Source organism: Leptinotarsa decemlineata, unplaced genomic scaffold (assembly GCF_025532065.1).
Source record: "Leptinotarsa decemlineata unplaced genomic scaffold, Ldec_3_MD MMD2_tig00026361_RagTag_RagTag, whole genome shotgun sequence".
In the NCBI taxonomy this organism is placed as follows: domain Eukaryota; kingdom Metazoa; phylum Arthropoda; class Insecta; order Coleoptera; family Chrysomelidae; genus Leptinotarsa; species Leptinotarsa decemlineata.
Genome location: NW_027412704.1, coordinates 3,104,136 through 3,325,797, shown reverse-complemented (window position 1 = coordinate 3,325,797; position 221,662 = coordinate 3,104,136). Strand labels below are relative to the sequence as shown.

Here is a 221,662-nt window from a genome sequence, read left to right as displayed (position 1 = left end):
GAACCTTCCAAAGAATTTCTTGCTTCCGTTAGAGGTTGAGTCTTGTTTGAAAATCATCAGTGTTATTATTAGATTGACTGGTACCACAGCTATACTTATTTCCTTATAACAGTCAGTTAGTTCGGCGCATGTTTGACAATACAGTCGATCATCACCTGTTAAAAATTCCATTTTCAAATGATTTAACAATAAGCTTTGCACGGACTGGTTATTAGTCATATTAGGAAAAGCTAGATGAAGTTCCAGAAATTCACATTAGTTTTCGTTACTTCTTGAACATTTACCACAAAGTAAGCAAGTGAGGATTTTTCCAGCAAAAGATTTACAAACACAAGTACGGAATCATTCAGTTCAGAGCGGTCAGGAGTATTGATTTTGCTACTGTTTTGCTCACGAAGAGTATTCAACAAGAACTCCAAGAATTCGGAACAATCCTCTTGTTGCCCTAACGAGTATCTAGTAGACTTCAACGACTCCAGGAAATCGATTGGAGGAAAAAATGATACCTTCTTACGAAACTGCAGCTGCATGAACAGGTGTTTGAGTTTGATGAATAAGTAGGAAACATTAATACGATTTTACACGTTTGTCGTTGTTTTACTCATTATACTTTGTATGTGAAACCTTAGACTTTCATTTTCTCTTGGACTGAGAAAAATACCATACTTATAGAGTAGAATGAATCTAATAAAACAAACATTAGACTCTGCTTAGCCAATTTATCGAGTAGAGAATAGTAAGTATTTTAGCTAAGATTAAAATACAGTTAGAGAATATTCGACAATCATTCTGGAATATTATGATAAGAGATCCTATAAGTTGGTATACCAAATTATCAGATTTCATAAAGACCAGCCTTCGTGCGATCGACACGAGAAAATCCGCATCTAGTGACAGCAGCTGCCAAATTGAATTTGACAAAACAGTCACGGCATTAGCGAGAGGGGTCCATAGGGTGACAACTAGCTAAATGATATTTTTTTCCAAGTGTTGATAGACAGTTAAAAGTCAACATTATTTCACTGGTGACAGCTTAGTGTCATTTCACGAGGATTCCACTGGAAATCTAATTACACTGAGTCGTTGAAGTTATTACACTGATGACAAATGAATTAGAATAAGTTTAGTTGTTACACTGGTGAGCACTGTCAAAGTCGACGTTATTACATCATTATCGCTGGTGTTTTTCAAAGTTTATAATCGATAATTGCGAACGAAAACCATGCAAACTATCGGCAAAAAAATCACTTGGTGATCCTTTTCTTTTCATTAAAATGAAGCAAATTTATCATTTCAGACGTAACCTAATGCTTATTTTTAACATCAACAATCGGCTTGTTATCAAAAACAAATGTAGAAGAATGAAACAACGTTTTAAGATTTGTTTTAATATTTCTACTTCATTATAACAATGGTATAGTTGTTTGAGAACATATTCTGGACAGTGGTTTAGTCCAGCTATCAAAGAAAACGATATGTTTTCGCTATTTCAAAGCAAAAGCCTCGCTTCATTCAGATCCTCACAAAATAAGATATCCATTGGAATTCAAACTTCATGTCATCCTCTCTTGTACATTCTATAAGTGAAATGTGACAGCTTTATGTTATACTGGTATCCCTTACTGATACCCTATTTCCAGAAAGGTTTTGGAATTCCTGTTTGTGAAGAGATACGGTGAATTTGGTTTGGGACATTCGAAAGTCTCTAAAATATACTTCAGTTTCTTGGTACTCTTTCTCCCCACCGGTTCCACCAGATTATTCCACAGAAGATTGGCAGCTAAAAAAATTATATATATTTGCGTCATTTCTAAACAACAGTTTGTGATCAGACGAATATTATGCAAATACGACTATGGAAAAAGTGGATATGCAGATTTTAAAAATTATACGTTGCATTGAATAAGATTTGATCAATAACTTGATTTTTTTTATGTTTGATTATACAGCGTCACCATTAAAGTGCGCACCATTTGGGAAATTTTTTTTTCGAAAAAGTTCAATGAAGTCTAACTTCGGCACTTGTTTGTGCTTTGAATTTAGCTCAAAATGATGCGGCCAACTGCGACCCACTGACGTTCAGTGTTTGTCAAATTCAACTTTTTTTTAAAAAAAATTGAAAAAGTGCATTTCTAGATCGAATTCAACAAAAAGTTACTTGAAAAAGTTGTGTCTACGGCAATTTTATATCCATATGCCAAATTTTATGCAACTAGGATAAAGGTAACGTTTTGCTTATTTTTGACAGATATCCCCTTTATTTTAAAAAACAAGTTCGGTTAATTGTCATCAATTCATGTATACATAACAAACTCATCATGGAGTTTCACTTTTCTGATACATTTTCACTTATACGGACATTTTTAGAGAGAAATTAAAATTTTGTATGAAAATTTTAACATGACAGGTGCAAAGTTTCAATCACTTGGCTATTTTCTTAAACAAACCTTTGATTTCAGAAAAGCAGAGGCAACTTGAAAAAGATGCAAATAATTTCGATAGAACTATTATTATTATAAATTTTAAACAACAATAATATTATAGAAAATACAAATGGGTACAAAAAATTACTTATTGATCTAAATTAGGTTGTCAAACACTTATAGCCTACATTTCATTATGTCGTCCTCCACGTTCAATACAAATTATGGTCCTTCTACTGACATCTGTTACTGCATTTTTAATAAATTGGGGATTTATATTTGCACAGCACTCGCGAATGGTATTTTCCAGATGTTGTATGTCAGTAAATGGTCTACTCCGGTACATTTTTTGTTCCAGGTAACCTCACAAGAAAAAGTGTAAAGGCGTCAATGTGTTAATAAATTTTGGCTTGTAAGGCAAAAATTTATTCTTCAATGAAATTTTTCTAACACTTTCTCTCTTGTAATCGGTATATTTTATAATTTATATAATATAAATCTGGGTAATTTATACCTACATTGCCCATCCCATCATGAATAACTTAGTACCTACATTGTCTATATCTGGAATATCGATGAACATAACAAAACAAAACTATTGATATAATGTAGGTTTTGGGAACTGGGTAATAGGTTCAGGAGGAGACTATTGTTCAGATCAAGATGTAATAGAATTGGGATTTTTCTTTGGCTTGTTTATTTCCATAGATTCCAACAGATTCATTATTTTCCCTTTTTCGCTTGTGTGGAGGATTTTTAAATTATCCTTATCTGTTTTATGTTTCGAATTTTGAAGATGATCGTATATTAATATTTTTGTATCCGAAATAGCATGTTCATGGTACGTTCTATCAAAATTTCTCCCAGTTTGACCTCTATATATGGCGGGGCATTCACCACATTCTAGTCGGTATACACAAGATATCTTCCCTGTCTCTAATTTAAGTTTGACATTAAATAATCTGTTTCCTAAATTCCTGTTGGATGTGTAGGATGTTTGTAGATTCAATTTTCAAACATAATTTTTACAAGAGTGTGTTTTTATAGTTTATCCTCAGTGAACATGAATAAACAAGTCATCATTCAAAGAAGTATCCTATATTTAATATGAATTTCCACAAAATAAGTCATCAATCGAACAGGGATGTTCTGGAAAAGGTGACCAGAACAAATTTATAGGCGAGCAGAGAATTACTTCTTGAAGGAAATATTTTGAATCGAATTTGAGTCATCTTGTGTTTACTTAACGCTAATGAGTACAACTTTGGTCTCATTAAGGTCACAGCCGAAATCAAGAGCATCAAATTCATGCAAAAATAGAAACATGTTTCTCACCCAATGCGTGACCTTTTTGAGAGAAATGAAAACAGTCGTGAGTGATGAAAGAGATGTCTATGACTTCGTCAAATCGATGTACTGGGTCATCAGGGGCGTTGAACAACTTCATGAATGGTTGCAGAACAACAGTAAAATCTTCCCTTCTGTCATATCGGCCACTTGCTATCTGAAACGGAAAAACGGGTCTCGATTAGAGTGACCTTCTGTCAATCAGTACGATCGTAAACAAACGTATGTTCATACGTATGTTTATGTCTATGTTGTCAATCTTGTTTCAAATTGGAAGAAAAACAAAACGTCGAAGACTTTGATGTTAACAGTATCTATCCAGGGGCGGCTTTACCTGTAGTGCAGGGGGTTAGCCGTAACTGGACGCCTGCAGATGTGAAACATCGAAATAATTTGTACAAGTAATATGCATAAAAGAACAGATTACGGGTACGCCACTGAACGTTGTCTATAATTGAGATTTTTATGTCTGTGCGATACATATTCAATCCTCTGGCTATTTTCTATGCTGATATTTGGTGGATTTGGGCCATGGAAATACCGTAGGTATTTCGTTCGAAGTTACCTTTATTCAAGGTCAACTATTTTGCTGACCGCAGAAGTAGAGTTTCACCTCTGGTAATTTATTCAACCTGATCACACAACCTGATCACACAAGTAATCCTTTCGGCAATTCACTGGATTTATAAAGCACCAGTAAGAGGTTATGTTCCATCAGAGGGAGGTGTATCTACATGAATCGTGTTCGTATCAGGGCCTGATTATTCCATTTGTATGGACTATCTCCACCGCCAACTTCAGTCACAACCGTTTTGTTGTTGGATTCTTATACAGTGGGACCCGTCATCTCTGTCAGTGGAAACACCCTCAACTAAGAGGTTTGTAAATGCACTATATTTCTTCTACCGCGTATATTTTTTATAATATGTTCATTCTTCAGGGATTCTGTCTGTTTTTTTTCCTATACTAATATAACATTTGATTAAAATTGATGTTGAATATTTCATTACCATCTGATATTTCCCCTGTGCTGAAATTGAATCTTTTTCCCAGATATTTTTATGGAAGACATATTCAAAATTATTTATAGTTTTACCTCAGTTATCAAGGCGGTTTCCTTTTTTTCTGGCCAAAATTAGGTTGCGCAATAAAGAACAACCTTTTTTTTCAATTGAACCTACGATCACAGACCCTAGCAAAGTTGAGGAAACAAATAATCAGCAAAGGAATAACTGCAAATATCTTTGAATTGTTTTGTCCATTTCTGAGGACGGAGGCAGATTTTGGCCCCCGAAACGTTAAGATAAGTATTGTATTATTTCTTAGAAATTTTCTTGATAGGCAAAATTGTTCAATACGACAAGTTATTGATAAATAGAACATTTTATCTCAGTGAAAAATACTTTGATTTTACACAGTAACTTACCCAGTTAAAATATTTGAAAATCCTTTTTTATTGCGAATTTACAATATAAAACGAACCTACATACAAAATTTCAGCATCCAAAAATATAGAGGTATGGAAAAACAGGTCATTTTCATATGTAAACGCGTCCCTTTCATCCCGAGAGAAAAGGGGACAGTTGGAATATTAAAAAATCCTTTCGTATTGCTAAAACTAACTGCATACAAAATTTAAGCTTACGAAAATATAGAGGCAGGGAGAAACACTGATGAAAAGGTCATTTTCGTATATAAACTTCCCCTTTTCACCTCCACAGGGGGCGCCCCAATGGAAATATTTGGAAATCCTTTCTTAGCGCGCATCTAAGACCAACAAAGCACCAATATTTAAAGTTTTAGCTTTCTACGATGTATCAGTAGATATCAAGAATTCTTTCCAAAAATTGATGATTGTTCATTCAATAAACATTTATTTCGGTCGAATATAAAAATTGAAAATATAAACATTTATTTCAAATCGTCACAACCCAATTCTTCAATCAGAGACTTCGGTAGTAGCTATATTCGATTTTGTCTCTGACAGTATTACTGTGCCAACTATAATTATAAAATATACAAATATACTCACTAGTGACTTGATAGTATTGCTTTCTTTGCAGAAAGCTGCTCACCTTCTTAATTATCACTGTCAGACATATTTTATTTTCAATTATTTTTCAAAATTAATTGTTGAGTAAAACACAGGTTATGTATACTGTATTGAACATAACTGTATACACTATATAAGTGTCCGAGCGCAGTATGCCGAGAGAGATAGCATAACGCCGAACCAATAGAAAGATAATCTATCATATAGCGTGGCGACGTGTCGCCACGACATGCGTCACCACGCTAGCAATCGGTTTTACGTGCGGCTATATATGTTTAACATTAAAAAATCGTTCAGTTCTAAATATACTCGTTGATAATAAAAAATCAGTACCAACCAATTCCTCTTCGGCCGTTTGATATGCTTTGGTCAAACTGGTTATAACGTCCATTTCATTTCCCCCACGATGAAAGCATTCGCAGAAGAGTCTATGCAGAAATCTGCACATTATTGTTCTTTTTATCCTCAAACTGACAGATACATCTGAAATCAGAAAAAACATTGTTAGCCTCATATAAAAGGAATGATAATTTTTTTAAATAGAAACATGAGGGTATGTCTCATCTCATCAGGATTGATACTCAGTCAGATGTATTCGCTCCTTTCTATATAAGGAGATTTCCGTCGGTATCTGGCAAGTGTAGTGTTGAGTTTTCAAACAGTTATATCGCGGGAAAAAAGAAATGAATAACCTGAGACTTTCATATGATGACCAGTGATATTTTGAATTCGTATCATCTCTTTCTATAAAAGAATCTTAATTCAATCAGATCTCTGCTATCTTCAGCCTTTTCCGCCCTGATAGAACCAAAGGAGTTTCAGTATCCAAAGAAATTCTTCAGTTATCCAGAACTCACAGAAACTCAGAAGAAACTATCAACCTCTATTCAGTTCCAAATTTGTTTCGTGGAATGTCACAAATTTATATACCTACAAGCGTCCTTCTAGAAGAGTCAGTACAAACTCATAGATGAAATGCAGTTCTTTAGATTGGGTAAGAAGCTATCTCACAGAAAGGGCTCAACGGGTTATGATGGATAATGATCAATTATGCTCATCTCTTCAGGAAACTTCTTCTGGTGTACCGCAAGGTAGCATTCTAGGTCCATTAATGTTCTCTCTCTTCATTTTTGACTTTCCTGCCACGTTATTCCAGTGCGACGTACATTTATATGCTGATGATTTTCAATTATATCTGTCAAGTTAATCTAATAATATTTACCATGCTATCACCAGGATGAACTTAGATTTAGAAAATACACTTCTATTTTCCAAAAAGCATGGCCTTCGAATAAATCCAAATGAAACAGTAGCCCTATGTTTGGGATCTGACCTACAAAGAAATGAAGTTGAAACAAATTTTCATCTTTTCCTTGACAATGAACCGATTGACTGGGGGAATTCAGCAAAAAATGTATGTGTATATATCGATAACACTCTCTCGTTCAACGAGCACGTTAAACACATTCACAAAACTTGCTTTTTCAAACTGAAATCCTTATACAAGTTCAAGTTCCAGCTTTCTCAAGAAACAAAACTGAAATTAGTTCAATTATTGCTTTATCCCCATATTGAGTATTGCTGCTCAGTGTATTACAACTTCTTGCTAGACTATAATAAACACAAACTTCAACGCATACAAAATGCTTGTATGAGATTTGTGTGCTGCATAAACTACCGTGATCATGTAACTCCATATTTATTTAAATTAGATCAGCTGAATATTTAGAATTCGTTATCTCATATCTGTATTCTTATATAAACTATTGGAAAGCAAAACTCCTAATTACTTGTTCAGATTAATTAGTAAGCGATCTGATAATCATTCTATCAATTTAAGAAAAGATACATTTACCATTCCATATCATGTTACCACCAAATTTGAGGGATGTTTTTCTTACTTTGGACCGAAGTATCTAAAAAAACTTTGAAAATTCATTTCTTAGATGTTCAAAAATGATTGTAATATTTTATATCATCTCCATAATAGTTTTTTTTTTAATAATTTTTGTGTCTATAGTAACTGTTACTTATAGTCTTACTGAATGCTTTTTTTTTCCTAATTATGGGACGGGGAAGGGTTAGCCCTCTGGCTAACCCTTTTTCCTTTGTGTATAAAACTTGTTTTTGCACAATGAACGTTATTATTATCATTATTATTACTTCAAAATCATACAAATCTTTCAATTCATTCAGATATCCTCACTCTACTATCAACGTGTATAACCCAAAGCATTTTGAATTCAACAGCTTCATTGACTTCAACGAAGAGGGCCTCATAGTTGGTAATTCTCTGAGCCCCCTACTAGCTGCCGGATTGGCTGTTCTTGTTCATCTTTCACTGCCTGAACCACTGTGCATGGTGTTTTTGGCGAGTCCATTGGCTAGGGATGTGGGGGTTGAGCAAACTGACCATCGGATGCCTGCTTCCACGTAGCCCCGCTGCATACGGGAATGACACAATCACTTATGGGTCTGTTATTCCCTAACTGAATGGCATCTTTCTCGTCATGGGACTTTTATGGACAGAGAAAACTTAAAAATTCTTTCTGACGCTAAGTCTACAGAGGAGATGGATGTCGAGTTCACGACTCCAACTGACCTCCCTGTAAATTTAGTTCAGGAGCGAGAGCTTCTCAACTCCCCAACTCCTGGTTCAATAACTGAACCTGAAAAAAAGGTTTGGTGGTACAGCCAGAAAACGACTGAGTCTTCTCCTCGAGAGCGGGATACCTTATAAAACCGCCTTGCACCAAATTCTTAAGCGGCGTAGCTGACGTGCTAAAACCCTCATATGGGAAGGTGGTCACGGGTATCAAGGTGGAATCTTGCATCTTGACTATCCGACTACTTCGACTACTCCACTGCAACCCTTGCGGGTTGCAGTGGAGGGTCGAATAGACCCACTCACTTTGGGCCTAACCTAACCAAACCTAACCCCTCTGAAATGTTCATGCACTCCGAACAAACTACTCATCAACACCCATCAGCAAGGGAAGTTGTCTTAAGCACACCAACCTGAAGAATTTATTCGCAGACTGATCAATAATCAGGTTTTCACTAGACTGAAGAAAATCGTTTGACTGCTCATCTGGAGTGAATCTTACATTCGCCAGCTGACCTGAAAGATCACCCACCAAATGATGTAATTCGCTTCGTTGGGAAGCTGGATTTATTCGGTGGAAATTGAATAGATATGAGTCATAACACATCCTCATGGATTGCAGTGAAGAAACAAATAGACCCCCCTACTTTGGACCCACTCTACCCAGCCCTATAATTCTACACGTATTCGGGTCACAAATACATTCTATGTGATTTTAGTCTCAATCAGTTATGCACTTTTTGATCACTGATAATAAAAATCTTTGTACTTCACCTAAAACAGGTATCAAATTGATCAACGTCCTTGGTAAATTTTTCTCCAGATAATCCAGAGCTCTAGCCAGCTTCCTCACATGGTTGAAACTGGATGCTGCCTCTTGATCGAAACACTGCCCAGAACATATATCGTTAGCACCAAAAAATATCGTTATCATTTTCCAGTCTCTCTTCACGTCGATCTCTGGATTGGTCTTCATCTTCTTCACGAGGATTTTCGCTTGTCGAAGAGCGTCAGCATCTGCAGCAACTGGAAAGGCAACGTTGAGTTTCGAATGTGATGACAGGAATTCCCCCGTTCCCGTTGAGTATCCCGTGAGGTTTGGGTTGAATTCCTTCAGGATGTTGGGTAAAGTGAGGAATTCTCTCCAAGTTCCTTGCCCCCCTGAAAAATTACAGAAATTCAGTATGGGGGCTCCTACATACTACTTAATGAATTCAATAATAGAAGTAGATGGGCCAAAAGTTATGATTAGAAAAGAGTGGCTAGTTTTTTAGTTTCAACCCTTATTCTAGACTTCACCAATCAATCAGCTGCTGATCTTTTGAAAATATCTTCATTCTATAACTATTGAGGAAAGCATCAATTATGTTACATCTTATTGTCAAATAAGTTACCAAAATCTCATTATCCCGATCGCAGATGACCAAGTTCATGACTTCACAGTTGATTCATCCAAAGAAGGTCGATGAAAAACTGATTTTCCTCCAAAAACGTCGAATCCATTCCTCAAAATGACATTTCTTTTTGCGATATATGTTACTAACAAAAACTGAAGTAGAACCATGGACTCGGGAAGTGGAAAAGAGTATAACCAGAAATTTGTAATGTGACAAAAAAATCAAGTGATAATTTTCAAGACTGAGCAGTTAACAACGAAACGAGAGTTATTGAAAACATAAATTGCTCTTTATCATTTGTTAGCTTCTTGGAATGGTTGTTAGAACGTTAGACTTTTGTGCTAAAGAGGTTCTTGGTTCAATCCCGAGCTCACGTCATTTTTTCCACTCAATTTTCAAACCATTCAAAATTTTAAATATATAAGAACTAAGCGTGAAGAGCCAGAAAGTGGGTATTGGTTTGATCTGCTGCTGAATGTACCAAGCCCAGGGCTGAAGATTTCAGTGTGAAGGCTGATGCTCCCCAAGTTGTGCCTCGTAGTTTCTGGAGGATGTTTTTAGGATCCAATCCGATCTACTTTCCCTCGAAAGAAACCGACTCCGCTCCAGGCATCCCCTCTCAGAACTGGAAAATCTCTCATGATGCCAATTTTGACATAACTGCCCGCTTGTGAGAAGAATTGGGGGGTCAATGCTCCATTAGCCTACCACAACATGCCTTGCATATCCAGCAAGCCACATGGATTCTACTCACCCCGCAAAACATGGTCAACCCTAAATAGAATCAGAGCCAAATGTGGGAGATGCTCTGACTCACTTTTTAAATGGGGTCAAAACCTTTCCCCCAGGTGCGACTGTGGAGATGATATGCAAACAATCAGCCACATCGTTGAAGACTGCCGACTGAGGGTCTACCCCGGTAACCCTTCTGACTTCCGGACAGCGACTAAGGGTGCAGTTGAATATATACGTGACTCAGATGTTTATTTGTAAACTCAATTTCCATGTTTTTTTATGCTTTTATACAATTATGTTTGTTACGTCAACTTTTGTGATGTGAATAAGCCATACGCTGAATAAAATAAATCACCAGGAGATGAATTTTAGTAATCTATGATGAAATCTGGAGACGCGAGGATACGGGTGTGGAAAAAGTATAATGTCATGTCCTATAAACTATAATTCTATAAACTGCTCATGAACTTGAAATACTTTCGGCCATGCACAAGGAAAAACTTCTTTTGGGCGCTTCATATTCATTTACTGTTAGCAATAGTTGAATCAAACTCTACATGTATATTTGGTGAATAAATTGTATTGCATTGTATTGTATTGTATTGTATTGTATTGTATTGTATTGTATTGTATTGTATTGTATTGTATTGTATTGTATTGTATTGTATTGTATTGTATTGTATTGTATTGTATTGTATTGTATTGTATTGTATTGTATTGTATTGTATTGTATTGTATTGTATTGTATTGTATTGTATTGCATTGTATTTTATTGTATTGTATTGTATTGTATTGTATCGTACTGTATTGTCCGGGTAATGCGTATCTAAGTAAGTACTTTTTTAGACAAAGTGGAAAAAGGTGCTCTAGTGAGTACTCGTATGTGGGAAAAATGTTTATAATACTGATCAGGAACGTATATGAACTGACAAGAAGAAATCAAGATTCATCATTGTTGGAACTGGAAAACTAAAAGGGTTTTTGTTAGAAAGATCGCAGACTATATATGAATTATGAGAACGGATTCATTGAAGCTGAATCATTAGCTGTTACGAGTCTTACCTGTAACAGATTAAAAAAGTATCTTGCGACATTCATGAGGAAACTCGCAAAAATCTCTGTTTAATTATCCAGTATCCTACAAAAAGTCCAATCCTTTTTAAATAACCCAAGGCAAGTAAAAAAATAACTGCTCTGAGTCCTCTCTCAACTATGCTTCGTAAAGCAAATCTGTTTAAAAATCTGTTTAAACTCTGTTTTTCCGTTAACCACCTGTCGCACCCCTACGAACGACAACCCTCAGAAGTCGAAACTTGTGCGAGCTAAGGATTAACGAGGTCTTACCTTTTAACGTGTGATTCCTAACACGGGTTGGACGGTAGCAAGTGAAGATCGATCGTTCAGACTAGGGCTTGAACCACCGACCAACACGGCAGTCAATTCGAGTGAGTGAACAAAGCACCCACGCCGAACCGCTTGGCTACCGACTGACCGAAATTAATCAATTGAAAAATTTTGATTTCAGTAATTTCTTCTCAGGTTCCAGATATGATGTTATTAATTATTTATTAGAAGTATAACTGTAATAGTAGAGAATAAGTTTAAAATAAATCTTTCAGTTTATATGTATAGGAGTAATCTCACACAATCAATTTGTAATACGAATTTTCATGTAATCAGGCTGTTAATTCTGTATGGAAAATAAAATAAAAAGAACATTTATTAAAATAACAATAAAAATAAAAATAACAATAAAAATTAATTGGCGCTCCGAGGCGACTTCATTGATTCCAGTGGCGCATTTGCTTTTTCAGCTGCAGGAAAACCCGGAAAAACCTGCAGCACCGCATCATCTGAAGATCGTGATTCACCAATGTCCTCTCTCTTATAAAACAAAATGTAGGGTGTCTCCAGAGACTCCAATAAATTCAATACATCGCCAGAACAGTTCGTGACACGACTATCGTCAAACTTAAACCAGTCCGTTTCGTCTTTGACCAAGGCGTAATAATGATCAAATTCAACGCCAGAACCACAGTGAACAATGACTGCATGAATATTATAACAGTGGTCTACTAGATTGAATGATAAAATGAAATAAAATATCAGTGAGTTGTTTTCTGGCAGGTATGTACCAAGTCCTTATATTCAGGAGATCTAGGATATCAGAAATATTTATTTCCTGCTCGATTTTTGCAGCTTTGAATTTCTTCAACAAAATACAATAGGGTTGTCAGTGGGTAACGTTTTTCATATTCACTCACCCGCACACCAAGATACTCCCCGATACTCTATCATTGTTCCAAGGGCAAACTCCTCCATGGCTCCATTCCCAGCCACCAGAGAATCTCCAAGAGCTCCAATAACGTCAATATCTCCTGGTCTCAGTCTATGAACACTTGTAGGTCTCTCCAGAGAACGGCCTATACCAGGTTTGGTCACATTGGCACATGGAAATGGCAAGGACTTTGGGAAATTTATTTGTGTCCTCACACTGCTGTCAGCTCGTTCGGGGTATTTGATAACGAAATTTCCCATTCTACTCTGCACATGAAATGAAAAAAATGTTAATGTTCATCAATTGTTGAAAGTATCATTATATATTTTGATTCACTTTTTCTCCATCTGAGAATATTCCGAAGCTTCTGACTTCTACAAATCTTTTGAAGAGTCATAAATATTCCTCTTTCAGTCAATTTTACAAAAGTGATACGCAGAATTGAAGGAAGAACTATAGAAAAAATTCTTCAGAAACTCCCTTTGTTATATTGCCTTATCAAAATAGGTTGGTAATGTATACTTTTGGTATTTTAATATTCAACTGAAAATTCAAGGAATGGATAAGCTATTTTGTAATCTATCAAACGAACAGTCTATGCATCATGAAATACATCAGAGATCCATCTTGGGTCCATCCCTTTATGTAATCTATATAAACGATATATTCTATTACCTTTCACCTAGTGCAGTAATCTGCTTTGACGACAACACCACAATGTTACAAAAAAATTCTGATATCTCAAATTCACTTGTAAATGCCAATGAAACTGAAGACGAAGCAGAATACTGGTCAAATTATTATAGTGCAATTCCATTATAGTAGGCACTGAATTCTCAGCAATATTATTGCATTAAAACGAAAACTTTGTTATCAAGGTTGTGATTCACTATATTTTATCATTTTTCCTCATCTATTCAGTATAATTTCCGTACGCCAGTTCAAGAGACTATTATAGTATAAATATAATTATACAGTGTATCCGCAAAGTATGAAATAAATTCGATATTTCCAAAACCTGAAACACTCCCATTTTCAATTTCAATATCCTACATTTTACAATGAAATTTCATTATGCAGGGTGATCCATATTAATGTAATGACTTCATCGGATTTTTTTTAAATGCAGCACCCTGTATTTGGTGTCAGTTTCAGATAATCCGTAACGAGCTGATTCCAAAAAGGTATGATACTTGGGGTCTAACGGACAGAATTTGAAAGATATGCGCTTAGAAAATAAATTTTCTTGATATCTAATAAAAGTAGAAATCAATTAATTATTTTATATTTTTTTCTCATGAGTAATTTAACAATGGAAAAGTAATCCAGAAATAAATACATGACTTTATTTCAAATGTTCGTCCTTGCTGTATTTGACAGTCACCTAAACGTTGAATATATTCTTGTTGAACTTTGTTTATGGTTTCTTTTAGAAATATTTTTATTTCTGTTCTAATTCTCTCCTTCAATTCTTGAATATTTGCTGGTTTAGTCTTATAGACAATATTCTTCAGATGGCGCCACATAAATTAATCCAACGGATTCAAGTCTGGCGACCTCGCTGGCCATTCAATATGTCCACGTCTACCAATCCGTCGGTTCGTAAACATTTGGTCGAGATACCTTCAAACATCTGCAGCATAATGTGTTTCAGGTTTTTGTAAAACGACCTTTGGTTTTGGAAATATCGAATTTATTTCATACTTTGCGAACACACTGTAGATGATTCGCATCGATGGGAATCACATATTGACTATCTCTGTAAAAAACTCTCGACGCCTTTGTTTTTACTTCGCCAGTTGAAAAAAGCATTGAGCCATATAACACTTCTCACTACGAATCATTTCCTTTTTCACTGTCACCTTCCACATGGGATACACCTTTGGGGTTGATACTACTTACGGAATTATAGCTGGAGCTCCATTCAACGCACATTGTCAACTACTTCTTGGATAATTGGGAATATCTGCCTTGTACGTTGATTTTCTAGTCACTGTTAGAAATATCCATCTATCGATTCTTCATTGGTTAAATCTGTCATTCAAATATAATGCTGCTTTTTTTTGCACACTTATTTGTACCAACTGTCTATGACTTTTCACAAATGTATATTAAAACGTGAACAAATCAAAATCTATCTATCTATCTATCACAAAGTCGCTTTATTCTCAAGAAAACCTCAACAGTCTTATGGATTACGCGCTCATCCCAAACCTTAACAAACATCATTATGTTGTATTTAGCCGAAATAATCTTTCGAACTGAAATTAAACTTTGGAACGCTAAAATATACACGTTTTTAGCAATGTGATGTTTCACAAGCACCTATGAATCATATCATAAAAACAGAAATACCATGATTAATTTCATTAGTTCGGAATTCTATTGTCTAATAATATATAAAGCGATTTGAAATCCCTAAAAAACCAATACAAAACTAAAAACTGAAAAGAATAACTAAAAGTAACAATTATATTGAAAAACAAACCCTGTGGATATGATAAAATTGGAATCGAAAACATCCACAACAAATTTTCTCAAAAAACAAAATTCGATCCCAATTTGAAAACATTGCCTCATTTTCCTTCTCATCACCTCACTCTGTATGAATCAATTAAACTCCTAGTATTTCATTACATTTTGAAGACCTACATATCAATACCATTACGAAATTTTAATGATCGAGGTTATGGTCAAGGATTGTGTAAACAGCAATTTTGACTTGATGCTATTAATGCAATAAAATTACTTCCAATCAACTGTGGTTTGGACATTATCAAAAGGCATTTGCATCTTTAATTGCTTTATTGATGTTGCATCGTAAATCATAGCCTCCCTAATTTTGAAGTGAAAATTGCATAATTATATTGAGAAATTCATTCGATATATAAAAAGAAAAAATAGAATTCACTAGTTCGTGAGAATGTTGACAAATAATCAACAAACATTTGAAAATATGCCTTGAATGAAATGAATAAAAACACTTTTTTCTAAATACCACTGGAAAATCGAACAAAACAAGGAGCTTAACTTCTTAGATTTGAATATTTCAAGAGTTGATAATGGTTTTCAATTCAATATCTACCGGAAAAACACGTTCACAGACTGTACAATTCCCTTTGACTCTTTCAGTCCGCTCTCACATAAGTTATCCGCGTTTAGGTCAATGATACACAGAGCTTTCGCCATCCCTTTACCGGAAAAGAATTTCCAAGATGAAAGAAAAATAATTTATTTCTGACCGGGATATTATAAGCTTATATCGTCATAGTTACGCTATCAATAAAGAGGGTCAAAACTCCCTTGGGACATTATAGATTTTATAATTCCCTCTACCTTTCACAAGTAAAAATAAATAGAAATGAAAACTGAACCATATTTTATTTATTCACGTTATTACAAATAATAAATGTACAATTTTGAAATGTTCCCTGAAAATTACTTCCGCCACTGGAAACAATTTCTTCTTTTGTATGGCTGGAGCTTCTGTTCACTACAGTCGAGGTACCTGCCTCTTCTGATGACAAAGTAGACAACATACGCGCCGTTTTATTTCTCAATTCGATGCTATCCTCCAAATACCCCTCCGCCACCGTGGAACTTTTCCAACCTCCGTGTCTTTTTAAGTTAGTCATAGTTGCTCCTGCATTGGCTAGAGCAGTAGCAGAAGTGCGACGAAGGCAATGTCCCGTATAGGAAGATGAGTTTGGCAATCCTAAATACATTGCGATTTTGCTGGGGATTTTCCCAAACATGTTTTTTCCAATTGGCTGAGATGTACATTTATTTTGTCGGAAGCTCAAAAAAAATCGTTCAATACCTTTAGGACGCAAAGACATATAAAGTCTTAATAAAGGCAAAGCGGAGAACTCTTTTTCATCCACAACTGTAAATTTCTTCGATACACCAGTTTTACTTTCCGGTACGTTCACTACCATAACGGAATCCCGGTCCTCTATATCCGATATCTTCATATTCAAAAGTTCCTGACTTCTGCATCCTCCAAAATAACCCAAAATAAGAAAAAAATTACCTTATGCAATAAATGAATATCATTAGGAGCGTTCTTTAGGAATCTGATAACATCTTTAGGAGATAAAACAGCAGACTTTTTCGGCTTATAACTCTTACTCTTCCGTTTCAAAAAAGCCTGTAGTTCATTGAACTTGGTGATATCTCGTTTCTCATGTATAGTCACCATCGATTTTAGCATTGACCATTTAGTCCATAAAGAATTCGGACTATACGTTTTTAACTGAAACGAATAAACACAATTACTACCAAATCTACCGAAAAACATAGAAAATTCCCTACCAGTTCTTGAAAATATGCCAGAAATACAGTTTCAGTGACATCTTTTGGCATAACATTTTTCCGTGTCAGCCAGTCCAGATATATCTTGTATTCTTTTTGGTATACGGCTTCACTTTTCGATGGAATTATTGATTCTCTTGCTTGTTCAGCTTTTTTCAAAATATCCTCCATTATATTTGGGGTAGAAAACACGTTTTCACCGCAAACACAGCTTGATAATAAAGTTCTGTTTATAAACAAGTAACATAGCAACAACCTAGCAACAAGAAAACTCTACTATAATCAACGGTACCTGATTCAAATATACCGGGAAGGTAATGAATTGGTACATTTTTCCGTTTCAAAAATGAACAAAATTTTATTGAAATCGGTCAGAAATAAAATAATCTATGTACCACGGGAATTAATGAGCCTTAATAACCTCAGGCAATTGCTGTCCCTCGGGCCAGAGGCCCTCGGGACGCAAACTTTGCCATCGGTAATTAAGGCTCTCCTAATTCCCTTGATACATAAATAACTATAAGCGAATTGCAGTGAACGATCAGATACCAATTTCCCTAGTAGAAAAGATAATATCAGGTAAATCTCAAAAAACACTTATGAGTGAATTATACCCAAACTTTCGAGAACACAATATAGTCAAGTACAGTAGCATGAATTATTCAAGTAAACTTTCAGATAATATTCAAAATTATTTCTCTAAATACAAAATTTCCACAGCTTTCACAAGTAATAATAATTTAGGAAGAACCCTATTTAATGCAGAACCCAAACGGGATAGAATGAAAAAGTCAGGTATATATAGAATAGAGTGTGGCGAAAGCTCTGCAGTATATACAGGCCAAACCGGTAGAAATTTTGAAATAAGACTGCGTGAACACGTCTGTTTCGACAAAAAATCTGCAATGTACGAACATCTTCAAGAATCAAACCACAAGATAAATAAAAATAACCTCAAAATCCTACATATATGTAATAAAGGAAGAGAAATTATTCTGTTGGAGGCCATCGAAATTAACAAATCAATTAAAAACCAGAAACATATACCCCTAAATGAGCAACTTGGATTATGTAGGTCTCCTCTTTTGAATTCATGAGTTAAACAACCCCTAGAATTTTCAGGATGGTATTTTAAGTTGGCATCCTGTCTCTCAAATACCTGACCTTACAGCATATCTGAAATTTCTATAGAATCGATGTTTCAAATTCAGATTTCAGTTTCATACTTGATAATGGAATCAAACCCGAAACCGGCCGTAAAATAAAAATGTTTCCAGTGGTATTTAGACAAAAGTGTTTTTATTCATTTCATTTGAGTGATCATGAATTACCATTGAGTAAACAAGTCATCAATCACCCATATTGAAAATATGTCTTATATTTTGGAACACATACTCATGTGTTGATTTTATTTCAGAATCAAACGGTATTGATGTCAATTCTACCTTCTCATTCTCAGAAGAGAGAATAATTAATTTACTGTGATAAACATATTAGTGTCTCAAAACAAATTCTATCGTTCTTGATGATTTTCAGCCTTCAAATAAAAGCAAAGCTGAATAATTGAAGACCTGATACTTACTAGGATAAGGGGTTGGAAAAAAAACCTTTTTGGCTTTCTAATTCTTCTTTATTGTATAGAAAATGTGAGAAACTTACAGAGAAAGGAATAAAGAAAATAACTTCACAAAAATTTGTCATTCACAGTAGTCCATTTCAGATACAAATAAAAAAAATAACTACTTTCACTATCGCTGATATAAAATCTTACTTTCATGCAACAAATGAATGTTTCGTCTTTTGAAATTATGATAAAGAGATTCTGGCGAGAGGTTGAAGACAAGTGTTTCTGCACGAAACTTTTCGAGATCCACCCCGTGTAGATAATTTGGGTACCAGATGAATGCGAAAAAACAATTTCCATGTAATTCAATGTTCAAATGTCCGAAAAAGTATTCAGTCGAGCCAAAAAGAAAATTCACCTGATTCTAAGAGACAAAGATAAAAATTACAAGCGTTAACTTAGTTGGGTCAACCTTGTATAAAGATTTCAAATTTTTTGACGGAATAATGGTGTGAACATCGCCTATAAGCTAGAAAAAACTCAAGTATGCAAAGGCAAGAGTTTCGTTGTTGAATATGGTGGAGTTTATATATTATCGTTTGGATCGTGTCTAATAGTCTACATAGGTCAAACTTACATTACATTCGAAACACGCATGAAAGAACATGCAATAAGTTTCCAAAATGAAAAAGTGAACTCAATTCAGGCAAATACCTTTCTTCCGTAGGAGTTCAATCATGAATTTGATTCTCTTTATTTTTAGGATGAAAGATTGAAACTTAACCTTCTGTAAAGTAAAAAAAAATAAATGAATTCCAGAATTATCAACAGTCTATGAATGATCATTGATCAGAATGCCTCGCCTCTGTTGAGTTCGTTTCCACCAGGTTCCCTTCTAGATCTATATTATGTAGTACTATTAATTTATTATTCAATTTTTCACGTGGACTCAATGAATCCATTATTATCCGTTCTGTCAACTAGTTTTCTCATCCAAAATCCACCATCGCATTTGTTCTGCATGAAAATGATATTGTATGTATAGCTAAACTCGTGTCGCGAATTTATTGAATATGTTGTAGGGAAAATATTACAACCAACTGAAGAGAAAGTTTCAATATAGATTCCCATCAAGTTTCAGCCAGTTCTATGCAACGATTGAGTGGCCACTACGTTCACCTGACTTGGCTCTATATATTTTTGTGTACACGGCATCCTTCCTCAGTGTCAACGCAAATACTACGATGAATTATTAATAAAATCTATTCAATTATTGCTTTTTTTCAAACGTTTTGGCAATCGAAACTGACGACATTTCTCACAATATTAATTCAATATATTTCATATCACGTTCCTCTGTTACGTATTCGTCAAAGAAAGTCTATAAATGCAAAACAAGAACATGCCTTTTTGCATGCACAATAAGTTACCAAACATCGGACTCGATTTCGAATGGTTTCGCCTTCATATATTCAAATTGAGGTTTTCCCAGAGACGATATTTGGCCAGGTGACAACTACATGTGTAATATTTGTATTGTTTTCATTGCTGGTTTCTGTGCGACATGAATTTTTTGTTAATTCAATAAAAGGTGTGGTTTTAGCTGCAGGAAAATTATTTTTGAATTTGAATGAAGAATTTAGAATCCCTGGTGAAGTATAATGGGCACTTTCACAAGTGATTTTTTGTCAAAACCCGAAAATAATCAAATATTTTCGGAACCATCAATGAAATCTATAAAAATTTCATGCTGAAATGACGACAGAGATCAGAGTTGAACTATATTTCGTAAGTATTTTCAATTGGAGAAATGACAAGAAGTGTTGAAATATTTTGTATACAGTGAGCTTCTTCATTCAGTGTTACTTTATCTCTTCAAAAGAAATGATTAACTTGACTGCAAACGGTTCATTTACAGTTTCAGAGATGTCTTTCATTCAAGAATTGAAATTGAAAAAAAAATCAAATCGCATCATAATACTCTCACTATTCAACAATGTTTTCACAAACTAATTCAATCACTTACCATACTTGTTTCCTTTATGAGTTGGTTGAAAGTCCTGAACATATTTCTTTGGCAAAATCCGGTTTTTGTAATTATCACAGTGTAAATTAATAATAATTTTCTAATTGACGAAGTCGAACCCATCATTTGGATTTGATTCTTCCTAACTAATATTCTCTAAGACAAAGATGTAGAAACGGTAACAGCTCCCATATCAATAATTGAGGTTTCCTGAAAAAAAATTATATATTGACCTTTTTTGAAGTGTTCAGTACTGTAAACTCTCAATTAGAATATAAAATTTAAAATTGAAATCAATATAATACGATAGGTAATGCTCCACCCGCCACAAATTCGAAAAAAACTGCTGAAAATATGAAAACTGGTATGTAACACCAGATTTTTCGATACTCCATATAAACTCAAGAAGTTATAATGTGTACATCAACATCGTCCAACGTCTACATATACTTCCGTTCTGCAAAATTCAATTAAGTACCATATTATTCGAGTCCTACAAATGTTGGAATAGTTAACATTTTAATTTATTATCAAGAACATATTGTTGCAAATTATCTGATACGATAGGTTGCTTTTTATATTTCGGGATCAGAGAACAAAAACAAATATTAATCATCGAAAATCACTTTATCGTTTTTCAAAATATTCCCCATGAAGATCTATACACTTTTGCATGCGTTTGAACCAATTGTCGAAGCACTTTTGCTACTTTGATTGAGGTATCTCCAAAATATGCATCTGAATGCAGCAACTGCTTCCTCAGGTGTCGATAAACTTCGACCTCTCAGTTTGTTTTTTACGTGCGGGAATAAAAAGAAACCATTCACTGCCAAGTCAGGACTATAGGGCGGATGACTTATCAAATCGATGTTTTGGTTGCTCAAAAATGCAGTTGTTTGAGCCGATGTGTGAGAGCTCGCAAACAAATGGTTGTGTACTACTTAGAATTGACTGTTCTGCGTTGTTCTAGTGGTACGATTGCGACATGTCCAGTTTTTCCGAAAAAACAGGCGACCATTTGCATGGAAGAGCTTCGTACGTAACTTTTGTTGGATTTGACTCATCTTGAAACAGCAATACAGTCGACTGCTGTTTACTTTCAGGCTCATACGTGTAAATCCACGATTTATCACCTGTCACGATGCCAATGACGTGCTTCAAAGCACCGCTATCGTATTTTTTGAGCATTTCCTTTGACCAATCGACACGAACCTTTTTTGAGCGATTGACAAATTGTGTGAGATCCAACGCGAACAATTTTTTGACAGTCAAATGTTTATATATTGAATGTATGCTGGTCCTACTAATGCCTAAGGTTGTCCCAATCTCACGATAGGTCACATGACGATCTTACAATATCAGTTCGGGTACAGCATCAATAGTTTTCGGAACAGCAACAGATTTTGGACGACCTTCACAAAATTCGTCTTAGAGTGAACTAAGACCACGATTGAATTCACCATACCATCGATAAACACTGGTCTTTGATGGAGCTTCGTTGCCAAAAATTGAATTAAGTTCATCTATGCACTGTTGCTGAGTTAATCCACGTCGAAAGTTGTAAAAAATAATCGCACAAAAATGTTTACAATTTAATTCCATTTTTGGGCCGAGATGGAATCTTTTAAGTTATTGTAAACACGAATAGTGTGCGTATGTCTGAACTTTCTAAGTACGTATAAGCTCAAAAATGTCAACTTTTAAGATAGAGCTGTCAGTTGCCAGATTACAACACTACGGTTGCCAAATCGCGAAATATAAAAGGCAACCTAACAATGGGTACTCTTATTCGAATTTACAATCACAACTGAGCTCTATACTTATCATAATTATATATTATTTCCTTTGTCCACTCATGGATTTCTCTCAAACCGACCTCTTCGAACTGATCCGCGAACAAATCCGATCTCTGAACTAGTCTGCGAACTATTTTGATCCGCTCTATTTTCAAGTAAAGCGTAATACATACCATATTCGAACGCTCTTGTATGTTCTTCGAATTTCTCTACATCATTTGAAGGGATTTCATAGATATTTGTTCGCCTCAGCCACCTTTTGTGAGACTTTTGTGCCAGTGGTGTATGCTAACACTACGGCGTAATAATAATAATAATAATAACTAGGTAGTTCTTGATGTTTCATCAGTTTTATGGAGATCTACTGAGCACTGACTTTTATCGCGTATTCGTATTCTAACTATTATCAACTTGTTTCTCTAGTAATCGTAATCGAATAATAAACCTGAAGGAATGTACTTCAAAATATTACCTAAATTGTAATAATCGGCATTATCTGGAAGTGTTTAGGAATTATGTACTATTTCTGGTCTTTCTTAGCAGAGACCCTTATTATCGTTGTTGCGTTCACATTGAATATTGTGATGATATAATTTTATCAAGTATCTGTAAATTCCTTCATGAATATTCAATTTTTTCTGTTACACATCCAATTCAAATATTTAATCTCCATTAAAAATGATTCTGGAGCTTCGCTAGCCGAATATTTCTCACAATGTGGTGATTACTATTCAAAATCATCTGCTTTCCTAAAAGCATCAAATACTCAATTCCTCATTTGAATAATTTGCTAATTAATTACTTTAAGGGCTGGGTAGGCAATTAGCGTGTATTCTCACCGACAAAACGAAAGTGATGACAGCATGGGCGCAGTTCAATAAATTTTTCAATAAGAAGACATGGTATTGAATGTGTTATCAACTCAATTAAAAATTCTCCATGATGCATTCCCGAAGTTTTACAGTCTGAAACCCATTCTCTTGATAAAAACTGAACCATTCGATTCAAAGACTCACTGTCTATTGTTTCATTAAATTACCTTGAACAAACTTTTCAGGGTGCCAATGGTTTACAACCATAAATATTTGAATGAATGATATTTCACTCTGAAGAGTTGTGCAACTAATGAATTAACAAATCTGTCGAAAAACAATTCCATAATCAGGGTCATCGACAGTCAATAAAATCTTGTGGAGAGAGCTTTTAATAAATTCTCTTTACTTCTATTTGATCACTTTCGTTATAAGTTAATATACGATTGTAAATTTCACTCTAAAATTCACTCTAAAATCAACAAATGAATATAGATATCTACTTCAAAGTGAAACCATGACATTTTTCAATAAAGCCTACGCAGTGCCTACAGAAAGCAACTACTTCCATAACTGTGACAAGTCAAATATAGAATTATTGAAAAATTATATCTGAACGAAAAAACAAATTCAGTTGGTCAGTTGGTGGGAATCAAGCGTTGAAAGGTAAGACCTCATTAGTCCTTAGCTCGCACAAGTTTCTCAACTTCTGAGAGTTGTCGTTCGTATGGGGGCGACGGAAAAACAGAGTTTAAGCAGATTTTGAACAATAAAAAATTATACTGCAATCCTAGTCATAGCAACTGTAATAATCCCCTTCACCAGGAGGAGAAAATTGGATGGTCCAACTCCACTTTCCTTCAATGGTAACGTGGTTCCATTTGAATCGAAGGTGAAATATCTTTGCAATGTCCTTGATAAAAAAATCACCTGGAACGTTCACTTGGAAAAAGTTTTACACAAAGTCAGACTGTCCCTATGGGCATGTCGAAGGATTTGTAGTGAGACTTGAGGTTTAGGTCCTAAACAAATCCATTGGATTTATGTGTTGATTGTCAGACCAATCATCACTTATGGTGCAATTGCCTGGTGTCCGAAGGCTTCACAGAAAACGGTCCAGGCGAAGCTCTCTGGCTTACAGAGACAGGCTTATGCTTCCAACTGTCAACTACGAACTACCTTAGGAAGTACTGTTCCTGAGTAGAGAGACCTGGATCCTGGAGCAGATAGTTATTGATTCACAGATGGATCAAAAACACCTTCCGGTTCTGGTGCAGGTGTTTTCAGTCGCAGACCCAGGACAGAGATATCAACCTGCCTAGAAACCTATGCGACTGTTTTTCAAGCGGAAATTTACGCTATTGAATTATGTAAGGAGATATTGAAAGAATCCAACCTCATACACAGTCAATTGGCGTTGGAAGCTCTTGGCTCCTATCGAGCAACGTGTAAATTGGTATCATATTGCCAGAAATGAGTCTCCACGATAGGAAGACTCAACAGATTGTCTCTGGTCTGGATTCCTGGCCATACTGGCCTGGAAGGCAATGAGGTTGCTGACTCCCTTACAAAGGAGGGGGCTGCAAACAGCTTCATCGGACCAGAACCTGTCATTGGTATCGCTTTAGGCTTTGCCAAACAAAGATAGAACACCTGGATGGCAAGAAGATATATAGACTTCTGGCAGAATCTTCCAGGATTGGCTAACTCCAAGGCGTTTATTCACCCTTCGAAACTTGATACCAAACAGTTATTGGACTACAGTAGGGATAAAGTACGATGTCTAACAGCCCTTCTTACAGGTCACTGTCATTTGATTCATCATGTGCAGATACTCGGACAGTCGGAAGACAGTGTGTGTCGCCTCTGTTTGTAAAATGATGAAACAGCAGAGCACATACATTGTGCCTGCCCCGCTGGGGAATGAATCAGGTTTTTAGAGTTCGGCAGAGTCGTACTCCCACCATCTGACCTGAAAGGCTACTCCCCATACAAACTAATCGGCTTCATTCAGAAGCTGGGTTTATTTGGTCAAGTATATTTTTCACAGTGGTCGTAGATACGCCACAATCCGTGGGTATCGTTTTCGTTGTTTGTTGCGGATCATTAACAACAGCTGCCAGAACGTCGATTTGCTGTTTTTCTGAAATAGATTCTTTTTCTCTCGTTACGCAACGAGTCATTTGAAATTTACTGACCAATTCCCTGAAGTAGGTACGAGATATTGGATTATTTGGGAAGCGCTCATTAAATATTATTTCTGCTTCATAATAATTAAGCCTAGCTTCAGCGTAAATTGAAATTGCTTCGGTTTTTTCTTGTAAAGGACGGGGAGAAGCATTTGAAAATAATGAAGGGATGCTGCAACCTGTGAAAACTGTCAGAAATATCAATATGATTAACGTCAATATTAGAGTTACATTGAAATCAAATGCTATTTGGAGCAAGCATACAGCAAAATAACTAAGGTATAAAAAACTGGAATAAAAACCACAATTCAAAATACCAATAACATGCGCGTCTGTTTCAACACAGAAAATTGGCTTTTCGACCAGAATCAGTAACGGAGTTAAAATTTTGCTGAAATTAATATTTGAAATAATTACTAATTTTTTTAATATTTGAAGCAAATTTCAGACGCTTGTCAGTTTGAAACGGCTAAACCACTTTTCACAAACCCAGCGGTGTGGGATAGAGAATCGGAAGGCCTTCAAAACCAGAAGGCAGGTGACCCCTTTTACATTAAAAAATTTGATGGTGCCCTTATGACACTGGGCCACGTGACCACAATCATTTTTATGCCAAAACTTAGTAAAACTACTACCTTTTCACATGAATTTGACCCAAAGAATTTCGCAGTTCTTCGTTATAAAACCATAATACCTCTTGGAAACCGTCACTTCACATGCTCAGATGTAGAAGAAGAAGTTGAAGAAAACAATTAAGGCTGCACTAATAACTTTGAAGGATTCCATGGTGCCACTGAGACATCGATAATACCTACATCAAAGGTTGATTAATGGTGTATGTAACTTCGAAAGTTATGTAATTGAATTTGTTGCAGGTAGTTGCGATGAATTGAATACCTGTCACATCAGTTACGGTAACAGTTATAATGAATGTCCATGTATTTCCATTCAATTCTATGTACGTGTTGCAAACTATGAGCATAGCATTTATTGAAGTCATCGCATTAAATTGTACGCTACAATAAACGCTCATCAGAGATGAACAGATAATATACCAGGATATTCGATAAAAAAGCTGTGAGATGGAGAAAATAATCAAAAGCACTTCCATCTTTTGTTCCATATTCCAAATTTGTTTTACAATTTCAGGACTTGAATATGTTTCAAAATGAATGTAATATTCCTAAGCTTTGAAAACATTTTTCAAGCTTCCAAATAATTTGAAAATAGATGAATCTGGATCTACGTGAAGTAAAAAGTTGAGCCCGGAAAATTACTCCTGTAGGAAAAGTTGAATAAGTCAGTAGCTTGTCCTATTTACAAATTGCACCTGTCAGAGATGGAATTAATGGAAAAAAATGTACAGTGTGTGTCACATCAAGCTTGCGTGAAAAGTTTGAGATGAAAGAGTGGAGAGAGCTTTTTAAAATCGAGATATATTGCTTCACATATTGTAGTTGTATTTCAGAAATCATGGCAAAAATAACACCGGAAAGTTGATCTTTCGGAAAATCTCCATTTTTATCAAATCTCATTTGAAGAGTTTGTATTTTTTCGAAGACGTTTCGAAATTGTAGTTTTTCCATAATCGAATAATAGTTTGGCAGCAATCTCCTTGTAACACTGGGTGAATAGTAACAATAAAAATGTTTTATTTAAAAAAAAACACAAAATGTTTCATTATGAATATGATTTCTCCTCTAAAAGCCTTTCAAAAAAATATGAGGAGTACAGATAAGTACCTGGCGGTTGAGAAATTATAATAAAAAAAGTTTCAAGAAATAGATTATTATCGCATTGAGTTTCTTTAGCAAATTCAAGACAATTTTATTGATTTGCGGTTGATCAGCCTTATTTGGAGACCCAAATTTGATAATGCAAACATTTGGTGTTTGGATATCATCAAAAATTTTCAAAGGAAAACGATCTACAAAAAAGTTCAGATCGTCAAGTAAGTTAATTCATGATTGATAGTATGGAAAAATTCCGATAATATGTTTCCTATAAAATCACAATCTGGCCTTACTGGAATAACATACGATTTCCTTGAAAAAATTGATGACGAAGATATATTTTCGAACATTGAATGTAAAAACAATCATTCATACTTGAAATTGCATTGGAAATTCATTTTCTCGAGTCAACATTATCATGACAGGATGGACCATTCTCTAGTAATCAACTGACACTTTCGGTAATTTGATTGACTTAGCTCATCCAAGTTTTACAAACCGTTTAAACTTTATTTCAAACGTTTGGGTTGTAAGTGGTCAATTTTCAGAAGACAATTATCTATGAGTTGGTACACATTGCTAACAAATGTTGGTCAACAACTGATGAGCGTAAAATGTTTCCGAATCTGAACACTGTTTGTCAATAACTCCTAGAAATAATTATCGATTATATTAGATTTATGATATTGCAGGTGCAAATTACAAATCATCCGAAAGAGATTCCGTTCAAATTCACCACACTAGAAATATGAAATGGAATCTGATCATAACCTGGCAAAGAATAATTTCAATACATCAAATAACACGAAGGACTTGGAATAATGAAGTGGAATATTCACAATTGCTTAGTGGAAATGGATTTGCCATCATTTTTTCACTAACCTAAATTGGATCAGTAGTCCTAAGAACGTGATGGCTAAAGATGAACCAATACAAAAATGATATGACTATGTATGCAACATTGGGTACAAAACCAGAAGCCATTAAAGTAGACACAAAATCGAATGATAGGTTATCGTTGAACCTTTCGTTTCTGCATCAGCAAAATTGTCTTCACGATTTTCCACTGGAAATTGGGAGCTATCCTCTTACAAACAAAACGCACTTTGGAGCGTCTTCAATAACTTCTAGATACTTTTGGGCTATAGATTACTGATATATTTCTCCAATTGAACCAAGTACATTGCAGTACAATTGATATGCTCGGTATAACTGATTATATGATGACTGTCTGTAGCCTGGAACTTGAAAAGCAACAGGTATGTAACAATTTATTTTATTTCAGAAAGTTCAGAAACTTCAACATGGACAACTTTGCGTTAGACGCAAATTGTAAACCATGGGGAGATATAGTGTATCTATACGATATCAACGAGAAAGTCAACTTCATCAATAACCACATCTTGTCGCTTTTCAATATTCATGCTCCACTTTGTTTAATTAACAAAAATGAAAAAACTCGAAGATTTGTTCCTTACATCACTCATAATATCAAGCTCATGATTGAAACGAAAAACAAAGCTCATCGAAGGTATTTGCGAACTAGATCTGATACAGATAGAGCATATTATATTACGCTTCGAAATTATGTCAACGAAGCTGTGAAACGTGAGAAATCTGCCTATATGCAATTTGTGCTTGACAAATCGCAGGCATTGGGTTTAGATAATATTAGTCTGAAAATGATAACAATTGTGTTGCCTTTCTGCATAGAGGAAGTAAAACACATTTTCAATGAATCTTTGAGAACAGGTATATTTCCTGAATTGTGGAAAATTGCCAATGTCATTCCGATACCTGAAATATCCACACCTAAAAGTTTTAATGATATTCGTCCCATATGCATCTTACCTACATTTTCCAAACTTTTTGAAAAAATACTTTCTCTACAGATCAGGCAATACCTGGATTTCAATAGTATCTTACCAGAAGTACAGGCTAGCTTTCGTTCGAAACATGGTACACATACGGCTCTATTGAGAGTCATAAATGATATATGTACTTATGGTGATAAATCTATACCGTCGATCCTAGTTCTCCTGGATCAAAGCAAAGCCTTCGATCTTGTCAATTTACAGCTTCTTCTGCCGAAATTAAAATTCATAGGGTTTCAAGAAAGAGCTTTGGAATTAATGAATAGCTATATCCGAGGTCGATCACAAAGAGTAACGCTTGATAATAGCCTGCTATGCTCAACCCTTAAAGAGACTATTTCTGGAGTACCCCAAGGTAGTATTCTCGGGCCCTTATTATTTGTAATTTTCATTTTTGATTTTCCATCATGTTTAAACTTTTGTCAAGTTCACCTATATGCCGACGATTTTCAATTATATTCACTTTGCGATTTGACTGATATAGAAAACCATGTGAGCATTATTAACGAAGATCTTCAAAACACTTAAGTTTATTCTGAAAAACATGGCTTGCGTATAAACCCAAACAAAACTGTTGCAATCTGCTTACGCCCTCAGAGACAGACTTATCAGATCAAACAACATAGTCTCAGAATGAATCAAACGGACATTGAATGGGTTGACTCAACGAAAAATCTCGGATTGATTATCGATCAAAACTTGAACTTCAATGACCATGTCCAAAATATATTTAAAATAGCGTTCTTCAAACTGAAATTACTTCAAAAATTTAAATATCAACTATCAACCGAAATGAAACTTAAACTAGTCAAATCCCTCATCTATCCACATATAGAATACTGCGCTCCAGTGGATTATAATTTTCAACCGGAATATAATCGACAAAAGTTGCAATGCATTCCAAATTCTTGTATGCGTTTTGTTTGCTGTGTACCTTAGCACATTACTCCTTTTCTGATAAGATTGAGAGAATTAAACATAAAGTGTAGAATGGAATATCTGATCACAATATTTCTTTTTAAACTCATCAAAAACAAAATACCCCTGTATTTATTAGAGCTTATAGTACGTCGTTCTAATATCCGTAGCATCAATACCAGGTTCAATAATTTCAACATTCCAAACCATGTCACATGTAAATACGAAGGATGCATTTCCTATCTGGCACCGTTATTTTTGAATAGGATAATTCCTCTCCTGAATTCATCTTTATATGAAGTGAAACATCATTTGAAATCAACTTTGTTGACCAACATGGAGTAATGTATTGTAGTGTAGTGTTTTCCTTTACTTTTCTGCAAACTGAGATGTATTTATCATATTCTTTCTTTTAATTTTGCCGCTTAAGAAAATTGAATTATATTAGGTAATTAACTTATTGCTCATAAATGTTATTTGTATTACTTAGCAGGAGGGATGGAAGATAGCCATTGGCTAACCCTTACCTTTTGTGTGTAATTTATGCACAATAAAGCTATTATTATTATTATTATTATTATTATTATTATTATTATTAAGTACTTCAAACCTTCAGAAACGCCATAATAACATCTGAATATCAAGAAATCAAAGTTATCTTTCGATTACTTTCATTTTTTTATAGACCTACACTCAGTTCCTCCAATTTTTGTTGGAAAAGTTTATGACTTTCCGTTGAATTCATAATATCTCCGTTAATATCTCTGATGAGATGGAAAAAGTCTTACACAAAGCTAGACTATCCCTATGGACATGTCGAAGGATTTGCAGTGAATCTCAGGGTTTAGGTCCCAAACAAATCTATAGGATTTATGTGATGATTGTCAGACCAATGATCACTTATGGAGCAATTACCTGGTGACGTTTTTAGAGTTTGGCAGAGCCGTACTCTTGCCATCTGACCTGAAAGACCACTCACCATACAAACCAATCGACTTCTTCAAGAAACTGGGTTTATTTGGTCGAGTGTGAATAGAGGTGAGCCACAATAAACCCCTGGCGGGTTGCGGTGGAAAATCGAATAGACCCACTGACTTTTGACCTTACACATCCTAACAGTTAACACAAACTCGTCGCGTCAAGTAAGTTGGATGACTCGGGTGTTGGCTCTACTGTCTCATGTCAAGGCACGATAGACTTCAACAAGGAAATCCTATTTTTGGGAAACAAAGTTTTTGGCTTTCTACTACTCCATCTTGATACAAAAAAAGATGTGGGAACCCAAAAATTTATCACTCCTAAAAATATAACCCCGTCAATTGAAATCCTATTGTTGTGATTTAGTACCTTATTCGTATATTTGAACATTCTGTCTCCAGTAATTATTGTACTTTGAAACAAATACTCTTTTCGGAATTTCTCGGTTAAAAGTTCTCAGATAAATGTCCATGTTTTTGAACTCAAACTTTGTTATTTTTGATTGTTATGATGATAATACGTTTATTTGTCACTTCGAAACAAAATTACAGCATATCTTTCACTAATAATGACAACAGAAACTACAAATGAGACGGAAAATAATATGCACCTGGGGGAGCTATATTATTTTCAGCCTTATCAAGCTGGTTTCATTAAAAAATGAAGGTCTTTTGTTATCACCTTCGATCATTCCATTTCAACTTTTCATTTCATTTAATTTCAACACTCTTCATGATAATAATTGTATGATTTGCATGATAAATTTCATTAAACACGCGTTTCTCCACACGGTAGCATCATCAGTTACTGTTTTTTAATTTTTCAATGATTTCAGTAGAACTCACCCCTTAAATAAACCATCCACCCACTGGAAAAGCTTCAAACACAGCGCGTAGAGTAACACATTTCTTTGAGCGTGTACTATCTAAAAAAACAACCATTGATGACTGGTGAAGACGGTATCTAACGCTGCAATTAAAAAAATCATGCAACAGACCGCTCGTCGTATCAATTGCCGGTAGGAGGGGCATTCTCACATTACTCGTATACCTTCAGAGGCATCGGGGCACCTCAAAATATTGGTATGAAGAATATTAGGCAACAAGATTTATGGAACTTTCACCTGAAGGGCACAGACTATGGTATTGCGTATCGGTAACGCATACCTACGCATTGTGCATTATAATTTCGTTTAAAACATATACCGGATTATGATATATTGGGTCTTTCATTAGTTGCTTCGTATCTTCAAATTATAGTTAAACAAAGTTTGAAAGACCTATTGATGCCATTATGTGTGGAATATAACATCTCTCAAATGTCCGCTATGGCTTCTTTGTGTGGATCGCATCCAAAACGTCCAATTTTCCATGCTCTGGCGCATAAATAGGGCTGAATTTGACCGATGGCATGGGTTATGTGGGCTTTGAAGACCACTGTGGTTTGTTACTTATAGCACACCCTTGGGACTTGAGAAATCCTCACAAGAAAAAGTCTAACGGGGTCAAATCCCATGATCTCGGTGGCCAATTCTCATCACTTCCACGTAAGATGACCATTCCTTCAAATTAATATAGTAACTTTGTCACCTGAAAGTATGGAGTAGTATGTGTCAAATCCGGTAGTTCCGATTTTTTGTAGACTTGTTTGTGATGTTTGCCTATTGAATAATCCAAGTTTTTGAAAACCGGTAGTTATGATTTTTTGCAGACTTATTCGTGATGTTGGCCTAACGAATATTTCCGCTCACTTCTTCAGAAGCTTTTCATCTCCATCCATGTCTTTAGTGGTTGTGACTCGACATCATGTTTCTTTGGCTTAGGAAAGATGCAAATGATGCCCATAGTCAAAAAAAATCCGGACGTTGAAAAGCAAGCTGCGATTTTTTTCGACACCAACTCTACACCTGACGAGATAGCACCAGCTGGAGAGCAAGTCATAATTGTTTTATACGCTTCAATCTAGCCAGGTTACCTCCTACACGAGAACCGAAGAAAATATTGCGGCTGTATCCGCCAGTGTTCGTGATGACCGTGAAATGTCGATTCGCCGCCGTTCGCAGCAATTGGGCCTCTGTTACTCCACTACGTGGAAAATTTTGCGAAAGAATTCGGGTGTAAAACCTTATAAGATACAGCTGGTGCAAGAATTGAAGCCACACGACCTCCCACAATGTCTAACATTTGGTGAATGGGAGCTGGCAAAGTTGGAGAAAGATCCACATTTTTATCGAAAAATTGCGTTCAGCGACGAGGCTCATTCCTGGTTGCGTTAACAAGCAAAATTGCCGGACCAGCCACAAGCATTGCAAGAGCTACCGATGCATCCCGAAAAAGTCACTGTTTGGTGTAGATTATGGGTCGGTGGCATCATCGGGCCGTACTTTTTCAAAGACGACAATGGCCGGACCACTTTTTGTTGCCCAAAATGAAAGAATTGGACATGCCTGACGTGTGGTTTCAACAAGATGGTGCCACATGCTACACGGCAAGCGAAACAATGGCCCAATTAAGAGCTGCCCTCGATGAACAGTTTATCTCACTTTGGGGCCCGTCAATTGGCCGCCTAGATCGTGTGATTTAACGCCTTTGGATTATTTATTGTGGCTCATGTCTACAGGGATAAACCAGCAACGACTGACGCTCTGGAAGGCAATATTGAAGAATTTATACGTGAAATACCGGTCGAAATGTAAGTGAGAGTGTGCCAAAATTGGAGCACGGAGCCACGGACAATATTTGCATGAAATCATCTTCAAACATTAAATTATATCGATTGTTTTATCGATTCCAATAAAGATTTCATAAATGTTTTCAAATATTTGTGTTGTTTTGTAAATCCTATACCTCTTGAAAAATCACCCGTTATTTTTATGTCAAATGCTACTTTCTCAACTCTCCGGTAATTACCTACTTCCTGAACGGTTAAAACTTCTACAATAGAAATAAAAACGAGTTGAGAAGCAGTAAAGTCAGTCAGGAGTTCAGAACCTAGGACAGTAAAGGGCAGGTCTCACAACTCGAACAATTATTGAAAAAATTGAAGAGCATTCTCAAGATTCATCCAATCTGTTAAATTCTGTGATATGTATGTTACTTTCTATTCAGCTGTTATCAAGTTAATTGTAATCCTACCCTAGATTGACTGAAATAGATAGCCTGAAATAGATAGCCTTCAGGCTATCTCTTCATTCCATTTTTCAATGTAATTTAACCTTATCCCGTTTCCATTTATTGTTATAAAATGTATTTCCACAGATGATAAATGTACACAAACATTAAATGATCATTTTTATGTGAGGGTATGAACTTCAAGTCAATGATACAGTTTTGAAGAATACCCACGAGTCGATAATACATCAAAATTCAACACAGTTTCCTTTCTGCTACGAGTAGAGATTCATGCTCACGATTGTAAATAATGAGGGTCATTCGGAAGATTTTTAGTTCCGTTATAAACTTGTGTAATCCATGACGCAATTTTTTCAACGTTTAACTTTTTCACAAGTTTGATCACTTTCGGTGCCTGATCAAATAAACCAATATATTAGGTAAACAAGGTGTATCTGCCAATCCAAGCATCTTATTGAATGGGAGTAAATTCCTGAGGAAAAACTTTTTTTATTTTTTGGGTATGTGTACCACTCATAGTCCAGAAATCCACTAAAACTCTTAAAATGTAGCTGAAATTTTTTTTTGAGACAAATGGATCAAGATACTGAAAATAATCGAATCAAAATATTCAGTTTGTTCTTTCTTCTAGTAATGAGCCTTTTTTATCTCGAAAATAACGTTCTATTTTCTGAATAACGTATTTCTCAACATCATTTTCACTAGGCCATGTAGGATAAAAGTTTTTCATAATCACATCTGTTCAAAATCTGTTTTTCCGTTAATCAGCTATCGCCCCCATACGAACGACAACTCTCAGAAGTTGAGAAACTTGTGCGAGCTAAAGACTAACGAGGTCTTACCTTTTATCGTGTGATTCCTAACATGTATTAGAATTTTGGTTCTATGGATAAAAAAGAGTAAAATAGGTATGAAATGAATATAAACAATACGCATGCAGTTCCAGATTATTTCCGAACACGTATCAATATTTTTCCATCCAACAAAGAAAATAAATTAATGAAAAAATACATTTAATTTCGTTTTTCTTCTTTCATATTATAAAACCATCCAACCTTCGTCAAAAGTCGACATGAATAAATTATTTAAATAAATAAATCACATATGTTTCTCTGGTTGATCTAAGTAAATCATCTCCTCAGTATAATTAGTATCTTACATCATGTTCTCATCACTCCAGTCCTTTGAAAACCAACTTGATGAAAACAGTCAAGTTGTTCAAAAGACACTTCATTATGAGATTTTCACTCAACACGTAACGCAATACATGTTTCGCTATACAATAGCTTCTTCGGGCGTTTATGTACTAAGTGTAGACACGCCCAAAGAAGCTACTGTATACAATGAGCTATGAGCTATGTATACCTGGAATATAGACACGCTTGTAGAAGCTATTGTATACATCGAACTATAAGCTATATACACGTGAAGTATAGACACGCCCGAAAGAGCTATTGCATACATGGGTCTATGAGCTACATGAACGTAGAGTATAGCTACGCCCAGAAAAGCTATTGTATACATGGAGCTATGAGCTATATATGCATGGAGTAAAGGTACGTCCAAAGAAGCTATTCTATACATAGAGCTATGTCTTTGTATACATGGAGACACGGAGTATAGAAACGCCTGAAGGAGCTATCGTATACGTATAGCTATGAGTTTTATACACATGGAGTATATATACGTCCGAAGAAACTATCATATACATGGAGCTATGAGCTATGTATACATGGAGCTATGAGCTATGTATACATGGAACTATGAGCTAAGTATGAATGGAGTATAGGCACGCCTATATACTCTCTATACATAGAGTATAAAGACGTCCGAAGGAGCTATTGTATACAGAGAGCTATGAAGAATATACACGGGGAGTATAGACACGCCTGAAGGAGCTATTGTATACATGGAACTATGAGCTATATATACATTGAGTATACGTCCGAAAATACTATCATGTACATGGAGCTATGAGCTCTGTATACAGAGTCTAGACACACCCAAAGAAGCTATTGTATATATAGAGCTATGAGTTATGTATACATGGAGCTATTTAATATCAAAAGCTATTTAATATCAAAACACGTGATTGGTTTTTGTAAAACTATCTCAGACACGCCCGAAGAAGCTATCGTATAGCGAAACAAGTGTTGCGTTTGGTGAAAATCTCACAATAAAGCTTTTTTTTTCGTACGTTATGGATTTTCATCAAGCCGATTCCAACACATACAATCAAAATAGGGTATCTATTCCATTCCGAAGTGATAATGTTTATGGATCTGTTTTAGTAATCTTGATGCTATTTCTTCTGGTGAAGATGTAGGGATGTTCTTCAGTTGGACAGTTAAATTTCGATAAGAATTCCGTTCCATCTGTGCTCTTGTTACCAAAAGGTTCCAATAGAGAATTCCATAGATCGTTTGCCACTGGAAAGAAATAATCAATAGTAATGGATATTACTGGGGTTGTGCTATCAGATTTTTTGGCAGAAGGTGAGACAGTAAATGAAGAATATCATCTGAGTGTTATGCGGCGTTTGAGGGAGCAGTTTTTTCATGAAGGATCAGATAGGTGGGAAGAAAACTCATCATTCACCACGATAAAGCACCATCTCTTAAAGCTATCATTGTGAACGAATTTCTAGGGAAAAATTCAAGGAACCTTATCGAACAGCTACCTCATTCACCTGATATGACTCCAGCCTATTTTTTTTTCAAAATTCAAATTATCAGTTCGAGGCACCAGTTTTCATTCATGGATCCAAAAAAAAGCATTTGAAAAATGTGTTGACGATTGTGTTGTTTGTTGGCATAAGTCTTTTATATTGGAAGGAGCGTACTTTGAAGCAGATTTTGCATAATACAAATGATATGATGAAATTAAATTTCAAAACATTCATCTCTGTTTCTGGTGAATACCGGGAATTGATTAATGCGTTTTAATAACCGATTCCTGGTACTTTTTTAAACATAGTAATACATGTACCTTTGGCGTGTCCTTTTTCTGAGAAATGAAAACAGTCCGGGGCAAAATATCCATAGTCTGTTGTTCCGCGGTCCGTTTTTGGAACAGTGTAGTTGCTGAAAAACAACGGAGTGATGACAGTAAAGTCATCCAGATCGAATTCTGACATATCGGAAACTTCGATGTCGATTTGCTGCCATTTCTTCATGATGTCGAAGAACATCTTTTGCTTCTTCTTGAAAGCAACTCCTTTTATGCAAGGACTAAAAAATGAATGCGACACTTCACAAATCGGGGACAGATCCTTCCATCTGGTTATTTCTTCCAGGTCTGGAAATTTCAAAACAATCGGCATGAATCTCTTTTCTTGAACATATTTGTATTTAAGAGTGAATTGAATATCAAAATACCATTGCTGGGAAAATCAGGAAGAATTAAAAATGTCAGATTATATATTCGAAATTCACATTTTTGAAAGTCAGATTGCAAACTTGAAAGTTTGAAGAAGCTACGTTTATATTCAAGCCCGTTTAACCGATTCTGTTTTGATTAATTTGGTTATTGCACTTCCTCTAATTGAGATGAACATTTTCAAGAGGATTTTCATTGACTAACGCATAGACCTGTTAGACAGCATAGGTCATTCCTGTTATAATCATTCAATCAGAGGCATTTTGGACCATAATAAGTTCTGGTCCAGTGAAACTATCTGAATGGCCCTTCCTCACATAGAATTCAGCGCCAATAATCCAGACTAAAAACAATTTCTTTAGTATTTTTATCGATGAAAGTTTTTTTGGTGCTGTCAAATGCCAATCTAGATGAGTTATATCACTCAGATTCCTGCTCCCAATGGCACAAACTGTATACATCAGCCATCTTCCTTTGGAGAATATCACAGGCTACCCTTCCAAACATGTTGAAGTTGACAAGATCATCTAAATAAAATGTCCCTTTTTCTTGCCGCAATCTTCACAGATGAATTAGTTATGATGAATCAGTATATGACTCAGTTATGGTGCCTTTTCTATCAATAATTCATTTATGGAAATAGTGTTTGTCTTCTCCTTCCCCTATAATCTCAGGAAAGAGTTTTGACTCATATCAAGCAATAGCGTTTGCTGTTGCAAATTGGTCTGGATGATTGAGTTAATATATCAAAAGTACCGTCACAATTAACATATCCAGCAAAATTTTCTACTCGTGTTTATACAACACAATTTGATATCGTGGTTCTGAAATACTAGAGAGGAGTTCGAACTACCCAACTTTCTCTCTGGGCATATAATATAGTACAGTACGATGCAAATGTATGGAATAAATTCGATATTTACAAAATGAGCGTCTTTCGGAAGAAATCCAAAAACAGGTCAACTTTAAGTTTTGACGGCCCATCTCATGATATTCATATGAAAGACGTTTCGTCACCGGTGTTGGCGTGATGACGTAATCGACAATTTTTTTAAATGCAAACAGGGGTCATGTGGCACCTCATTCAAAAGGTCTACTGATCATCTATTCAACGATATAACCATGCCAATATTCATTTATACAAGATGAACCAAAACATGTTATTTATTGAAGTGCAATAAAATTATAATAAATGTTCAAATTGATGACCTTCAGCTATGATGCAATGTGAAAGCCGGGCACTGAATTCATTTCTAACGTTTCCGAGAACTTCGGGGGTTATTTATGCAATCTCCGCTCTGATGCGTTCCTTCAACTCTTCTAAATCATTTGGTCGATTTTGGTAAACTTTACTCTTCAAGTATCCCCATAAAAAAAGTCTAACGGGGTCAAATCCGGAGACCTTGGTGGCCATTCGATCGGCCCTCTTCTTCCTATCCACTTTCCTCGGAAAACAGTATCCAGGTAGGTTCGTACATCAACGGCGTAGTGTGGGGGCACCCCATCCTGCTGGAATCACAAATCATTTCTATTTGGAAATAGCTGATTCAGTTGTGGCATCAGATAATCTTGAAGAAAGTGTAGATACCAAGCACCAGTTACGCTTTCCTCAAAAAAGTATGGTCCTATTATCTGGTTGTTCAAAATTCCGGCCCAAACATTCACTTTTTGTGGATATTGTGTGCTATGCTCCTCCATCCAATGTGGATTTTCTCTTGCCCAGTATCGATAAGTCTGACGGTTTACGTGACCGTTGAGCATAAAAGTAGCTTCATCTGAAAATATGATATTTTCTATGAAACTCCGATCTCTGTGCGAGCGCTCCATCATGATTTCGCAAAATTCGACTCTTCTGTCAAAGTCATCTTCTAACAGTTCTTGGACCAGCTGAACTTTATACGGATGCCACTTTTCTTTTTTCAACACTCTAACAACAGTCGATTGGTGTAAATTATTATCCAGTGCGACTTGCCTCGTGATGGTATGGGGATTTTCTTGGAACGCAAGTACCACATCAAGTTTTTGGACTTCTGAAATTGATTTTCTACCACTTTTAGGGAGATCTTTAACATGGCCCGTTTCTCGAAACTTTTTCTCAATTTTACTTATTGTTGATTGAGAAACGAGTTCTCGGTTGGGGTATTTCGTGTAGGACTTTTATCACCATTTCTTTTTTCTAATCAACAAAAACAATAGAAGACAGTACGATACTTTATTCTCAGTGGCGGTGCATAGCATTATTTGGTTCAACGAATTACTATTATTTGTAATTCCAGTCTTCTGAATACATAATTTCGGTTGACCCTGTATTAATAAATATTGAAACCATTATACCGTTGAATAGACGACTAGTAGACCTTTTGAATGGGGTGCCACACGACCCCTGTTTGCATTTAAAAAAATTGTCGATTGCGTCATTACGCCAACACTGGTGACGAAACGTCTTTCATATGAATATCATGAGATGGGCCGTCAAAAATTAAAGTTGACTTGTTTTTGGATTTCTTCCGAAAGACGCTCCTTTTGTGAATATCGAATTTATTCCATACATTTGCATCGTACTGTATACAAATTTGCTGAAGTAAAAATCAATTTCCAATCAATTCCCCAAAACTCGTGGTACATAGGAACAATTATGGAATCATTACTGATTATAATATTGAGGCAAATCGAAAAATCCATACATCGAAAATATCTTACTAGGAGGTGGAAGAACAATCACTATTGTTCTTGGTAAGTTGTCTCGGAAGGTCCTCAACACTTTTATGAGGTCTTGTCTGTGCTTCTCAAGTACGTCATACGGGTTCTTGTAATAGCACATTTCAGTAGAGAAGTCATTAGCCCCAATCATGTGAGTTATCAGCTGGAAAATGAAAACAGGGTTAGCTTGAAAATACCAAGAGACAAAACTATTCGGTTTGACAGAGAAATTTTCGAAATATTTTTGGGGAGCCAGTGTTCAAGCTGAAAGACAGTCGTCAGTGCAGGATTCTTCACTGAAGTTATTCCTGCATATACTGTTGGCTATACAACCGCTGCAATAGATTTTAAATTATTGGAACACACTTGCAGGCCGGTTTCGGGCTGTTTAGCGACAGTTGTACCGTTAACAGCATATGCAGGAATAACTTCAGTGAAGAATCCTGCACTGACACCTGTCGGATATAATCCAACGCCCTTCGTGATATCAGCCAGGGAAGTAGTTGTTTTCTAATAGGTGTCAGTCCATTAACTTGAAGTGTAAGTAATTTGAGACTAGCTTGAACGAATTGTTCTCCTAGATAACTTATTATTAATTTTTTATTGGAGCCCCACGTTGGGCGCCAATTCCTTGCGATATACTCCTGCTAATTCCTTATTTTAGTGAGAAAGTAGTGGTAGTAATCAATAGAGACTCATTAAGCTGGCTTCCGAACATGAACATAGTAAAAGATATGTGTTACTCTCACCTTCCAATGATTATTAATATCAACTCTTGGATCTTCCTTCATTCTCTGAACCAGAACATTAGCCATGAAAGGCATGTCACTGGATATCGCTCCAATTTCGGCCACGTTGAATTGAGAATCCGGCTCGACAGTTATGGATGCTCCACGAGCGTATCCAAATAAATTTGGGTTGAACTCCTTTAATATGTTTGGCAGGGTGAGATAGGATCTCCAATCGCCTTGGCCCCCTGTGAATGTAAAAATAATGGTTAACATCAAGTTCTTCGACGAAACGGTTGTGGATACGATTTTTTTTTCAGTGATTCATGCATCATTTATTTATAATGACAACCCTGTACAATTTCTATATTGAGTCTATAAAAATTTAGGTCAAAAACTGGTGATCTGGTTCACGAAAAGTTTATTTCTTCGTTGCACATGTTTGGTAATGAATAGAAAATTGAAACGTTCCCTATGCAAGAAACAACAATTTTTTTTAATTTTCATATACAAATTAAAATAAATAATTTTTATATACATACTAATTTTGAAAAGTGATTATTGTACCCCCTGTACAAATCAATTCTATCATCTATTGACAAAGAGCTGAAACTGAATTATGATTGCATGTTATTTTTACGATACATTTCTGGTAGATGGCAGACTCACTTTTTTCAAACAAGTATGATACTGATATCATAACATTCAAATAATATAATATAAACCTTCACCTTCACCTTCACCATAATGAACAAAAAAGTTTCTTCTACTTTTTACGAATAGAAATGAAAGAGATTCCATATAAAATATTTTATAAACTGATTATAATATCCCCTGTACAAATTGATTTCATAAAACGTTCGGCACTCATACCGTCATCTACCGACGAAAAGCTGAAACGGGAGTATGATGGCCATTGGAAAGTTGACTAATCTTCAGTAGATGGCAGACTGACTCTTGTCAAATAAGTATTTCTGAACATTCAAATTTTATAGTATGAACCTCTACAGTAATGAACAACAAAAGTTTTCCTTTTCTGTTACACGATCAGATATAAAAATAGAGTATGAAACGTGATTTCGAAACGTGATTACAGTATCACCTGTAAAATTCATTTCATAAAATTCTTTGCACTCAATGTCATCTATTGAAGAAAAGCTGAAACTGAAGTATCATAATCGTCAGGAGTTTTAGCATACCTCCACCCCCTCCACTTATATTTTTCAAACAAGTATGATAGTGATTTCAGAACATTCAAAATACGTGTAGTATGAACCTTCAAAAAAGATTATATCCAAATTTTAGGATAGGACACCGATAGGAGAACCGACAAAAGACGGAATATGAAACAAAAATTTAGATTTCGAAAACTTTGCCGAAGTCGCCGTACGCCTATATCTTCGAATCAAAAGTTGTGATCCTCACCAATGAAAGGTGTTTTACTGACACTTTTCAAAAAAATACTTTCAAAGAGTCCAAGAACTTCTATGGTCCTTCTAGAAGAGTATGCAAAACAGTTATTCATATGTTTTCGGTAATTTCAGTAGTACAGGAAACAACAGCAAATATTGGAAAATTTGAATTGCATCTAGATGGTGTAACATAAGTACGTTCAAATATTCAAGTGACGTATTCCTAAGCAATTTTAACAAAAAAAGTCTGTATGAACTTGTGTCCGAAAATGCTTCGTTTCGGAGATACGGGGTGTTGAAATTGAATTTTTTTGTTCGCTTTTTGAAAATAACTCTTGCAAAAAATAAGTTATTCGCACGAAATTCGGTACCCGGGGTTTTTTTGACGTGGGAAATCATAATTTCGTATTAATTTTCATGTAACATCTAGAGGGCGCTGCGTACGCTGTCATTATTTATTTCAAATTGCCCTAACTTTTTTGACAATTAACATTTGGTACTTTTCATGAAAAAACATAATTCACACACCTTTTCCAAGTAAAAAAGGTACACTTCCTCAACAACGCTGGAGGTGATCGTTTTCGAGATATTTACAATTTTCTATATCGATGCATATTACTTTATAGCAGACGCATCTATCAGAAAAGATATCCCCAACGTGTGACTCCTTGTAAAGCGACATTTGCGAATCTTTTCCGGCGACTTTCCTAATCTGGAAGCTCTGAAAGAAGTTCTGCAGTAGGACGGCCACAGACTACAAGAACTGTAGAATTGAAGGAGGCGGTTCTTGAAGAAATTAGTGAACATCCAGAGACAAGTACAAGAAAAATTTGTCAAACTTCAAATGTGACTCACATGACAGTTTACAGAATTTTAAAGGAACAGCAATTATATCCTTATCATATTCAGCGTGTCCAGACACTTACGCTACGTGATTTCCAACCACGTATGGAATTTGTTCGATGGCTTTAAAGAAAAGTCGAACAACATCCGCAAATTTTATCGAAAATCCTCGTCACGGATGAGGCTAATTTTTCAAGAAAGGGTATCATGAACGTCCATAACAACCACATTTGGGCGGAAGATAACCCACATGTGATAACGCAAACTCATTTCCAAGACAGATGTATGTCTTGGAAATGTATGTATGGGTTGGCATAATTGGGGATTATTTAATTGGGCTCTATTTCCACCCCTTACGTTTGAATGGAGATGCTCACCTACATTTTTTGGAACACGAGCTTTCCCAACTTATGGAAGATGTTCCCATTGGTCTCCGAAATCACTCTTGGTTTATGCTCGATGGAGCTCCTGCTCATTTTAGTGTGATAGCAAGAAATTTTTTAGATGTAGCATATCCCCAATGATGGATAGGAAGAGGGGACACCTAAGTTCACTAATTTATGCTAGCCCTATTGAAAACAAGGAAATGTTGAGGGATCGCATCATAGCTTGCTGCGAAACGATAAGAAACACTCCGGGCATTTTTCAACGGATACGGAATTCTTTGATGTGGAGATCAGAAGCTTGTATTACTGTTGGGGGTCGTCACTTTGAACAGTTGTTTTAATAGTTGTTTCGTTCAATTTTTATATGTTTATTTTCCTAATAAATAATATAGTACTTCTCCGAATTGTTTTTTTCACAAACTCCAAAATGTAGCACTTTCTAATTGAATAATTGAACCTGACAATTTTTTTAAATTTGGATTGAAAAAGCAGTTCGATTATACTCAGTTTAAGAGAAGTCTGTACGGGTATACTGCGTATAAAGTTTGATGAAAATAACTAAAATTGCAAAAAACTCATGACAAAAACCTACCATGTTTTGAAAAATTTCAACAATCTGTATTTCGAAAACGAATCATTCGTCGTTAAACATTGTTGTTTATTTTTGACGAGATCCACCACAAACTTAGTTTTTGTAATGTTCTCAGCAACTTCACTTAGCGCCCTAGGAGACTTTTTTTCTTAAAATTTTCTGAGGAATACGTCCTACAGTATGGGGCCAATTTTGTTCCCTCCAAAAATTTCTATGGAAATTATCAGTTTTTTTCCATAACTATAATTATTTTGGGTAGGATATTGCAAAACATATTTTTTACCTGAAAGAACATATTTTTCTCAAAGAACAAAACACAAGCACTATCGAAAAATTCTTAAGGCTCTCTAAGAGCGGTGCTTGTGCAGAAGTAGTGATTCACGTTGGATTTGAATCGCTCAAGATTAAATCCATTTGGAAAAATATTCTCAGGAAGTCTGTTCCACAAAAACGCAGTTCCCCAAATGAAAGAGGTCTTGAACAGTGAAGTTCGAGGTGTACTAAGTTGAACCTCAAGACGGTGAGCAGCCACAGTCCGTCACGTATTTCTGATCTGTACCGCTCTTGGTGGAATAAAATGTGCCAAGTCACTTGAACACTTCCCATGAAAGTACCTATCAAACGATAATCATTCGTGGTTAATTGCCGAAATTCGATTTGGACTCGCATCAGGTATTGATGATCTGTTTCCCCAGGCCACTGGAGTGCATATAAATCACCTTCAGATCAATAAAAAATATTCAATTATCCCTTCAACCACTCAATTTCTCACGGAATTTGCTTCAATCTTGTAGACCTGCAGTCTTAATAATCATGACTACTGAATGTGTTTCGACAATTACCTATTGAGAAAGATTTTCCCCTATCATCATTCAATTCCAAAAGAATAGAAGTTGCAGATATCCCGCTACCCGCAGTTAAGCTGTCTCCAATAGCTCCAATGACGTCAATATCAGCAGGTCTTACTTCATGGGCAGTTTTTGGTACTTTTGCACTTCTACTCGCAACGGTCAAGTTACAGGGAAAGTCTCCCATATATTTTTTGGCAGCTTTCTGAAACAATGCAAAGTTAATTAGCTCGCCAGACAACAACTCATGGCCAAAATAGTGTCATTCCTCTGCTGAGAGCATAAAAAAGATAGTTATTTTACATAAGGCACAATTCAAAAAAAATTCCCAGCAATACAAAATTGAAACTATCGCAAGACAAAATGAATTTAACCGATATGACACGCGTCGCATCCTCAGAAAGTTCTGCTTCTTTCTAGTTTCTATTGAACTTCTAAATCGACAAATGAAAAATCCTCAACTCCCTGTATACAGGGTGATTCAGAAGTAATTTGACAAACTTCAGGAGGTGATTCCTCACAATATTCTAATATGAATTGTCCAAATAAATAAATGTCCGGAAACGCTTCGTTTCCAAGATACAGGATGTTGAAGTTTTATTTTTATTTTCGATTTTTTCAAATAACTTTTGAAATACTGAACTTAATTAAACGAAACTTGGTAATAGGAGGTTTTTGAGGTGTCGAATTCGAACCTGATGTTCTTATTGCTCTTACTCGTAGAAAGCGCCACCTACACTTCTTTTTTGGGCGTACTTCTAGCACATTTTTCAGTAAAAAAATCGATTCCTCTATCATATTTACGTAAATAAGCTACCCTTGTTACTAGCCGCTGTAAGCAACCGTTTTCTAAATATTTGGACTTGAAAACTTCAAGTCGATTATTTGATAATCGATGCATGTTGAAGTTATTACGAATATTTTGCTTTTTTCACAAGAATGCTTTGGAAATAAATTTGACGTTTGTGATTTGTTTTTGGTAATTACATATTTTGTGATAGTTAGACGTTTTGTTGAAGTTTCAGTAAGTAGAAGTAGAAAACACTTATTTTGAAAAAATGGATTATTTAAACAATAATGCTCATTTAGCCGATATGCATTTCGTTTATGACCCTGCGGATAGCAATGCTCGCGAAGCAAGGCGTATTTACCAGGAGCGATTCCTTAATCGAGTACTGCCTTCAACTCCAACATTTGCTAGTCTCCACCGTCGTTTGGCAGAAACATATAGCTTTAAGAGGGCAGCTGATATTATTGGAAGACCACGAGCAGTCCGAACCCCAGAATTGGAAGAAGCTGTTTTGAACGCTCTCGAGGAGAATCCAGAAACAAGCACAAGAGTAATTGCTGAAGCTGTCAATTCTACTCAGCCCACAGTTTGGAGAATTATCCACGATCAACAGTTTTATCCATACCATATTCACAGGGTACAAGCTCTTTTGCCACGAGACTTTCCCCAACGCATTACTATGTGTCAATGGTTTTTGAGAAAATTGGCTGGAAATCCTCAATATTTAAGATATGTACTCTTCACGGACGAGGCAAACTTCTCCCGAAATGCCATCACAAACTTTCATAACAACCATGTTTGGGCTCTCGAAAATCCGCACGCAGTTAGTGAAAGGCATTATCAGTATCAATTTTCTGTAAATGTATGAGCGGCAATTATTGATAATTACTTGATAGGTCCTTTCTTTCTTCCGCTCCGACTGAATGGCGCAACTTACAGACACTTTTTAGAAAATGAATTGCCGGGACTACTTCAGAATGTACCATTAGAAATTCGTATCCGCATGTGGTTTATGCATGATGGGGCTCCGCCCCATTTTAGCGTTGTAGCCAGGGAATTCCTTAACACAGTCTATCCAAATCGATGGATCGGTAGGGGTGTAGAAGAACCTAACCAGGCGTGGGCACCAAGGTCCCCAGATCTAAACCAGATAGATTTTTATTTTTGAGGACATTTGAAGTCACTAGTTTATAAGACTCCAGTAGTGAACGAGGAAGATCTAAGAAACCGAATAGTAGACGCCTGTGAAACAATAAGAAACACACCAATAATTTTTGAGCGGGTACGAGATTCAATGACTAGACGACTGACTGCTTGTATCTTCGCTGAAGGTGGACACTTCCAACAATTTATTTCAATACAATTTAGTTTCGTTTATTTCAGTTTATTCTACATATTCAAAATTTCCTGAAATAAAATGTTGACATTTCTTGCAAATTTTATTAAAACAAATACTGATTATGCACCCTTGATACAAAAATAAATATTTCGCTTGAGGATGTCATAAAGGAACGTACCCAACAGTAATGACCTCTTCAAACGAGTGAAACGTCAAATTCATTTCCAAAGCATTCTTGTGAAAAAAGCAAAATATTCGTAATAACTTCAACATGCATCGATTATCAAATAATCGACTTGAAGTTTTCAAGTCCAAATATTTAGAAAACGGTTGCTTACAGCGACTAGTAACAAGGGTATCTTATTTACGTAAATATGATAGAGAAATCGATTTCTTGAAACATGTGCTAGAAGTACGCCCAAAAAAGTTATGAATCTTTAAAAAAGAAAGAGACGTGTAGGTGGCGCCCCCTACGAGTAAGAGCAATAAGAACATCAGGTTCGAATTCGACACCTCAAAAACCTCCTATTACCAAGTTCCGTTTAATTAAGTTCAGTATTTCAAAAGTTATTTGAAAAAAACGAAAATAAAAATAAAACTTCAACATCCTGTATCTTGGAAACGAAGCGTTTCCGAACATTTATTTATTTGGACAATTCATATTAGAATATTGCGATGAATCACCTCCTGAAGTTTGTAAAAGTACTTTTGAATCACCCTGTAGAATCTTTCATTTCGGTAGCCAGTTCATATCACCACCACGTAAGATGACCATGCCACATCGTGCGTAATATATGATGTGGCATGAGCTGTGTGGCAGGTAGCGCCTTCCCGCTGAAACCATATATCGTCAGTGTCCAGGTCAACCAATTCAGACTGAAAAAAGTTGGTTATCATCGACCAATAGTGGTAGCCATTGAGTGTGATGGCCACACCAAATAGTCACTTTCTCTAGATCCATTGGACGCTCTTGGACCTCATAGCCGGCCCGAGAGCATCGCCTCGGGGACGACCTTACGCAGTTTGTCTGATTTTTGTACATGTATTGTTTATCATCGTTTCTATAATTATCATGAATTGAATAAAAACATCATTTTTTAAAGAGTTTTCGGTTTCTGGAAAGCATAAGTGGCGCAGTCGGTAGGATCCGGGGTCAATGACAACGTAATTCCTCCGAAGATGGAAAGCATTCTTCTCTTCGTGAAACCCTGTTTTCCATTGTCGGAGGGAAGACTACGTTGTCACTGACCCCAGATTCTGCTGACTCTCTACATTTCCTAGGAAAGCCTCTTATCAGCATAGCCGGCCAGAGAGCATCGCCTCGGAGACGACCTTATGCAGTTAGTCTAATTTTATACATGTATTGTTAATCATCGTTTCTATAATTTTTATGCATTGAATAAAAGCAATCGTTTTTTAGAAGGCTTTTCGGTTTCTGGAAAACATAAGTCGCGACAAAACAAATTCAAGCGGTCTCACAAACTTTTGCTTCATCCTGGTTATCATTTCACTTTAAAGTTGAGAAATAAAAAATAATACACTTCTTTTACTCTGTCAGGAGTAAGAACAAATATTTTCATTGTAACTAAACTGTATCAACTACTCACATTCAAAGACTCAAGCTGCTGCCTGTTTACTCGCGATTCTATAATTCTTTTTATCCCAGGTTCGAGACCCCCCTTGAAAAGTCTCAATACTGGTGTCAATACGTCGAACACTGTTCTTTCTTCTTGTTGAGACTCGCATGCTTGGAACACGAGGAAGGTTAATAAAGTTAGACAAAAAAGTTTCGGCATCCCTTCAGTATGCAAGTCACGTCCTTCAGTTTCGAAACATCGATCTGAAACGGAGGTAGCAGTATCATTTTTTGTTTTGTGTTCATAGACAGAATGGGAAATTGTTCCGTGATTTTTTTGAATCTTCTCTTTGTGTCATGAATGAAAATATAATAATCTCATATTCACCGTGATCATACGAATATTTACAGGTTTTCTTTTTGGCCTCTCTACACAAATCAACGTAGCAGAGTTGGATTGAAATGATTCTGATTCTGAGAAGCACTCTGTTGACGTGGTGAAGTCTTATTGTGAAATAAATATTGAAAATGTTACCTTCCTGAATATAATTGAAATTTATTAATACAGTTTATCATATGATGTTCACTATAAAGGGTGTTACAAAAACCACGACACGTGTTTCGCTATACAATAGCTTACTCAAGCTATCGTTAAATATTTCAAGCTTGAGGAACGTAATGTATAGCGAAACACGTGTCGCTTTTTTATAAAATCCTTCATTAGTCTCAGGGAACAAGCATTTTTTCGACTTACCTGATACTTGTCGTTATTTTATGACCAAAATTACACAAAACCTTTGTAAATTTTAGCCTATGTTATTCTGATGTATGAGCTGTATTTATGCAAAATCCGTTCAGTCGTATAGGCGTGAAAGAGGCACATGCATCCATCCATCCTCACAAACTATCACATTTATATAAGAATAGATATAGACAGATAAATAGACTGCATTTCGCCAGCGTGTATAGTGAAAGTAAACAATATTGTGCACACTTAAAGTTAGCGGCACTTTCAAAGGCCGAAAAAACCAACACATAGAAATGAATCAGGTGCGAACTAGTCCTCGTGGACAGAATTGGCGGTTCGTATTGGATGATTTTTACTAACTGGGTTCCATGATTGGCTGAAGAGTCATAAAATTTAATTTGAAGTCATGTTGCGGTGACGAATAGAAATCGTAGATTGCGGGGATGGTTATCGCCGTCGTGCCATCAATGTTCAGTTCAGGAACTGATCGCGATTTGAGTGTGGAAATTCGATATTAGTGCAGTTATTCTTACTTAAAATTTTTGTTTTCTGTTCAAAATGGCGTCCTTCGACAAGTACTAATAATAATAACGAAGTTATTACAATGCGAAAAAGAGATACCAGTGAATAAGATTCGGATGCATTTGAATATTGACACATAGAGAGTATGTTTCAATATATATAGTGCGGTTCATATGTATGGAATAAATTCATTTTTAGCGTTATTATGTACTATGTGAAAAAAACCTGGAACAGGTCGATTTTTATTCTTAAATTGACAATTTACAGTGTGAAAATATTATCCCCCTCCAGCACCCCTTCTGAATTATAAGCACCTCTTCGAAAATTTTAAATAGCAAAGGGGTCGTGTGGCACCTTGTTGGAAAGGGATTTTAGTCCTCTGTTCAGCAATAAAAAGTTTTTTAGGTTTGTGTCGCGGATTTTTTTCAGACCTACTATGTAATTCCACTACTACATGTAGTATTACTACTACATGGTACCTAAGTATATACGAGGTTTGTAAAAGAAATAAGGTGACCATTCTTTTTTTTTTCTACACCCGTACTCTAACAATACACTTATATGACCATAATCCGTTTTATAATGATATCCATTATGATACAGATTTTTCATAACGATACAGATTATCAACCAATAGAAACCCATAATTTTTCAATCAAGAATCCTGTTCCTTTTTTTGTCCTAGATTCTAACCTAAGTAACTAATTGCTTTATTTGTCAAAATCAGTTTTCATATTACCTACCTATATTATCAAAATGTCTGAAAACAGCGATATAGAAGGAATACCATCGACTCCAATATTTTCAAAAGATCAGATTAATTACAGTTGTTATATTCAATATAAATATAATTAAAATCTTTATAGTTTTCATATATCCATGATAATACCATTAAGTTTGTGTTTTTTTTTTCAAATATGAGTTAATTACTGTAAATGTGTTCAATACAAATATAATATTTATAGTTTTTCATTATTTATCGGGTTTAGAAAAAATAGCGTAACTCTCATGTAATGGTTATTAATACACTCGCATATACCATACAAAACTCGCTTTCGGCTCGTTTCGTATCCCTGTTAATGCTCGTGTCTTAATAACCATCATTACATGATCGTTGCATAATATACTATTAAATATTCAATTCTTCATCAAAATCCATTTTGTCCCCCTCAGAAATGGTACATTTGTCTCAGAGTATTTTCCATACGTTGAAGCAGATCTGATATGCACACTTTTATGTATGTCTTTGAACTCTTCCGGCGATTCAGTTTTATCTCGTCAATCGTCTCGAAACGCCATCCTTCCATGAGTCTCTTCAATCTTGAGAACAATAAAAAGTCGCAGGGGGCCAAATCTGGTGAATATGGTGGCTGAGGCACGAACACATTGTTATTTTTGGCTAAAACATTACGTCTTCTTCGAATAGCTTTCCGCAAGCAGCGCATAACTTCAAGATAATACACCTTAGTGACCGTACGGCCATGTGACAAGAACTCCTGATGCACTACGATAAGCTAAACGAAGGAAACAGTGAGCAAAACACTTTCAAGTGTTTTTCAGCACTCAATTCAATTTTTCAAACAAATTTTTATGCGTCAATTCTTTTTCGATAGCAGAAAACCTCCGAACACACGAATCACTTCTAACTTTTATGCCTCTATCTGAGATTTAGTCTTCTGTCGATCCCATCAGTGGCATCTTCATAGAGGGGTTGCTATCACCTTTATTTGTTTTCATTTCGCTTTTCCTTCAGAATTTTTTTATAAATATCAATATTTGAAGCTAGCCAAGAGTTGTGGTGAACTGTGAAATGAATGTGGAATGTACCTAGAAATAATTTTTCACATCCGGCTAGCAGTTCCAGAGTTAACTGTGACCAAAACTGTTTTTGTTCAATTCATTAACAAGCAGAGTCAATTTAATGTGTCAAAATTCAATATCAGTTCAGTTTCAATAATAACGTCTACTACAACAATAAACCTGATTTCAAAGGATACGTTAATTGTTGTGAAACAAGAGATCGCTGCAAACAGCAAATACATTTTGATTTTCACGTATCACACCAGGACTTTGGAAATAAATAGCCACTGCACTCTACTCGTATATGACACACACAAACAAAATATTCATCTTCGAAATACTTCCAATCATATCCTAGCTCACGAAAATTTCAAAACCAATTCAAAAAAATGTATTATTAATTTGTTACACACGAATTTTATTATGATAGTTGCGGAAATATCAGAACAAATGTATGGTTCTGCATAATAAATCAAAAGTTTAGGTGACAATTCAGCCTTCTGAAGTTTTATCAGCAGCAGACGTCTAATAATACTGAATTATAAATCCGTTTCACACGTAATCGAAAGAATTGGTCAATGTCAAAGATGCGGCATTATCTAGTATTCACCTTCATCCGTGAAATGTAAGAAACTATTAATAAGTAAAGGAATGCAACATTGAGTATCAATTATATTCCTATTATGACACATCGGAAATTTTTTAACATTCCACTGTACATTAAAATAGGATTTCAACTTTTTTATCATTGAGGAACCCAAAATATTATGAGGAATGTTCCTCAATTTGGGTTATTAGAGCAAATTCAAGTTTGAACAAAATAAAGTTGATTTTAATTCATGAGTTTTTCAAATTCACTTCACTTGGGTTTTAGTTTTTAAAGGGATTTGCTTCTAATTCACATATTGGCAACAGCGCCTATATCTAGTTGAAATAATTCATACGTACCTAGATATTCTACTTTAAAAAAGGAAAATTATCTTTATAAAACAACAATTGAGGCAAAATATAAATTATAGTTCAATACCACCTCCACAAGCCACATAAACAACAGTTGTTTTGTTATTTATTTTTATAGAGGAAGATAGGTTAAGTGCACAAAATGTCATATATCACAGAATGTCTCGGAACTCGGAACATAAGTGAACAGAACAGCATGCCTCTGAAATATGTCATCTTTGTTTGTCTCATACAGGTAACAGATTCATTGACCTTTATTAGCTATAACCGATGTTGCCAAATGGTGAAATAGAAACGAATCCTTTTAAATATTGAATGCATTATTTCATTCCACTTTTTTAAGTATTTAAATGATTTTTTAAAGAAAAAGGTTGAAATGATGAGTTTAAAATGCGTTATTTCAGAGCTCTTTCATGAAAACCACTTGATTTTCGTCAGGAGGAACATTCCCCATTGCCTTCATTGTTGTACTAGTGAACAAACGTGAAGATGGGGCATCCGGTCAAAAAGTGTACAGGAAACCAACGCAGGGTTAGTTCCTAGTAAAGAAATAAATCATTAAGTCCCAGGTAGGTAACTCCAGGTTGACCCTTCAAGGGTAAAGCTTTCCTGTCCTTCGTTACAAATGTTACAGATATACACAATGTGGAATCCATATTCAGACCAAAGAAAATCATCAGAGAGATAGAGAGAGTCTGAGATCGCTAAGGATTTCAGAGAGTTTTTAGCAACACCAGGGTTATACCGGATCTAGCAGCTGTGGATGGGTCTACATTGAAACCATGCGCAGAATCGGGTGAATATCTTACTCTTTCTGAAAATACATTTATCAAATCCCTTCCAAACTATCTGGTTAGATTCGACAAAATAGCAATCCTAGAATATACTACCCAGTTGGATATATACCGCTTTCATTCCCAATCTGATAGAGTTTCCACTGGAAAGGGCTCCTCAGTTTCTGGTGCCTCAAACTACACGAAAGCTAGCAATGAACTCTGGAACTATAATTCTGCAGGATTCCTCCATAAAAAATCGGAATATTATCATTACTCTAGGACATGCTGTAGATGCGTTAAAACATTCTACATGACAGCTGATTTCTACCTCGATGCTCAAAGATGTTGCTGGGATGGAATGTACTGAAAGTTGCCTCCACGTTTGGGGAGTAGCAACTGAGTCTTATGACGGTTACTATTTCACAACACCTAGGTGAGATCCTCCTCCATATGAAACTAATGGTGTTTACGCTCTGCGACTATAGTTGACTCAAATCAACAATGTGTGCAATCTAATCATTGAATTGTTGATTAAAATACTCGTTTTTCGGGAATAACGGCCGAAGATATGATTCGGGGTCCTACCAAGAGCTTGTGGGCATACCAACAAAATAGCTCTAGCAGAGCTAGGTGTCCCAAATGGCACCGATCACGTTTCACGAGACCCAAGTGCTGGATAAAACTATCCAAGACTATACAAACAGAGAAGCGATTCGAACTCAGAAACATAGAGACAATTTCGAGCGGATGGAAAAGGGAATCAACATAAATTAAGTATACGTACCTGCACTGAATTTTTAAAGAACAAGCCCAACTTACACCACCACTAGGAATAAAGCCACTCCTGTCCAAAAGAGTGGATCTTCTTTAGGTCGCGTTCAAAATTGGCTAACAGATTCCTGTATATCTTCTTTTTGATGTGATGACAATTGAATCAGTTGATATTAGGTTTGTCCTATTTGAATTATTCTCTATTCCATACTATAATTCCGGAATAGTAGGCACTGAATTCTCAGAAATTACTGACGTTTTTGCCAGCGTGTCGGGGCCATCTATATCGGGAGGGGTCATCTACAGCATAATCCATAGCTTCCTTAACTAACTGATTATTATGAGTTTCTGCGCAATCAAAAACTCGCTGATTCCTTGACTGATTGGACTGCCGAATAGAAGATAGCTGCAAATATCTGCGGATGGCTTCATTCCGCACGAACCAAGAAGCATTCACAATCATCCTTATTAACTTATTTTGCAATCTCTCCAGAATGGAGACATCAGACGGAGCCGCTTGTCCCCAGACGCCTGAAGCATACATGATGACAGGCTTGAACATCGTGTTGAAGATGGTAATTTTATTCTTGAGACTCCTTTTGGATTTTCTGTTGATCAGAGGATACAAACTGGCTATCCGGCCCTCGATCCTTGTTTTATCTGATATAATGTGTGGGTTCCAAGTGAGGCTACGGTCTATTAAAATGGCTGAGGTACTTTACCCGCGCTTGCCAGTTGATCTACCTTCCAGAGACCCTCACTTTCCTAGCCGGAGAAGATATAGTTCTTCCCAAGGTTATCGCCTGAAGACTTGTGACGGTGTGCCGTAGGAGACAGTTCTTGGACCGCTGTTTGTCAACGTATATTCAGAAAGTTTGCTGATGATGTAATCCAAAGGTGAAATAATAAACTTTGCAGATGATACTGCAATACTGTATCAAGCTGGAATGGATTCAAAAACTTGTTTCAATTCAATTTCACGCTTCAGTGTGACAGAACTATATACCTACCTGTTACATCATATATAAACGATCTTTCGAATGTAGGTCACTCAATAATCCCCAGTTGGGATATTGAAAAAAAATGTATTTCTTATCTACAACATTGAACGAACCTACATACAAAATTTCAGTCTCCAAAAATATACCGGTACGGAAAAACAGTGAAATATTCAAAAATCTTGTCTTATTGCATATCTACAACATAAAACGAATCTACATAGAAAATTTCAGCCTCCTAAAATATAGCGATACGAAGAAGCAGTGATGAAAAGGTAATTTTAGTATGTAAACGCGCCCCTCTCACACCCACGGGGGGATCATCATTTAGAATATTCTAAAACCCTTTTTTAGTTCGCATCTAAGACTATCTAAGACCATCTAAGACCAAAGAAGCATCTATATTCCAAATTTTAACTTCCTGGGACTTACCAATACGGAGAAATAAAGATGAATGGGTTTTTAGTAAGTCACTTTTGCATTTAAAAGTATAGATCTTGTGTCTTAAATATTCTATGGAGAATGAACATTATTATTATTATCATTGCTTAAAAACGTTTATCACTAGGTGTGTAACTTCACTAACAAGAATTACTAGGTTCAATAAAATTATGACTATCTGAAAAATTAATGAATACTAATCAAGGAATAAATCTGTCCAGGTATGTTGAAAGTGAAATAGAAAAATATATCGTTATAGGTACATCTGAAGTAAATTCATTTTTCAAAGAGTGGAAAATTAAAAACCGATAATAGTTCAGGATGAATTCACTCCACAATGAAAAAATCTTACAAATTGCACTAGCTACACATGTTTCAAACTACACATCAAAGTTTTAATGAGAGTTGAATTATACTCACCTAAGTCAAGTGCGACCACTTCCACTCAACAGTTCATCACACAATATAATTATCTATCATACTTTTATGAAGTATGAAGGAACATTTGAAGCAGACTGATTTTGGTGTGAAGGTTTTTGCAATACGCGCATGCGATTTTCAGTATAAGGAATTTTTTGATCATCGCTATCCGCGTTACTGAAATAAACTATTCAATCTATCAATTTTCCCAGAAACATTTTTTTTATAATTGAAGTATACTAGCATAAGGGAAAGTTTTCAAAGTATTTTGTAGAATTCAATCCAGAATTTGGAAACAAATAATCATAACGATTCATTGCCCAACAGATGGGCAATAAGAGTTTCGACGTATGATAAAAAGATTTATTATCTGGACGAACTTTCGTTCAAGGAGGTGTATACACAGCATTGAAAAGGTAATTCCATAAGGAATTCAGACATGTGAGTGTTCGCTACTTAACTTTTCATTTTGGCGCTCTATTGCAGGAAAAACAACTGTTTCGTTTTTCAATTCACATTTTATTCGAAAGGTAACGTGAACAATTCACGAAAAAGAACAAAAATTGAAAAAATTACATGCCTTGAAAATTGAAAAATTGTGCATTTCAACTAAGATTATTCCAAACCACATTGATTCATAGTAGATGCTCGAAGTGTTCTCCATTCACTGCCATACATGAGTATAAGTTCGTCTCAAAACGTTTTCTGACGTTTTGGAGCATGTCTAGGGTTATTTGACAACATTCGGTAATAATACGTTGACGTAACTCTGCTAACGAACCTAGCTGAGTGGCGTATATTTTACTTTTCAAATGGCCCCACAAAAAGTAATCTAAGGGGGATAAATCTGGAGATCGGGGAGGATTCAATGCTTCCTCTCCTTCCAATCCACTGTCTGTGAAATCTTTCATCCTGGTACTGACGAACGGCTGCAGCAAAATGTGGAGGAGCTCCGTCCTGTTGGAATATTAGGTGATCCTCAAGGTATCGGTTATCGTTTTCTATTATGTCCGTTAATGTTGGATCAACGGTATCTTCGAGTAATTCCAAATACATATCCCCAGTCAAGTTACCTGGTAGAAAAAATGGACCAATAATGCGATCGCCAAATATTCCAGCCCAAACATTCAATTTTTGTGGGTATTGCGTATGTACTTGGTGAAACATTCTTGGATTGCAATCTGAACAGTACCGACAATTATGTCGATTAACAATCCCGTTGAGATAAAAACTGCATTCATCCGAAAAACAAATAATGAAAACGAAATTTGGATCTTGTATAGCACGTTCACTCATGATTTCACAAAATTTCATTCGACGATCAAAGTCATCTTCGTTAAGTTCCTGAACCAGTTTAATTTTGTATGGATGGAATTTGTGAATTTTCAAAATTCGCCCGACGTTACGTCGACTTACTTCACATAATTCGGCAAGCTTTCGTGTACCAAGAGTTGGATCCGCAGAAATCTGTCCTAAAACTGCTACCTCTACTGCTTCGTTTCTTACTGGGTTTTCTATTTGACGTGTTTCATTCGCCAAAGATCCCGTTTGTCAAAATTTTGAAATTAGTTACAAAACCTATTTACGATGTACGTTTTTGTTTGGGTGTTGCTCATTGAAAATTCTACTAGCTGTGTTGGCACATTCATTATTTTTTAAATAATATTCAATTATATCTACCCTATCCTGAATAGAAAAAAAACATGTTTTATTTCACTCGTTAATGTACCTGATGTACTACTGTCAAGAAACTGACACAAATAAGCACTGAAACAAAAGGTTATTTTATTATACCAATACATAGGCGTAGTAAGTCAATTGTTATTACAAAGGTATGATAGGTACAAAAAACTTCAGAAATGCTCAAAAACGTCAGACGGCGTTTCGAGAATAACTTATACTCATTTATGGCAGTTCATGACGAACACTTTGAGCATCTACTGTGAATTAAAGTAGTTTGCGAAGTTTGGATTATGTAATTTTTTCAATTATTGTTCTTTCTTCGTGAATTGACCACAATTTTGAATCAAATCGAACCATAATTGCAAATCTTGGCCGCCATTGTGAAGCCGCCATCTTGTTTTTTCCCTACAAAAACTCCATAATGCATTGTCACCGAATTTATGTCAAATTAGCTTGCGAATGAAGTATCATAATTTGGAATATGGAACCTTTTTTTTCCTCAAGAAGATGCCAAAATCGAAAGTTAGGTAGCTAAAATTGACATGGCTGAATTCCATATGGAATTACCTTTTCAACGATATGTCACAGTTGAGGTTATGATAGGAAGATGTCCCCCTTGTATTAAAAATCGGGGTGTTTTTGCTTTTTTTTCAGAACACATGTGTTTTGAAGATATTCGATCTGTTTCGTTTTCGGTGCCCCACCCTGTATATCGTTCAAGTCAAGCATTTTCAGAAAGCTAGTCTACCAGATTGAAGTAGCTTTCTTGAAAAGGAGGAACGACAAGGAAGGGTGTTATTAGTCTCTATTTCTATTTGATCAAAAATTACAATTTGCTATTGAAACTGGGAATAGTAACACCCTTCCTTTTGTTGTTACATGACTAATCCGTAGAACTGATTGGTACATCAAACCTACTAATTCAAAAAGGTATATCAATTACTATTTTTTTCGTGAAGAATCGACGAAAGTAAACCATTTTGATTTTTGAGTGAGAGACCCCGTCACGCGGGTTAAACAGCGTCTGGTGTTTTCAATTACTCAACGTTTCGGCTACGATTTTGAATTTCATTTTCAAGGAGGTATGACTACACTGGAGTCTCAATCTACCTACTCCTCAGGTGTGAGGGTTTTGTGACTTGACACCTGGGTCTCAATCTGCCTACTTCCAAGCGGAAAATAACACACCTAATTTCTGTATTCAATATATTTTAAAACAGACTGAAAACTTATGTCATCAACATACTTGGCGAAAAATTTCACAACTAGCAGATGTCCGTGTACAATTCAGATCATATCAAATTGTTTATATGAAAAAAATATGAGCCCTCAATACGGGAAAACAAAACCAGTCAGCGTCATTCAAACGACAGAAACATACTCTGGAGTTGTTTTTGAAGCAGTCTTTACAAAAGTCTCTATTTAGGTATTGCTTTAACATCGGGAAAAATATTTTTTCGTGAACCTCATTTGCACACGTAGGTAGCTGTGGTGGCTCGTCTGTTGTTATAGATAGCTTCCCCTCCTATATTCCATCCGTACTTCTGGTTCAGATGTATAGCCAACTTTCTGTACGCATTTCTCAATTCATTTTTCACCTAAAAAATGCGTGTCGTTAATTATCGCTGAGATTTCAAGTAAGAACACAATAAATTCATAGAATGACCAACTCACATGAATGAGGATGTTGAAGAAAAATCATAAATTACGACAATTCTCATATTTTCTAAGGCATTTAAAAACGACGCAATTTGACACGAAAATATAATTTCCCTCTTCAACGTTTTTAAAATGACAGTTATCCCCCCCAAGAATTTTCAAATGGAATTGGAGGTTTTATACGAAACCGCAGTAGGGCCCCATAATGTTATAACTTGTTTCTTGGAAATTTCAAGATTGAAATGGATTTACTGGAGAGTGGCTCATTGTTCGAAACAAAGATAAGTACTTTCATCCATTTGATAAAACATAAAGATGCATTTTTAAATCGACATGAAATTTAGTCTATTCGAAAGAGAATCTACTGGCATAATAATTCAAATATGACTTCTGACATATGACCAACACGACTTGCTCGGACGTAGTCTAATCCGGAGGTCCAATTTTCGACTTTTTGCCAACATTTGTTGCCGTATATCAGCAATAACGCAGTTATTGTCCTCCAAATGGTCAATCTTGTCGGTGTAGACCAGCGACTTCACAATTCCCCACAGAAAATAGTCTAGCGGCGTTAAATCGCACGATCTTGGAGGCCAATTCACGGTTCCGAACCGTGAAACTAGACGGTTACCAAACGTTTCCTCCAATAAATCGATTGTGGCACGTGCTGTGTGATATGTTGTGCCGTCTTGTTGGAATCACTGCTTTTACACATCATGTGTAACGCCTAGCGTTAATGAAAATACAAAAAATTGAATAAAATGAAATAATCAAGATGAAAGAAGAAAATGACAACCGATTAGCACCAAGTCTCACCTCTTTGTTGGCATAACAAAACAAAATGGCGACGAGTATCCCCTGCAATGATTCCATTGAATATCTGGCATAATCGTAAAGATCCTCCGCAGCACAAGAATCGTCATAGACAAGTTTTTTGGCCGTGATAAGAATGTGGAGGCCAAACAAAGGAATGAGAAACAATGTCGCTCTGAAGGCTGCCCTGAAACGAAAAAAAAAAACATTTAATGAATGGACAATAGTCAACAGACAAAAAACAGAACTTTAGGTAGTTATTATCCAACTTTGGAGTGAAGTTATGAAATTCAATTATGCTATAGTACAAGGACATAATAATAGACACTAAAGTCTCAGGAATATTATAGCATCAGAACGAAAATATTTTTATCTAGGCTGTCGTTTATTATCAGTTTTCCTTATCTATTTGGTATAATTGACTGCGCCATATTTACGACTTGGTTGTATGTTTATTCTGGACATTTTGAATTTTTATATTTCAGGCGTGTGAGTTGGAAGAAATCCTAAGTAAATTCATTGTACAGGGTGATAATCAAAGTAAGTACCTAGGTGATAATTTTTAGTTAGTACACTCTGTTTATTACACTCAGGTTCATTTTTGTTCAATATATGGGAGGAAATGTATCCCAGACTAATTCACATCGCATCGAACAGATTACCTAATCTTGTCTGACTTATACACATCATACGAGGGAAAATGAAATTATGTCTATTTCCCAACCAGAACTAACCTTCCTTGCTTCCTCCGCTCACCCTGATACTACACGGGGTGGGTGAAATCAAGTCGATGCATGAGAACTTCAAAATCGGTAAAATGATTATGTGAAAAATCGAAGCTTTTGTCAGTTTTCATGAGTTCATTTTGAACTGAAATATCTCAGTATGAATACACATTCAATTCAAAATTGACGCCGTTTGAATCAGTGCACTTTTACCAACATAATACAAGTCGATTGATTCATTCAGCATGAAAATTGTGGGCTAGGGATTCGATGAAGTCGACGAAGGCCATTTTTGCCTGGTCCTAATTGGTGAAGATTCTACCGGTGAGAAAGATATGGAAGTGCTTGAAAAGATAGTGTCGAATATGGAAAATAGTCATGAAATAATTCAAATTCATTTAGGCAAATACATGAATTGAGAGACGTTTCAACTTCAATATTCTAACACAAAAACACTCAGTATCCACAATTCCATCTTTTATATTCCAAGTTCATAGACATCAAAATTGATACGATAACAGGATATGGAAATATAAAACAATCTCCAAATACGCAAAGTTGCACGGATGCGTATTGAGCATTTTACCACAGTACTGTGACCAGAGCCGAGTTGCAACCTCAGCATCTTTATGAATATTGAGAGAGGACAAGATCATCAACAGAAAGTATTGAGAAATTCATTCAGTATTCATTGATCAGAAACAGTTCCAGAGCATTTTAAGAATGCAACACATCTCCTGCTGGGTAGCAGTATAATGTGAGTTTTTTGGTGGTTCTTAACTATTTTATCAACTATCCCTGTGCGTTTTTTCTTGCTTTTATCATAATAAATATTTTATTCAGTTTTAGGGTTGGGTGGAACAGCGATAATTCCTCTCATAATTAGCAAAGCGAGTACAGAGTTGTGACAATAGTAGTCGATTAACGAGAAAACAATAGAACTCTGATGTGATGGTTTGGCCCGGTTGCAAAAAGTTATAGTGAATCACACCAGTCGCTGACCACCATACACTAACCAGGGTCTATTTTTGGTGGATTTTTGCCTCTGGGAAGTGCCTGGTCGGCTTATCGGTGTCCAACCACTGTCCTGAACGTCTCCTATTATCGTAGAGGATCCACTTTTCATCACACGTAACGATCCGATCAAAAAAGGATCTTTTGGTGGCGCAATAGCAAAGAAGAACATACCTTTCCAATACGTTTTGAACCATGAAACCGCATGGGATCTGAGGCCCAGTTCTTCCGCCGTCCCACGCATCGTTTGTGGTGGCTCAGTCTACACCAGGGTCTTCAAATCCTCGTCCGAGATTACTGTAGGTCGAACACTTCAAGCTAGCTAGGCTGTTTTGGTACCGTGTTGGTTCAAAGTGGATTCGTAGTCAAAACAAAACTTTTTAAACAATCTTATATTTCATGGCCACCCTAACTTGTAATCTATGGCGGGTTGGCTGTCCTTGCTCATCTTTCACTGCCTGAGCCACTGTGCATGCTGTTTTTGGCGAGTATGTTAGCTTGGGATGTGGGGGTTGAGAAAACTGGTCATCGAATGCCTGCTTCCACGTAGCCCCGTTGGATACGAGAATGACAGAATCGCTTGTGATTCTGTTATTCCCTAACTGAATGGCATCCCAACGATGGCTTGATCCTAAGGTGTGTGTATCCGTGTCGAGAGGATGAGTGACACTGAGCCTGAGAGAGCTGTCTCTACGGAACCTTCGAGGTACCAGGCGCCCTCTCGTCGTAGCATCGCCTTTTCATGGGGCTCTGTCGTGATTGACCTTCTTTCCCTAGGTACTAGTGATTGGATATCGAAAGCAAATGCCGATATTCGATATCGATATTAATATCGTTAACCAATATCGATATTACCGATATATCAAAAGAATAATATCGATATTTATTATTTTCAATATTGAGAATAATTCAAACAAAGTTATAATAACTATAAGGTAATTTTAGATAATTTACAAAGGAGTCCTGAAAATAAGTAAACTTCGCTTTTCATGCAATTTTGAAACCAAAACACAAATACCTATTCAACTGGAAAAGAAAAATCATTAAAGGAATTGATGAAAGCTTAATTTTCATCAACACTGCTGAAATTCTAAACCAAATTCCAAGTGTTTTCATCTACGCTGCATTGCGTAAAAATATTTGACTTTTTGACCACTCAGTCGGTTCCTTCTTGCTGTCAATGTTTGTCCTGCCTTCGAAAATAGTGTTTCTGTGGATGTGTAGTGTGGATGTCTTTAATAGTTGTGTTAGTCTCAACAAGAGTGGCGAAGCAATTTTTGTTATGTTGGTTGCATAATATTTGACTTCGATATCGAAATTTCGATATTAGGAAAATTGAGATATTGGTGTCGATAATATCATTCTTCAGTATCGATACTCAAATATCGATATTGGCACTCCCAAATATCGATATTTAAAAATATCGATGTATATCGCTAATCACTGCTAGCTACTCCTGGGACTTTTACGGACAGAGTGAACCTAAAAATTCTTTCTGACGCTGAGTCTACAGAGGAGATGGATATCGAGCTTATGACTCCAACTGACCTTCCTGTAAATTTAGATCAGGAGCGAGAGCTTCCCAACTCTCCAACTCCTGATCCAATAACTGAACCTAAAAAAAGGTTTGGTGGAAATCGGCTGAGCGTACTCTAACCATCTGACCTGAAAGAACACTCACCATACAAACTAATCGGCTTCGTTGAGAAGTTGGATTTATTTGGTCGAGTGTGAATAGATGTGAGCCACAATAAACCCTTGCGGGTTACGTTGGAGGGTCGAATAGACCCACTCACTTCAGACTTAACCTAACCCAACCCAACTTGTGATCTTATGTTTAATGATAATATATCTATTGAACTTTTCAGATGTTTAGTTATATCAAGTTATAACTGAACATTGAATTTTTCATGAATTCATAAGAAAAATTCATAAGAAGAGTATTTGGGGGCCCTTTTTAACGTAATAAAACAGAAAATGCAAAGAGAAGGGAGTAAATTACGTGTAATGAACATAGTTCAAAGATATATTAAAACTAATTATTACAGTTCATTGTATGATTTTCACAATGAAGGGTTTTACAAAAACCGCAACACGTGTTTCGCTATACAATAGCTTTCTCAAGCGCTTGAGGAAGCTATTGTATAGCGAAACACGTGTCGCCTCAAGCACTTGAGGGAGCTATTGTATAGCGAAACACGTGGCGCGGTTTTTGTGAAACCCTTTATAGTGAAAATCAAGATTTTCATCAACTGTCGGCCAGTTCTATTCAATTAACAAAGACATATTAATGTTATTTCATCCGCTTCGTAATATAAAGCCTCCGAATGTGAGTGAAGGAGATATAGAGGATCCACTTAATGAAGATAGCTTTGAGTATCTAATTATGATATTTTATATTCCCTACCTTCATTGCATAGCATCATTGTATTATATTCATTACCTCTCATTATTTATTCTTGCCCTCAAAAAATTTGGAACCAACTCAAATTCTCTTCATTACTGAGCAGTGTATTTGAACCTGAACTACTACTAAAATGTAGCTATATTTATCCAGCTAATAACATGCAAATGCTAATAGTCTTGAAGGTGATGTTCTTTGGTTTGTTCATGTTGCAATATAAATTATCAATAAATCAATTCATGAACATCCATTATCGTTTCGGCCTGTTATGTGTAATTAGCATGTTGTTTGCAACCAATTTCAAAGTCCATATTTTTTTTTCATTGAAACTTCTATTTTTATCTAGTCAATCAAAAATAATTCAGTTCTGACAATGGCGCTCAAACAAAATGCACTAGATAAGTCATTATTCTCTGAAAATTATTTTCCTCCAGGAAATTGAAGAAAATGTTATTGGGTACAGCCTTGGCTAATATTCCGCCTATTCACCTTCATACTAAATGTTGTTTATTTCTTCTTTTGGTTTGTTTCAATTGTACTTTATGTGGTTAATAAAGACGATTTATCATTATTATTTTTTTACCATTGTATGCGCTGGTCAGACCCTAACCCCTGAAGCCAAGATACATTCAACAGGGCGCGCCAGCATTATCAACCAACCACCACTCCCCACACCGTGGGGTGAGTGATAATTGGGTCCGAGAATCATGTGCCCTGAGTAAGCGCAGTGAGCCAAGAATGACAGTCTTCTGCATCTGTCCCGCTGAGATCTCTGCCTTAGTGCGGCAAGCCGGTATAATTTCAAGATTCAACAGTAGAGAGGACATCATTCCACCAAGGACTCCAATAATCAGAACAATCTTCTTCACAGAGTGGTCTGGATTTGGTCTGCGGAGTTCGAAGAGAAAAATCTCAATATTTTATCCGTTTTTCCTCCTCTCTTCGGATGATATTCCTCAAATTCAACCTCAAATTCAACACTCACTATGAATATATTGTCAACAAAGCCTATAAGATTCTTGGTTTTGTTATTAGAATTACAAAAAACTTTAGAGATGTTGGGTGTATTGTAAAGTTATTTAATGCTCTAGTTAGACCTCATCTTGAGTATGCTTCTGTTATTTGGTCACCACAGGGAGAGACCAACGCAGATTTGATTGAAAAAGTTCAAAAAAGATTTCATAGATATCTTTATGTCAAAATTTATGGCTGCTATCCCATTATGGTGTCTTACAGAAGCATGCTCAAGGAATTTAACATTGTTACTTCACAGAGCAGACGTGCATTACAGGATGTTCTTTTTGTATACTATATAATTAATAATGTAAAGTACAAGAGATCATCTCTGGTCAACTATGTAAAATTGTTGGTGCCTAAGGTAAACCTGCGTAGACAGGACAAGAGAATATTCTTTATCGGCCTTTCCGATAACTCACCAATCACCCGTATGCTAAATCATTGCAACATTTTAACTGAAAATAGCACCGTGGATCTTTTAACTAAAACAAATGCCAAAGAGATAAGGGCCTACTTTTTCTCACAGCCGGATTAATTTCTAGGTATTGGGTAACTTAATTTATAGGTACTTGTATACATTTTAAAAATTGCGATAATTTATTTGATTTCTTTTTTGTTTCCTTTTATATTTACTGTTCTGTTTTATTTTAGTTAGTAGTTCTTAAGCTTATTTTGTTATTGTAGTTTTATCTCTCTTACTTTTAATTACAATTCAATATTGTGTTTGTAGGAGTAAAAAGTAAATAAATAAATAAATAAATAGATATTCATCTCGCCAGGAGCTGAAAACTCCTCGACTAACATCGTCTTGCTCTGATGGTCGAGAAGGACTATATCAGGCTTATTAGCTTGTTTGAGCCTGAGGGTGGGGAACGAACAGTTCCAATAAGTTCAGCACTTCTCGTTTCCCACAACGGATTCAATATCCCCCGGAGCGTAGGGCAACACCGGTGTCTCATCAATACCGTAAGAGTGCCGTAGATGGTAATATAGTACTCTAATGGCCGCGTTATGTCGATGGATATAGGCCGAGACCTGCTGATAGCAGGAACCTTCATACCCATCCTGGTAAGCCATGATGAACCCCTCAGTTTCCGACTTCAGCCAACTCGACCTGAAGAAAGCGAAAGTCAGGCGCTTTGATGATTCAAGGTCTTCAATGTTATCGAAGAAGACCCCATGTACTGGCTTATCCTTGTGTTTCCGCAGAAGTGAGGTAATCTCTGCGGCTTTTATATGAGCGGGTTCCAACTCGGGGACAGAGTTGTGTTTACCTCGTTCAGTGTCGAAAACTGAACCGAGTTCATCAGCTGCTCGGGCAGCTGCCCTGAGGAGAAATGCTCCAATTCCTGCTCTCTCATGGTCGCGGACCATGAAGAGAAGGGGATCCATACTCCTGACGACTTTACAGGCTCCATCCGGGACCATTTTGTCATGTAGATATTCCAAATTCCATTCCAATCGTGGAATGGACGACTTGGGATGCAAACTCCTATGAATGTGCATCATTTTTCAGGTATCTACGTCAAATCTATACAGCTCCTCCCGAGTCTACTCCATTACTCCAAACGAGTAGAGTAAGAATGGAATGGCAAGCATATTCGTTGCAGCAACTTTGTTCTTTCCCGACAGTTCCGATGACCAGATCTGTCGGAATTTGTGCTGATACTTGCAGCGGAGAAAGTTCTTCACTGTTACCTCTTGTAAGTGGCGCTGTTCAACCCGACGTAAGTTTAACAGTCTCCGGCATCCAGCACGAGTTTCTTTTGAAATTAATCATTGCACATTTACCTATCCTGAATTTCTCACCAATAGCAAGCGTATACTCTTCCACCACCCCCGAAGACTGATGGAGATACTTCTCTCCAGAGGCATGAAGTTTAAGATCATCCATATAAAACAAATGGGTGACCTTATGCCTCCGGTTTCTGGGGGTGCTACAGTTATACCCTCAAGTATTTCTGAGTTCGAGGATAACGGCATAACAGAAGGCGACTGAGGGAATCACCGTGAAATCTTGAAATATACCCCTTCTGAAAGTGACCCACCTTGGTTGGACTCCAGCCTGACCAGATGTTATGGCAAAGTGGGTCCAAAAGACTAGTATTTTCATTATTATAATTTCCGTTTCGTAAACACCTGATCACACAGTTCACCATTGATAACATCCACTTTGTAGATTACTGTAAATCTACTTATTGTCCAAGAGCCTATCAGTAACTCGTCAATTAATTCACTCACATTGTTTGTCTCGTTGTTCCCCCATGTTTCATTTTCAAGAGCATAACTCTGATTATGTCCATCAGAAATATGGTGTTAATTACCAAAATAACTATTCGGTATCCATCCACAATCCACTGGAGATTATGAATATCCACCATCCAACAATTTTTCGCTTCTAATGCAGCCATCGCGATAGCCCAAGGTATGCTTGATGAAAAAGTCAACACTGAAACAAGTCTTCAAGTCAACCTATCTACCATGATAGTTGTCAAAATGCTCACCTATTAATGCTATATAAACATGCTTCATCTTGATTTCTTTGGCGAAAGCTCTTACAATAACCTTGTGGAGATAGAAGCCGTCTAAGATCATGCAGGCATATATTGAGTTTATTGAAGAGGTCTCCAGAAATGCCAATATCCTACATCCTATTCCATTATTGTCCATTATATGATGGGTGTATGCAGAGGTCTTCAAGGCATCTATAAGGACTATTTCTGAAATTATAGTTATAAAGTATCTGTAGATATAATGGTACTCCAAATGGCATCTATATCAGATAATGGTCTATATCAACTAGTTAGATATTTATGAGTGGTCTATATTTTTGAGAATGGCAGATGTTTTTTGAGGGGTAGAACGGTTAAAAAGTATCATCATATCAGATGAAGTAAAAGGAAATATTGGATTAGAAGTGGTTTGATAGAATCTATAGTACGAACCTATATAAGTCAACCTAATGAATTGAATATGAGCCGGCGTTTACATTAAAGTGGTTTTATTGAAAAATTATGGTAATAATTTCAATAATATCACCGTTTTTACTTTTATGACTTGAATAATTGGAGAATAGTGGCTCCCGAAACTTCGAACAACTAAAAACACCAGACGCAGTTTAAACCGTTTAAACAAAGGCAACAGTCTTGTTGCCTTTGTCTGCCTATAGTATAGTGGTGTCAGTATTCCCCTTGAGCTTATCTGCTTGTAGTATGGTGGTGTCAGTATTCCCCTTGAGTTTGTCTGCCTGTAGTATAGTGATGTCAGTATTCCCTTTGAGTTTGTCTGCCTATAGTATAGTCATGTCGGTATTCCCCTTGAGCTTGTCTGCCTGTAATATGGTGTCAGTATTCCCCTTGACTTTTATCTGCCTGTAATATAGTAATGTCAGTTTTCCCCTTGAGCTTATCTTCCTGTAGTATAGTGGTGTCATTATTCCCCTTGAGTTTGTCTGCCTGTAGTATAGTGATGTCAGTATTCCCCTAGAGTTTGTCTGCCTGTAGTATAGTCATGTCAGTATTCCCATTGAGTTTGTCTGCTTGTAATCTAGTAATGTCAGTATTTCTCTTGAGCTTGTCTTCCTGTATTATAGTGGTATCATTGTTCCCCTTGAGTTTGTCTGCCTGTAATATGGTGATGTCAGTATTCCCTTTGAGTTTGTCTGCTTGTAATATAGTAATGTCAGTATTCCTCTTGAGATTGTCTTCCTGTAGTATAGTAGTGTCATTATTCCCCTTGAGTTTGTCTGCCTTTAAGTATAGTGATGTCAGAATCACCCTTGAGTTTGCCTGCCTGTAGTATAGTCATGTCGGTATTCCTCTTGAGTTTGTCTGCCTGTAATATGGTGGTGTCAGTATTCACCTTGAGTTTGTCTGCTTGTAATATAGTAATGTCAGTATTCCTCTTGAGATTGTCTTCCTGTAGTATAGTAGTGTCATTATTCCCCTTAAGTTTGTCTGCCTGTAGTATAGTGATGTCAATATTCTCATTGACTTGTGACATCACAATATTTTAGGAGAAAGTATTTATTCAATAATGTAGGAGTTTTTTCTTTCTGAAATATTCCATAGGGAAAGGAAATTGGATGAATAAAGTATAGTTAGGAACAGTTTTTATATACTTGAAACGTTATGACGATTTCAAGTATGATATTTCGCATTGTTCGTTACTGTTTCATATTAAACACAATCTAGTTGTAGATTTTTGATAGATAGTTGATAAATTGTTTACACATACCTTTCGACATAATCGTCATCGCATTCCTCACGCATATTGCTATCAGTAAGTTTCGATGAAGAACCACTCTTGTGGTTTTTCGAAGTTTCTCAAACACAAGAAATATGACGATAGCAGGAATACAAAACACAACGCAAGTTCCCAAGAACTTTATGTGGAAATTATATCTTCTTCTATAAATTGGAGCTATGGCACACGTTTGATAATTTGTTTGAGATATCCAGTCTGCATGATCTCCATTCTGGATACACTCCTTTTCGCTTTCTACTGCAAAGAAAAGTAATAAGAAAACAATGATTTGAAATTCGATTTTTTACAAAATAACTAACTTATACCTACCAGGACTATCTGAAACGATAGGACGAGTTGGAAAAAGATATGATGTTACTTCTTACAGAATGAAATCTATACAAAACCCAACAGAACAGAAAAAAGAACGAAAAGTTGCATTTCTATTATTTATAGATCTTGTTCTTGTGGAGGTTATACGAGAGTGATCTAAAAAGTTCCTGACCTGACAAAGATATAAGACATTTTATTAGTATTTTTTTTCAACATAGTTTCCTTTCAACTTTCAACTGTAACCTCTCCAAATAGTACTCGTTTTTCTCCTCTGCAAAATAATTGTTCACAAAGGTAATTCGACGAAAATATATGTCCTTTGGGCGCAATTTTTAGATGAGAGAACAAAAAGAAGTCGCTTGGGGCTAGGTCTGGTGAATAAGGCGGATAGTCAAGCAGTTCAAACCGCAATTCGCGGTTTGAACTGGTCAGCAAAGCAATATATTGGTTTCTTGCTTTTTCCCAATAAGTCTTTTGAATTTACACAGTGAACAGGTCCCAAAGACCTATACTTATACTAAATATAAAACATCACTAACTGAGAAGATTTTTACTAAAAGAGTTCTTCATAATCCGCGACACGTACTTCGCTATACAAAAGTTTTCTCAAGCAAGAATGTTCAGGAAGCTTAAGAAAGCTATTGTTGGGTATCACCTGGTTCTGTACAACACGAGCATCAAAATATACTCACATCGGCAAACTGCATCTGGCGACTGATAGGCTTGGCCACTACATGGAAGTTTTGCCATTGTTCCTACAGGAGTTGGTGGAAAGCAGGACCAAGCATCCCAAACGGCAGGGCAGTGTGTACTATCTGAAGAAGAATGCGAATAGCTTCAAAATACTAAAATTATAACAGGACTATATGGATTTCACGCACATTTCAGACACCAGAACAAACATATCATTTCTCGACGTGACGCTATCTAAAAGGCATGCTGAGTGACACTAGACTCCTTTGATCTATGAAACGGAATATGTGCTATAGCGAATATTTTTGATCAAATATCCAAACGCACGCCAGAAACTCATATATATTTTGTTTGTGATACATAAACAGGGTGGAACTGGTGAAGTATTATAAATCGGCCTATACCAGCTGTGGCAAATCATAACGAAATCACAAAACTTTGTTTATTGATACGTTTTGCATTAATGATGGGCATTTATTACTTTTTACTATCAGGATGGCTATTATAATAAAAAATTGATGAGTTAATGGACAAATTATACTACATACTCACTCAGCATGATATTGTCATTATTCATATGATGTTTGCAACAATCAACTGCTTCTCGACAACAAGTTAAAAAGTTTTTGAAGAGGATTTCTGATTTGAAGGATCTTTGAATGTAGTGCATCGCTGTGGAATTCGTGTAGTCATAGAATACAGATGTCTTTTCATCAATCTGAAACAACAATTTATTAACTCTCATAGTTCTGGTGTTGATAATGAGATAATGATAATAATAATAATTTTTACATCCAATTCACCATTCTCGTAAATGAATATTGTGAACCCATGAAATATAAAAATCTCGTGCATGGGGGGGGTTATTCAAATTCGAAGTTGAGGAGTGATATGATCACCTTTGAATATATACACAAACTCAGACATACACATCAGAATTCGGTAATAATCGTTAATGAAATCAATAGAGGTTTGTTCAAAAAATAAGATGAATTTTAATTTTTCTCAAAATTCTCGAAGCAATTATTATATGATATGTACTTGAGCTCATTCAGCAATTCGGTTTTCATCATCTCAATCGCCGCAAAACGCAATCCTTTCATGGTTCTCTTCAATTTTGGGAACATGGAGAAGTTACAGGAGGCCAAATCTTGTGAAAACGGTGGCTAAGGCATGATTATGGCGTTATTGCCAAAGTCATGAATAGTTTTTCCAAAATATTGGACGTTTCCTTCGTATCGCTTATCGCAAACGGCGCATAACTCCAAGATAATAATCCTTTCAGTGTAACAGTAGAACTGCATCCTAACGTTTCGCCAGCCAGCACGAGTAGCTAGCTCCTTCAGCGATTTATTTATCTAGATAATTCACCGATGACAGGGTGGTTTCTAGTTCTCAGGTTGTATTTATGTTGACTCAGGTAGTCCGCCTCTCTTGTTGATGCATTGGCCGAAGTAACATTGCATTGCGATGTTGCCACTTCAGCATCTTTCAGTATGGGATTCCAAATCCGGTTAAGCGTTACCCCCTCCTCTTTTCTGTTGTAGTTTTCCGTATGTTTATGGATTTCTATGGCTTCCCATACAAGCCGACTGTGGTATCCATGATCGGGGGCGAGTAGTTTTACATCTTCAAACAGTATCGTGTGATCTTCTTCATCGGCTACTGCCGATTTCTCTATTTGACCTCCGATGTTCATTCAGCCTTGTACTCATGGATCTTTTGGTGGTACTAATATACAGTTTTCCGTAGGTGCATGGTATACGATATACCCCCGCAGCTGATAGGGGATCTCTTTTGTCTTTCGCAGATCTCAGGCTTTGTTGTATTTTCCTGATGGGTTTGAACACTGTTTTTAATTTATGCTTTCCTAAGATTTTTCCAATTCTGTCGTCAACCCTAGGGATGTACGATAGAAATGCACATGCAACCGCTTGAGTTTCTTTCCTATTTCGACTTGTGAAAGTCTTAAGTTTCATGGTCTCGTTTATTTCAACTACACTGTATCCATTCGATCTTAAAGCCACTTGAAGATGATCCAATTCTTCTTGTTGGTGTTCCGGTTTACATATTCTATGGGCACGTTCTATCGGGGTGTTCGACAGTGCATGCAGATATCTGTCCGTATGTGTCAGTTTTCGGTACACCATCCATTATTCCTGTTCAGTATCCATGGTGAACTTGATGCTAGGGTGTTGAGCATTTATTTGGTCCAGAAATAGGTCAGTTTGTCCCTCCCATGTCTCCAGATGACGAAAGTGTCATCCATGTATCGTAGCCAAATGGTTTGAAATCGAAAACGTCGATTGCCTACTTCTCTAATTGCTTCATGAAGAAGTTGGCTATCACCGAGCTGAGTGGACTTCCCATCGCTATACCGTCTAATTGCTCACAGAAATCTTCTTTCCATTGAAAGTAATTCCCCGTTAGCCAGACCTTGAAGAGCTCGGAAACTAGGAAACAGGTTGGCTATCTCTCTTGATAAATCTTCAAGCGGAACGTTGGTGATCGAGAACACAACGTCCAATTTGACCTGAATAAAACCTGGCTCCAACGTTACAATCTTAATCGTTCCCACAAAGTCTGTCGAATCCTTGATGTACCAGGTTGTTTTTGTCAACATGAGGCTAGAGAAGCGATGCTAGGTGTGTAGTAATACGTAGGCGAACCTTTGGCGAGATGGTTTCGGTTCATAGAATGGTCTTCTGGGTGGTTTCCGGCAATGATGATGATTTTATGAGACGGTTCGTATTCCGCAACCTTGATTGTGTTGGGTCTCTTTTTAGCTTGCGATAGCTGGACGGTTTGAGAAGTTCTTCAATGTTTCCGATATATTCATCTGTTTTCAAGAGCACAGTGATATTTCCCTGGTCAGCAGGTAAATCTTCTCATCTGAGTTCAGAATTTTCATAGCCACAATTTCTCTTTTTGCTATATTGCATTTTGGTGTTCGGGCCTTGCATAGAATATTTATATCGGTACCACCAAACCTCTGAAGAAGCCAGCCACTCGTGCTAGCGAAACGTTAGGGTGCAGTTCCAAACTACGATCGTACGACCATGTGGCAAGAACTGATGCACTATGCCATGGTAATCAAAGAGCGAAACCTTAGCATTTCATTAAACTTGGCGTGCTTTCTTTGGTCTTGGCTCTCCAGGGCTCTTCCATTGGGACGATTAAATTTGGTTTCAATGTTATAACCATATACCCATGATTCGTCACCAGTTATGACCGTCTCCAGCAAATCTGGATAGTCGTTGACGTCATTTAACAATTCCCTAGCAATGCTCATGCGACGGATTTTTTGGTCCAAAAATTTTTGGTAAAAAATTTACGAAAAAATTGCATGGCATAAGGCAACCGACATGCCGACATACCTATTAATGTAATTCAGCCTCTTCAAGTAAAATTTTCAACATTGGGAATATACCTTTATAGCTTCCCACCTTTTTATAGAAAAACGTATCACCCCTAAAATGAATGATTTCTCAATTATACACTTCTATACAAAGTTCTTCGAATCATTCACCCCTGAAATATCTACCTTTTCAATTCATTATCATTATTATTATACTCACTATAGCAACTGGGACTGTTTTTGGTTCATTTCTGCACAACACCGCATACGACTCATATTTGTATCTTTTGAGTAATCTGGCGTCGTTGGTATAGTTGTAGCAGTAAAACCCTGCAAAATAGTTCCAAAGGTGGTATTCGTATAAGGATTCACGAAGACGACATTGTCTGGGAGCAACCTACAACAAACATAGAGAAAATGATTGGTCAAAGTTGGACTAAAGAAGTGGAGAGCCGGTCCTTCCTGAACCAGCTTGTTCACATGAAACGCACATTTCAGGTGGTCCGCATGGAAGGAAATTCGAAGGCGTTAAATCAGGTGATCTTGCAGGTCAATACAAATGTTTACCAAGTTGCTTGGTGATTATTGAGACTATGTCTTTGCATGAGAATAGTAGCTCATTTTTTCTAAACTCTAGTGTAAGTTATGACATCTCTGCACTGGAGGTTACGAGATAACTTTCCCAGAGTTTTGTTTCCATAAATGCATTAGGAAAAGGTCGTGTTCTTACTGTTTCTATATATTCTTGGCTTCCTGGTTCAGTATAACCATTCTAATATATTGTGTTTTGTCCTTTGCAGTACCTGTCAAGTACCTGCGGAATTTTTACCTTGCCCAAGACAGCAATTTTCTTCATGTTCTTCTTTTATTTGTTTTGCTATCACAGTAGCTTTTGCAAATACAGTTTGTGAAGATCAAACCGTGAGGTGTAGCTTTTATACTTTCTTAAACGGAAAATGAGGGTGGGTAACAAAGGTGAGTGTATTTGTTAGAATAAAAGGCAACGAAAAATTATAAATAATGATTCACCAGAAAAACTGAGACACTGAAAGTTGTTATCCTCCTAGTCACTCAGATTTTGGATTAATCAAATCAAAAAACACCCTATTTGAATTTCTGCAAGCCATGGCATATGCAAACATCTCAACAGTGTGACAAAAAGATTCGATCCAACATCAATAAAGATAAAAGGAGCTGCAGCTTCCATTGCGACGTAACTTGCTGAAACCAAAACCTCAAAAACAGAAAATTTGGCATCCAATTCTCAATAGTAATATTTGGCTGAACTTCGAATGACGTCTGCCCTCACAAAGATGCCACACAGAAGAACCAGTATCCGAATGTCAAAGGTAAATGAGGCTCTCTGAGGTAAGAGTACGGCAGAGCCGTACTCTTACTATTACTCTAAATACTTTTTCTATTGAACAAATTATACTCACATCTGCAGGGCACTTGTCTTCCGGGTCTGCCTGGAACAAAACAAAAAGTATTTGATTGTTGTGCAGATTATGTAATGGGTCACGGAATTTGTATTTTTTGATGGGTTCTAGGTTTCACTAAAAGATATTTCAAAGTCACTCTAGTGGCACCTCTCTGGTGTTCTATATGAAGTATTTTTCCCCTTAAGCTATTCGACTTTTTCGAACGAGAGAAAAATCAACTTCACCATTCGTCTTCCACTCGAAAATGTTTATGATTTCTTCAAAATAATACCCGAATAATATACATAATGAAAATATGAAATGAACTGTCGTAATGTGGCTACTAGATACACCACCAAATCCAAACCAAGAAAATTCACAGAAGATGTTCAAAATTATATCCACTAATCCTTGGAAAATGATCCACTCAAGCATTTGATTCGTCTCCGACATTTCATAACACAACAAGTGGTATGTTCTAATTTTTTGCGTAATTTGTTCTTTCGCGACGTGAATATCACTAAATATGTTATTAGGACTTCAGATTGATCAACCCCTATAGAAATAAGTCTAATGAGCTGAGATCTGGTGGTCTAGCGGGCACAAACTCGCACAAAGTTGCATCGAAATGTAACGGTGCCCCATCTAGTCGGAATCAGATTCTGCGATCTGGATTATTGATTATTCGAATACAGGGCATTTGTCAGGAGCTTCAAAAAGATGTATACAAGACCCCCCATTCCATTTAATTTTTTTTCCCAGAAGGCGCCCAGTCGCCATCTTGAAAGTTTCATCTGTCAATGTCACTTAAAAATAAAGTATTCATGCATTAATGTGATAAAAGGGGGGGGGACATTGAAAGAATGCACTGTATAATACACACATATACATATAACGATAAGCAAAGATATCAGTTTTAACAAGTATGTATCTTTTGTTGGTGATCCGTTCGCGATACATGCATACATGTTGTATGCGGCTTCCTTGAATTTTCTCCTAAACCAATGTTCCGCTCTGTGCAAGATCTCAGCTTGGGACCACTCGATGTTGTGTTGATGGGTCCAAACATGGTCTGCTATTCCTGATTTGCTGGTTTTCCCTCGCTGTGTGTGTTGCACACACAGCGAGCGTAGAAATACGCAACATATGGAAACCCATCAGCAAGCGAAAAATGGCCAACTTCCGCCAAAACGGTCATCTCCCAAGGAACCAGTGAAGCGGAAAATGAAAAGCGGGGATAAGTGAAAGTACTCGAACGACCTATAAATAGTCATCTCTCGGAGGAATCAGTCCAGTCATCACCCGAAGACGATGGTAGATACTAACAAGCGAAACGTCGTGAACTAACGTGACTTGGAATCTCTCCACTTTTTATTTTTATTTTCTTTTTTCATTTCTTTATTTTTATTTATTCAATTGTTCTATTTTTACTTGTATTTTATTACATTATTATTTCATTTCAGGTTTATTTTGGTTAATATAATTGTTATTTTCAGCTATTCATTTTCAATTCTTCTTTTTTAGTTGTTTCAGGTATTTCAAATCATTTTATATATCAGAAAATGGAAGTCCGAACTAGTGAAATTCATCATGAAACATTGTCAATCACCTTCAAACAAATCTGTAAAGTATTATAAACCCGCCTATACCTGTAATTCATAATAAAATCACAAAATTTTGTTTTAGCACTCTACATTCACAGTGCGCATTTATAACTTTTAACTAACGGAAATCAGAGTTATATTGAAAAATACTCACAGTTTCTGCAGAAGCCAAGCACAGGGTAATCGTTGTTAACAAAACACAATAAATCCTTAAACTGCACATACTTGCACTCCGCTAATTGTTTACTGGGAAATAAAAAGTGTGATCTAGTTTTATCTCGAACAACAATTGAAAATTCAAGATCATTAAACAAATAATCTTATCAGTTTAAATATTGTTTCCACGAAATCCGGATAGTGTACCTACGTCAACTCATCCAAAAATGATTATTTTAAGTTCTTGTTAAAGGGTGTCTGAAACTCCCAAATTTGGTGGTATCAGGTGTTTTGTAGCCGTGATTGTAAAAAAAATATAAAGTGGTGATCATAAGATTGACGGAACTAAAAAATTGATTTTTGTAGAGGTTTTATAAGTGAATAAAAGTATTTTTTCTGTGACGGAAAAAATTTTAAAATTTTATTTCAGGTAAGAAAATGTCACTTTTCATGAAATGACTATATATATATATATATATATATATATACATATATATATATATATATATATATATATATATATATATATGTATATATATATATATATATATATATATATATATATATATATATATATATATATATATGTATATATATATATATATATATATATATATATATATAATAAGTATACTTTATTGTCTGAAGATACAATAATCTTATCGACAAAGTGTAGACATTCATAAAACTTGATATATCATGATATTTCAGGTAACAAAATGTCACTTTTCATGAAATGACTATATATATATATATATATATATATATATATATATATATATATATATATATATATATATATATATATATATATATATATATATGTATATATATATATATATATATATATATATATATATATATATGTAATAAGTATACTTTATTGTCTGAAGATACAATAATCTTATCGACAAAGTGTAGACATTCATAAAACTTGATATATCATGGTTCACATGATATTGTCAATAAAATATAGGACTATCAATTAATTTAATTTTCAATTGGTTATAACTGAGTATTAAAATAAATAAATTAAATAACACATATAACATATAACATACTGAGCTGATGTTAGACGTCAGTGAACACTGTCTAAAAAAATTCCGTAATACTATATAAAGCCAGATCCAGAAGAGAAGTTTTCAATTTTTTTCTGAACACAGCATATGTTTCAGAATGTTTTATTTCTGTTGGCAGATGATTGAATATTTTGGCAGCGTTATATATGCATGAATTTTTTATTAAATTTGTTTTTGGGATTGGAAGTTTTATGTCATTTCTCTGGCGGGTGATTCCATCAGCGAACTTGTAAAGTGTTTTGTTTTTATATACTAGACAGGCAGGCAATGAGGGCAGAGTTAACAACTTACGAGTTTTGAATAGTTCTTTACAAAATACCCTGGGAGCCACCTTACAAAGATAGCGAATTGCACGTTTTTGAAGAACAAAGATTGAGTTAAAATGTACTTGATTACAGACTCCCCAGAAAGCGATATATATATATATATATATATATATATATATATATATATATATATATATATATATATATATATATATATATATAGATTTACACATAAGTAAAGGTAAAGATTGAATTTTTCAATATTAAATCGTCGTTTTTCCCGTCACAGATAAAAACAGTGTATTATAAACGGGAAAAAATTAGATTTTAGCTCTCAGTTTTTTCTCTCACAACCTCGAGCTAAAATCTGATAGTTTTTTCCCTTGTATAATAAATAACTATTTGTGTAAAGTTCATTGTTGAAAAAATTACAATTTTGACATTAAACTTCACCCATTTAAACTCTATTTCTCCAGAAAATCCTTTTCTTGCTTTCCAACAATTGAGCTTTATTATACTTAGGTAATTTTGAATATTTATCTTCATGAATGTAAAGATACATAGGTAGTACCATTTTTAGATAAAATGATAGTTTCGAAAAATATAGCACAAAACTGTTATTTCTAACTGAAGGAGGAATTCTTTACAGAAGATGAGGGACTGCCAATGGGATCGCCACTTTCACCAGTTTTAGCCAACATATATATGTAATAGTTTGAAACTCTGGCAATTGAAGAAGCCCACAAGAAACCATGAGATACGTTGACGACACCTTCATAATATGGAACAACCATAATAATACTGAACTAGACGCCTTCCTGAAACACATCAACAGCATAAGATCTTCCATCACTTTCACAATGGAGAAAGAAATCCACAACGAATTGCCATTCTTAGACGTATTGGTGAAGAGGACCGACACTAAGTGGGAAACATCTGTCCCACTCCCATATCTGAACCAGGAATTCAACATCTATGAATCGGCTCAAAGAAGAATCATCAAGACTCTATTAGACCGTGCTTTCGAGCTCTGTAATACAAAGGAAGGTCTCGAGAAGGAACTAGACATCATCAAAAACGATCTTCAACGGAATGCCTACTCCAAAGCAATGATGGAACATACTTTGGCTGGAAGATAGCAGAAGCCTCGCAAGGAAGAGAAGCCGTCACAACCAGTGCTTGCACTTCCCTACATCAGAGGATTATCGGAAAGGATAAGAAGAATTGGGTCCAAGTACAACGTCAGAACCTGCTTCAGAGCCGGAAAGACTATCTGTAGCAGCCTAACGAAAACCAGGCCACCAAACGCGGACTGCGATTCCAAGAATTGCATTTACCGGATACCCTGTGAGTGCGGAAAATCCTATATCGATGAAACTAACAGGCCATTGAATGTTCGCATTGCTGAGCACAAGAAACGCACATAGCGAGGGGAAACCAGCAAATCACGAATAGCAGAGCATATTTGAACCCATCAACATAACATTGAGTGGTCCCAAGCTGAGATCGTATACACAGAGGAACATTGGTTCAAGAGGAAATTCAAAGAAGCCGCATATATGTTATACAACAATGTATTCAGTCAAGCTAGCTTAGAGATATGCAACATATGACCCATAAATAGTCAACTCTCGGAGAAATTAGTCCAGTCATTGCCCGGCGAAGACGATTGTAGATACTAACAATCGAAACATCGTGAACAAACTTGACATGAATTCTCTTAATTTTTATTTTTATTTTCTGTTCAGTTGTTCTATTTTTACTTGTATTTCATTTCACCGTTATTTTATTTCGGGTTGTTTTGCTCAATATAATTGTTATTTTCAGCTATTCTTTTTCAATTCTTCTTTTTTGTTCTTTCAGGGATTTGAAATCATTTTATATAATATCAGACAATGAAAATCCGAACTAATGAAATTCAATATGATATTGCAACAGACAAAACTGTTGAAGAAACCTAATACATATAAAATGTATTCAAATAGATTTAGGTTAATCCGTTCGCATATGTTTCTACTGAAAAAACATATATTTTACTTTCCACTACCAAATTCAGGATTATGCATCACTCACGGGAGCTGTTTTTCATTTCTCCTGAAGAAACCGATAATAATCAAAGTTGAACACACAAGATTTGAAAGAACTAAAACTATAATTTAATTTCTTCCAATTCTCCAACAGTTTTCATTATTTAACGCGGGTGACATGCAAATATTATGACCGAAAAGAAATTATAACACACCGCCAAGAACACAGTTCATACATTGAAATCTGTTTTACTTTCGTTACACCAAAAAACTCGAAATTCTCTATGAAAACAGATTGTTTCTCGACTAAGCACCAATCACAACTAAACAGGAAAATGAAATTGAAAGTTTGAGAAAAATATCTGATTTCTTTCGCGGCAATCATCATTGAATGTCAATAGATTACTGAATTCACTAAATAAAACGAATTTTCGATGAAGGTGCAAACATCGTGTTATTTTCAGCGGAGATATCAAAATAAATTGAATGTGCGGTGAAACTAATATTGGAATAATTTTGTTTTCATGGCGCGCAAAGTAAATAATTAATTCATTGGGAGACCGTATGCCCAGGTGAATGATTAGAATTTTGGTGAGTCAGTTTATGGTTATCTATTTTTGGAGTTGAATTTTTTGTACGAAAGATAGTGAGCAAAGAGTAGGTACACAGGGTGTGTGTTCTAGGAAAAATCTATCAGAAATTGAAATACATTGTGGCAAATTTGAATTGAAAATACCCTTGTAGGGGAGACCGGGATTGGAAGTCACATTTTTGTCTTGTACATATTTAGTGTCCTTTTTCATAAATGATCTATGATTTTTTTTATCAGTAGATAGTGTTTTTGTACTTTTTTGCAATATAGAGGAAATATAACAATTCTTAGGGAGAAGAGAAAGCGTGACTTTCAACTCCGGACCAAGGATGGTTGTCACAGTATCTGGGGCAGATAGTCACATAGTTAATTGAGGGGTATAAAAAATATTCAGATGAATAGATCCATTGAGAGTGGGATAATATAAGTGATTAATTATGTCCAAGAAGAGAAAAAAGTGTCCCGCTTGTAATTAAAAAAAATTGCTCCAACTAAAAAACTTCCTTCTGGTAACTAAAATACCAAAAATTCAAGTTCATCAGGCCGCCATGCTTGTAAACTAAAAATACCCATCCCAGCAAAATTATATTTGGTAAGTCTAAAATCCAATGGATATTCTAAATTACATTTATGATAAATGTAACCTGGTAGCCTGATATAATAATAATATATAATAATAATATGTTTATTTGTCAATTGTTCACATGCTAATTTACATCGATTATATTATATATAATATACAAATAAACACAAATAAACACCAACACAGAACATCGCGAAAGCAGAGCTTGTATGCGATGAGACTGCCAACATTTTCGATTAAAAAATATACGTATTTTATGAAATAAACTATAGCAACAAACAAAAAAGAAATACAGAAGAAATAATCTAGACAGTAAATAAAACTTTTGTATGTAGTAGTTAATAAAAATAATAATAAACAAAAAGAACTACAAACCATTGCAAACAACAGGATTTGCCAATACAAAAAAAAACAACATACCATGTTACTAGGACGTCAGCCTCTTAGTAACAAATTAATTTGATGTCGTTCGTCCAAAACGAATTTTTTAATTAATTTTTTAAATTTTTTAAAATGTTCTGCCTGTCGAATGGACTCCGAAAGTATATTATAGGCTCGACTAGCTGGATGCAAATGACTTCGATGACCAATTGTTTTGAGTGTCAGTTCTGTTTTGATCAATTTTTTTACTTTATTTCTAGTGTTATGTTCGTGGTCTATATAATCGTGACGTTTATGTTTATATTGAAAATACACTAACTGTATGTAGTACAACTGACTAATATCAAATATTTTAGCCTCTTGATAAAGAAGGTTTGTAGGATACAACATGTCTCTTTTAAATATTATTTTTAGGAATCTTTTTTGTAGAGTCTCAAGTTTGGGCAAATGACAGTTTGCGGCTCCACCCCATCCCAATATTCCGTAATTTAGCCTAGATTCAACCAGAGAGTAATATACAATCTTTATCACAGGTAAGTCTAAGTATCGGTTCAGAAATTTTATTTTATATAGCATAGGCCTTAATGTTTTAATTACATTTTGTATATGTATATTCCATTTCATAGTATCGTCAATTGTTATACCTAAATATTTTATATATCTAACTCTATTTATTTCTATTATTTTATTGTTGACATGTAACTGTACAACATTAAAATCTGGTAAACGATTTTCATAACAACTAAATGGAACAAAGCACGTTTTTGAGTAATTAACAGTTGATAAATTATAATCAAACCAGTCTATAATGTGAATAAAATCTTGAATAATTTTTTGTTGTAGGTCAGCCCATGACTCACTCTGATAAAAAACAGCCGTGTCATCTGCAAAACTAATTATGGAACCTTCAGTATTCAAGGTAAGTGAATGATTAATATAAATGGTGAACAGAGTCGGCCCTAGAACCGTACCTTGCGGCACACCATATGTTATGTTATGTTATGGCAAATGTAACCTTGTGAATGTAACTCTGTTTTCGAATGTCCTTGGGATTCGAACAGAAATAAATACTTGAAGCCATAAGTACTTATTTTTCTAATTCTTTCTTCTATTTGTTGGTGAAGATTTGCCTATACCTTTGATGACCACTTTTTGTTGATGGTATTGATAACACCGTGTTATCTCGTGAGTTGGGCTACCCATCGGGCGTGTCCCCAGGTGGTGGATAGAAGAACGGTCAGGGGATTGGTGGCCCTGTCCGGGAAGCCAATATGGCCTTACGGACGGCGTCGCCGGACACCTGGTCACTGGCAGAAATAAGTAGGGTAAGGGGAACTAAAACCCCCCAAAAGCCTTTGCAAAACATGTCACCGTGGACCAGCCTACCCAAGCTAAGGCTAACGATCCCTTTGAGAAACTGAGCGAAACCTCATTGTAATCAGCCTACCTCTGGTAATGCGGGGCTCTGTCAGAGGTGACCAAATCTTTCCTTGCTACTCGTGGGAACACACATGAATGAAACAACAGAAACAACAAAAACAAAAAGCAATCCCGAGGCTGAACAGAAGTGTTCACCTCAATCTAAGGCGGTGGCTGGGGATGAACAGAAAGGTCCACCCCAATCTACAGCTTGGAATGAGGCTGGACGTAACAGATCACCTTCAATAGCAAGGGCACATCCTGTAGCGGGCGCCAAGAGCTCCGCCTTGAATGAAGGCAAGGAAAAAGCTCCCTCATTTGTGCACCTCCACGGAGGGAACCCCAAGAAGGTTGAAGAAACCGCTCAACGACAGTAATATCGCTGCATCTTCCAAAACCTTCGCGGAGGCCACCGTGAGACACCTCAAGATTGCCAAAGGTTGTCAATATTAAGGAGATGTCTCCTAGTGATCTGTTCACCTTCCTGGAAAGGACAGGATGGACGATGAGCTAGGAGGACAACTCCTCGGAAGGATGTACAATGGGTCACATGTGGCCTAAGTGCTGTGAATCTACACTCACCCTCCCTACTCTACAGATATCAGAACACCGTTTTGCTTGTATCTTCGACAGTGAATTTTCACAAAACCGTTTCAGAGTGCATTAATAATTAATCTCAAAATGACTTCTCTTGCAGCAAGCAGTATCACTGCGTCTAATACTAGTCGATCAGATTTGCCCATATGATGCTATGACATTTCTATGATTTTCTCTAAAACAAACAAAATTGTATGTAGCAGAAGCTCAAAAAGCCAACAAAAAATACAGCACATATACAGGATGTCCCTGGGCTTCCTCTTTTTCTCTCGGGAATGTATAGATGGGGTCAAAATATCACCAGTACTTCATATAACTTTTTTTCCTAAAATCCTTCGTTACCAAGTAACGGGCCCTCGAAGTTACAAAATGAAAAATGTTTTTCTTTGATAACTTTTCAAGTGAATATTCAAAATCATCCAAATTTTGGTAATTGACTAAACAAATGAATTCCGTCGATGAGCTTTCATGCAGGAGTCAGTTGTTTTGCTACAAAGTCAGGAACGGACTACCCTCGATGGTCCACACCCCAAAACTTTGAAATGACAGATATTTTTCAATATTTTTCAACAAAATAAGGTTAATTGGACAATTTTATGAATAAAAGTACTCGTGTGGAAAGTCGATCGGAGCAAGGAGTCTTGATAAAAATGTAGTTCTACTCGACGACATCAAACCCGCTCGTCCACCATTATTTGAAATGAATAATTATCAAAGCAGAAATAATAATGATAACGTTAATTCAACAACATTTATAACAGGAATAATACAAAGTATGCTAAAATGAAGTCGTAAACAAAAAGTACAGTACCTATATGGAAGTTTAAGTCACAATTGTGATAGCAGATATTTTTTCAAAAGAAATATCAAGTTCTGTAGATTCGTGGTGTTTTTAAACTAACAAGCTATTCTACTATGAAATATCGAATTCATTCCATATTTTGTATGTACATAATACGTGTGGAATAATCACGTTTCGTGTTGATCAGTTATCTGAATCTCATGAAACTCAACATTCGAATGTTTCAAATTCTTCTTCACAGCTAAACTGTTGAGGAGTTTCACTGATAATTATAATTTTATGGGAGAAATTCTTTAACACGAATCTAAATTTAGCTGAAAAAACGCACATCGGAAAAAATATTTACTATACTAATAAAAAGCAAACGAATGAACTACAAAAACGGCTGCACATGATCAGGTGAAAAATATCCAGAGAATAATATTTCTTTCACAGATGTTGACAAAAAAACCTTTTAGAAAGTTTTGATAAAAAATGAGAAACTGGAATGCGATTTTGTTTTGTTGAGTGGTGCGTTGTCATATGACTATCATTGTATTGTCAATATTCTATAGGATATTTTGAATTTTTTTGATATGGCCGAACAGTTTACATTCAATGAATATGCAGATATGCATGTATTTTATGGACGAGCATTTTGTAATGCTGCAGAAGCTCGTCGTCTGTATTCCGAGCATTTTCCCAATCGAACGGTACCGTCAAGAGAAACATTCGAGCGTGTCGATCGCAGCTTGAGGGAGACAGGTATGTAATAATTGATAATAAATTTGAGCACGTTGTTTCATTTCGATATTATTGTAGGTACAGTTTTGCCAAAACGAGGTGGTGAGGGCGCTCCTAGGACTGTACGTACCGTTGTATTGGAGGAAAATATTTTGGAAGCCGTCGCTGATGATCCTTCAATGAGCATCAGAAATCTATCAGAACAGTTCCATACATCCAAGTCCACTATTCATAGAATAATTAGGGAACAACTGCTCCACCCATTTCACATCCAGAAGGTACATGCCATGACACCTCAAGATTTTCCAGCACGACTGGAATATGCCAATTGGTTCATGGATAGGCAAAGAGAGGATATGACTTTTATTAATCGAGTTTTATTCACTGATGAAGCAGGTTTCAGTAGAGATGGAGTTATCAACTCTCATAATCTCCATATATGGGCCGAAGAAAATCCCCATGGGATATTGCAAACCAAACACCAACGGAAATTCAACGTGAATGTTTGGGCTGGTATCATAGGAAACCATCTTATAGGACCATTCGTTCTACAGGACCGATTGAATGGAGAACGTTATTTGGAGTTCATTCAGAACGATTTGAATGGACTTTTGGAACATGTTCCATTGCAAACCCGAAGAGATATGTGGTTTATGCATGATGGCGCTCCTCCTCATTTTAGTTTGATTGTGCGTGACCATCTGAACCATATTTTCCACAATATGTAGATGGATTGGTAGAGGTGGGCCATATTCATGGCCATCGCGGTCTCCGGATTTAAATACATTCGATTTCTTTCTGTGGGGGCATCTAAAAAGCCTTGTTTACGCTACACCTATTCACACAAGAGATGCATTGTTGAATAGAATAACATTACATTGTGAAGCCATACGAAACGACCCTGGAATGCTATTTCAAGTACAGAGAGGGTGTCTTCGCAGACTAAGAAAATGTATAGAGAGAGAAGGTGGTCATATCGAGCAGTTTCTGTAGCGGATTTTTCATTTCTGTTTGCTCTTGAGGCTCTTGAGTTTCGTTAGTTAAACGTGTTTGCATTATAAAAATTCGTTATGAACATTTTACCTATCATTTCCATTTTCCTTAAAAACTAATATTTTCGAATAATGGTAGACATCTCAGGATAAATGTTGTTGAATTAACGTTATCATTATTATTTCTGCTTTGATAATTATTCATTTCAAATAATGGTGGACGAGCGGGTTTGATGTCGTCGAGTGAAACTACATTTTTATCAAGACTCGTTGCTTCGATCGACTTTCCACACGAGTACTTTTATTCATAAAATTGTCCAAGTAACCTTAATTTGTTGAAAAATATTGAAAAATATCTGTCATTTCGAAGTTTTGGGGTGTGGACCATCGGGGGTAGTCCGTTCCTGACTTTGTAGCAAAACAACTGACTCCTGCATGAAAGCTCATCGAAGGAATTCATTTGTTTAGTCAATTAGCAAAATTTGGATGATTTTGAATATTCACTTGAAAAGTTATCAAAGAAAAACATTTTTCATTTTGTAACTTCGAGGGCCCGTTACTTGGTAACGAAGGATTTTAGGAAAAAAATTATATGAAGTACTGGTGATATTTTGACCCCATCTATACATTCCCGAGAGGAAAAGAGGAAGTCCAGGGACACCCTGTATATGGTGCTGCTTGTCACATGTGACTACCAGCACCCGTCAAGTTGAGGCAACCAGCTTCAAAATACATTTCAAAACATAACCCCCTGAAATGACTCTGAATCAATATTCATTCATGAAAACGGATATTGATATCTTGAACCACAGATGTCACATCAAAAATACATGCAATGATAAGAATCTACGGAAAATTCTAGTACACTTATGAGACTCGACATATTTGCAAAAAAAAAAATTACTATTGCCGTCCCAAAAAAAACAAATGTACGTATCTTCCTCACATAGAACTGAAGTGTCGTTAGGGTGGAGATACTGCTCTTACGATCCTTTGATGTTGTTCGATAAACTCTTTAGTTCGTTCAATTTTCCAATATGGCCACTGTGACAACCAAGCCGTGAGACAACCATACTCGGTTTCCCCTAAAATTTGTCTTCTGTGCCTCTTCCATGTGATTTATATGGTTTTCAAACTGTATCGCTTAGTTTTCCTATTCTATCCCACCCGATTGTCTTCTTTCTCTGAATTTTTACGGTTTTCCAATATACCCAATACCTCAACCTCACTAATTACTGCAGTTGTTCTTTTCCACGCTTTATTCTGTGTATGGCTATTTTTTCCCCAATCATCATAATTCCACAAGTGAATTATTTTCTCTCCTCACAGCAATCCTCCCATACTGCAGAGGAATCTAACAACAATTGCTACTGAACCACGTAACCAAAAAAACATCATTGAGAGTCATTCACGACTGAGTTACTGACCCCCTCAACATGACATTTTCTTCCTTTGGGTTTTTCAATATTCATTATGTAAGTCTAATCCTTGATGTGAGAAGGAGAATGAGCATTAAGAAACTACGAACTCTTGAAAACCTGATGATAACTTCGGTGTGTAAAAAGAAAAGTTTGACTGGTGTGAAGAACTGACGGTGAACGAGTTGTAGAAGAGTAACCAGTCCTGTGGTAATCAGATGCGACCCTACTTCTGAAGGCATACTAACACACAGATTTCGCTGCTAGTATTAACTCCATCTGATTTTTAGCCAACCCTAACCTTCAGAAGACACCTGTACAAATTTCACAGCTGTCGGACTGTTAATTTGTGGGATAAGACATTTTGATTGGAGCAACTTTTGTTAGTTTGAACAGATGGATGGAAAGCATTGCTTTTTGGCGAAAAAAAAAACTGTTGAAGCCAAAACTTGGATTAAAAAACATTATTCGGACTTTACACCAGGAAACTCAACCGTTGAGAAGTATTTTGCTAAGTTTACCAGGAGTGAAAAGGGAAAAACAATCAACATTGACTGTAACATAGAGTTATTAGAGTGTTTGAAATGCAAAATCGTGATAAACGGCCCCAATTGAAGAAAAAGACAGTGTGGTTCACGACAATGCATCTTGGCATAAATCAATGAAAACGATGGGAAAATTACATGAATTGGTCTTCGATTTGCTTCCGCAACCATCATATTCTCCAGATCTGGTCCCCAGCTACTTTTCGCTGTTCTCAGACCTCAAGAGAATGCTCGCTTGAAAGAAATTTAGAGCCTATCAACAGGTAATCAAAATCAACAGGTATGTTGAATAATAAAATCGAATTTTATCGAAAAAAATTTGTTTTTTTCTTTGTTAGCCCAACTGTGTAGAGAGGGGACTACGAAATATTTTTCCTCAATATCCCAGTGCCTTACTAGACTAGACTAATATTTTATTTTCAGATACTATTTTAGTAGTTAGCCAACAACAGAGAAATATTGTTATTACGGAAGATACTAATTGGGAAAATGATTAGGATATACAGTTTCAACACCAAAGCATCCTCTACCATGTCAATACTGACAAAGATGTACACTAAATCTTGGCAAGTATTGTATAAACTCGGACAGATCTCGTTGTTGGAACTGTTGAACAAAGTCGATAAAAATGTGCTTTTCTTTTATTCCTAACTTACTCTTCCGCTGTGAGAAGTGTTCTCGATTGGAACTGAGAAAAATATTCAGATTGCGGTTCTGAATGAAGACTTCTAAGTTTCATGAAGTCGATGTATTGTACTTGTTTTTCAACGGTGAACTTTCAACAAAAGATCCATATTACTTATCGTACTGATAAAATGGCGAGAGAAGTCTCCAAAACTAATTGAGGACTTTGTCTTATAAAGGCATCTGGGCTTTTAGAAGAGAGGAAAACAGAAATCTTCTGAAGAAGCTTGGTGTTGACTTTTTGATCAGTTCAATTTCGAAACCTTGTTGAAGTAAATAAAAACAATGGAGAAAATATGGTTGTTACCTCAACCCTTGGTTAGTTGATAGTTAGTTTTAATTCGTAAATGCCGGACTTTTTATGATTCTGCGTAATATATTTCCGTTTGAAAGATACTAGAAACTGTAACGAATACCCTTGAAATAGTGTTCTTTCGAAAAGATGAAACAAATTTATGAAGCATAAAAAATTTATGAAGTATAAACACATGTTAAAAAAATATATTATATGGCTGTAATTAAAGTTTTATTGCGTTCAGTTTCTAGCAGTGATCCTTTATATAAATAGAAGTAATGATTAAGGTTTGATCAAACTAGAAACACGGATATTTCTTTCAGTTCCAGATGAATTGATATTCAAAACAAGAACTGATTCTGTGGAAACTATAATACAATAAAAATAATGAAGAAATCTTCAGGAATCACTCGGATAATGATCAGAAAATATTTTGTAGTGTTCGTGAGTTGAATCATAATACCCGTATTTTTTATATATTCAATAAATAGTGAGTTTTTTGACCTTTTCTCAAAATATTCACCAATTACTGACACTATTACAAATGTAGAAAGGGAAAAATTTTAGTTGGCCCCAATAAGTTACAGTGTGAAATAAATATATTCTTCTCATTACTATTTACTATTAGTAGTAAAAAACATTCATCAAAATATTACGGAATTTGGCGTTTGTGAATCGCCCGTTATGTCAGAAATATCTATTAGAAGATATGATTATTCGACGATTCATAAATTGTTAATCAACATCCTATCGTAGCAATAAAATACAATAAATAAACATTAGGTACGGTTGATTGCTGCGTAAATATAATTATCAAAAATAACCTTATCTTTATCTACTGAATCATTCGAACTATTTATCTAGCCAATAATGTTGGTGTCTCGTGGTTCAAACAGGAAATATATAAGTGAGGTTTGCCTTAAAGTTTCTTTAAAAACGTTGACAGATGTAGTGTTTCTTTATGCTCATCTGAAAAGTTCACCATTTTTGCCGTTTCACTGTTTCATAGAAAATGCATGTTTTCGTCAGGATGGACCACGAAGGAAGCGACATCTGAGTTTTATAGTTCCGAATGTGAAACTAGAGGAAAGCATTGATTTTTACTATGGGGAATTTCACTTTCAAATATTAATTTTTCATTCATTTGTTCGGTTTTCCTCTACACAAATGTAAAAATCAATTCTTCATTATAACAGAAGTGGATTTGAAAAATATTTTGTCTATTATAGTGTAATTCATTAGGCCAGAACTCAGTCACTAACTTTTGTCTCTGAATATTGAAAACAGTCTACTCGATAAAGAAAAGATTTCCTCCAATGAGTCAAATTTACTTAAAACTACATTTATCTACCTGTACTCAAATTATACACAATAGGTCTGAAAATAAACTTTCATATTTGTTGATATTCGTTTCGTCAAGTGGAAGAATAGCCTTATTCTGCACGTCAAAGACCATTCATCATCGCTATCATTCATTATTATATTTATTAGGTTAATATATCCTTACATCTCCATGATGAGGTAGTAGTAGTCTTCCTGTATTCAATGATTTCTGAAAATTTTACTAAAGACTATACCTTCTTTTTCTTCTCATGGAAACGTTCGATAGTTTCCATAAAAAGTAAAAATATTATCAATATATACTTATTTGAATGTATATAAAAGGTGATATTTATTATCATTATTATAAAGTTAAGATATTTCAAATTATTTGCGTAATTTTTGGCTTTGCAAAATTATGTGGAATTCAGAGAAGCATGACTATATCTTTAATCGTAACTTTGGCCCTTCACTTCAAAAAAAGTATGTTTATTCATCGAAAGTAATCAGATCTCTGCAAAGATTTTCCAAATCAACTTTTTGTCGCCTATATTTGTATTTGCGAATTTTATACACGAGTGTCTCGCTTGGAGTATTTGAGTAGAAATCATGACCCGTATATACCTATAGTGTCACGGTACTGGAATAATATCCATAGCTGAGTGAAATGTATTTCGAAATGAAAAGTCAACTGTCACTTTCAAATCAAAATTGTCAAGTGTCAAACACTTGGATACTTTTTTGGTTATGTGGATACATTTTGTAATAAAATAGTGGAAAATATCTAAATTCATTAGATAATCAAGGAACAGATTTTGGTAACATCAATTACTTATTCAATTCCATGTCTGTCTAGTAGAAACATAACTCAGTTTTCTTGTAGTTACACAAATTTTTCGAAAATGTTCCAACTGAGCCGCATAATTCCAAGCACTTCAAAATGCTGCAATGTGTTACCTTCGTTATTACGTTTCAATAATTTCGCCCTATCGCCACCCTTCACGGAGTTGAAGAATTCCCAGGATGCTGAAGATATTTCTTTGAAGCCCAGGGGAAAATTGAACAGTGTAATTGGCAGTCCAAGTAATCATAGCGCCATGGTTGCAGAGGTGTTTGCGTCTTTAAATTCGGAGGAAAATACCTTGAGAACACCCTACACAGATGCCAGACTGGAAAAAGCAAAAAATATTGATGAACTGTTATCTGTATCGCAGGGTAACGGGGTCTCTACGAGACATGCTCTAAAGGTGATTGTGATGTGAAATAATTAATTTCTGAATATGTTGGCTTGTCAGAATGGAAATAAAAGTTCTCGACAAGTATCTGAAGAACAGGAAACAGAAAGTTCCTATCGGCAGAAATTGCTGTATCTTTTGGACTTTCAGGAGTCCCTCAAGGGACAGTTTTAGATACTTTGCTTCTTACTGTTCATTCTTCGAATATTTCATGTTATTTGAATCTTATAAAAGTTATTTTTATTATGTCCTTGATTCGTGATAGCCAACTAAAATCCTATGTAAGTTGTATTTTACACATTTTGTTATTTAGTTCTTTTCCCTCTACATATATTAAGCCCATGCAGAAGTTTTCTGTGTTAAATATAAAAACAATGAATTGAATTTCGCAATTTCCATTATCTAACCGTATTTACTTTGTGAAATGTTATTGGAAATTTATTTTAGGTCGTATCCATACTGGCCGACTGGACAAATGCTGGTAAAGTTGAATTAGCTGACTTCGAAAGGGATTCACGGTTTATAAGATTATGTAAACTGTTAACAAAATCAGGGGGAAGTCACAAACCCTCCAAGATTATTATGTCTCGAAGTGACGACTTGACTACAGTTCTAAGTGTCACTGCTGACGATGAAGCTGCTAAAATGGTGGAAAATATAACGTTATCACAGATGGTCAAGGTGAGGAAATCAGTAGCTAAGTCAAATTTATTTTGTGGTTGCTTAATTTTTCCTAGTAATATTAATGTATTGCGATAAAGTACAAGTAATGTCATGAGAAAATGATTGAGAACATAATTACATTTCATTACCAAAAACACATGTAGAATATACATAAAATGCCAACCTAAGAAATGAAGTATGTATGTCTCAATTCACAGTCTTTCTTCTATAATTCATGTAGACACTTGGGAAGTATCCAACTGAAAATTTCAACCAATTTCACCAAGATTTTTTCTATTATTGTCTTCTAGGTGATGCAAACCCTGTCGTTGAGAAAGCGAAGATCCATTTTATTACTCAGAGCCTTGGCTTACAATATTACAGGAAGTACGGACCAGCTGAATTTGAAGCAATGCAGCGACTTGTTATATAGTATGGCTACTTTGAATTTTCCAGATGAAAATTTGTTATCGAGAGTGGGAGGTGACATTTGTATAGCGCTTGAGAAGAATATAAAGAAAGGTTCAGTTGTAGGATCGATTTTAACCAGTCTGGGGCTTATGAAGTACAAGAATCCCGGTGGGTAGGAACACTGTGTTTCATATTTTTCAGCATTCAAAAAATTGAAATTGAATTTGTGGAATTGTAGGATTACTGGATAGCCTCAGTGAATGGATGGTTAAAAATGACAGTTCTTGCAGACCTCAAGATATCTTCAGTTTATTGATGACTCTGGCTGTGCTTAACTATTTTCCCACGAATTCTGAGAGGTTATTTGAGGTATTAATTTATGATTTTTCAGTTCAATATAGCATTTCTCTAGTTAACAGATTAAGAATTAGCCTTCAAACTTCGCAGACTTGACCCCATTGGACTTTTGTCACAGCAAAGTTGGGGATGTGGTTCTTTCAAATGCTAATGCAATTTTTTGGGGGGGGTTTTAGGTACTGTTACCACAACTGACTCCTTCAGAAGCTACATCACCTGTCGTGTGGCTAGAAATAGTTTGGTCTCTGGTTTTACTGAATAAGGCCTCTAATGAACAAGTATCCAGTGTGCTGAGTGAGGAGTTTCTCAAGAAATTATCAGGTATCATTGAGATTTTTATATCATTAGTAAGAATGTTAGTAAAATGTATCTTATATTTTCTGGCAGGTATATTACATTTTTTTTTTCATTTTGTAAATTCATATATTTCTTTATCACTTTGGCGTGGAAAAAAATATTACTCTGAAAGATATTACAAAATCTGGTTAGTGTAAATATGTCTCTCAAAGGACAATGATTCTGTCAGCCTTGCTTGTCTTCATAGTGAAAAAAACTAGATTTCTTTTATTTTCAGAGGACTCATCCAGCACTTCAATCAAACTGAAGTTACTGAACATTGACAGTGCCGCGCAGTATTTACAGAAGGACTACAAAGGGCCCAGGATATCGGAAAATTCTCCGATAAGGATAACACAAATTTCGCATACCAAAGAGAAGTACCAAATGGTGAATTCTGTTTTGGACACTTTGAAGAATTTAATACAGTCGGAAAAACTCATAAGGACGAAAGTTAATACTGGGCTAGGATTTTTCATTGGTAAGCAAAAGTAATTGAACTACCTGTAGAATCATGGGATTTCAAAGAACTTTTTTTATAGTTTGATGATTGTTCTGGCTCAACAATAAAGGAGCAGAGGTGACTGTATCAGGGTTGATAGTTTCAGATAATTGTAATAGTATATCTCTTTATATTTCTTGTTATGTTTTTTATTGAAATTGTATGACACCCTAATGGCTTACAATCAAACACTAAACCAAGTGATTAACAACTTGTTTGCTGGAACATACGGCAATGTAGAAATCATTAGAAAGTATGCTGTGAGAAGAAACCCCCCTGCAAGAGTACGACACCGCCACCTAAGAGAAACACTGTTAGAAATTATTTTAGTTTTTATATATTCATATAAGATTTTTTTTTGTATGTAATATTGTAAAATAAGCTATGTAATTTTGAAGCAATTTTGTTACATGGGCGTAAGGACTTCGTTCTATAGCCAGTTGAGCAAAATTGTGGTTTTGTTCAATAAACTACAATTGTTATCATTATTATTATTTATAACATTTTTTTGTTTTAGACGCTGAATGCCTGTTAGATAAGAAATGTAGTCCAGTGCCGTTAGAACAAGTGAAACTCAATAAGGAAGCAAGGAGGTAAGAATCGAATAGTTGATCAGTTTTTGAAATTATATATTTATAAACAGTACGTTCTATACCTTCTGTTATCCGCTGTTATTCTGATATCTGAGGATAGTACTTTCCTGCTTCAACAAATAATAGGCAAATATAAAGACAACATTATAGAAACCGGGTAGTGTGAAATGCACGAAATAAAATGGGAGGACTGTGACCAAAGAATGTTGGTCAGACTAAATCAACTATCATAACTCGTTTTGAAGAACACGCATTACACATCGAGTTTTTCACATTAGAAAACTCAAGTGTAGCTTAACACAACTTGAAGAATGGCTATAGAATAAAGCCAATCGTGGACAAGCAACCCCTATACTTCTAGATACTTACAAAAGTCAGGAAAAGTCCAAAAGGGCAAAGTAGCTCTTTGAAAATTCATGAACCAATAATTATCATCATGATTCATCTTTCTCGTGCTCTTGTTTATCAAAAACTCGCGTGAGTCGCTAAAATCGTTTTTGACATTCAACTTTCAGTTGACTGCCACTGACAAAGAATATTATGAAACAACAGGGGCATGAATACTAGTGTAGAAAATCAAAAGGGGCAACTTACAGCATATCAAATTACCTATGAGGACGGTGATACAAAGAATGTTGGTCGAACTAAATCAGCTATCATAACTCGTTGTAAAGAACACACATTGCATATCGAGTTTTTCACACCAGAAGACTCTAGTGTAGCTCAAGACAACTTGTAGAATGGCTATAGGATAAAGAAAGATTGCTTGAAATCGTGGACGAGCAACCCTGTTACTTCTAGATGCTTGCAAAAGTTAGGAAAAGTCCAAATGAATTTTGAAGGGCAAAGAAGATCTTTGAAATTCCATGAACCATTAATTATCATCATGTTCCATTCCCCTCGTCTTCTTGTTTCTGAAAAACTTGTGTAAGTCACCAAAATAGTTTTTCACATTCAAGTTTTAGTTGACTGCCACTGACAAAGAATATTATGAAACAACAGGAGCATAAACACGAGTGTGGAAATTCAAAAGCATCAACGTACAGCATATCAAATTAACTGTGAGAACTATGACAAAAACAATGTTGGTCAGAGTAAATTGGCTATCAATACCGGTTTCAAAGACCACACGAGGCATTTTGGATTTTATACACGCCGTGGAGAGTGGTCGTAGAATAAAACAATTTTTTTTTGAAATTGTAGACGCCGATACAAATCCCTATACTTCTGAATATTGTTATAAACAGTAGTTTTTTTTTTTAATTCATGAATCATCAGTTATTAGCCTATAATGAATTATAAGGATAATTTTTGCTGCCTGTTTCTCAAGAACTTGCGTGAGTCAGCAAAATCGTTTCCCACAATCACCAACAAGAACATGAACACTTACAAGTGTGAAATATAAAAACAAACAACTTGTACTGATATCAATAAATAGCATCCACCATAAAATGGTATTTCGGTACAATTTTATCTGACTTTAATGAAAATTAAGAATTCAATAGCTGATTTTGTATCTTGATCTTTATGTATTTTCCAAATTGCAGGGTTGCAATTTTGACGTATGACTATCATGACATGACTCGTGGCAGAGTGGAACCTACTGGAATCAACGTTTTCGCCACTAACATTCTACGTAGCCAAGGATTCAGGATAGTGACTGTTCCCTATGTAGAATACAGGCCCAGTGATAAACTAGTGCAGAGAGTCCAGTATTTAGAATCGAAATTGAAAGAAATTGTGAAATAATGACTCGTTTGTTATTTGTAGGAATTCTGTTTATTATTATAATTTCGTTTGTATTCTGCCTGTAATTATTTATGAGAAGAATTTCGTTGATTATATTGAATCTATTGTTTAACAGTTGTTTTGAATCGGTTTGATGACTTGTAGCCAATTGAGTGATTTTTATTGGAATGTAACTGTTCCCTTGACCAAACAAAATTATTGCATAATCCGCAAATAAATTGAAAAAAAAAATTTGAACATTCCTCAGAGTATTTATCTCCCTGAACAACTTTCTTGGCGGTACAGTAATTTTATTACAAATAGCCAATGCCTACATAGGTTTGGTCCGGTTTTTATGATTTTACTTTAAACTGTGATCTCCCAGTGAACTAATTCAATGTAATCAAAATAAGTGCCATTTGAATCAGTGCACTTTTGCTAATGTAACACAACTTGTTTAATTCAATCAGCATAAGAATTGTGTGCTCAGGATTCGAAGAAGTCGACGAGAGCCGTTTTTCTCTGGTCCTGATTGACGAAGGTTCTACCGGTGATGAATCCATCAAAGTGCTTGAAAAGACGGTAGTCGGGTGGCGAGAGATCTAGGTAGTATAGTGGGTGAGCCTTAAAAAAAAAGAAAGAAAAAATAAATTGGACAATCGAAGGATAACATAATTATTATAAGAGTAACAGAGACTACAAAAATAATCACAACTCATCTCCACGAGAAAACTCGCTTATTCTGAGAGTATCTGGTAGAGATGAAACAGATATCCAGTAACTATCCAGTGGCCTAAATACTATCCGGCCGAGCACCGGATAACTAGCGCCCATCCGGCTGAATACCGGATTCAAACATTTTTTTTAGGAAGTTGATTGCTTTATTTAGTTAGTATTGCTTAAGAGATTCATTCAGTAATCACACAAATTAGTACTCATAATGCACTGAGGGCAAATTATAAAACGAATATCAACTATCCAGTGGCCTAAATACTATCCGGCCGAGTACCGGATAACTAGCGCCCGTCCGGCTGAATACCGAATTCAAACATTTTTTTAGGAAGTTGATTGCTTTATTTAGTTAGTATTGCTTAAGATATTCAGTCAGTAATCACACAAATTAGTACTCATAATGCACTCAGGGCAAATTATGAAACGGATTTCCGGTAACTATCCAGTGGCCTAAATACTATCCGGCCGAGTACCGGATTACTAGCGCCCATCCGGCTGATTACCGGATTCAAACATTATTTTAGGAAGTTGATTGCTTTATTTAGTTAGTATTGCTTAAAACATTCAATCAGTAATCACACAATAATGCTACAACTTAGAAAATGAATCAGTATTCAGGGCAAATTATGGTAAATAAATACTAAGCTCTCTTTATCAAGAGGTAGCAAGCAATTTCGATTGTCTTTGTAAATGAGTCCAGCTTCAGAAAAAAGTATTTAGCTGTACACACTGCTGAGGGGTGCTGAAAGATAGATGCACTGCGAGCAATACAATAAGTCAATGAATGAGACAATTGTTTATCAACGAAAATATCCAACCACTTTCAAACTAACGAAAATATCCGAATTGGACCACCCTATCCTTCGCACACCGCCTACACATGCGATGCACCAAATGGCAATGTTTTCCGAATATCCGGCTGAACTGCTATCCGTTTCATTTTTAGCTCTCATGTTGTGGATAATCAGCTAACCGCTGATCTAGACTATAGACACGCTCCAGCGAAGTTATGAGATTTTTTTTTATACACCACAGTGATATCTAGCAACCTCAGATGACGTTCGAAGTATACTTGTGAGTTCTGAGAACTTCACTGCTTCTGGCGGAGATGAGCTGAACAGTTGTTGATGGAAAAACTACCAAGTACCTACGGCTATGTGATCCGAGTTATAAACAAATGCTATAAATGGAATAAATAATTGGGTAAGAGTTGGAGTTCTGGGCTAAATTTGTTCTTTAATTATTAGAGTATAAATAGGCCTTAGTTTTTTCATCGTATCTCAATTAGTTTATGAATTATATAAGATGGTAAGAATGATGGAGTAAAGGAGAACAGAATTTTTGAATTCGATATGAAATATAAATATGTTATTCTCGAGAAATAATAATGGTTGTTTTTATTACATTGTGTATAAAAATGAAAAAATATAGAAAAAATTCAATCGTTTATATGACAAATTGTTCATCAAATGAACAAGGGAAATTTCAATAAACACTTTTTTTTCGTTTATCAAAGAGCAAAATAAATTATCATTTGAAAAAAATGGTTCCTTAATATCTTCTGCAGGTGATAGGAAAAAATTGTTGATTAACAAATCCGGCTTTAAGCAATAAACAACTTTTTTTTAAAGAGCAATTTTTTAAAATCATAATTTGCTTTAAAAGCTATGTTGCAAAAATTGTTTTTAATTATCTGATAAAAAACGCGTTTGTTTATATCAATATTTTAAACAACAGCACATACAAATTTAAAAAAAATCATTTTCGTGTAGCTTCTCATTATAAAAACACGGATCGATAGTAATATTGAATAAAAAATTATTTTGAATGATTAATGAAGCTTTTTAATTTTTAATCAAAGTAATAAATTGTCTATAACAAATTGAAAGATAATATTTTTATTATTTTTCCAACGGAAATCTATTCTGAGACCTTTCAAAAATTGCTCTAAAAAATTTCAGATTTCTTATTTAACAATCATCGCACTTACGATGTTCCCGCTTGAGTAGACAAAAATTGTTAATTAAAAATGCATGACTGGAAAATCACGATAGGTGCCTGAATTTTATAAATTTTTAATTTTGGTATTTGATAAGTTGGAATGATATTTTTTCATTAAAAGTTCAAAGTCTTGCACGAGCCAGAGTACCCGTTTTTGAACGTATTTTCAACCCTCTTGGAAAATTATAAACATTGGTCAAAAAGTTCCGGGATATAGGACTTTTCTTGGTAAATTTTCTCCTCTTTCTTAATCTTTTTTCATATTCGAAAAAAATCAAATAATTTTTGAAATATATACAAAAAACCAAATTCTATTTTTTTTTTCAGTTAATTGTTTATAACTTTTGCAATTTTTGTAGGGGTAACGTGAATTTCTTCAAAAATCATCTACACGCTATTCCGAATCAAATGACACCTCGTCGGTGGCGGCGCAAGACCTAAATTCAATGGGTGGGGGCAAGGTACATTTCGCGAGGCCCTGCTCTGATGGTGCAGGAAGAAGGGTTAGTAAAATAAAAAAACACTTTGAACTAAACATTATTCATTAGGAAACACTAAAATGTTTACGTATGTACTCTTTGAAAAAACCCTCAAAAGTAATAAAAAAACATCATGTCAATCTTAATTAAACACGTGTTTTCTTCTTAAAACTATGTAACACTATTGTTTATTCTCACATCAAATACTTTCAGAAATTATAATGGAACATGAAGCGAGGCAGCGTCTCCAAGCGATACTTCAATTGGCTTTCTATTGAGGGGAAGTCCCGAGCAGGTCTCTGATCAGGGATTCCCCGCGATAGCAGCTCAACGTCAAGTAATGTTGCCAGACTAAATAAAAACGAATGATCAGAAACGACAAAGATGATAATTTTTCAACTGAATAATTTCATAATATAATATTGTTTATAGGAAAAATATATATTCACGAATTTTTCGTTTATATGCTTTCGTGCGCCGAAGAGTGGAATGTCTTTGGGTTGAGGATGTTCTAATGTAGTATGTAGTATTCATAAAAAATAATTAATGGCGTGTACTTTTGAATTTTTCATACTTTTTTAAGTATTTTCGGCTTTGAGGCGCGAAGCCGTAGGTGGAGAAAAAAGTTTGACATAGAAGACACTACTTGTTGACCAGAGTAAGAGTCATATATACTTATAAATGCGAAAGGTATTTAACACACATTCACCGCTGTTCCTCGGTACTGGTAAGTCCTAGGAAGCTAAAATTTGGCATTTGCTCTTGATTTCAATTTCCAATTCTGAATTCCATAATAAAAATCTCCAATTATATGAGAATTACCTACCTAGTGAAAAAATAAGTACCTCTTCCCAAAAAACAAGGTTGAAATCCAACTATCACAAAATTCCATTTGTTTAAAATGTATCTGATAAACTTGGAGTCCACTCAGTACCGAACAAATCAGAGTCGCCTTTTCAAATGAAAATACAGTTGGAAAGCATTTTTTCTCGAAACAAAAAACAAAAACACAAGACATACAATCCAATATAGTGTACAAATTGAACTGTGTGAGTTTCACAAACGTTATGTTGGTCAAACCGGACGGTATCTTGAAACACGAGTTTCAAGTCTAGTGTTAAGTCTAGTCTATCTTGAAACACGAGTCTAGTGTTAACACTAGAAGAGATGTCTATGGCCTTAATACTGCATATTTCAATTTGAAAAGTGAAATACCTGAATAATTTACCGTTTTTTCATTCTTTTTCTTTCTGCCCTTGATTAAAAAACAGACACCACCTTATCAGAATCACAAATAAAGCAATTCGTTTGTTTCATGTCGTTTTTTTTAATGTATCTAATATGTCTATAGTTTTTAAAATAGTAATATCAACACGAAGAAACTACTTTTTGGTAAGATAATTCAATCAAGAACTCATTATTTCTTGTGAAATTGAAACGATAATAATCGCATAAGTTTTGTGGGAGGTATGTTTATGAAAATTCATTGTTACAGAGCCCTGAAGAAGAATTTAATTATATTTGAAACGTTGGCAAGAGAACATTTTTTTCTAAGAAAAAATTGATACTGTTACCAACCAACTTTTCTTCAGATAGATAAATTATTGGATCACTAAACTAGTTGACTGTTTATATTTAGTATCAGCCGGGGCGACTAGCTAGTATAATATAAAAGAGTGACTGGTTTATCCACGTGTATTCCTGGAAGAAATTATCATTATTGAATATTTATCGGAAATTGTCAGTCAAATTCTACTGTTTCAGAACGCTAGAAAAATAAAAGTTCCGCAAATCTATTTATTGCTCCGCGATATATCAGTCGTCTGTTTAGATTTCTGAATGAATTAATTATCATTGATTAGAACACATTTTTCTATGAAACAGTTATTACAATTTTTATATATAAACACATGTTAATGATTTACTAATGAGCTTGCTCGAAAAGAGATTGTATTATTTCCATCTCCACTGATCGACACCACTCGTTGTTTTCCACCGCAATGATTTTATTTTGAATACATTCGTCGTTTAAACGGTTGGATAATCTGATTTTGAATCGTTAATATTTATAATGTCACAATAACTTCAACTTTTTCAAGATGATGTGGTTTCGTTACCTCCCAGTGATTTTTGTGCTAGTTGATTCTGGTTCCACGGAAAAGAAAAAGCCCCATATTATTGTCATCATTGCTGATGATATGGTAAGCCGATTTGAAATAGTGGAGGAGAATATTAGCATTATAAAGAGTGTTTAATAAACCTTGCCCATTGGAAGCAGCAGAGAAAATATTGTAGTGGGAGTTTAAATAAAAAATCAATTGCAAATTGTCCACAGTTCTGCAAAAGTACAAAAATAAACGTCATCGAAAATCTCCAATAGGAAATTTCCACGTTTTTTTGTGTACTATTTCCACAACATGTTATACTTAATGGCATGGTAATGATTTGGTACTTTATAATTGTTTTCAGTTCTTTTTGTAAACAATAATGTAACATATGTTCGTAATTAATATAGTTCACAAAAGCCATTTTGAAAAATTTGAGTTCACTTTGACTGAAGATTATGATTGAAATATCCTTTAATTCGTAATTTTATCCAGAGTAATTCACGATCTGAGCAAAGAAACAATTTGAAAGTTATAATCAATTCAGTTAAACAAAAACAAGATTCTTTTTTGCGAATATATTAAAAACTATTGCTGATTATCCAGATAGATAGTGTGAACAAGGACAGAAATGAAGTCAAAATTGTTAAGGCTTTTGCGGCCGAGGTTCTCATTGTGACTATTTTTATTCGGGTTGAAGACAGTCGATTTTTGGAATTTTTTCCCGACGTTTCGCTGACGCAACTAATAGAAACTTGAAACTTACTTACTTACCTTTTTAATTGCTTGGACATATATACTGCAGTGTCCTTGATAACATATCAGCGAAAATTAAATTGAAAGGAGTGTACTTTCAATTTTCAGCAGAAAATATCTGTTGAGAAAGTAAAGTTTAAGTTTCTGCTTCTCCATCTGTATACAAAAAAATGTGTGAATCTATAGCAGAAGCTTACTTTGAATGATTATAATTCATTTATTCTTACATGAAGGGAGTGATAAAATACTGGTAAAAACAGTTTTAAAATTAAATTCAGAAAAAATAAAAACAAAAACTTCTTTGTGTTAATTTCTTTCTCTATCTATAATTTGCACGCCACCGCAGTTGAAATCACGTTTTACAATTAAATGTTATAATGCTGAAGCGGTTTCATTGGATTTGTTTTCGTTTTTTTGTTTGCAATCATTTTTATGTTGTTGAATGCGGTTTTTCAAGTATTATTTTGTAACTTTTCAACAGATCAAGTAATTCACTTTACAAACCAGTTTTTAACATCGTTAAACAGTTTTCTCAACTTGTTTAATAGGATATAATGTTAGTTTTGTATTTTGAATAAGTATTTTGAACAAAACTCAATTCTTCTGGACAAACCTTGGATAAGACATAACATGAAACCAGCCTGCCTTATTACTAATGTATCAACAAAAGCTACACTTGCCTTATTTTCTATTTCTAAAGTGATTTGTAAATTATATTATCAGTATGACAACAAAATGGGAGTTTGAAAACGAATTGGTATAAAAAACCGATCTACTCTGGCAAGTTTTGAATTACAACATAAAATATGCACCATAAATAAACCTTCTACTATTTCACGTGATTCCTCAAACTCGCATAACTTCTTTATTTCTGAACCAGTCGAAATCAAACACTAAATGTTATAAGGGAGCTCGCCAAATAAATTAGTGAAAACTACACCCACACCAGTTGAGGCGTTTTTAATAATAAAGCCCGCAAACGCACTGGCAAGTAGACATACAACATATTTTTAGACTCATTAGGGTTCAGGCAATTATTGTTCCGGAATTGTCAAGAACCTGCGTTATTGAACTAATATCATTAGTGTTTGGGTTTCTTCAATTAGTACTATCCAAAATGATTCTAGAACTATCGAACTAGTTTTGGCGACTAATTAACAACCCACAAATGATGTCTAACAGGCCTTCTTACAGGTCACTGTCATTTGAATCATCACATGTGTCGCCTCTGTTTGGAATATGATGAAACAGCAGAATACATACTTTGTGCTTACCCCGCTGGGGACCGAATCAGGTTTATAGAGTTTGGCAGAGCTCGCAGCCCCCGAAAAAAATTGGACTGACGATTATAAAATCGTAAAAAAACAGCTGCATAAATTTTTGAGGCATAAAATAGGTTGATACTTGAAAATGTATTGTAACGACTCTGAAGCCCATACGCCAGCCAATTCATCAAATAAATACATGTATCACCGCGAAAGAATGCAGCCTGAAACAGCCTTGAAAAGTCTAGGCGAGTACCGAACAGACTACAGAATTCTACGATGGACTTTTACCGATATAAAAGGTCGGCTTCTCGTCCAGAAAGGGCAGTTGAATTTAGAAAGTGAATCGAGCGGTTAAACAAGGAATTCAAATAGTGGAAATAAATTGTTAGTTGCTAAGTGTTAAATATAAATTAGTTTGTGATAGTGAAATATTGTTAGACATAAATTTGTTTAAGACAGTTAATTCTTTAATTTGTTACAATTTGGTGTCAGGTGTGGGGTATGGGTCAGGGACGGCTTCAGTTTCGTTACAGTATATGTGGTTCATATAATACTCGTCTATATTATTTCCATTTTATAAAACACCGATAAAAATAAATACTACAACAAAAATTTATTGGCGCTCCGGGGCGACTTCATTGATTCCAGTGGCGCATTTGCTTTTTCAGCTGCAGGAAAACGCGGAAAAACATGCAGCACCACATTATCTGAAGATCTTGATCTACCATTGTACTCTCTCTCATAAAACAAAATGTGAGGTGTCTCCAGAGGCTTAAATAGATTCAATACATCGCCAGAACACTTCGTGACACGACTATCGTCAAACTTAAATCAGTCCGTTTCGTCTTTGACCAAGGCGTAATAATGACCAAATTCAACGCCAAAACCACAGTGAACAATGACTGCATGAATATTATAATAGTGGTCTGCTAGATTGAAATGTCCATCTATTTCGAACCTTCCAAAGAGTTTCTTGCTTAGAACACGATGTGAAAATACTTGTTGCAACTTTTTATGGAATATTAATAAACCTCCTTTATATATTACATATACATTCTCGCGAGAAAAATATCTTGTCAAAATTGAAATGGAACTCAGTGTCCTAAAGTTGAGAACCGGGAAAATGTACCACTGTTATTGTTGGATCATCTATATTGAGTGACCATGTTTCAGGGTTTCAACGATGTCGGCTTCCATGGCAGCAACCAAATACCAACTCCCAACATAGATGCTTTAGCCTACAATGGTGTCATTCTCAACAGTCATTATACACAAGAGTTATGCACTCCATCTAGATCAGCCTTTTTGACCGGAAAGTACCCCATACATTTAGGTGAGTCCATTCGTACTATCTTGGTGAGTTTGAGTGTAGGAAGAAGGGTGTTTTGAGCAAACTGTTTCATTGTTTTACACAATATTCACTTCCCCTGTGTTCAACTTAATTCTCGAAACCACCCCCAAAAACAAGGTTTTGGAAGGTTTCAATGGCTTTTTGAGGTGAAAAATATCGTGGTCCACCCATTTTCTCGGCCTAGGTAAATAAAAGAGTTAGGCGATGAAGGAGAATACAGCAATCAGCCATCATCACCATGTTCTTCTGTTTCAAATAATCAGTTGTTTGATTTGGTGGATGCAAGCTGGCATTATAATGATGAAGAAAGACGTCGAAGACTTTTGACTTTCATTTTAACCGACGATCGGGACTTCATTGGACCACACAAAGAAATTTCCGGCCTTGATGGTAGAGCTTGTACTCTTTGTCTTCCCGTCGTGGTGCTGATCAGGATTTCAAAGTTGCGACATTCGCAGATCCGCGTTTGCAAAGTGCGGGATCCAGTGGATTGGTAAGTGCAGTGGGATCCCGCGGTAATGCGGGATCCCGTTTTGCCGAATTGCAATCTCTAGTCGAGAATAGGTGTAAACTACAATAAACTTTCGCGGATTAAAGTGTAGAATCGAATAGAGTCACTTACTGTGTGACGACCGTCACATAAGCTCGCATTCGCTTTTCTGCGATGAGTCCAAACATGCTCTGCTATCTCCAATTTGCTCCTCGCTGTGCTCAGCAATGCGAACTGTCAATGACCTCTTCGTTTCACCGATATAGGATTTTCCACACTCGCAGAGTATCCGTTTAATGAAATTCTTGGAATCGCAGTCCGCGTTTGGTTGCCTAGTTTTCGTGAGGCTGCTACAGATGGTGTTTCCGGATCTGAAGCAGGTTCTGATGTTGTACTTGGGTCCACTTCTTCTTATCCTTTCCGACAATCCTCTGATGTAGGGAAGTGCAAGTACTGGTTGTGACGGCTTCTCTTCCTTGCGAGGCTTTTGTTGTCTTTCAGCCAAAGTCTCTTCCACCATCACTTTGGAGTAACCATTCCATTGGAGATCATTTTTGATGATGCCTAGTTCCTTTTCGAGAGCTTCCTTCCTATTACAGACCGAAAGCGCCGTCTCCTAGAGTGATGATTCCTCTTTCAGTCGATTGTTGGTGGTTGGATTCGTGGTTCAAATACGTTGCACTTTTGTAAACCGTACATTGATACTCTTAGAATATATTTTGAGACAATTATTACCCTTATTTTGGGGTGGAGGGAGTCACGAATACAAAAATCAACGTGACTCCTTTCTTGTGAATTGTTGACGCAACTCCTGTTAACTGTTTCATTTCGTGTTCGTTTAGCTACCCTGTATAAGAAGATTTAAGAAATTTCTGTCAGGGAAATTAACTTTTAGGTCTGATGTTATAACGGATTTCTAGTTAACTCATCTTTCTTCACATTTCTTATATATTTCTCAGTCTTCCTTTGCAGGAATTTCTTGGTCGGAGTTGATGACATTGCCCTGACCTCCAGAACTTGTCACAATTGATCACGTTAATCTCTGTCAGATAATTTTGGGATGTTCGTCCAATCTTAAACAATCAATTTGGTATGGTCGCCGTGACTATTCGAAATCGTCTCACCTTAAAGGTTACTAATTTTTCAGCGCTCGCTCTTTCACCTCGAATCCTGTTGATTGGAATTGCGTCATGTTCACGGACCGTGTATTCGGTCGAATTACTTTTCAATGTCTTTAACATTGACCGCAATCTTGCTGCAGAGACCAGTTCCTGATCTGCCGCTATGGAATTTTGTGACCGAGTTTTGTAATCGAATATAGGACTGAAATGCAAAGCATGTTCTTTGTGGTCGGTTTCCTCGTAATTATATATGCGATTAATCGATCTATTTCATTTTTCTGCACTTAAAAGAAAATGAAGGTTGTGGTAGAAATATCTATGGCTTCCTCAGGACTGGCTCGTGAGATTTAAGAGTTACAATTTCGTAAGCTAAAACAATATTCAACATTAAAAATAATTTTAGATTTATCCAAAATCTATACAGGGTGTCCCTGGGCTTCCTCTTTTCCTCTCGGGAATGTATAGATGGAGTCAAAATATAATCAGTACTTCAGATAACTTTTGTTCCCAAAATCCTTCGTTACCAAGTTAGGGGCCCTCGAAGTTACAAAATGAAGATTGTTTTTCTTCGATCATTTTACAAGTTGATGTTCAAAATCAACTAAATTTTGGTGATTGACTAAACAAATGAATTGCTTTGATGAGCCTTCATGCAGGAATCAGTTGTGCTACAAAGTCAGGAACGGACTACCTCCGATCTTCCACACCCCAAAACTTTGAAATGACAGATATTTTCTAATATTTTTCAACAAAATCAGGTTATCCAGACAATTTTCTGAATAAAAGTACTCGTGTGAGGAATTTGTAATCAGTTTGTTCATACATTTCTTCTAGTAGACGGTTTTCATTCAGATCTGATAAAATTAACGTAAAATAGTCAGCGTATGCTGTTTACATTTCATTTCTCTATATCATTAACGTAGACTATAAAGAGGATAGGGCCTAAAATTGACCCCGGCAGCACTCCCATTTCGAGTTCGAGTTATTAGTTACTCGTCATAATATTTCTGTTTTATGCTCACATAGGTTATGTTGGGTTAGGTCCAAAGTGAGCGGGTCTATTCGACGCTCCACCGCAACCTGCAAGGGTTTATTGTGACTCACACCTATTCACACTCGACCAAGTAGACCCAGCTTCTTAACGAAGCCGATTAGTTTGTATGGTGAGTGGTCTTTCATGTCAGATGGTAAGAGTACGGCTCTGCCGAACTCTAAAAACCTGATTTGGTCCCCAGCGGGGCAGGTACAAAGTATGTGCTCTGCTGTTTTATCATTTTCCAAACAGAGGCGACACAAACTGTCTTCCGACAGTCCAAGTCTCTGCATATGATAATTCAAAAGACAGTGACCTCTAAGAAGGCCTGTTAGACATCGTAGTTCATCCCTACTGTAGTCCAACACCTGTTTGGTATCAAGCTTCGAAGCTTGATTCACCCTTCGAAGGGTGAATAAACGCCATGGAGTGAGCCAATCCTGAAAGATTCTGCCAGATGTCAATAAATCTTCTTGCCATCCAGGTTTATGCTCACAAACTGAGTTCTATTATGTAAACAGCTTAAAACTATTGAAGTTCAATAACTCTAACTCCATATGTCTCCAATTTCAGTAATAATTTGTCAATCGAAAGCTCTACTGAGGTCCCAAAAACCCCAACAGGGCTCCCGCCTACCTTAATCAGGTTTACAAGTTTTTCGTAAAAATCAAGATTGGTTGTCATCCACACAACTTACAAAATCTATAGGAATATACTTTACATCCTTGCGAAATAAGCAATTTAATTTTCAGTTATTCAGTATTCATCTATGTTGGTATTATGATGATTACTGGTTAGCTTACCTATTCAAAAATTCTCAGGTATGCAGCATTTGGTTATCTTGGAACCAGAACCTTGGGGACTTCCCCTCAATGAGACTCTTCTGCCGCAGCATTTGAAAAGAAATGGTTATTCCACGCATGCTATTGGAAAGTGGCATTTGGGTTTCTTCGAAAAGGAATACACTCCCACTTACAGAGGTTTTGATACACACTATGGTTACTGGCAGGGGCTGCAGGACTACTATTCTCACATGACTCATGCAACGGTAAGAATATCAAAAAATGGAGCAACGTTATTGCTAACTCAACAAAAATTATTAATTTCTTGAATAGATCTCGTCGTTTTGATATTTTAATATACAGGGCGTTATTAACGAAAACTTGAACCCCCCTGTTTAACGTATTGATGGCTCACGTTGTGGTCTGATTGATTCGTATTATAAATTCTTGCAGCAGCTTTAGCACATTCATTATTTCGATTATAGGTTGCAACAATTTCTATTCTTTTTTCAGTAGAATAAACCATGTTGGAACACAGTGAACAAGAATGAGTGAATAATAATTCGTGAATAATAATTCGTGAAGAAGTGACAGTGGCCAACTGTCTACTTTTTGTTCTGCGACAACTAGATTCAACAAAAACTACAAGTGCAGGAAAAACTAACAGTGTGGTCCATTTCAAAACGTTTAGTACTAATTGAATGAATACTACAAATCTAGAAGACCTGCGACAAATAATTGTTTGGGAGTGCCGATTTCTGACTCCGACACATCTTCAATAATGCGAGGAACTCTTTCGAAAGTAGACTGTATCAGGGCCGTCGGCATGGGGGGAGGGGAGAACTTCCCCCCCTGCTTTTTCGACTTCTGAAAAAGTTAGTGTTGTTTCCTTTCATTTGTATTGAATATTCCTATACATGGTCGATATGGTGGAAGACCAAGAACCTTGGTCCAAACTAGAATAATTCCCATTATTATTTTTATAATTATCAAAATTTATTTTTGTTTGTGCATACCCTAACGGGCATAAGCATTCAGCCAATCTTTGGATAGCTATGTAAGAAAATTAATATATTATAGTAGTAACTAATCCCTCGGTTTTCATTTTTTCGAAAGTTGGGAAATTTTGCTGATGTGCTTGGGAAAATTTGGAATCCCCTTCCCCCCTGTTATTTTTTCCGCTACGGCCCTGGACTGTATTATTGTATAGAACTAAATGGAGGTCATTTTGAACACTTTATCTGTTGATTGTGTTGCTATTGATATTATTTTTGCTGATTTCCCCAATAAAATGAGCGACAACGTATTTTCTGTTTTTTCCCAAATAAAATATTCAACATTCCATTTCTCAATAAAGAATGAACCAATTTTGAAAAAAATTACTGTAGTAATAGAGGGACAAAATACGTTTCAAATGATGTATCACTCGACCCCCCATGTCATTGAAAAAAATAGGGGGTTAGTTGCTGACCGCAGGAGAATGAAGTTTCGGGTGTGACTTCCATATCAGAATTAGTCTCCCTAGAAATAAAAATTGACGTGTTCTCTGAAATTTTCGATTATACCTGCGTTTCTAGCTTACAGGGGAGGTCAAGTTTTCGTTGGAAAACCCTGTATTTTTACATGTTATTTCTATCAACTAGTATTGCCCTGTTTGTTCTGATAGATAGCCTGTTGATAGTTCGTCTGTGGATCAATAAATATGATTTTATTCTGAGCTGTCGTATTTCGTAGTACACCTCCGAATATGGATACGACATGAGAAGGGGCATGGATGTAGACTATAGCGCCAAAGGAAAATACAGCACCACTTTATTCACCGAAGAAGCTGTCAGGTTGATCCGTGAGCACGACACTAAGAACCCAATGTTCATGTATATGGCCCATCTTGCACCGCACACAGGAAATGATAATGATCCTCTTCAAGCTCCTGACGAAGAAATTGCCAAGTTTGCACACATCGAAGATCCCGAGAGACGTGTTTATGCAGGTAATTTTCATTTTTCCGCAATTCGGGATTCCTCCAACCAATCTAGATCACTGAATCGAAGAGAATATACTAAAAAAACTAATGTTTCGAAACATATTCGGAGCATCGAGCTTTCTCGGCTAATACCACGACGGATATTGAATTGCAGTAATGTTTTACCGTCTTTCAGTTCAGTATTAGGACTTTTTCCATCTAATAACAGTCAGAATTGCTGCTCTTGTCATACTGAAGTTAGATGGGAAGCGTAAATCATTTTCTTCTTTCAGTTTTTTTTTATCAAATGAAAAGCGCAGTTATTCAGCAAGGAATGGAACTACGTTTATCTAGCTTAATACTGATGAGTATGTACAAATGATAATCGTAGGTTTTCATAACCATATTCGTAGAGCATCGAAACGAAGAGTAAATCAAATATTTCAAGTATCTTTTCATATATTTTTGGAAAGGGGCTTCCAAGAGGGACTTCCGATCTTTGACAATTAAGAACGGCCGTTGTTGAAGCTACATCTGTCAAATTTGTTGTCATTTGTCACGACTGATACTGCTTGTTGTTGGATAAATGAAGATCTCAAAGCTTTCACAGGGGCAGCCTCAAACCACTGTCTGATTATTATTAATAGTAAATCTAATGTATTGTTTCCGGCTCCAAAATCAATCGCAGTACTGTACTTAATGATTTTGATGTTAGTATAAATGATACTTTAATATTCAGTGATGGGGCCCATTTCTAGATGAATGTGCACGTGAACAAATGAAATTGTCGAATTTGGGTCGACACCAATCCATATGAGATCCAAGAGAGTCCAATTCATCCCGGATTTCGGGTTGTGGCGGCGTCATCGGCCCATATCTCTTTGAGAACGACGTTGGTCAGGCCATCAGTCAACGGCGAGCACTATAGGCTAATAATTGCCAACTTCTTTTGGCCTGAATTGGATGATCTGGATACCAACGATATGTGGCTTCAACAGGACAGCGCTACGTGCCACATAGCTCGTGCCACATTGGATGTACTCTCTATACTTTCAACTGAACCACGAGACAGCCTGTATAAAAATTAGGGAAACCATTACTATTACTTTGGTACGATACCTGAGACTTTAGTACCCGTGTATTCTTCTTTTTCAAGCAATGGTATCTATGCTGGATAAGAGTGTAGGCAGCGTTATTGCAGCTCTGCGAGAAAAGCATATGCTAGAAAACTCCATAATCCTCTTTTTCTCCGACAATGGTGCCCAGCCCGAAGGAACTCACGCAAATCATGGATCCAATTATCCGTTTAGAGGGGTAAGTCAAACAAGAGGCTATATTATTTTACTTTTCTATTATTATAGTGTTAAAAATATCACAAGAACAACTAGATTAAAGTAACTTGGCAAATAGTTATTGAATATGGAGGAAAATCTTGCAAAGTACATGAACAAAATGGTTAAGCCTCTTCAGTCCTGAGTTAATCTCCCATGACTTGGATTTTACGGCTACGTAAAGCGTATTTATGTTGACTCAGGTAGGCTGGTGTGATAATACCTGAACCTGGATTGAGTAAACTGTCAAAAACATTCGTCGACCCTTTTCTACCTGTAGGGTTATTTGCTATTCTTAAATTTCTTACAATGGGATTTCTTATTCAGAGGAGATTTACAACTTCTTCTTTTCTGTTGAAATTATCCGTGTGTCTGTGAATCTCTATTGCCTCTCGTACCAGTCGGCTATGGTATCCCTGGTTGGGGGCAACGAGTTTCGTATTTTCAAACAGGATTCTGTAGTTTCCTTCACTGATTGCGTGTTCCACCACAGCCGACTTGTGGGTTAGTCTAGGCTACACTTTGTCGGTTAGTCTAGCCTAGCACATGCAATTAACCCTCCTAAAACTCTAGATCAATACTCTTGTTCAATTGCTTCGGTTTTCTCCTAAAAAGATAAATGTTTCCCAACCAGCTATAATAATGTCAGGACAGACAATTCCGCTTTCTGTTCCAATAAGTTTGTTGAGGAATAAAATGGACACCAATGTCGCTGGAATTGCAAATTCTGCTTCTCTGTAGCTTGGAACACTGTTCCGAACCAGAAAACTGTACACACCTCAGCAACTTCTGAGGCTCTATAGAACTCAGATAAGACCTTCTTTGGAGCAACCTTGATAGTCTGAAGCATCGAAGGAAGGTTGGTGATTTGTCTCTCGTTTATACATACTTTCACAGGAGGTTTTCAAATGACTTGACACATTTGATTCCACCAAGAGCGGCACATATCAGAAATACACGACAATCTGTGACTGCTAATGATCTTGAGATTCAGCTCAGTACACCTCGAACTCCTACTGTTTGAGAACTCTTTCATTTGGAGAACTGTGCGTATGTGGAATAAATTTACTGAGAACGTTTTTCCAAATGGATTTAATCTCCAGCGATTCAAATCCAATGTGAATCGGTACTTTTGCACAGGCACCGCTCTTAGAGCACCTCAAAGATTTTCCTGTAGTGCTTGTGTTTTGTCCTTGAGAAAAAATTGCAGAAAATCTCGGTTATAACCTTGGATCTAGTGAGGATCCCACAAAATATCTTGAATGTAAGAGAATCAATGACACTTTCATTTTATGTGACACTGACCTGACCAGCGGCGGCTCGTCAGAGGAGGCAAGGGAGGCTTAGCCTCCCCATAAAATTTGAAGCTATTCATCGCAATAAATTAAAAGATATTGACAAATAATTATGATTTTATTAATATTATATTAATAAATTTTACATTATTAAAACTCTGGGAAGGCCTCAACCAAATTTGATTTCAAATAAATCGTCAGATAATCGACAAAGTCGTGGATTTAATATTAGTTGGTACGATAAATACGATTGGTTAACCGGCTCCATCAAACGAGAAAAACTTTTTTGTTGACCCTGTGTTTTATTTTCCGTACAAACCGAATACCAAACGTGGTCTAAAATAGGATACTCCGATTAAAAAAATTTACCTCGTGTGGGGTAAATATGATTCACAATTTGGCACTTTCTTAAACGGTAGCGTTTTTTCGGGCACCTCAAAAACCATCCAAAATGAGCGTATTATAGACAGTGTGGCATACATTATTAAGGAAAATATAAGCAAGGAGATTGAAAGTGTTTTATTTTTGCATGGGAAATTGATGAAAATACCGATATTACCTGTACATCACAACTTTCAATCGTTTTTAGATATGTCAAAGATGGTAATGTGGTAGAACAGCTTTAGTATTAAGCAAAGCGTGCAACAACATAAAAATTTTCGCGCCTCCGGCGGGACTTTCTGTGTTTATATAGTCTATATGACTTAAGCCTCCCCTGTTCTCCAATGCACGAGCCGTCACTGGACCTGACAGAACTAAAACAAGTTCCTTCCGATACTTGTTCGTTCCTGCTTCTGACCGAACGAACAAGAATTAGACTGTTAAAGACTAGCTCTTCTTTGTATAAAACTGTTCCCTCTGTCTATGTTTAGAGAATTAGGTTTGCATCATGATCGAAGTGTGATTTCAAATACTTTTTCAAACGTGGATCGCCAAAACATCTCTAGCATAGATCACTTGACCTCCTTTTCTTATTCAACCTATTCTCAATGTGACTGAAGTATTCATTCAAATTTTTCGAATTTCAGGCTAAATATTCTTCGTGGGAAGGAGCTCAAAGAAACCTAGCCGCAATATGGAGTCCACTCATCAAAAAGAACCAAAGAATATCCAACCAACTCATGCATCTTACAGATTGGTTGCCAACTTTCTTTTCAGCTGCAGGTAAATGGCATTTAAATACTGGTAAAACACAATAAAAATATTGATAGTTTTGAAAACATTGATTCCAATAACTGTGAATTTTATTTTCAATTCGTCTTTTTTGGGTCCGTGTATTTTCAAATATTGAACAACAGGGTTTTTTCTGTATTCGATTTCAAACTTCTTCATTTTCTATTCAAATATCGGGATTAAATAAATAAATATGAACCCAAATTCGACAATTTCTCATATAAGCTTTTAGTTCATTCTAAATGTGAAAGGTTATCCAAATAATTGATGGATTCACTTATTTTTATCATTGGCAGTATATTAAGCAATATCTCTCGGAATATTATTTCTGAAGTTCCACAAAAATTCATCCATTCCAGTTGGAAACTGAATAAAAATGTATTTTGGAAATTGGAAACAAGTAAAGTACAGTTTTGACTATTGTATAGGTAACTTTTCGACAGTAACTGGAAAAATTCGTTAGCAGTGAATGACAAACGATCATTTATATTATCAGATACAACTATTACAAAAAACATTACAGACAAAATTGAAAACTGTTTTGGATAATAAATAACAATGCGTTGAGGTTCAAGGAACTTTAAGTGAATTCAAAACAATAAAATTCGGGGTGCCTCGAGGTACGGTATTCGGCCCCTGCCTTTTCAATGTATACCTATGTAATGTGTTCCTTGCAGATATCAAAGGCCAGATAGTTAACATTGCTGATGACTCCGATGTAACATCTACGGGTTTTTATATATCTGGGTCACCAATGAAATAATATTTAACTGTCTAGCAATTTTGTAACCCTCTCGCTATTGCCGTATTTGTGTGCCGATCGCACGAAGGCCGGTCTTTTTGAAATCTGGTCATTTGGTGTACCTACTTATATTCTCTCTCATTATATGTTTCCAGAACGATGCCGATGCTCTAACTGAATTTTAATCTTAGTTAAAATACTTTTCATTTACTATTCTCTTCTCGATTGATTGATTTACTTTTACTTCAGGGAGAGTTGTGTATAACTTTAAATTTGGGCCTTTTTTTGTAATTGTAATATGAGCTCTAGCTAAACAACCCGCACTAGGAACCCAACAATATATAACCTCTTTGCAAATAGGAAGTGAACTCAGACAAAATAATATGTGAACTCTCTCTAAACATCAACTGGTTAGTAAAAAACATAACAAACACTCACATAACGCCTCTTTGGGTGGTTCATGGTCAACCATCGGTTACGTTGACCCGGTGTGTCTTCAACACCAACACTTTTATATTCAACTTCCCGTTACCCAATACCGGCTTACGATTTCACTACAGATTTTCCTTAAATTTCGCACCACGCACTTTGAAACAAAATAACTCTCCTATTTAGGCCACGTTCCTCAGCCTCGAAGGCTGAGGGATGAGACCCCCGAACTCGTCTCGACGGGCTCCAGTAACCGACTTCCCTGTGTCTCTCGCAAAAACTTCCACGCCCTCGTGTCAGTAAAGCTAGCCACAAAAAACTCATCTCAGCGTTTTTAACTTCCCCAAGCGTATAATGATCGGCAGGATTTAATAGATACATTTGTTTAGTCTAGCCCAACTTGTACATGACCACAACGACGCTCAAAGGTCAGACAGTCATAAAGTAGTTCAAACACTTTTTCACCGAAGAAACGGGTGATCGACCTCGATCTCTATGAATAAAATAATATTTTACGTTACTATCACAATGGTAGTTAATACACCCCGATATTTTACAACACTGAAAGTTGAGCAGAACTATTTGATAAAGTTGACGTAGACTTCACTAAAATAAAAACATAGTTTGATCATAGGTCATTATGGTGAATTTCGAAGACTTACTATGAAAGATGCAAGCGTGGTTCAAAGACAGATTTCATATGACCATCCATATTATATTTGAATTCCTCTCCCTTGATGACTGATATAATGATTTGTGTCGATTTCATTAAATCTGTTATCTTATCACAAACATCTTGTTTCGTTTCACAGGTCTCAACAAGAGTGAACTATCAAACATAGACGGTTTAGACATGTGGAAAACCATCTCCGAAGGGGCGGAAAGCCCCAGGACGGAACTGATTTACAACATAGACGACGTTGGCCCACATTATGGCGCAATAAGACGCGGAGGATGGAAATATATCTACGGATCCACCACCAATGGGAAAAAGGACAGGTGGTTTGCCGATCCAGGAAACAACAGTGTCTACCATTACGACAAGAAACTGATTTTGAACTCCAAAGCAGGAACCGCATTCGCTGGTGTCATAACATACCAACAAATCAAAGAGAAGGGCATGAAACAGATCGACAGGAATTTCAGTAACGAGCTACTAGATGAAAATACCATTTTCAAGCTGAGAAACGAAGCAACAGTAAAATGCAATGCAGTCAATGTTGAAGATCAACTGGAGGAAACCAAGTGCGACCTGCTCAAATCGCCATGTTTATTCAACATCAAAGATGATCCCTGTGAAAGAGTCAATTTAGCTTCCAGACGTCCTAATATAGTTGCCAATCTAGAACAAGCGATAGTGCAATATAGAAAGACAGCGCTACCGCCTAGGAATCTACCCAGAGATTCGAACGCTGATCCAGATAGATGGGGAGGTGTCTGGACAAACTGGCATGACTGTGAAAATGTTTTCAAGACGAAACTACCCCTGGAGACACTCTCGCCATTAGCTATAACAATGATATCTCTCGCTGGTATTGCTGTTTTGGCTATTGTGATTGGTTTATTATTCCTCAGCTACTGTAGAATTAAGAGAAAGAGAACACCTGCCCCTACCTTCAACGGTCATTTTGATGAAACGCCGTTGAATGAGACAAATGCCTGTTAGAGTTAAATCTAGTTGACTGTAGTTTTGTTATTGGTGCCATTTTTGTTGGAAAATGGCATTCAATAGTGTTGTGGGTATTAATGTTTGGATATTTTTCAATTTTAGGAAAAATCATCCTTAACTTTGGTAGTTTTGAGAAAGTAGTTATTGGAACGCCTTTGTAATATAATGAGAATGTATCCTTTCTATCTACTCATAAAATGATCAAGAGAATACAAAAGCTACCTACGTACAAATGTAAATTATAATTATTATTACAAAAAAGTAGACCAAAGTGACTGGTTGAATGATAAAATTCATTTACCAATCACCGACAATTGTTCACAGTAAAATTTTAATAATAATTTAGGCTACTTGTACCGAAAATCAAAAAATCCATTTGTAGTAGAAAAATTAAAAACGTGAACATTGTTTATATTTTGTAAATTTTATGAAAACACGACTCTCAATAAAAAAATTGTTTTTTATTCAAAAATGTATTCAATATTTGTATTCCAAACATTCGTAATGGGATCGAATCAGATACCATTTACGGGATTTCTACACAATATAATCAATGGAAGAAGTAAAATTTCACTTACAACGGTGTTACTGAAGAGCCTTATCGGCTCTTCAGTAACAAATACGGATGTGTGTGTGCCGTAACGCGCCATAAGTATAATAATAATGTGTTTATTTACAAGCAATAGAAAGAGTTTCCAATACATCATATACAATTTCAGATAGAATACAAAAAAAAGGAAAATCAGTTGAATGGAACGTCCTAGATATGGGCAATAAACATCGAGTATATATCCATAAATTTCATATGATTGGATTAAATTATAGTCAATGCCAACTAAAATGACTCAGCGCAGAAACGTAAAATCGTTCTGTGTTAAAAGACTCCGCCCACTGTCATATTTCGCATTGTCAGTAGCGCAACAGCCAGTTATAAGTTGAGTTGTGAGTGAGCGAGTGAGTTATAACTCTAAAATGAGTGAGAAAAAACGTGATATATTAAATGTGTATTATTACACATTTAATATATCAGGTTGAACTGGATGGACACTTTGTTAATTGTGAAAATGTCGAGATAACTGCACTATTGACATCAGTTTGTGTGACCAATAGCTATCTTCTGGGGCAGGTACAATTTAGTTTGGAATGCGCATCAAAATCTCATCTTAGTTGATAGTGTGTCGGGACGCGATTGGCCGATTCCCATCGGCGACAGAACAGTAGTGGGGGTTAGGTTAGGTAGGGGTTATGACGCGTCAAAACATTCCATACAGAGTTGCCAACCGTAGCAGAATTCCGCTACTGTAGCGGCATTTACTCGACGGTAGCGGCGCAGCGGATTTGAACATAAAGTAGCGGAATTTTCTACAAATAATCAATATTGAAAAAAATATGGAAGAAGAGGCAGTGGACAACACTCGACGCTGACACTTGAATAATTGAATGCACAGTCAATACGTTATAGAGAAGAATATTTTTGGATATTTTCATTCATTTCATAAAACTTATAACCTCCAATATTTTGAAACTAATAGTTTCGACTGTCTAGAGTCATCTGATTGTAGCCTGAGCGCAAGAGCTACCGCAGTTGTAATTGACGGAAACGGGGCATTTGAAAAAAAATACAGAAAGTCTCGAAAACAAACTTTTTCTCAACATAGGTTGTCTGATTCCAATTTGAAAGGATGGATTAGACCTGTCGCGAATGATCGTTCAAGAGCTCAGTGTGACTATACGTACGTGAACAAATTGATATTTATTTTTACTTTTCGAAATAATTATTTCCAACTAAGAAATATTTGGTCGAGAAGACAGCTTTCAAAAATTAACTGCTGTGAAATTAGAAAATTGGGTACCATCTACTGAGTTGCGCGGTTGAAAATTAGCATGATCTTGATTCCTGACGTCAGTGACAGTTCAGTTTTGTGGTATCTAAAGGGTACACAAACTACAAACTGTAAGTTCTGTGGTATTTAATTTTGGATAGGACGCATGAGTTAACTGATTGCGTCAGATATATAAGTGTAGTGGAATATGAATAAGTGTAGCGGAATTTTGGTTCACGTGTAGCGACTTTATAGTTCATCCAGTTGGCGACACTGATTCCATACTACATACTAGTATGTTTCTAAATCTCGCGCAGAATGGCGCGTGAATTCTAACTATTGAATGGCCACCACAGTATTGACTCAAAATAACGACACAACAGAATAGCCTTCACACTCGTCGTCACGTCAGAGAGCTCCACAACATAATAATGTAATCTCATCTTAAGTTTCGGACACCAAAAAAAAAAAAAAAAAGTTTCTGCTATGGCCTAACAGATACATCGACACTTGCAGAACAGGGCTTCTCAGATTACTGCCATTGATTTCGAATGCACACAAGTTCTTGACCAGACCAGATGGTACTGTACCGCAGTAGCAGACGAAACGTCAGGTATAAAAACCTGCAGACCACGGTTAATAAACCCGGAAACATCGTACAATTTGTTAGACACTGGCCGTGATAACCTACACACCATAATCCATTGTTTATCTGTTGAAATCTGTTTTTTCCTCAACCAGTTGTCGCCTCTCTATGAACGACAACTCTCAGAAGTCGACACGTGCGGGCCGAGGATTAACGAGGTCTTCTAACGTGCGGTTCCTAGCACTTCTGAATCTACCCCACTAAGTCTTTTCATTTACACTTCTGTTCTTCAGAATATTCATGATTATTTTTCATTTTTTCACTAAACTCCACCTCATTCAGCCCGGGAGCTGTACTCGACCTTCACTTAGCATTAATAAGATACTAATATTTATGTAACAATATAATTTAGCTCCAATCATAATAATACACAAAATATTTAAAAAATCATCTTCCATTCAGTTACAGATAACATGCATTATTCGATTGATGATGTTATATTCATATAGATATTTGCCATATAATATATATCACGTAGACATAACTAAAATAATATTTTTTTTTACAAAATTATTTCTTGATATATAAAATTCGAAAAAGAGGGAATGTACAACAAATAATAAAAAAATTAAACGAATTCAGATAGGTATCAAAAGGACGTATCACGAAGATTAAAGCAATTCTTTGAGATTGGACACTGCCTTCTTCAAGAGATCCTGCTGGGTCCTAGAGTGCTTGATTTCCAGTTCAACCAGTTCTATCAAACTGAAAAACATCGTTTTATCAACATCGGCTTCGTGAATCAACGAATTATTGAATTTACATACGAAAAAAAAAACTTGACAAACTTATCATTGGTCCTAGGCAAAAGACTCTTCAACGGCTAATAGAAAGATCAAGGAATAAACCAAAAAAGTATTCAACAGCTTTCAATAATACTGCAAACCATTCTCCTCACCATATTTTAGTGAAGAGATTGGATTGTTCAAAAGAATTATTCACCTGATGCTAAAGTGGATTTTTTTTAAACAGAAGGAATATTTATAACAAAATAGAACCGTCCTCTGACATGACATAGAAGTTTGAAAATAAGTAGTGTCCGACCGAAACTGGTTTTTACGACCGAAACTGGTTTTTACGACCGAAACCGAAAACGAATTTTGGCAGCGGTCTCAGTTTCGGCCGAAACCGAAACTTCCTTACAAGGATTGTTTTGATGGAAAAATAAAAAAAACGTTATAACAATCAGTCAGTCTTAATTTTTTATTTTTAAATCACAACATTATGCAGTCTTCGACATGATTGATAAGCAACATAACAAACCCTTATTTAAGAAAAAATATTAATTGCACCTTGAAAATACTTAAAATAGGTGAGGTGTTTATTTGAGTATGTGTAGATCCTTCTTTTGAATGTTTTTGATTTTTTGATGGTTTTTCAAAAATATTGAACATAAAATTACTTATTTAAGTCGTTACCTAATATCACAATAGCTACTTAATATTTATGTAATAAACAAAGTAAATCACAAAGTAAGTCACGACATGATTAGGTACGCGGACGCGGCAAAATATCTTCGTTTCTTGTATGAAATTCAACGCGCCGAACATGACCGATCACAGCGCGGGAACTCCCGAATGCAATTTCGGTTTCGGTCGTCAGCAGGTTTGCCGCCGAAACTAAACCGAACCCGTCTTTTGCCGAAACTCGACCGAAACCGAACTTTCGGTCGGACACTAAAAATAAGACAAATTTTGAGAAGTAAATCTGTAGGATATCGTTGATTTTTTCAATCCGAAACGTCAAGGAGAGTAACTAGGAAATTCTAAAAATTGAAGTTGAAAAATAAAATTAAAGTAAAAAAAGACTATTCTGAACTTAGCTCACATTGAGAAAGAACATATAAAAAATGATCGAATATTCACCTCTTCTTAAATGCATGTAACCTCCTGGTCTTGAAATCTAGTAGCTCCTCTTTAGCTTGAGCAGAAATAGATTCGAACTGCTCGCAAGCGGCAGACTGTGCATGTTCAGCCTAAAAGAAAAATCATAAACGAGCAACCAAACCAGTGAACAAACATACGTCTGATGAAAACTATTTTTCCACACACCAGAACTATGTAATACTTTGTGGTATTTTTAGTCAACTTAGTTGATACCCTCAAGAGGGGATTATACGTTTTGTCCTTTTTAATGTAATGTGTTTTTGTAGCTCCATATCTCATGTTGTTAAGAACTTTCAGACTATACCCTACTCCTCTACGGAAGTTTTAAAATGCTCACACTATATTTATAAGTAACTTCGAAGGCATGGAGTGCCTAGACATGCGAGATAGTGTTAGTTAGTACCTATTTAGTTCTAGAATACAACTCAATAATAGACAGTAACGCCACCTCTTAGCAACAAGCGGAAATACCCTACTATTTTTGTTGAGAACAATATAATCTTCCTTATCGATATAAAAGGAGTGCGTCGGCGGCGACGTCAGTCTGTTGAGTCGAGTAATCGAAGCGATACGGTCGGATTTTAGTTGTACTGCAAGGTAATGATTGTGAAGTCTAAATTTAATATACGGCCATCTGCAAAATTGAGTTTGACGCCCCTATACTACTAATCGATAGAGAATTTGATACTCTATACGTTGATACTATTCATTTTTTTCCAAATTTCAATTGCTGACTTCAAAATTATATGGAAAGTTACTGCCTGCCAAATTTAGGCAAATTTACCCAAGAAAAATATTTGAAATTTGAGGAGGAGCAATTTTTCATGAAATATCAAGGCTGGGTTATTTTGGTCAAAATTTATGACATGACTGAGTTGGTCTTTTCCTCAAGCTAATGAAGTAAAAGAACTTCACAGTTCCAGAATAACAAAAATTATTAGATGCAATATAAGCAAGATGTTTCACTGCTACTTTTAACAAAGACCAACATAGTTGTTTCTCATCTACTGAAACTGATTTTTCTTTCATGCTAAGAACAGCTCTATAAAAAGACCAATTAAAAATTAAATGTCTAAAGATCTATTCAAGGCAATATACATCTATCTATCTACCTATTCTACTCAAACTATCTGCCACTAAACATACCTCTTGAACCTCTGGAGCCTGTTAGCCAAAAACATAAGACACAAAATCAATATCAATGTTATCTTAGTCGATCATTTGTCTCACATGAATTTTGTTTGTAATATGAATGTTGAAAACGTGGTTATTCCCTGAAAGCTCAAAACTTCTTTCATGATCGGCGATTCTAGTTTTAACATTTTTTGAAGTTCTTCAGGAGTTATAAAGAACAATTCAAAAAGGAACAAAGATAATAAATCAGGGGGTCTACAAACCAACATGTTGATCAAGCCCAAAAATTTATAATATAGGAAGAACTTCAAGAAATTTCCAAAACGAGAATCGCCGAACATAAAAGAAGTTTTGAGCTAAAGGAAACTAATTTCACCTATGCTTGCCGCCACGATTTCAACACGGACTAACTACGAAAATTCAACTTGCTAGAATTCGGTCCAATGGGGAATGTTCCTCAATTTGGGTTATTACAGCAAATGCAAGTTTGAACAAAATTAAGTTGAGTTTAATTCATGAGTTTTTCAAATTCACTCCAAAAAGTATTCAAATTGATGTTTCAAATGTTGGGTGTTAATTTTCAAAGGGATTTGTTTCTAATTCACATATTGGCAACAGCGCCTATATCGAGTTGAAATAATTTATAGGTACTTAGATATTCCTTAAAAAAGGCAAATTATCTTTATAAATCAACAATTAAGGCAAAATATAAATTATAGTTCAATACCATCTCCACGAGCCACATAAACAATAGTTGTTTTGTTATTTATTTATTTAGAGGAAGATAGGTTAGGTGCACAAAATGTCATATGTCACAGAATGTCTCGGAACTCAGAACATAAGTACACAGAACACCACGCCTCTGAAATATGTCATCTTTGTTTGTCTCATACAGGTGACAGATTCACTATCCTTTATTAGCTATAACCGATGTTGCCAAATGGTGAAATAGAAACGAATCCCTTTAAATGTTGAATGCATTATTTCATTCCTCTTTTTTGAATATTTAAATAATTTTTTAAAGAAAAATATTGAAATGATAAGTTTAAAATGCGTTGTTTTAGAGTTCTTTCATGAAAACTACTTGATTTTCGTCAGGAGGAACATTCCCCATTATTCCAATATTTTTTGAAAGGCCAACAGAAACATATTAACTGTTTTTTTAGAAATGATATGGTAATAATTTGTGCTTTCTAAATCTAGCTGTTTTGCCAGAATAAACCATTTATCTAACCAGAAAGTAATACATATTTTATTATACCTAATTGATTATTCAAAACTTTTCTGTTTTCTCATTACCTACCTACTGTTATATAAAAGATATTGTAGAATAGTTTGATGTATCAGTAACTGATGAAGCTACTGTGTAGCGAAACGCTATTCATTTGCACCTGACTTACCATATGTACTTTCTGTATCCTCCATGACAAATGAATACTACTGTCATTATTATTAAAAAATATTGATGAAAGTACTCAAGACTTGTAATAAATAAATATAAGAGAAAATTGCCGCAATTCTGTAGATTGCAATCAATAGTATAAACACTTCAAAACTTACAGCATGAATGTCCTTATTTTTATGCCTGGCCTTCTCAAGGGTTCTATTGGCATTTTCATAGTTTGCTAAACATTTCAAACGTCTGACGAGAAGCGCCTTGGCTGCCTGGCTGTCTCTCATGTAGTACCGAAGGGTGTCTGCTAGCTTCAAATCTTGGTCGCTTGCAACTCTACTTTCTATTTTCTGAATCAACAAATACAAACATTCGCAATGTTTGAAATTTCACTTAGAAAAAACTACTCACCCTAATTTTTTCAAGAGTATCTGACACTTTTGCTAAATATTTGTCCAAATGACCATTATCGCTATTTGCTAATTGCAATAAACCGCTGGATATTTTGATATAGCTATCGGCAAGCTCTGAAATAGAATTGCAGAAAAAAAATTTTTTCGTAACAATAAAGTACCTACACTTTTTCCACATAGAACTTTAAAAATATGTAGAGCATTCTACATGAATCATAAATCTTCTGTTTGATTCATTCAGTTGAGATGAAAGAAAAGAAATCTGACAGACAATTCAAAATAACACCATTTAACTATAATTTCCAAACCAGCCAAATTATTTCCTTGTTAACAAAACAAATTAAAACAAACTTTTAAAAGCAATCACACAATAGAATGAATTTAGAAAATTAATTAAAAGAAAAAGATCTAATTCAAAAATTATTTCAAAAAGCTTATAACCAATAACATCAAATTTTGCTGTAATTAGTTTTCCTAGAATTCGTCTCGTTCAATTATTTTTTTCACTTCAACTACCATTCAATGTAATTTGTTCTCTGTTCAAGTTATCCCTACTTCCCTACTAATATCATAAATGAGAATGTAAGTTTGTTTGTTACGGTTTCACTGCGAAAACTACTCAACCGATCATCATGAAATTTTGTACACATGTTCTTGGAGGTATAAGAAGTAACACAGGATACTAAAAAAAAGTTATTTTTTATGTAATATAAAAAAAAATTGTCAAAAAAATCTCAAAATCTAGTTACTTTGTTGGTTAGGTTAGAATAGTTTAGGTTAGGTTAGGTAGGTTAGGTAGTTAGGTTAGGTAGTTTGTTCCTTACGGTTTCACACGAAAACTACTCAACGGATCATCATGAAATTTTGTACACATGTTCTTGGGGGTATTAGAAGTGACGCAGGATACTAAAATAAAGTTATTTTTATGTAATATAAAAAAAAATTGCCAAAAAAATCTCAAAATCTAGCTACTTTGTTGGTTAGGTTAGAATAGTTTAGGTTAGGTTAGGTTAGGTAGGTTAGGTAGTTAGGTTAGGTAGTTTGTTCCTTATGGTTTCACACGAAAACTACTCAACGGATCATCATGAAATTTTGTACACATGTTCTTGGGGGTATTAGAAGTAACATAGGATACTTTTTATTTAAAAAAAATATTATTAAGTGTTTGTCAAAAAATCTCAAAATCTAGCTACTTTGTTGGTTAGGTTAGGTTAGTTTTGGTTAGGTTACGATAGGTTAGGTTAGGGGCACAAGTTTCATATAAGAGGGAAGACCAGTTTGAAGAGGACAAAAGTCAATAAATATTTTTCGACAGAAATAAAAATTCACCCTATTTTTTTAACAAACCTCGTATATTATCAACAACAGTGGTTTTACTTCAGAACCTTGTAGTATATCTACTGTATAATTTTGAAATTCAAACTCAATTTATCTTATTCAATGTCATCTATCCCCGGACGAGATGACAAAAAAAAAATTTTTCCTGATTGATTCGACTGTTACTTGAAGAAAATCCATAGTAATTTCATAAACTACACACACAAAAGTTCGTGGAGATCAAATCATAATGTGCAGTTTTATTAATATTGAAGAGATATTTTTTGACAATGGATTTCGAAAAATCTCTTTGAAAGCCAAACTGTTTTTTGTAAATGGTTCATGAATATCAGAAACTTAAATAACTGAATTTGAAGCCTTGTCAAACTGAATTTACTATCAATTTTTCGTAATTGTATTCAAAATTACAATGGATGGTCCAGGTAAACAATTTTTGAGGATTTTTGTTACCTGATTTGTAAATGGGTTTCATTTATTCAATTTTCAATGTTTCTGAATGAATACTTGCCTACATAACAACAAAGCAAACTTTTTCGGCCCCCCGAGATTAATTGTTGGGAAAGAACGGTTTAGGCTTTCCACTTTTCCAGCTTCATACAAAAAAGTGTAGGAATCTTTCAAAGAAAGGAAGAGAAATGATTGAATTCAAAATAAACTTTTTATAAAATTGTATGATTGCAATTGTTTTTCTTCCTTTCTCTGGAAGATTACCAGTTTTTTGTAAACCTTCCTTTCCCAACATTTTTTATATAACTCAATTGCAACACAAGAAACTGAATATTAACTTACAATCAAAAATTATTATTTTACCTTTATGTTTTTCAGTCATCCTATCGGTGCGATAAGTAGCTTCCTTGAGCTGACTATGATACTCTGTCAAAGAGTTCATTTGTTGCTCAAAAAAGTCATTAACATCTCTAACAGTTGCGTTCAAGTAATACTGATCAGTGGTGGTTCCGACAGATTTGAACAATCCTCCCAGCTGTTGCAGTTTTCCTTTTGGACGGGCACACAGATCTTGATCATATTCTAGGAAAACATGTAGGTGCGAATCTTCACGAAAAATTGAGTGACTCGCGAGTCTGGTGAGGAAAACTTCGTGCATGGCAACAGTTTTCTTAAATGTCGCTAAATATTCACTGAAATATATACGAAAACCGTACTAGTACTATTATTCTCTGTATGATCTTTTTGAGAATCAAACTGCAAAAAACTACTCACGCCTCCAATTCTTGCTTCATTTTAGTGAACTCTTCTTTAGTCATAGTTCCCTCGCCTTCTCCCAGTCGCTGCAGTTTTTCCCGAGAGGCATCAAAATTTGGTCGGGGTGGTGGAGGAGGTATCTATTATGTTTATTTATGATATATATGCCCAGTGAAAACAACCAACTTTTCATACTCACAATATACCCAGCGTACTTAGCCTCCTCCTCATAACGATCGTGAAGCCAAATGAATTCTTCGTGCTGACGAACTACCAAAAACTCTGGTTTTTGGAAATTCTTCATTGTTGTCCGGGTATGAACTGTAAACTTGACTTTATCTTTTTCGCTCAAAGCATCAGATATATCCACCATAAGTGAATTATCTGTTAGAGGGATAGTATTCCCTTCTTCTGCACATCTGTCAGTCTGAAATTAAAGGTAATTGCATGATTTTCTTATCAAGTTTACGCCCCTTGTATTGATAATACAATACAAAAATACATTATTTTGGGCAAAGTTACAAAACAGGTGATCATACCATTGTGATCGAACTACTGAAAGTTAATTATTCATAAACTGATAAGAAAACTAGAAAAAATAAACTATGAAAAACAGTACACAGCTACAATTCACTTCACTTCACTCAAAGTTCTTGGCCTTTGCTTCCCTATAGGCGCATTTAGCCAGCTCGATTCGGATGGTTACAGCTTGGTCTGATTGTGAATCATGCTGTAATCCAAGACTTCTGTTTTCTTGATTAGATTTGATGTTTACTGGTCCGTTATCTCTTCTCGTGCTAGATAAGGATAAGTGACAGATAGAATACAAACAAAGGTTAAAACGAAAATAGGAAAAGGGATGGATGAAGATCATAATTTGATTTTGTTCTGATCTATAAATTTTATTAAAGCTTTAAGTATTGGAATATTCAGTTGTCTCAATACGGTTGTAATACTAAACGGAGTAGCAATTCCTTTGAGGATGAGTTCTTTATATAAATCCTTGTTATCAGTCTTATTGATCGGGCACTCGAAGAATATATGATTAAGTGTGTCTCGCATTCCACATTCACAATTAGGGTTATCTACAATTTTTAATCTATATAAATGTTCTTTATTAGTACAATGACCCGTTTTCATTCTAATAATCGAGGTTATGTGCCTTCTATCCATGTATGGATATTTAAGATACCATGTATCCTTTGGATACTCTTCGTGAATCAGATGATACATTTTACCTTTTTGTTGGATATCTTGTTTCCATGATCTGTAAAATTCCTCCTTTATGTTACTCTGGAAAAATGGCATTAGACTATATTTATCTGGTTTAATATTCAGTGGAATATTTAGTGTTGTGCCAAGTTTAGCCAAAGAATCAGCTTTTTCATTGCCATCAATTTTCGAGTGTCCGGGAACCCATGCAAGTTTGAAAACAACATTATTTATAGAGGACAGATAAATCATTTGCTTAATTGTCATACTAATATAGTCACTCTTGGCAGAGATGTGATGTGATTTGATTCTATTTATTGCACTTAGGGAATCCGTTATTATTATATTTTTACTGATATTTTTTTCTAGGCACATCGTAATTCCTTTATGAATAGCAATGAGTTCGGCGTCACATATAGTTAGATGCTCGTGTACTCTGGCGGTGAAAGATATGTCTCTTTGAGGGATTGCAACTCCTATTCCTACCCTGTTTTGCATTTTTGATGCATCCGTGAACACAAGATTATATTCTGCATAGTTTTCAGAGAAATTATTGAATTTGATTCTGCATAACGGATCGTTTTTTTGTATGTTAGGGTGAATCTGTTGGATATTGTGAATATATATATCATATTCAAAGCTGAAGGCTGGGATGATTTCATTGAAGTATATTTGATTTCGGACTGGATATATGTATTCCAATGCGCTAACCAAGTATGGAATTTCTCTATTCTTCCAGTATCCTTGTTTATTTTTACATATGTCACTTAATGATTCTAATAAATCTATAATAGGCGCGGTGTGATCAACTCTAATTAATACAAATTTTGTTGCCAACCATTTACGTCTAAACTCTAAACTTGTTTCGCCAGTTTCTGCCAGCAATGCATTAGTCGGGGTGGATTTCATGGTACCTGTAACTGCTCGCAAACCCTGGTAAAATACTGTATTAAGTTTGCACAGGTTTTTCTTGGTACTGGGTTGGAAGAGGATGGATCCAAAATCAAGATGAGTTTTGACTAGACCGTTAAAAGCCATTAGAAGGCATTTGGGATCGGCGCCCCACCACACCCTACTGAAGCATCGTATTACATTTATTCCTTGATTAGCACGTTTAATAATGTTATTAATATGGGTATCCCATTTGAGGTTGTGTGTGATTGTTACCCCTAAATATTTAACTTCTTTTTTAACTGATAAGTTGTATGAATCAATGCTGATTGTGAGATTGTGTTTTACTTTTTTATTGTTAAAGAACCATATAGCGTCGCATTTTTGAATGGCCATCTGTAACTGATGTTTGTCCATCCATTTTTTTATTTTATGTAGTGTACAGTTAATTTCGTTTTCCATTACTTTTATATTATTTCCTTTGACCAATAAAATTAAGTCGTCCGCGTATGCAATGAGTTTACTACTGGAAGGAACAACATCATACAAGGATCTCAGATAAATGTTAAATAATACCGGACTTAAGGGAGATCCCTGGGGTAATCCCCTTGTTGCCAATCCAGGACCGTGTAAATTATCTTCATTATCTAAGACATATGTCAGTCGATTATTAAATATTCTAAAAATTAGATTGGCCAAGTCGTCTTGTATTCCGTAATGTATGAGATAACTATGCAATTTAGATAAGTTAATATTATCATAAGCACCTTTTATGTCTAGCAAAACTGCTACCGCCATCTGATTTTGCCCAAAAGCAGTCTGTACGTATGTTACCACGTATGCTACTGCGTCCATTATTCCTTGTCCCCTTCTGAATCCTGTCTGGAGGGGAGATAGGATCTGATTATGTTCAATATACCATTCTATTCTATTTTTAATCATCTTTTCTAAAAGTTTTAATCCGCAAGCTTGGAGAGCTATAGGTCTGAAATTGTTAAAGTTATCCGCTTTCCTATTTTCTTTCAAAATTCCCAATATGATGTATTCCTTCCAGTCTTGAGGTAACCTATGTCCTTTTAAGATTTGGTTGTATACTTCTAAAAGTTTGAATTTCATAATTTCTGGGAGATTAAGAAACATGATATACGGAATATTATCCCGACCAGGAGCCGATTTCTTTCTTAACCTGAGACTGATATGTAATTCGTTAATCTGGAATGGTTTAGAATAGTTGGTCTCGTTGGAAAGTTCGAAATCTGGATTGATGTCGCAAACCGTGATTTTTTCTAGGATGAATTTTGCCATGTTACTATCAGGTAATTTATTTGAGAAGGCAGTATTTATTTTTTGGTTCGAAAATTTTTTAATGACCCCCCATACATAGGAAATGTTCATCTCTCTATTCAATGAAGCACAAAATTTTTGAAATCCTAACTTTTTTTTCTTTTTAAAAATCTTTTGGTTCTAGCTATGATCTGCTTAACTGAGATGTAATTTTCTAATGAAGGAGTATTTTTGAATATTCGTAGAATTTTTTTCCTATCCTCTACTTGTCTGTCACAGTCACTATCCCACCACGGGCATACAGGATTTGAGCTCTTATATGTTTTTTTTGGAATACTTGAATCTGCAGCATTTTTCATAATGTCAATAATATCTTCATATGTATAATTATGGTTATTATCTATACTGTCCGACACATAATTATAATATTTTCTCCAATTGGCTTTGCGGTAAATTCTATTGTTTTTATTGTTCATGATTACATTTGTGTTTTCATATTCTCTGTATGTACACATAGTGGGATAGTGATCACTGTTACCACAGTCTAGTAGTACTTTCCAATTACACTTATTAGCAATATCGGCCGATACTATGGTTAAGTCTAGTGGGCTAGGAGAATGGGAGGGGTTAGTGACTCTGGTGGAAGACCCATCATTCAATATAATTAAGTTGTTTTCCTCTAAAACTGACATCAGTACATTACCGTTATAGTTACTATTATTGCTTCCCCACATGGAATGGTGAGCATTCATGTCTCCCATCCATATTATTTTCCTGTCTACATTACCTATCATTCTGTTCAAAGTATTTTCTGAAGGAATATTATTCGGACTGCAGTACAAATTTAGTATATGAATGTTTCCTATTTGTATTACTAAAAACTGGAAGTTGTCATTATTAGTTCCCTCACCAGAATTGATAACTTTATATTTATAACCCGATCTGATAAGAATTGCAACCCCCCCATATCCATCATCTCTGTCTGCTCTAATTATATTGAAGGATTTAATAGTGAATGAATATCCACGTTTCAGCCAGGTTTCATTTAATAATATAATGTCCGGATTGTAATCATTAATAATTTTGATTAAGTTATGTTTATTAGCGTTCACACTTCTAACATTCCACTGAATGATCTTCAGATTTTCCAGAGTAACTATTGGAGCCAGACTGATAGATTTACCGCTCATGATTTGGGACATCCCGATCCCTATATGCTTTTAATTGATTTATTAGTTTAACTACTGTGTCTTGAATGTTAGGAGAAATTTCTGTGAATAAAGTCATGAATTGTTTTATAATGTCATTGTCTGAGGAAGGGCTTATTCCGACATTTGATGAACTGGCACCCGTTGGCCTGCAAAGTCTTTCCTCATTTTCCTTATCACTACTTTTATTGGTATTTGTTTCCAAGCTATTGTTGATAAGTTGATTATTGAGATAATTCATCATTACCCCATTTGTGGGTTGATGTATCATTCCATTAGGATTTATTAAAGTTTCATTTAAGGCTTCTCTGTCATAACCACTGGATTGATTATTGTGTCTTTTTTCCTTACTATTTGTTACTATTTGTGTGTATTTTCGTTTGTGTGTATTTGTATTATCGTGATAAACCTGTTGTCTTTGTCTTATATGAATATTCTCATGAGAGGTAGATGGTGATGTCCTTAAGGGAGGAAAATTTTGAGTGGTTTGTATTAATCTGTCTGAATTATTATCTTTAGGTATAAGTTGGGCTGCTTCAAAAAATGATATATTATCAAAAGTCATCTTTTCTTTTATTCGTTTTTGTCTGTCGTATTCTTTACATTCTCTACTGTTAGACTTGTGTTTACCTTTACAGTGAAAACACTTAATTTGAGTGCAATGATCGTAAATTTCATCATTTTCATGAGTTTCTGAACAATTAAAGCATTTACGTTTACCTCTACACTGTTTTTTAGTATGACCAAATAAGAGGCAGGAATAGCATTGGGTGACCGGAGCTACATATGGGGTTACTGGAAAAGTCATATAACATAGATCAATTTTGGCAGGTAGGATTACCCCCTCAAATGTAACTAGAATAGTAGCAGTTGGTTTATAATGCACTTCTCCATCCTCCACTACTCTCCTATTCATTCTTTTAACCTGTAGTACTTTGAATTGACTTTTAATCAGATGTTTGATTTCATCTTCCGTAAAGTGATTGTGTATTCCCCTTACAATACCTTTACAAGTTATTTTATTAAATGGTATATATACTTTGTACCCTTTCTTTGTAAGATCATTATTGTTGATAAAATTATTTGCCTCAATTCTCCTATTGAATTCCACTCCAATTCTATTTCTACCTCTATTGGTAATTTTGCTAATATGCGATAATTTTAAATCAAAAACCTCTTTTGCTATCTTTAACTGATTAAGTCTTCCAATATAATTTCCTGACTCTTCAGTTGCTTCAATTATAACTGTGAAAGGTCCCAAGGAACCTTCTTTATAAAAAAGTGTATCTTTTTCATGTTCTTGAGTTTTTGTTAAATTTGTATTTAAAGTTTTTTCAGTCAAAGAATGCAAATTTCTATTTTCCTGAATATTAAACATATTAACGTTATCAGCAAGGGACTGAGAGTTGAAAATACTTTCTACCTCAAAGTCTTCGCTATCTCCGTCGTTATTCAAATTGAATATGTTTGACTCTTCCATCATTTTTTTTTTGACACGAGGGGGAGATTCCTCTCCCCCCGACTCCGAACTCATGTTATAAAAAAGGTTAAATCAAATTATGTATGGGTTGATTTATAAGAATGTATGAATATGAGATGAGTAAAAGAAAAGATACTAGCACACCTGTTTGATCTTCTCTGATTGCAGATTCAACCTCTCTTCCAATTTGTGACGCTGACACTTTTTCGACCAGTTCACTCAATGAAAGCCAGATCACGAATCCCACAGCTACAATTAAACGAATTTTCAACATTGACAGTACACAGATCTCAACAAACAATTCAACTTCTTCTTTCATTTCTTTTGGAACGTCACTGTCACTTCGACATAACTGTCAATCACATAATAGGCACGAGCGTTGAAATTTTTTTGAAACCTATTAATGTTGAATGATATTAATTCAAATTCCAATAAAAATATTTGCAAAAAGAGATGATACAATAGGTCAGAGACAAAAATACAACCGCTCCAGTTGCAAGTAACACATATCAACTTAGGTCATATTTTAAAATTGGTTGATGAATTATTAACTTTTTATTTTGTTACCATTAATTGATGACAGAATCTGCGATAACGGTCGATAAATTTATGAACTCACTCCTCTAAGCGAAATAAATGGAAATCAATTAACTCATTTCATATAAGAAAATTATTATTTCGAAATAAAATCTCTAAACATTCATTTTTCCCAAAAATACCTACTTCCCCAAATAGTACCACGCTTCATATGGAATTATATCTGACAGCCGTTAATGCAATATACTTCACTGAGATTAATCTTGCAGATGTTTCTCGTTCATCCAGCAGCAAGATTATGCTGAAATCATTCCTACAGACCGGTTTCGAGGTAATATTTCTCATTGGTACAGGAAAGATCAGCCCCAAAAAGTAGTGTGCTTGGAACTCGATTGATTTCAACGCTGTTCCACTGCATATATGAAATCTCCATCTAAGAGTAAGATTGTTGATTAGTAACAGCTCTATCTCGCCAACAAAGCATCAAGCGGTAAAAAACATCCCATGTATCAATTCTTCAACAGAAATCAAAGTAAGTTCGAATTGTGTATCGAGGAGAGATTATAAGGAATATCAGAAACGATTCATTGTCAAAATAATGAATTCGAAATGACACGTTAACGGCATTATAGTCATATTTGCCACCCAAGGCATCTATCTCTTTTTAGAATGTGAGGTCAATGGTCTCTTTCTAATGACCAATCCAACTTGTCATTAATACGAAAACTCCAAGATTCAGTAAGAGAAAGTGTGGTTAAGTATATTTGTATGAAATTTGAAAACTTTATTTAAATGAAGTTTCTATCCAATGCACTCAATAATATCATATGTAATATCAAAAGTGCTAGGGTGTGCTCAACTTTTCATCCAAAACCTCCATGGAATGTGCTATTTTTTGGAACAGACGAATTTTCCCTATATAGTTTGAAAGCTCTAAGCTCGGAAAGGTGAGGCATTTATCATTGAGGATTGATAATGAATTCCACCTTAATTTCATAGTGTTTTCTTTCAAGTGTGCGAGGTGTATTAGTAAATAAATTGGAAATTGCTAGCCTCTCTCAAGGAAGTCACAATACCGTGTGGAATTATGCAGAAAAAGAGAATATGTTGGTTCACAATTGGCCAGTTTCTATAGAGAATGGATCTTTCCACTTGGGGGTCGTGGTATCTTTCGGAAAGTTAATTCCCGAATCAATTATTAATAAGTTCCCTTTGTGAGTATGTATCCTCCGATTTCATTGGTTTACTAAAACTGTTAACATATTCATTCATTATTCTTCAGTGGCATATTGAACGTCCATGCAAGTTTGCTTCCCAGATGGAGAGGCGCGGCCCCGATAATCTACACTTTAGCAAAAGGAGATTCAGAAACCGGAATTACAATAATGCGGATAAAGCCCAATAAGTTTGATGTCGGGGAAATTGTAGCACAAGAAAGGGTGCCAGTACCAAAAAATGTGTTCATGCCAGAATTACGACAGAGGCTAGGACAATTGGGTGCGGAATGTTTAGTGAAAACTTTGAGAAACCTTCCAGAATCACTGGAAAACGCCAGGCCACAATCAAATGAGAAAGTCACTTTAGGTGAGATGATTTTTGGAAAAAAGTATTTACCACTAGGTTAACAATATTTTGAATAGTTATTGTTCCATAAGACTTGAGTTGTGACGATTTAAATTTTTACAGCACCAAAAATCACACCTGATTTCGCCACAATTGACTGGATGAATATGCAATCTAGTGATGTTTACAATTTATATAGAGCTTTACACGGCTTTCTCTCACCAACTACCAGCTGGAAAGGCATACCGGTCAAACTGCATGATATAGAAGAGTGTAATGAATCTATAACTCATGCCAATGAAGAACCCATTGGAGTTGGTTATGTGAAATATGATAAAAGAACTAAAGCATTGAGGATAATCTGTTCAAATAGAACCTGTATCAGTGTTGGTAAAATAAGTGTTTTTGGTAAGAAAGTAATGAGTGCATCTGATTTCAATAATGGATATTTGAAAAAAGTTTTTCCATCGGATAGATACTTCAGATGAATCGTTAAATACAAAATATACACACAAGGACTGCCAGCAAACCCTGCAGACATTTTCTTCAACAGAAGCTTCAACAAAGGACTTTTTCAGTTGATCTCTTTTTGTTGTTCAGGTTGCATTTTTTACTAACGTCATCTTCACGTCCATAAGAAAACGAAAGATTCATTAGCTGTGCTTATACTTCAAAGAGGAATATTAAATTTTCAAAATATATAACAAAGTTTTGATTGATTTCAAATGAAAGATCTCCATAAATATTTGTACCTGTTGAATTTAGGTAATGGAAAATAAATAATAAACTTTCCTGTGTGTTTATATATTTATCTTCATCAAATGCAGATCAAGCTATATTATATGGTATCTTGCTTTTTTCAAAATGAATAAATACTTGTACCATGTTTTCATCCACTGGAAGGACGGACCTGCCTTAGTGTGTAGTACATGTACTATCAATTTATGCTTTCAAAAATACTAAGGACAATTATTGGGTTTATGAAAAGTATTCTTCACTTTTGGTTTTTGAGAGGTTTTTGGTCTATTTAAGTGGAATCTATTCTTACTGCAAAGTTTTGGGAACATGTTCATCAAATAATATAAATAGAGGCTATCCTTCAACTGTACAAGGGAAAGTATGATTTAAATTTGGAGCCAATGTTTTTCTGGGACTGAGTTCGCTGAATATGACTATCTTGAAGAAAATCTTTGGTTGATATATTTATATTTTCCCTGTAGTTGTTTTGGGTACTTTTCCAATGAGTTAATTTCCCTGTTTAATTGATCTTGTGATTAATTAAAGTAGCCATAGAATCTTTGAACAAATAATGGGAAAAATTGATTGAACATTCTAACTTAGTGATGAAAAATCAGAATTTATTTGACTTCGTGTGGAAATACTTATGTTAATAAATGAAAAATGAGAAATAAACATTCCTAGGATGTTTTGTTACTCATTTTTCATGATGGTCTCCTACTCGGTAGTAATGTAATCCATCCGTCCATCAATTTACTGTAAGTAAATGATTACAGCAAAATAACAAGGATTTTTTCATGGGAAAAGAGACAAAATTTGATCATGAACTCTTTTTTGAAAGACCTGCTTTTGAAGTTTTACTCACGTGTCTACACTCTGGATCACTGAATAGTGCTTGATATCTGTCTGGTGTTGAGTTTCTCCTGGGCCTTCTCAATCTAGACATCTCACAAATTTACCACAATAATGGGTCACTTATTCAATTTATTTTCTTTCATGTATTTACTCATGTAGAGGTACTGTTTCTGTTCAAAATTCGAATTTTTTTCCATTTCTGTTTTTGTGCACCCATAAAAAAGTTCAAAATTTGAATGTTTTGAACTCTGACATCAAAATTTGAAGCCGCCAATCACTGCCCTTTAAATTTCCTGTGTTGCCAAAGTACAACTCTTCACACTCAACAATCTAACGTTCGGTAAATGTCAGAGGGTTTCAGGTTTGTTCTGGGGGTCGGGAAACTTTCACCGATAAGGGCGCTAGTGTGTTCAACAAATGGTGTCATTAAACGGTAATTAGATATTCGAACATAACACGTTTTGTCTTCAAACCATTCTTTTGTGAAAATTCTATGTACGGTATATTTCACAACTATCAAATAAAATACTTAATTATTAATTAACAGAGAAGTGAAAGATTCTTACTATACATTGCGTGGTAACCTTCCAAAGGCAATACTAGGATGACTGGGGTATCTCTGAAAGATTATTCTTTATCCACTGTAGAAGCGACAAAACGCCATCGAATCAATCGACTCCGAGTAAGGAGTCACAAAAATATTCAAGAAATAGAAAAGACCAAGTACAGATAAGGTGATAATATTTTCAACAACAAATTCGTGATTGTGTGTATGGGCAAATTTCAGATATTTGAATTTGCAAATTAATCAGAAATCAATAAAACACAAATACCACTATTCTAAAGAATAGATCAACCCATTGTGGTTCGTTCTCCATCGACTTTTAAAAGTTAGACAATGGGTTTTTCAAAGCTGGTACATCAGTTGGATTGTCTAGAAGAAAACCTGACTAGATTGGTCAACTCGAGTTGGATTTTTCTCACTTGATCTTGCGATGGTGGGACGATAATTGTCAATGTCAAACTATACACTTGTAGATTTAAGGTTATGATAAGTTTCCACTGTTGCCAGTTGTTATTGTTTGTTTTTCCAGTATTTATTTGAAAAAATGTCGGAACCTAATTTTAATTGTACAATGTGAATTTCAAAGAAATTGAATTGCTCATTACTTATGGCGCTACCTTGTATAATTACGTATGATGTTTGAGAGCGATTCAAGAAATAGCAGTGGCTGGTATTTTGTACCAGGAAATTCCCGTCTTTGAAGTGCTGCAATTAAAATTTATATTTAGTCTATTAACTTCGAATTATTACTGTAAGGTAACACAGCAACAAGCATGAATATAACATACCAACTGTATAAAATGAAATCACTTTTACCACAGCAGAACAAACTACTGTTTCCCAACAAACGTTTCACTGGCCAAGTAAGCAACATCATGAGATTACTAGAGATGATAGAACTAGCTGAAGAAGTAACTTTGTAAATTCAGCGATGTCTACAGTGTGTATTTAATAGTCATGTGATCATAGAATTTTTTGGAAAAATATACATATGATTAAGAAACAACTACTAAATAAATATAAACGATATGAATATTGTTTTTGTTATGAAACATCAAATTCTCTCTTGACACTGTTGAAATCTGTTACATCATGATGTTTCTTCATATGATCCTTCAAGTAATACTTTCTGATGAACCCCTTGCCACAGTAGGCACACTTATGGGGTCTTTCTTCAGTGTGTATCATCATGTGGTAGTTCAAATGTAATGGCCTCAAGAACTCTTTGTCACAGACATTACAAACGTGAGGTTTGATTCCTCCGTGGACTGCTTCGTGTCTCTGTAGATCCACCTTTTTTATGAATGCCTTTTCACATTTCCCGCAAGCGAAAGGCCTTTCACCTAAAATGCAGTAAATGCTATATCAGATAAAATTCGTAATGACCAGGACTATGTTCAGGTGGAAACATTATTACCTGTATGTCGTTTTCGATGATTATCCAAGTGACACTGGATTGCGAAAGATTTATCGCACATGTCACAGTGATAGTTTTTCTCTTTGGTGTGAGTTCTGGTATGGTAAGTTAATCCAGTTGGATGTGTGAACGATTTTCCACATATTGTACATAGATACGGTTTCACCCCACTATGAATTCGGAAGTGAAGATTGAGATTATTTGAAGAGGGAAATTTTTTATGGCAGACACGGCATTCATATTTTTTTTCCCCAGTGTGTACGCGATTATGCCTGTTCAAACAACCCTTGGAATTGAAGCCTTTCCCGCATACAGGGCACAAGAAGTGGCCTTTATGTAAATGACGTTTTTCATGTACCGATAGAATATATTTTGATTTGAACATTTTATTGCAAGTACTGCAGAAATAGGAGTTTATTTGTTCGGTCGTTTCCACAGTGTCTGATTCTTTTTTCGCTTTTTTGTGGGTTATTTTCAAGTGACGATTCAGCCCACATTTTGCAACAAATTTCTCAGTACATAAATCACACGAAAAACGCCCTAATGTATAGCACTTTTTGTGTACCCTCAAACTGTTACGCGTTTTGAAAGATTTTCCACACTCCTCACAGGGGAAAAAGCTGTTGGTGTTTCCGTCTGCTTTATCAGTTGAAGTACTCCTTTTGTCAGGTGTTGATGCTTTATCACATTCATGAGATTCCTTCTTTATATCATTTCCACCGTAATCAATATCGGATGAATCTCTGTCTGTGCAGTCTTTAACTTGGGGTTCACTTTTGACTTTCAAATACTGCTCAAGTAAGCCATTGGAATTATCACATTGAATTTTGAATTTGTAAAAATTGGTAACTTTGTCCAGACAATTTACACATATTAGATCTGGAAATCGCTCGTTTAGCTGAAAAAAAACATTTCCGTTATGATTTAGGAGGGTTTACCAAGAAACATGAAAAATAAAGATTTACCTCTATGAAAGTGAAAATATTCAACAATTTCATCACTGACATAGAATTACTTCCAACAGTTATGTCAGTTTCATTTATTTTACTTAACGTTACACTTTCAGTAACACAAGTTCTACATATATTGTTCATATTGGAAATAATTTTATAATTATTTGTTTTGATCATTCCAATTTTTGAATACAATTTTAAATGACTGCTTCTTCTCCTCTGATTGGCCTCGGCTGGAAGTGCGTATCGAGCAGTTCATTGCAGTAAGGGAGCGATGCAAAACTCAGGGAAACTAAAAGTATTCAATTGTGTATGTATGGTCTCACTGAATTTGAACCTTTGGTTTTTTTAGTCACTATGACGAGTAGACTGCCACATTTGTGTTAAAGAATATTCACATTGAATAAATAAAATAACAAATATTTGACTTTTTGAGATCGCATGATGTTTCTTTCCTATGGCAACAATTTAAGTTTTCCTTGTGTCTGACATTCGAATTATAAGATTCTTATTCTAATCTTATTCTAATTTCATAATGGGTACTGAGAAAGTATATCTCGAATTATAAGTCAAAACATTAACCTTTCCCAAAGTCTACACAGTCAAATCTACCTGCCAGAAAACAATTACTTCTCTGGCTGATACTACGACGGACAGCTACTTGTTCAAGTTTCCAAAGACTACAGATGCTTTTCATTACACTGGAATGAATAAAATAAATTCATTACGTTTAATGTAGTTCGTGTCAATTGGTACCTGTCAAATATATTCTTTGGTGATTGACTTTAGCTCAGCCATGAATAATATATACTATGCATTATAGATATCGCTGAGTAATGCAGCTGCCACAATGACAGAACTACCGCTCACTATCATTGACATTTGACCTTTCAAGTCAACTATGTCGTGAATAACAGAATGAACATTCCCTCAAAATGTCCGAAAGTACTCCTTATACACAAACACCCATTCTCAGATCCGCAAGGACCAGCATAACGCCTGGACTGAGTTTGAGATCGGCTGGAAAGACAAGATCCATTATTTTACCGACCAATGAAGATGATTTGGTGGAGCATTATATAGTTATCCCTCCAGACGGAGGCTGGGGTTGGGTAATTGTCTTCATAGCGTTCATCTGTAACTTCCTTATCGATGGAACGACGTATACCTTCGGAATATTTCTCAACGACATCAGCGAGAGTTTTGAAGTACACCCGACAAAAGTTGCTTTGGTCAATTCTCTCATGAGTGGATTCTACTATGTTATAGGTACGTGCTTCAGTCTATTACTATTATGATTTTGGGTTACATAAATGAATAATTTCACTCTGATATGAATTCGATTTAAAAATAAAACATGCAAGGGCTTGACGAACGAATGTTTCCCCCTCTTGCAGTCATAACAACTTGCAAATGACGAGGTATGCTTTAGTTAAGATTTTGGATTATATTCTGAGGTAGATTTTCCCATTCTTGTACCCGTATGTTACCAGAATGCTCCCTAGAATTTTTGGGAACTGGCTCATGTCTCTGTAAACTGTGCGCAGGCCAAACAGATCGCATGAGTTGAACCTCGTCAAAATACTGAGCAACAATCCGAGCGGTGTGGGGCAGTGCCTTATGGCACTGCTACAGTGCTACAGTGGGCAGTGCTACAACTGAATCGCCACCAAATGGAAGTCACTTGATATGCTTCCTCATGCTATAACTGATCCGCCACCAAATAGAAGTCGCTCGGCAATACACGATTGAGCATATCTATCGCCTGGTTGTTTCCATACTCGTGTATATCTGAATCCGTGAGGTAGAATCGCGATTCATCGGAAAACAATACATGTTTTCAATCCGTCACTGTCCAGCCAAGTGTTCTCGTGGAAGATTCCATCTTGCAGTCCAGTGTTCACGGGAAAGTGGTGGTCCAGTAGGAGTAGTTCGAGAAGATAATCCAGCAGCTCGGAGTCGTCTCCTAACTGTTCACTCACTTATGTTTACATTTCTGACTTCTTACAGATGACATCGAAGGGAAACTGCTGCAACTGTTTGGTTTTTCACAGCACTAGATACGAGAAAGCAGCTAATTCTAGCTGTTGTACCTGACTCACTCTAAATCAGTTCTTCGAGTTAGCAGACCAGTTTCGTTGCACACTCGAGAGTTTTCCAAAGCCGCCAAAATTCTTGTCACAAAAAAGGCAATTGACAAATAAAACCATGGAAAAAATATACTGATAGCGGTCTTTAGGAAATCAGCACTTCTATGGTACATCCAAAATAATTCAAACAAAAACATAAATTTCCGAGATAACTTCAACTCATGAGGTGACACTAACTTCATGCCCGGCGATGTATTTGGAACTTACTACTTTGGTCATCGGAAGTGCATATCAATTTATATAACAGAATATAAATCTTAATAATGAAAGATATTCATAAATTCGATATCTGGGATTCACATGGTTTTTGGTGGGTGTCGCTTATCAACTTGTCACGTTTCTAGAACTCCTATCAACTTATTCACTACTGACCTGTCTCTAATTTAGTAAGAGCTCCATACATAATGAATATTTCTTGAAATTTCAAATTATCAAAATTCTTATATCTTGTTGTTCACCTATTGATTTATAATTTGTCTTATTTCACTAAGTGCCTACTCTTTCCAATCCGCGGCTTGAAATGAGTTGATGATAACATTATTAAGTTGTTTCAAATGTTTTGTACACCAATTGATTCCGTCAGCATGAAAATTGTATGCTCAGGATCCATTAAAGTCGACGGAGGCCGTTTTTGCCTAGTTCTGATTGGCGAAAGTTCTACCGGTGATAAAGTTATCGAAGAAAAGATGGCAGGCTGTTGGCGCGAGAGGTCTGGATGGAGCACCCAATTTTCAAGTTTATTGACCTGTTCATTCTAAACTATCAAAATCTACATGGGAGCTGACGCCTAGTTCTTCCGCTATCACATGCACCGTTTGTGATGGGTCAGTCTCCACCAGAGTTCTCAAATCCTCGTCTTAGATTAATGTGGACCGACACAAGCGGCAGCGCTTTGGTTCAATTTGAAATTGCAGAGAATAAAGAAACGAGCTGAAAAGAGGCAAAATAGTAAAATTTGTAAAAAAATTAACAGCATCAATGTTATAGAGTTTGTTTTTGGGAAACCGTTGTACTGCTTTTTATGAACTAATTACCGTATCTTTCCAGGACCACTTGCTTGTGCCCTGTCGAACAGATTTGGTTTCCGATTCGTCGGCATCATAGGAGGCATAATGGCGGCCGCTTCCTTCATAATTTCCAGTTTGTTGACCGACTTCATATATTTCCTGATAATCATTGGAGTATTGGCTGGAATAGGCTTCAACATGGTTTACACACCCTGTATGCTTATCGTCGGATTCTATTTTGAGAAATGGAGAGCACTTGCCACCGCTATATCGGTAACGGGAACGTCTATTGGAATCATGGCTTTCCCTCAAATCTTCAATGAACTGTTGAGAGACTACCACTGGAGATTCAAGTTTCAAATTCTGACTGGAACGTGCATTCTTCTCGCTCTGTTGGTCATCACCTTCAAACCTATAAAACCTACTAGAGTTTTAGAAGAAAAGAGAGTATCCACGAGTCCTGCCGACAATACAATTGCTGAAGAAGATTCCATTGGGTCGTATTACTTCGACCAGGAAAATGAACCTTTCAGTATAAGGAAGATATTCCAGCAACTGCAGAATAAATTCTTTCCGACTGTCTTGAACTATTCTTCAGAAACGGGCGTTTCGAGAAATATGAAAGAAGACGATCGCTCTACGTTTCTTGGCAAGTAAATTATCAGCAAGTGTTGAGTTGATATTTTTTCAACAATCCACTTATAATATCTTTTGATTTAATTTGAAATAACCTCATGAAAATACACCGGAGTCAGGTCATTAGAACCAGTCGGTCATTCCATCACTTCTTGCTAACCAACTTATTTTAGGAAACAAACTCTAAAGAAGCTTGAATTTTAGCTGGAAGCTGAAACATATGACCAGGCTCCATCTTGCTAATACCAGATATCTTCGTCTAAAAAACAGGCGTTTCAAATTTAAAACGTCTTAAGATTGAGATCACAGTTCACCGTAGTATCGAATATATATGGTCAATGATTTTTTATCAATAATTTGACGGGAGGATAGAGGATTCCAGACATTGCGATTCTTTTCCTGAACGAATTCCACAAGAATTTCCACTTTATGACTCTTTTGATTTTGCTTCGGCCAGTTAAACTTTTTAAAGAGAATCAGCTTCTGTTTCCCAGAACACGCAATACTGAAACTTTTTCTTCATATTTTTTTCGGTAATCTTTTTTATTCAATTTATATTCACGGTAATTTGTATTGATTCAAACTTCAAGATAATCCACACCCCAGCTTTCTACTTGGAAATTTTGAGTGGTCGAGGTTCATAGAGCATCCTCGTATAGCTTCGTTTTTCAAAAACAAAGTTCATATGATATGAATCGAAATACACTGATTTCGTAGACCAGAAGAGTCTGGTGTTGCTCAACACGTTTTGGAGAGTGATCATAAAATTCATGCTATTGAGAGTTTGAATACATCAATGTGTGGCGTTGGAACTGAGATAACGGTTAAAAGCCAAACAGCCAATTGTTTTCTTTTAAATGAACGTCTCTGGCGAAATCAGTGGAAAATCACACTCCTTCTAATTTATAATTTAGTATAGTTCATCTTCTGATGACGCCAACTTGGTGAAACGTGCTTTGAGAAGAATATTACAATTCTGGTGAGTGGGATGAACAGTGTTTGGGAACAAACTGAATTATTTATAATATTTGGCAATTTTGAAAAGAATTTCAAAACTGTGTTTTAGTGAGCATAGGCGGTGATACCAGTGAAGAAAGTTTCACTACAAGTGTGTTTCGGAGCCAGAGAGAAAGTATTGCCCCGTCAGTACGTGTACCGGAGATGAATGAAGTCGAAGAGGAAACGAGAGAATGTTGTAGTTGCTGTAGAAAATGTTGGCAACATATCTTCCATGATAAACATGTCAACAGGCCTTTGTACAGGGACGACATATTCTACGGGGCATCCTTATACAATTTACCGGAATATTCGAGAATCAAATCCAAAATCACTCTGGTATCTAACTATTCAATCCCAATGGTGAGTATCCTTAACCAAGTATGCTTAACCGATGCTGTTTAAATCCCTCTCCCTATTGTTCGAACCCCCATTTTCTAAGGTCTCATTGTTAGATGAAATTCATGGCAATGAATATTGCCATGAATTTCCCCACATTCGGTACGTTCACGCACGAATCATTATTTGTTATTGCAGTTAGAAGTACAAAATTTGTTTTCAGAATCGGTGACGACATACATGACATACACTCTGAGGCTGAATTCTTCTCGGTTGAGATGATTTTCGATTGAACACTTTGTCTTGAATATCAAAATTATTCAACTGCTTCAAAACATTTTTCTTTTCCTCATAAAATCGAATATCTTCACTTAACTGTTGGACACTTTCTCAAATTCCTCTATTTTACGTCTGTATATTCTGAATGCCATTATATTACTAAATTTTCTTTACCAACGACGTACATAACGTCGTTTTCATCTCAATTTCTTATTGAATGTAACTGACTGATGGTGTACAATTATCCAAACACGAAAACAGCTACGGCAATGACGACGAAACCGTAACGAATAAACGCACGCAAAACGGTCGAAACACATGCAAAACAACGTATTTTAAAACGACACCTTTTGGTGCCATCTGCTGCTTCTCTTGATGATGCTAATTTGGTTAACAACGATACGACTTAGTGTTCTTCTGACATGTTGGAACGCTCGTTAAAACGTTAGACCTTCTTAGTTATCATCTCATCACCATACAATATTTATCGAGTCGTATTCCTAACCCTTCATGCTTGATTTTGAAACCGGCAACGCTACATCGCCCCATTAATAACGATTCATTTTACAACCGACAACATCGAACCTGACATGCTTGCGCTGGCGACGTATCACATCGATACCATCTCCATCTCTCTTTGCATCAATTACGTCATACGTGTCTCTCTCACTCTTACACACACACACCTTTTTATAAAATATCAATTCGTCCCTAAATCTATTTTCCTATCTTCTACATGAAAATGACGTGGCAATTTCCCTAAAATTCTATGGAAATCAAGAAATGAGGTTGAGTATAGAAAATGAGTCAATTTCGATCTCGACAAAACAATCGCCATAAATATCAAGAATTCGTGATTACTTTCAAGACCTCATGTTGGTGTTGAGGCTAAGGACAATGTCTACCATGCCGACAACATGGGTTCAATTCTCATACCGATAAATTTATTTAGATGAATGAATTGAATCTCTTCGATAGTACTTCCACCCTTCTTTGCATCGATTACGTCATACGTTCCTCTCTTCCACTCACTAAAGTCTCTCCGAAACACCAACGACGCGCGACCTTGAGAACTGGTGTTGTTCATGTACTAGAATATTACGTGCTTGCTGGTTAAATTTTTATAATACTGTCAACAGTATATGTCTAAGGCACACCTAACGCTGAGCTTCTGTTCGACGACAGAGGAGGGGCCTGCCTTCTGCTGAAGTACGCGTGAGAGAAAGGGAAGCCAGACAATCTGGCACCGTTACGCGTTAGATAACGAAGAAGTTTACCCTCCCATAAGAAGTTATCACTTCAGAAATGTTTATTGTCCATATATTATATCCTTTGCTTAGACTGTGGCTTATAAATTAGAGAGATGGTATTGAATGGGGATCGTATTTCTCGAGAAATTGTTTTAGTTTGTCGGTGTCTCCCTGAATTCAAAGAAAAAGCTTTGTGCCGCATTTGTCAGAACAGACTTGACGAAATGAATAGGCTCCGACGGTTTATATCCTATGACAAATACAAACTAATGAAATCATTTTTCAGAGTTACGCGATGTCCGTATCGAGAGTTGTAACGCAGAGAGACATCGAAGAGAGCAAGAAGTGCGTCTGCTGTCCAGAAGCTGTCGTCAGAGTTCTGGTCACCATGCTAGATGTGAGGTTATTCAAATCAATAGCATTCGCCATACTCACCTTAAGCGGATTCCTCACTATGGTGGGGTTGTACGTCCCTTTTGTCTTTATCGTTCAAAGAGGGTTGGAATTGAAATTAACTCCGGAGTGGTGCACTATGTTGCTCACTATAATGGGAATAGCTAACGCGGTTGGGAGAGTTACTTGTGGCGCCATCTCATTTTTTCCGGCAATAAATGCTCTGACGGTCAGCTGTGTAACTTTAATAATTGGAGGCCTGATAACAATGTGCTCCGCTCTCATGAACAATTTGGCTGGCCAGCTCATTTTTACCATCATATTCGGACTTTGTGTAGGTGAGTATGTATGTATGTAGTAGAGAGGGTGAGTGTAATCCCACAACATGTGACCCATTGTACATCCTCCCGAGAAGTTGTCCTGCTAGGTCATCGTCCCTCCTGTCCTTTCCAGGAAGGTGGACAGGTCACTAAGAAACATCTCCTGTATATCAGCAGGTGTAGGCCAAGACTCGCCAAACACATACTCTCTTTGGCAACCTTGAGGTATCCCACGGCGGCCTCCGCGAAGGTTATGGAAGGTGCAGCGACATTACTGTCATTGCGCGGCTTCTTCAACCTTCCTGGGGTTCCCCTAGTGAAGGTGTTCAAGTGAGAGCGCTTTTCTGCAGGGGCAGCCGGTTCCTCGCCTTTATTCAAGGCGGAGATTTTGCTGCCCGCCGCAGGAAGTGCACTTGCTGTTGGGGTTGAGTGGGGGAGGAGAAGGGTGCACTTTTAGTTGCTGCCACTCCTGCCTCTTTCGATCTCTTTCTTCTTTTGGCCTCGGCGCCGCAAATGCGCCGCCTTTGTATTATATCACGAGTTGGTCTGCTATGTCCAGCCTCATTCCGAGCGATGAATTGGGGTGGACATTTCTGTTCATCCCCTGCCACCGCCATAGATTGAGGTGAGCACTTCTGTCCAGCTTAGGGATTGGTTTTCGTTGTATCTGTTTTGTTTGTTTCATATATGTGTGTTCCCACGAGTAGCAAGGGAAGAGATGGTCACCTCTGGCAGAGCCTTGCAGTACTAGAGGAAGGCTGATTACAATGAAGTTTCACTCAGTTCCCCAAGGGGATCGTCCGTAACCGCATATCACCCTGCGACCATTCAGCTGTCGGCACGGTTCCTTACACCTTAGCTCGGGTAGGCTGGTCCACGGTGGCATGTTTCGCAAAGGCTTTTGGGGAGTTTCAGTTCCCCTCATCCTAATTATTTCTGCCACTTACCAGGAGTCCGGCGATCCCGTCCGTAAGGCCACATATTGGCTTCCCAGACAGGGACCCCATTCCCCTGGCCGTGCCCCTATCCGTCACCTGGGGACGCGCCCGATAGGTAGCCAAACCCACGGGGTGTAGGTTGACGAACAATGTTGCAAAACTGAGTTCCGTTACTTTGAATTTGTAGTTCGAGGAGTGAAGCCCATTTGCTTCGCCTTCTCTTATTGGACGATAATCGTATTGTTCAGCCATTCAATATAAAGAGTGTTATCATTCAAATAAAAGCTATGTTTGATTCGCTAACGTTAACTGTTTTGTTTTATTTTCATTTTCACTTGCTATATATGCACCCAAAAGTTGCAAACCGTAGCTGTGTGTTTCTGACTCGTTAGTCTTATTAGTTCGGTGTTAGGTTCGCAACACTCAAGTGATTTTGATACAAATGAAAATGAAAAGTTCATGGACGGAGCACTCAAAGATGCAAACCACAAACAAGTTTCCCTGGCCAACTGACTTCATCAGTCCTGGTTGAACCGCGTCTGGTGTTTTCGGTTGTTCGACGTTTCGGCTTCGACTTTGAAGCCATTCTCAAGGGGGTACGACTAGAGCATGGACTCAGTCTGCGTACTTCTCAGGTAGTGACTTGCTTTAAGGGTTTTGTGACTTGACGCTAGGGTCTCAATTTGCTTACTTCACAGGTCCTGTCATTGGTCTGCGCAAGAGTCTCAATCTGCGTACTCCTAAGCGTCGACTGTGTGAACACAGGTTCTGGTCTGGTATTTATGTCCTTGGACATAGCGTGGCGGATTATCATGGAGTGGAGAGTTGTTTCGGTGGTAATTGTTTTGGTGTTCCCGAAGGCTGGATCTGATTTACGGACAGCAAGCTCATGTTCATAGACTCTGTTGGAGACCCTTCTGTTGGATGGGCCGATGTAAGTTCTAGGGCAGGTAGAAAATGGTTTGTCGTATATTCCCTGTACCTTATTGGGTATCGTGTCCTTAGGTGTTCGTAGAAAGGTGAAAATTTGAATGTTGGCTGTGAATACTGTTCTTATATCGTGCCACTTCAGAATTCGGCTCACTTTGTCTATAACTTCATGAATATAAGGAAGAAAAGCTTTTGGGTGGCCTGCCTGTTCACCGAGCTGTTTGGGATGTGGGGTACGGGGTTACTGAAAAAGAATGGTTGTTTGGATTTGGTATAGTCCTTTTGGCGAAAAGCGAATTTGAGTTCGTCTAGGTCCTTGGATTTATTGTGGCTGTCAATGAGTCTGATAGACTTGTGTATGAGAGGATTCAAAATGGAATTTAATTGGGCAGTATGATGACGGGACGAACAACCAAAAACACCAGACGCGGTTCAACTCTACCTTTAGATTATCAGATTTCTGACCGCGGAAACTTTTTATGGCATATAAATCATTTGGTTCTTGGGGCGGTCGACGTAAACTTCCACCATATAATCAATCTGTGCCATTACTCAAATTTTATTTTACTATTTTTTTTTCATTGTTCAAAAATGAGTTGTAAGAGAAATATTGCTTTTATTTACTCGCTGTACGGAAAATTTACTGTGCCATATGAGATGTAGACAGACACCTCTATCATACCTGATCCTACTTTCTGTTTCTAATAACGTTTTGTTCAAGCTAGCTTCACGACATTGCGTACTGTGGTGATAACAAACATGCTTGGATTGGAAAATCTAACTAATGCCTTCGGGATCACAATAATGTTCTATGGAGTAGCCAGTTTCGTGGGAATACCTCTGGCTGGGTTCATGGAGAATATTTCGGGAAGCTACAGCTACTCTTTCCTCTTCGCTGGGTGCGCTATCTTGATCAGTGGAATCATCCTCATTCCTGTAGGACATATATCGAATAAGGAGAAGGACAAAAAGAAACCAAGAGTGCAGTTTCGAGTGTGAAATGTTCAGTCCAATGAAGCTATGTGGAATAAAAGCGATGATTCATATGCAACATATTTTATTTCACTTTCGATAATATAACCTGACATAACAACACAACAACAACATAACATAGCATAACAAAACAAAACATAACATAACATTACATTACATAAAAATACAACATGGTATAATAGGACGCAACCAAGACCAAATCAAGTATAGACCAGACAAAACACGACAAGATACGACAAAACACAACAAAAACGATATGACTCGACATGATATGACGAAAATTATAATAAGACAAGACAAGACGTGAAACGATAAAATACGACACGTCGTGTCATAACACGACATATATTACATGCTATAACATGCTATAACATGACCAAGACAAAGAACAAGGCCAGACAAGACACGATATGACATGAAATGACAAACCATGCCTGGAAACGACATGCCAAGACATGAGACGACATGACACTATGCAACATGATACGACACGACATGACACGAGAAAACGCAAACTCGACTAAGAATATGTGCATTCAAAAAAATGTTTGCTATTTCTTGTTTCAATTGAGGACATCTTCGCAGTGCCCCAATAATGGTAGATATTTTTTCAATGAATAATGCAGTATGTGAATCCTATTTCGATTTATCGTCAATATAAATGTCATTGATTGGCATTTATATTGATGATAGGCGAAATCCATAATAAAGTTTTATTGATGAAACCAACAACTTTTTCAAAGTATCAGAAAAGTTATTGGTCTGTAATTTTCCGAATTTTCAACATAATCACTTCTTAATATAGTCTCACTGATGTCTGTTTCAAATCATTGGAAAATATCTTGCTCATCCGTTTTAAATTTGAATCTTAAATTTTGGAATGGCATCAAAAGATTATTATGGAAGAATCTAAATATGAATTGAGTAATACATAGAAATGCATGTACAAAAATTATAAATGATACATATTTGTATATTAAAACCTGCACAAATAGAAAAAAAATTGTTGACATACAAGAATAGCTTATTTATCGTGCAAAATAGTTGATGTGATTGTACAAAGACAATAGAATATTGAAAAACTGATAGATTGATTTTTTAACTATGAATACGTCATTCTAAATTTTCCACATCTTTCAGTGAAATTATTGAAAGCCAATTTTTCGAAGCTCTCTTGAGGTTTTTTGTGGGTAGATATTTGATTTCTTGTGAGAGTTTGACGTACAGTGTTAGGCAGAGGTAAGTGAAGAATCTTTGGTGTTTTGTTGTATGAACCTTTGATATTTCAAAAGATTATTAGATTGTTTTAATGTCATGTGTTTCTGTAGCACCACGTCTCAACGCGAAACGGCCTTCGTCGACATGATCGAGCACACACTTTGCTGATGGAATTAATGCATAGATTCAATTGGTGTTTATTTCGTTTGAATTGAATGACTATCTACTAAGTTATTACAGTACAAAGCAGACTGATGAAAATGGCAAAACTTCTGAAACAACCGAATATCGTATCAAGCTCCAAGTAGGTAGAATTTAGTTACTGTGAATACGCCTGAGGAAGCTGTTGTGAAGCGAAACCCGCGTTGCGGTTTCGTAAACTGTTCAGTGGAACATACAGTGTTTCTTGAAAAAGTTGTGAGCGTTCGGTAACACCGAACAAATATCAGAATCGGTCGGTAAAGCACAATCACTGCGCGCGCTGTTTATCGATCCCTTTCCACCAGCGCAATCATCGATTGTGAGCTTGAGGAAGTCGGTGGTTAGTATTAGTGAGGAGCAGAAGAAAATCTTGACCTTATGGAGAGCCAGGAATACCACTATCCCGATTCTGGACAACCCCAAAGGATACAGCCTGGGGTTCGACCTATGGTGGATCCCGATGCCGAAGGAATTGTCGATCCTTCCATGTAAGACGACTCATTTTCTTTATATTTACACAGGGCGTTAGAATGGTAAAGAGATATTTCAGTTGAAGTTTGCTTTTGGTAGCTTCTATCCGATTTGATTGCTTCTAACTGGTAGATAGTTGTTCATTTCATCAAGCTCATTGTTCGACGAATCATTCCATTTAAAAACTGATTTACTTTTGGGTTGATAATTTTTGGAATATTTCTGTACGGTATTTAACAAATATTGATGTTGTTTTCATCGGTTAGACCTGAATTATATAAATGTTACATGTCAGTTTTAATAAATTTCAAAAACTATACCTCACGATTTGATATTCACAAACTTTATTTGAAACATATATCACATGTTTCGCTAGCACAGTAGCCTTTTCAAGTGGTTTATGAATTTATGTACTTTTTTGTAACGGCCGAATCAATAAGAAAATTTTAATAAATGTTTTCCTTCATTGAAATTGAGTTCAGGAGAATTAGAAGAATTGTACGGTGATACTGGACAAAAACAACTGGGTGTCTGCTGGATTTTAATGAAAAATCTAACGCCCTTGAAAAAATGTTTTGTTGTTGTTATTATGGTGCATCGTGATAATATATAGGTCATATATGATAAATAAAAATATATTAAAGAAGAAAGTGATATATTAAAGAAGAAAGTGAAGTCATGAAATCATGAAACAACAAAGTGATATATTAAAGAAGAAAGTGAAGTCATGAAATCATGAAACAACAAAAATTAATCGGCGCTCCGTGGCGACGTCATTGATTCCAGTGGCGCATTTGCTTTTTCAGCTGCAGGAAAACCCGGAGAAACCTGCAGCACCACAAATTCAAATTCAAATTTCATTGAGTCATTCTTCTGTAAACATTAACATTTTTTATAAAATGAATGTTTACATTTACTTATCCATAAATTATCTTTATTTCTGGTGTTATAATCATGCTTGTCACTATGTTTGATGAGGTTTTTCCTGTTTATAAAAGTATATGTGGGTAGTTTCATGAGGTATATACACGTTACTGTCAAAATATGATTTTTTTAAGGTGTCTCTGCAGGAAGTCTGGTAGGAAAGATTGTAAATGCGCCGTACGATTCTTTTTTGAAGAATGGAAATTCGTTGGATATCTTGAGCTTGTCCCCATACTATTATGCCATACAAAATAGCTGCATAGGCAAATGCATAATACACATTAAGGACGGATTTGCGATCTAGAACATTTTTCAAGGAGCCTATTATATAGAAAGTTTTATTAAGTTCACCATAAACATTGTCTACTTGTCTATCCCAAGAGAGATGTTGATCAAGGACTCTACCCAGAAATTTTGTGTCACGTGATATGTTGCTCCCAAACGACATAACTGGATTTGAAGGTGTTCTATATTTGTTGTGATACTCTACGCAAGCAGTCTTTTTATGATTGATATTTAGTCTATTCTTGAAGCACCAGCTTTTGAATTCCTCAAAAATAATTTGTATTTTTTGTTTTAGTTTATTTTCGGATATATCTGAAACAGGTATACATGTGTTGTCGGCATACATCAGAACTTTCCCCCATGATATGTGATCATGAAGATCATTTATAAAAATCAAAAAATCAGAGGACCAAGAACCCTTCCTTGTGGAGTTCCTATGTCAATGTCAAATTCATCTGAAATGACCTCGTCAATTTTCACTACGAATTTCCTTCGTTCTAGGAAGGATGTAAACCAATTGTTGATATTACCTCTTGTCCTATCGAGTATCTAGTGGACTTCAAAGACTTAGGAAATCGGTTGGTGGGAAAGATGATACGTTCTTAAGAAACTGCAACTGCATGAACAATTGTTTGAGTTTGGTGTATAAGTAGAAAACATTCTCGTTCTCTTTCATCGTTAAAATTCCGTTTTTGAACTTCTTCGTCATGAACAACACCTGTAAGATGCTACTCATATAGCGAGCATTTCCTAAATTATCTAAAACCAATTTTCTTTCCAAGATTTCCAGGACAACTGTCTACTGATTCGTAAGGAAGAACATACTATACAGATCTCAAATACGTTATAATAAAAGAAATGTCAAAAGTTCAGATTGATCCCATTTGTGCATTGTTTATCATTCGAAGTCAAATGTCACAAATTTTTGTTTCTTGAGTATATCTATTGAATGGTGAGAGCTATTGGAAAAGTGGTTCTCTACAAAAATGGTACCAGTATTTTTTCTTAGGAAGCACTGTTCTCAAGCTATCCCGATTTCATTTGGTGAAGAAGTCGTATTTCCAAGTATATGCATCAAAATGGCGGAAGCATGAAAATTATATCATTCATCATCATTCGTTTCTTTCTCTTCGTTATCTTTTTCATATCTCTCTTCTTTCCCTTCTTGCTCGATTAGCGCGGATTGTTTAAAGAAAAGAGACATGTCAGTTACATCCTCATCTATTTCGCAAGAATTTTCATCTGTTGCATTTGATTCAGCATTCACACAAGAGTGGCTTTGACAATGGGTCTACAGTAGTGGGTCGGAGAGACCCACACCCTAAATCGGTACGACCTATCAGCCTGACATCCTTCCTGCTGAAAGGACTTGAGATGATACTGGACGGACATATGAATAGGGTAGCATTATATGCATTCCCCCTGAAAAACCACCAGTATAATTATCAAACCGGCAAATTGAATTCAACAGTTTGTTTGGAGCAGGTAGAAGTGATGTATAGATTGGCACCACACTTTTACCTGGTAAAAGACAGGAAACAATTGTTGATAAGCAAAGGTAAATGTTGAAGGGAGACAAGATAAATGAAGTATTTTATTGTTTTTTGTATTTCGATGAAATTCCGTTCTTGATGATGGCATTTGAATTCGTATATCCAGTTATTTTTCAACATAATGGTACGTCCCTACATTTTTAGGCCTTCATGGCATGTGGATTGGATGGCGCGGTCCGTTGGAATGGCCTGTTCGTTCACCGGACATGACCCCTCTCAATTTTTTCCTTTCAGGGCTATATCAAATCAAAAGTGTGTGTTAGGTAACACTTCAAGACATAATTACCGAAACTAGTATTACCCCAGAAACATTTCAAAATATCAGAAATGATATCGAAAATAGACCTCATTTCTGTCAGTGGGTTCAAGGAGAACTTTTTGGATATTTGTTCCCATATAAGATGGATAATAACGAAGTTTCAACGTCATCTATAACGTATTTTTTCATGACAAGTAATCCGATGAAAACCGGTCGAAAAATGTTCAACTATCTCAATTTTCCTAAGGTACCCCCAACCAAAAGAGGCTACGCACAAGATCAGAGGAAGATCCGACCTCATCGAAACTCTTTTCGGTCCAGTGGACCAAGAACTGCTCGTGGTGAAGAGCTTCTACTTCTTCTTCTACTCTGCCTTTGGATCCTTGTTTCCCCTCATGGGAGTCTACTTCAAGCAAATGGGAATGAATGCTAGCCAGAGCGGATTCTTGATCGGATCCAGACCATTCGTGGAGTTCCTGTCCGCTCCTTTTTGGGGCAGTTTGGCCGATAGGTGGCAGAAAGGAAAGATTCTATTGCTGGCATCTTTAGCAGCCTGGATCATTTTCACTGTTCCTCTGGGATCGATACAGCCTCCCCCCACTTCGTGTATGGACGTGGTGAATAAGTCGACTGCTATCCTGGTTTCGCCGGAGGTTAACATGGGAGTGATTAATAAAAGATCGGTTTCAAGTACCAAAGATGCGGAAGGAACTGAAGTTGGCAGGTAATTTTTCATAGTATACTTGGTGACTATTCATGTACAGACATTTTTTTTAACTTTTAGTCCTCCAAGGAAACCTAAACTTATACCACCTACCAATGCTGGCCAATCCCCAATCGCCGTCAGTTACGCTTCCAATTACGACCAGCATGAACACGAGAGCTGGGTGCAACCGATCATATCTTCCATCGTCTACCGTACCCAAGACATCCAACGAGCCTTCTTCCTCCTACTTCTCCTAGTCATCATCGGAGAATTCTTCAGCGCACCAGCTGTCACCCTGGCAGATTCCGCGGTGTTAACTCTCCTGGGCGAAGACGCAGACACCTACGGCCACCAACGGATGTTCGGGTCTTTCGGTTGGGGCTTGGCCATGTTCTTTGTGGGGATAGCTCTGGATCATTCCACGGCCTTTCCAAATCATCCTTGCGGACCAGCTGCGAAGGAAAAGAATTACACCATCTGCTTCGCCACGTTCTCGGTTCTGATGGGGGCTGCCTTGATCAGCGCTACGCAGATCACCTTCAAGTATGATGAGCAAGGCTCGGCAGCTGTGGATGATGAGAAGGTCCAGCAGCCGATCTCGGAAGAGGATCGTATGCAGGCCCAGCTGGCTGAGCAGCTCAATTTGCCCTCTTTGGCAGATACCAGTGCGGCAGATGTGCAGGGAGTTCCTAAGGAACAGAAGGTAAGATGATTCAATTTGTGGTATTCTGTGTAAGCAATGCCTATACTGTAAGAGCAGGAATGCTTATACTGATAATTAAAAACAAGTCCACATCGGAGAATCCAAGAAGCATTGAAGATAATTTTACTCTTACTTCGATATCGGTAATACTTATGTTGGTAATAACTCCATAGGGACAAAGAGAGAGTTGCAATCGAATACTTCCGGGAACCAAATACATTGCACTGTTCGTGAAAGCTCTTTATTGAACTCGGAGGACTTCTCTTTAGCTCTCTAACAAATTGAAAGCAATTACCTATCACCACATGTTTATATCGTTGAAGAAAAATCTCGTAGAGCGGTATACTCAAGTTTCTTGAAATAAAACTTCTAGGAACATGATAAATACTTCAAGTGGCTTCATAGATTAAAAATTTTTTATAGAATGTACCCATTTAATACAAGAGCCTGATATAGAGGTGTCGCTAACTACCTAGCAGCACTGTCTTAATAGTATACAGATATATCGCTGGTTAGAAAGGCATTCTAGAAAACCCTGACTTTTTGACGTTAGATAATAATCAGTTTTCTGTAGATACATTCCTTCATATTATAGGACAGACCTTCGTAAACCACCATCAGTAGCAGCAACTCTCACTATTTCATCTGCCTACTTAGGCGTTACCTCGATTAATTCAAGTGATGTCATAGTTAATCGAGTTTCTATCATCGAGATTTTTTCCTTCGTGTGGCTATTCAAAAGGTTTCGGCCCAGAGAACGCTGTATTGTCTTTTTTTCCGAAAGAAATTCTAGCTTTTTTACTCTCTTCAATTTCTTTGCGACCTGACGCTCACTTTAGAACGCTTCAATTTCTTCCTGCTAGTTGCCACAAAGAAATTTTTCAATCTCAAGTCAGTTGAGACTAGAGGTTCTTGGCTTTGGGCCACAGGTGACCAAACAACTAATACCATCTTTCTGAGTTTTCAACGTATGGCTACAGAAAAAGCAACAAATTTCGGAGCACTGTTTCGATTTTTTCATCCAATAACAGTAATTTGTTGATCACAAAGAGGTATAGACTGATGATAGTCTAAATTTACATTGGAAGTGATTGATGGTTCCGTAAAAAAGGTTTTTTGAAGAGGCTTTAGTCTTTATAGAAATGTAGCTTTCCATTACTCGGATAATCACTATAGAAAAAATGAAAATATAAAAAAAATTGATAATTACTCTCGAAATATGTTGCTAGGTATTTTTCAGAACTCCTCAAGAACTCATCATACCCTGACTTATATACCTTCATCTCTAGATGACTTAAATCCTGATAGATCATTGCTATACCCTCCGTGGTTTTAAAGTAAATAATCTGACCAACAAATATTCGTGTTGAACGGAGCAGAAAAGAAAGTTATGAAAATATCATTCAGATATGTCTTGCATGTTCATCAAAATGTTCTCTAACAGTTTCCTTCATTTCCAGACTAAAATATTCGCCCAAACAACGAGAGAAATTCCTGAGTGGGTGACAGTGATCAAGCAGTACAAAAACTTGAAATGCGCCTCTTTCCTCTTCGTAGCCTGGTTCATGGGATTCGGGATCGGCCTGATCTTCACTTTTCTCTTCTGGCACTTGCAAGACTACGGAGGAACTCCCACTCTCTTCGGGGTTGCTTCAGTTATCAATCACATATCGGAAATTTTTGCTTACTTTTTCAGCTTCCGACTCATCAGGCAAATGGGCCACGTTAAAGTACTTTGCTTGGGTCTGATCGGGAACACTTTGAGGTTCCTTTACATATCATGGCTGACGAATCCATGGTGGGTTTTACCATTCGAATTCATGCAGGTGAGTAATTTGCTCCCTTTATTATTATTATTTGTGTGGTATAATTCAGTTTTCGACTTTTTCTACCAGAAATTACTGTGTAATAGAAAAAAACTCAACAGTTTTCATGGGATGAACCCAGGCAAACCGTACATTGTCAAATATGGAAAATAGTCAGTGGGAATGGAAAAAATATCAACGTGGTTCAAACAAAACTGGCTGGTATCTCAATCGCCACAAAAGAAGTAACCAGGAAAGGAATTTCTGACGAAAATATAACAATCTGCACCGATAGCAGACAAGCCCTATAAGCCTTGAACAGACAACGTGTTACCACAGGGCTAGTACTAGACTGCCACCAAGATCTAGCCAAAGCCTCGGTAGATAATAACATTATCCTGAGGTGGATTGAAGGGTTCGACCGGAGTAAAGGTAATCGCATTGCCGACTCTTTAGCCAAGGAAGCAACTGGACTAAGAATTTAAGGACCTAGTGCACTTACGGCCTGATGACTTCGACAATTGCGGAACTAGACAAACGTTACACCATGCTCAATCCCTAAAGAGATAGGATGAAATCAAAGGATGCAATCTTGTCAGGATCACCCTGGGAGACCCTGGGAAGCTGGCGCCGAAGAAATATTTGGCGATGACCAGGAGAAATCTACGCTTAACAGTATTATTTCTGACTGGCCACTGTCAACTAAGGAAACACCTCCATAATATGGAGCTAGTGAACACACCTCTATACAGGATGTGTGAACAGGAAGATGAAACTGTCAGGCATGTCCTATGCGAGTGTCCGGAGTTATTGTCAATAAGGGGGTGTGTATTCGGCGAGTCTTGGTCTACACCTGCCGATATAAAGAAGATGTCTCCTCGGGAGGATATACAATGGGTCACATGTGGCCTAAGGGGCTTATACTCACGTTCTCTACTCTACAGATAAAGTTGTAAAATAGTCATGAAATAATACGCACGGATGCGTATTAAGCATTTTACTTTAGTACGGTGACTCGAGCAAAGTTGCAACCTCAGCATATGAATCTTTATAAATATTGAGGAAGACAAAGTACTCAGTATTCAATTTTCATTGATCACTTTTTAGAGTTTTTGGTGATTCTTTTATTTATTTCTTTGACTATTTAATGTTAGTTCATTCCTGAGCGTATTTTTCTCGTTTTTTTTTCATAATAAATATTTCATTAAGTTATCAAACGTGTTCTTTCATTATTTGGATGAACGAGAATTGGGTGAAACTGCGATAAATCCTCTCGTGATAAGCAAAGCGACTACTGAGTTACGACAATATCACTATTTAGAGCGTCCATTAAATAATGCGTGAATTGAAATGAACGATATTATTGAAAATGCCCGAGTCTGTTCCACTATTTTTCAATATGAGGATTCAATATTCAAGGTTTCCAATTGGGCAAACTCAATTCAATTCACAAAGTAGGAATTTGCTTTGCCACTGAAGCTTTTAGTAGGCCCTTGATCAAATTATAGTGCAAATCGCGTCGTATTCCACCGCCCGGGATGAATTCTAATCTGTAAAATTTGGTCTCTGCCTCATCTTATCAACATCTTCTTTGACAGAGTATATTTTAGCCATCCTCGAAAATCTGCTACTCCAAAAGTTAATCACAAGACAACATATACTTCTGTAAAGACTATGGTTTTACAAGACTAACAAGTCGCATTTTCAACAGCCCATTTTTCTCATAACATTAGGATTGAAACTCAATGCCCTTCTGTACATATGCTTGACACTTTTTTGGCTGGAAAGAAACCAAAATCTCACCTTCATGCAGAACCATGTTTTTTGTATACATGTTTATTTGGTATGATTCAATATTAACTCATCAACAACCTCATACAATGTACTTTCTATCTTTTACTGTTTATGACATACTAGTAGCATTGTATAATGTAAGAGGAAATATCTGGTCCGGAAATTGATAGTTGTGGTACTCCACATATTTCAGGGAATCACCCACGCAGCCGTCTGGGCCGCTTGTTGCTCTTATATAGCCCACAATACCCCAATAGAGCTGCGATCATCGGCCCAAGGCGTCCTTCAAGGAATCCATCACGGGCTTGGCAGAGGATGCGGAGCTGTGATCGGAGGAATTTTCGTCAGTTCGTTTGGATCCACTGCCACGTTCCGTGGTTACGGCCTGGTCTGCCTTCTGGTCCTCGCCGGGTTCGTCTTCATCAACTTCTACAGAGTCGATCAGGGATTCGTGTCTGATCTACCTGCTACTGAGGACCCTCGACAAGTCGCGGAAGAAACTTCGCATCTTGCTCCACACGGGGTTCCTAGCAACCCAATTCCGAGGGCTCTTTCTAGCACTAAGTTACACGAGTTGGCTCAACAAGATGGGTATGGTGCTACCTATCAAATGGGACAGGGTGGAACCCTGGACATTCCTGGATCCAATCCTTTCAAACAAACGAATGGAAATCAACAGCAGCAGCAGCAGCAAGCGGGCTATACTGGATTTCAGGTAAGAAGTAAGTACAATCTTCTGTTTTATTAATTATGTAAGTGTAATATGAATAATCATACAAAAATCATCAACATATATTTTGTCTTCAATTGTGGAACCCTTTGCAACTGTTTTCAACCTAGCCTCGAATGTGATTGAGGATCAAGCAATACTCCATCTGAAAAGTCAATTATTTCAAATGTCGGGAAATGAAGTAAACATTTAATGAAAAATAAAATGATCCGTGCTTTAAGTTTTGTCATCGAATTATCCTACTTTCTCCTGAAGTAGCTATTTTCGCTTGGAAATTTTTACTTCGAAGGTATTATTGAGAACCCCAAGGTTCTGTTCTTGGTCCATTATCATTCACTGCATGTAATAATGACCTGTGATGATTGTTTGTATGTTTATATGTGTTGTAATAACTATAAAAAAATGGTCTGAAGAATGGAATTAGATTTCTTAACCGAGAAATCCTCGGGAAATCCCACCACTATTACCAGTGTAATAAATGCTCCTTTTTGATAAGATAATCAAAGAAGTTCAAATTATGAAAAATATAGTTAGTACTCTATAGTTGATGACACTTGGTAACTGTCTATTCAAAAATGTATATAACGAATATAGGGAAGCATATAGATGACTTCTGAACAGAACAAAAAGTGAACACTTCAATAATTTAATACAAAATAGTGATAATAAATCAAAAACCACCTGGAATGTAATAAATTCTCTAAACAAGAAACATTCAAAAAATGAAAATGTTTTGCCTTGTAGTACCATTAATTATGTTGATCTAGCGCTTGTTGTGTTTTTCTGGACCTGAGTAAGGCTTTTGACTGTGTGGACCATTCTGTTTTATTACAAGAGTTGTGTCATCATGGTATTAGGGGTAAAGCTTTGGATCTCATGATATCGTACCTCAGCAACAGAAAACAAAAACATCAACATCAAACAAACATCAAACAGAAGTGTTTTACTCTGACATAGCTGATATTCATAAAGGTGTCCCACAAGGAAGTGTGCTAGGTCCTTTGTTGTTTATCATTTATATAAACGATTTTTCGGAAATTAAAAAAAGATACCAGTGTCAAACTTGTCCAATCTTGTTATACCTTTTGACTGCCATATGAATTTGGAAAGTGATGTATTGAATGTTGTTTCTACATCCTCAACATATTTCATTCAAAATGAACTTCTTTTGAATACAGCCAAAACTAATTGTATAGTTTTCAGAACAGTTAATACTTCCATCATTATTCCAGAGTATGTGGACATGGGCCCTGAAAAATTGAATTTTTCATCATGTACAACAATGTTAGTGGTCTATCTAGATGACAAATTAAACTTTGACGTACAATTGAGCGTCTTGCAAAAAAACTGGCTAGCAAATGTAATCAGAATTTTGAGAAGTCACTTGATTACTGCTGCACTAAAAACAGCATACAGTACCGTATATCCTTTCCTCAAATATGGAGTTATGTTCTGGGTGGAAGCACTAACTTGGAACGCATTTTCATTATGCAAAAACGTATGATAAGGAATATGCTCAACATGAACTTAACAGGTCGCGAAATTTTCAAAAGTAATAAATTACTATGTTTGTGTTATTTTCGTTTATGACAACAAGGAACAATTCGAACCTCGTTCTTCCTAAACATAGACTAAGAAATACAGAAAGAGGTCCACTCTATATGGCCATCGAACTATATAATCATTTAACATTGACAATCAGAGAAGAAGGCAGACGGCATACTTTCAAAATTCTAGTTTCCGATTTGTTGTGTAACATGGAACCTTATTCGATGCAAGAATTTTTATGGCAACTTTATGACGATTGAAGAAAACAGAAGAAGGATAGATATTAGTATTAGCCATCAAAATTTTTATAATTCTAACAAATACAGACATGATATATGCGAGAGTATATTTTCATTTTCATTATTTTTTGATATCAATATATTTTAGACTGGTGCGTTTATATCTGTGACACTTATCTTATTTTTTTTTCCTCTTTCTTTTTCCATAATGAGTTATACTAAAATGTACTCCCACGAATGTAAAAACCTATGATAATCTTTTGTTATCTTTTGTTGTATTTTAGTTATATATTTATACCTTACTGACTTAAGTTTTCATATGTTAATTTTGAAAACTTCAATAAAATCTATCTATCTATCTATTTATTCTTCTTAAATCAATTTTATCAGCTGCTGTCACCTGATGCAGATTTCTCCACATCTGGTGACAGCATCAAATTTTGGATGTTAGGCAAATCCGAAAGAAGCTTGAACTCGGCTTCCTGCACAAAAAGGAGGTTTTTTTTAAAACATGATCATTTGGTATACATACTTACTACTACTCTGCCATCAGATGGGTCCTGTACGATGCCGAATATGCTCTAACCAACCTTAGTTAGAATACTTTCCACTAACTCTTTTCTTCTCTATAGATTGGCTAAGAAATCTTCAATTTTTGTTGTTTTCTTAACTTCATCTTACTCTACGAGGATGGTCTTTTTCTCAGTCCTAGAGAAAATGAAAGTTCGAGGTTTCGAATATAAAGTATAATGAGTAGAACAACAAGTCCAAGATCAAACAAAAAAAAACAACGTGTAAAATCATATAAAATTTTTTCAAACTTTATAAAAAAAATAGAACAAAGAAAATGCCACCAATTTGACTGTGCTATTTGCTATTAATTTAACCCCATAAACAACTACAAATGCTTCAACTCAGTACAAAAAAACTTTCAGTTTTACTTTTACTTTAGGGAGAGTGGTGTATAATCTTAAATTTGCGTTATTTTCAATTGTAATCTGAACTTTAGCTAAACAATCCAAACAGGAAGTGAACTCATACAAAATAATATGTGAACTCTCTCTGTCTCAATATCAACTGGTTAGTATATAAAAAACCTAACACTTACATATCGCCTCCTTGGTGGTTCATGGTCAACCATAAGTTTCGTTAACACCAACACTTTTATTTTCTACTTCCCTATACTCCCGGCTTACAATTTCGTTACTGGTTTTTCCTAAATTTCACACCCCGCGCTCAGAAACGAAATAACTTTCCTATTCAGGCCACTATCCTTAGTCTCGAATGCTGAGGGATGACAACCCAGAACCCGCTCCCGAACCTTCTCTGTCTTCTCTGGGATATTGATGGTCCCATATCCACATTATGAGCGCTTTTCAGCTACGTGACAAATATATCTGACTGTGTATCTTTTCAAAATACGCCGATGAATTTTATTTATATAACACTCCCGGTCTTGTCATAATTTTACATTGTATGAGAGACAGATCCGGCGTTTGAAAAATTCTGAACTAAAGAAATCTGTCTCTTTCCGACGTTAGAATGTATATAACCATACATAGCTTTCGCTAGGCAGTGTGCACATAATAAGTTTCTTCTGTTTCATTTGTAACGTGTGTTGAATTCAAGACTTTAGCATCTCTAAATTTTGTTATCTGCTGTAAATGTAACGTGATGAAATAAACTACTCTACCTACGTACATTATTTCATAAAGAATTCAACTTTCAGATGGGAACTACTAGACCCCAACAACCTGGGTGTGGATTTCCAGAACCAAGCACCACATTGTTAACGCAGCAACCAAAAGCTCCTGATAGCAGTTATGATTGGTAATGATCACAAACAAGAACTTAGTTCTGGTACTCATTATCTTAAGAAATGAGCTCGATAGCTGTGTATATTGTTGTTAACTATATGAGTCTTTACCTGTACTATTGTTTTGATACCGATGTTAATGGTTCAGAATGGTAATGGCATTATTTGAACCCTTTGGATCAAGTAATAGCTCGAGCAGATCAGCCTTCCTGAATCATTGACAGTTGGTGCTTAGGATGAAACAAATTTCATTTTTAGGTATGTCTGAACTAGCCCAAGGCATAGGCGGAACATTTTGTTGATCATTCTTAGTCTATAGGAGTTATTAAAAAAATCTTTGAGCTATATAAATAAAAGGATGCTGTATCTTCATGAAACGACCAGTCACAAGAAGATGTTGGTATATCGATCTTAAATTGGAAATAATATATAATAATTGCCAATATGCACCTGAGATATTGTTCACAAATTGTACCTCTGAATGAACCAAAGTAGTATAAGAGACTGAAAAAAGTCCAAACTGAACTATCAGAATCCGAGGAGTCAAAAGGGTCCAGATTCATTGATTTCAACTATCACTCTGAAATTAATTGATTATTTCACCATCATTTTTTTTCATCCACAGGAGTGAGCAGGGTATGAAGAAATGACCTCTTCTTAAGCTACATCAAAGGTTTTGATTCTATTCAGAATTAAACAAGGTTTCTGTGCGTCTAATACCATCTCGCTTTCCGAGATGTTTTTGTGGTCGTTGATGAGTGGCATCAAAGTTGTTTCCATTGCATTCGTTGTATCTGACAGAGAGCGATTGACAGAGATGAAGATAATGGGAATGGACATGGAAATGCACTTTTAATAAAGATATGTTTAAGAAAATAATACAATCTCAAGACGGTAGATTTTAATAGTGAAAAAATCTACTACTTTGAGAAATATATCAGTGCTCACAACCGAAAAATCAATGAATATTTTCACTATGTAAGAAGACATATAGTTTTCATAGCAATCAACTACAAGAGAGTCATTGGAAAAAACGTGGAAAAATTGTTGTTAGGCAGTAACAGAGTAGGAAGGCAAAGAAGAAGGATACCAGACGTTGTGAGAATGAGATTTCTATTAGTTTCTGGATGAATGAACATTGGGGTGGACCAAAAAGAGTTCGAAGCAAAATGGGTTGCGTATGGAACAGAAGAAAGGAAATAAAAAAACTGTCTCATTACTGACGGTGATAGAAGTTGAAAGGATAAAATGAGACATGTTCGAAATACATACTCACCCTGTATTTACAATACTGAATAGTGATGGAGAAGTAATTTGATTGTGTTTTGGTTTATCTATTCTTCATGTTATCCAACGGTGTTCTCCTTACAATGTCCTACTCTAGTCGAGAGGTTTGGATGGAACTTCATGTGTATGAGTTGAATAATGATATTAGTAAGTAAGTTGTTTGCTCCAGTGGAGTGTTTGAGTTCACTGGATACTTTTGATTTAGGATATCACCATGTTAGTAGACCTAGTCGATAGAGCATATATAGATATTCCATTCCACATAAAAGATTGATATAGTTTTGAAGCCATATATTTGATCTCTCTCCAATGGAAGTGTGTGACTCATTTCATCTTTATACAAAGTCCCATGAAATTTCCAGAATGAATTACTCTGATACAAGAAACTTTCTGTTGGTTACGTGGGTCATTTTCAGATTCTTGTTATCAAAAATGATATCACTAGAACCATATAGAGGTCCCAAGACTGGACGTTATGGTATCCTGTTTCTATTTTTTGTTGTTTTCTTTTCAAAGATACGTACAAAAACCCATGGAGAAGTCAAGACAAATTCTTCTTCTTCGAAATATCAAAAAGACTACTCCCTCAATAACTATTTGTTTTAAAGGAAGCGGATGATGTTCATATACAGATATGAATGTAGTTTCACTTGTTTGTATATGTTATAATGTTGCCTACAACAGAGAATATAAGCTTCCATGAAAACCGTATCTATTTAAGTAGCAAATTTTGCAGTCAAATCGATCATAACTGGTGGAATCGCATTTATTATGTATTTGATTTCCTTTGTGCCGTTCCATCACTAAGAATTTTCAATGCATCTTTCGGTCACATGTCCAAACCTCCATCCACCATAATTTTATTCTTTTGTATATGATCTAGATGCATCTTTATAAAAATGAATAACCAAATAGTGAAAATATTTTGAATTTTCCAGTTCGAATATTTGAAAGTATGATCATTTCTCAGCACCACTCAGCTTAAAATTGACCTCCAGTTGAAAGGTTCATTATTTGTTTGCATCATTGTATGACGTGAAAATGATAACTTTTCAGAAAACACGGCTTTACAGTGCTAGCCTTAGGTGATACATATCTCGACGAAAATATATTATTGAAATATAAAACAGTTAGATATATTAAATATATATGTGAAACCTTATACCATATCTGTAAAATATGAAATTAAAAGCACTGTAAAAATGAGTCACCATGATAAAGTTTGTTTTATTTCTTACCCCGAAAGTAGCTGTTGTGGAAAATGCGATATATTTAGTAGGTTCTGAAGTTTGTGAAGGTCTGCATCAATTTTTTCTGCCAGTCGCTATAAAAAAAATAAGAAATGCAACTGAGTACCATCAGCATAATGGTGGTTACAGAATTAGTTTATTACTTGATGAAAGTCTGAAATCTACAGCGAAAATATTAAAGGTCCAAGAATCGAGCCTTGAGGAACTCCATGAGTTGGAGGTGAAATATTTGGGTAACGACCATCCGAACACATGTTTTGGGTTGGATGACTGAAGTAGCTTTTCAAAATATAATGATCTAGAGTATCAAATGCTTCGTTGTAATCCAAGATTTCCATGGATATTATGTGGAATTAGCTCAAAAACCTTGGACAATACAGGCCTAATGAACCAGAAGAGAGACATGATTCACTGTTTAATTTTGTTTTGTTTTCATGAATCTATATTGAATTGTGATATCTCACTGAATACTCATTCAATTTAATAGAAATAAGCGCCATTTGGCAACGTAAAACAAATCGATTGATTCCATCGGCATAAAAATTGGGCGCCAATTGGGATTCGATGAAGTCGACGACAGTCATTTTTGCCAGGTATTGATTGGCGAAGATTCTACTGGTGAGAAAGTTATGAGAGCGCTTGAAATTCAACCTAATGAATGGTGTTTAAAATATGAGTAATGTGATCGATGAGATAATCTTCAACATATCTCAGCATAAGGAGAGAGATATTAGAATTTACTTTTCATACTATTCAGATATTGTCTGACTTGAAATTCTTGAAATTCAACCTAATGAATGGTGTTTAAAATATGAGTAATGTGATCGATGAGATAATCTTCGACATATCTCAGCATAAGGAGAGAGATATTAGAATTTACTTTTCATACTATTCAGATATTGTCTGACTTACACTCAAGACAAATATAGCCGATGCTTATTTAGTTCTGTTATTTGCAAGCAAATCTCAACTGTTGATCTGTTCCAGATGGGTGACAGATATTTAAAAAATTATAAATTATATCGTTCAAATGTCTCAAGGCCTTAGAAATATCAAGCGCAACAGCTCTTGACTTTCCATGTTTCTCGACTGCGTTATTCCAAATATGGGTCGCCTGTTGATATTTGTTTCCAAAAGTCATACTGATGATCGCTCAAGATGTTTAAAATCTGTTTTTCCGTTAATCAGCTGTCTCCCCCATACGAACGACAACTCTCAGAAGTTGAGAAACTTGTGCGAGCTAAGGACTAACGAGGTCTTACCTTTCAACGTGTGATTCCTAACACGGTTGCAGAATCATCCCAGCTTCAACCAGATAAAATCTCTCGAGGAAAATATCTGCTCGAGGTAGGAATCGAACCCACGGTCTTCCGAACGTGAGTCGGACACACTACCACCGCGGCCAATTCCACAACAAAGCTTTCCAAATATTCAAAATGATTTAAGATATCAGTGGTAGCAAAGCGACTGGTCTAAAGTTATTTAAAATTTTTTTTTTTGCCCTTTTTGGAATAGGCCGAAGGCGAGCAATATTTCAACAAGAAAGGTTGAAAAGTCTGCAAAATGCTGGTGCGAGTTCATTGACGCAAAAGTACCATGACAGGCACTTCATCAGGACCAGACGCCTTGTAGATAGTAAGCTATTTAAAAAATCGCTGAATTCATTCAATACTTTTCCACATTTGACAACATTACTAGTCATAATCTATACTTTCAGTCCAAAATCAATAAACGATGAAATTATAAGGTATCACATTCTCTGAATGCTTCAAGTTTGACTTTATCATTACAACTAGACACGTGTACACCTCAATAAATAATCAAACAATAACCACTTGTAAGATATGTAAGATATTTGAAAAATTTGATAAGTTTGAAGCAAAATATAGAATGTAGTTGTTGTGTAATAAGTTGGATTTATTATATTTTTAGTTGAATTTTAAATACCAAAACACATGTGTTTTCGTATGAAAAGGGAACCTTATCATCTTTCAGAAATAACCTTAAGGCCAACAGAACCAAGCCATTTAAAGAAAAAAAGTCGTTAAAATTAACTGCTTGATACTAAGAAATTCGATATTTTGTAACATTCAACCCCATAATTCATTTCATTATCTTTCGTTAAGGGTCGAAAATATGTCATCCAGTCTGTATACCCCATTTAGAATAAAAGTCAGAAAACACTCAAACGTATAATAAATATCGCAATTTATCTTATGAGCTCTAAATTTAACGACAAGATAAAATGAAGCCACCCAAGTGGCTAATCTACATATGTTTTATTCGAGACAGCAAAGAAAATATCCAAAAATGACCCTTGCAGTGACATCTATATATCAGTAGTAGACTCACGACATTAGAAATGTCGGGAACTAGACGTGAATTCTTGAGGACTTATTCGCCGGACCATGAGGTGGCGAAAAGAGTACCAGTCTTAGAAACAATTTCAAACTTTCTGATTGGTTAGAATTTTCTGGGATAACATTACTTACATCCCCTAACATAGTAAAGGTGGTGAGGTTTTTTTGGAAAGATTTAAGTCAGTGGTGCGCGGAGATTTGGTGAATCCAGTTGAATTTCCTACGGTAGCTGGAAATTCTAGAGGAAATTTTGAGTGAATTGAAATATTGAGATATTTCAAGTCACTGTTTAGAGAAGTGACACTAATTGGGTTTTGGTAGTATTCGCGGGTTTATTCAATTTAGTGATTTAGAGATTTTTCCGAGTTTCTGTTAAGAGTTTTTGGGGAAATAGTGGCTTTAGTTGGAGTTTTCAGGGGAGTCCGTCTACGATAATTGTGGTGAGCGTATTTTAAACAATTCTGATATATAGTGTAGATGTTATTGCATGCTTATGTGGACTATATTTTCGACTTGGCACCTAGAGTATTAATGAACATTTACCATAATAATATAGCTACGAATCGGGTTCCCTTTTCATAGTAATTTCCTACGTTATACAGAGAGGAGCGATTAAGTGGGTCTCTTGATAACTTCTCAGAGTTGTATTTTAATTGGTATAAGTGAAGTTACCTCAATTTTCAAAGGAATACTCCTGTCAGTTTGTTCATGGTTATAATTATTTATTTCTTTTTCTTTTATATAGTGTAAATAACGTTCAGTATTAATTTTTGTTCATTTAATTTTATTCTATTGTTAATCCGATTATTCTGCCAACTTTACTCATCAATAAAGTTGGTTTGTGAAAACTTTGCTAATATTATTTCATTTACTCAAACCCCTAATAGACCACGCATTTAAGCCGTGGCCGAATCCAGCCTCTGAGGATATAATTGGTGGCATAACCAAGCCATTTCTCCACGAAGATTAGAAGGTAGGAAAAAGTCAACTGTTGACCAAGTTGCCTACTAATTCTCAATCCGTGTGATCAGGACGGATTTCAAACTTTTTCTGATCTGGTGGCAGCAACTCTCACGCTACCAAACTAAATTAAGAAAATAAATACCTTTGGCTGAACGATCCCATATACAGGGGGGGTGAATTTTTCTGGTGCGAGTAAATACTGAGATGATTATTATATATTCATAGTAGTACTTATATAGGGATCGCCAATCCAGACCAGACGGTCATTTATTACAGTGGTGGCCTAGCGGTGGGATATTATTTTATTTGAAGGGGATTATTTTATTTGAGGGAGTGAAAGAAAAAGATCGGTAGGATTAACTTTATCAGAAAGATATATTATTTTATTTGAATGGTAGATTTTATTTGAGAGGGTGAAAGAAGGAGGTCCAGAAAGAAAAAATAATAATATTTTGCGTTAATTTTTTTTGGTTGATATGATACAGTAGAAGTCAGTTAGGTTTATCAACATAGAAAAGGGAACCCTACAAATAACCCGACTTGTGCCTATACATATATATTTTACTCGAAGTTTGGCAAGGAGTCCAAAAAATATATAGTTTCTAGTTCGATACTCATTCCGATTATCGAAATGAATAATAAAGAAGGTGTATCAGGGGTTACACCCACGCCAACACCTGTTAGAGTGGCAACCCACTATTCGCTAGGTATGATCGCGGCAACTTTAGATGATTTTTCAGGAAAAGAGGTTGTAAGGTATTTTGAGAAATTACAGTTGCGTGCAAGACTGGATAATTGGTCGGAGGACGAAACCCTTCAGTTATTTAAATTCAAGCTTGTTGGTGACGCCTATAATTATTTTAAATCGGATGCGCAGTTGGACACGTTAAATTTTACTGATCTTAAGAATAAATTCATAAAAAAATTTACCCCATTCCAATTACCAGGCGAAAATCAGTGGAATTTAAGTAAATGTTTTCAACGACATGACGAAGATGTGTCGTCATTTTGTACTAGGTTAAGAATTTTAGGGTCTGCCTTACTAAAGGAAGATTTAGCAGGAGCTGACGCTGGCGAGGAAGCTGGGATAAAAAGGAAGAATCGAGAACTTATCCTGAATCAATTCAAGGTGGGGCTGCGAAAGGACCTTATGAAAGAAACTGGCGTTTTATTGTTGAGTGAGAAAAATTTGGATTTGGAGAAGGCTGAGGAGTTAGTTAAGTTACAGGAAACAACCCTTATGATGGTCCAAGGAAGATGTGCGAACTTGAAAATTTCGGCAGTAGATAAGCAGGGCGAGTGCCAGGCTTGTGGTGGAAAGTCTGAACATTGGTCTAGGGAATTGAGGGTCGATACCACGGATAACAATAGAGATGAATATAGAGGCTCCAGAGATTATAGGAACAAAAATAATCCACTTCTAGGAAAGAATTGTTATTCATGCGGAAAACCAGGTCATTTCTCCAGAGACTGTCGCAGAGTTCAACCCGAATACAGTAATGGATGTTATGTGTGCCAACAAGCAGATCATTGGGCAAGGGATTGTCCAAGAAACAATCAGAGTAGGGGTCGATCAGATTTTCGTAGGTCTCATAGGGGAGCTAGGGTTGCAGAATTTCAACCACGTACATGGAAGCCGGTCAGAAACGTAGTTGGATACAATAGAGATGGAAAACCAAATGCGGAAGCTGAGAACAGCAGAGAGGCAAAGCAGAATACTGGAGCCATACCTAGACAAGCATCACAGTCGACTTCTTTTTCAGGGCCACGACAGGAAGATGGGGACAATGTCAATTTAAACTTCTGAGGCTGAATTCCCCCTGCCAGGATGGAGGCCATCGACAAACAAGAAGGCAGAATCAAATATATAATACAGGGAAATTGGGAAATTCGGGTGTACAAAATCATAATAAAAGGGAAAGTAAACGGGTTATGGTAATACCGGAGGTAAATTCAGGAGATATACCGGATATACCCCATATTATAAGAGTGAGTGTGAATGGAGTATTGAGTTATTGTTTAGTAGATACAGGAGCAGCGGTAACGCTTATTCAAAAAAAGCGAGTGCTGGAGAATGAAGTAGATGTGAGAGGAGCGGATAAATATCAGTTGACCAGTGTCACAGGACATCCTTTGCGGACGTGGGGTACTACGAGTATGACAATAGGACCTGAGGATGGAGATGTTAACACAAGATGTACCGCAATCGTTTGTGAGGATGAAACATTGGGAACGGTTCAAGCCTTATTGGGAAGGGATTTCCTATATGCCAATCGAGCACGTATCTCCTACGAGCAAGTACCATCAGTCGCCATGTGGGGAAAGGTCATCCCATTTCTGCACAAAAAGGACATGGACGGAAATATTGGATGTCCATTACCATCAAGGATAGGACAAATCACCAGGAGAAGAAACGACAAAAATCTAATAGGCAGTGCACAAAACAAAAGTAATGGAAGAAGCATAGACGCAACGCACAGGGAAACCGCATCTTTTCAGCACCGGGGATCAGAGAATAACTGGGCTGGTTGGCTTCAAAAAGTGAAAATCTTCTTCGATAGTTACAGAAGACAAGTCCAGCGGACAGATCGATGGGAGACAAATAGACATCAACAAATATCAGAAAATTTTGAAAGAAGAGGAAATAACAAGCAAGGCGATGCAGAGGAGACTGAAGCGATAACCGAGGTACCTTTGGCGGTACAAGTTATCACAACAGAAGAGGCAGCAGCCGAGACAAGGAAGAATACGACGGACACAGAAGATGACGAAAATAAAACTGAAGGCATCATCAGAATCAATGATGCTGGCAGAATTTTTCCTCAGGAATTAGAAAATGAAATCGTCAGAGTACCAGAGTTATCCAAACTTAGAGAAAGTGTCGGTACTTCCAAGACAGATTCAGGAGCGCGTCCATCGCACGCGAAACAGAGTAAGTCTGATATCAGTCCAGACGAAAATCAGACATCAGATGAGCCAGTATCAGAATCGGACCTGGTAGCAATGGAGGATCTGGTAATTTCCCCAAGGACAGAGGCGTATATACGAGGAAGCCTGAAAGTACCTGTAGAAGGTGATATCCTAGTTTGTGAGCCCTTCGAAATAGGAAATCCTCAAGCACACGTAGCCCGTACTGTTGTAAGGAATGAAAAAGAAATCCCAGTGAAAATCATAAACTTATCGTGGAAAGAGGTTATTCTGAAGAGAGGACAGAAACTTAGTAGAGCTATTGTGGGAGAGGAATCACCTCAAATTAACACCTCTAATAGCAATGTTTGTAAATTGGATTTTTCAAACGATGATTGGATGAGAAATGGATTTGACCTACATCATTTGGATGAAATGAACAAAGAAGAGCTATTTAAGTTAATTCGAAAATACAAGCATCTGTTTCGGGATGAAGATGAAGAGTTGACTAGTACGACAAAGGTAAAGCATAGCTTGACTTTGGTACCAGGCGCACAGCCCATTTGTAAAGCTCCATACCGCATACCTTATCGTCAACGAGAAGTACTCGAAGGGGAAATAAAAAGATTATTGGACTTGAAAGTTATAAGACCATCATGTAGTCCGTGGTCTGCACCCGTAGTACTGGTAACAAAACGCCTGCCTAATGGAGAAGAGAAAGTGAGAATGTGCATCGACTACCGAGGACTCAATAACGTAACCAAGAAGGAATATTATCCCCTTCCTAACATATCGGATTTGATTCAAGGACACAAAGCAGGTACAAACATGCTCTTCTCGGTTATTGATGTAGCCGAAGCCTATCATCAGATAGACATGGACGAGCAGGCGATACCGTTGACAGGATTCAGTACGTTTCAAGGTCACTACGAGTATATGAAAATGCCATTCGGTCTTGTGAATGCGCCTTCGACCTTCCAGAGGTTTATGAACATGACACTCACAGGGTTGACTCCAGAGACATGTATGGTCTATTTGGATGATATCATCATTTTCAATACTGAGGGTGGAAAAGACCACATTGAAAAAATTGAAAGGGTTTTCGAAAGATTGAGCGAGGCTAATGTGAAGCTGAAACCAAAGAAATGTAATTTCATGTCAGAGAAAGTGAAATATTTGGGCCATGTCCTTTCCCAGGAGGGTATATTACCCGACCCGGAGACCATAGAGACAATTGCCAACTTTCCACTACCAAAGAATATCAGGGGAGTGAGGTCCTTTTTGGGAATAGTAAATTGGTATCGCCGATTCATACCCAATATTACGGAGATATCTGCACCATTGGTCAATTTGACGAAAAAGAACGTCAAATTTGAAATTACAGAAGAAGTGCTAGAAGCCATAAGGAAACTGAAGAATGTGTTGAAGTCAGATTCGATTTTGATTTTTCCTGACTTCGAGCAACCGTTTATTTTGGCGACCGATGCGTCAGGACTAGGTGTGGGAGCAGTGTTGAGCCAACTACGAGATGGGTATGAAAGACCCATTGCCTATGCGAGCCGTAAGTTGAAGAAGGCAGAATTGAACTACACTACGACAGAAAAGGAGTTACTTGGAGTTATGTATGGAATACAAACTTTCCGTTGTTATGTATACGGGAAGAAATTCTCGGTAATCACCGACCACCGACCGTTGAAATGGTTGCTGACTCTGAAAGACCCGAGTTCGAGGTTGACTAGATGGGCACTTACCTTGGCGGAGTACGATTTTGAAATTATCCATCGACCCGGAAAACTTCACGGAAATGCCGATGCTCTTAGTCGAATGTATAATGAAGAGGAAAACTTCATAGACGTGAAGTACGTGGAATTCGAAGAGTATAGGAAGAAACACAAGATACCACGGTTCCAGAACCTGACGTATCGGAAAGAAGATTTGTTCACTTCACCAGAAAATTGGGCGTTAGCTCACTGCGTGTCGAAGGATCTAGCTATGGGAGCGGGGCTCGCCAAGATTTTCAAGGAGAGATATGGAGGCGTGGAGTCCCTGAAAGGACAAGGAAAAGGTGTAGGGGAAGTAGCGACGTTAGCGCTTCCGGAAAGGAACATTTATTACCTGGTCACGGAGAGTGCCTACTATGAGAAACCCACCTACCACACATTATGGGAGTGTCTTAAAGAACTCCGAGAATGTTGCGAAAGAAACCAGGATAAATTTCTGGCCATACCTAAGCTGGGATGTGGTTTGGACGGACTGGGATGGGAAAAAGTCGTGGAAATGATTGAATTCATTTGGTACGGATCTGACATGGAAATCAGAGTGTACGACGACAGGGGCACTATAGACAAACCTATCTGGATTGTAGAAGAAAATATAGTTATAGAACCAGTTTGGGATCGAGAAACTGTGGAGAGGGCACAAAGTCGTGATAAATTTTGCCAATCCGTGATAGCCCAACTGAAAGATGCAGAGGAAGGAAAACAAGAATTCTATACAGATAAAGACGGAATACTGTATAGAATTGAAGAAGATGGAGAAGAAAAGCTAGTAGTCCCCAAGGAAATGATGAAGAAGGTACTTGAAGATTTTCATAATATGCCTATGGCCGGACATCAGGGGCAACAAAAAACGTTGTGGAGTATCAAGAGGAGATTTTATTGGCCTAATATGCGGGCGGTAATATCAAATTACGTGGCAGCTTGCGAATCTTGTAATAAGCGAAAAACTTCACCACATCATAGAAAGGCACCTCTTCAAAAGTTCACGACGGCTTATGAACCCTGGGAACTGACGTCTATGGACATAGTGGGACCCTTAGTGACATCTTGGGATGGAAATCGCTACCTATTAACGTTCCAAGATTATTTTACGAAGTACGTGGAAGCTATTCCCCTTCCAGACCAAAAGACGGACACAATCGCACGAGCCTTCGTGGAACACATCGTGTACCGACATGGAGCGCCTAGGATGCTCTTAACTGACAAAGGAGCAAACTTTACGTCTGGCCTATTTAAGGCTGTATGTCAAATGTTGGATATCAAGAAGATCCAAACTTCGAGCTACGCACCAACATCGAATGGTCAAATTGAACGGATGCACCGAGTGTTGAAAGATATGCTATCACATTATATAGCAGATAATCAACGCGACTGGGACACATGGATTCCGGTGGTACTGATGGCTTACCGCGGGAACGTTCATATTTCTACCGGATACACCCCGTTCTTCCTTCTGCATGGACGTGAGCAAGTGTTGCCTGTGGAAGACTTCATTCGACCGCAGCGAATCAGATACGACTGTGCAGAAAACTACGCTTCGGAGCTAGCTGCCAGACTGAAAGAAGTGTACTCGCGAGTATTGAAAACATCGGAAAAGGCCAAAGAAGAAAGAGCAAAGCATTACAACAAAAAAACGAGGGAGAGGACGTATGAGCTCGGAGATCAAGTGTATCTCTTGCGAATGCACGTTAAGCCCGGTATATCAAAGAAACTCGTGAAGCCCTGGATAGGGCCATACAAGGTTGTAGAGATAATAGGTCCAGTGACCTATCGAGTGAAGAAGGTTGGTGGAACAGACGAACAGGTAGTACACGTGAATCGGCTGAAGTCATACTCAACCTATACTGTCGAAGGGGATGATTCCGAGGAAAATAATAATAGCGACTATGAAGAGGAGAGGATGAATAGCTCTGGGAGGACGTCTAAGAATGGACGTAAAGAAGAGGAAAACGAGAAAAAAATCACAATTCTCCCCCAGTGGATAGAATTCGAAGGTCACTCGGAAGAAGCAGTGACTGAGGAGGAAGATGTTGATGTAGAGGAAGGTATAGAGGAACCCCAACCCTTAAGGAGATCCGCTCGGATTCGGAGAGAACCAGATCGACTGAACCTGTAAGAGAATGTAACTGAGTGAATGAGAACTGGATGATGGAGAGTGAAATTAATGAGTGAGATGAATGTATGATACGAGTAGATGAACGATTAGGGGTGGGCAGGAAAGAAACTATAATGATGAGAATGCATTTGAGCAAATCAGAGGAGTGCCGTTACTTGAAGAGCCCGGGGTAAACTCTCTTCAAGCTAAGTTATTGATGTGTTCGTCGAACTAGTGTCTATCTTGGACCCGGATTGACATTAGATGACGTATCAAGTGAATTTTGTTTTCACTTCCTTTTAGTTTATTGTATAGTTTATTGTAGTCTCAACTTTTCTTAATGAATGTAATGATTTTTATTTTACCATATTATAAACGATCGATGGTTTAATCTAAATTGGAGCGTCTATACACCCTTCGTCAATCCCTGGCAATGAGATGGAAAAAGGCAGCACGATTTTCGATTTTCCTAATGATTGCTATCTTGCTGGTCAGGCATTATTTTGTATCGGTAATCAGGATGATCGCGTACGGTTGCAGGGATGAGAGAGTGAACATTTCGACTGTATCTCTCAGAGACGTTAGTGTCCAGAACGAGAATCCGCGTACTTGAGCGACTTCAGATTGATGCATCACCGTGAGATGCATAGTCAGACTTATTTGGTGGAAAAAGGACTGTCGAGTTATGTAGACAGTTACGGAACGTTGAAACTATACCTGTTGGGATCCTGTTAGTTATTGAACAAATAACCTTGAATTGTTCAATCAGCGCCACATTAATAATATTGGGATCAGTGGATAGTACCTGCACCTGCGAAGGAACAACCTACCATGAAAATGGACGAACCTGGAAGAATATGGCTTTCTTAGTCGACGTGAGGATCCGAGCGAGAGACTAATTGGCGGTTATTATACATTTCGAGTTGCGAAGTACCTACTCTATAGGCGATACCCTGACCTGGTGTGTAATTCAACTGGAGCGTTCCAGAGAAGCCCAACCAGATAAACCGACGACGTCATTGCCAATCATCGCAGAACCCCAGCAGACTGCCCATCATACCACTGGCGGTTACCCTGTTTTGCCCCAGACACACTGGACTGTGAACAAAGACATTAACGAAGCAGCTTGAGTGACTGACCAAAAGACTTTTCAATCAGTGCGGTACAAAGTTGTAGGACGAACTTAGGATCTGTGTAGATTGAATTCAATCTGAGTTCAATCTATTCGAATCGTATCTAGAATAATGTGCCGTTGACCAATAAAGAGTAGCATATCATATGGAAGTTATTGAGATGGAAATTCACCAAGGCGTAAAAGACTACAGTGAATCGTGAGTGAATATGGCCTCTGTTGTGATGTGATAACGCGAACTGTAGTATACAAGGAGATACGTTCACTCCTATTTCAATGACTTTTTTTTGTAAAATTTGGAATATTTCGTTAGGGAACCCCTAATCATAGCATGCGAGACAACCCCACTGAAAGTCGCGTAACTTGAGGTGATACCTATTCTGTTTTCATATTTGAATTCGACATGAGGTGGCGTTGTTGCATTTGTCAGTAAGCATGAAGCGAGAAAAGTTATGGCAATTAAGCCAAAACTTTTTCAAAAGGGGGAGTATTGTAATAAGTTGGATTTATTATATTTTTAGTTGAATTTTAAATACCAAAACACATGTGTTTTCGTATGAAAAGGGAACCTTATCATCTTTCAGAAATAACCTTAAGGCCAACAGAACCAAGCCATTTAAAGAAAAAAAGTCGTTAAAATTAACTGCTTGATACTAAGAAATTCGATATTTTGTAACATTCAACCCCATAATTCATTTCATTATCTTTCGTTAAGGGTCGAAAATATGTCATCCAGTCTGTATACCCCATTTAGAATAAAAGTCAGAAAACACTCAAACGTATAATAAATATCGCAATTTATCTTATGAGCTCTAAATTTAACGACAAGATAAAATGAAGCCACCCAAGTGGCTAATCTACATATGTTTTATTCGAGACAGCAAAGAAAATATCCAAAAATGACCCTTGCAGTGACATCTATATATCAGTAGTAGACTCACGACATTAGAAATGTCGGGAACTAGACGTGAATTCTTGAGGACTTATTCGCCGGACCATGAGGTGGCGAAAAGAGTACCAGTCTTAGAAACAATTTCAAACTTTCTGATTGGTTAGAATTTTCTGGGATAACATTACTTACATCCCCTAACATAGTAAAGGTGGTGAGGTTTTTTTGGAAAGATTTAAGTCAGTGGTGCGCGGAGATTTGGTGAATCCAGTTGAATTTCCTACGGTAGCTGGAAATTCTAGAGGAAATTTTGAGTGAATTGAAATATTGAGATATTTCAAGTCACTGTTTAGAGAAGTGACACTAATTGGGTTTTGGTAGTATTCGCGGGTTTATTCAATTTAGTGATTTAGAGATTTTTCCGAGTTTCTGTTAAGAGTTTTTGGGGAAATAGTGGCTTTAGTTGGAGTTTTCAGGGGAGTCCGTCTACGATAATTGTGGTGAGCGTATTTTAAACAATTCTGATATATAGTGTAGATGTTATTGCATGCTTATGTGGACTATATTTTCGACTTGGCACCTAGAGTATTAATGAACATTTACCATAATAATATAGCTACGAATCGGGTTCCCTTTTCATAGTAATTTCCTACGTTATACAGAGAGGAGCGATTAAGTGGGTCTCTTGATAACTTCTCAGAGTTGTATTTTAATTGGTATAAGTGAAGTTACCTCAATTTTCAAAGGAATACTCCTGTCAGTTTGTTCATGGTTATAATTATTTATTTCTTTTTCTTTTATATAGTGTAAATAACGTTCAGTATTAATTTTTGTTCATTTAATTTTATTCTATTGTTAATCCGATTATTCTGCCAACTTTACTCATCAATAAAGTTGGTTTGTGAAAACTTTGCTAATATTATTTCATTTCCTCAAACCCCTAATAGACCACGCATTTAAGCCGTGGCCGAATCCAGCCTCTGAGGATATAATTGGTGGCATAACCAAGCCATTTCTCCACGAAGATTAGAAGGTAGGAAAAAGTCAACTGTTGACCAAGTTGCCTACTAATTCTCAATCCGTGTGATCAGGACGGATTTCAAACTTTTTCTGATCTGGTGGCAGCAACTCTCACGCTACCAAACTAAATTAAGAAAATAAATACCTTTGGCTGAACGATCCCATATACAGGGGGGGTGAATTTTTCTGGTGCGAGTAAATACTGAGATGATTATTATATATTCATAGTAGTACTTATATAGGGATCGCCAATCCAGACCAGACGGTCATTTATTACAGTTGCTATGCAGAATGAATATTTCGAATCTGAAGTTGAAACAAAAATTGTCATATCAAATTTGATAGAGATAAGTATAAATTTGAAAAACTATATATTTCTCGACAACGTAGATGAAAATGAAGAAAGGTTGGTTGAAGTCATTATTTGGATCGGTATATCGCTTCTTAATGAAACTTTGAATCCAACATGACACATTTACTCTCCTTTTTCCTTTCCTTCTCTTTTCTTTCCTTCCCTCGCTTCCCCTTTCCTATCCTTCTCTTTCCTTCCCATCCCGTCCTCTCTCATCCTCCCTCCCCTCTCCGGCCCTGCCCTTTCCTTCACTTCTCTACCCATGCATTTCCTTCCTTTCCTCTTCTTTCCTTTTCCTTCATTATTACTCCTCTCTTATTTTGTTTTCCCTCACCTTTTCTCTCCTCTCCATCCATTTCAGTATGTAACAGTAAAATTTCATAATGTGGAAAATATTCACGATTTTCCAATAAGCCAGATAATTATTCATGTTTCAAGATAACGAAGCTAATATATATTCCTCCAAATCTCTTTGCCGAAACTCAATTCACCCTAATTGGAATTCTTATCTGAACGTCAGCAAAATTTTTCCAAGTTGCGCTCGTTATATCATTACCTTGAAATTTTTTCTGCTGAAAAGGTCTGCATCAATTTTTTCTGCTGAAGTTTGCCAGTCGCTATAAAAAAAAATAAGAAATGCAACTGAGTACCATCAGCATAATGGTGGTTACAGAATTAGTTTATTACTTGATGAAAGTCTGAAATCTACAGCGAAAATATTGAAGGTCCAAGAATCGAGCCTTGAGGAACTCCATGAGTTGGAGGTGGAGGTTACCTAACCTTGGTTCATTTAAATTTTTCAGTTCCAAATTTTTGTGTGAGAAGTTGTGTGCAGCAGAAGTTGAATGGAAATATGGTAGATAAGATACTTGAATATCGCTATTTTTGTGATGCGGTTTGAATTTATAATTGCATTTCTACTGGCATATCAAAATTTTATTTCATTATCAGGCACTTCACATTGAACGGTACATAATTTTTGGTAATTTCAGATAACTTGACAATACTCCACCAACTGAAAGGAGTTATAGAAGAAAGGGATGGCGATAAATATATCAAAGTAGGATCTTACGCTACCTCGGCCTTGGTGGATTTCATCACAATCGAATACGAAAATCTTTACAACGGGACGAATCCTGAAATGGCCGAAAGGGCAGGGAGTTATATCAATGCGACTGCTCCGTACATCATGGCGAACATGAGTCATTTTGTTGAAAACTTCCTTGCTGGAGTATTCAAGTCTTACACAAATCCCATTCTCGAAAGTACTCCGGTCAGCATACTCTTTCCAATTGACTAAAATTGTTCAACTCTGAATTATTATATATGAATTATATATGGGAACAATGGAAAAGTGTATTATTTCGTAGACTTTATATTATCAGAAGTAATAGAGAAAAGTGACCAAATATGGAACACCATTTTGTTTTTTAAGCATAATTTGCACTAATGTTATAAATAAAAAAGTTTTTGTAGTATTGATGAAAAGAGAATTGAAACTTTCTATGTTTTTACCACTTTTATTTGTAACTAACGTTACTGCAGATTCTTCCTATAAGGACATTTCAAATGTATAAGTTTGAAATGGCCTCATAGGACGAAACTGCAGTAAAGTTAGTTACAAATGAAAGTTGTAAAAAACATAGAAAGTTTCAATTCTCTTTTCTTCAATATGATTTTCTACCACGTAGTAACGGCTACATCTATCAATTTATTTTGTACTATTTATTAACAACTAGTACTATGTTGCTGTATCGCTGCTGTTCCAATGTTTTGACAGACTCAGAATCAACAAACGTAGGCGTGCGCAGCGTTATAGAACAGTGCTTTCAAAAAATTGTTCTACAGCGAACTTATCAACCAACCAACCAACAAACATCCATTTTTATATTCAGAATCAGAATCAACGAACTTGGGCGTGCGCAGCGTTATAGAACAGTGCTTTCAAAAAATTGTTCTACAACGCCATCTAGTGGCGACAGAAAAATTGATAGCCTAAAAACCTTCTATATGAAAAATTACTTATACATGTCAAGTTTCATCACGATCGGTTGAGCGATGTAGAAGTTTATCACTTATCAACCAACCAACCAACCAACAAACATCCATTTTTATATTCAGAATCAAAATCAACCGACTTGGGCGTGGCAACGTTATAGAATAGTGCTTTCAAAAAATTGTTCTACAGCGCCATCTAGTGGCGACAGAAAAATTGATAACCTAAAACCTTCTCTATGAAAAATTACTCATACTTGTCAAGTTTTATCACGATCGGTTGAGCGATGTAGAAGTTTATCACTTATCAACCAACCAACCAACCAACCAACCAACAAACATCCATTTTTATATATTTACCATTAAGTAAAGTTTGTAACAATTTTAAGTTATATTGATAAATTCAAGGTAACAAAAAATGTTATATACGGAATAGGTATCCCAAATATGGAATACTACAATCACTATCGAAAATTAACCTCAAATTATAAGATATTTTCTGAAAACTTTGGTATATACCATATCTATATAGGTATCTATATATCTATATATCTATATAGATATAGGACGAAACTGCAGTAACGTTAGTTACAAATAAATATGGTAAGAGACATTGAAAGTTTCAATTCAATTCAATGAACAGAACTGTTCACCCCAGTCTACCACTTGGAATGTGGCTGGACATAGCAGATCACCTCGTGATATAATACAAAAGCCAAGTCGTAAGCGCATTTGCGGTGCCGAGGCCAAAAGGAGAAAGATATCAAAAGAGACAGGAGTGGCAGCAACTATAAGCGCACCCTCCTCCTCCCGCACTCCACCTCCAACAGCGAGAGCACTTCCTGCGGCGGGCGCCAAGAGCTCCGCCTTGAATGAAGGCAAGGAACCGGCTGCCCCTGCAGGAAAGATCCCTCACTTTTGCACCTCCACGGCTTCCACTTTGGAACCATCTCCAACGAAGTGACTGCACTAAGGTCTCAATCTGCCTACTTTGCAGGTCTCGTCTCCGCAAAGTCGACGTATGGTTCAACTTGTCTATTTATTTATCGATATTACTACCAACTACTAATCGAATGTGTTATCTGCAAACATTGCTGTTGGAGCTTGAAGAATATTTTTGGTAAATCGTTGAATCGTAAGTCAGAAATAGCGAAGGGTCTAGAATTGAACCTTGAAGGTTGTTCCTCTTATCGTAGTGGGAAAGTTTGAACGGCAAAATTTCAAAGATACTCTGTTTTTTATGCAGAATATCCAAAGAGACAGAAATTTTGGTTTGGTTCATAATTTGTTGGTCCCTTGAAGACCTGAATTTTTTTCAGTCCGCCACTAGTGAAACTATCAAAGACAAGATCGACTAATTCTGCATGTCATCGCCTCGATTATTTGTCATTCATCACCTTATACAGGGTGTTTCAAATTCGATCCTCACCATTGGGATCTCGGAAACTATGAGAGATACGAAGATGGTTAAACTGGGGCAGAGTTGCGCATTTACCTGACTAACAATATGCCGTTGAGATAGTTCTGAAATTCGAAGTATATCCGGAGATATCCGGAAAAACAGAAATTTCGGAAAATGGTTTTTATTTTTTCTGGCTTTATTTTACGGACGTTTCGAAAATAAATCGCACTTGCTCATTGCCATTTTTTCCCTGCTACATAATGGTGTTTTTTAGATTTGCTTTCCGACGTTTCATCTTCCGGCCACCATCATCAACTTTATTTTTTCTCATGGGCGCTATACTTCGTATTCTTTGACTTTAATGTTTCTGAATTTGACTTTCAATCTGTTATACTCCATGACATTTTGTTAATGTCCATGTCATTGAATTTTTGGCGAAAAATGGATTTCACGCATGAAGAAGAAAGAGATATAATACAAATTTATTACAAATACGATAAATACAGTGTTAGGACATCGGAAATGTATTTAAACTTGTATCCCGAAAGACGACAACCACATCGAACTATGTTCAAGTTATTGGATCAAAATCTCACCGAGTTTGTTTCGTCTGAAAACCCAATTAAAAAATACGGAGACAGAATCAACAATGAAAATTTGATAAATGAGGTGTGTATGAGGTAAATTATATATTGTGTCCTTTTCAATGAAAATAGAACTCAGGACAAATAACAATAATTAGCTAAAATGTAAAGACAAAAGTAAATCACAGCAAATGCTCAAAATGCAGGCCTTTTTCATGATAACACAACTGTGCCCTTCTTCGAATATTATTCACTGCACGAATAATTTCCCTCCTTCTCAATCTTCCGAACCCTCTAACAATAATGTGATTATTCCCTCTGACCATAAACTCTATTTTTCAGTGTACCCCATAAGAATCAATCAATCAATCAATCAATTAAATATACTTTATTGTCTGAAGAACTACATCTTGTAGACAAAGTCATAAATAATATGTAAGATACAAAAATCTACATAAAAAAACATTCACAATTTAAACAAAATACAATAAACATAAGCTAAAAATGTGAAATACACTGAGACATTCAGCTGGAAATAACTGGACATAGAAATAAAAGTTAAGATTCAAGAGAATCGTCAAGATACTCCTGAACTGAATAATAGGCCCTATCAACAAGTAGCATTTCAACTGCTTTTTTGAATTTGTTAAGCACTATAATTTCTTTAATTCGGGCTGGTAAGTGGTTAAACAGTTTGATCCCGTTGAATATAATTGAATCCCTAACAAGGGAGCTCGCAGGAATAGGCAGATCTATGTTACTATTGTGGCTAAGAGTATTATATGAGGAAGGGGGAGATGCACAAGAATAATTTTTTTATCAAGCAAATTGATTCCAAGATAAACAGGGCAGCTACGGTTAAAATACCGTGAGCTATGAAAAGAGGCTTGCATGGATCCCTGGGAGCTGCTTTGCACATATATCGGACAGCCCTTTTTTGGAGCACAAAAATCATTTGAAATAAATCTCTAGAACAGACTCCCCAGAAGGCAATTCCATACTTAATATGGGGATCTATTAGAGCGAAATAAGCTGTTCTTGAATGGGAGTAGCCTAGTTCTCTAGAAATCACTCTTAGTGCATAGCAACCTGAGGCAAGCTTCTTGCTTAAGTTTATTGTGTGATTTTTAAATTTCAGTTTATCATCAATGTTCAACCCTAGAAATTTATAACTATGTACCCTGTCTAAGATTTTGTCACCAAGGCAGATCTCAGGTAAGTTGTAGTGGAAAGTAAGTATGCTAGTTTTATTGATATTGAATGATTACTTATTGCAGTCGCACCATTCTTTGATTTTGTTGATGTCAGCTGAGATGGCATCTTGAAGGGTAGGAATGTCCTTGTTGTGCCATAATAAAGTGGTGTCATCAGCAAAGAGAGTAACTGTGGCTGTTATATCTATAAAAGCTAAGTCATTTATGTAGATAAGAAACGAAATTGGGCCAAGGATCGATCCTTGTGGTACACCACATTTGATAGTTTGAGCGGAGGAACACTCGGTTGTTTTAACTACCTGTTTGCGACCTGATAAGTACGAATGAAACCAGTGGAGAGTGTTGCTTCTGAAGCCATACTGTTGCAACTTATCAAGAAGGATATCATGGTTGACACACAGAAAATAGCAGCGACTGCTTCTTTAGCGTTATATTCGGAGTATATCGTTTCTAACAGAGAGAACATAGCATCATTAGTACCCTTATTTACTTGGAATCCAAATTGACGAGAAGTAAGGATGTTATTATCATTGCAAAAACATAAAATTCTGCTTTTCACTAGTTTTTCTATGAGTTTAGCAAGGGTAGGAATAAGTGCTATAGGCCGGAAGTTGGAAGGGTCATCATTGGGTCCACCCTTATACAAAGTGATTATCAGAGATGTCTTCAGAAACGATGGGAACTCGCCAGATTCAAAATACTGATTTATGAGTTGTGATAAAACCACTAAGGTTGAATAAGGTAGATTTTCAAAAATTTTAACAGATGTATCCATAACACTTAAGTCTGGGGACCTTGCCGGCCACCTCACCGGCCTATTATTCCCTATCCATTTATCACCAAACCTTTCAGTCAGGTAATTATATACTCATCTGGTAGTGTGCGGTGGAGCACCATCATGTTGAAACCAGATGTTCTTATAGTAGATCTACCAAAGGTAGACTATTTGGATGATCTACCAAAGGTAGATCATCCAAATAGTCTTCAAAAATCGACATTGAAAACTGGTGATAGGTTTCTCCATTCAGAATTCCGTCAAATAAATGAGGACCGAAAATTCTATCTTTGTAAATTCCTGCCCACACGTTAATACTAAATCCCATTTGAAGTCGAATTTCTCGGAACTGCCTGGGGTTTTTTATCCTCCGAAGGTGTTCGTTATTTCGGTTAAATTTTCCACAATTCGTAATGTGAGTGCTTTCATCTGACCAAATTACATTTTCCAGGAGAACAGGAAAATCAGGTCTTCTCATTAGCCAATTAAAAAATTCTAATCGCGTTTCGGGATCGCCTGGTGCCATTTTTGAGATATGTGGATTTTATAACATTTTAAACCGCTTTTTTGAGATGTCTCCAAGCACTTGTATGACAAATATTCATTTCGGATGAAATTTGACGTGTAGATTTCCCCGGGTTCATGTTCTTATGAAACTTACCTCATACATACCTCATTTATCGAATTTTCTTCAGTTTCCTGGTCCATTCTGTCTCCGTATTTTTTCCTCGGCTTTTCAAATGAACCAAACTCGGTGAGATTTTGATCCAATATCTTGAACATAGTTCGATGTGGTTGTCGTCTTTCGGGATACGAGTTTAAATACATTTTCGATGTCCTAATATCTCCATATCTCCAGTGATGATATGATACATCATTGAAAAGGTAAAATCCGGTTCTATTCAAAACAGAAAAAATCCAATGTAGCGCCAAAAAAAATAAGTTAATGATGGTGGCCGAAAGACGAAAACACCATTATGTAGCAGAGAAAAAGTGGCAATGTGGAAGTGCAATTTATTTTCGAATTCTTCGAAAAATAAAGCCAGAAAAAAATTAAAATCATTTTCCGAAATTTCTGTTTTTTCCGGATATCTCTGTATATACTAGGAATTTCAGAACTTTCTCGACGGCATATTGTTAGTCAGGTAATGAAGCGCAAATTCGTATCTCTCATAGTTTCCAAGATCCCAATGGTGAGGATAGAATTTGAAACCCCCTGTATATGAGTTATAAGAAAAAATAAATGAAAAATTCGTTCAATCAGTCTTACAGAATCAAAAATTCTTCAATTTGTATCCTTGAACCTTTTGTTTCTAAGGAAATATTTTGTGCTTTATTCGATTTTGCTTTTATTTATTCGAGTACTTGAGTGATAAAATTATTTTTGGCAATTGTGCCCGATTATCTCTGAACCCACTTCAGTCATGATGCACTTGTTAGATTTCAATATTTCAACGGATATATAAAGCATGATTCTCAATGCCTGAGCCATCAGAACCCAGCCAAGATGAAGCTTCTGGTATCAGCAATCGTTCTCTTGTCCGCTCAAGCTTTTGGAGGTTATGTATTCCGTAAGTGCTAATTGAATAGAAATTATTTTATATTTTATACTTTTCCTTGTGAATTTTCTATTGGAACTGTTTAAAGAACTGAATCCGTTTTTGTTTTGTACTCTTTTTTGAACTAAGACTGTATCGTGGAGAAATACATACGTATAGCGCGTGACTCACGGTCGATGGTAGGTTAGACGTTTCTGGAAAACGCAAAGCATGATTTTTCCGAAAATTTCACCTCTCACATTTCCTTACCTGTTCTATCGATCTAAAATATTTTCAGTATTGCGGCGTTGCCACTTCCATCAAAAAGTCCTAGCAACTTTTTTTTTAATGGAACACCCCGTATATTAATACATTTTTGGAATCGCTCTAGTATTTTAATACTTTTTTGTTAATAATGTCCTATAACTATCTCTACCTGTTTTCAAGATAAAAAATAAATTGTGCTAAATATGGTCCAAAACATAGCCTTAAATGAAATTAAATACATCAGTACTCTCAATTCATGAAAAGTTGATATTTTGATGATGGTTTGGATAAACTCGAAATATTCAAATAACACCAAGAAATCGACTCCATATCATACAGGGTGTGCTAAAATTACTATTATTTGCATTGTGCATAAAAGTAGTCAAAAGTTCATTTTTTCAAATGAAACCCCCTGTATATTACTCAGTAAATTGAAAGATGGTGAAAAATACTTCAAGATGATATATCATGTCCCTATACCTAAATCGTCAACTTTTCTCAATAAAGTCGCTTCTTCTAGAAACATAATTTTTTTTTTATAATTTGGATTCAGGTAGCAGTGGAATTATCAAGCTTATAGCAGTTCGGTTACTTTTATAAGTAATTTACAAAGAGTTATCGACGGTGTTTCGAATCATCTTCCAAAATGAATGCAAATATCGATTATTCAAACGATTATTCCAATGAACGAGAGGAAATTTGTAAGGTTACAAAATAATTTCCTTAACTATGGCTCAAAGTTTCCAGGGAACAACTGTACTAGGTAAAAAGTAGGATTTTGTGGGCTAAAACATGTGAAAGTACAGACAATAACAGAATAGGATGATTCAAAATAACAAAATTGTAAACAAAATATCACATTTTCACAATAAATGCTGAAAATGTTGTCAATTACATTCTAAACACTTCAAAATGTTATTTGTACGCGACTTGTGGTTGCTTTTTCAATTTCCTGGGGATCCAGATCTTCAATACTCCGCACTATTCGCCGTCGCAATTCTTCTTTGGTAGGCACTGGAGTACTGTATACCCTTTCTTTCAAAACACCCCATAAAAAAAGTCAAGTGGCGTGAGATCGGGTGATCTCGGTGGCCAATCCCACGGCCCTAAACGCCTAAACCAACGATCGTCGAAGAGTTCGTCAAGTTTCCTGGAAACTTCCTGGGTGGAATGAGCTGGCGCTCCGTCCAGTTGAAACCACGAATTCCTATATTCCTCTGAAGGCAAATTTTCAAGAAAATCGGTTACAGTCGTCCTTGATATTTGGAGATATCGCTCTGCATTCAGTGTGTCTTCATAAATAACAAAGCTAATTTCATTGTTCTTCAGAATACAGAAAACATTCAGGTCAAATTTTTCTTGAAAACCCATTTCTTTTGTAACATGAGGATTATGATCAGCCCAAAAATGTTTATTCCTTCTATTGAAAATACCATCCCTCGTAAATTTTGATTCGTCGCTCCAAATTATTTTTGACAAAAATTCCCGATCTTCCTATGTATGAATGAAAAGGGATTCACAAAAATGCATTCTACGTTCGAAGTCTTCTGCTTTTAGAGCTTGAACTTTGGTAAATTTATACGGATGCATTCCGTGATTTTTCAAAATTCGTTGTACTGAAGCATGTGATACACCTAAATCTTTTTCTGCACTGCGCTTCTGGATATGCATAAAAATATGCCAAAACATTAACAGTATTGTTCTCATTTGAAGTAGCAGATTTTGGTAATGTTGAAGGCGCTTTTAACATGGAGCCATAGTTAAGGAAATTATTTTGTAATCTTGCAAACTTCCTCTCGTTCATTGGTGTTAATTCAGGATACATTTGGTTGGATTTTCTACAAGTTCTGGCAATGATTTGATCGCACTGTCAGTGTATAATAAATATACTACGTTTGAATAATCAATATTTGCATTCATTTTTGGCGATTTTTTGAAACACCGTCAATAACCATTTATTAATTACTTATAAAAGTCACCAAACTGTCATAAGCTTGATATTTCCACGGCTACCTAGAAATCAAATTCTTTAAAAATTATTTTTTGTTCAACTGTTATTGAAAATCTCTTTGATAGAAACACTTAAATCAGAACACTTACCAAAAAATCATTTAGAAAAGTTCACACATGCAGTTCGTGCCATTGGTAATATTAAATCCCTGTGAAGTTACTGACGATGACGAAGTAGTATTCAGTCCAACTGTAGAAAGTCCTTCATGACTAACCAATAATTCTCCGTAAAATAACGTGAGTTGGCGTATGTAGTTGTAACATATGCCTTGTAATCCAAAGATCGTGTGTTCAAATCCCATGGACCCTATAATTTTTTTTATCATCAGCAGTAACGTTATACAAAAAAATTTGTATGATACATTTGTTAAAAATGATTTTATTTTGCTCGTGAGTTCGCTCCACTTGCTGACGCTCGTTTTGCAATAATCCCCACTCACAAAATAAATGCCACTTTCAACACTTGTAGGTAAAACGTGAATAACTATTTTTCCACAAAAACGGCTTTATTAAGAAAACTTGACGATTTAGATATAGGGACATGTATATCATCTTGAAGCATTTTTCATCATCTTTCAATTTATTGAGTAATATACAGGGGGTTTCATTTGAAAAAATGAACTTTCGACTACTTTTATGCACAATGGAAATAATAGTAATTTAAGCACGCCCTGTATGACATGGAGTCGATTTCTTGGTGTTATTTGAATATTTCGAGTTTGTCCAAACTATCATCAAAATATCAACTTTTCATGAATTGATACTTAATTTCAATTAAGGTTATGTTTTGGACCATATTTAGCACTATTTTTTATCTCGAAAACAGATAGAGATAGGTATAGGACATTATTAACAAAAAAGTAATAAAATAACAGAGCGATTCCAAAAATGTATTAATATTCAGGGCAATTTTAGATCGATAGAACAGGTAAGGAAATGTGAGAGGTGAAATTTTCAGAAAAATCATGCGTTGCGTTTTCCAGAAACGTCTAACCTACCATCGACAGTGAGTCACGCTGTATAAGAAAATAAATCTCGAAGTATCTCTTCCTCGAAACCGGTATGTCTGTGATCTACTAGAATAATTTCGACATGGTCCATTTGTGAGACTAACCTCTATGATATATCTTGCATAAATGTCATTCGGATATAATTCAATATCCAGCGTGGTAGTAGCCGGGAAGTAGTTGGGGGAGATTACTATTTCGAAATTTTTACTCGAAACGAGATGAAAACACTAATTATTGGGAAAATAGTTGTACCCATTGTTGTTTCTAAAATACGTCTGTAATAAGTTCCATCTTTCGAAAAATAACTTGAGTTTAGTTATTCCATGAAATTTATTTTGGTAGATTCGACAATTCTGTTCTATTTCATTTCATTTCTTTCTTATTACTTTTATAACTAGTTCTAAAAGAATGTTCTACGAGGGTATCAATCTGCCTACTCCCAGGCTTAGACGTGGCAGATTGAGACCCCGATGTCAAGTCACAAAACCCTTACAGCGTGTCCCTACCTGAGGAGTAGGCAGATTGAAACCTCGGGGTAGTCATAACTTCTTGAAAATGGCTTCAAAGTCGTAGCCTAAACTTCGAACAACAAACACCAAACGCGATTCAACCTGGGCTTCAGACGTTTCGGCTTCGACTTTGAAGCCATTTCCAAGAAGATATCACTACACTAAAGTCTCAATTTGTTTAGTTTCAGGTAGTGACATGCTGTAAAGGTTTTGTGACTTGATATTAAGTTACTCGTAGTAGTACCTATTCGAATGAACTTTTATTTTACTGGAAAGTTCTACATGGTTTACGATTTTCCAGACTGTAAATCAAGAAAATAATTCTTGGGTGATGACAATTATGCTGGCTCCTATACAACTGATATAACAAAAGAGTTTCTTCTATAAGCATTCTGACTAGAAGAAAATAATCTAAATGATTCAAAGTAATCATATAATCTTTGATAGAAACAGTATTCAATAATCTTAGAAAACTGACTAAGTAGCGATATAGGCCTGTAAGATGCACAGTCAGATCTCGAGCCCTTATTTTTATATATTGGCAAAACCTTTGACATTTTCAGTATATCAGGAAACCTCCCCTCTATGAAAGTGGAGTTAACTATATGAGTCAAAGGCTCAGAAATTACATTGGCAACGTTTTTTATAACAAGACCAGGAATTTCATCAATACCGGACGATTTTTTCTTACAAACTTTTTTGATAACTTGTTCAATTTCCATCTTAGTTGCTGGATATAAAAAAATACTTTGATGTGAAGATGACATATAATTAATATTTTTAGTATTAGGTTTCGATATGCTACTGCTAACAGTTGAAAAATACTCACTAAAAAGGTTGCATATAGCAAAATCATCAGAAAGAAGGACCCCATCTTCAGCACTTTCTAGACGAGGTTTTGCATTGCCAGAATAACCAGTCTGGGATTCCTTGATGATTTTCCAGGATTCTTTCACTTTATTATCAGCAGAAGAGATTCTATCATCATTGCTAGTATTCTTAGCATGTTTCAATTTATCCTGATATATTATTTTAAGTTCCTGATATTCCCTCTGATATAAACCATTTTTATATACTTTGTTCAGCTCAGATAACTCGGTTAACCTTCTACTGATTTCTCTCAACTCAGTAGTTATCCACCTGGAGTGGATCAAACTTAGAATTTGCTTCAACTGAGTCATACACTGAAGACCAATCAGTCTCCAGCAGTAAACTAGAAAACTTCTCAATATTGTAGTCATTAAAACATCTCTTGTGAGTTTCTTGGTTATGGTCAACCTGATCATAGCAGAAAGTTGCCAGCTGGAAAGTGTGATCAGATATATAGGAATGATTAATGGAGTAACTAATAGGATTAGAAGTAGACAAAATATTATCAATACAAGTTGCTGAATCACCTCATATACGAGTAGGTTCACTTATAATAGCACTGATGTTATGTTGCTCAACTATATTTATGAAGTCAGTTCTCTCATTAGTAGACCTTAACATACCTATGTTAAAGTCACCACAAGCTATTAATTCTAAGTTTTTATACTTACTATACAACATCACAAGTAATCGATCAAATGAATCAAAAAAAGTTAAAGTATTACCAAGAGGTGATCTATATACCGATAAAATTATTATAGTTTTATTCTTACCGTTTAACGCTAATGCACATACCTCAATATCTTGCTCTATACTAATTTCTATAGGAATGTTATTTACTTGCAAGGATTTTTTAGCAAAAATGCATACCCCTCCCCTGATACGTTTCTCCCTACAGAAAAAAGAGATTAAATTATAGTCAGTTATTTGAAAAGATGAACACTCTTGTGATTTAAGCCAGCTCTCACTAATACATAGAATATCTGAAGAATGTTTGTCTAAAATTATCTCCAAATCAAGTGACTTATTGTACTATTAAACTATATAATAAGCTCAGTAATGACATTAAGTCCTCAAACATCAATGTCTTTAAAAGGAAGCTTAAGGTTTTTCTATTGCAAAAAGCATACTACTCTGTGGGTGAGTTTCTCCTTGAGTCATAATCATAATTTGATTGTAGCTTAGTGATTTTATTTTTATTTAAGTTATGCTTTGTATTTGTTTTTCTATAATAGTTTGACCTGTTGTATCAGCCAGTATTTTATGATGATGTTTGCCTAATGTGATTGTAAATGAAAACTGATTCAATAAATGTTTGATTGATTGATATAATAACTAACCTCCTTCGAAACATTTTCTATTTATTGTTTTCTGAATTGTGTAGTAATATTATGTAGTAGATATTTTATCTTTTTGGATCAGCGTTTAGGTATACCAATAACCAACGATTTGCAGTAACAAATAAACCTTGAAATTCAATAAACTGGTTTTGCTGACAAAATAATTCCTATTAAAGAATCATCAATATCTCTACGGAGTCATATATGATTAGTTAATTCAAAAATATCTGATATATAAGTGTAATATTTTTAATTTTCTATTGAAATTTTGTAATATTTATTGCAGCTGATGATTTTCAAATTTGTGGAAAAGACGATGCAAACCTGGATGAATGCATTCTCAATGCTATTAGAGACGCTTGGCCCAAGTTAGCAGAAGGTGAGTTTTTGGATTCATAAAAATTTACTCATATACAGTGCATTTCTTGAATGCCCCCCCTTTTATTTTTTGAACGGGTCAACTTAAAAAATTGGAATTTGGGATAATGAGATTAATGCATGAATACTTTATTTTGAAGTGAAAAAAGGGTCTTATCTTTTTGAAGCTCCTGATAAATGCTGCACAACCCTAGAATATGAAGTCAATATCTTCACCTACTACAAAATGGCGGAACATTTAATAATTTTCTGAAGTCAATGGCAGATAAAAAGGGATATATCTAGAAATATCGATATTAATGTGTTTGTCTTCAGGAAATTATTAAATGTTCCGCCATTTTGTAGTAGGTGAAGATATTAACTTCGTATTCTAGGGTTGTGAAGTATTCGTCAGGAGCTTCAAAATGATGTGTCACAAGACCCACTTCCATTTAATTTTTTTCCCAGATAGCGCCCAGTCGCCATCTTGAAAGTTTCATCTGTCAATTTCACTTCAAAATAAAGTATGCTTCGATTTCATTATCCCAAATTCCAACTTTTTGAGTTGACCCGTTCAAAAAATAAAAGCGGGGGGACATTAAAGAAATGTACTGTTACATGTCATTATCTTATTTCATTTTTACAATCTTTTGGAAAATTGCAAATCTGCAACTTCACATTTTCAGGTATTTCATCCCCAATCGATATCAAAACGGAACCTGTGTTTTCCCCCTACTGTGAATACCACCCCAAAAACGATGTTTTCAATTTTGATGAATACTTCTGGAATTTATCGCACACAGGATTCGACAATTCCCAAATACTGGATGCTCAGTAAGTCAAATATATTCACAAAAACCTACTCAAGAGTTACAGTATCAGACTAACTCCACACAATAACTCCAAATATTTTCCCGTGAGAAAATGGAAACTCTTTTTTATATTCAAGCTTTCGAGACTTCATTAGACTTTTAGCAACCCGATCGGTGTACAGATGAAAACATTAAAATAAGTGTGATTGGTATTTACGAAAAGTGAGGTTATATTATAATAAGGCGCTAAAACATTTGAAATATAAAACACATTATTGATATGACTCGTTGGAAGTAGATGGACTGCTGTCAATTCTTATGTCTTATATCTTAAAATATGATGATATAATGGATTCATGATCGCAGAATATGTAAATTGGAATTATTGTAGCAGGGGAGCCCACGATGCAAAATGGGGATTTACTCGAGCGTCAGATTAAGATATATATGGTTCCTATTTATGTTTTAGACGTGCTGTCTCATAATCTGACGATTATCTAAAGGGATTCGCTTAATCTGACAAAAACAATATTTTTTTCAATTTTATTTTTCAATTCATTGAACTTAATTAATTGAAAAGCTCAGGAAATGGCATGCAAATAAATAAGTGTATGTTTTTCGAATAGAATACTTGTATTTATAAAAAAATATTTTTTTTAAAGTGCTCAAAAAAAATTTTTTTTTAATCAATTGATTAATTAATGAAGAACAAAGAAATGAAACTTTCCATGTTTTTTACCACTTTTATTTGTGACTAACGTTACTGCAGTTTCGTCTTATAAGTACATTTTCAAACGAATATATTGTATAAGTTCAAAAATGTCCTTATAGGACGAAACTGCAGTAACGCTAGTTAGAAATAAAAGTGGTAAGTAAAAAACATAGAAAGTTTCATTTCTCTTTTCTTCATTATGATTTCCTACCACGTAGTAACGGCTACATCCATCAATTATTTCAATTATTTCATCATCTTCATCTTCATCACGAACGAGTCTCTGTGATCAGCTGTGACAGCGTCATGACAACGGAATTCAGAGTGGGGACGGAGTGAGAGAGTAATGGATAGAGAAAAAGTGAATAGAGAATAGAGGAATAGAAACTCGGAGAGGCATTAAATTTTATCGATGAATTTTTGTTATTTCGACTTGCGGAAATCGTCAGATTATATATTTTTCGTTATCCTTGAATCATTTCCTTCAAAATAAAAAAAATAGCTACGCTCGAGAATGTCGAAATGCCGTTATTTTTTCACAACTTTGCTGCCCTCCCCTTTCATTACGTTACTGTCAAATTGTCAGATTACTGGAATATACACTTTTTAGCAGGTAATTAACTCACCCTACCTTGATCTGACGAGCTCAAGAATTTCTGATGATCAATTTTTTTTTTACTAATCTGATCCTTTATCACTCACAGACGGCCTTATATATGGGGCTCATATTTGGTGGAGGTACTTAACCAGGTTTCTCATTTATGTCAATGACTTGGTCCATGTTAACATAAGTGGTAAATTCACATGTTTCGCTGACGACACCACTATCCTCTGGCATAGCAATACATCCTCCAATTTACTTGATCAAATCATCGTCGACATAAGAACGGTTAAAGAGTGGTGTGATTCCAATCTCTTATCATTGAACAACGATAAAACAAAGGTGATCACGTTTAGATGTAACATAGGGGAAGTACACTTGGAAAATGTAAAAATTGAAAATTTGGAGAAAAACAAATTTTTAGGGCTCTTCATTGATGAAAATCTAAAATTTGATTTCCATGTCGACTACTTATGTAAAAGACTAGCAGCAGGATGTCATGCAGTGAGAGTTGTTGCAAGAGAGTTGGACACTACTATCACAAGATCAGTTTATTTTGCACGAATTGAATCCTATTTACGTTATGGAATTTGTTTCTGGGGAAATTGTGCAAAATTTCGCTTCAATATGGTATTCTCTCTACAAAAAAGAGCCATCAGATATTTATGCAAGGCTAGCTACAGGGATTCATGCCGCCCATTATTTGTGAAGCAAAAAATTCTGACCTTAGTATGTCTTTTTATTTTGGAAACAGTGTGTCTTATCCACAAAAAATATAAAAATCAATTTGGGAACACCGCAACTTATAGTACACGTCAGTCTTACTCCGTTTCCCTTCCCACACCTTCTCTAGCCCTTACACAAAATTCTATTATTTTCAATAGCAAGAAGTTATTTAACCACCTTCCCATTAATTTAAGGCGAATATATAATGGAAAGAAATTCAGAAAGAAAGTGAAAGAATACCTTGTTGGGAGGCCCTATTATAGTGTGGACGAATTCTACCAAGGCTCTATCGAATAATTGACATGTAGCTTTGTGTAAACAAGTTATTGAAACCAACACAAAATGGCTATCAATGTTCATTATGTAGAATTATATATTTACGTTTACTTAATATTCATAAATTCATGTACTTATATTTGTAGCTGTTCAGCTGGACTTAATATTGTTCTGTCCATATACTCTGTTCCGGTGTTTAAGCATTATTTTACAGTTTATATTTGTTAATTGTCCCTTATACATGTTTTACTTTACTAGACTTTGCCAATGTTTTGTTTGTTATATCTTGGGTAATAAAGCATATTTTGATTTGATTTGATTTGAGGTACAAGGTATCCCCCTGTATATTAATCTGCCGCGCTTTAGTAAATCCCGAAATCCCCGCTTGGGCTTCCCTATTAGTGAAGTATGTTACAGAAAAAATACCTGTACCAACTGAATTTTGAAGAGTGTGAAAAATGGCCTGCAACAATGTCAGTAGTTCTTTGGCGGGAAATTTGAAATATCTGAATGAGAAAAGGTGTTTTGAAGTTAGGTGCTAGGGGATGAAGTTATAGGTGTTTTGAAGCCAAAGAAACTGCATAATGTGATTAATATAAATAAATATTGGCCTCATCAGCGCGGTGCAGCCAAGTGCAAAGATGTGCAACACTTGTTTGCCGAAAATAGGAAGCAACACATACGTACGGAGTCAACAACAGGAGCCAACCGCACATTTGTGGTTCCAGTCAGAAGACCCAGAATTTCCAGGCTACATCTGACATGACCACGTAGACAGCTATAGCTAACTGCGTGACATCCGGGTCCAGGATATAAATAAAGATATAGATGTTATTGAGCGTGTATGATATAAATCAAGAATGAAAATTCATGGACACAACACTTCAAAATAGTGGGCAAACCGCGGACACGTGTTTCTGGTTATTGGTCTCATCAGCGCGGTGCAGCCAAGTGCAAAGATGGGCAACACTTGTTTGCCGAAAATAGGAAGCAACACATACGTACGGAGTCAACAACAGGAGCCAACCGCACATTTGTGGTTCCAGTCAGAAGACCCAGAATTCCCAGGCTACATCTGACATGACCACGTAGGCAGCTATAGCTACCTGCGTGACATCCGGGTCCAGGATATAAATAAAGATATAGATGTTATTGAGTGTGTATGATATAAATCAAAAATGAAAATTCATGGAATTCTGGGTCTTCTGACTGGAACCACAAATGTGCGGTCGGCTCCTGTTGTTGACTTCGTACGTATGTGTTGCCCATTTTTGCACTTGGCTGCACCGCGCTGATGAGGCCAATAGCCAGAAACACGTGTCCGCGGTTTGCCCACTATTTTGGAGTGTTCATAAACCATATGAAGTTAGAGCTGATAGTTGTGTGATAGAAACTGTAGTCTATATATGTCATTAGCAACAGTAACAACGTTTTCTGTTTAACCTACTCAGTAATGTTGATGGTATTCAAAATGTAGCTGTTTCATAAAAACTACATCACATTCACTTCTCACTTTAACAACACATCGAATATTCACTTGTGTTTGATTGAAAATCAGGCTAATTGAAAAAATTTTTTCAGTGTCGATGTAGCTACTTTATCCCTGAATTTCACAACATTCTCTCCACATGTGGTTCAAAAATCTGTATACGCTGCTAGTGGAGTAGTATTGTACAATAAAACCAGAGATCCAGATATAATTTGGGGTTCCGGACCGGTCGTCAAAGAATTATGTGAGTATGAGATAATTTACAATCCAAAATTTGTCTCTCCACACGATAAAAAAAATTTTGATCTGCAGTGTTTCGGAACTATGAATAAAATCAGACTTTTCCTATATTCGTCATCATTTCTTTTTACGATAGAACAGAAACATCGCAAACAAACTAATAATGATGATTCATTGACTATTCGTTAATAATAATAATAAAAAATTCCACAATATGAAAGAACACTTTGGTTTTGACATGCAAATAGCCTTTGGTTCTGATCGTGCATTTCAATTCCCATCTGGTTTTCTACCAACGCCAAACATTTGAAAATTTAAAATGTTACGGTTTGCATGCTACAATAATAAATAAAAAGAGAAGAAAAGATAAAAATAGATACAAAAATAGAGATATATAGACAAAGGACTAGAAAGTTTTGAGTATCAGGAATCTTGTCAGACCTAGTTACTCCAATCGTATACTGTTTATACATACTTTCATGGAGATAATTATGGAAAAAAATGTTCCAATATCATATTTTCGTAGGCAGGGAAACTTAATATTACTTTTGATGTATTTGATGATGAAATTAATCTTGATTTTTTTTTATCCGAGCTGAATTGAATCTCAGAATTTCCTTTCTTCGAGCTCTAGTTTTCAACTTCTTCCTCAAGATTAATGAAACTGAGAGTCATCTGTCATCTGTATAAAAATAATATTCACAAGACTTCAGCTCCTCTAAAATGCTGTCTATGGTTTCAACTTCTTTCCAGGTAGAAGATGACATATCATGGACCTGAACTTTTGTGATTTATTATATACATATGGATGTTTTGTATATTTTTTGAGAAGAACAGATTAACCCGATAAAAAAAAAACGAAAAAATACCGGAAAACGAATGAACTAGTTTTCGGTTTAACTCGATTTCAGTTTGTTCCCGATATTTCACAAACTCTACTCTATTTACCAGTTTCAAATCAATATCTCATCTATTTGAAAAGATATAGCGTCGATTATGCCATGCTCAGAAAGAGACAGATGTCAACATTTTTTGATATTCATCAGATCATATTTCTCGAAAGTTCTGCACAATGAAAAAAAGTTTCAGTTTGACAGAGTATATAAACTTCCAGACTCAAACTATTTCAATTGTACGAAAAACGTGGGAAACTTCAAAAGAATGGAAAAAGAGAATAATCACAATAATAAACTCATTATAAAGATATATAGAGCATACGTAGAAGTTTCTTTCAGATAAAAACCTTTTTGAAACAAACACTTACAGATTCTGTGAAACATGTTCAATCAGTAGAGAGTTGTCCTGAAATTCTCGAGAAGAAAATTGGATTAGAAATTTAGGAAACACTTGCTACATGAATAGCATTTTACAAGTGTTGTTTCATGACGAAGAATTTCAAGAACGAAGTCTTAATGGTAAACAAGAACGAGAATGTTTCCTACTTATTCACCAAACTCAAACACCTGTTCACGGAGCTGCAGTTTCGTAAGAATGTATCATCTTTGCCTCCAACCGATTTCCTGGAGGCTTTGAAGTCTACTTGATACTCGTTAGGATAACAAGAGGATTGTTCCGAATTCTTGTTGTTCTTGTTGAATACTCTTCGTGAGCAAAACAATAGCACTGGATTGAATGATTGCGTAAAGTCTATCTAGTCTTGTGTTTGTAGATGTTTCGCTGGAAAAATCCTCACTTGTTTACTTTGTAGTATATGTTCAAGAAGTAACAAGTTTCGAGACAAAACTCATGTCTTATCTCCTCATCTTTCAGTTTGTTTCTGTATCATGTTCTTCACGTCTTTATGAAGAGTTTTTATTGTAGTTATTTCCTTTTCCCGATTATATCTGAGTACTCATGCAGCTGCACATTTCTATTATCACCTTCAGAAAATTCATTCGCAATTGACTAATGTTCTTCTATTTTTCAGACAACACTACGATTCTGCACCAGATAAGATCAGTTCAATATGAACAAGATGGAAAATCTTACCTCCGAGTGGATTCATACAACGTTTCGGTTTCATTAGATTTCATCACTTTCGATTATCAAAATCTTTACAATGGAACGCGTCCTGACCTGGCAAAGAGGACTGGAGAATATATTAATGCCAATGCTCCTTACATTACAGCAAATCAACAACCATATGTTGAAACTTTCCTTGCAGGAATGTTCAAAGAATACGCAAAAGCAATAATCGGTAGTGTTTCCATCGATGAACTGATTCACTGATCCAGTTTATTCAATTCGCTCTGTTTCATTGATGTTTTAAAAAATCATGTAACTCTAACAGGTATAAAATAAATAACAAATGCAGCGAAATTATTCGTTTTTCTTTACCCAGTGATCCTAAAACCAATAATAAGATCAGGGTTTTATCCTATAAAACTCAGCAATGCAATGAACAACTACGAACTGCCTTATAAAGTACTATTCCCGAGTAGAGAGAGCTGGATCCTCCGGGAGAAGGAAATATATCCAGAGCAGATAGATGTTGGTTCACAGATGGATCAAAAACATCTTTCGATTCTGGTGCAGGTGTTGTCATATAAATATTACTTCATTCTCAATACCCTCGCTCTCAAGTTCCTAGTCTCCCATTCTTCAACCAATTTCTATTGGACAAATTCGAACATACCTAAGCGTTTTTCTTCTTCGTTATCGTTTGTATTTCGATTTCTATTAATTATTGTTCACTCAAAAACCCTATTGCAATTATTAAACACCTTAGAATTTGAAAAATCAACTGCTGAGTATTCTCTATCAGTAGATATAATACAAATCTCCTGGTTTATCAAATGAATATTCAAATTTCACGGCAATCTGAACAAATTTTATCAAACCTTTCGACAATATCATGTGACATTCAAGTGTTTTTTCAAACTGATTGTTGAACTTAAATTCAATGTAATGTATCTTCAACAGATAAGGAAGAATTTAAATAATTATTGAAACAAACAACTGATACAGAATTATTACACTACGATTTACTGGTGTGATATAAATCTACTGCAATTAAATATAGACAAATGTCAAAAATTTACTTTTTTCCGAAACAAAAATCCCATCAACCGGCCATATAAAATCAATCAATTAGAACTTAAAACAAAAAACACAATCAGAGATATATGAATCACTGTCGACGCAAAAATGTCATTCAAACCCCATATTGCAAATATTACTTCTGAAGCACTAAAAATGCAGCTTCGTGTTTAGGTACAATTCCTCAATCAAAAACCCTGAGTGAATTATCAATGTTTCCTATGAACAGACAGTGCAAGAACTGGAGTTGTGCAGTTTGGTGGAAGACTCGCGGCAAAACCGTCAAGCTTCGACAGAAAAGGAAGTGGAAACTCTAAATGAGGCTGAGTTTGGTCCTCTGGCTGAGCCCTCAAAAGAACTAATATCTAATTCAGTTTTGAGCAGTTTTGCTTCGAATTCCTTATCCTACCAGTCCAATGAAGTGGTGAATCATCCTATCCGTGTTTACCCAGAAGAAGATAGTAGTGGCAAACGTAGTTGCAACAATAGATCGGTGATACATTCTTCAATCAAAACTCTTGGGTTCAATGGTTCGAAAAATCTTGGAAACACCTATTTCATGAACAGTATAATCCAATATTTATCAAACACGGGATGGTTGCTGGAATACCTAAAAAAGGATGCATACATGGAAAATATTGACACTAGTATTTCTAGTATGAAAGGTGCTTTAATCAAATCGTTCGCAGAAGTCATCAAGGAATTATGGTCAGAAGATTCATCTGATAGAGTAATTAACACAGTCTACTTCAAAAATCAGATTCAAAGATTTGCCCCTCGATACATGGGTTCTGCCCATCAAGACGCCCACGAATTCCTTCGATATCTTTTAGAAGGTTTACATGAGGACCTCAACAAAATTACTGAGAAACCTGAACCGATCTTAACTGAGATTGACGAAAAATTGAACGATAACGGAAAAACACAAGAGTCCTGGCAGAGATATTCGTTGGTCAATTAAAATCCACTATGAAGTGCAGACACTGTGGACACTCATCAGTAACCTTTGATCCTTTCTGGGATTTGTCCCTTTCCATACCACAAAGATCTGGCCAAGTGAGTTTGTCACATTGCTTGGATTCTTTGAGGAAACTCTGGATGGAGATGAAAAACTGATGTGTTCGAGGTGCAAGCAAAGGAGAAAATGTACAAAGTCCTTATCAATCTATAAGTTTCCCCGTATTTTAGTAATTCATTTGAAAAGATTCTCTCCGACGGAAAGGTTTAGAGGCAAATTGAATGTTTCCATTGACCCCTCTTCAGATGGATTAGATATGAGCAGTTATGAAGCAGACAATGTGGCTCCTTGTCGTTATAATCTATATGCACTTTCAAATCACAGTGGGACTACTTACAACGGACATTACACAGCATATTGCAGACCCCCATATAGTGGCACGTGGCATGAATACAATGATTCACACGTGTTCCCAATTTCGCCAAAATCACTTGTGAGCAATGAGACATCTGTCCTCTGTTTTGAACAGGAGGGAAGGAAGCAGAACCTTTGATGTAATTTTTTTTTCTTCTTTCCTTTATTTTATAATCTTAGTTCTTTGAATTGATTTGTATTTAATGATTGTTCCAAATATCATTATTTATTGTTCAAAATTGAAAATAAAAATAAAAGATCCAGCATATGTTACAAATCGTGCAATGAATTTATGTTTTTCATTATGTTCCAATATTTTCATTGTATGATTGGATTTCTCTTTCAATTGTAAACCAACACCCCCAGTTCAAAAATATTTTTTTCATGGTGTTATAACAGATCTAGTACAATCTATTTTAATTGTTGATAATTAGGATTTCTATCCAAAATTATGAAATGAACGCTTCATCACTGAATAAAGTTGTTGATAAGTCAATATCACTTAGATCATGTAGGATTCTGTGATTCTGTCATTCCCGTATCCAGCGAGGCTACGTAGAAGCAGGCATCCGATGGCCGGTTTGCTCAACCCCCACATCCCAAACCAACTCTCCATATAATCATGTAACATTGAAGATAATCATTTTCACAACCTGTGTTGTATTTGCAATAAAAAGGTTGCAAACTGTGGTTGGAAATTGTTTCTATTGAAATCAATTAATCAAATATCCAGCCATAGGCAATTTTGTTTCTCAAAATAATGAGCTCCATGATATGGGACATTGGCTCCATTTAGCCTCCTCTGTAATTTCTGGAGATCCTCATTGGAGTTCCTTTCTGCACCCATTAAAAACATTCCTTAATTTTCACTCCGATTTTGCAGAATATCTGAAGGGACAGCAATTAGTTTGTTGCTCTTTTTGATGGCCAGGATTGTTTTCAGTGTGGTTTCGTCTCGATTTATTATCAATCGTACTATCTGTGAATTGTTTTGGCTGGTTTGTTTATCTTTATCTCTAAACCCACTTCAGTCATGTACACCTCTTAGAATTAAATATTTGAAAGATTATATAAAGCATCATTTCCATTGCCTGAGCCATCAGACACTGTAAAGATGAAGCTTCTGGTATCAGCAATCGTTCTCTTGTCCGCTCAAGCTTTTGGAGGTTATGTATTCCGTAAGTGCTAATTGAATAGAAATCATTTTATTTTATACTTTTTGTTGTGGGTGGTTCTCTATTCAAACTGTTTTTAGAACTGAATCGGTTTTTGTTTATACACTTTTTTGAACATTATTCAAACTAAACGTGTCTAAAGACTGTATCGGGAAAATATACATACTTATGAAAAAATAAATATTTCGAAGTAGAATTTCCTCTTTTTCGGAACCGGTCTGTCTGTGATTCACTCGAATACTTTTGGCATGGTCTTGCTGCTGGATGAGATACATTTGCGAGACTTAACCCCTGTGAGTTATCTTGCATAAATGTATGTCGGATATAATTGAATATCCAGCGTGGTATTAGCCGAGAAAGTAGTTATTTTCCGGCAGGCGTTTTCCAGAACCTACGGTGAAGGTAGTTGAAAGAGTTGATTATTTCGAGATAGTAAGACTGATTTAGCGTTTGTCCAATTATAGCAAAACTTCTAAAATAGTCAGCTGGAAATATATCTGTAGAAAATAGAACTAAGTATTGAGAAAACCGTTGAAGAAAAACTTGAATTCAGTTATTTCAAGAAATGCATTTTATTTGATTCTGTGATTCTGTTCTATTTCTACCAATTTCTTCCTCATTACTTATATAACGAGTTCTAGAGGAATGTTCTATGAGGATCTCGATCTGCCTTTTTCCAAGCGTTGATGTGGAATATTGAGACCCAAGCTTCGAGTCACAAAACCCTGGGAAGTGGGCAGATTGACACCTCAGTGTAGTCATAACTCCTTGAAAGTGGCTTCAAAGTGAGAGCCAAGACGTCGAAGAACTGAAAAACACCAGACGCGATTCAATTCGGACCTCAGACGTTTTGGCTTTGACTTTGAAGCCATTATCAAAAAGAGGTCTCAATCTGCCTACAGACATGGTATAAGAGTTTGAGGGTTTCATGATTTGACATTAAGTTAGTAGTAGGTAGATAGGTAGGTCTGAAGTGAGTGGGTCTATTCGACCCTCCACCGCAACCCATAAGGGTTTATTGTGGCTCACACCCATTCACACTCGGCCAAATACATCCAGCTTCTTAACGAAGCCGATTAGTTTGTATAATGAGTGGTATCTCAGGTCAGATGGTGAGAGTACGGATCTGCCGAACTCTAAGAACCTGATTCGGTCCCCAGCAGGACAGGCACAAAATATATGCTCTGCTGTATCATTATTTTCCAGACAGAGGCGACACACACTGTTTTCCGACAGTCCAAATCTCTGCATATGATGATTAAAATGACAGTGACCTGTAAGAAAGTCTGTTAGACATCGTAGTTCATCCCTACTGTAGTCCACCAACTGTTTGGAATCAAGCTACGAAGGGTGAATAAACGCCATGGAGTGAGCTAATCCGGGAAGATTCTGCCAGAAGTCCATAACTCTTTTTGCCATCCAGATGTTCAGTGTTTGTTTGGCAAAGCCCAAAGCGATGCTAATGACAGGTTCTGGTCCGATGAGCCGCTTGCAGCACCCTCCTTTGCAAGAGAGTCAGCAGCTTCATTGCCTTCCAGGCCAGTATGGCCAGGAATCCAGACCAGACCTTCCTATCGAGGAGAGTCGTTTTTGGCAGTTTGCTACCAATTTAGATGTTGCTCGTTAGAAGCCAAGAGCTTCTAACACCGCTTGACGCATAAGTTCCTAGGCCTGTGTCCTGGATCTGCGACTGAAAACACCTGCACCAGAATCTGAAGGTGTTTTTGATCCATCTGTGAACCAATAACTATCTTCTATTAATATTTTATGTGGCACCACTGGCACCACTGATAGCCAGACAAGCCTATATCTGTTAGGCAGATAGCTTCGCTTGGGCCATTTTCTGTAAAGCCTTCGACCACCAAGCAATTGCACCATTAGTGATCATTGGTCTGACATAAATCCAATGGATTTGTTTGAGACCCGAACCCCAAGTTTTACCACAAATTCTTCGACATGTCCATAGAGACAGCCTGGCTTTGTGTAAAACGTTTTCCAAGTGAGCGTTTCAGGTGAGTATTTTATCAAGGACAATGCCAAGATATTTCACCTCCGTTCCAAATGGAATGACCACACCACTGAGGCAAAGTAGCATCAGATCGTCCAATTTTCTCCTCTTGGTGAAGGGGATTAACACAGTTTTACTGGGGTTGACAGACATCTGCTCCCTCAGGCACCAACTGTGAACAACGTCCAACGCGCTTTGGAGGATATTACAAGCTACCCTTCCCGAGGTGGACCTTGCCAGGATGACAAGGTCATCTGCAAAAGCTTGCAGATCAACTTTTCTTCTGTCGAGGGCATCAAGCAGGCTATCCACCAGGAGCGACCACAGAAGGGGAAATAGTACCCCACCTTGAGGCAGCCCCTGGTGACCCTGAACCTGATAGCCTCGCCTTGAAGAGTCGTAGATGCAGTTCTGTTTACTAGCATGGCATAAATCCAGCCCGTTATGGTCGATTCTATGCCCTTCCTAGCCAAAGACAATCCTATAGATCAGGTAGTGCATTGTCAAATGCTCCTTCAATATCAAGAAATACAGCAACTGCAATCTCCTTGTTGCCAAGTGTTTGGGAGATTTTCTCAACAAAAATGCTGAATATGTCGATTTGCCGGTTTGATAAGCATACTGATGCAGGAAGGATGTAAGGCTGATTGGTCGTACCGATTTGGGGTGTGGGTGTGTCCAGCCCACTTTAGGTATACATACATAACACCCTTGCTGCCAACCAACTGATCCTGAAGAGGCATAAGCCTACAGCAGGGCCCCACACAAAACACACTTCAACAAAATATATTATAAACGTTTTTGACTTGACTTGACTTGCCAACCAACCGGGTGGTATATAGTTCCACGCCAGACTAGCTCTATACAATTTTGTGAGAATAGGTAAAATTATTTCCAGTCCGATTTGAAGAAGAGCTGGAAATATACCATCCTCTCCGGGAGTTAGTAGTATTCTTTGGCTGAAAAGTTCTACATGATTCACGATTTTTCAGACTATAAATCAAGCAAATAATTCTTGAACGATAACAATTATGCTACTGTCTTCTGATGACCCTGAAAAATTCGTATCAATTTAAAGCCTGGTGAGCAAGTGCGTGATCAGACAATTATATATTTGGTCTATTATTGTTCCTTTGCCAGTGATATTCGAACTAGCCTGCTTTGGCACATTTTTCATTTATTGTCTTCGGTATTTGCTTAGTAAATACTGAATATTTTGTACTTTCGAATTGACGTTCAGGCATACAGGGTGTTCATTAAACACGCGGCAATGATTCAAAGGACTATTCTGAGGATATTTTGTCCTTTGATGATTTTCAATAGGGCGTTTTGTTTCCAAGATACGGCTCAAAACAAATTTCGATAATAACAAATTTGGTAATTTTGAAATTATTAACGTAGCCGACATGAAAGTATAGCGTACTACATTGGACCTACCAAGTAATAAAATCTAACAACAATATTCCGATTACTACAAACGCCTACAGACATTAAATTTGCTGTGTGTAACGCAATCAGAATCGATCCGCATGTTTGATAAACACCCTGTATAACCTACGATATGCAGTAACAATCAAGCCTGAAAATTTAATGAATTGGTTTTGCTGACAAAATCATTTCCACCAATAGATTATCAACATTTCTACGCAGTCTTATTTAATTAGTTAATTCAAAAATATCTGATATGTAAGTTGATATTTTTAATTTTCTACAAAAGTTTCACAATATTTATTTCAGCTGAAGATTTTCAAACTTGTGGGAGAGACGATCCAAACCTGGATGAATGCATTCTCAATGCTATTAGAGACGCTTGGCCCAAGTTAGCAGAAGGTGAGTTTTTGGATTCATGAAGATTTACTCATATATACATGACATACTCTCAATTCATTTTCAAAATCTTTTGGAAAATAACAATTTTGCAATTTCACATTCTCATTCCAGGTATTTCATCCCCAATTGTTCTCAAAACGGAACCTGTGACGTTCCCCTTCTATGAGTACCACCCAGATAACGATGCTCTTTGGTTCAATGATTACTCCCAAAATATAGAGCACACAGGATTCAACAATTCTCAAATACTGAATGCAAGGTAAGTCAAGTAAGTATATTCACAAAAACCCTCTCACACCTAATGAAATTTGAAGAGTGTGAAAAATGAAAGGTATCCAACAATATCAGTAGTTGTTTGGCGGGAGATTTGAAATATCTGAATGAGAAAAGGTATTTTAGAGTAATTATGAGACAGGCAAAGAAACGACATCATGTAATTAAGAAATAAGATAATATTGAATTAGGTATGTAGGGATAATGTGAAAACACTGAGTGAAAAATTGAAAAATGTATGTCCCTCTATGTAGAGGATCTGATAAATACGCGTAAGTGAAGGTCTCATAAACCATCTGGAGTTAGAGCTGATACATTTCATCAGTTCAAACTTCCATTGTCTAATATATACACCGACTTCAGTAAGACCTTTGATAAGATTAGTCACAAAACTTTATCAAAGAGACTTGCTGAAGTCGGTGTGAATTACTTTTTATTGAGATGGATATGGCCCTATTTGAACAACAGGATAAATGGATTTACGTCACTCCTCTTCACGGTATCCTCCGGAGTTCCTCAAGGCAGCCATTTGGGTCCTTTATTCTTCATTATATACATCAACGAAATCTCTAGTTGCTTTAACAATTGTAAATTTTTACTATACACCGATGACTTGAAAGTCTATCACACAGTAAATGAGTCATATGACAGCGAAGAAATTCAGGAAGACTTGAAGCGGTTCAAAAAATTCTGTGATGATAATGATTTGTTTCTTAATCCACAAAACTGCGTGTCAGTCTCATTCTCCAGGAACAAAAATATAATCAGAAATAATTATTACTTTGAAAATCACGAACTGAAATCAGTTTCAGAAGTTAAAGATTTGGGAATAATTATGGACTCGAAGTTGTCATTTGATTCACATATAGAAAAAACCATCAATAAATGTAATAGTATTATTGGATTCCTCAAAAGGAACTGTCAAAATTTCAGAACGGCAAAAAACCTCTCCTCAATTTATATTATGCATATGTACATAGCAGGCTCTGCTTTGCATCGATTGTTTGGAATCCTCAGTTCCACATAAACATAGATTGTATTGAGAGAAAAACAAATTTCTTCTCTACATTAGTTACAAACTAAATTTTCCAATTACGAATAGCGATTACAGTCCCATTATGCGCCAATAAAATATTATGCCTTAAGGATAGAAGAACTGTTACGGATCTTATCTTGATTTTCAAGTTGTTGAAAGGATTAGTCCACTGCCCAGAACTTTATTCCAAGGACAAATGCTGCTCAAAATTCACCACTTTATCGAATGTTCAAACCCTTTAACGACATTTGCAATAATATTCAATATTTTGAAATCTCTTCAGACTGTTTCAAACGCAGGATGAAAAAAAGTTTCATTGATAACTTGTGATCATTTCTATAGTCTCTGTCACTCTTATAAGAATTATGTTATTCTTCGATTGTCCAATGTAATTTACAAAAAATTAAAATTTACATTCTTTTTTCTCAAAGCCCACTTGAACTAAAATTATAAAGTGGGTTCTCTATTGGATTTGTTAATCTGTTTGTAACCCCTATAATGGTAAATAAATGAATAAATAACATGATAAAAATTGATTTGAAATCCCTGAAAGAATCTGTAAAAAAAATTAAAAAGATTAGCTGAAAAAACAATTTTATTGGCCAAAAAACTGAAATTACAATGAAATAACATACAAGCAACAACCAAAAGAAACAAAAAAATTGAACTATCAACACGAGCTGAAAAATAAAAAAAATAAAAAAATTATCGACAAGAAACGAAAATTAAAAATATTCAATCGAAAGATTCCAAATCAAGTTTTTTTTGGTTGTTGCTTGCATGTCATTTCATTGTAATTTCAGCTATTCTTTTTAATTTTTGTTTTACAGATTGTTTCAGGGATTTCAAATCAATTTATATGATATTAGACAATGGAAGAGCTGATAGTTGTATTCACAATTTTTATGTCACATGCAAGTGTGATATAAATTGTAGTCTGTATATGTCGTGAGATACTGTAACATTACCTGTTTAACCTACTCAATAATGTTGATAGCTTTCAAAATGTAACTTGTGTTTGATAGAAAGTCAGACTGATTGAAAACATGTTTTCAGTGTCGATTTAGCTACGTTATCCCTGAATTTTACAACATTCAGTCCACATGTGGTTCAAACATCTGACTACATGGCTGGAGGATCAGTATGGTACAATAAAACTGGACCGGGAGACAGAATTTGGGGTCGTGGAAAAGCCGTCAAAGAAATATGTGAGTATGAGATAATTTATAATAAAAAATTCGTCTCTGTAACCGACAGAAAATATTCTTCATTGAATTGAAAATTTGAAATATTTTGATGTTTCACAAAAACTCGAACAGTTTTCATGAAAAATTTCGATGTCTGCAGTGTTTCGGAAATATAAGTAAAATCAGACTATATTCATCATCATTTCGTATTACGATACATTGCATACAAACTCATAATGATGATACATTGACTGTGTAATAATACAAAATTCCACAATATGAAAAAACACTTTGGTTTTGACATGCAAATAGTCTTCAATTCAGATCGTGAATTTGAATTCTCATTCTTCTACCGCGGTAGCGGTAGAAGCGGTTGCTGTATTTCTTGATATTGAAGGAGAATTTGACAATGCACTACCTAAATCTATAGGATTGTCTCTGGCTAGGAAGGGTATAGAATCGACCATAACAGGCTGGGTCTATGCCATGCTAGTAAACAGAACTGCATGGTCACCAGGGGCTGCCATCAAGCTGAGGTACTATCTCCCCTTCTGTGGTCGCTCCTGGTGGATAGTCTGCTTGATGCCCTCGACAGGATAAAAGTTGATCTGAAAGCTTATGCAGATGACCTTGTCATCCTGGCAAAGTCCACGTCGGGACGGGTAGTTTGTAATATCCTCCAAGGCGCGTTGGACGTTGTTCACAGTTGGTGCCAGAGGAAGCAAATGTCTGTCAACCCCAGCAAAACTGTGTTAATCCCCTTCACCAAGAGAAGGAAATTGGATGATCTAATGCCACTTTACCTCAATGTTGGGGTCATTCCATTTGGAACGGAGGTAAAATATCTTGGCATTGTCCTTGATAAAATACTCACCTGGAACGCTCACTTAGAAAAAGTTTTACACAAAGCCAGACTGTCTCTATGAACATGTCGAAGGATTTGTGGTGAAACTTGGAGTTTGGGTCCCAAACAAATCCATTGGATTTATGTGGTGATTGTCAGACCAATGATCACGTATGGTGCAATTGCTTGGTGGCCGAAGGCTTTACAGAAAACGGCCCAAGCGAAGCTCTCTGGCTTACAGAGATAGGCTTGTCAGGCTATCAGTGGTGCCATCAGTACCACACCGTCAGCGGTGTGCAAAGAGAGGCTAGATGGACTGCATACAGACTTGTGCACATTGCCAATTGCACAAATCAATTCAACGCAGAGTGCAAAAGACAGTCGGTTGAAATTGGAAGTCATTCTGTCATTCCAGCATTCTGGAAATGACCTCTGACTTCATGCATCCAACTGTCAACTACGAACTGCCTTATGAAGTACTATTCCCGAGTAGACAGGACTGGATCCTGCGGGAGAAGGAAATATTAAGAGCAGATAGTTGTTGGTTCACAGATGGATCAAAACCACCTTTCGGTTCTGGTGCAGGTGTTTTCAGTCGCAGACCCAGGACAGAGTTATCTACCTGAAGTACAGTCGCACAAGTTCCTAGTGCGATTGTATTTTAAGCGGGAATTTACGCTATTGAATTGTGTGCGGAGAGACTGGATAAATCCAACCTCACTCACAAGTCAATAAAAATATTCTCGAACAGTCAAGCGGCATTGGAAGTTCTTGGCTCCCACCGAGCAACGTCTAAATTGATAGCAAACTGCCAAAAAAGACTCCCCTCGATAGGCCATACAGGCCTGGAAGGCAATGAAGCTGCTGACTCCCTTGCAAAGGAGGGTGCTGCAAGCAGCTTCATCGGACCGGAACCTGTCATTGGCATCGCTTTGGGTTTTGCCAAACAAACTTTGAACACCTGGATGGCAAGAAGAGTTATAGACTTCTGGCAGAGTCTTCCAGGATTGGCTCACTTCAAGGCGTTTATTCACCCTTCGAAGCTTGATTCCAAACAGTTGTTGGACTACAGTAGGGATGAACTACGATGTCTAACAGGCCTTCTCACAGGTCACTGTCATTTGAATCATCACATGCAGAGACTAGGACTGTCGGAAGACAGTGTGTGTCGCCTCTGTCTGGAAAATGATGAAACTGCAGAGCATATACTTTGTGCCTGCCACGCTGGGGACCGAATCAGGTTCTTAGAGTTCGACAGATCCGTTCTCTCACTATCTGACCTGAAAGACCACTCATCATACAAACTAATCGGCTTCGTTAAGAAGCTGGGTTTATTTGGCCGAATATGAATAAATGTGAGCCACAATAAACCCTTATGGGTTGCGGTGGAGGGTCGAATAGACCCACTCACTTTAGACCTACCTGCCTACCTACCTTCTACCAACCATTTGAAAATTCAGACTGTTCAGAGTGCTATAATGATAAATAAAAAGAGGAGGAAAGATAACATTTGTTCACAAAAAGAATTTGAAGCTTTAGTTACTTCTAATTATTATATGCGAGCGCTTTCGATAGCGGACTGTGCTATCACATAGAACGTTTTATCTTCTTGTTTGTTTTTTTATACGGTTAGAACTCCTCAGTAAAGGTATTTGTCCTCCCCTTTCATCCGAATGTCTCTTTAAATTTGTAATTTGGCAAGCAATACCAAATATGAACTCATGTAATTTCAATAATTACATCCTTTGCTCAGAGTCTTATGCAACTGCATATTTGTATCATTACTTTTAGAAAATTCATTCATAATTCACATATGTTCTTCTGTTTTCCAGATAACACTACGATTCTGCATCAGATAAGATCAGTTAAATATGAAAAAAATGAAGAATCCTACCTCCGAGTGGACTCCTACGAAGTTTCGATCTCATTTGATTTCGTCACTCTCGATTATCAAAACCTCTTCAATGGAAGTCAACCTGAAATTGCAAAGACGGCTGGAGATTTCATTAATGCGAGTGCTACTTACATTGCAACAGATCAGAAACCATATATTGAAGATTTCCTTGGAAAAATGTTCATAGTCTACGCAAAAAAATTGATCGGCTGTGTTCCCATCGATACACTGATCCACTGAATCAGTGTATTATTTATTCAATTAGCTTTTTTTTGAGGTTTAAAAAAAATCATGTAACCCTAACATGTGTTAATTAAATACCAAATGCAGTGGAATTATTAATTTTTTTCAACTTTATAATCCTTAAACCAAAAAGCAGATCAGTCTTTCTGTAGATTTCCACACTTTTAACTGCGGCTATTTTAGACAAACCGATGAAACAATAAAAAAATTGAAGGCTCGGTGGCCAAAAAAATATTTGAAACGATGAAACAATCCTTTCCAAATATGATTTTGACGGAATATCAAAACTTTACATTAATACTTCTACAGAAATTCAAAGGTTCAATTCAATTTTATGATTATAGAGTAGAGTAAAGTACTTTATTTGACCATTTTACTATTTCATCAAATTCAATTGTGATTTTGAGTTTTTGTTTCGTCTGGGTAAGCCACAGCAACGGGAAAATTATACAGGGTGTAACTAAATAAGTGTAAAACATTCAAAGAGGTGATTCCTCATCGAAAAAAAGATGGGATTTTTCATATAAAGAAATTTCATTTGAGCATCCCTTGTTAAGACACAGCCCAATGTAACTTTTTGACTTATTATTCGTTCACCATTTGAAAATTTATTTCCGATAGCCTGTTTCATTCTGAACAAAAAATATCTCCTGGATTTTTTGCCCAAAATAAACCAGTTCGCAGAAGAAATTATTTTACGAACAACTACAGAGATATATCTGGCTCAATGCGACGACGTCTATACGCATGCGTAATGTTTGAAGGTAAACATATTGAACATTTACTATGATTTCTACATGTTGTGTGTTTTGTTATTGATAAATTAGTTTTGTTTATTACTCATTAATCGTTTAATGCAGGTACTACAAAATAAGAATAAATCAAGTTCGCATTTATGACGTCCGCAATATTTTCGCAAATTTGTCAACATTTTTATGGATCTCCAGTAACATTTTATAGACATACATTGTTGGAAGTAGCATAATGCCGAATTGAATAAATAGAGGACGACAATGATCTTTGTAACCTGCTTTAGCTAGAATTCTAATGGCCTTTTTCTGGCAACCAAACACACTTATCAGTTACTTGAAGACCCCAAATGAGAATACCATGAGAAATAACTGAGTGAAATAATCCGTAGTAGGCTTTTTACAGCGTCATCAAGGTGACCACATCGTTCAGTCGCCTCAAAACAAACAAAGCAGTAGAAAGTTTGTTGAACATAGCATTGATATCACCAGACCAGCTCAATCTATGATCAATAGTGAATCCTAAAAACTTAACACTATCAGATTGGGGAATATTGCGATTGGAAGATACGATTATATATTTAGTTTTATCTTCATTCAAGGTAAGTTTGTTAGCAGCAAACCAATTGTAAGCTAATGTTTTGCTGTCTTACATCATTAGTTGTAAGCTAGTCAACTGCATAGGACATTTATGTAGATCAAAAACAATAGTGGACCTAAAACGGATCCCTGCGGAACACCATTCTTCATTTCTTTAAGGTCTGATATATGATGGAATTGGCCGTTACTTGATGAAAATCCATAGCTAACGTATTCTAAAAACACTTTATTGTGAGATTTTCCCTAGACAGTTTTACAAAAACGCAACACTTGTTTCGCCATACAATGGCTTCCTCAGGTGTCTTAATAACTAATTCTACCCAAGCAATGCTATATATAAACCATATTCTTCAATTTGAAGTACCTGAATTTCAAGTACCTGATTTTTTTACCTAAGTTTCTAAATCAATTACCTGAGCTTATGTCCCATTTTCCACATTTGAAAAAATATTCATTAAAGGAGAGTTATTCAGTTCTAATTGATCATTCAGTAAATTACCTGAATTCCTGAATCTATTGATGTCTAAACATTCTAGAAGATTGAGTTTCAAACTCTTCTCTTCTAAATGTAACACATTGTAATAGGGAAGCCCAAGCGGGGATTTCGGGATTTACTAAAGCGCGGCAGATTAATATACAGGGGGATACCTTGTACCCGGTTAAGTACCTCCACCAAATATGACCCCCTATATATAAGGCCGCCTGTGAGGGATAAAGGATCAGATTAGTAAAAAAAAATTGATCATCAGAAATTCTCGAGCGCGTCAGATTGAAGTAGGGTGAGTTAATTACCTGCTAAAAAGTGTATATTCCAGTAATCTGACAATTTGAGAGTGACGTAAAGAAAGGGGAGGGCAGCAAAATTGTAAAAAAATAACGTCATTTCGACATTCTCGATCGTAGCCATTTTTTTTTATTTTGAAGGAAATAATTCAAGGATAACGAAAAATATATAGTATGACGATTTCCGCAAGCCGAAATAACAAATTTCGTCGATAAAGTTTAATGCGTGCAGCTGTGTAATACCTAAATTTCCCTCTCCGAGTTTCTATTCCTCTATTCTTGTTTCACTTTTTCTCTATCTATTACTCTCTCACTCCGTCCCCACTCTGAATTCTGTTGCCATGCCGCCATCACAGCTGTTCTCAGAGACTCGTTCGTGATGAAGATGAAGGTGATGATTAATTAATTGATTAATTGATGGATGTAGCCATTACTACATGGTAGGAAATCATAATGAAGAAAAGAGAAATCAAACTTTTTATGTTTTATACCACTTTTATTTGTAACTAACGTTACTGCAGTTTTGTCCTATAAGAACATTTTTAAACGTATACAATGTATAAGGACATTTTCAAGTTTATACAATATATAAGGACATTTTGAAACTTATACAATATGTAAGTTTGAAAATGTCCTCATAGGACGAAACTGCAGTAACGTTAGTTACAAATGAAAGTGATAAAAAACACAGAAAGTTTCATTTCTCTTTTCTTCATTGATTAATCAATTGATTATGAAAACTTAAATTTTTTGAGCATTCTTTAAAATTATTTTCTTATAAATACAAGTATTCTACTTAAAAACCATACACTTATTCATTTGCATGCTATTTCCTGAGTTTTTCAATTAATTAAGTTCAATGAATTGAAAAAAAATTTTAAAAAAATATTGTTTTTGTCAGATTAAGCGAATTCCTCTAGATAATCGTCAGATTATGAGACAGCACGTCTAAAACATAAAGATGAACCATATATATCCTAATCTGACGCGGTTGAGTATTTCAAAATGGCGAATTTTTTTTGCACATTATAATAATGGCCGCGAGTTTGCGTCAGATCGAAATCGTCAGGTTATTGAATGAAAGCTTTTTTTTGTTGCACTCAACACCCCCTTGGAAAATCTGACGCGCTCGATTAAATTTTTTTTCTCCTCACCTTCAACCCTTACGTACAACCACCCACATCATGCAAACGATCAGATTAGCATACCAACATTATTAAAAATACGTAGGACATTGATGCTATCAATATCTGACGCGCTCCAGTATGTCCATGCAACAGTATTTTTTTACTTGTTTAAAAATATATAGCCGCTTCCCCCATCGATGAAAATGTATATATTATATAACATTTTTTTCTTCTTATCATCTAAGCTTTGCAACCTAATATGTCTTTATGACGCTCGAGTAAATCCCCATTTTGCATCGTGGGCTCCCCTGCTATTGTATTCATTATTGAACTCATGTCCTTCTGCACGGACACGCCTGAGGAAGCCATTGTATGGCGAAACACGTGTTGCGTTTTTGTAAAACTATCTAGTGAAAATCTGACAATGAAGTGTTCAAGGTCTGATTTTACGTTGTTCACATCTGTTGAAGTGGCACCGATTTGTTAGATAAGGTAAGATAACAATGACAAGACCCTCACTCTACTGAGATAAATCACATGAATATGTGAATTCAATGAAACCTACCAACGCAATTAATAAATACAAGGTACCGAAATTAAAAAACGAATTCACTGATTCACATAACTTCACAACAATCTTCGAACGACAACAATTTTTTAATTCGAACGTTACTTTCAATACCAAAAATGTATACAAGATATGTATCCTCGAAGCAGATCTGATCAAGGGCGTCGCCAACGGGAGGCAGGGGGGACAGTTGCCCCTTCCTAGAGATCAAATGTAGCTAGCCGCAAAGCGACCAAAGTGCGAGCAATTGACTTCCTTACCTTTTTGTAAATTCCGCATCGCATGACAAAACATAAATAAATTCACAAGGTTTAATGTATATTGTAGAAAGTATTGAAATATTCAGAATAACATTAAGATTTTGACACCCGTTTTTGAAATCGCCGCCATTATCATCACGACTATATCAGATTTGCCATTAAAAGTGTGAAAATATGTAGTTCGGGGGTAGGTATGGTATGTGTGTTGTGTGCATTACATTTCTTTCTACGACAGCCGTTTACCAGCATTCACGTTAGTTTTGTATAATTTGTATGCGGCATACCTAAAGGAAAAGTTATTGTTACGAACATACAATTTCAATTGGTTTTGTGGACAATGCCTTCTGTAAGTGTGAGTGTTCATAAGAAACACCTACAGCCTACAGTTGAATAAATCCACTACAATCCTTGTAAAACCTAGTATTGCTACTCGACGCTAGATGGCGTTTGTTCAATGAACTCTCTGGAATTTGGTAGCAATTTCTAGACTGGGTAGAATGTTACTGTACATTCTAGTATGATGTTCGTTTGGGTATATAAAGACGTGAGCCGCTTTGAGCGAGTCACTTTTTAATTGGAAGCAATCAACGGAACAAGCTAAACAAGCGATTGGGATGCGGATTTATTGAGCTAAAAAATTTGGATGCGAAATCGATTGCACATAGCAATCGATTTCGAATTCGATATGGATATTGTATTTCAACCACATTACTGCAGACGAGGAAGAAACTATTTGGATACTAGTTTTCCCGGTCGTTGGATTGGCCGTCGATGTCCTAGAGAATGGCCTGCCCGCTCGCCAGATTTGAGACATTTGGACTTTTTTATGGGACCATTTGAAGCAAAAAGTGTACGGAACTGATTTTTTCCCAGATGGCGCCCAGTCACCATCTTGAAAGTTTCATCTGTCAATTTCACTTCAAAATAAAGTTTTCATGCAATAATTTCATTATCCCAAATTTCAATTTTTTTGAGTTGACCCGTTCAAAAAATAAAAGAGGGGGGCATTAAAGAAATGCACTGTATATCTGTAGCGTCAAAACATTTCCCATCAACCCTGGTATATTGAAATCACCTACAATCTAAACTTTACGCCTTACAATTTACCTACTCGTAGAATATAGGATGTGAATGTGCCGTTTAGTATGTTTTGAATGACTGGAAACATTCTGTGTGATATTTTTAGATTTTGATAGACAGTTCATATTTGTTGTTGAACAGCTAGAATTTTTTCCATAAAATACTGTCAAAAAGTAATGTTTATCATTGTGGATTGTAAAGTAGGCCGTTTTATCCTGTGGAAAAGTATACAAATTGAATGAAATAAACAAAATGTCGCGGATGTCGCATGTTCTTGATAAAAAATTATCACTTTTCCCATAAATAATAGATGAGTTTTGTTAATATAATTTCTCAATGTTGGTATATTATCATACCTATTACTCGATTAATTTTAATAATAATAATAAAACACAATCATAAGCCAATGCATGGGGTCTTCTTCAATAACATTGGAGACCTTGGCTTATCAAAGCGCCTGACGTTCGCTTTTCTCCGGTCGAGTGGACTGAAATCGGAAATTGAGGGGTTCATCATGGCTTGCCAGGATGGTGTCTTCAACAACTTAGTCTATCGCAGTCGTGTGATGGGTATAGAGGTTCCTGACACAAGGTGCAGGGCCTGCCACGAGGCGCCCGAGACCCTAATGCACTTGCTATCAGCATGTCCAGCATATGCGGTTTCGGCCTATATCCATCGACATAACGCGGCCCTAAGAGTGCTATATTACCATCTACAACACTCTTACGGTATTGACAAGACACCGGTGTTGCCCTACGCTCCGGGGGATATTGAATCCGTTGTGAGCAATGAGAAGTGCCGAATATATTGGAACTATTCGTTCCCCACCCTGAGGCTCATACAAGCTAATAAGCCTGATGTAGTCCTTCTCGGCCACCAGAGCTAAACGATATTTGTCGTGGAGTCTTCAGCTCCTGGCAAGACGAATATCGTCAGAAAAGAGGAGGAAAAACAGATAAAATATCGAGATTTTCTCATCGAACTCCGCACACTCTATCCAGATCACTCTGTCAAGATGGTTGTTCTGATAAATAATTGGAGTCTTTGGCGGAATGATGCCATATTACTCTCGAATCTTGAAATCATACCGGCTTGCCGCACTAAGGCAGAAATCTCAGCCGCACAGACGCAGAAGGCTGTCATACTTGGCTCATTGCGCTTGCTCAGGGCACATGATTCTCGGACCCAATGATCACTTACCCCACAGTGTGAGGAGTGGTCATTGGTTGATAATGCTGGCGCACCCTCCCGAATGTATCGGGGCTTCGGAGGAGAGGTTCTGACCAGCGCACAGTTCGGTGAAAAAAAAAGTATAATAATAATAAATGCTTCTAGTAAAAGGTTACTCAGTACAAGAGACTAATCTAACCTAACAAATGGCATAATTCAACGTCTGCGCATGATACATCAAGGCAGAAATTGCCAGAAATAGATAACTTATATTAATACACATTATTTGCAATCGAACTTAATGAAATAGGGAAAAAAAAGAAAAGAAGGGAGAGAAGCAGAAGAAAAGGGCAGAAATACAGAAAAGAGAGGCGAAAAACGAATAAATGAGAATTTGATGTTTTATATGTGAAAAAACATGTCACAAACATAATGATGAATTTGATGATTTCTACATATTTATGGTAAAAACATATCATGTATAGGTGTCAACTGATCAATGTTTTAAAAGAAGAGAACCGGATTGTAGCATAAATCTCTTCAGATTTTTCTTGAAACTAAGTGGTGGTAGGGATTTCAATTCAATGGGTAGCCGATTATATAAGCGTGCAATGTTATAAGAAAAAGATCCTCGAAAAAGAGAAGCTTTATGCTTAGGTGCAGTCAAAAGATGTTTAAATCTCGAATTTAGATTATGTATATGTGCTTTCAAAAAAGTGTTCCACAGCGCCATCTAGTGGCGAGTTACAGAAAAATTGATAGCCTAAAAACCTCTATGAAAAATTACTCATACATGTCCAGTTTCATCACGATCGGTTGAGCAATGTAGAAGTTTATCATTTACCAACCAACCAACCAACCAATCAACAAACATCCATTTTTATATATATATGATTTTGAGTTATTTTTGTTTATGACGATACATCTATTATTCTATTTTCATTACCGAAGTTTGTGCTGGTCAGGCCCTACCCCCGAAGCCCCGATACATTCGAGAGGGCGCGCCTGCATTATCAACCAATGACCACTCCCGTAAGGTAAGTGATCA

The 221,662-nt window shown here is 36.1% G+C and overlaps 15 protein-coding genes and 1 long non-coding RNA gene across 27 annotated transcripts; 9 read left to right on the top strand and 7 right to left on the bottom strand.

Annotated features, from left to right (window-relative positions):
* Positions 1-1,377: 1,377 nt before the first annotated feature.
* LOC111502865 (phospholipase B1, membrane-associated) lies at positions 1,378-32,047 on the bottom strand. Of its 2 annotated transcripts, XM_074184951.1 has the most exons (8): positions 31,888-32,047; positions 26,234-26,350; positions 20,743-20,952; positions 12,825-13,104; positions 9,203-9,589; positions 6,161-6,306; positions 3,759-3,927; positions 1,378-1,780 (listed from the first exon to the last, which is right to left on the bottom strand). In XM_074184951.1, exons 3-8 carry the CDS (start codon positions 20,866-20,868, stop codon positions 1,620-1,622), a joined length of 1,269 nt encoding a protein of 422 aa, XP_074041052.1. In that variant the 5' UTR covers positions 20,869-20,952; positions 26,234-26,350; positions 31,888-32,047; the 3' UTR covers positions 1,378-1,619. The 2 variants fall into 2 exon arrangements, with proteins under 2 accessions (XP_074041052.1, XP_023012797.2); XM_023157029.2 differs by lacking the exon at positions 26,234-26,350.
* LOC141486664 (uncharacterized) lies at positions 15,401-18,539 on the bottom strand. Its single transcript, XM_074185059.1, has 2 exons — positions 17,153-18,539; positions 15,401-17,093 (listed from the first exon to the last, which is right to left on the bottom strand). The coding sequence occupies exons 1-2, from the start codon at positions 17,321-17,323 to the stop codon at positions 16,815-16,817; spliced, it is 450 nt and encodes a 149-aa protein (XP_074041160.1). The 5' UTR covers positions 17,324-18,539; the 3' UTR covers positions 15,401-16,814.
* Positions 32,048-35,169: 3,122 nt separating the features above from the next.
* LOC111502864 (phospholipase B1, membrane-associated) lies at positions 35,170-56,358 on the bottom strand. Of its 3 annotated transcripts, none has more exons than XM_023157027.2 (7): positions 56,202-56,358; positions 48,797-49,029; positions 45,055-45,265; positions 41,001-41,227; positions 40,252-40,414; positions 37,162-37,470; positions 35,170-36,602 (listed from the first exon to the last, which is right to left on the bottom strand). In XM_023157027.2, exons 2-7 carry the CDS (start codon positions 48,983-48,985, stop codon positions 36,448-36,450), a joined length of 1,254 nt encoding a protein of 417 aa, XP_023012795.2. In that variant the 5' UTR covers positions 48,986-49,029; positions 56,202-56,358; the 3' UTR covers positions 35,170-36,447. The 3 variants fall into 3 exon arrangements, with proteins under 3 accessions (XP_023012795.2, XP_023012796.2, XP_074041173.1); XM_023157028.2 differs by lacking the exon at positions 56,202-56,358 and adding an exon at positions 55,773-56,126; XM_074185072.1 differs by lacking the exon at positions 48,797-49,029 and having other exon boundaries at positions 56,202-56,297.
* A 2,718-nt stretch (positions 56,359-59,076) lies between these two features.
* LOC111502863 (corticotropin-releasing factor receptor 2) lies at positions 59,077-77,422 on the bottom strand. Its single transcript, XM_023157026.2, has 10 exons — positions 77,325-77,422; positions 75,585-75,614; positions 74,366-74,542; positions 71,340-71,505; positions 70,787-70,909; positions 69,753-70,019; positions 68,021-68,236; positions 67,758-67,965; positions 60,360-60,543; positions 59,077-59,482 (listed from the first exon to the last, which is right to left on the bottom strand). The coding sequence occupies exons 1-10, from the start codon at positions 77,391-77,393 to the stop codon at positions 59,351-59,353; spliced, it is 1,572 nt and encodes a 523-aa protein (XP_023012794.2). The 5' UTR covers positions 77,394-77,422; the 3' UTR covers positions 59,077-59,350.
* A 132-nt stretch (positions 77,423-77,554) lies between these two features.
* Positions 77,555-97,007, top strand: LOC111517584 (FAST kinase domain-containing protein 4). Of its 2 annotated transcripts, XM_074185070.1 has the most exons (10): positions 77,555-77,756; positions 82,684-82,787; positions 83,098-83,173; positions 92,732-92,965; positions 93,259-93,526; positions 93,597-93,727; positions 93,892-94,036; positions 94,290-94,532; positions 95,071-95,146; positions 96,694-97,007. In XM_074185070.1, the coding sequence occupies exons 3-10, from the start codon at positions 83,153-83,155 to the stop codon at positions 96,893-96,895; spliced, it is 1,320 nt and encodes a 439-aa protein (XP_074041171.1). In that variant the 5' UTR covers positions 77,555-77,756; positions 82,684-82,787; positions 83,098-83,152; the 3' UTR covers positions 96,896-97,007. The 2 variants fall into 2 exon arrangements, with proteins under 2 accessions (XP_074041171.1, XP_023029568.2); XM_023173800.2 differs by lacking the exons at positions 77,555-77,756; positions 82,684-82,787; positions 83,098-83,173 and adding exons at positions 91,723-91,867; positions 91,933-92,296.
* Positions 97,008-101,397: 4,390 nt separating this feature from the next.
* LOC111517583 (arylsulfatase B) lies at positions 101,398-118,057 on the top strand. 2 transcript variants are annotated; one of them, XM_074184949.1, is made up of 7 exons: positions 101,398-101,478; positions 105,389-105,548; positions 109,032-109,258; positions 110,727-110,982; positions 112,112-112,269; positions 114,610-114,745; positions 116,738-118,057. In XM_074184949.1, exons 1-7 carry the CDS (start codon positions 101,428-101,430, stop codon positions 117,589-117,591), a joined length of 1,842 nt encoding a protein of 613 aa, XP_074041050.1. In that variant the 5' UTR covers positions 101,398-101,427; the 3' UTR covers positions 117,592-118,057. The 2 variants fall into 2 exon arrangements, with proteins under 2 accessions (XP_074041050.1, XP_023029567.2); XM_023173799.2 differs by lacking the exon at positions 101,398-101,478 and adding an exon at positions 102,053-102,287.
* Positions 118,058-120,391: 2,334 nt separating this feature from the next.
* Snx6 (Sorting nexin 6) lies at positions 120,392-137,408 on the bottom strand. 3 transcript variants are annotated; one of them, XM_023173797.2, is made up of 9 exons: positions 133,763-133,818; positions 127,970-128,061; positions 127,630-127,857; positions 127,449-127,570; positions 127,038-127,366; positions 124,888-125,003; positions 124,644-124,826; positions 121,929-122,038; positions 120,392-120,768 (listed from the first exon to the last, which is right to left on the bottom strand). In XM_023173797.2, exons 2-9 carry the CDS (start codon positions 127,970-127,972, stop codon positions 120,675-120,677), a joined length of 1,185 nt encoding a protein of 394 aa, XP_023029565.1. In that variant the 5' UTR covers positions 127,973-128,061; positions 133,763-133,818; the 3' UTR covers positions 120,392-120,674. The 3 variants fall into 3 exon arrangements, with proteins under 3 accessions (XP_023029565.1, XP_074041169.1, XP_023029564.1); XM_074185068.1 differs by lacking the exon at positions 133,763-133,818 and adding an exon at positions 133,650-133,754 and having other exon boundaries at positions 127,970-128,227; XM_023173796.2 differs by lacking the exons at positions 127,970-128,061; positions 133,763-133,818 and adding an exon at positions 137,209-137,408.
* On the bottom strand, positions 128,234-133,643 carry LOC141486668 (uncharacterized). Its single transcript, XM_074185067.1, has one exon. The coding sequence runs from the start codon at positions 130,926-130,928 to the stop codon at positions 128,301-128,303; it is 2,628 nt and encodes an 875-aa protein (XP_074041168.1). The 5' UTR covers positions 130,929-133,643; the 3' UTR covers positions 128,234-128,300.
* On the top strand, positions 134,779-136,396 carry LOC111517582 (methionyl-tRNA formyltransferase, mitochondrial). The gene is made up of 4 exons (XM_023173798.2): positions 134,779-134,989; positions 135,056-135,256; positions 135,325-135,626; positions 135,729-136,396. The coding sequence occupies exons 1-4, from the start codon at positions 134,835-134,837 to the stop codon at positions 136,091-136,093; spliced, it is 1,023 nt and encodes a 340-aa protein (XP_023029566.2). The 5' UTR covers positions 134,779-134,834; the 3' UTR covers positions 136,094-136,396.
* Positions 137,409-138,259: 851 nt separating the features above from the next.
* On the top strand, positions 138,260-138,796 carry LOC111517580 (uncharacterized). Its single transcript, XR_002723836.2, has 2 exons — positions 138,260-138,519; positions 138,585-138,796. It is a non-coding gene; the product is annotated as an uncharacterized lncRNA (long non-coding RNA).
* On the bottom strand, positions 138,688-140,348 carry LOC111517579 (uncharacterized). Its single transcript, XM_023173794.2, has 3 exons — positions 140,146-140,348; positions 139,181-140,078; positions 138,688-139,106 (listed from the first exon to the last, which is right to left on the bottom strand). The coding sequence occupies exons 1-3, from the start codon at positions 140,308-140,310 to the stop codon at positions 138,808-138,810; spliced, it is 1,362 nt and encodes a 453-aa protein (XP_023029562.2). The 5' UTR covers positions 140,311-140,348; the 3' UTR covers positions 138,688-138,807.
* Positions 140,349-140,974: 626 nt separating this feature from the next.
* Positions 140,975-150,417, top strand: LOC111517578 (monocarboxylate transporter 3). Of its 4 annotated transcripts, none has more exons than XM_074184972.1 (5): positions 140,975-141,402; positions 143,331-143,939; positions 144,993-145,285; positions 147,077-147,187; positions 150,097-150,301. In XM_074184972.1, exons 1-5 carry the CDS (start codon positions 141,069-141,071, stop codon positions 150,154-150,156), a joined length of 1,407 nt encoding a protein of 468 aa, XP_074041073.1. In that variant the 5' UTR covers positions 140,975-141,068; the 3' UTR covers positions 150,157-150,301. The 4 variants fall into 4 exon arrangements, with proteins under 4 accessions (XP_074041073.1, XP_074041074.1, XP_023029561.2 ...); XM_074184973.1 differs by having other exon boundaries at positions 150,093-150,266; XM_023173793.2 differs by having other exon boundaries at positions 147,077-147,521; positions 150,097-150,266.
* Positions 150,418-151,567: 1,150 nt separating this feature from the next.
* On the top strand, positions 151,568-167,139 carry jef (major facilitator superfamily domain-containing protein 6 jef). Of its 2 annotated transcripts, none has more exons than XM_023173790.2 (6): positions 151,568-152,271; positions 155,523-155,999; positions 156,060-156,684; positions 158,145-158,510; positions 160,477-160,998; positions 164,530-167,139. In XM_023173790.2, the coding sequence occupies exons 1-6, from the start codon at positions 152,162-152,164 to the stop codon at positions 164,632-164,634; spliced, it is 2,205 nt and encodes a 734-aa protein (XP_023029558.2). In that variant the 5' UTR covers positions 151,568-152,161; the 3' UTR covers positions 164,635-167,139. The 2 variants fall into 2 exon arrangements, with proteins under 2 accessions (XP_023029558.2, XP_023029559.2); XM_023173791.2 differs by having other exon boundaries at positions 151,569-152,271; positions 160,477-161,005.
* A 13,436-nt stretch (positions 167,140-180,575) lies between these two features.
* Positions 180,576-182,024, top strand: LOC111517539 (uncharacterized). The gene is made up of 2 exons (XM_023173730.2): positions 180,576-180,703; positions 181,642-182,024. Exons 1-2 carry the CDS (start codon positions 180,688-180,690, stop codon positions 181,947-181,949), a joined length of 324 nt encoding a protein of 107 aa, XP_023029498.2. The 5' UTR covers positions 180,576-180,687; the 3' UTR covers positions 181,950-182,024.
* A 6,012-nt stretch (positions 182,025-188,036) lies between these two features.
* On the top strand, positions 188,037-201,695 carry LOC111517575 (uncharacterized). The gene is made up of 5 exons (XM_023173789.2): positions 188,037-188,190; positions 194,450-194,542; positions 195,207-195,354; positions 199,229-199,380; positions 201,304-201,695. The coding sequence occupies exons 1-5, from the start codon at positions 188,127-188,129 to the stop codon at positions 201,603-201,605; spliced, it is 759 nt and encodes a 252-aa protein (XP_023029557.2). The 5' UTR covers positions 188,037-188,126; the 3' UTR covers positions 201,606-201,695.
* Positions 201,696-204,806: 3,111 nt separating this feature from the next.
* On the top strand, positions 204,807-214,369 carry LOC141486680 (uncharacterized). Its single transcript, XM_074185120.1, has 5 exons — positions 204,807-204,965; positions 208,708-208,800; positions 208,912-209,059; positions 211,166-211,317; positions 213,973-214,369. Exons 1-5 carry the CDS (start codon positions 204,902-204,904, stop codon positions 214,272-214,274), a joined length of 759 nt encoding a protein of 252 aa, XP_074041221.1. The 5' UTR covers positions 204,807-204,901; the 3' UTR covers positions 214,275-214,369.
* The last annotated feature ends 7,293 nt before the right edge of the window (positions 214,370-221,662 follow it).

Excerpts from the sequence above, each read along its gene's own strand:
- LOC141486664 (XM_074185059.1), bottom strand. The coding sequence starts at position 17,323 with ATGGAGGATATTTTGAAAAAAGCTGAACAAGCAAGAGAATCAATAATT. Across the intron at positions 17,094-17,152 it reads TGGCATATTTTCAAGAACTG|TTAAAAACGTATAGTCCGAA; the intron begins GTAGGGAATTTT and ends TATTCGTTTCAG.
- LOC111502865 (XM_074184951.1), bottom strand. The coding sequence starts at position 20,868 with ATGATGGGTTCGACTTCGTCAATTAGAAAATTATTATTAATTTACACT. Across the intron at positions 13,105-20,742 it reads TCATAAAGGAAACAAGTATG|AGTAGAATGGGAAATTTCGT; the intron begins GTAAGTGATTGA and ends TTTCATGTGCAG. Across the intron at positions 6,307-9,202 it reads CAATTTGATACCTGTTTTAG|ATGTATCTGTCAGTTTGAGG; the intron begins GTGAAGTACAAA and ends TTCTGATTTCAG.
- LOC111502864 (XM_023157027.2), bottom strand. The coding sequence starts at position 48,985 with ATGCCGAAACTTTTTTGTCTAACTTTATTAACCTTCCTCGTGTTCCAA. Across the intron at positions 45,266-48,796 it reads AGCAGCTTGAGTCTTTGAAT|AAAGCTGCCAAAAAATATAT; the intron begins GTGAGTAGTTGA and ends GCATTGTTTCAG. Across the intron at positions 36,603-37,161 it reads AGAAAAAGGACACGCCAAAG|TGGCAAACGATCTATGGAAT; the intron begins GTACATGTATTA and ends ATTTCTTTCCAG.
- LOC111502863 (XM_023157026.2), bottom strand. The coding sequence starts at position 77,393 with ATGTGCAGTTTAAGGATTTATTGTGTTTTGTTAACAACGATTACCCTG. Across the intron at positions 74,543-75,584 it reads AAGACAAGTGCCCTGCAGAT|GTTGCTCCCAGACAATGTCG; the intron begins GTGAGTATAATT and ends TGTTTGTTGTAG. Across the intron at positions 67,966-68,020 it reads TGTTTATATAGCATTAATAG|TGTTGACTTTTTCATCAAGC; the intron begins GTGAGCATTTTG and ends GACTTGTTTCAG.
- LOC111517584 (XM_023173800.2), top strand. The coding sequence starts at position 91,952 with ATGTTCCAACTGAGCCGCATAATTCCAAGCACTTCAAAATGCTGCAAT. Across the intron at positions 92,297-92,731 it reads CTACGAGACATGCTCTAAAG|GTCGTATCCATACTGGCCGA; the intron begins GTGATTGTGATG and ends AATTTATTTTAG. Across the intron at positions 94,533-95,070 it reads TGGGCTAGGATTTTTCATTG|ACGCTGAATGCCTGTTAGAT; the intron begins GTAAGCAAAAGT and ends TTTTTGTTTTAG.
- LOC111517583 (XM_023173799.2), top strand. The coding sequence starts at position 102,186 with ATGATGTGGTTTCGTTACCTCCCAGTGATTTTTGTGCTAGTTGATTCT. Across the intron at positions 102,288-105,388 it reads TCATCATTGCTGATGATATG|GGTTTCAACGATGTCGGCTT; the intron begins GTAAGCCGATTT and ends ACCATGTTTCAG. Across the intron at positions 105,549-109,031 it reads AAAGTACCCCATACATTTAG|GTATGCAGCATTTGGTTATC; the intron begins GTGAGTCCATTC and ends AAAAATTCTCAG.
- LOC141486668 (XM_074185067.1), bottom strand. The coding sequence starts at position 130,928 with ATGAACATTTCCTATGTATGGGGGGTCATTAAAAAATTTTCGAACCAA.
- LOC111517582 (XM_023173798.2), top strand. The coding sequence starts at position 134,835 with ATGAAGTTTCTATCCAATGCACTCAATAATATCATATGTAATATCAAA. Across the intron at positions 134,990-135,055 it reads AAAGCTCTAAGCTCGGAAAG|TGTGCGAGGTGTATTAGTAA; the intron begins GTGAGGCATTTA and ends TTTTCTTTCAAG. Across the intron at positions 135,257-135,324 it reads ATTATTAATAAGTTCCCTTT|TGGCATATTGAACGTCCATG; the intron begins GTGAGTATGTAT and ends ATTATTCTTCAG.
- Snx6 (XM_023173796.2), bottom strand. The coding sequence starts at position 137,289 with ATGTCTAGATTGAGAAGGCCCAGGAGAAACTCAACACCAGACAGATAT. Across the intron at positions 127,367-127,448 it reads ATGAAGCAAGAATTGGAGGC|TGAATATTTAGCGACATTTA; the intron begins GTGAGTAGTTTT and ends TATATATTTCAG. Across the intron at positions 124,827-124,887 it reads ATACTCTTGAAAAAATTAGG|AAAATAGAAAGTAGAGTTGC; the intron begins GTGAGTAGTTTT and ends TTGTTGATTCAG.
- LOC111517579 (XM_023173794.2), bottom strand. The coding sequence starts at position 140,310 with ATGATCAAAACAAATAATTATAAAATTATTTCCAATATGAACAATATA. Across the intron at positions 140,079-140,145 it reads ATATTTTCACTTTCATAGAG|CTAAACGAGCGATTTCCAGA; the intron begins GTAAATCTTTAT and ends GTTTTTTTTCAG. Across the intron at positions 139,107-139,180 it reads TCATCGAAAACGACATACAG|GTGAAAGGCCTTTCGCTTGC; the intron begins GTAATAATGTTT and ends ACTGCATTTTAG.
- LOC111517578 (XM_023173792.2), top strand. The coding sequence starts at position 141,069 with ATGTCCGAAAGTACTCCTTATACACAAACACCCATTCTCAGATCCGCA. Across the intron at positions 141,403-143,330 it reads TGGATTCTACTATGTTATAG|GACCACTTGCTTGTGCCCTG; the intron begins GTACGTGCTTCA and ends GTATCTTTCCAG. Across the intron at positions 145,286-147,076 it reads CTAACTATTCAATCCCAATG|AGTTACGCGATGTCCGTATC; the intron begins GTGAGTATCCTT and ends ATCATTTTTCAG.
- jef (XM_023173790.2), top strand. The coding sequence starts at position 152,162 with ATGGAGAGCCAGGAATACCACTATCCCGATTCTGGACAACCCCAAAGG. Across the intron at positions 156,685-158,144 it reads GAGTTCCTAAGGAACAGAAG|ACTAAAATATTCGCCCAAAC; the intron begins GTAAGATGATTC and ends CTTCATTTCCAG. Across the intron at positions 158,511-160,476 it reads TACCATTCGAATTCATGCAG|GGAATCACCCACGCAGCCGT; the intron begins GTGAGTAATTTG and ends CACATATTTCAG.
- LOC111517575 (XM_023173789.2), top strand. The coding sequence starts at position 188,127 with ATGAAGCTTCTGGTATCAGCAATCGTTCTCTTGTCCGCTCAAGCTTTT. Across the intron at positions 188,191-194,449 it reads TTTTGGAGGTTATGTATTCC|CTGATGATTTTCAAATTTGT; the intron begins GTAAGTGCTAAT and ends TATTTATTGCAG. Across the intron at positions 194,543-195,206 it reads TTGGCCCAAGTTAGCAGAAG|GTATTTCATCCCCAATCGAT; the intron begins GTGAGTTTTTGG and ends TCACATTTTCAG.
- LOC141486680 (XM_074185120.1), top strand. The coding sequence starts at position 204,902 with ATGAAGCTTCTGGTATCAGCAATCGTTCTCTTGTCCGCTCAAGCTTTT. Across the intron at positions 208,801-208,911 it reads TTGGCCCAAGTTAGCAGAAG|GTATTTCATCCCCAATTGTT; the intron begins GTGAGTTTTTGG and ends TTCTCATTCCAG. Across the intron at positions 209,060-211,165 it reads TCTCAAATACTGAATGCAAG|TGTCGATTTAGCTACGTTAT; the intron begins GTAAGTCAAGTA and ends ACATGTTTTCAG.